The 288,358-nt window shown below is 44.0% G+C and overlaps 9 protein-coding genes across 10 annotated transcripts in view; 6 read left to right on the top strand and 3 right to left on the bottom strand.

Annotated features, from left to right (window-relative positions):
• The window catches only part of rd3 (retinal degeneration 3, GUCY2D regulator), a gene marked incomplete at both ends in the record, with an annotated part of 4,269 nt that extends 3,941 nt beyond the window's left edge, over positions 1 to 328 (top strand). The window contains one exon of the mRNA XM_083643252.1: positions 1 to 328. This exon is cut by the window's left edge and continues 42 nt beyond it. Coding sequence (XP_083499378.1) covers positions 1 to 328 — 328 coding nt within the window.
• Positions 329 to 2,621: 2,293 nt separating this feature from the next.
• LOC310782076 (uncharacterized protein) lies at positions 2,622 to 9,546 on the bottom strand. Its single transcript, XM_083642743.1, has 7 exons — positions 9,410 to 9,546; positions 8,929 to 9,004; positions 7,551 to 7,715; positions 7,124 to 7,185; positions 6,953 to 7,042; positions 3,943 to 4,035; positions 2,622 to 3,805 (listed from the first exon to the last, which is right to left on the bottom strand). Exons 1-7 carry the CDS (start codon positions 9,410 to 9,412, stop codon positions 3,755 to 3,757), a joined length of 540 nt encoding a protein of 179 aa, XP_083498869.1. The 5' UTR covers positions 9,413 to 9,546; the 3' UTR covers positions 2,622 to 3,754.
• Positions 9,547 to 11,919: 2,373 nt separating this feature from the next.
• Positions 11,920 to 18,965, top strand: dtl (denticleless E3 ubiquitin protein ligase homolog; the record flags this gene model as incomplete). Its single annotated transcript, XM_083642659.1, has 15 exons — positions 11,920 to 11,971; positions 12,464 to 12,589; positions 12,672 to 12,764; positions 12,853 to 12,914; positions 13,492 to 13,612; positions 13,994 to 14,059; positions 14,250 to 14,365; positions 14,797 to 14,870; positions 14,959 to 15,062; positions 15,165 to 15,269; positions 16,164 to 16,276; positions 16,384 to 16,473; positions 16,710 to 16,863; positions 17,340 to 18,064; positions 18,488 to 18,965. 15 exons carry the CDS (start codon positions 11,920 to 11,922, stop codon positions 18,551 to 18,553), a joined length of 2,067 nt encoding a protein of 688 aa, XP_083498785.1. The 3' UTR covers positions 18,554 to 18,965.
• A 2,886-nt stretch (positions 18,966 to 21,851) lies between these two features.
• Positions 21,852 to 82,867, top strand: ppp2r5a (protein phosphatase 2, regulatory subunit B', alpha isoform). Its single transcript, XM_083643154.1, has 13 exons — positions 21,852 to 22,943; positions 47,612 to 47,808; positions 54,566 to 54,667; positions 54,761 to 54,853; positions 69,267 to 69,397; positions 74,049 to 74,108; positions 74,228 to 74,336; positions 75,533 to 75,586; positions 75,786 to 75,836; positions 75,930 to 76,049; positions 77,629 to 77,756; positions 78,927 to 79,028; positions 79,503 to 82,867. The coding sequence occupies exons 1-13, from the start codon at positions 22,796 to 22,798 to the stop codon at positions 79,729 to 79,731; spliced, it is 1,524 nt and encodes a 507-aa protein (XP_083499280.1). The 5' UTR covers positions 21,852 to 22,795; the 3' UTR covers positions 79,732 to 82,867.
• Positions 82,868 to 84,501: 1,634 nt separating this feature from the next.
• opn8c (opsin 8, group member c) lies at positions 84,502 to 92,984 on the top strand (the record flags this gene model as incomplete). The annotated part of the gene is made up of 4 exons (XM_083642994.1): positions 84,502 to 84,601; positions 86,529 to 86,816; positions 87,606 to 87,937; positions 92,481 to 92,984. The coding sequence occupies 4 exons, from the start codon at positions 84,502 to 84,504 to the stop codon at positions 92,982 to 92,984; spliced, it is 1,224 nt and encodes a 407-aa protein (XP_083499120.1).
• Positions 92,985 to 128,133: 35,149 nt separating this feature from the next.
• tagapb (T cell activation RhoGTPase activating protein b) lies at positions 128,134 to 137,866 on the top strand. The gene is made up of 10 exons (XM_083642620.1): positions 128,134 to 128,244; positions 128,930 to 129,014; positions 129,124 to 129,177; positions 129,723 to 129,792; positions 130,133 to 130,281; positions 130,387 to 130,548; positions 130,813 to 130,922; positions 135,858 to 136,044; positions 136,254 to 136,344; positions 136,555 to 137,866. The coding sequence occupies exons 2-10, from the start codon at positions 128,988 to 128,990 to the stop codon at positions 137,643 to 137,645; spliced, it is 1,941 nt and encodes a 646-aa protein (XP_083498746.1). The 5' UTR covers positions 128,134 to 128,244; positions 128,930 to 128,987; the 3' UTR covers positions 137,646 to 137,866.
• Positions 137,867 to 148,267: 10,401 nt separating this feature from the next.
• Positions 148,268 to 202,254, top strand: ezrb (ezrin b). Its single transcript, XM_083643468.1, has 14 exons — positions 148,268 to 148,376; positions 153,310 to 153,414; positions 164,282 to 164,365; positions 176,311 to 176,406; positions 182,221 to 182,495; positions 183,676 to 183,759; positions 183,900 to 184,046; positions 187,481 to 187,577; positions 188,984 to 189,147; positions 191,875 to 192,005; positions 194,413 to 194,573; positions 197,556 to 197,648; positions 199,350 to 199,589; positions 200,344 to 202,254. Exons 2-14 carry the CDS (start codon positions 153,403 to 153,405, stop codon positions 200,506 to 200,508), a joined length of 1,749 nt encoding a protein of 582 aa, XP_083499594.1. The 5' UTR covers positions 148,268 to 148,376; positions 153,310 to 153,402; the 3' UTR covers positions 200,509 to 202,254.
• A 17-nt stretch (positions 202,255 to 202,271) lies between these two features.
• On the bottom strand, positions 202,272 to 227,551 carry sytl3 (synaptotagmin-like 3). Of its 2 annotated transcripts, XM_083643466.1 has the most exons (16): positions 227,524 to 227,551; positions 219,678 to 219,963; positions 217,769 to 217,990; positions 216,620 to 216,687; positions 215,972 to 216,023; positions 215,743 to 215,809; positions 215,583 to 215,655; positions 214,937 to 215,058; positions 213,663 to 213,758; positions 211,840 to 212,009; positions 211,129 to 211,231; positions 210,878 to 211,039; positions 209,727 to 209,835; positions 208,958 to 209,063; positions 208,196 to 208,398; positions 202,272 to 202,606 (listed from the first exon to the last, which is right to left on the bottom strand). In XM_083643466.1, the coding sequence occupies exons 2-16, from the start codon at positions 219,773 to 219,775 to the stop codon at positions 202,515 to 202,517; spliced, it is 1,743 nt and encodes a 580-aa protein (XP_083499592.1). In that variant the 5' UTR covers positions 219,776 to 219,963; positions 227,524 to 227,551; the 3' UTR covers positions 202,272 to 202,514. The 2 variants fall into 2 exon arrangements, with proteins under 2 accessions (XP_083499592.1, XP_083499593.1); XM_083643467.1 differs by lacking the exons at positions 202,272 to 202,606; positions 208,958 to 209,063 and having other exon boundaries at positions 208,278 to 208,398.
• Positions 227,552 to 230,984: 3,433 nt separating this feature from the next.
• Positions 230,985 to 274,053, bottom strand: enpp1 (ectonucleotide pyrophosphatase/phosphodiesterase 1). Its single transcript, XM_083643413.1, has 24 exons — positions 273,861 to 274,053; positions 266,950 to 267,022; positions 266,621 to 266,749; positions 258,205 to 258,271; positions 256,033 to 256,130; positions 255,813 to 255,892; positions 254,337 to 254,456; positions 250,904 to 251,013; positions 250,719 to 250,784; positions 250,560 to 250,632; positions 250,045 to 250,153; positions 245,433 to 245,564; positions 245,282 to 245,313; positions 245,023 to 245,150; positions 243,222 to 243,291; positions 240,383 to 240,470; positions 238,901 to 239,085; positions 238,654 to 238,693; positions 237,946 to 238,106; positions 236,246 to 236,381; positions 235,298 to 235,372; positions 234,176 to 234,305; positions 232,453 to 232,597; positions 230,985 to 231,763 (listed from the first exon to the last, which is right to left on the bottom strand). Exons 1-24 carry the CDS (start codon positions 273,990 to 273,992, stop codon positions 231,611 to 231,613), a joined length of 2,532 nt encoding a protein of 843 aa, XP_083499539.1. The 5' UTR covers positions 273,993 to 274,053; the 3' UTR covers positions 230,985 to 231,610.
• Between the last annotated feature and the right edge of the window lie 14,305 nt (positions 274,054 to 288,358).

Raw genomic sequence — 288,358 nt, 5'->3', positions numbered from 1 at the left:
GGTGTCCGGCCTGTTCCGCTCCGTCCTGCTGGAGGCCCTGGACCAGCTGAAGGAGGAGGAGGCGGCGCAGCGGCTCGCCCGCCAGTGGAACAACAGGCGCGCCATGAGCAGCGTGTCCCTTGTCAACTTCCGCTCCCGGATCAGGATTAACCCGTTCGGAAGCACGGTGGGCCTGACCTCCGCTGTGGCCGACGGGGGAGCGACAGGCGACCTCAAGACTGTCTCGGAGGATGTGGAGAGGGGGATGGAGAAGGAGGACATGGCTCAGAGTGTGTGGAGCATGCCCGAATTCAGATTCAAAGGAGGGAGCAGCAGTAAGGTTGTCTGAGCTGGGGCGTGCGTCCATGGGACAGCGATGGTGGTAGGATCCAGTGACATGGAGAGGCTTACTGGTCATCTCCAGGACTCTCTGTCTTGCCTGCTTTGCACCAGGCGAGGCACAAAATGAACATCTCTCCCAACCTCCTTTGTCTGTATGAGGCCACAAATCATTTGATCCCTTGGTGAATGCTGTACCTTTTAATCTGAAATGGTAAAGCACACCATGGCAGGTGTTTTTTTCTTCTGATTTTCTCTACCTTGACTACTTTTTCAGGACTTTAAAATTCTGCTATGCGATTACCACCTCTTGCTGTGATGCCTCTTTTGTAGACATTTTGTTCTTAAGTGACATCGCAGGCTGTATTGTAGCCTGAGAGGAATCCATAATGTAACACAATGGCTTTCTTAAAGGGATAGTTCTGATTTTTGACGTGGTACTTGCCGACAGTCAGTCAGAGTAGAAGTAGAGCGGTCTGCTGAGTGTGAAGGGGGCCATGAGCAAAAAGGTAAAAGGTGGAAGAAAAGTGGTGCTGCTGCACCACCTGGCTCCAGTGCAGATTTCAATTAAAAGCTGGGTGTAAATGATCTATTTTCAAGTGAACTTGACATCTCAGGGTTTGTGGACACTTGGATTATGCCAGGCGAGCTGCAGTATCAAGCATCCCCCCCCCCCCCCCCTTTGTTTTTTATCATTTACTTTTTGCATTAAAAAACAACCGAGTTTTGAGTGTCACCCTGTTCACAGCCTTAGCCTGGTAAACCAGCCGGTCAAACGTGAACTCACATTTCATTTTGTTCTTTGTTCCCATCTGGCCCGAGGCTTTCACGCAGTGTTTGCAGTGGGCGGGTATACTTGCCTCGACAGACAACTCCTTCAGCCAATCAGCGTTGGATCCAGTCAAATCCAAATCCACTCGGGAGAACGGCAAAAACACATTTTCTGCCGAGAAACTCCGCAGTTGCATACTCCTGTACTTGTTTAATTGTTATTGAGTCTATTTCTGCAATAACGGCACTTTATGGCTGTTTAAACTCGATGAACATTGACATTACTCCTCGAGGCGGACAGGCAAGGAGGCGGCCATTATTATTTTGCTAGTGGCGTTCCTCATTGGCCGGTTACGATGTCACCTACGAGGCGGGTCACTGATTGGATCGTCCGCTTTGCATTTTCTGCAGAAGCCCTCCCAGGGCTTGAGGCCAGACGGGAACGAAGAATGAATTGAAATGTGAGTTCACGTGACCGGCTGGTTTACCAGGCTAGTTCACACTCAGCAGACGTGACCGGCTGGTTTACCAGGCTAGTTCACACTCAGCAGACGTGACCGGCTGGTTTACCAGGCTAGTTCACACTCAGCAGACGTGACCGGCTGGTTTACCAGGCTAGTTCACACTCAGCAGACGTGACCGGCTGGTTTACCAGGCTAGTTCACACTCAGCAGACGTGACCGGCTGGTTTACCAGGCTAGTTCACACTCAGCAGACGTGACTGGCTGGTTTACCAGGCTAGTTCACACTCAGCAGACAGCTCTACTTGCCTGATGCAGCCGCTCTCCATTTGTCCAAATTGGGATGGCACCGGCTGCATTTCAGTCCAGTATGAAAGTACCTCATACAACTCCACATAAAAAAAATCCAAACTATCCTTTTAACTCCCAATCAAGTATTTTTGAGAAAACTGAAGTATGGTGGAATTTTGTCACTTTGCAAAACGGCATTGAAAATAAAGGAATCATCCTCTATGGCAATATACTTTGTATGAGATTTATAGTGCCATATATTCTTAAGACTCTCTTTAATAGTCAATGTTGACCATAATGCCATTCGAAAAGGAGTCGCGCTCTCACTCTAGACTGAGACTGCACTTTGACCTTCAAATAGGATTTCTTTAGTGGCTATTCGTCATCCAAGGTCGAGTGTTTTGCCTCAGTCTTTCCATTGGAAGCGGAGACAAAGGAAAGTGCTGTAATGTTGATGATTCACAGTGAAAAGTTTCAAAGTATTTTGGAATCTTTCCAGCAGTTTATTGCCGTTTCTTTTCCATTTACCATATATCAAAATTCAGCAATATACAACAGGTTTACTCCATCATCCAAATAAAGCTGTCAGCTGGTTTGATATTGGAGGATTAACAGTGTTTTATATTTTAACATAATTAACACAACGTTGAACGATGTTGAACCACTATTCAGGAATGAAAAAGGGGAGTGCAGTGCACATTAATATTATCAACGTTCTGAAAATGACTAAGACATAGTGGACTCAGTGGTCACGGACTCGCGTTAACGGAATATTTACACTTTTACTTAACTTTTTTTTTTTTTTTTTTTTACAATTACAGAAAACATCTGAAGGCTGTCTGTCATTTTAACAGAGGTACAGTAATAATAGAAATGTGAGAATTTGTATGACCCTGTCTGTCACAATGACAGACAACAAGAAAGTCTAAAGCCCAGTTTAGACCATTAGATTCACAACGAGACAAGTTGCAACTTGCAACTACTTGCAACCAGCCCCTGCAACTTGACAAGCTGAATAGCTGGGAAGGCCATCAGCTGGCTGGATTCGAGATGAGATGGGCCAGATAGCAGCTCTGAAACTTTCCCCTGCAAGTTAGCGTTCTAAAACTGTTTTCTCGTTGCGAATCATTGGTGTAAACTGGTCTTAACGCAACCTCTCAACCTCTGAGTGGACTGTCATCAAACATAATGTATGAAGACTTGCATCATTTCGAAACAAAGGGTATTCTAACAAAAACGTCCATAATAATATTCACAGATGAAATTGTAGTGCCCACTGCCACTTCACTGATTGAGCATAACGATCAGTCCCACATGGTATTCATTGAACATACAGAGAAGAAAATGTAGGGGGCAGTCTTGAATATAGTAAGGGTGACAGCAAATGACATAGCCGGGAAGTAAAAAAATAAAAAATAAAATTAATCTAAAACTTGCATACAGTATGAAGGGGATAACAACCACACGAGAGACCATATGTTCAAACCGCCAGCAACTTGAGAAACCAGTTGACAGAAGTCCTTCAAAAATTACAAAATAAAAGCTGGCCGATGTTGACTGTTCACCTTCTCCTCCTCAGGTTATGCTGCCTGTCATAAAATGCTCCACTTATCAGCACCACCGGTGCTGCAGCTAGCACACTGAAATCGGGCGTTGGACAGTAGCATGGTGATGTGGTTGCTAGCGGTCTGAACGCAGGGTTAACAGCACACTTTACTGCAAGAGGTACAGATCCTTTACTCCAGGCAGCTTTTGTTGCCAATTTGTGACAATGCAAGTCAAATTCCTGATCTCAAAACCCTTCATAATCATTTTCCTAGAAAGCTGTCATGGACAGGCATGTTATTTCCTGAGTTGTGCTGAGGAAAAACTGGCATGTCCAAGCTGGAGGACAACCTGTGTCCACAATGTCTTCACAGGGTGGAGTTGAGGAAGTCAAGAAGCTCTGCACGATTTTTGTCCTGCTGTAAAAATAAAAAATAAAAATACAATGATACAACTCAAAATACAATGTCAACTCAAGCAAAACACAACGTTCACAAACCAAAAAGGCACACTTGTAAAAACTAAATTTCACTTTGACTTAATTGCAGTGAGATACCTGTTTGTCTTTCTTTGACTTCTTCACTTTCATCTTTATCTTCTTCCCTGAGATCATGCTGTACTTGCCACCTTTCTTTCTCTCCTTCAAGTACTGCAAGAGGGGGGGGGTCATTTGAAGGGGCTAGTTATAGTAGGCGTGTAATGTGTATGGCATGATGCATGCTACTCAGCAAATGTACCTATCATATAATCCAAACAAGTTCATTTCGTCTATCTATTATTAACTATTATATTGAAAGACTGTGTGTATTTTGTCATACCTGACAGTTTCGACTGCTGCTTCCTGCAGTCTTCCTCAGAGACGTCACGTGATGTTGTTGTGACGTGCTGTATGGCTGGTTTATGAAGGGTTGGCCATCCCACCTGGATAGGTAGGATGACCATGCCCCCTGCTGGCCGGTAGTTTATGGAGGAGGACAGCAACAAATACCACTGTTGGATCAGGGAAGCAATGGAGATACGGAAACGTGCACCCCGGACTGTGAACCGGGATGAGGGGGCCTACATGCTATCCCACACCTGGGACACAGTCCTCCTCCATAAACTACCGTCCAGCAGGGGGCATGGTCATCCTACCTATCCAGGTGGGATGGCCAACCCTTCATAAACCAGCCATACAGCACGTCACAACAACATCACGTGACGTCTCTGAGGAAGACTGCAGGAAGCAGCAGTCGAAACTGTCATGTATGACAAAATACACACAGTCTTTCAATAAGAAAACTCTAATAGTACCTATCATATATTAATTAAAACAATGTAATGAGCCTGTAACAAACAGATTTCCAGGATGTGAGTTAACAGTGTTCCACACAGGTAACAGTTTATCTTGTAGTAAAAATAGAGGAGGTACGCACATCTAAGGTAAAATGATGCAGGGCTGTGGCCGACAGCAAAGCACTTGTTACCAGCTGCGACAGTGTTGGCTGCTATTGTTTTCACCTTGTGAGTGTAACCGAGGTGAAGCAGCGCGGATTCCTCGTGAGTCCCGAGTGGTGGCGAGTGGATTGGTTAAACTCACTCCCCAGTATAAAGGCATGTTAATCAGCTCCGCCAAGGGAGCTAGCTCTCTTGGTGTTGCGGTTAACATGTCGGACTCCCAAGCCGAAGGTCGGCGGTTCGTACCCCTGGACAAGCCCTTAACATGGGTTGCTGCAAGTACCACCTGCACAACGCTGTTACATTGGTGCCGTGACCCGGATGCCCAGTGGGTGTGTGGACTGTGGGGTGAGTGTAACCGAGGTGAATCAGCGTGGATTCCTCGTGAGTCCCGAGTGGTAGCGAGTGGATTGGTTAAACTCACTCCCCAGTATAAAGGCATGTTAATCAGCTCAGCCAAGGGAGCTAGCTCTCTTGGTGTAGGGATGGGTACCGAACTCTGTACTTTTACAGGCACCGACCGAAAGGGGGCGGTACTACTGAGTACCAGTTCACATGAAAACAAACGGTACCACATTTCGGTACTTGAACGCATCTGAGTAATAGAAAGAGAGTGGGTAAAATAGAAATTCTGACAGAACCTTAAGGCAACACGCTTGAGCGTGTTACGTCAGTACGTCACACACCTGAAAGCAAACATCAACAAACAGGACCAGCCGAAAGCGGTCCAAAAATGTGGCTACACTTTACCAAGATAGACTCAGACAACACTGGTTGCAACATTTGTGATGTGAATTGCAAAGCTGGCCAGGGAAACACCTCAAACTTGAGGAAGCATGGTCAAACACAAGATATATTTAGCTAAATGCTGAAGACTAACGTCTTAGATAGGCTGAGGGTGAATGAAGCAGACACCGCACCGCAGCTAACATTAGCAGCACCTCCTCAGCTGTAACGTTAGCTGAAGTCTTGGAGGACGATGATGACGGAACTTGAGAGAGGCATCGACTTCTACATCATCAGGTAACGTTATTTAATTAGCTAGCGTTAGCTGGATAAGTTGTTTCACTGCCGTTGTGGTTGTTAGATAACGGGGCTTTTCACTGTCTTCACGACGACTGCAAAACAGAGATCGCTAACGTTACTCTTGCTGCAGTAATTGTCAAGGGTTCAACAGAACGTATTTCCTCAGCCTCTATAGTAGCTATCAACGTGAAATAAAAAGCATTTGAGAGCTTAAACCCGTGGCTTTTTATTTGGAAGGGTTACATTTGCCATAATCTTTATTAACATTTCTTAAAATGCATTAGAATCTCTCTATTTTTATTTTTTGGGGTTAAAGATAAAGAATTGTTTGAATGAACATTAGGGCAAATATAATATGAAAAGCCAAAGGGTTAACCTCTCAAATGCTTTTTATTTTATGTTTCTATGTGCTACAGAGCCTGAGATATGAAGGCTTTAGTGAATACCGACCCCTCTCTCTGAGAAGTTTGGATTTATTTGTTTTACAACAATTTTTTTGTTTGTTATTAGAGCATGCAAAGTACCGAAAATGGTACCGTTTTGGGTACGGGACCGAATTCCAGGTACCGGTATCGTTTCAAATGTGAACGGTACCCATCCCTATCTTGGTGTTGCGGTTAACATGTCGGACTCCCAAGCCGAAGGTCGGTGGTTCGTATCCCACCCCTGGACAAGCCCTTAACATGGGTTGCTGCAAGTACCACCTACAAAACGCCATTACATGAGTCTAGTCTGTGTGTGTGTCATCATGACAAAATGTGGTCCTGGAGACACATATTATAGCAGGAACTACCACAAGCGGTTTTAAGTACTTCGCCAGGCGTTCATATGTCTGTGGACAGATTTTGCGAAAATCGTGCAAGATGCAGTCACGGAACTTTACAGGTGTGTAATTGCCATCAAAATGCCACACACACACACACACACACACACACACACACACACGTTTTAAGTCGTGCGCATTGTGGCTGGTGTGATCCCATCGCCAGATGGTCTCTAGGCTCACATTGTATTACGCAGACAAAAACAAATCTTCGAAATTAACATCAGCTTAAGCAAAACACCCATTGGGACAATTATTGAAAGCAAGCAAGTTGTGCTACCTTGGAAATCTGAACAGGTCCAGAGCTCTCTTCTTTTTCTTTCATTTTCTTCTCCTTCTTACGTTTCTGCCGCTTCTCCTTTTTCCCTTTCTGGTCCAAAATACAAAATGAGCAAAATTCAAATTTCTGTGACTAAGTTCAAACTGCATAACAGCCATTGTAGAGAATTACCTTTTTGGGTTGTTTCTCTTTCTTCCTTTTCTTAGACTCCTTCCTGGATTGACTACGGGAATCTAATGGGATCCAGAACATATGTTAAGTTAAGTTATCCTTTATTTATCCCCATGGGGGAAAATCATCCTCTGCATTTGACCCATTCTCTACTAGGAACCTACCTAGAACTAGCAGTAGATGAATTATATGGATATAATTGTACTTTATAATACTTTATAGAACAGAATTACAGTGCAGACAATACGTTTTTTTGCATACAATAAAATAACGAAAGACATTAATTCTAATCAGTTAATAAACCAGGCCAATACAACAGGAATCTGAAAAACATTCTAGACAGATCAAAGATTTAGCCAGCCAAAGCTTTCTTTTCAGATGTATTGCAGTCCTGTAAGATGAAATACTTAGGGTAAAATACACTTACCACTGCTGCTAGAGCTACTCTGACTACGGCTGGAAGAGTGTGATGAGCACGAGGAAGAGGAGGAAGATGATGAGGACGAAGATGATGAAGACGACGATGACGAACTGGTAGAGGAGGATGAGGAGGATCTACTACGGCTGCGTTTTCTCTTCTTTTTTTCTCTTCCTGAATAAAAACATGCCAGATAAAGATAGATAACCCGTTTATATTTGTGTTGAAGCACTCAATGATTGGGATTAGGGTGAGAAATGAATGCTAGTCACCAGCCAAACGCTGGGAAATTTCTCTTCTGCCTTTTTTGTACCCAAGTCTAACCATCCAACTAATCATTTGGAGATCCTAGTCTAAAACCCAATTGGCTTTCCAAGTAATCTCTCAAGCCAGACGGTCTCTTCTACATTCTGTGAATGCACTATTAGACAGTCTGTAATTAACGCCCACAGAACATGGACAAAGGAAGTTGGGGGGGGGGGGATGCTTCAGACTGGAACCACCTGCCTTTAGGCTGGACATCCCCCTATCATCGCTCATTATTTTCCCTGAGTTTCCCTTTCCAGTTTGACCAAGTTTTCCCAGCTCGACGTACAGACGTTTAGGCGGATGCAACCCTGCATTGAAGGATTCAAGACATAAAACCCAACCTAAATTAATGGATTTAGCGTATAAGTGAGAAGGTAGTGGTACAGTATCTTAGTAGTTCCTTGCTGCCACTTAAGTTAATACAAGCGTTGTCCACCCGCTATGCCGACCACCCGCAATGCCGACCTTAGGTTTAGGCGTGGGGGGTGGGAGAGGTTAGGTTTTGGGTTAGGGTCTGGGAGAGGTTAGGTTTAGGCGTGGGGGGTGGGAGAGGTTAGGTTTTGGGTTAGGGTCTGGGGGAGGTTAGGTTTAGGCATGGGGGGAGGTTAGGTTTGGCGTGGGGGCTGGGAGAGGTTAGCTCCAGCCGGTCCACCGACACACTGCACGCCGCCTCGCTCAGCTGGTTCTGCTTGTGGGCTATCGGCATTGCGGCCTGTCGGCACATAGACGTGGCACCATACAAGCACCATGGGTGTTGTTGACAAAGTAACGTCATCGTCATCGTCAAGTGTCACGTAATGTCATGTTCTGCTCCTCATGCATAAACCCAACCTCCTCCGGCCGATCCATTCTAGCACCGACCGCGGTTCAGAGTTTCTGTGATCTGCCACAGCGAGACTAGCCACAGCCTAACCTGCTTGACAATGTTTTGACATGACAGGTGGTAGGTGCTCACAGCTGTCACAGTTGTTTGTTCTCTCAACTTGACGTAGATCAGGCACCATGCAAATGTGAAAATGCTAAGAGTTTTCAGTCATATTAAATAGACTGACTCGTCACGTTTCTGAACTTGTCTTACCACTGCTGCTGCTTGATCTTCTTTCATCTGTTCTTGAACTGGATTTACTTCTTACTTTGGCCTCCACTTTAGTTGACTAGAAACAAAAGAACAAAATAGTGTTTCGAAATGCGCCCTAGGTGCAACAAAGGCTGTTTTAATTCACGTTAACTGTGAGATAAACAGTACGTATCGTACTGTTTACTCGTGTCGTGATGGAAGCTAGCTTGCTAACTTCACTTAGCTAAAACGTTTATCAACATTACATGCTAATGAACCCATAAATTACCAAATTACTTTAAACAGCCACCACATGTCCCACAGTTACACACGACGTAAGACCATGAGAGACTGAATTATGTTCATAAGGCCGAAATGTTGCGTTCAGCTAAAGTATACGTTAGCCTGCTAGCTTAACTTGTCTATGTTGTCTTATCTGTTATGCTGTTTATAGCCAACAACGAACAGACTAGCTACTTTTGTTAGTGGCGAAGCTACTCACCATGGCGGCAGCTGAGTGTTATTGAATAACATAAATATAAGATAACACTCCAAAAACAAGGTAAATTAGACTAATCCAAATGATCTCTTATCGACTAGTTAGGAGACATTTTGTATCCCATAATGCACCATTGTTTATTGTGTTCTTCTGGTGGGGTCAATGGTTCAACCGGGAATAAAAATGACACGTAGCTCCCCTAGTGGTGAATTAATTCAAGGGAAAAGCCAAGAAGAGCCTGGTGACGCGAGGTTAATCGTCGAGTAAAATTAATGCGGACTGCAGGACAGATGTTTTTGAACAGACTAAACCAAACTAAACTATAACTACCAAATCGAATTGAATTGTGATAACAAATTGATAAAATATCCTGCCCAAAGTATATTGGTTCAATATACAACATCAACAATGACAGATGAACAGATTAATCCAATATTATTGGACGACAGGCTATGTGTCTCCTTTTGGGTCCTTTCCCTTGTGCCAATTTCAGAATGGTCAATTTTGTTTTAGCTTTGTTTTATTGAAATAAATAAGAGCAAAGAAACAATGCGTGACACAATAAAGTAATAGACTTGTTTCTATTGTGGTCCTTGTTCTTGGGAAGTGGGGCTAATAGGAGATAACAAATAATCATAAGTCGATTGAAAATTGGTCACAGCAATTACTGGCCATTGTAGTCAGTGTCAAGTAAAGGGGACGGTGGAGCATGTTCTGATGCAGGAGAATGAGATATGAAGCGGAGATAAGGACTATGATGCATGGACTGCTGAAACTGGGACGAATGGAGGCCAGGGTGAAGGATATAATGGGATATGTGGGAGCAGTGGAGGGAAAGAAACTGTTGGTCAGTTTTTTGAGAGAAACTGGGCTAATAACAAGACTGTAATGGACTAGGGAAACATTGGATGGATTAATCCAGAAGCCGGCGGTGATGTAACATTTCGGATGCCAACCACCGTTAAACTAAGAGTGGCGTCAGCGGAGCGTGATTTCTAACCCCACATAGGATAAGCAATAACCACGCCTTGTGGCGCCGGGATTGGCCAGGAAAAACACTGGAGGGCACGCAGCCCAGCGATTTCATGAACCAACTGAATAGCTCTTGAGAACGGACAGCGATTTCGAGAGCGGACATTGAGAGCGGACATTGAAATGAATTATGGTCACCTACCTTCCTTAGCATAGTAATAATAATAATAAGCATAATAATTGTAATCTACACAATGTACACAATCTACAAAAACATGCAATAATAGGCTATAGGCTAAACGGTGTTGTGTTCACGTTCATAACTCATATAATATAATGTATCATATCGTTAATTTCAAGCTCAATTCTTACCCAGAGAAAAGGTACAGCACTGAAAATGTAACAAGCAATAGTTTTTTAAACATCTTTATTTTAAAAGATGAAAACCCCCAGGTGCTTTAGTGCCAAGCTTCAATGCTCCTGGCCAATCCCGGCGCCACAGGGCGTGGTTATTGCTTATCCTATGTGGGGTTAGAAATCACGCTCCGCTGACGCCACTCGTCTGCTGCCTTCCAGACACCTGGGACGTGGGTGTTTCCCAGTGGAAAAGTCCCACCCCCCACCTTCAAAGCATTCCAGAGCACGAAGGCAAAATGCAACAAAGAAACATGGCGGACCGCGACAAACTTTTTCTTGTTTGGCAAATAGCAAGACAGCTTAACAACGAGCAGAGCACCCTCCTTGCATATTTAAATAAAAATGAGGAGCAGCAATGACACATAATGTAACAGACTCTATTATACATTTTATTTAGGCACTTAATACTTTGGACTACATACTCCATGGTTGTGGCCTTTGTTGTGTGACGTCAGACAACTGGTTCCCAGCCTAGTGGGGGTAGATTATTTTCTCCCAGTTTTCAAGTGGGAGCTCCCACTTTGAGTGCCGTTCCAGCGCACTTTTCCTAATAGGAGGCCAGAAAATCCAACGGTCCCAGTTGTCTGGAAGGCAGCATTCGTGGTCACAGTATCCTATGTGGGGTTAGAAATCACGCGTCAGCGGAGGACCAAAATGCAAGAATCATTAGCCAATGAACAGCCAGGAATGGGTCTCGCGCTACTTTTGCATGCTAAAATAAAGCTGATAATGTACAATTTGATTCATTTCAAGGGATGAAAAACCCTTTCAAAGTACAACACTGTCTATTTTGATGCAACTCGACAGTGCTGCTTTTTTTACTGAAGAGTTCCACTTTCTACTTCCTGGAAAAAAACTGGTCCATTGGAGTGAATGGAGATGTCGGAACTCTTGTTAAACCAAACAGAAGAAGAAGAAGAACAACAACCGGTAGCGGAAATGATGCTACCGTTTCAACCAATGGCAGAGCGCGACGCAGGTTTAGCGGGGAATTCGGGTCCGCCCCTGTGTTAAGAAAGTTGTGTTCGCGGGAAACACTTAAAAAACGACTCCCACAGATCTGAGGAATATTTCGGTATTATCAGCAAACTATTTCAGATCGCCTTCTACCAGAGCTTAGAGAGATGCTTTTCCGCTCCATTGTTGACAGAGGAGTCGCCAGACGGAGGCAGAATGGTGAGAAAATACAGTCAACATTTGGGGTATCTTGCCTGTGAATGGCTGTGTACTCATACGTTAGCATTTTGCTAGCTAACTTGTGCTGGTGTAAGATCCAACGTCTTCTTCCTCCCTGGTTTGTGTTTAGAATAGCAAAGCCACTATATAATTTTACATTTTGCGCCATCAATCGTGTGTTTTTGTTGCCAGCAGAATATCATTTAGAAGGATCATAACTTTTTGAGCGTTAATTAGCTATCTTGGGTATGTGGTGCGTCCTTGGCTTATCATGATCTCGTATAGGTTACATATTTCTGTGCTGTCCTCATTTTATAATTTCCTCTTTTTACTATACATCTCTGAAATACAGTCAAACTACAATATGGGGATCCGGTGATGAATCCCACACTGTTGGTGCTGGTTATCCAACGTTAGATGGGCATGAATTAATCTAGCTCAAACATTGAACTAGCCTAACAGTGTCCTTCCTTTCTGCCCCCTTGCCCTCAGATCCCTGCCCCAGATACCCTCTGACCTCTCTGCTGGAGGGGTACCAGTGTGCCCGGCAGGACGAGCACATCTCCTTTGGAAACCTGGGTGACACAGTGCCTCCATTTGGATTAGCTTTCTCCTCTGGTAACTATACATCAAATCGCAGATCATAGCATCAGGCCAGGGTTGTTATGTCTGACTCTGACTCACTCTTCTCTGTCTGTAGCAAAGGGCCTTCAGAATGTTCTTGCAGTGGCCAATGAAGAGGGCGTGGTGAGGCTCTACAACACAGAGACCCGCGGAAACCGCGTTCTTAAAGGTGAGTGTTGTGACTCGCCTTGTTCTTTGCAGCTGGTCTGTCCTCCATCAAGATGTCAGTGGCTAATGGTGTGTGTGGACTTTTGCAGAGTGGCTGGCTCACGAGAATGCTGTGTTTGACCTGGCCTGGGTACCAGGGGAGGCCAGCTTGGTGAGTAGGCCTACAATATTTGATCATTTCTTGTGTTTCATCTGTATTCTATTCTTCTTTTAATTGTTTTGTGTTTGTCTTTGTATTCCCTCATACATACATTTCCTCATATTGTTATTTTTCCTCCCTGTAAAGCACAACCCTGCTTTTGGATGAACATCATGTAAATAAATAGGGAGGGGGGTATGGTTGATACAGCATAGTATTGTGATATTTTGTGTGGCGGTGTATTGCACAAATGCCAAGTATAGCAATATTTTTAATATAGAAATTGTCAAGTGCATGCAACATTTATGACAGTCTGTCTGCTTGACAATCCCATTTTGTTGCAATAAAAATGATTGAAGTGAGATGAACAAACTGGAAAATTTATCTTATTAGATAAAACAGATGTTGACTTTTCTTTCCCTTTGGGGACATAATTTGCAGTTGCAAAAAGGTAATAAATAGCTATATATTTTTTAATTGCAATCATGTTAACTGTTGTGACAATATCATATCGTAGGGACTCTGGTGATTGCCACCTCTATAAACAAAGCATATTCCTATTATTATTATGCCCATGTGTGATCCTCAGGTCACTGCTTCAGGCGACCAGATGGCCAAGCTGTGGGATGTGAAGTCAGGGGAGCTGCTGGGCAGCTTCAGGGGCCACCAGTGCAGCCTGAAGTCTGTGGCATTCACCCAGCAGGAGAAAGGTATGCTCCACAGAGACCAGACCCATGGAAACAGACGGTATCTCCATGGTGTTTTGCCTCCGTAATCGGACGCATTTCCGATTGAAACAGGACAAGGCGGGGAGTCGGACTGTCCTGAAGTGCTCTAAAATGCAGTTTGTGCATAATCATGAGCTTTCACAGAATTTTGATTCTTCACAACGAATAAATTGCAGCTACCGGGACACGAACATGAACAGCAACTTCTCAGTTTTATATGATGGGTTATTGTTGAATAGGTGTATCATCTTATGCTGAAAATTGGCTAATGAGGTGAACAAATATGGTATAGATTGATTTCATTTAATTTCATTGTCACTTTAATTGCCACACTACATGACTGCTTTGTCTTCTCTTCAACAGCTGTATTCTGTACCGCCGGCAGAGATGGCAACATTATGGTCTGGGACACCCGATGCAGCAAAAAAGGTACAAGCAAAGATTTCAGTTGCAAAGTTTGCTCTTTGTATTTACTGATAATCAGTTGTTTTATTGTCTATTGTTTATAGAATGGGAGCAAAGCTTTACGGGGCAGCGGGGTGGGCAGGCGGAATGATCATTTCCTCATGGGATAACTCGCATGTTAGAGAGTCTGATAGTGTTTGTGTTCTCCTCTCAGATGGTTTCTACAGACAGGTGAAGCAGATCAGTGGCGCTCACAACAAAGCAGAGAGAAACACCCCCTCCAAAACCAAGAAGAGGCGGCCCGGCGCACGCGGCATGGCTCCCTCTGTGGTGAGTGTCCTCGACCAGTGGGCAGTGGTGGCCCAACGGTTAGAGAAGCGAACTTGTGACCGGAAGGTCGTCTTTTCAATCCCCGGGACCGGCAGGATAATTCCAGGTGTGGAAAGTGAAAAAGCAGCCTATGTCCCTCCCTCATTACCACCACTGAGGTGCCCTTGAGCAAGGCCTTTAACCCCAACTGCTCCAGTGGAGCTGCTCTGTGGCCAGCAGATCAGACTGTTGTTGTACTGGTCAGCTTCCAGGTGTGAATGTGAACAGGGCGCTCCTGAAAAAGAGAGCATTGCTCTCAGTGAGACTCCCCTGAATAAAGGTAAAAAAAAAAAAAAAAACACGAATCCCGGGTTCGTTCGCCTGTTTCATGAACTACATCGACGTAGAACGAAGAATGATCTTCAACCTCTATACCCCCCCATTTCTCCCAGGATTCCCAGCAAAGCGTCACGGTGGTCTTGTTCCGGGATGAGCACACCATTATCTCTTCTGGAGCTGTCGATGGGTAAGAAGCGCCTCCGTCAGTTGTCATACGATCAATATGAGATGCCTGTAAGAAGCAACAGACTTTACATTAATTTGCCCTTCACCAGAATAATCAAGACGTGGGATCTGAGGAAGAACTACACGGCACACCACCATGATCCAGTTCCTCTGCAGATGTACCCATATCCTGGTTCTAGCACACGCAAACTAGGTTCGTTCACTACTTTCTACTAGGTTGGTTCACTACTTTCTACTAGGCTTTATGTATGTAGAGATATGTGGAAAGTTAATGTCTGTTTTGTGTGTGTTGCAGGTTACTCTGGCCTCGTCCTGGACTCCACAGGATCCAACCTCCTGTGCAACTGCACCGATGACAACATCTACATGTTCAATGTCAGCGGGCTGAAAACCTCCCCAGGTAAAGAAATACAGTCTGTCCTTAAACATCTCCTTGTTTATATGCATGTTGTGTATCTCTGCAAATGGGATTTTTCCAGTTCACATATTGGTTAGTTTAATTCATTACAGCTGCTTATCACTAGATGGGGCTGCAAGCTGATGTGCTTTGCCTTCACCTGAAGCAGGAAGGAAAGCAACCAGGCTTTACGCCATAGAGTTTCCTCTGTGGAGATGCAGGGACTTGCATCATCGATCTTCTATTACTATCTAGATGGGTCACCGCAGGTTCCGCCAATTCTAACAACTGGTAGCAGCAAGTCTCTTAAATGCAAATGGTCACATGGTCACCTCTCCCCAAGTCTTGTTACCCCCTCCGCCCCCACTTGTTTTCTTCTTCAAGCATGCTTAGCGGGGTTAGTGCTGACCTAGCAAGCTAACTTAAAATGGAGATTGTGAGTTCCCCAAACTCCACACAAACCACACATAAACACAAAGCTGCCCCTTGTTAGCTCAATACAGTTGAAACTAAGATATTCCATTAAAACATATTTTTTCTAGCCACAGATTTAGCTACTACATCAACGAACTTTGCATGTAGCTTTAGCTAATCACTCCCTGGCCGCTAACATGAGTTCCTGTTGCCAAATCTCGCAAGAGTGTGTTGCTGAGACAGAGACAGGTCTTTCATTTTCTGCTGATCTGTCTGTCTGAAAAATGCCATTTTAGTGTCAGAATATTCAGAAGATATGTGGCTTCGGAGAATGGGCCGAATATTTACTTTTGCTCCACATCCCATTTAGGCATGTCTAGTCAGTTTATTTAGAAATGTTCTCTCTTTTCTCTTTTTCCTTTGAAAGGAGAGGCTCTCATTTGTAAGAGATCTTAGTCATTTTTTGTTTCTTTTCTTCCACAGTGGCCGTCTTCAGCGGCCACCTCAACTCCTCATTTTATGTCAAGTCCACCATCAGCCCAGATGACCAGTTCTTGGCCAGCGGCTCCAGTGATCACCACGCATATATCTGGAAGGTTAGTGGCTTCTGTTGTGCCATAATCTAATCTTTCTTCTTGTGAAATAATAGATTTTATTGTTATACGGCATATCTTGTTTTTTCAACTTCTTTTCCCCATTTCAGCTCTCCGAACCGAATTGTCCGCCTGTGATGCTTCAAGGTCACAGCCAGGAAGTGACATCAATTGCATGGTGCCCCACAGATTTCACTAAGGTGAGACGGCATGCTGACTTGTTACTTACTACAGTTTGTGAGCGTTTCCAAGGGTTCTGTGCGAAGAATCCAGACATTGAAGCACTCAGGAACGGCCGCACTAGTTTTGTCTCCTTGGTGCACAACCTTTTGTTTGATACAAAATGTGTGTGTTTCCACACTACAAAACCCGATCTGTGTGCCTAGGCCAGGAAGATGGATTTATGCTCTGTATGATCTCTGCTACTCTCTGGCAGATGGCTACCTGTTCAGATGACAACACGGTCCGGGTCTGGCGGCTTGACCGGGGAGTGGATGGCGCAAAATCCTCAGTGGGAGAGGCCAATCTTGTGGGTTGGGCAAAGTCTGCCTCAGCGAGGGCCGGTGCTCACCTGAGTTCACTTTCAAATGGTAGGTTAATCTATCAAACTGAGGGGAGGGGGGACTTTGATAATACAAGTGTGCACAGATGAAATAGTCAAGCTGGTCATTAATTGGGGCAGATTAGAGCCTTTAATAAACAGGTGGTTATGGGTGCCAGTTATGAAAATTATAATTTATGGTATCTCACAGGGGAATCGTTTAATTTACCAAGTAAACAAGGGTCTTTCTAGTCTATTTTGCCAAGAAAAATACTGTTAATTTTCTCGTGTCATTCAATTTCTATGTAGCTTTCCTTGCACATAAACGGTGCCCTTAAATGGAGAATGTATCCCGAATCAACCTTATGGAATTCTCATTAGATTATATTCTTTAATGACCACACAGCCAGGCTGGTGGAGTACAGTAAACCTGGAGTAACATATCTACACATACATTCACACTCTTGTTTCACACCTGAAGTAAAGTCTATCTGAGACTGACCAGCCTGTCTTGTTGTCTTTAAGGGACTTCAAGCCGAGTTGAAAGCACCCCTGTCAAGACCCGCATGACAGAGAGTCTAGGGGGCCTAGCCTCGCCCCAGCTGGCCTCGTGCGCCCCCAGTGGAGCTGCCCTGCCCCTGCCCTCCAGCACCGCCTCACCCGTCCCGGCTCCGAGAACCCCGTCCTCCATCAAACGCTGGCTCACCCCCACCCCTGGGTCTTCCCCCTCCAGCGCCACCTCACCCGTCCTGGCTCAGAGAACCCCGTCCTCCATCAAATTTTGGCTCACCCCTACCCCCGGGTCTCCCCCCGAGCAGGCCAGCCCCCCGCTCCGCAGGGTGCTGAGCACGTGCCCGCAGCGCCCGGCGAGCACCACCCCTCCCTCTGAGCGACGGGCCAAACGCAGGCTGGAGACAGGCGGGCAAGGCTGTGAGGGTGCGCCGGAGACGTGCGACTGCGTCACGGAGCTCTACCCCGCGGCCAAGAGAAGCCGGGTCCTGACATGCGTCCGCTGCCCCACGCAGGACAGAGCAGAGAGGTGCAAGGAGAGCCGGGCGCAGACAGACTCTTGCACAGAGGACCACAAACAGGGCTCCTCCAGACAGACCGGCAAGGAGAACTGCTCACCTGGAGCGGCCGACTGGTTGTCTGCGATGGGCCAAAGGATGAGGAAAGGCCAAGGAGGTCCCAGCAGTCCCAGAAGCCCCAGCACCTCCAAGAAACAAGAGGGCAGGACACCAGCTTCACCGGTAAGCACAGAGATCCCAAGATCAGGCATGATTCCATTGTAAATTAAGAAGAAAAATATCTTTCTCATTTCGATCATAGGACCGTAACAATGTACATTAATATTCAGACTAATGGAATAGTTTTAGGGTGAGCTGCAGGGTGACCCGCCACACCTATTCAGCAGTAGGGGAAACCCCACAGCCCTCACTTTCAGTCGCTTGAAATGTTGCCATTCTAGAAATTCAAGCTTAATGTTTTGTATACTTGCCGTAAATCACTGGGTAAGAATAGCTGCATTCCTTAAATCTAAATATATTACAGACAGAAATACACAGGCTTGAGAAACTGATGTTCAGTGATTAAAGTGCCCCAATTAGTATCACTAAGTTTTGTTTAAGTCTTAAAGGACTGGCAACTTAATCGTTTCTATTCTCGTATTTCAGACAATTCGCTCCCCACAGACCATGAAGAAAATCTCCTCGTATTTCCAGAGGACGAGTCTGGAGTGACCCACTGCAACAAAGTTCAAGTTCTTGGAGTTCTGTCCTTGTATTTAAATTGATATATTTTTATTTGGGGGTATTTTTAACTAAGCCTCAAGGATGCTGATCTATGGCCTGATGACATGACTGTATGAACTAGAGCTGCATAGAGTGAGAGAAGAATCATTCTCCATATTTGATACTGTGATTTCCACATCACAAGAGCCATCAGTGTTTAGTTTAGTTTAAGTTTTATTGGGGTTGAAGGTGTTGCAGTAACCTCCTAAACAATATTCTGCTGTAGTTGCCTACAAATCAAGTTGCATGTTGGAGTAAATCTTTATTTTTACAGCGATGCAAACTAGTCACCTCTTTTATCACAAAAAGGGCACTTAAGTGAGTGGTTTTGTTTCTGCCCTGGTATCCGTCACCTTTTTCACTCCCCATTAGTTTGCAGCCCTGATTTTACTCAAACCAAGCAACTGCAGTAGCATTTATTAGTCCCCACACAGTCTCTCCCTCAAGTACTGAGAAAAATCTGTGTCCACATGTATGCCAATTCTAAATTCAGCAAAATAAGCAAAAGTAATTCAGCAAAAGTAATTTACTTTATGTATACATGTATATTTTCTTTGGTCCAGCCAATAAAAGGGCTCCAAGATGTTAAGCTCTTTTCCCTAAGACAATTTAAGCTGGTCTCAGATCAGCTCTTATTCCTACAATTCATTCCTTTCTTATGTCTATTTTGCTATGAGTTTTTCCATGCATGGGTTTTGAGCATTCTGCGAAATGTGAATTTCCTTGAACAAATGTGCAACTTGTTTATATGTACAAAATAACCAATTATTGTTGCTTGGTGAATTTACTTGACACGTGTTTTGTGTTCAAATTTTATTAAATTGAAACACGTTTTCAAGCTGTGTTAAAGGCAGTTTCTGTGGTTTTATTTGTGTTGGAGTGATAAACAATGTTGGGCGGTAGTGCTTTCCTCTGCCTGTTGCAGTAATGGGATTACTTCCCCCAGTAACTTGTAGTGTAACAATTTACTTTGTCACCCCAACTTCAGTCAAATAATTGGTAACAAAGTCATCCCCCTTGTTGTCACGCCCTGTAGGTATCAGATTGGAGTTGAATCTGCCCTCAGAGAGTATATTATTATCTCCGCCAGGAGATTATGAGATTGTCGCTGTCATTATTATCTCATCTCAGAGATTATGAGATTGTCGCTGTCAGTGCGTGCGTCTGTCTGTCTGCATGTGTGTGTTCTGTGTGTTCCTGTGTGCCTCCCGTATCTCAAGAACCGTTGGTCGGATCTACTTCAAACTTTGGGAGTGTACTAAGGAGTACGTGATGGAGTACAGTGACCTGTTTTCGTGCAATTCGGCATAGCGCCACCTACTGGCAACACAGTGCGTGTGTTCCTTGTGTGTTCCTCCCAGATCTCCAGAACCGTTGGTCGGATCTACTTCAAACTTTAGGAGTGTACTAAGGAGTACGTGATGGAGAACAGTGACCTGTTTTCGTGCAATTGGGCATAGCGCCACCTACTGGCAACACAAAAAGTGGTTTTCTTGAGAACCGCTTGTCCGATCAACTTCAAACTTGGGGAGTGCGCTTAGCGGGAACCAACGGAGTGCAAGGAGCTGAATTCCAGGCAATTCCGCATAGCGCCACCTACTGGCAATTTATTTTTTGATCTCAACAACCGTTCGTCCCATCGACTTCAAATTTGAGGAGTCCGCTGATGGGAACTCCACACAGTGCAGAGCCCAATTCCGTGCAATTCGCCACAGCGCCACCTACTGGCAACACAAAAAGTGGTTTATCTTGAGAACCGTTTGTCCCATCAACTTCAAACTCAGGGAGTGCGTTTAGGGGGACGCTACGGAGTGCAGGGAGCTGAATTCAATGCAATTCGGCATAGCGCCACCTACTGGCAACACAAAAAGTGGTTTATCTTGACAACCGTTCATCCGATTGACTTCAAACTTGGGGAGTGTGCTGCTAGGGACTCGACGGAGTGCAGTCCTGAATTTTGTGCAATTTGACAGCGCCACCTACTGTCAACACAAAAAGCAGTTTATCTTGAGAAACATTCGTCCGATTGACTTCAAACTTGGGGAGTGCGCTGCTCGGAACCAGATGCACCCTTCTAGGCGTAACCTCATCCCCTAATCAAAACAACTAAGCCACAATTATTCTAACACAAACCTGACAAAAACACAAATACATGCGTTACAACACATACAATAAACCCATCATAACAAATACATCACCAAAACACTCAAATAAAAGCAGACAATAACAATATATGATTTACAATAGCATCTTAGTATGACAACACTTACTACCACATTGCATTCAGACGATGTCTCATCACACACATGGTCTATGGATCAGCTTGGGGGAAAATGCGGTTCTGGCGGAGATCTCCACTCCACCGAGTGCACTTTTCTAATTATTATTGTTATTGCATGTCTGAATTGTGAGAAGGAAACTGCAAATCTGGCTGCACAATTATGTTAACCTACCACAACCTGAGGAACAGTGAGTGACAAACACATAGCCTACATTTGTACACACACACATACACATTGACCAATGTGTTGTTTTTTATTCTTATTCTATTGATTTTGTTTCAGTTATGTATTGATAATCATAAGATGGACTGCTAACTCCAGGACGGACGGGCGGACACACACACACACACACACACACACACACACACACACACACACAGTACCTTCATGCGTTGGCAACATTGTAAACGCCCATGCCAATAATTGGAATTGATTATGTTTGTGATGAGTTAGGCTATTCATTTGAGTCCACTCGGTCAAACTTCTCGAAAAGATGTAAACATTTGGGCTCTTTTTTTTTTTAAGACAATCCCAATGGCCAAGGGCTAGCGTGTTCTTCTAAGTAACCCGGGTTGAAGTGGCCTACCTCCCACCTTCCCCTATGCGGTTCCATTTCCACCGCTCGGGGAATCGAACCCGGGTCTCAGCTTGTATTACATCAAAGTCGAACACGCTAACCAGTCGGCCAAGGAGACAGTCCCAGTTCGGGATAACTAAACTTTCTCGGTCACGAAAAGCTCCAGCTGCGCCTGCGCCTGCGCCTGCTCAGTTCACCGTTCAACGTCACTTATTTGTTTTCACATGTCACATGTTTAGGGACCACTCTTAGCGAAATTCTATTGGTTTAAAAAGTTTCCAGTTTTGCAAGCCTCTATTGCTGATTGGCCACCAGATATGTCAGTCAATGACATTCGTCTGCTCTGCAGTCCACCAAAGCGTCCAGTCTAGAGACCGACATCGACGGAACGGGCAATGTTGGAAGTGTTTTATGGCTCCCTACTCAGCACGACTTCAGTGTGTTGTATTTAAAAACATTTGTCTTTTAGGGAACGGGGACGTGATCACCGCTGTTCATTTGATGTAGAATGTAAGATAAATGCACACGGATGTGGATACGGCTAACTTTATGCTAGGCTAGGCTAGCTAAAGGAGACTCAGCCGTCGACCGAAATTCAACTTCACTCGCCGACCGTTCTTCAGAAAATATACTCAACGGAACTCAAACGAGGATCATAACCTGTGCTTGAAGACTTGGATTTACCTTTTTTGGCGAAGAACTGAACGGACTTCATATGAACCCCACTATTTAACTTTTTGTTCTAATCAGCGGTGCAAACTGTGTCGTCGTAGTGGCTTACATGAACGTCAGCTAATTTTAGCAACCTAGCTAGGTACGTTAGCCACCAGCCCAGTAGTACAGTAGATAGGTAGCCTAGCTGTCAATACCGAAGTGGGTGGCCAGGCGACCCCCCCCCCCCTCCGACCATGCATTTAATACATTTTGCAACAGGTATGCTTGTTGGAAACACGATTAGGCAGCAAAAACGATCAGGAATTTAGTCACTTAATGTTATTTGACTTGTGTTAATACTATCATGATCTTTTGCGGACAATGTCATGACTTGTAGTTTGGCTTTTTGATGCGTGTTGTGTAAATTGCTCTGTTTGTTAGAAAACAGACCCACTGCCCAAATGATGCAGGCTTCGGAAACGGTCTAACCCCAATCCCAGCCGACCATGTTGGATCAAACAGAATAACATAAGAGTCAGACAGGGGACGAGCTTCAAGGCGCGCAGTTTGCTCCATATTTTGTGTGCTGATGCGAACGGAAGAACACAAGAGGAAACATTCCACTTGGTTTAGCGATATTATTTCTTGTCTGACGTCTTTATCAGTTCATGCATCAAAATGTCGGCCATCTCTGCAGCCGAGAAAGTGGACGGTTTTACGAAAAAATCCATGAGGAAGGCCCAGAAACAGAGAAAGTCTCAAGGGTCTTCCCAGTTCCGAACTCAGATCGCTCTGGTTGAGCTTTCACCGCTGCCGCAGCTAAAAGGTAAGGAGTGAAGAAGGGCTCTACTGCAGAAAAGAATCAGAGTAACATATATACAGTATGTGCTTAACGTTACAGGAATTTTACCAGACATGAATGAAATGACATCAAACAATGTGGCCTCACAACAGTGATGTGTTGTTACTCGTGTCTGTCTTCTACATTAGTTGATCCGTCATTTATCCTATTAAAGCGACCATATTGAAAATGCATACATTTCATTGAATACATAAGCAGCCTGTCCATCAAGGTGTATGCATCTTTGTGCTCCGGCTCAAACAGAGTTCCTAACAGCAGAGGTCTGTACAGGCCTACAGGTTGTGGCAAAGATGCCTGTGTGGCAGAGCACCCCTACTTGATCCACTATTTAGACTAGAGCTACTAAGAAACTATTTTCAACTTATTTTGCTTAAAACACATTCTCCTTTCCTCTGCTGCCCTCCTTCACATTCATTCATTCCTTTTGTTGCACATTTGAACCTAAATGGGACTAACCCTACAGCTTTCTTTCTTTGGCCACAGAGTAACCTCACTTGAACAGTTACGGGTTAACTGACTTCCTCAACAATCCAGTAATTTTGAGGGATGGGAGTGTGTCTCATTCATTCCCTTACACCACCCAAATCTTCCCAACCGGTCTGAGAATTTGAACCGGTGCTTCTCGAAGCTTTAGTCTACTGCTTTTACGATTGGGTGCAATATTTCACGAGCCTGAGAGCAGTATCACAATACTGAGAAAGATGGAAACTAACTACCTGTTGATCAACATTACAATGATGGAGCAGGCACAGGAGATACTGTAGCTAACAGTGCAAAGTTACAAGCTAATAAGCTCTAACTAACTCATAAGTTTGTTTTGTCAATACTTATAATATAGTTATTGGGCTGCAGCTTTCTTCAGATATAAACGCATGGCTCTTGTATGGACAATAAATATTGATACTTTTTTTTTTTTTTTTGCAAGTATTGTAAAGGTTTGGTATTGCAATACTTCAGTTGTCTGGTGCAATTCTTATGCACACCTACCCATGTGTTGTTTTGGGTTTTTAGACTTGGCATTGTTGTCAGCAGTTCTTGTTTTTTGGTTTTGCATTGAACTCATGATGTGGGATTCTTGCTCACAAATAAACAGTGGACACATTTCATAATGACTTGTTATCTGTGCACTTTTGGTAAATTTTCCTCTGTGACCTCTACACTTCTCAAGGTCAAGCGTTTGACTATTGCATTTTGAGTTCCCATGGGGTCGTCTGTGTCCCCCGAGGAGATTTGGGTCAGGGTTTTATATGCGAGTAGCAGAAAGGGAATGCTTGACCCCAGGAGGATAGTACAAAAGAAACTAGAGGACAGGACAGCAAAAATGCATCATTCAAAATGTGAGATTTTTGTGTTAATAATATGGGTGGCCAGTTTCAAACATTGGAGAGAGCATGCTGTCAACAATTAGTGGGAGAGCTGATGACTTGATAGCCAGGCCAGTTGTTGCATACCCCTGGGTGGCTGGCAGGCAGGTGAGGGTGGGGAGCTGTTGTTGCATACCCCTGGGTGGCTGGCAGGCAGGTGAGGGTGGGGAGTTGTTGTTGCATACCTCTGGGTGGCTGGCAGGCAGGTGAGGGTGGGGAGCTGTTGTTGCATACCCCTGGGTGGCTGGCAGGCAGGTGAAGGTGGGGAGTTGTTGCATACCCCTGGGTGGGTGGCTGGCAGGCAGGTGATGGTGGGGAGTTGTTGCATACCCATGGGTGGCTGGCAGGCAGGTGAGGGTGGGGAGTTGTTGTTGCATACCCCTGGGTGACTTGCAGGCAGGTGAGGGTGGGGAGTTGTTGTTGCATACCCCTGGGTGGCTGGCAGGCAGGTGAAGGTGGGGACTGGGGAGTTGTTGTTGCATACCCCTGGGTGACTTGCAAGCAGGTGAGGGTGGGGAGTTGTTGTTGCATACCCCTGGGTGGCTGGCAGGTAGGTGAGAGTGGGGAGTTGTTGTTGCATACCCCTGGGTGGCTGGCAGGCAGGTGAGGGTGGGGAGTTGTTGTTGCATACCCCTGGGTGGCTGGCAGGCAGGTGAGGGTGGGGAGTTGTTGCATACCCCTGGGTGGCTGGCAGGCAGGTGAGGGTGGGGAGTTGTTGTTGCATACCCCTGGGTGGCAGGCAGGTGAGGTTGGGGAGTTGTTGTTGCATACCTCTGGGTGGCTGGCAGACAGGTGAGGGTGGGGAGTTGTTGTTGCATACCTCTGGGTGGCTGGCAGACAGGTGAGGGTGGGGAGTTGTTGTTGCATACCTCTGGGTGGCTGGCAGACAGGTGAGGGTGGGGAGCTGTTGTTGCATAAAAGTCTGAATTGAGCCATCTACACATCAACTAGCTATTTTTGGGGCCGGTGTGCAGCATGCACAGCAGGGCCCCTACATTCGACTCTGTCGCCGATTTGAGCACGGATTCAGGTTCTAAATGTCACTCCCAGCATGCATTTTGGCATAGTGTCACTCCCAGCATGCATTTCGGCATAGGCAGAGGCAGACCGCAGCAGAGAAGACGCCATAAGCTCCGGAAAGTTTTTTACAATTTAAAGTTTTATTTCATCACTAAATTAATTTCTGATGACTTTTGATGCCTACAAGCAGGGTAATAGGTTTCAATAAGTGCCACTTTACGAACATTTATGGTGAAAAATGGCAAAAAGTTCCATTGCACAATTGGCTGCATCTACATCAGCTGAGCTTTTTATTTGTGTAGTACTGCACGGACACGGAGGACGCTGCAGCTCCACACTACTTTTCTCGCGTCACCAGGCTCTTCTCGGCGAGAAAGAGGAGATTTCCCTCGGCTCGTGCACGAGACGGAGGACGCTGCAGCTCCACACTACTTTTCTCGCGTCACCAGGCTCTTCTCGGCGAGAAAGAGGACATTTCCCTCGGCTTGTGCACGAGCGGGGGCGAGCCCGGCCTTTGACACAGAGAGAGAGAGAGAGAGAGAGCTCTGTGTCACTTCCTGAAAGTCTTCGCTCTTAAATGTTTATATACTTGGCCAATACGTATCTATCATACAAACAAAGCAAGCTGCCAAACGGTAATATCTTCATTTAATTAATGTAGAACGCAAAACTTCGTTAAACCCGCATTCCTGTGATAAAGTTAACGTTTGAGTCGGCTTTAAAACGGAGGGTGGTGGACCATGCACCGGCCCTATGCCAGGTTTCGACCTGGCCTTGTTTCCACCACAATTAAGGCAGGTTGAGAAAATTCTAGGATTTTCTTTATTCTTCTATGCACTATGCAGCCTTGTGCAGGCAACTGCATATTATGCTCAAATTCACAGCTGCCATATGGTAGCATAATAACACTGCACATGAGGAAGTTGAATATTTAACGTAAAGTGTGTGCTATCACTTTAACTTCCAGTCACTTCCTGTATGGTTGGCCACTGCCATGCCCCCTTAGGAGACTTGCTCCAGGTCCGGAGTATATAGAGAGTCAACGTCATGTCCACTTCCGGGTTAGGCATACGCACCAAGAGATTTCATCAGCCATTTCTTTTTCGATAGACATTTTGTAAAATGCTCATAAAAAGAATTTTACTTAGTCAAACCAAATAATTCACCAGTATTTATGAACAGTAACATTTAAAAAAAATTAGCAAAAAAAAAATCTATGTTTTGGTCTTCACGGACAATTCACTTGCAACATCGCTTTGTGACTGTGTACATTAATAAGACAATCGAAGCAGACTTTAAAAAGTAACACAAAAGAGTAACTAGACATGTCATGTCCACGTAGCAGAGACAAGCATCATTATATCTCGTCTTTAATACTGAGTCTTATAATATTTTCATTGACTAAACTTTTTCCTCATCGAGTCTCGATAAATTACCGTTGTCAAAGAAGGGATTATGAAACAAACATGTGCGCTGTTGTCAGTTACGTTATGTGGATCAACTTACCGAGTGCTGGACAGCTGGCTGGATGTAACGTTGCAGTAAGCTACAGGTAAAGTTAACAGTTACTGTTCGCTGTTGTTCTGTATTCAGGCTTGGCAAAGTCCAACATAATATTCTGTCACTCAGAAAGCAAAGTCAGGTTCACCAAAGCACGGCGAAGTTTGTTGCAGCGCGAGGCGCAGTCTTTCTTCTGTCCCTCTGACAATCATAACATGATCCTGAAGCCTCTCTCTCTGGGCTGAAACATTGTTCTGGTCCGGTGGTCCTTTCCTCTTCAGTCTTCCAGACTCTGTTCTGTGCTTCAACTGCACAATTCATTCGTGATGTCACTCGAGCAATTTTGATGGCGTCAGTGATGTCATCACACTTAAAAGTGTGATGACATGCAAGGAAAGGTGGGGAGACAGAGAGGGGATGACATGTGGCAAAGGACCAGGGGTCAAATTCAAACCTGGGTCGGCCGCGCGAAGAACTAAGCCTTTGTGATACGCGTTCTACCAGGTGAGCCACCCCATCTGTTTCTGTTTTTCGACTTATTTTTATCATTTGTTAGCATTTCACTAGATTTTGTTTGTTTCTTTGTTTGTTTAGGTAATGGCATTGCCAAATCTATGTGATTGGAATTTAATTTGCTGGCACTTAGCAAGCAGACAAGTCTTGACAGGTTGAGAGCAGAGCTTCCAGTGGAGCCAGAGGAAGGCTTGCCTGGTCAGGTTCCTGCAACTTTTCGCCACCAGGCATCAACTTCTCATCATGTTCAAAAAAGACGTTTTATGAATGAATGTACACTATATCACCAATGGCTGCTATAGTTATTATTTTAAAGGCTTGTGGAAAATGTAGCCTTTTTAACATTTTATTTTTATTTTTATTTTCCTGGATAATACATAGGCGAAGTAGACTAGTAATCCAGAGAACAAGAGGCACAGTATTCTACCATGAGCTCAGTTTCAGACACTGGCTGCTATGATTTTCTCAGGAGAACTATAACACTGCACTTAACAGCCTCCACGATTGACTTGAAACAGTATGGCCGTACAAATATAACTGCCGTGTTGACAAGCACGCAGTCACAGCCAAATGATCCTTCTTTTTTCTTCTAGAAGCTCCAGGGTCCTCAGGTTAGTTCTGGTTTAGAATTTAGGAAATGTGTCTATTAGAATTGTGTTTATCGGCTTCTACAAATCTGATATGCAGGTGTACAACCAAGATTTAATGCTGCCTACTGCCAAAAACATGTTTGAACTCCATGATGCACCTATGACACGGCACACCCATGCTCCTTTGAGTCACAACCAGTTTTGTATCTGCGCCAATAAAAGCTGAATGGAGAGACAGTTTGAGACATGACCACAATAATCAGATGGAATTATAGTTATCAGCTAATGTCAGCTATAGGGCTGTCAATCTTCCTCTATAATCCAATTTGATTTTCAGTGCTTTATTATTTTAATATTACATTTTTATTTGACCTTTGGCTTTTTTAAATACATTTCTAATGCTAAAATTTAGCCTACGAAGCCTAATAATCAGCATGTTGTTGTTATCTACCGTTCTGTCCACTAGACTAGAGGACAGTCCAACCATACAAAAATTGAATGAGATATTAGAAGATTACGGTACATTAAACGTACTATTAAACTCATTTATGAAATGTGTGGTGACTGTCTTATATGCCTCCGTGGCTAGTAATGTCCATCCATCTGTGGTCAAGGCAATCTTTTCTTCACCAATCATTTTTCTGATGTGTTTAATGCACCACTCCTCCATAGGTATAGGTCCTTAGGTCTGTGTTATAGGTCTGTGGTATAGGTCCTTAGGTCTGTGTTATAGGTCTGTGGTATAGGTCCAGCAACCCGAACGGCCTCAAGATGTTGCTGCAATTAATTTGCATTTGCTTTTTGAATCCAAACATGATGAGTGATATCAAACGATCAAGGCCACAAGTTAGCTTTGCATATCACTTAAAACTTTTCTTTCTTTCTTTCTTTCTTTCTTTCTTTCTTTCTTTCTTTCTTTCTTTCTTTCTTTCTTTCTTTCTTTCTATATATCTTTTGGGGTGGGGGGATTGTTACATTGACTATAGATTTTAAGTAGGGATGCACGATATGGATAATATATATGTAAAAAAGAAAACAAATTATTTTATGCACATCTGGGGTAAAAAAAAAAAAAGGCAGATGTAGTGAGCATAGCTCTGGCCTAACCAAATCTAACTGACATCACTGTGAACACAAAACAAAGAAAACTTCTGATGATATATGATTTTTTTTATAAAGTGTATCACTCAATTATAGTCAATACAAAAATAAAGGCTTTTATAGAACGGGAAGCCAATGACTGCTTAGTCTGCAGATAAAACACAATGACAAAAGGCATAATAATTTAGACTATTATTGTCATGTTATGTTGACTGATGCTTTTTATGTAGCCTAATGTGCGTGACTGCACCTTTGTTTTGGCTCTGTTAGATGGCTCTGTCCAGCAGCTAGCTGCTGCTGGACTCCAAAGTCTCTTTGTTATAGTGGGACTCCCGGCTAGCGCGGTTAGCTTAACGTTAGCGTGTTGTTTTTTGGAGTTAAATACACAATCCCTGGATGTTTAATTTCGGGGTAAAGGGGTTTGCATTAGTTTCTATATGTTTACACCAGCTCTGAGTATGAAGTGCTTTTGCGGGGCTGTTTGATCACAAGCAGTGTCAGTGTGTCTGCCAAGCGGGCGAGCCTGAAGTGTAGCCCGCGCTACGAGCTAACGCTAACACTCGCTACGCTAACGTAAACAAACAAATCCGCTGCATCATCGCCAGCTTTGGTTTAACGTAATACACGTTTGCCCTCCTCTCGGAACCCGTGCGGGACATGGATTGCAAATTATAATAGCTGTGATCATCTAAACTGTGAAAAACGGCAACATACTGAATGGCAGCAGCCATGTTTGGCCGTCGCAGCTGTGATGTCACGAGCGTGCGACAACAATAGCTCCGGTCCGAGGCAAAAAACAAAGCCTGATTATCGGCTGTTAATTTATCGGAAAAAAGCCATTATCGGAATAATAAGTAATAACGCAAAATGGCCATATCGGCCGATAATTTATCGGTCCGATAATTATCGTGCATCCCTAATTTTAAGTTGGTGTTTTTCTCAAAGTTGGCGATCAGAGCTGGTGGAAGAGGGCGGTTGTGCTTGAATTCACGTGATGTAGAATGAAGAGAACACTTGCATGTCACGGGCCTCATTCAAAGCCACCTTTGACATCATGAAGCTTATTATCATACAGCCTTTGCACCCCATTGTGTTTAGTGCACTGCACACTGCACACTCCCAATGAAAGTTGCACTTGACTTTATATAATTTAAGGGTAGGTATTGTTTTTTTACCAACCAATTGAAAGCACTGCAACTCTGTACAGTGTGCAGAGATTGCACAGATGGCTTCAAATGAAAAGTGGAAGGAGTAAGACGTTTACTGTCATGCAACTGTAACCCTTTTTTTCCTGATTTCCCCCCATTTTCTCCCCAATTGTACTTGTCCAATTTTCCCGCTGCTGCCCCGGTCGCTGCTCCACCATCTGCTGACCTGGGGAGAGCCGTAGACTAGCATCATGCTTCCTCCGACCCATGCGTAGTTGCCAGCCGCTTCTTTTCACCTGACAGGGGGAGCTTCACCGGCAGGACGTAGCACGTGGGAGGATCACGCTATTCCCACCATTTCCCTTCCACCCTGACCAGGCGCCCCGACAGACCAGAGGAGGCGCTAGTGCAGCGACCCGGACACAAACTTTATTCCGACTTCTCACCCCCAGACACAGCCAATAATTGTGCCTGTATGGACGCCTGACCAACCCGGAGGTAACACGGGGGTGCAAACCTGCGACCCTCGTGTTGTAGGCATGGAATCTACTGCTACACTACCCAGATGCCCCCAACACTAACCCTTTTAACACATTGAGTGCCAGCCGTTTTTTCAATCCTGTAGGTAAGTTGTGCCAGGTTTTTTTTTGAGGATTCTGGCTCATTTTACAAGAGCCGAGGATTATTTTCTGTTAAGACTTCGTGAACACCAATCATCTAAAAAGGACTAATAGAATGTGTGCTTTCTCTGTCTAAAAGAGTTAGTTTGCAGAGTTAGTAGTTATGTAGATATTAGCCGTTGAGTACAGCATGGTTTCAGAGATTTTCAGAGAGTTTGGAGATAAATGGATTTTTAGAACCACCTCACGTGCCTGTGATTATGGGTGCCCTTGGGCAAGTCTGTATACTGTATTGTGTGTGTGTGTGTGTGTGTGTGTGTGTGTGTGTGTTCGCGCGTTGCTCCGCGGCTCTGAGAGGAAGAGATCTCTGTCCGTTCTTTGCCCCCACAGCGTGTCTGTCTCCCACTCTGTGTGCTCTCTCTCTCTCTCTCTCTCTCTCTCTCTCTCTCTCTCTCTCTCTCTCTCTCTCTCTCCTCTCTCTCTCTCTCTCTCTCCTCTCTCTCTCGGGACTAGAGAGAGAGAGAGAGAGAGAGAGAGAGTGTGTGTGTGTCTCCAAACTCCTCCCTCCGTCTGTGCTGCGGAGGGAGGAGGCTCCGCGGCCGCTCTCGGCAGTCTGGACTGTAAAACTGTTCGTTTCTTGAGGTGTCGGCTGAGAGCTTTGAAGAAGCTTTTGCGATTCTGGTCTTATTTATGCGCAAAGGTACTCGAGTGTGTGTGTGTGTGCGCGCGCGCGCGCGTGTGTGTGTGTGTGTGTGTGTGTGTGTGTGTGTGTGTGTGTGTGTGTGAAATCGAAAGAGTTTTCGCCCAGCTATTTCCTCGAAAATTAGACTGGCTTTCCAGCGGACCCGTGGCTGTGGCTTTCTCTCTGTCTGGAGAACTGTCGCCACTTAGTGGTCGGTAAAATAGATTATACACATTCTCTTCCTCCAATATTGATATAGAAGACGTAAAAGGGGTTGATTGATGTCCCACCGTCAAAAAAAAAAAATGTTTATGTAAGACGAGATATCTCGTCTTTGGCACTCAACGGGTGGATTATGTAAGACGAGATATCTCGTCCATGGCACTCAAGGTGTTAATATTGGCTTAAGTCAGGCATTTTCTAATTGAAATACAAGCTTACCTGGCTTATTAACAGAGTTACATTAGTTAACATGTATCAACCTGTGCATATAAAGATGTCTGTATCAGAACTAATGGACATGAGGCAATAAGAATGCAGTGGAGAGGGGGGAGTGCATATAGCGGCGGTTGTGTGACAGACAGTGAAAAGATGACTCACTGAGAGACCAGCATGGTTGCCATGGCAGCCACAAGCCTTGAGAGCAAGCCGGGCAGGTTTTGACTTTCTAAACATAGACTGGCTTGCTATTTCTGTCAGAAGGGTGAATTTGTGAACTGAGCTGAGACATTGTAGTGATTATTGTCTATACGAGGGATCAGCCGAGCAGCATTTTGGTAAACAAACCACATTTCCGGGGGGAAACGTCAATGGGACCCTATGGAGCCAGCCTTGAGTGCTCACTCTAGCCCCGGCTGTGCAGTGTACATTTTACAAACTGCGACATTTCACACAGCTTTAACACGACATGCATATATTATACATCAAACTCTTGTACTACTTCTGCGCTCACTCAGAATGTCAAAATATAAGTGATGTCATGTATAGTTTTTGAGATATGAACGTTTGTTTGGCACAACTCATACTAGTTAACTGCTGCGCTTCCAGGGGATTTGCGGTGATTTGTTGTTGTGACGTCACGCTGATTCCTCGTATAGCATAGCAGGTCCAGTAATTTGGTTTCCGTTGCTTGAAATTCCCTCTCAATAGATCAAAATATGCTGTGATGTTCTGTTCTAGATTGTTCTAATATACTACCCTCAAAGTCCGGACTCCGGTCCGCATCCGGACCCAGACGCTGTCCTATCCGGACCGAGCCCTATAACCTACAAATCATTGAGAATTGTTACATTTTCACGGAGTGGTTCTATTTTAACCGGCACATGCTTTTCTAGCCTTTATGGTACTGTTTTCTCTGCCAGGAAGCTCACAGACCAATGCATGCGCTGTAAATTATCACACGTGATCACACGGACGGAGAGGCGAGAGAGAAATGCAAGTGATAGAAGTAATTTCACATGGTGTGGTCTAAAAAGAAACGAGTAGACCGCGAAAACGAAGATTTTGTTTTAATCCAGCATAGGCAGACTCTTACATGTTCATTCATTGTTCTCACGGACAGACGAGGCAGTTTAAAACCAGTATGTCTCATGTGAAGTATGATGCGATCCTGACCTGTCTATGAAAGCACCACACATGAGCAAACGCCCTCAAATCCAGACTGAGGGCACACTCACACATTCACTGCCCAACGGCATGTGCAGGATGGATAGATAGATAGTCAGATAGATAGATAGATAGATAGATAGATAGATAGATAGTGGGAGCTCACTTCTCTCAAGAGAAAAGAAGGAGGTCTGTTGGCTGAGACTGATACAATGTGATATGGAGTTAACAAAAGGAAGGTTATTTTTCTAAAATGAAAGCACTTTATTTTAAGATGCACATTTTTCCAAAGCACTCTGTTGTATGTTATTTTTAAATGCAGCCATTATTTTACTTGAAATGAGAAAAGAACATGTATTTACCCTGCGTGGCAGCTGGCCGCCTTCGGTGTGTGAATGGGTGAATGTAGGCACATTGTAAAGCGCTTTGGATAAAAGCGCTATATAAATGCAGTCCATTTACCAGTCCATATCGCTGTTCTATTATGCAGAATAGTTGTAGCCTAGAAAGTTATCATATAGGCTTAGGTTGTGTCAGCCATGCTTATATTGTGTTGCTTTGGCTACATGTATCATCAACTTGGTACCTGAGTTGATCTTTTAGACAGGGTTGATCACAGCATCCATCTCCCTTCATGAAAAACACAGCCAGTCTCTGGAATGGCATCTATTGGTCTATTGATTGATTACCAGACCGTGTCACACAGCCTGTTCCATCATAGAAAATCAATGTATGTATATGTGTGTATATGTATATATATATATATATATATCTATGTATGTATGTATGTATGATATGCTTTATTTCAGACTCAAGGTCCATACAAAAATACAATCAAATACACATAATACAAAAAAGATTAAAAGAAAACACAAAATAAAAATAGTCTAGTGACTCATTTTAAAAGACACCTATACCAGTGCTCCCAAAACTTAGATGTGCAGCGTGTGGCACTGTACGCAATGTTCACCAGCACCACCACAAGTTGATTTTCAGAATCATTTAACCGACAGATAAACCTGTACATTACATTTCTCAAGACAGCTTGCAGTGTGTTCACTCCAGCACTCACAAACATCTCACTCGCACTAGTCCATCTGGGCCTTTTTAACAGTATTCTCAGAGCATCATTATATGCCACTTGCAGTCTCTGAAGGCTGGCTTTTTTATAGTTCAAGCACAAATGTAAGTAAAACTTTATTTATATAGCACCCTTCTCAACAAATGTGCAGTGTACAAAGGTGAACAATACGCTGTAAACAGAGTCAGCTTCACTCCATCAGTGCAACAACCAAATTTACGTGACAATACATTTGCTCGCACATACAACATACGACACTGACAATAAATGTCCTCGTCATCTGTCAGTATGTATGTATGTATATATATATATGTATGTATGTATATATATATATATATATATATATATATATATATATATATATATATATATATATATGCTGACAGCAGCGTGAAAGCCTGCCTGTTCTTCCTCTTCACCCTGCTTGTTCTTCCTGATTCTGATTCTGAAAGAGTCGTCTATCTCATTTGTGCCCCTCTAAAATGTTGGGTTCAACTTGACTCAACTTTAGAAAGCATCCTTGTTGCCTCTGTTCCCTGTTGCCTTAAATCAAGTGCGAGCAGTTTGAAAAGCTGAATAGTGTGAAGGCATTAGGGCTTAAATTGCCCGTGAAGTGAAGGCAGACTTAGATGTGTTGAAATGTGGTAGCCTGGGCAGAACATGGGAACATGCTGGGCATGCAGTCTGCCCATTTGTTCACCCCGTCTTCATGTACATCCCTGACCTCCGCTGGCCAAGAACATCTGACGTTCATCTTTCTCAGCAACTGTCACACATGCTCAAGTTTCACAGTATCCCATAGAGGTAATGTGAGAAAGTGCCACTGTTTCTGTGCAACAGGCTGCATTAACACTCAGAACACCGGTGCAAAGTCTAAACTGGGCCCAGAAGCCCCTGAAGAGTGTGATTTCCTTGTCTTGACTTTTGCCTTCCTTGTTGTGATCATCCTTGGATGGGAGTTAGGGATGTTCATCAATTATCGAAAATCGATAATCGATCGTTAAGGATTGGAATCGATCCTGTGGCATTTGGATCGATTTTTTAATTATTTAAAAAAAAAAAAAAAAAAAAAAGGGTTTTTTTTTTTTTTTTTTTTTTTTTTTGACTAGGTTTGGGTGGAATTCGTTCCTCCTCGCCCCACTCCATTGCACAGCCGACTAACGTGAGGTGGAGCTTCATATAGTCTCTAGTTTTCTGGCTGGGCACGGGCCTTTGTGCCAACAAAACTGTTTTAAACATGGGAAATTCACACCGGCATGCGCCGGGGACAGCAGTGTTGGAGAGGAGACACATTGAAATAAAGAGTTCATTGAGGAGAACACGTTGTCTTTCGTATTTTCTGCCATAGGCATTCATTTTGTAAAAAAAAAAAAAAAAAAAAAATTGAAAATATTGAAAATTTTCTAAGTATTAATAAAATCGATGATCGATAATTGATCGTTAATATTCACCGATTATCGATTTTGGAAAATTTTCAAAATGAACATCCCTAATGGGAGTAAAGAGGTCTGGCTCACTGCCTCGGTGCTCGCTGTGTGTTCTGTGTCCATCTCTAACTGAGCCCTGGATACTGCTGTTGTATGGCTTTGTTATTAGAAACCAGGCTACACAGAAACTGTGGACCCTTTGTTTGTGCTGATCTGGACTCTATGCAGATGTCGATAATAACAAACGATGCTAGTCATTAAAACCCACATTGTTTGATACATTAGACACAGTGCAGTAGGATGATGATGATGAAGTGTGACACCTTGAATTGGTCTTTGTCATAATATTTGATTTGATTTGATTTGATTTGATTTCCTTTATTTACCCAGGGAAGCCTCTTGAGAGCAAGCCCTCATTTTCAAGAGTGCCCTGCTACAAAAGTACATATACAAAAAGTTTCAGACAAACAGGACAAGTGATAAGAACAATCAAAACAACAAGGTCAATTTAAAGCAAGTAGAAATCAAAACAGAGCAAATTGCAACTAGAGTCCGTCGACAATAGAACAATTAGCAAAAACATGTGCATCTCTCACATAAGGTGTCGCGAAGGAGTGCCTTGAACGAGATCAGAGGAAGTAATTGATCCAATTTTATAATGTCCTGCAGTGAATTCCATTTGACCGGTGCATAGTACGAGAAAGCAGTCTTTCCTTGCTCGGTCCTCACACGCGGGACACGTAGCCTGATGTAAGACTGTGAGCGTGTGCCGTTGCGATTGCTTGCATGAGTGAGAAGTGAACACAGATATGGAGGAAGCTGACCGATTAGGGCTTTATAAATAAACAAAAGACAGTGCTGTTCTCTTCTGACTGAAAGAGAGGGCCAACACACCTTTTCGTACAGAACACAGTGGTGAGTGAGAAATTTATCTCCAGTTATAAAGCGCAGCGCGCTGTGATACACGGCATCAAGTGACTTCAAGGCAGAAGATGAGGCATGCATATACACAATATCACCATAGTCAAAAACAGACAGTATTAGAGATTGAACCAATTGTTTTCTAGAGGATGCAGAGAAACATGACTTATTTCTGTACAAGAATCCAACTTTCCTCCTAAGTTTTTTTACAAGGTGCTCAATATGCTCATTGAAGGATAGTTTGCTATCCACCCAGATACCAAGGTATTTATAGGATTCAACAGTTTCAATAGCTTCGCCTTGTAGGGTTACTATGCTAAGGCTGTCCATGATGGATGGGGACCTGGAAAAAAGCATCCATTTTGTCTTTTTGGAATTTAGAACCAATTTGAGGTTAAACAGGGAATTTTGAAAAGCATTGAAGGCAGATTGTAAGCTTGCGACGGCCTGGGCGGGGGTATCCCCGACACAATATAAGATCGTATCGTCTGCATAGTAATGGACATTACAGAGCTCACTAGGAAAGAGAATGTTATTTATATAGAGCGTGAACAGGGTTGGGCCTGAGATAGAACCTTGAGGGACCCCTTTATTAATAGGAAGAGTGTTAGACCGCGTACTGTCTGTAACTATGGAGTGTTTTCTCCCCGTGAGGTAATTTGAGAACCATGTGACTGATTGTCTGTCTAAGCCAATGGAGGACAGTTTACTCAGAAGTATATTGTGGTCTACCGTGTCAAACGCCTTTGACAGATCAAATATGATATAATTATCTTCATTTCTTGCGTTTACAGTTGGAAGTTTGCATCAAAGTTGTTTCTCTCTAGTGGCTCTTAAAGCTGCTCTTAGCACCGCCATGAGCACAGTAAGTCTGTGAACCCTAAACACAAGTGGAGAGCAGTGTGTGAATCAAACTGTGCAGACCAGTTCAGCATGTGGAGAGCAGTGTGTGAATCAAACTGTGCAGACCAGTTCAGCATGTGGAGAGCAGTGTGTGAATCAAACTGTGCAGACCAGTTCAGCATGTGGAGAGCAGAGCAGTGTGAATCAAACTGTGCAGACCAGTTCAGCATGTTGAGAGCAGTGTGTGAATCAAACTGTGCAGACCAGTTCAGCATGTGGAGAGCAGAGCAGTGTGCATCAAACTGTGCAGACCAGTTCAGCATGTGGAGAGCAGAGCAGTGTGAATCAAACTGTGCAGACCAGTTCAGCATGTTGAGAGCAGTGTGTGAATCAAACTGTGCAGACCAGTTCAGCATGTGGAGAGCAGTGTGTGAATCAAACTGTGCAGACCATCAGCATGTGGAGAGCAGTGTGTGAATCAAACTGTGCAGACCAGTTCAGCATGTGGAGAGCAGTGTGCATCAAACTGTGCAGACCAGTTCAGCATGTGGAGAGCAGTGTGCATCAAACTGTGCAGACCAGTTCAGCATGTGGAGAGCAGAGCAGTGTGTGAATCAAAACTGTGCAGACCAGTTCAGCATGTGGAGAGCAGAGCAGTGTGTGAATCAAAACTGCAGACCAGTTCAGCATGTGGAGAGCAGAGCAGTGTGTGCATCAAACTGTGCAGACCAGTTCAGCATGTGGAGAGCAGTGTGTGCATCAAACTGTGCAGACCAGTTCAGCATGTGGAGAGCAGAGCAGTGTGTGAATCAAACTGTGCAGACCAGTTCAGCATGTGGAGAGCAGTGTGCATCAAACTGTGCAGACCAGTTCAGCATGTGGAGAGCAGAGCAGTGTGTGCATCAAACTGTGCAGACCAGTTCAGCATGTGGAGAGCAGAGCAGTGTGTGAATCAAAACTGTGCAGACCAGTTCAGCATGTGGAGAGCAGAGCAGTGTGTGAATCAAACTGTGCAGACCAGTTCAGCATGTTGACAGCAGTGTGTGCATCAAACTGTGCAGACCAGTTCAGCATGTGGAGAGCAGTGTGTGAATCAAACTGTGCAGACCAGTTCAGCATGTGGAGAGCAGTGTGTGCATCAAACTGTGCAGACCAGTTCAGCATGTGGAGAGCAGAGCAGTGTGTGAATCAAACTGTGCAGACCATCAGCATGTGGAGAGCAGTGTGTGAATCAAACTGTGCAGACCAGTTCAGCATGTTGAGAGCAGTGTGTGCATCAAACTGTGCAGACCAGTTCAGCATGTGGAGAGCAGAGCAGTGTGTGAATCAAACTGTGCAGACCATCAGCATGTGGAGAGCAGTGTGTGAATCAAACTGTGCAGACCAGTTCAGCATGTTGAGAGCAGTGTGTGCATCAAACTGTGCAGACCAGTTCAGCATGTGGAGAGCAGAGCAGTGTGTGAATCAAACTGTGCAGACCATCAGCATGTGGAGAGCAGTGTGTGAATCAAACTGTGCAGACCAGTTCAGCATGTGGAGTGGCCTCCGTCAGATCACTCCTGTCTGCCATTAATGCCCACATTTAGCCTACAGCCGACTGTCACTGCTGGTGTTTACCACTTGCCAGTCATCTTCTGCGCATTAAGGCATTTTGTATTTATTCCTCAATATAGTGATACAGAGAAGACTCAGATAATTCTCTCACAATCTTCTTGGCTTCTTTCTTTACTTACTTAAAGGATGGCTCTACCGGTAATCAACCCACTTTCAATAATAATCTCAGTAATATAAGCACATGCGCAGTGTTTACCTTTCTCTGTGTTTTCCTCACGGAGATCTCCCATTTCATCCTCTGCCAAAGCGCTCCGTTCTGATGCGTTTTAAACGCCGTCACAACGGAGCTGTGGAAGTTCTGCTGTAGAAGCAGAATCTGCTCCAAGGGCGAATGTTATTGTTTATTTAAAATGTTTAAGTATGCGCACATCTGCGGAGAATAACATTGAGAGCCTTAACGAGCCCTAATGACTTGCAGCTAGCGGGGCGGAGTTTCTGCAGACAGGAGCAGGAGCATTTTCTCCATGAGGTAAACCGAGAGAGAAGGCAAAACACTGCCATCAGTTTTCTATGTGAAATCCACAAAGCTCTCTCTGTCATCACACTGGACAGGTTGTGTAGGCCTTCCTCTCTCTGTCATCACACTGGACAGGTTGTGTAGGCCTGCCTCTCTGTCATCACACTGGACAGGTTGTGTAGGCCTGCCTCTCTCTGTCATCACACTGGACAGGTTGTGTAGGCCTTCCTCTCTCTGTCATCACACTGGACAGGTTGTGTAGGCCTGCCACATGTGCTGTGTGACGTATTCATGGCAGTGATGTCAAAGCTAACTGCAAGAGTGTTACATCCATGTAGTGTTGTAGCTCAAGGGAAAGGCTCATTGATAGTTTTACCTTAGGGCAAGTCTAACTCGACTCTGCACTAAGTGTAGAAGAGTATGAGATGGCTAAGCTATCAGAGCTACCTCTGCTGTACAGCAGCTAGGTCATCTGGCCTGCATACATACCTTCATTTTGTTTTGGTCTCTCTCTGCTTGGCTACTGTTCTGTGAAGTGTTGACAGCTGCTGTACAGGCGCTCATTGGTGAAACGCACTACAGACATGCTGAGTGTAGGTTTGCTGAGTTAGAATACAAATATCAAAAAAAAAATCACTACAAGAGTGAAGGTATAGCAGCACTCCAAAAATTAAGATGCAAGACTTAGATTTCCATTTTCTTTTAAAAGAAAATGGAAATCTAAGTCTTGCATCTTAATTTTTGGAGTGCTGCTATACCTTCACTCTTGTAGTGATTTTTTTTTTGATACTAATCCCAGTAGCTGAGCACCCACAGCCAAGGAGGCAATCTGAGGAAGCGCACCTGCTCTACATCTTAGAATACAAATATGTTTGTTGTATAGACCAAATCACCGTGACGTCACCATGTAAACAAATTTACTTCCGGGTACCACTTGGTGAAGGCGGCAGGTTTAAATGTGCGTGTTGTCAAATAAATGCTGTCAAACCCTCTCGTTGTTTTCGGCCGACTACTTTCAATTTAAATGGTTAAACGGTTGGTAAACATGCTTGTCCGACGTATCTAGCCTTTCTTCTGTGTTTGTTTTATGTAGTGTTAGCTAGCTAATAACGTTTGCTTGTCTGTCAAACTCGCTGTTTTGCAGACTCGTTAACATAGAAGAGCCTGGTGACGCGAGGTTACGTTAACGTTACAGACAGAGCTACCGACGCCACGTTAATTTAATTTAGCGTCAAGTCTGGTCCAACAGGTAAATAAGCTAGTCTGGTCTCCACTAACGTTAGTGAAAGTGTTGTTATGAATGATATTAAACAACAACACAACACGAACGAACCATTTTTGTCTTCTTTGTCTGTTTTTGTCTTCAACATGTCAGTTTGTGCCGTTCACCGCCATTATAATGTGTGGACCCAGGGGTACCCGGAAGTAAATGTAAACATCCCGGTGATTTGGTCTATACAGCCGTGAATAGGTCAGGACCCAGAGTGTTTCTACCATCATGGTGATTTTGTTTTTCCATGTTCACAATAGAAAACTGGCCTTACAGCTTACCAACGCATTGGAGTCGTAGCCTTAGTAAAAGAAACCTAAGGTAAAATATGGTCTAGGCTTATTCATACTGATGTTTGATCAATGCCCTACACGTTATTTTGTCAGCATAATGACAATGACCTGAAGTCTCCATTAGTTTCTTTCTGTATAGCCAGTGCCCCTGCTACTTGATGCTACAGCACTGTGATCATCAGAAGGCAAATTCAGGTCACACTAACATTCGGTCAGTTTTATTGGCCTTTGTCGGTATATTTAAGAGTGTGTCCCTTATAACTGTCAAATTATCACCAAAATAAAACAAGGTGGTTTCTAAAAATCACGTAATTATCGTAAGTGCTTTGCACTTGCATTTGTGCTGAAATTCTTACAAAAATGCATGTATGGCCATTATGGGCAGGAAATATCTGTATTGCTATAAAAAAAAATATTTGTGTATCAACTACTATAAATCATGTTGGTTCCTTATGCAGCAGCATCATCTTCAGCTATGAATCTTTACACTTGAGCTGCACATTTTCAAACAACTCCCCCAATGCGCTTTCCAGATTTAGAAAGAACTATGTATGGAAAACTGGCTGTGTGGGTGGAAGGGGCATCACGGCTGCACATCCATGGCACTGGCCTGTTATTGGTATAATTCCTGTCATGATTATTCTATCAGCATCAGCAGCACCAAGAAGATGAAACTGCCAATCAGAGTAGGAATAATAATCATTTGTTTTGTTAAAATCATGTAGCACAATCGCCTATTTGTTTCTGGTAATGTAACAATGTGGATTATAAGTACCAACACTCATGCAAATTTGTACAAGAGTTTTATTAATTTAATTTTGACAGTTCCATAGCATTTGCAGCTGAGACTGATGAGCAATATATATATTTCCAATACAAACATTGTACGTATACATTATGCAACTTTAAACTGAACCTGCTGTCTTGTGCAATTATTGTTATCTGGAAGAAAACCTGTATGTCTCAATGTGACAAACTAGTGTGGCAATTAAGCATTCATGGCCATAGATTGTGGCTGCACAGCAATAGTTGGTTGCTATGTGACAACAATCTACATCAAGAGTCCAGGGTTGCTAAATACGCAGCAGTCTATTTTAGGCCTGGACTTGCACAGACTTCTTATTCTATGAAAACGCTAATATGCTGCTATGTGTGTAGGATTATTTTCAGCCCCTGTTTGTGTGATGTGTGAAAAGAAAAATTCCAGTTGACATTGAAGTTAGCGATCCTGTTGCATTCCTTATCTTTTGACCAGCAGTGCTTTTGTCACTTTAATGTCTGTCAGCTGATGTCATGTGTCATCAGATGTGTCATCTTTTGAAGTGTCTGAAAAGTTTAGATCCAATAATCCATCAGGGCTTTTCCAGTTTCAGTGACACAGTGGTTGCCTCCCAAAGTAGGCAATTGCACTCACAAGATAGGTATAAAGATAAAAGATAGAGATAGGTAAGATACCTATACCTTCAGAGGTTAGCACACACCACACTATTGCCCTCTTTGTCTATGATGTACTGATCTACTAAAAGATTTGAACAGTAAGACACCACCTATACCTTCAGAGGTTAGCACACACACCACTATTGCCCTGGCTGTATTTGTCTCTCCTTTCACCCCTGTATAGATCCAGTGTTTCCCACAGGATTTTGAGAATTTGTGGTGGGGGACCGCAGACCCCCTAGGGGGGTGCAGGGGCATGCCCCCCCGCGAGATTTTTTTAAACATTTTAAAGTAAAATGCATGAATTTGGTGTACTTTGAGAAAGCTTAAGAGCAAAATTAAAAGGCTAGATCTATGAAGAACATGTCATCATTACCGTACTGTGCTGTGGGTTTACAATGACAAACTAAATTTCTCCCTATAGGTCAGGGATACTCAACTTGCTTTGCCACTTTCGTGAAATGATAGAAGGCGAGGGGCCAGTTAATAAACAAACAATATACATTTTTCTGTAGCGGATTGTAGGTTTTTGGGGTGTCAGCCGGAGTTTAGGCTGACAGTGTTGTACACACCGGATAGTTAGTTAGGTTAAGTTAGTTGGGTTAAGTACATACATAATAGGGGTGTCAAAAATAATCGATTATACGATGCATCGCGATGCGGACGTGCACGATTCTGCATCAATTAACAAATATCAAAAATCGATTATTATTTTTATTTTTTTTTTTTTATTTTTTTTATAATCAAATAAAATAGAATGTAAGTACATGCAGTTGTTTATTTTAATTATGGATCATAATACAATGCAATTCCAAATGCACTTTTATTTTAAAAGTAGCCACACAGTGAGAAAAAAGAAAGTGAGAAAAAATAAATCATGTATTGCGGAAAAAGTGATGCATCGATTTAAGATGCATCGCAATGCATCGTGATGCATCGTTTAATCGAATCGAATCGAATCGTTGACAGATGAATCGTAATCGAATCGAATCGGGAGGCCAGTGAAGATTCACAGCCCTAATACATAAGTGCCTGGGTAGCGAGCAGATGGCGGTATTTGACAATTTAGCAGCTAAATCATAGATTATTGAAAGATATTCCATATTCCAGACTGAAATGCTATAACAGAAGTATTGGCCAGAATGACATGAACATTTATTGGACACTTATTCAGCGGATATCCTGCATGTTGCGTTCAGGTGCACTGTAAAAAATAATAATAATAATAATATATATATATATATATATATATATATATATATATATATATATATTTATTTATTTTGGTCAACATCTTATTGTGGCGGTCCAAATATTATTGTGGCGGCCCGCCACAAATTTCTTTATGTATGGGTCTGGGAAACACTGATAGATCTCTCAATGTCTTACTCATGTCCATGTGTGTTAATGAAATCAGCTGTTATTCCATCTAATATCCAATGATTCCTGAAGCTTGATATAAACGGCATCCTTCAGAAATACAATACAGTGAAATACAGGGTGATTTTTGATGTGGTTCCTGGGCTTAGTTACAGTATAATCTAGGTCACATTGTAGTTGTCAAGATAAATTATAAAATATGTCACATTGTAGTAGTGGAGGCTTGGGCTTCCCTCTCCCACTTCGATCAAGGTATCTGTTTGTTGCTCTGAAATAATGTAGTTTTTTTGCCAATTTCTTTCATGCTTTTATTTTTTTCACTGAAATTAATCTAATCTTGCAATATTGCTCTATTGCTCTTCTCTTTTGTTCTCATCTCATCTTTAGATTCATATCAATTAGTTTGCATGGGAATATTTTCCTACGCACCCTAAGGAATTTGTACACCACCAACATATCTATTTCTGAAGGGCCAAAATGGCTTTGCATTGGGAAAAGTAACTACATGTGAGACTGTATGGTCACATGGCCCAGCGATCTCAACCCCCAGGAGGAGGAGGAATCCACAATGAATAGAGCAAATCCTTCTTTCACATACATTCCAGCTACACACAAGCTCACACAACGCACATATTGAATATGTGAAGGCCGATGACGTTGCCTGGTTTTGTTTCCATAAAGTAGGAAGACTAAGGCTCCTTGATAACATCGAGAGACTATGGCCAAGGTTATGTCTCTTATGTAATTTAATAACCTCTAACCATGCGCAGCATGGCTAGAGAGGAAGATAAACTTCAGATCTTCAAAGGAATAACTTACGCAGACAAAGTGCCGTTTCTCTGTCTCAGTATGTTCTTTCTACCCATTGGCAACGTTGTGCACCTGCTTTGTCCATGTTCAAATGGGGTTACCATCTAAAAGGCCTGCAGAGAAACCCGCCATCATGCTTAAGATTTGAAAGCAGCATGCCTGCCCAAAGTGATAATGCCCTGCCCTAGACAAGTCTACAAACATGCCTATTTATGCACAGGCTGCCCTAGACAAGTCTACAAACATGCCTATTTATGCACATACTGCCCTAGACAAGTCTACAAACATGCCTATTTATGCACAGGCTGCCCTAGACAAGTCTACAAACATGCCTATTTATGCACATACTGCCCTAGACAAGTCTACAAACATGCCTATTTATGCACAGGCTGCCCTAGACAAGTCTACAAACATGCCTATTTATGCACATGCTGCCCTAGACAAGTCTACAAACATGCCTATTTATGCACATGCTGCCCTAGACAAGTCTACAAACATGCCTATTTATGCACATGCTGCCCTAGACAAGTCTACAAATATGCCTATTTATGCACATGCTGCCCTAGACAAGTCTACAAACATGCCTATTTATGCACATGCTGCCCTAGACAAGTCTACAAACATGCCTATTTATGCACATACTGCCCTAGACAAGTCTATAAACATGCCTATTTATGCACATGGTGCCCTAGACAAGTCTACAAATATGCCTATTTATGCACATACTACCCTAGACAAGACAAGTCTACAAACATGCCTATTTATGCACATACTGCCCTAGACAAGTCTATAAACATGCCTATTTATGCACATGCTGCCCTAGACAAGTCTACAAACATGCCTATTTATGCACATACTGCCCTAGACAAGTCTATAAACATGCCTATTTATGCACATGCTGCCCTAGACAAGTCTACAAACATGCCTATTTATGCACATACTGCCCTAGACAAGTCTATAAACATGCCTATTTATGCACATGCTGCCCTAGACAAGTCTACAAACATGCCTATTTATGCACATACTACCCTAGACAAGTCTACAAACATGCCTATTTATGCACATGCTGCCCTAGACAAGTCTACAAACATGCCTATTTATGCACATACTACCCTAGACAAGACAAGTCTACAAACATGCCTATTATTCACATACAGGGAAGGAATGTGAGCTATGCGTCATGCTAACTCTTTGCACACTCTGTCCACGAGCATTCTGGCCCTTCACCTTCGCTTTTTCCTTCCTGTCCAGTTTGGCTTCAGACAGACAGACAGACAGACAGTGCCCTTCAACATGGAATCCTTTGAGGTGTGATGCATTGGGGAATTGACATGAAGGCAAACCTGTGGGTAAAGTGGGCTCGGTCTAGTTCCACTCAGATATCCACTTCTGCCACAGCAGCAGCCAGTGATCCCACCTGTTGGCTTTCAGTTGCATCAGTACTTCATCAGCCTTCAACACCTCTGGAACATTTTCATGAGGCGTGAAAGTCGTTGGGAATTCTTTGGCCATGCCTGCGTGTGCACTGTGCTTTCCATAAGAAACTCTGCAGCACCACGGCACACTTTGCACTGAGTCCACTCCTATGATCTTACCAACATTCCCTGTGTGTGTGTGTGTGTGTGTGTGTGTGTGTGTGTGTGTGTGTGTGTGTGTGTGTGTGTGTGTGTGTGTGTGTGTGTGTGTGTGTGAGAGAGATGCAGATCAATACTTCATAAGCCTCAATAGCCTGTTAGATATTCAAATTTAGGTATCGGAATCGGGTCGGAATTGAATTGTGGGTTGGCGCATTTCTAATGCGAGTATTGGTTCTGGTGGTAGAGATAAGGATACAACAATCGTAATGAGATAGAGATTGATTGATTGATCTCAGAAAATATTTCATTTAGATCCCAACGTTGACTTGCAGCGTCATTTACCCCCAAAACACTCCATAGAGTCAACCTGTGTTTTGGACGGCATCTTCATTTGCGTAACCTCTGACGTAACCTCTGAACCTGTGGGTGTTGGGTTCGTGAGTTTCTGTAAATCAGACCTCCTGCAGTGTTGGTACACTCGGGTGGTATCATTGCAGAGACAGTCCCTTGTCTACGGCTAAGGCTGGTACTGTGCTGGAACACAACATCACTGTGCTGTGTCTTGTGTGCCACTGCATTTCTGGCCAACTGCCAAAATCTGTTTATAGCTTAGCCGGGGTCAAATCTGACAGCCCTAATAACCCGGAACACACTCACCATATCATCCATAAAAGGCTTTACAATCAAAGCCGGGAAGGACGGGGCTGCCTCTGTGTGGCACAATACATCCGTCTGACTTGTCTACTTAACTGTACTCGGCCCTCCATGCAATAGTGTTCTTCTAAACCTGTTGACTGGAACAGTTGGGAGTTTTTAAGCCTTTGTTTTGATGTGACAGTTTATCTTTAGTCCTTTTTCATCCAGGTTTAGAATTAGCTGGGGATATCCAGAAATGTGATTTTGCATGAGGTTGAGACTGATTTGAGGCCTGTGTGAATCTGCCATATTTGTGAGAATTTAAAGTAAAAAGAATAATACACTGCCTTAATTGTCTTACTTTTAGTGCATGCTTTCTTACACGTGCATGCTGTTGTTGGGAAATTGTTTCAATTGCCACCTGACCTGTGCAGTAAAATAACCAGTGCACGTGAGAATTGTTTCAAATGTTGGGTCTAAAATAAAGAGCCTGGTCTTCTATTTGTTAAGCACCTTGTGATAACTCTTGAATTGATCAATTGATTGATCGATTGATTGATAGATATTCCTAAAAAGCAAATTCCTTACTTTTTTGTCCCTAAAACGCAAATCTCACCACCTATTAGTCCAGTTAAAATCATTATCCTCTTACTTGTATCATCTGTAACCTCTTGTTTATTAGCAGTACCAAATGTTACCTAATCTATATGAGCAATGACCCAATCTGCCCTGTGTGCTTCCAGATGCCCCGTCCACAGAGCAGCAGGACCTGTTCACACAGAAGCTCCAGCAGTGCTGCATGCTCTTCGACTTCCTGGACTCTGTCACGGACCTGAAGAGCAAGGAGATCAAGAGGGCCACACTTAATGAGCTAGTGGACTATGTCTCCACCAACAGGGGGGTGCTGGTGGAGTCTGCATACCCGGAGATCACCAATATGGTGAGGACACACTTCTAGTCTTCTGCTCTATACAAACACCAAGACCTGCTGTCACTGCAAGCAAATTGGCAGTTGTTGATGTGAACTTTACAGAAGTGGAGATTTTGAGATTCTTCATTTATTCTAAAATTACATGAATTCAATGTGATTCAAAACAGAACGCTTCAATGTTATTGTAGCTTTCAACAATGCCCTGGCCTTGGTGAGGTTTATGCCATCAAAGGAAATCAAAAGTAGTACTACTACTAGTAATACATGTTTGCTAATGATACTACATTCTATATATGTAGGCCTGAACAATCAGCTGTTTGATATGTGGTGATAAATCTGTAAAGGAAGTCAAGTCAAGTCAATTTTATTTATAGAGCATATTTACAACGACACAGGCCGATCAAAGTGCTTTACAAGTAAAAACGCAAACATAAAGCAGGTACAAATGTACTGTAAGTAATAAAAATGGATGAAAGTTGAGACAATCAAATGAATAAAATAAATAAACGAAAAGCGCAGAAACAACAGCTCAACTCGAGTCAAAGGAAGAGAGCAACCCCAATTGCTCAACTCTGCGTCACTGATGACATCACTCACTGATGACATCACAATTGCTCGATTGACCATCGCTGCTCACATCATGGAGTGCTCGAGTGACATCACTCAGTGCACAATTGCTCAACTTCGCATCACTGATGACGTCAGCATAGGTGATGTGACCATAGGTGATGTGACCATCACAGATGACATCGAGTGCTCGAGTGACATCACTGATGATGTCATAGGCATTGTGATAGCATCAGTGACATCATTACTGACCAAGCAGTCAACATCCATGTCTGTCCAGACTTTGACGTTTGAGCCAAATGTGGAGAAATTCCGTCAAGGCCTTACTGAGATATTGCGTTAACGAGCTTGAAAATGGCGTTCGTGAGGTCACAGTGACCTTGACCTTTGACCACCAAAATCTAATCAGTTCATCCTTGAGTCCAAGTCGACGTTTGAGCCAAATTGGAAGAAATTCCATCAAGCCGTTCATGAGATATCGTGTTAACGAGCCTCGAAATGGCGTTCGTGAGGTCACAGTGACCTTAAACTTTGACATTTGACCACCAAAATGTAACCGGTTCATCCTTGAGTCCAAGTGGACATTTGACGCAAATTTGATAAATCCTGTCCAGGCGTTCCTCAGATATCACGTTAACGAACATCGGACAGACGGACGGACAACCCGAAACATCATCAGCTGTTTACAAATATAAAATAGGTCTATACTCCATGCTTGGCATCACATGGCAGTGTTTCCCCTACCATTCTACATGCCTAAACGACGCCGCCGCCAGGCCAGAAAAGAAAATGCTTTTTTTTTCTTTTCTTTTTTTCTGCTCTCCCCAAAATTTCAATAAACCTTTATGGCATATTATTACAATACAACAATACTGGTGTTGACAGTGTTGACAGTAATAGAAGATGCCAAATAATTTAAAACAATAAGCATTTTGCTTTTAGGAGCATTGCCAGCGTGCGGCGCTGTTCCAAAACGTGTCAACGTGTGTCGTTGCCTGGGAAACGCACATCCCATAATACAACTGTTCGCATCGCATCCCATAATAGTATGATGATACTTGGGATGCCATTGCGAACATAGATGCTAACAGGTTAGCTGAAAGTTTAGCGTCGTCGCCAGCGAGGGCCTCCACCGTTGCGGTCGGGGTACGTTTCGAGGCCTGAACATTTTTCTAGGGGAAACACTGCATGGAAATAAAGAGGGGGCGGGCAGTCTATTATGGTTCTGCAGTGAGGGCTGCTTTGATCATTGAGCTTATTGAGAGTCCAAACAGCCATTGTCTTCATCAATGTAACCGTGGGTTTGCCTCTTTTACCCACTCTGTTATTAGTTCAGAGAGAAGTAAAATAGCTTCCCTCAAACACGTCTGATGTATTTGTTCCTGTTTGTATGCCAGTGATAAGAGTGAAAAGACTGGGATTATATGAGTAGAGCATGCTTGAGCTATTCTTTCCTTTGTATTCACTTTCCCTCCCACCCTCTATATCGCTATTTCTAATGTACCCATCTCGCTTGCTCGCCCCCCCCCCTCTCTCTCTCTCTCACACACACACATACACATACACACACAGAGCCACTGATTAATCATAAGAGTAAGTATTTTAGTTCCCCACAAATCCTTTCAACTCAGGCATTGCTATGTGTCGGTACTACTAGGGTCACCCGTGAACTGACCCCATGCAGAGCTACAGGTCATTACTAGCCTGCTTTGCTTTCACTTGCCAGCAGCCGTGGCAGACTCCCTCTGACCCTTTCCCTTTTCCCCCACCATAGAAATCTCTCAGCCCCTTCCCATCTGTTACCATCCTTCCACGATATTTCTCTCCTGTTCCTCTCTATCCTTAGCCATTGTTACTTTCCAATCCATTTGACTGTGGAGACTTGAATAGGCATGCGTATTGTGTGTGTGTTGAATTACATAACCCGTGGTGTTATGTACTGTACGTAGATGGTTGTAGGCCAGGGAATACGCAGCTTCATACACTGACTGGAGGCAGGCCGCCTTTGTGACAGGTCATTCATATTTCCTGAAACGGATGCTTTGAGATGATCCTAAATCAAATGTTATTGTGATCATTGTGAAACAATAGTTGCACATGACTAATTAGTAATAGCAGTCTTTAATTAGCATTTCAGATCATTAGACCCATGCATGTGTTTCATTGGCATTCACCAGCCCTTTATTTATCTTGAGTGTGTGAGCGTTTGGCTCTGGGGCAAGATTGGCATCACACTGAGGCGTAATGTCCCGCCTGGCAACACACCCTGGGATCTGGGTCATGTGACTCCAACTCTGCCAATCAGGCGTCTCACACCAGGCAAAGTAATATGCCACTGAGAGCTGAAAAGAGATAGGGCTTTGATTTATTCACCTGCCTCGACATGTCGTTTAGTATCAGCTCTGCTTACTGTGCAGACGCTGACCAAAAGCAATTACTGTAGAGTAGAAGGTGGGCTGCTCTTACATTATCTGACTGCTGCTGTCCCTGAGGAGTGACACCCTCTGCTGGTGTCCCTGAGGAGTGACACCCTACATACAGTTCAATTTGGTCATCACCTGTCTGAGAGTGGGAAATTGTCATCCTATATGTGGTTGCTTGCTACACCATACGAGTCAGGCCAGTTCCATAACTGCCCTAACGTCCTCCTCGGGTCATATTAAACCTTGAGAGAGACAGAGACAGGCAGAGGGACACACAGATGTTGCACTAGTGGTGGTTCCAGCAAGGTGAGCAGAACCTAATGTTTGGAGATGGACATCTCCATTTTGGAAAGTCATTAGTTGGGAGCCAGGCACAGCAAGACCCAGTCAAGGAAATCATAATCCAAGTACAGCAGCCTCAGCCCCTTTGCTGCGTACAACTAAACTCCACAGGCCTGTTATGAGTGTCTATTCATTTTCTATATTTGGTTTTGTTTCTTATCTATGAACTATATATAGCCTATGCATCAAGATGTTCTTCACAGATTTCACAGCGTCTCGGCGGTGAGGAATGGAAAGGCTGACCGAATAGAGGGTTGTAAATCTGCCTCTCTTCCGGCTCACTTCTGTTCTTGCTCATCTGTGTCTGCTGGGTGTGAGTAGGAGCTCTCTGGGGCGGGTTGCTCATCTGACCACCAAATCTGTGTCCTCTTTCTTTTTCATGTCCTCTTTCCATTTTCTGCAATTAGTGTTTTTCTCCCCCCATTTCTCCCTTTCTCCTCCTCGCTGTTATTCTCTCCCCCTTTTCTCCGCTTTATTTGATCCTGCAGTGCATAGCCAGGGCTCGTCCTGTCTTTCCAGCTCAACCCATCACTCTTGTATGCTCTCTCACACACACACACACACACACACACACACACACACACACACACACACACACAGCTTCCACCAAGACAGTGATATAACACAGTGTGATCGTCTCCTGTAGCTTCAGAAACCCTGGTTTATTTCAATGAAACATGCCTCGCGACAATCCAGAAGAAAGAAATGGATGCATGCCTCCACATTGATTTGGTCAGCTGCCAGTGCTGTTTATGCTTGTGTGTTTTATATACAGTTTGCTTCCTGGGACGTAGCATCAATTTCGTGGAATAACAGGGCATTCATCAACATATAATGAGCGATTGTTACATTCGATCCTCACTAGGGCTGCACGATATATCGTTTACACATCGTCATCGCGATGTGCGCATGCGCAATAGTCACATCGCAGGGCGTGCGATGTTAAAAGTAAATTAACTCCTCATTTTGCTTGATAAACTCTCACTTTAGCCTACTGAGTGAAATGCAGTCTCTCTCAAAGGTGAGAGATGCCCTACTACTGTACTCACTCATTTAGTGCTTAGCTTCAACACAACAAAATGGACAGAGAGCTAAATTGAATTATTTTTGCTTATGTTGCGTTGCTGACAGTAGCCCGTCGGATGTAAACGATGTGATTGCGGAGGCGGATGTGTCCACAGGTTGCAGCGCACTAGCATAGAGCAGGCTGGCTGCTGTAACTCAAACATGTCTGTGGAGTGGAGATATTTACTCTTGAAACACCAACAAGCAAGACAGCAACATAATATAATGACACGAAGGCTAAAGTGATTATTACTGAGAAGTTGTCCGTGTATCACCGCAGCTCTCTCTCCCCCTCAGGCTCTGATGATGCATCATTCAGGTCCTACACATCGGGAGCGTTTTTTTCGTGCGATTAATTCGCACGTCAATAATATTTTCCGAACCTATATCAGTCAATGCAACCGTGCATACCAACGGCGAAGTTTCGCCGAGCGTTATTGCGGTGTTTATTTTTTCGAACCACGGTCGATTTTTCAGTAGTTCGCTTCCGACGTGTACACATCTGTGGCTGTGATTGACAGGTGGGTCAAAACTCGCATCGCAATTTCGTGCCGTATATTCGCTCTTGATGTGTAAGGACCTGGGTTGAGTTAATCATACATAGCGACTCATTTACACAAAACATTTCAGTGAAAATAAAAAGACAAGAGACATATCTGGGCAATTAAATGTATATTTATTACTTTTCACGAATGAATTGTTTGTCACCAGTGCTGCTACATGTGAATCGTCGTCTCTCTGTCTGTACTGCGGTGCGCTCCAAAACCGGAACTCCAGAGATGCGGAGTGTACCACTTGGTAGTTTCTGGAGGGGGTTTCCGGGGGGTTAGACCAAGTGTGTAAAGTGGCAGGGGTGTTTCTTTGTTGATTTATTGAAACGGTAGATTCTGGCACTCAATATTAGGGGTGGGCAATATATCAATTGTATATCAATATTGTGATATGAGACTATATGGTCTTAGATGTTGGATATGGTAAAATATGGTGATGATACGGCATACATGTTGTCTTTCCCTGGCTTTAAAAGCTGCAGTACACTAAGTGAAATGTAGGCTAGTGACATTTTTAAAGTAGAATGTCATAACTCACTCACTTTTTCATGTATGTAAGTCATGGAAATCCATTGGTCAAAATGTGTATGAACCCTGATAGATGGTGCTCTGAGGCCTACCAGTAGGCCACAGCCCAGTGGTTGAGAAACATTAAAATACATAATTTCCCCTCCAATATCAGATGGACTCCTCTACAAAATCACCCAAATCAATCTAGAAGTATTATTTTCTTTAAAATAGAGCTATTCTGGTAATCTGGTGAAAATCTCTATTTTTTCATATCGCAATATATATCGCAGGGGTGGGGAATATCGCAATGTCAGTTTTTTCCAATATCGTGCAGCCCTAATCCTCACTGGTATAATAAACATCTGTGCTGCGTTCAGATCCACAATACCTGTGGTTGGGCATAATGGGCTTTAGCCAGACTTCCATCGCCCGCATTGGCTTTGTGGACACTTAAAACAGTGCCCAGAGTGCTTTTCCAGGGATGTGGGTACATGTTCTGCTTCAGATCTACAGTATATAGATCTACAGTATATAGATCTACAGTATATAGATCTACAGTATATAGATCTACAGTATATAGATCTACAGTATATAGGCCATTGATGTGAACAAGGTTCAACGGAAATCCTACTGAGACCACAAAGTTTCCCATCCATTGTGAATGGAGCAACGCCGCGTCTCTTGATGACCGCTAAGATTTCCCCCAACTGAACTTAATCCTTACATCAACTCCTTCAAATGACTTGACCTGAATGATTAGCAGCAGCTTGGTAATAATCCCATACATTATTATTACATTTATTATTATTACATTTGTGACTCGGGGGGTATTCTTTCCTGGCCTGCTTTGTTTCAGATACATGAGCGACCCTGCATTTTGACCCACTTTCTCTCATTCCAAATGTCTTGTACAGTTGGCCTGATTGCCATTTTGTGTACTTGCTTGTTGGTCACCACTTTTGTGCCCAGGTTATGCAAGTTTAAAGTCAGTGCGTAGCGTCGGATGAAAATGATCAAACGTGACGAATTAAAGGAAAACTTTGACGCTTGTATCATTACAATGTCGGTAATATTATGCAAATTAACAGTGTTTATTACCTTCCCTCCGTGTTCCCTGCACTTGAGAGCTCCACGTTCATCTGTGAATGTCAGGTTATGTAAATGCTCCCCTGGGATGTAGCTGCTAATAAGAACGTGTACCATCATTTAGTTACAAGTGATAACCCAGTGTCTGTGTTGTTATAACCCAGTGTCTGTGTTGTTATAACCCAGTGTCTGTGTTGATAATAAGTGTCTCCCTCCTCACAGATCTGCACCAATATATTCCGGACTCTTCCGCCAAGTGATAACCCTGATTTTGACCCAGAGGAGGATGAACCCACTCTAGAGGCCTCATGGCCTCACATACAAGTAAGGAACTGATACTTCAAACTGTGTGGGCTTCTCTTTATTGCTGTATTTTTTATTTATTTATTTATGTGCTGCATATTTCTCTTTTCCCAGCTCGTGTATGAATTTCTCCTGCGCTTCTTGGAGAACCCAGACTTCCAGCCTAGCATTGCAAAGCGCCACATTGATCAGAGGTTTGTCCTTCAGGTAAGTGTCTTCATGGCGTCTAGCCTTTTCTTCTGTCCACGCCGGCCTTCCAGCATGACTCCCATCTGCGCACAGCCTTAAGTTTCATTATAATAATCATGGAAAAGTACAGGTTTGCCAAATTAACGCACAATATTACCTCACAGTAGTAATGTGTCAGCTTAGCTTATCTTATCTGCATTCTTAGTCAAATGCCTGGAATTGTAAAATTACAAAGGTTCGATTAAGTCACTATTCATTTCATCAGCCGTGAAAAGATTGGGTAAAAAAATATATATTAATAATGACCAAAACTTCCTGTGATTTTTTTTGTGAAGCCAGCAAACTCCACCAGTCCATTGTAGCTAGGCTATATCTGTCTTTTTTTTTTTTTTGAACTTTTTTATTTTTATTTTATATTAGTTCAGATACAATCACCTATGACAGACACACACACACAATGTTCCTTGACCACTGAGTTCTTCTGACAATTTGATCTAAATCTGCTTGGGGAAGGGAGAAGTTTGGGGGACATTTCTCCAGCATTAGAGAAGAGAAAAAACAAACAAAAACTAACAATCAAATAAAAACAACTTCAATACAGCAGCAAAGAGAAAACGGTAGCAGCTAGTCAGTCCTCCAGATACAGTTTTACAGGTAGCCATATCCGCACAAAACTGTCTCTTTTCATCTGCAGCCGTGCAGTCATTTCTTCCATAATGTATACCTGTCTCAATCTCTTAGTCCATTGTTCCACTGTAGGGGGTTGTTTTTGCAACCAAGATATAGTTATCATTTTCCTTGCAATCAAGACAAGTGTCTTAAAGACATACAGAGTGTTTCCATGAAGTATGTTACTTGGTATACATCCCAGAATATAATACAGTGGATTCAAAGGTAAATCAATATTTAACATAACATTTATCTCATTTTTAATACTCTCCCAGAATTTCTGCAATTTTGGGCAATCCCAGAAAATATGTGTATGGTCTCCAATCATACCACAGCCTCTCCAGCACAATGGTGAGGACCCACCTCCAAATCCAGAGACCACTTGAGGGGTGCTAAAAAACCTAACTTTAACTTTCCAATCAAACTCCTTCAACATAGGACTATTCGTGGTCTTATGGGTAGTTGAGAAACTCTCCTCCCACTCTTCATCCTCTATTATCACATTAGCTTCTAGTTCCCATTTTTCCTTAATGTAAAGTGTGTCTCCTGAATCATCTAGTTGTAGCTTCCTATAAATATCAGATATATATTTTCTTTCACCCAAATCCTTTTCTATCATGCTAATAAAGTACTGTTCCACCTGTGTTGGAGGTCTCTTAATTGCTTCCCATTCTTTGTGAGTTGTTAAATAATGCCTGATTTGAAAGTATTTAAACAGATCTTGCGAAGGCAGCCCAAAACTTTGTTGTAGTTGTGCAAAAGATTTCAGACAATCTCCTTCCAGTAGTTGATTAATAGTAACCAGGCCAGTGTCTGCCCAGCTCTTAAAGCCACCCTCACAGAAATCTATATTCTTTGCTATGGGCATAGCCCTTGATATTGACCTGGGTCCTCCCCCTTTTTTTCTTATGTCTCCCCACACTTTCAATGTATTTTGTATCCAGTTATTTCCAATCTTAGTTCTTTTCCAGTATACTGGACCCAAGAAAGCTATTGATTGGAGAGGAATGGCAGGAATTGAGTTTTGTTCAATCTGTACCCATCTTGTATCCAGATCACCCCTAATCCAATAGACCAAAGTCCGTAGCTGGGCCGCCCAATAGTAGTTTTTAAAATTAGGCATGCTCAGACCACCCTTCTGTTTTGATAAAAGGAGCGTTTTGAGCCTAACTCTAGGTCTTTTCTTTTGCCAGATATACTTCGAAAAAAGTTTCTCTAGCATCTTAAAAGTTGTGGAGGGTACTGGTATGGGTAAAGACTGAAAAAGAAAAAGAAATCTGGGTAACACATTCATTCGAATTGATTCAATTCTTCCAGAAAGAGAAAGAGGTAGAATTTCCCATCTAGCAATATCAGATTTTATATGTAAAATCAACTTCTCATAATTTGCTTGATATAACTGATTAATCATGGGGGTCAAAATAATTCCTAAGTATCTAAATCCTTCTCTAGCCCAATGGAAGGGAGCTATATTGTTCAGGTGAGGTGGCCAAGTTCCCACAATCATCATGGCTTCAGATTTGGTCTCATTTATTTTATAGCCTGATAGCTCACCATAGGTTCTAAGACTTTTCATTAAAGTGGGAATGGAGTCTGAGGGGTTTGTAATGTAAAGTAATATATCATCTGCAAACAACGAAATCTTATGTGAAGTACCTTTTTGGTCATTTATTCCCTGTATCTGGGGATTTGATCTGATCATCTCCGCCAATGGCTCTATGCTAATCGCGAACAATGAAGGAGACATTACGTCCCCTTGACGTGTCCCTCTGTGTATCTCAAAGAAATCCGAGCAGTGGCCATTGACCCTAACTCTAGATTTAGGATTTTTATATATTATTTTTATCCAGTCAATAAATGTGTTATTAAATCCCATACAGTTCAATGTTAATTCCAGATACAGCCAGTCAACTCTGTCAAATGCTTTCTCGGCATCTAAGCCGAGAAGCATTGATGGTTCTTTTCGAGTTCCTGCCACTGATTGCAGATTTAGAGTTCTTCTAATGTTGTTTGCACCCTGGCGTCCAGGAATAAACCCTGTCTGATCTGGTTGAATGAGTTTTGCAATATATTTCTGAATCCTTTTATTAAGTATAGATGTCAGGATTTTTAAATCATTACAGAGAAGACTTATAGGTCTATATGCACTGCATCGTGCGGGGTCTTTGCCTTCTTTATGTATTACTGAGACTATAGCCTCAGACCAGCTTGTTGGTGGGTCATTCTCGGATAGAGCATAGTTATAGACCTCACATAGCACCGGAGTTAGCTGTTCCATAGTGTACTTGTAAAATTCGCCTGGAAACCCGTCGGTGCCTGGTGATTTGTTATGTTTAAGCAGCCGGATTGTTTCCGATATCTCAATCTCGGTAATAGGGGAGGACAGTTCCTCGGCTTCAGTACTGGACAGTTTAGGAAGTTTAAGACTACCTAGCCAGCTTTTAATTTTTTCTTCCTTATCTTCGACTTCTTGCACTTTATAAAGATCTCTATAATAATCGGCAAAGGCATTAGCAATATCTTGGGGTTGTATGGCCTCTACATTTGTGGTTGGATGTTTAATTTTTAAAACTATCCGGCTAGACTGTATTTTACGGAGCTGGAATGCCAACAGCTTACTTGCCCTATTTCCCATCTCGTAATAGGTCCGGCCTGTAAATCTGAGGGCCCCCTCTGCTTTATATGTCAACAGCTCATCTAATTTTTGTCTACATTTTTGTAGAGCATTGAGGTCTTCCTCAGCTCTATACTGTTTATGCTTCCTTTCTAATGTTTTAATCTCCTTTACTAAATTTAGCTCTTTTTTGAGTCGCTGTTTCTTTAAGGCTGTTGACATAGAGATGATCTTTCCTCTTATTACTGCCTTTGCCGCATCCCATAAAACTGATGGTGAAACCTCCCCATTATTATTGATATCGAAATAAGTATTCAATTCTCTACATATCCTCTCCCGTACGAGAGAGTCAGACATCATGGATACATTGAGCCTCCAATATTTAAAGGTCTTATTAGTTCCCAGGTTGAATTGAAGAGTTACAGGTGCATGGTCTGAGATGGTCATTGGTTCAATATTGCAGGATTCGACCTTGTCTATATCCTGCTTAGAAATACAAAAGAAGTCTATCCGAGAATAACTACCATGGACCCCCGACCTGAAGGTAAAGTCTTTCTGCCTGTGATGGTGAAAACGCCACACATCTATAAATCCAAGTTCTTTTATCATTGCATTCAGTGATCTAGATTTCTTTGACATAGGTCCACTGTCAGGGGGAAGTTTGTCTAATTTTGAATTAAGCACACAATTGAAATCTCCAGCTATAATAATAATACCTTTGGCTTTACTAGCCAGAAGTGAGGCTATTTGTTTAAAGAAGTTAGGACAGTCTTCATTTGGTGCATATACATTTAGAAAAGTGAAATCTACCCCTTCAATGAATCCCAGAACCATGACATATCTGCCCTGGTCATCTGAGATTTCTTTAACTTTAGTAAAAAAAACAGACTTATTAAATAAAATAGCCACTCCTCTCTTCTTACCCATGTGATATGAGGCACTGTATATCTGATCCACCCAATCCCTCCTCAGTTTGCTATGTTCGGTTGTTGATAAATGAGTTTCTTGGATAAATGCTATAGAGCAATGCATTTTCTTTAATTGGCCAAGCAGTTTTTTCCTCTTAATTGGGTTATTAAGACCATTTATATTATAACTAATACAATTTAAACTTGTCATAGTATCTTTTATAGTGTATTGGTCTTATTCTATATAACATAGGACACATACATGTATCAATCTCAGTATATAGGCTTGGATCAGTTTCAAGGAACACAGAAAACAAAACAAAACAAAACTCAACACAACAAAACAAAACAAAACAAACAAATATGGGTCCCTATTCAATTGTAAGGGAAAACATAGGGCTTCCAAATTTCCAGCAGGCTGTCTGGCGTAATGTGCCATTGCAGCCTGCTCCCGATGTCTTATGGGCAGAGAGGTGTAGCTATCACTCTCAGGGAGCATTGCACTAAGTGCAGATAAAGCTAACCACTAAAAATGTGGGTGCTCACCCTTAGGGAAAGCCTTTGCCTTAAAACACAGGCTATGTGTGATCCGCCTATGGCTAAGTCCCTGACCTAGGAACCCAAATTCAAACTCAAATAAATTCAAAATATTTCCATTTACCAACAACTAAATATTTAGTCAAAATAAATCATAAATCATAATTCATAATCAGCAGCACTGTTTCTCATGTTCCTTGAGTGCAGCTAACTGAATTACCCATCTTCAGTCATGAGTGCTCTCAGGTCCGCCCCAGATAGTGACGTCATAGTTTGGTTCTTTCGCTGGTCCCGCCTACTTCCTTGTATACGCCATCTGTCTCTTGTCAGCTCTCTCTGTAGTCTCTCTCTTTCATCAATTTCAACAGAAATGCTCAGTTCTTTTAGTGTGGGGATTGCATCCGCCAGGGTCTCAAACACCTTCTCTCCTGAGTCGGTGGTCATCCTAAGTTGTGCTGGATACGGACACTTGGCACGTATCCCCTTTTCCTTCAGCTGCTTGATGACCTGACGCACTTGTCCCCGCCTCTTCTGCAGCTCTGGGGAATAGTCATGATCAAAATAGATCCTCTTCTCCTGAAATATGACTTGTTGTCCCCATGCATGCTGCAGGACGCGTTCTTTAACGTTGAAGTCCAGAAAGCGCACAATGATAGAGCGAGGGGGGGCGCTCGGGTCCCTCGGTTTAGCCGTCAGAGAGCGGTGTGCTCTTTCAATATTGATATCCAGATCGGACGATACTTTCAAAGTTGTTGTCAGAAGCTCCTTAACAAACGCTTTAGTGTCAATAGACTCACAGCCTTCAGGTATTTGGTAAATCCGTATATTATTGCGTCTGAGTCTGTTTTCCAGGTTCTCGAATTTCACTCTCGTCTCTGCATCTCTTTTTACAAGGTATTGGAGCGCCCTCTCATGTCTCAAACCTCTCTCGTCAACTTTGCTGATTTCTACCTCCATTTCCTTGATTCTTCCTTCTGTTTTCTCGATCCATTCATTTACCTGGGACACGGATTTCTCGAGTTTGTTCACTGATGATTGAGTGGCGATGTGTGCTTGTTGATTCTCTCTCCTTGCTTCTTGGTTTTCTCTCCTTAGATCTTTCAACTCTTTTAGAATGGCGGACTTTTCTTTCTCAACGTCCTCGTCAGATTCGCCAGGACTGGCATTTTCGCCTCGCTTTTGTTGATCTCTCCTTCTACCGCCACGAGTACCCATCTTTACTTCTTGCACTCACCACTCATCAAGTGCTGTTAAATATTTCAATAGCCTAGTTGTTGGTCATTTTATATCATGGGTTCTGCAGAGCACGAGACTCAAGCTGCTACCTCATGCATCACACAACCGGAAGTCCGGCTATATCTGTCTTGGCCCAGTATTTCACAACAACCCACCCACTGCAGGAGTGCTTCAGCTCTCTGCCCATGTGACGCTGCACCCACTGCAGGAGTGCTTCAGCTCTCTGCCCGTGTGAAGCTGCACCCACTGCAGGAGTGCTTCAGCTCTCTGCCCGTGTGAAGCTGCACCCACTGCAGGAGTGCTTCAGCTCTCTGCCCGTGTGAAGCTGCACCCACTGCAGGAGTGCTTCAGCTCTCTGCCCGTGTGAAGCTGCACCCACTGCAGGAGTGCTTCAGCTCTCTGCCCGTGTGAAGCTGCACCCACTGCAGGAGTGCTTCAGCTCTCTGCCCATGTGAAGCTGCACCCACTGCAGGAGTGCTTCAGCTCTCTGCCCGTGTGAAGCTGCACCCACTGCAGGAGTGCTTCAGCTCTCTGCCCGTGTGAAGCTGCACCCACTGCAGGAGTGCTTCAGCTCTCTGCCCGTGTGAAGCTGCACCCACTGCAGGAGTGCTTCAGCTCTCTGCCCGTGTGAAGCTGTACCCACTGCAGGAGTGCTTCAGCTCTCTGCCCGTGTGAAGCTGTACCCACTGCAGGAGTGCTTCAGCTCTCTGCCCGTGTGAAGCTGCACCCACTGCAGGAGTGCTTCAGCTCTCTGCCCGTGTGAAGCTGCACCCACTGCAGGAGTGCTTCAGCTCTCTGCCCATGTGACGCTGCACCCACTGCAGGAGTGCTTCAGCTCTCTGCCCGTGTGACGCTGCACCCACTGCAGGAGTGCTTCAGCTCTCTGCCCGTGTGAAGCTGCACCCACTGCAGGAGTGCTTCAGCTCTGCCCATGTGAAGCTGCACCCACTGCAGGAGTGCTTCAGCTCTCTGCCCGTGTGAGTGAAGCTGCACCCACTGCAGGAGTGCTTCAGCTCTCTGCCCGTGTGACACTGCACCCACTGCAGGAGTGCTTCAGCTCTCTGCCCGTGTGAGTGAAGCTGCAGACTGAAGCAGCGAACAGGGACCACAGGGCCTGGAATGTTGGCTGGGCCACATCCGAGGTGCCTGGGCTGACTTTCCATGATGTGAGTGTGTCGTGGGGGAGCTTTAAATAGTTCCCCGTTGTTGACTCTTCAGGATGGGAGAAGAGGACTGTGGTTGGAGCTAGGGGAATGAGGTAGCGGTTTGGGGGAAATGAGTACTTCAATAAGCAGAATACTGGGGTTGGCTTTTCAAATGTCCCTCTGAGACTCACAGATACTAATGCATTCTGCTGGAGAGGTCCGAGCACACCAGCAGGCAGGAGCAGTATTCCTGGAGTCTGCAGGGGTTCAGCTTGCTCATGGACCTTTTGACAGGGATGGACACATGTTGGTGGTGTGTGACCTTTGAGTTACGGGATGGTCGAATCAGCCTACTGAGTCAGCTTAGTCTGATAATTACACTGCATGGTTGTATAACTACCAGGAATATTAAGCTCTTTCACTGGATCAGGTGCACCCTATGGTGTACACCCTGGAATGCCGGGGAGAGCAAAGATGTTTATTGTGTTTTTTCCACTTGGGAAATGTTGTAGGGGTCAGTTTTGATTCCGATTGGATCCATCCATTCCCATCCTTTGTGGCTTTGATGCCTATAGACCTTATTCGCTAACCCCGGACAGCGCCATATTGTTGACATACCGTCCTGCAGCTGACAACTATATTAACGGTCTTATTGTCCTTTCTGTTCCATTACAAAATAGCGATAGTGATGACAGCAATAAAAACCCCAGAGTTGTTGTTTGTATGCTGCCGTTAATGCCTGTAATAATAAACAAAAGAAAAAACGAGGTGAACAGACTTTGCTGTGAGGAGCTGTCAGAAAGTTTCACCTGTCTCTCCTAACTATCCACACATCTCCTGTGCTGCTGACGTATCCTCCGTCTCGCTCCCTTCACGTCTGTGGACGGTAGGAATAGAAACAAACCACGGGGACTTTATTGCTGTCATTACTACAGCCGTGTGTAACGCATATCACCATCCGAACACAATTGGAACGATACAGGTAACGCTAACGGCGGCTAGCTTCCTATAAACGCTGCTCTTACATAGGCCGTCACTTAACACATTCACTGCCAGCCGTTTTTTTTTTACTGTAGGTAGCTTCTGCCAGAGGTTTTTTTTGAGGATTCTGGCTCATTTTACAAGAGCCGAGGATTATTTTCTGCTTGGACTTTGTGAACACAAAGTTCACAAAAGTACTAATAGAATGTGTGCTTTCTCTGTCTAAAAGAGTTAGTTTGTAGAGTTAGTAGTTATGTAGATATTAGCCGTTGAGTACAGCATGGTTTCAGCGTCTGAGACTGAAAGCTGAGATAATCGCAGTTTTGTGAAATTCAATCAAACAGGCAGAACAGTCACTTTAACCATTTATTTTTGGCATCAGTGAGAGATCAGACATCTAAACAATATAGTTCTGAACGCCCTCTCCTTCAAACTCCTCCCTCCGTAGGTGGCTTTCAGCAGCGTTTGTCACAAGCGAGTTTCTACTGCCTGTCTGAGCAGTGAGCAGCCTCCCTCCCTGGCGGCCCCCTCGTCGGCGAGTGTGGCTGGGGCTCACTCGTTTCTTGGGTTTGAGAGCTTTGATGAAGCTTTGTGCGATTCTAGGCTTTATGCTGCGTGTTTCAAAGTGTGTTTTCCACCCAGTCTATTTTTGGAACCCCCCACCGTTGTGCGCCCGTGTGCACCAGCGTGAAAGCGTTTTCGCCTACAGTATGAGAATGAGGCTCGTTCGTTTCTGGGTTTTCGGTTGAGCTCAGCTGCAATGAAGCTGCCTGCGTGCGATTTTGGGCTTTCTGCCGTGTTTCAAAGTGTGTTTCACCCATAATCTATTATGCAAATTTGCAATCCCCCACCGCCAGCTCCCAGCGCGATAATGCACAAAAGCGTTTTCGCCAATCCATTTTAAAGTATGAGAGAATGGTTTCCTCGCGCGTTCCCCTGCAGTTTTGGCTGGCTTTTTCTAGTCTGGAGAGCACTGTCGCCACTTAGTGGGTCGGTGGAATGGGTTGTACACGTTCGGTGGCTCCAATATTTTTATAGGAGACGTGGGGGGCGTTGATCCACGTCCCACCGTCAAAATCTTTTTTTTTTTTTTAAGACGAGATATCTCGTCATTGGCAGTCAACCGTTGGATTTTGTAAGACGAGATATCTCGTCAATGGCAGTGAACGTGTTAAGAGCTGCTGTGCTATGTGGAGAACATGGCTAGGGATGCACCGATATGAAAATTTTGGCCGATGCCGATAACCGATATTAACATTGCTGTTATGGCCGATAACCGATATTTACCGATGTCGATATGATCTGTATAAAACCACATTTTTATGATCATCACATTTTGTACATACTGAAAAACACATGTTAACATTGAATTTGAAAAAGTTATGCATTTCTTTATTTGCAAAGCCTTTGGAAAAGCCCATAAATCATAGATTTACTGCATTATTTCATATCAATGTGAAGAATTTGGCTGATAATGATAACCGATATTAACATTGCAACATCTGACCGATAACGATATGACCGATATGTTAAAAAATCGGCCGATACTGGCCGATACCGATATGATTGCCGATATATCGTGCATCCCTAAACATGGCGGTGGTGGGCGTGCCCGTACGTGAGTGACATCAATCGAATAAGGTCTATACTGGCTTGTCAAATATCAAATCACCAATTACCCAGCATTTCTTGACTTGGCAAAGCTGCTTAGCGGTAATTATTATTTGCACTTGCCTCCTCCACTAACTACTTTCCTTGCAGAAACCCTGGGGTGGCCTTACTCCTTATTAGGTACTTGATATTAGTATGTTATTTATTTATTTGTTTATTTATTTATTTATATATTTATTTTCTCTCCACTCCCTGTAGTTGTTCAGTAAACAGCCCACGTCATGGGAAAAGAACCATATGTGGAGTTCAGAACAGAACCACAGCTTTGTGGTCCCATTTTATTTTGGCACGTGGTTAGGGTGTATTTAAGGGAAAATGCAAAGAAAAAAAAACATGCAATGACATTTGACTCAATAAACCTTGTCACTGCCTTGGGGTGTAACATATTCCCACTAAACTCTTAAAAGATTCATATGAAAACCCTTCTCAGTTTATACTTAGTATATTAAGAAACTTAATAACTCGAAAATTACATTTTTGTGTCTTTGGATATGTCTAGTAACCATGGTTTGGAGGTCACTTTCGAATCTAACAACCTATTTGCATGTTAAAATAATAAAGGTGGTCTTTGGATTTTGGACCTTGGCAGCCACCGTGGCATGTAGAGTGCACTTCCTGCCCTGATGCAGAGAGCTTATTGTTAAATGGCACCATGGTTCAGCTGGCATGCAGTGAGAGGGAGAGGGGAGCAAGGCTGTTTGCACCTTGGCATGCAGTGAGAGGGAGACGCTCTTTGCACCTTGGCATGCAGTGAGAGGGAGAGGGGAGCAAGACTGTTTGCACCTTGGTATGCAGTGAGAGGGAGAGGGGAGCAAGGCTGTTTGCACCTTCACATGCAGTGAGAGGGGAGACGCTGTTTGCACCTTGGCATGCAGTGAGAGGGAGAGGGGAGCAAGGCTGTTTGCACCTTGGCATGCAGTGAGAGGGAGAGGGGAGCAAGGCTGTTTGCACCTTGGCATGCAGTGAGAGGGAGAGGGGAGCAAGGCTGTTTGCACCTTGGCATGCAGTGAGAGGGAGAGGGGAGCAAGGCTGTTTGCACCTTGGCATGCAGTGAGAGGGAGAGGGGAGCAAGACTGTTTGCACCTTCACATGCAGTGAGAGGGAGAGGGGAGCAAGACTGTTTGCACCTTCACATGCAGTGAGAGGGAGAGGGGAGCAAGACTGTTTGCACCTTGGCATGCAGTGAGAGGGAGAGGGGAGCAAGGCTGTTTGCACCTTGGCATGCAGTGAGAGGGAGAGGGGAGCAAGGCTGTTTGCACCTTGGCATGCAGTGAGAGGGAGAGGGGAGCAAGTCTGTTTGCACCTTCACATGCAGTGAGAGGGAGAGGGGAGCAAGGCTGTTTGCACCTTGGCATGCAGTGAGAGGGAGAGGGGAGCAAGTCTGTTTGCACCTTGGCATGCAGTGAGAGGGGAGACGCTGTTTGCACCTTGGCATGCAGTGAGAGGGAGAGGGGAGCAAGTCTGTTTGCACCTTGGCATGCAGTGAGAGGGGAGAGGCTGTTTGCACCTTGGTATGTAGGGAGAGGGGAGAGGCTGTTTGCACCTTGGCATGCAGTGAGAGGGGAGAGACTGCACCTTGGCATGCAGTGAGAGGGGAAGGCTGTTTGCACCTTGGCATGCAGTGAGAGGGAAAGGCTGTTTGCACCTTGGCATGCAGTGAAAGGGGAAGGCTGTTTGCACCTTGGCATGCAGTTAGAGGGGAGAGACTGTTTGCACCTTGGCATGCAGTGAGAGAGGAAGGCTGTTTGCACCTTGGCATGCAGTGAGAGGGGAAGGCTGTTTGCACCTTGGCATGCAGTAAGAGGGGAGAGACTGTTTGCACCTTGGCATGCAGTGAGAGGGGAGAGACTGTTTGCACCTTGGTATGCAGTGAGAGGGAGAGGGGAGAGAGGCTGTTTGCATCTTGGCCGGCAGTGAGAGGGAAAGGGGGAAGGCTGTTTGCACCTTGGGGCAGAGGAAGTGCTGGAAGTCACAATGTCCCCGTGGTTGCACAGCATGTTTACCTACCTGCCCTGGACACGCTTCCTCCCTCTGCCACTTCAATCAACACACTCTCTCTCTCTCTCTCTCTCTCTCTCTCCCCCTCCCTCCCTCCCTCCCTCCCACCTACAGTGTGCTTTCTGATTGTCAAGGTGTGAGACACCTACTGGGTTATTTTTAGTCATGATGCATTTGTATCTTTGCTTGGCTATATGACAGGCTGTTTATTATTGTACTGTGAGGTTTTCACATTTTAAAATAGCAATTGTAACTAGTGGATTTTCACTAGAGGTCAATTAATTTCTCAGTCAATTTAATCCAGATACAAAATGGCACTCGCTTATCTCATCTGTTGTCTTAGTTGCATTAAATACTAGTGTTTACTAATAGGCTTGATGCAGTACAAGATGAACCTTTGTCGTAAAAAATATATATATACATTTTCTATCCAGTTTTGTTTTAGTTGTGATCAGAACCTTGTCAAATGAGGCTATGGATGAGAAGAATGGAGCAGCACATTAAGGTGGAATCATTCTGTGGCTTTGTCTGATTTCATGTGGGCCTATTCTAGATCCTTCTGTTTGGTGTCCTGCTTTTGAGGTTCTTTCCTCAATGACGTCCTACAGTAGCCAATGTGTTAATTAAGTAACAGTCAGTCTCAGGAGAGAACCTATCCCAAATCCCAGTGTGATCAAAACCCAGAGATTGAATCTCTGTGAATACTGTGATTGAATATTGACCCTTACCTCAGGCACCCTGCATGTTTGTTATCCCAATACTGCCATGTCCAATGTCGATGTCCCCTTTCCTCCTCACTGATTATCTGCAGTGCAGTAAAGAGATAAAACCTCATCTTATCTCAGTTCAGCTCAGCAAGGATGCTAGTTTGACACTAATGCTGAGTGTAGAAATATTAATAACACCTGGCTAATTCTGATCCGCACAGCCTTTTGCAAATCACGTTTGTCTCCCAGCTTAAGTCCTTCTTTAACTTCTTTGCTCACATGGGGGGGGTATAAAAATAGAGAAATTATAAGAAGAATAGAAATAAGACAATCAAATTTTTATAAAATATATAAAATAAAGTGTCAAATCTGTGCATCGTCTTACAATCTAAAGTACTATCAAATAAGAAGTGAGAAAGAGAAAATATGTAAGGTACATAATACTATAATATATACATTAACAGTGTTATTATTTCCAGTGTTGGGCAAGTTACTTTAAAAATGTAATATACTACATATTACTAGTTACTTTCATTTGAAAGTAATAAGTTACTTTACAATATTACTGTCTGTATAGAGTAACTCGTTACTTATTACACTACTTTTGCATTACTTTCACCTAAACAACGGCAGCAGCAGAATGACATCACTGCCCTGGAACATCCTGAAACATAATGTCAACCGCCTTGAAGTCAGTGTAAACAATCCAAAATTCTAAATGTTATTCTTTTCCTTTGTTATTGTCATCTGTAGTGGTTATTTGCATAAAAACAGACTGATTAGGAAATGATTGTAACTTTATTTAAATATGTGCTTTGATTTTCTTTTTAAATAACTCAATTTGTAACTTGAGTTATGTGACAAAGTAACTGGTATAATATTACTGAAATCCTATAAGTAATAAGTTATATTACTGTTATATTACTGCTAAAAGTAATATATTACGTGTAATATGTTACTTTTGTAATGAGTTACCCCCAACACTGGAAAGATTCTTTCATGGAAAGAGCAAGTGTTCTTAATGTTGTGTACATGTGAAGTTGTTCTGCATCCAGATAGAGGTGACAGTACTGGAAGCAGCATCTTTGCTTTCGTAATATTGGCATTGGCAATAGTGGAGTTATGTAAGCAAGGGAACAGAGTGTGATTATATTATAGGGAGCCATTTGTAATGGGAGGCAGTGATGGTAGCTTAAAGGTTAGTTAAGGAGACTTGTGATTGGAAGGCTCGCCACTTTGAATTCCCAGGTGTGCTGGGAAAATCTAGTTGGCTAAAGGAAACAGGTAATGCGTTCCCTCCCCTTTATAACTGTCATCAAGATGCCCTTGAGCAAACCTCCTCCAGTGGAGTTGTTCAGTTGCCAACAGACTGGTTGCTCCAGTGGAGTTGCTCAGTGGCCAACAGACTGGTTGTACCACATAGCTCTCAGATGTGAATGTGTGTAACTGCATGGCTAGTGCAGAAAAAGAGCATGCATGCTCAGTGTCAGTGAAATATTTTCCTGGATAATTGCAAGTTTCAAAAAAGAATGTCAAGCTGTCGACCGTGTGACTGAGGTGCTGATGGCAAGCCAACAGAAGATGAGCCCCACACTCGAAGCTGCCCTGAACTGAGAAATACTCCTGTGTGCTCAATGGCATCTTCTTCAACTGCTTGGCTGTCCTGAACAGTGTTCTACTAATGACTCATCGCACATTGCTGAAAATAGCTGTATCTATATACAATACAGAGCCTTCAGGCTTACATATGGCTGTTACATAAGATGTTGGTAGTTGCTAAGATATGATTTGATATTTATCCTTACTCGACTTCACAAATGACTGCTATGCAGTGGACATAATGCTTGTTTTGTTTGGAAAAGACATCCCCAGTTTTTTCACTAATTTCTTTAAGTGGTTCATCTAGTTTAGTTCTCTGCACTTTGCCCTAGTAGCTCAAAACTTTTTCTCTGTCCATCCTTCCAGCTCCTGGAGCTCTTCGACAGTGAGGACCCCAGAGAGAGGGACTTCCTGAAGACCATCTTGCATCGGATTTATGGGAAGTTCCTGGGGTTGCGGGCCTTCATCAGGAAGCAGATCAACAACATCTTCTTGCGGTGAGAGAAATATTCATTTGGGAACAAATGAGAGGAAAGACACCAGGATTCACCAAGCTGTGTTGAAATTAGAGTTGTTTCCGATACTGATATCAGTATTGGAAATGCCTCCAATACTACCTAATACTGGATCCTATCGGTGAGTATGCGAGTCTATGCACAGATCCCATACCAGGTCATTTTATCATTTAAACCTGAGCCAGGCCGTACAACAATGATGGCATGCAATCATATCACATCCATACCGGGTTAGTAGCATACAGCAGCTAACCTAATGAGCTGGGCAGCTAACATCCCGCAGCTAGCTAGCCGCTAACGAGCAAAGCTAATGTGGAAAACAACAGGACAAAATGTTGTTTCACCTCTGTCGTGTCGGTGAACGTTTTCTGGTCTGTGACGGAGGAAGACAGAACCGGGCTGCAACAGACCAGCAGAGACTATATTTATTCAGCTTATTTAATGCTCTGAACTCTGTTTCTGTAGCAGCCGCTGTGCTGTGCTGCAGTGCACTGAGCTGCCCAGGTCAAGCTAACCACAACAACTACACAACACCTCCAGCCATTACTTTAAAAATAAAACCCTCAGGGCTAAGCGCTGTGTGAAATCCACTATTAATGACAACGTACGTATGTATTGGAAATCGGAGAAATCATTTAAATAAACTTCAAAACGACCTTCTGTAAAATTACCGTAACTCATTCCCCGCCAGGGGTTTCTGACCTTTCTCACTGATCTTCCGGGACCCACAGAATATTTTTTCTGTGACTATGTAAACACAGAATATCCCAAAAAACAGAAGAAAGCTTCTACTTTCATGTAGGTAGTTTTCATCGAAAACGCCCGTCTCTCTCAGAAAGCGCCTTCCCCAGAAAATGCCTTTTTGTGCAGCGGAGCGAAGGAGAGATTCACCCCGCACTCAGAGAGCGGACGTGGCGGGTCACACTCTCGTCTTGCGTGGGCGGGCGTTGGCTTCTGGAGCTCAATGTGTGGAGGTCTGAGGACATATTTGAGGGCTAAAATGTACACGATGTGAGGGTTCACACAGCGGATTACTAATCTACATGACAGGAGAAGTGATTTGTGTGCATTTACCTGCATCTGGTGAAAAAAATCCTTCAGCTTTGAGTGACTGTCACGAGTCCGTGTGACAGCGCATGGAGCTCGGGGGAAAGTTGCTCGTTCCAGTGCTTTGAGGCACCAGGCTGGAGGTGTTTTATGGAGCTTTTTGCTGAAGGGTGATCGTTGCTTTTTCTGCTGGCTGGTTTTGTGGGACAATAAACTCTGGCTTCTGGGCAACTTTAGGAGGGCAGTAGCACTTCATAAGGTGGCCAAGAGTGCCATCTATCGCAAGGAGGAACCCCCAGGGGAGCACGGGGAGAACATGCAAACTCTGGGGATGGGGACACATCCTCAGCGCTCACAGCGTCCCAGGCGGGAATCGAACCTAGGACCTTCTTGCTGTGAGGCGACAGCGCTACCACTGCGCCACCATGCCCCCTTTGCGGCAAAAATGTATCACAAAGCATATAATTAGATTATAATTTGTGTTATTATTCACTTCACAGCCCTAATATTATATATTTTTAACGTACTGGTATCTGATCGGTACTCTGTATCGGCCGATACGCAAGTTCACATATCGGAATCGGTTTTCGGGAAGGAAAAAATGGTATCACAACATCTCTAGTTGAAATCCTATTGTGGTAAGAGGTGGGGGTTACCTGTGTGTTGGTTAAGCATCTGATCAGGGGGGGAAGGCAGGAAAACTGTTAGAAATGAATGGGTGTGTGTGTGTGTGTGTGTGTGTGTGTGTGTGTGTGTGTGTGTGTGTGTGTGTGTGTGTGTCACTGTCAAACAAAAAACTGAAAAATCACATTGCAGCCTTTCTCACATCCCTGGCAGTCCTTAGATCCCTACACATGTCCCCTTCATTTCTCTCGTACTGTGATCACCCGGCTGAGGTGGGGAATTAAACTTGTATGTTCAGAGAGTCCTTGGTAGGAAGTCAGGCTTCTGTGGGCAGCAGCTTTGGGGGTTGATGATTGACGATGGATGGACATATGTGACCCCGCTGTGCAGGCTCTGTACATCTGCAGATTCAGGGTTTTTAGGTCCGGTACGAATCACACTGAGGATTCCTACATGAGCTTGAGACCGTTTTCACTGTTCTCATGAAAGGCAGAAGTCCACAGCAACTGACTGGGTATCACACTGCTTTTAGGCATGGCTCTCTCATCCAGAGCAATTGACCATGAATTAGTTTAAACTCCTAGATCACGAATATTACAAGCAACCTACAGGAATACAACACTTTCTTCAGTAAACCCAAAAAACAACAACAACAAAAAGCATGGCTGTCAGATAGTATCAACAGCAAGCAGCATGTTGATTATTGACTACTCTGGTTGCTGTGAAACAATGGGCTTTAGGTGACTGGCACTCTGGTTGCTGTGAGACAATGGGCTTTATGTGACTGGCACTTGATCTGGTTTCCAACAGGCAAAGTGGCATGGCCAAATGATTACACCCGCTTTGACCATCTGCCGCTGGGGTTAAAAATAGTGCCACAGTTGTCAGGCACGTGGTGCCATGGCACAGGTTTATGCAACACAGCGTGGTTTTAGGGAGATGAATGCTTTTGTTTTGGGTCATTCGGTTTGAATAACAGGCAGTGATTTAAAGCCCCCCCTCCTCCAGTCACATTTCCTACCTGTATAACCATTGGTGTTCTATGAAAATGTTCTAATATATGTTTGCATTTATAAAACAGCTCTCTCAAATCAAGCAATCTGATTGGCTCACAGCTGTGGTATATTTAGCATATACCACAGTAAATTTACCACTGTTAGAGCCACTCACTGCCCTGAACACTGTGTGAAGCAAATTGGGGCAAAAATAAGGTGAGGGGCCATTTATGGGAGAGTTGAGCTGTTTGGACCTGAGCCAGAGGGGCTCAGGTCCAAACAGTGATTTAAGACATTTACATAATAATATAATAATAATAATGGTCATAGTTCCATACTTGGTGACGTTTTATAAAAGCAATAGATCACTTAGATCACAGCATATACCACGACCTGTTGTGATCTATTGCTTAATTGTATGTCACCCCACTGTCCAGCGAACATTGTTACAGCAGCAGGCAGCGGGCTAACATAGCTAACAGTTAGCTAGCTAACGTTAGTTAACATGCCAGGTCGCCCTCAGGCAGGATCAAATTGACATGACGTATCACTATAGTGTTCCATTGAGTCATCTATTTTAGCAACCGCTTATTTTTTTAGCTTTGAGCACAAAAGTAGGTTATTTGTCAAAAAATATGTGGCGAACAGTGTGGCTAATCAACATGCTCACATATGAAGTATCTTAAAAATTACAACATACACTGGACGGGGCCTTTAACATGTTTCAACATTATTCAGCCAGTTAAAGGACATTACCCGAGAATGACAGAATTGACATGTGTTATTATTGTGGCCTAGGACAGTCAGAGTAGTTTATCTTAAGAGTCTTGTCTACCAAAACGAGGTAAAACTGTAATCCATGTCAAACAACATGGAGCTGCTCTACTGCACCATTGACAATCGCCGTGTTCAGAAAATGGTCCCGATGACAGAAATAGTGGACTATTTAGTGTATTTATTCTCAACTGTTAATTTCATTCACTATACTGTATATATATATATAGTATATTATATATATAGTGGACTATATAGTATATAGTCCACTATAAAATACCCACAATGCACAGCGATTTATAGTGAACAGCGAATGTACCCTACATTTCCGCCGGTATACCACAATACAATGCGGTTGTCTTTACCGAAGGAGAAGAAAGTCGCTAGCTCACGAGCTAACAAGCTCATTAGCTACTTGACCAGCACAGCTTGCTATTAGGAGACCGCACCATAGTTGACAAAACCACACATGCACGTAATTTGAATTTCAACCATTTATTTAGGATTTAGCGGTCAAAACATGCAACATCAATACTGCTGGAGAGCACGTTTTGTTTATGTGATACTGGGCGCGGGTTGTCAACGTCACATGAATACCCGGCATTATCTTGTGACGCAATGATCTTCAGAAGAAAATCCGTGTAGTGTCCGAAACTCATTTGATTATTCCCCATATCGTTCACTATATGATAAACACTATATGGGGAATAGTGAATGAGTGAACTATTCCGAACACGGCTAGTGAATCACAGACCGGTGATGTTCATCTGAACGTCCACACATCCAGATAGACGTGTAGTGCTTTGCGAGTGCCTTTTTCTTTCTTTCCCCCTGCATACAACAAATGCATAGCGTTCACGTGTGTTACACTCCATTCTCCACAGAGCTGTACGTCACAGTCATATTGCATAACATGAGGGAAGAAATAACAGTCCTAACTAATTTAATGGTCGTCATCACCATCCTCAACATCTATAAATACTGTATTTCTGTAGAGAACAGGAGTAAATGTTGACGCATAAAGGCCAACATTCCCAGAGCATAGCTTTAACCAAATTTAAAGAGGAAACTAAACAGTCTTCTCTTCACTGGACGTATACCAAATGACTGTGTGTTTTTAGAGTTGTCCTACTCGTTTAGGTTCATGTTTTGCGTTACATCAATTCTGTTGTCGATTGTGTTTGTTGCTGCAGGTTCATCTATGAGACTGACCACTTTAATGGAGTGGCTGAGCTCCTAGAGATCCTGGGAAGGTGAGTAAGGAAGGACGTGTGGTCATGTGACACAAAGCCAGACTGTTGTTGCTGTTATTTTTCTACACTGTCATCAATGGGTTTGCATACTGTAATAACTGCTGTTATTTTCCCTACAGTATCATCAATGGGTTTGCATTGCCTCTGAAGGCGGAGCACAAGCAGTTCCTCATGAAGGTGCTCATCCCCATGCATACTGCTAAAGGACTGGCCCTTTTTCATGCCCAGGTAGGGAAAATGGTCCTTACTGTCCAATTAATTATAACCAGTAATATTGGCTGTATATTCTCTAAATAATTTGTATCATTCAAAACTGAACAGAAAGGAACCGACTAACTAAACAGCTGTTGGTAAGAACTGTGTGAGTAGGATGAAGCAGGCCATGATGGAATCCTTGGATTACAGCGCCATCTAGCGGCTGTAAAATGAACAAGTCCCAGTTCATGGGTTCCCATTGTGGAGCCGAGGAATCACCACAGGTCCTTGAGAGGCCAGGGGTCTCCAGTAGGGAGGAGAACTGATAAGATTTTATTGATACCAATGCTATTATCGATTCTGCTTATCGGGCCAATTCTTTATTGATTCCTGATCAATTTTCTGTGTGAACCTTTCCAGCAGCGATGACACAGAGTTTGACGTCATGATGCATGTGTTTTTGCAATGCGCCTGCTCAACTGTCTGAAAACTGAAAAACATGCTGGCATCGATAAAAGGAAATGATAACAGTTATTGGACAATTTGGAACTGGTTCTAAACGCTTCCGGTTCTCGATTCGCATCCTCAGTCCCCAGCCAAAGAGTAGGAAGGAGTACTGCTATTTCTCTCTGTAGAAGTTACCACAATGAGAGAATGTAGAAGGTTTTCCTTTGCCCACTGTTATCAGTCCACCTGCAGTATAGACAGTTCTGCAACTATAAACTAAATTAAACTAAATATAAACTAAAAAAAAAAGGAACTCCGCCTTGCCAAATCTGTATCGTCTTTTAAATCACTTCTCAAGACTAATTTATACAGAAAGGCTTTTTTATAAATGTTGTTTTATTGTTATTTTACTCTTTATCTAGTCTACTTTTATTCCCATGTATTGTCTTTTACTGCCTGCTTTTTACCAGCTTTTCCACACACTGTATATTTTTATTGTTGTTTTATGTTCATTGTTAAGCACTTTGTAACATTGGTTTTGATAAGTGCTATACAAATAAACTTCATTATTATTATTATTATTATTATTATTAAATTCTAACACCAGAAGTCTTCTCAGATGGGGTTCTCTGAGATGCAGTGCTGTAAAATCTTGTGCCGATAAATCCTTAAACTGAAAAAGTTAGCCCTAGTTTAAGCCCTAGTAGTTGAAGCGGCTGACTGTTTATGTGGGTGTTTGTGTGTAGTTTGTACATTGACAGTGCTTGTTTTCTCTTATTCAGCTGGCCTACTGCGTTGTCCAATTCCTGGAGAAGGATCCCAGCCTCACTGAGCCGGTACTACTTCAATTATTCCTCCCACTCAATATGACTCCTCCCACTCCATATGACTCCTCCCACTCAATATGACCCACAGCTTGGAGCATCTTTGTCTTGTCGACACCGCAGAGACGTTTCTAGTGGACACTTAGCAACCACCCAATCAAACAGACTCTTATTTGTTTGTTGTTTTTGTTGTTCTCTATTGCATATGCAGGTGATCCGTGGGCTGTTGAAGTTTTGGCCTAAAACCTGTAGCCAGAAAGAGGTATTACATCTGTAAAAACAACAATGCGCTGTCTGGCACTGTTCTGACCGTAGCCAATCAGATCTTGACATTCTGTGTCTTTTATCCAATTAGGTGATGTTCCTAGGTGAAATTGAGGAGATTCTGGATGTCAGTGAGCCTACGCAATTCAAGAAAATTGAGGAGCCATTGTTCAAACAGATCTCTAGATGTGTGGCAAACCCCCATTTTCAGGTACGCTGAAGACACACGCACAGAGCTACACACCTTCCACTCCCTTGTGCACAATCCATGTTTATTTTTTGGGGGTTTAAAATACACCTCTCTTTCATCATGAATGTAGTGGAGGAAATATTGCTTTCATCTGTACAGTCAATCCCAAAAGAAGTGTTAAAGATGTACATTTCATGTATGCATTTCACTTGTTGACCAACAGTCCATCTCCGTTCCTGTCATTGTCCTCACAGGTAGCGGAGCGAGCGCTTTACTCCCTGTCACTTTACTTCCTGTCACTGTCCTCACAAGTAGCAGAATGAACGCTTTACTTCCTGTCTCTGTCCTCACAGGTAGCGGAGTGAGTGCTTTACTTCCTGTCTCTGTCCTCACAGGTAGCGGAGTGAGTGCTTTACTTCCTGTCACTGTCCTCACAGGTAGCGGAGTGAGCGCTTTACTTCCTGTCACTGTCCTCACAAGTAGCAGAATGAACGCTTTACTTCCTGTCACTGTCCTCACAAGTAGCAGAATGAACGCTTTACTTCCTGTCACTGTCCTCACAGGTAGCGGAGCGAGCGCTTTACTTCCTGTCTCTGTCCTCACAGGTAGCGGAGTGAGCGCTTTACCTTCTGTCACTGTCCTCACAGGTAGCGGAGTGAGCGCTTTACTTCCTGTCACTGTCCTCACAGGTAGCGGAGTGAGTGCTTTACTTCGTGTCTCTGTCCTCACAGGTAGCAGAGTGAGTGCTTTACTTCCTGTCACTGTCCTCACAGGTAGCAGAGCGAGCGCTTTACTTCCTGTCACTGTCCTCACAGGTAGCAGAGTGAGCGCTTTACTTCCTGTCACTGTCCTCACAGGTAGCAGAGTGAGTGCTTTACTTCCTGTCTCTGTCCTCACAGGTAGCAGAGCGAGCGCTTTACTTCCTGTCACTGTCCTCACAGGTAGCAGAGCGAGTGCTTTACTTCCTGTCACTGTCCTCACAGGTAGCGGAGTGAGCGCTTTACTTCCTGTCACTGTCCTCACAGGTAGCAGAGCGAGCGCTTTACTTCCTGTCACTGTCCTCACAGGTAGCAGAGCGAGCGCTTTACTTCCTGTCACTGTCCTCACAGGTAGCGGAGTGAGTGCTTTACTTCCTGTCACTGTCCTCACAGGTAGCAGAGCGAGTGCTTTACTTCCTGTCTCTGTCCTCACAGGTAGCAGAGCGAGCGCTTTACTTCCTGTCACTGTCCTCACAGGTAGCGGAGTGAGTGCTTTACTTCCTGTCACTGTCCTCACAGGTAGCAGAGTGAGCATTTTACTTCCTGTCACTGTCCTCACAGGTAGCGGAGTGAGCATTTTACTTCCTGTCACTGTCCTCACAGGTAGCAGAGTGAGCATTTTACTTCCTGTCACTGTCCTCACAGGTAGCAGAGTGAGCATTTTACTTGTGGAATAACGAGTATATTCTGTCCTCACAGGTAGCGGGGCGAGCGCTTTCTGGAATAACGAGTACATTCTTAGACTTAGTTTACTTGTCCCGGAAGTGAAATTCTGTCTTCACAGGTAGCGGAGCGAGCGCTTTACTTCTGGAATAACGAGTACATTATCACTGTCATCACAGGTAGCGGAGCGAGCGCTTTACTTCTGGAATAATGAGTACATTCTCAGCCTCATAGAGGAGAACATCGACAAGGTCCTTCCCATCATGTTCGGTAGCCTGTACAGAATCTCCAAAGAGCACTGGAATCCGTAAGTACTCCAGCATACAAAGGGTTGTTTTCAGCCAAGCAGTCTCTACCTATGCTGTTAATTCCCATAAAGCACCATACTAACTCTTGTAGAAACTAGAGAGCGAGGTAGTGATCTTGGTTTATCCCTAAATGAATCTACCACTTGAAGATAACTTTTCATGCACTATGAATGTGTCAGTAACTATTGTATCAATCAAACCTTTATTTAACCAGAAAATAAAAACCCATTGAGACCGAGGTCTCTTTTTCAAGGGTGATCTGGCCAAGAAGGCAAAAGCACATTACACGTCGGACAAAAATACAAGTACACAAGTACAAAACACAGTACAAGTGTATCAAATCAAACACACCCAGGCTTCCCTGTATTTCAACCTGTCCCAGTCAGAAAGAGGATCTTGTGCGCTACCACTGAATCAGGAGACTTACAGCTGTGCCCTTTGTAATTACCGGGAAGCAATTGTTATTACTACTTTGCCTTGTAAACCAATGGCTTACTTGCAAGCTTTGTTTGTAAAGATAATCAAAATGTTTCTGAGGTCACTGGTGTGCCATAATATAATGTGGATTCATGCCCTAAGACAATACATTGATTATAAAAAAATCTAATTGGGCAATTCATGCTAAACTTATGCTAAATTTTAAGTTTTCTTCCAAATTCAACTAATTTAGTGAATTCTCTATCATTTAAAGGTGCTGTAAGTGGTATTAAAATAAAAAATAAAATACAGTGTTAAATAGCTCTACTTTCCGACAGCCATCACTGATATACTGTAGTGTTTGGTCAGTAACATACCCAGTTAAAGCCTGGGTAAACCCAGCCTCCACGTGACCTCTATCTATGTGCTATCAGTCACATAGCACATAGATAGAGGTCACTCACGTGGAGGCTGGGTTTACCCAGGCTAGAGCAGAGGGACTGGAAGACCCACGTTACTGGCCAAAAACTCTATATCAGGGATGGCTGTCAGAATGTAGAGCTATTTAACACTTAATTACAAAATATATATATATCATGTACAGCACCTTTAATGAACTGCTATTTCTAACATGTTGAACTTAAAGAGAATTGACCCCAACGTTAATGACCACTATCTAGCATGCGGTGAGTGCTATGTATTGTGTTTTCTGGTCATGTTATTGATGCCAGCACATCACTTGTGTGTTGAAGGACCATTGTAGCGCTGGTCTACAACGTGCTGAAGACGCTGATGGAGATGAACAGCACACTGTTTGATGACTTGACCGCCTCCTATAAAGCAGACAGACAGCGGTGAGTAGACTTCCTGTCTCAGCAGCAATAGCTGTCCTTTCCGGTTATGCCTCTCCGATATCAATTGGTGGACTTCTCAAAATGTCCTCAAACTTAATGATGAATAAACAGAAAATAATTGTTTGGGACAGCCCTAATTGCTTTAGTTGTAATCAATGGCAACAGTGTGAGCATTCAGGTATTGACTGTCCTATGCTTTTCATGCCCTTTAAGTTGCACAAGGCAAGATCTTTATGTAAAAATACACCCTTCGCTTCAGCCTAAATAAAAATGTGGGGTTGCAATGGAGAAAAGTGTCCCCTTCCCCCTACCTCTGGGTATTGAAGTTCAAACAGTTACCTCTCGCTGCCATCTGGAATGGCTTACGTTCAAAGTTGCCTCGAGCACTTTCAAACCACATTGAACCTCTGTGATATTTGAGTCCTTTGTAAACTAATTAATCAATTAATTGGATTCAGTGTGTTGTCTTCCCAGGGAGAAGAAGAAGGAGCAGGAGAGGGAGGAGCTGTGGAAGAAGCTTGAGGAGCTGCGGCTCAGCAACAGCGCTCTGGTACAGAACAACAGCCACGGGCTTCAGAACGCCCAGAACAACAACAACAACAATAATCCCCAGGACAAGAGTGATGCAGTTGCTGTCACCACAGACGGCAAAGATTGCGACGTCACCGCGGCAACAAGTGAGACCACCCCATGTGCCAAATGACACAGGATCTAAGTTTTCTATTCCACAACGGTTTGACACCGTATACGGACTGTCGGGTGGAGGGGGAGGGGGGCGGGTAAAAAAAAACACAAGTTACACCTCATCAGTATATTAAATCTATTTAGAGTGACTTAAAATGCCAGCAATTCTTTGGCAGAAAATATATATTTCAATTTAAGACTATTTTTGGATGTGTTAGTGTGGCTGCAGTATATGGTTCCTTTTTTTTTTGTCTGATCAAAGATTTATCCTCACCTTTTTTTTTCTTTTCTTTTTTTTTCATTGTATGATATACAGTACGGGAGGGGAGAAAATAATTCTGACTTGAAGTTAATGTTTCCGATTGTGCTGCACTTAGAGAAGCTGAACTGCTATTTTAAGATTTTGTCTATTTTGTATGTGCTTTTCCTCACTGCTGCCAACACGGGGGTGCAAACCTTAAGGGAGAAGGGAGGTTCGAGCTTTGGGAGGATCGGGGCGGATGGGACCAGACATGTATCTATTGATGTACATAGCAGGGGTGCGATCAGACTGTCTTCTCCCACTGGAGTTGCATGGCCAAAAAAAAGGAAGAAAATCGTGAGAAGCGACATCCCTGAAATGGATCGATATCTCTCAGTGACTCTGGTTACTACTTTGGAGATAAACCTTATTCAAAGTCTCCATTGGAGACATTAGAGAATGTCATATTCGTGAGGTCTTTCTTGTGTTTCGGGTGTGTCGGTATATATTTTTTATCTGGTCAATACATGAAGCTGAACTTAATATTTGTAACTCACGACCTGCAGCCATATTTACACTAAAGTAATGAGATGAGCTGGGACTTAGAGAGTGAATGAAATGGGCACACACACACATATATATACTGTATTTTTCCAGTCCGACTAAAATTAATAACAGTAGATGAATAAATAAATGAGCCATATATTTTTTCCAGAGTATTAACGAGGCAAAGATTTTTGAACGTGGTAACAGATTTAGTTTAGCAGATGAAATATGATGGGATACAGGATGTGCTTAAGTCTTTGTGTGTTTGTGTATGTGAGGTTGGAGTCTACTTAAAGGGAATTGCCACTCAATTAAGATTTTATTCATGTTATTTTTGTGGTCTGGGACAGTTCAATCAGTATTTGAGAATATGAACGGGACTTTCCCAAAGCCAGAAAACAAAGAGTTAAGGCGCTGACAGGATTCTGCGCAGCCTCGACTTAAAGCCTTGCCGCCGACTAGCGTCGACAGCGAGACTGCATACTCGAACGTAACTTGGCGCGTTGACTGCAGTACACGTCCAAAACACTAGGTTGCTTGTGATACACTCATGTTCATTGCATATGACGTTATGTCATTTACCAAGAACTTGCATTCATGTCGGTGGGGGGACATTTTATTGTCCCCCCATTTCAAAACTCATTCCGGTGAGCCTGCAGAAGGCTTTGCTAGATGAGGGACAAGCACTGTTAAATGAGGAAATGGCATTTCCTCATTCATCACAACTACGTCAGCAGATATGTGCGCGGCCCAAGGCAACGGCCAATCACAGCTCTCGTGCTGTGCTCGTCACGTCCGCGTTGACGCCGCGGAGTCACATTTTCGAGGAGCTGCACGCGCCCTCCGCCGAGCTGCGCCGATAGGACGGCCAGCTGCGGCAACCCGTCGGCGCTGCCAATTTCGCCTAAGCATAAAACCAGTTTTAAGATTAAAACGTGACGTTATCTGGCATTGGACAGTGGATGGCAGCAGATTTGCGTTTTTAAACTAGCAAGGTAACCCGGCGTTGCCTGGGTTAAAGCAATACAACTGCGCCTTTTGCTTGGCCAGAAATGATGGTGGTTTCCAGCACTATACAACCTGCCAGTGACCTTCCCCAGATCATAACATACAACCATCATATTCATAACCCCCCACCGTGAACATTTTCAGCCCAATCAGCCCTGGGGTGTGGGCATGAGGTGGTTTCCAGGACTTTTCAGGCGGAGCCCAGCGTGAGGCACCGGCTTCACGGTGCGTCCCCACCTCCTGGTCACCTTGCATTTCTAACCCTGACCCATATCCAAACCCTAACCCCAACCAAGTGGCTTTGCCCAACCCCAACCGTGTGCATCCAAGTATAAAGCCAAAGGGAACCTCTCGTGTCGGAATATGCCTTAGAGGGGGTGTGACAAAGTGGCGGAATTCAATGCTGTGGTTAATGAGAATCTGTTGCCCACTCATTGCCACTCTGCGCCCTGAACCCCTGTTTCCTGCACCATGCAACTTCGAGGCTCCGTCCCGGAGCATGTCAAGTTGCCTGGAATAAGTAACTAAATTTCCTGCGCAGTTCCTTCAGATTAAAGGTTTTCCACTGGCAAACTAATGAGATGCTTTTATTATTACCGGTAAGTACGTATAGTAAGTGAAACGTGTTTATTGCTCGCTAGCTTGATTAGTGGCACGATTAGCCACTTCCTTGAATAAAACAAGTCCAGACCGTAAAATAGGGCTGATATCTGAACATACAAACAGAAGTGTAGCGTTTATTAGCATCTGTATTTACCACTTCATTGGTAAAATAGCTGATGAATTCAACATATTGCTATAATCTGTGAAATATAAACAATATACACACATATTGCATAATTACATCTCAAATTAGGTCAACAAACACTTTGATGATGTCAACTCGGACGAATTGGGGCTCAAAATTATACCAGAATTTCCGACTGGTAATTCCGACGTCGACGACCGTTCAATTCATTTTTTACAGGTTGGAGCCCATTTTTTCCTGCGTTCCGAGTTGTCTTGAACGTGGTATCAGGATAATCTCCAGACTTAATACCAGATATCATGAGTTTTAATTTACCAGTAGTTTCATTTTTATCTTTGGGAGTTGAGTTGCTTGTGTTCCTAACATCAGCTGGACTGTCCTGGACCATAGGACTAATATAACAGGTCTTGAATTGAATGGTGTTCTCTCTGAATCCGAGTGTCTGCTCTCTACTTTTAAGTTCATATTTTAGGTCTAGTCTTTCCGATGCCTTTCTGTCAGTACACCATTCCAATCTCTGTGACATACAACTGTGTGGGGAACCTGTTTTGTAATGGCAGACCTTATTTAGGTTTTCAATGCCATCAAATAAAGTCTACTTTATCTTTCTACTCAAAGCACAACATCTGGTGTGTTTTTTTTGTCAGGGTGTACTGAGCTGCAGTACATCCTGGAGGTCAACAGATGGCGCAAGATTGTTTCCTCTGCCTTTCCTCTTGCCTTCCAGCATAGAGCTCATAAGCAACAGTCAGATGGTTCTTTTGTGGTCTGAGATTTGCCCTGAAGTGTTAAAGGAACCTTCCCAAAGCCAAAATGTCATGTAGGTTACATTATGTACAGTATGTCCCATCAAGGGGTCCTTCAACACCTAATCTGAACTATTGAATGAATGAAGTCGCTCTTTATAAAGTACAAAATGTAATGTAAATGTAGGTGAAACTGCGGTTTTCTGTTGATCAAAATTTTAAATTGCTCATTATAGGCCTAATTATTATCAGTGTTTCCAAATGGTCAACAAAAATATGTTGCACCATTTCAGTTCACAGGCTTTAGATTTATTAAGAAGTAATTATGAAAGGGGGTACGGTGGTGCAGTCGCCTCACAGCTCGAAGGTCCTGGGTTCGATTCTCACCTGGGACGCTGTGAACGCTGAAGGAATGCGTGCCCGTCCGCATGTCCTCGAGTGCCCACCGCCCGGGTGGGGTCGTCAAAAGGGCCGTTCTGTGTGGAGTTTGCATGTTCTCCCTGTGCCTCCCGGGAGTTTCCTTCATATAGGAACCCCTTCACCAAAACATACAATATCCTGGTTGCTAATATGGTTCCTCTGGTCGTTAAGGGCGCCTGTTTGGAGGGAGGGGAACTGGTTGGAATAGTGTGAACCTCCCACGTGCTATGTCCTACCAGTGAATTTTCCCCTGTCGGGTGAAAAGAAGCGGCTGGCTAACTGCCCATGTCTCGGAGGAAGCATGGAGCCAGTTTTGGCTCTCCCCAGATCGGCAGAGGGTGGAGTAGCAACCAGGATAAATAAATTAAATTAGCACTAATGGGGGATAAAAATGGGATAAAAAATAGGGAAAAAAATATTGTAAAAAAAAAAGTAATTATGAACAACTTTTTCTTATAGGGAATTAAAATAAAATATGCAGTTGCAGTTATACGCCATAGCAGGTTAATTGGAACGTGGTAGGGCAGGCTATTACCAAATACAGTTTTGTGGTTTAATGCTACCTAGCATGTGTATGTAGGCAGTGTGGGAGTGTTTGCTGTTAAGTGAAGGAGTCCTTCCTTGGGTGTCATCACACTGCTGTCGGTAGTGAGTGAGTGTGGCGTGTACTGGGGAGCTGTCAGGAGCAGAGCACCGCTGCTGCTGTTTCCCACCTTGACTGGACTTTACAACAACATGCTGCTGTTTCCCACCTGACTGGACTTTACAACAACATGCTGCCGTTTCCCACCTGACTGGACTTTACAACAACATGCTGCCGTTTCCCACCTGACTGGACTTTACAACAACATGCTGCCGTTTCCCACCTGACTGGACTTTACAACAACATGCTGCCGTTTCCCACCTGACTGGACTTTACAACATGCTGCCGTTTCCCACCTGACTGGACTTTACAACAACATGCTGCCGTTTCCCACCTGACTGGACTTTACAACAACATGCTGCCGTTTCCCACCTGACTGGACTTTACAACAACATGCTGCTGTTTCCCACCTGACTGGACTTTACAACAACACCAAAATGCCTGTCAACTCCTCTGATAACCGCACCGCTTCTGTCTTCACATCCAAACTTTCTCCTGCTGCTGACATCTGTGTAGGACTTACCATACTCTCGATTGGTATGTTTGGCTTTACTTACAGTATTCTCTGTTCATTTGTTTAAAAAGTCTTCTATAGCCTATTGGACCTGTATTCTTTAGCTTAGTCCAAAAATAATAGTCTATAGCAGCAATGCATTGTTGATGGATTATGTGCAAATATAATAGCAAAATATACCTATTTATGTCTCTATACGTTTGGAATAATATAGTGATGCTATAGGTTTGATATGAAAATAGCCTACCATTTGACTACGATAAGGATACTGTAAATCCACTATTACTAAACTGTAAATCCCTGTTGGAATATATAAATTAATGTAGGAATGTAATAATGATTCCAATTGGGGATGGAAAAATACCACAAAGTTACTACAAATTCACTATTGCCTACCACACTACTGTAGGAATATTGTGATTCCATGATTAAAATTCATTATTGATTACAGATGGCACTTACTATAGGAACATTATAGTGATTTTTCATTAGGATAAATCTGCAATGCAAACAATATCCAACCAATAAGCACTACTGAAAATCAGATTTTTCTTTAGACACCTGAAAACAAATATGCCAGTGGGAGTGGCACTATCTTGAAAACATATTCTTCTATAGGTTATGCCTTTAGTGTTTAGTATGAGGGTTAAATAAAATTAGTGATAAAAGTTTAAAAGGAAAAGCACAGAACCAGGACCTAGGCGAACTTAAGATGGATGTTTTGTGCTAGGTGCAAGTCTGCCACATATGCGAAAAAAACACACTCCAGTCATCTGTGTACAAGTGTCCACTGTGTTTTGTCTGTAAAATTATACTTCTTTGAGGTCCAATTGTGCATTTTAGATTAAAACAGATATTTTTGCTTCAAAACAGATACAACTTTTGCCATCTCAGCTTATCATTTCAAAATAGTCTTCAATTCCGCCCCCCCCAACAACGTTATGCTATAGGACAAATCCCTCAGAAATGCGGAAGCCCACAGCAATTACCTAGTATGAATTGTACCAAACAAACGTTAATATCTCAAAAACTATACATCACATCGCTTATATTTTGACATTCTGAGTGAGCGCAGAAGTAGCTCAAGAGTTTGAGGTATTATATTTGCATGTCGTGTTAAAGTTGTGTGAATTGTCACAGTTTTAAAAATGTAAACCGCACAGCCGGGGCTAGAGTGAGCACTCAAGGCTGGCTCCATAGGGTCCCATTTCCGTTTCCCCCCGGAAACGCAGTGCGGCACATGAACAATGTAAGCCCTTGGTTGTGATATTGCATATTCAGGAGCAAAGCTAATGAGCCATACAGCTTTTGTAGAGCACTTGAATTGCATATTGACATGGCGTAATTAGAATGTGTTGTCACAGGGGCAGCTGGGAACAGGTAGAGAGGTGTGGCGCCTTGACAGGGGTTTTTTGTAGTGTGTGAATTGGAAAATGTTTCCTTATAAAACATATAGACGGGTGAACAGATCAAGGACCACGTTGATTATGATTGGCTGATGCGCTTTCGAAGCCATTGTAAAATCTCTATAAACAAACACCTGTGACCCCATCACACTGACAGTATTACTGCACCAAATAGCGTCTGTGTTGCTCGGCAACCATTCCGCTAAATGCCGCAGCTGAAGGACTACATTGCTTGGCGGTTATCAATATTAGATTTTGTTGTTGTCGTGTCTTTATTTTAGGATACCTTGCCAGCTATATGTAGTAACCATTTTATAAAAGCAATAAGCCCCGTGAGGCCATGGTTTACCATGATTTTACAACGGCTAAGAGGGTTTTAGGCCCTCCAATTGGCATCAGGGCTACGAACGCCCCTTGTAGTAACATAGTTTATCACGGCCTCTTAGGTCTTAGTGCTTAATCTTAGACCACTTGTATTATAGAACCCTATTTTGGACAATTTTAAGCAATATTTCAAAGAGAAAATGTGTGTCCCACTGTGCAGTTCTGCTCTCCACGGTGGGCAATGGCCTGGTGCTGCTGATCTCTTACCGCAGGAGGAAGAGGATGGTGGGCTCGGAGCTGCTGTGCGTCAACCTGGCCGTGGTCGACTTCCTGTCCTGCATCTGCTTCTACCCGCTCTCCATCCTGGCCTCCTTCAACCACGCCTGGCTGGGACAGAGCGCCACCTGCCTGTACTACGGCCTGGGCTGCTACATCTTCAGCCTGTGCGGCATGTTCACCATTGCCGCCATCAGCATCATTCGCTACCTCAAGACCTGCTGGCTTTACGGTGAAGGGGCTTGTTGGTGGGACGGGGAGTATCAGGGGGGGTGAAGGGGCTTGTTGTTGGTGGGACAGGGGGAGTATCAGGGGTTTTAGGCATTGGACAATTCACACACTTTACCGTCACTTTAGACTAGAACAAGGGGACAGGGCAAAGACTAATTCTACTTGAAGAATATGAAATTGAAACGTTTGCATTTTTTTGACTGGCCTCGTCAAAAGTTAGGCCAAAATCCAATTGAGATGTTTTGCTACTTTTATTGTTTTACTTTTCAGGATAACCTTCTAAAATAAATTCTATACAGTAACTCGGCAAGTATTGACCGTGATGTGCAGGTTCAATGTCACCCCAAATGAGTGTAACATTTTCACAATATGAAATTATGGCATGGTGAAGGTTTTTATTAAAACAGCTTTGGACAATCAGAAAGACCATCTCATCCTTAATTTTAGTGCTTTATTTACACAGAATTTCAACATTCGTGCCAGCTGTTGTATATTAACATTAATATTAAAGGTCCCATCTGATTTCCTTGCTTCTTTGATTACAGTATAAAGGACTTGGGCATGCTATATAAACATCATGCAAGTCTCACGTGATGTCATTCATACACAATCACTGGTCCACACCTTAACTCAATCAACTCTCAATAACGGTCAAACTAAATGAATGACTGCCAAACTGATTCTGATATACGTACTACTGATTTTGTAATAGTACAAAGCTGGTTGAAAATCAGTGGTGTTCCTTTAAGCATTAATGAACTGTGGGCCTAACGTTTGTTCCCCCTCACAGCTGTGTGGCTGCAGCGCGGCAACATCCGGCTGGTGTGCGGTGCCACCTGGCTCATCTCCACGCTGTGGTCCAGCTTCCCCCTGTTCGGCTGGGGGGAGTACGTCCCCGAGCCCTATGGCCTGGCCTGCACCATCGACTTCAGGAAATACCACACCTCGCTGAAGGGTGCCATCTACGTCCTCTGCTCCTTCATCATCTTTGCACTGCTGCCCATCCTGGCCATTGTCCTGTCCCAGTGCGAGATCCTCTACAAGCTGTACCACGTCTCCCATACTCTGTCTGCCAGAGGCATCTGCCACAACCTGAAAAACACTGAGAAACGCCTCTCCACGGTGAGCCGGGTTGGTTTCGTCATTTCTGTTATGTATGTGCTGCCTGTACTGTCATTTACTGTGCTTACACTGTATGTGAGGTGCTGTTGTCTTTCCACCATGTGTGACATTATGTACTGTGCTTTTGGTCATTTAACCCATGGTATGTTCACATTTTTGTTACCCAATGTTTGCAATGTTCCAAAAAATGTATGCAAAAATACTAACAGATGTTGTCTTTATTTCAATTATACATGCAATATAGACAGCCAATATCATCATCATCATAAAATTAAGTGGGCTCTGTCCGTCTGCGTTTTTGGTCATGTTTTTGGTCCCACATTGTGAGATTTGTGATGATTTTGGTCAGTAATGATGTCACTGATGATGTCACTCAAGCACTCGATGTAATCAGTGATGGTCACTCAAGCAATTGTGATGTCACTGATGATGTCACAGTGTCTATGAAATCATCAGTCAATGTGCGGACTCTACTTTTCCCTCCCTACTCGTCAGTGATGTGAAGTTGAGCAATTGTGCGCTGAGTGATGTCACTCAAGCACTCCATGATGTGATCAGTGATGGTCACTCAAGCAATTGTTGTGATATCAGTGTTACGGCCTCCACACATAACAGAAATTAAGGCTCAAGTGGAAACCACAACATAAAGGACACCACTCAAGGAGTTCGGTAAAGTTATCAACTTATTGGTGTAGTATAACCAGCTGGAGGCTATGTGTGACATGATTTTGGTGACACTACCCAGTATGAGAGTGAAGTTATTGAATGATTTGTCCAACAAACTAAAACAATAAAGCCTGGCACCTATTGTGCCAGGACCTAATAAAGGAAGGAAATGGGCAACAAAGTAACAAACCAATCTGCAGGTGCTGCTGGGCTGGATTCAGGATGTAGACTAATGCCTACCCCACACTACAGGATAATTTGCAAGATTATGGCCAAGATTCCCCCCTCCCGATTTTCTCGGGGGTGCTCCCGATTTGAAGCGCGTCGGGCAGATAATCTTCCCAAATGATCCTGTAGTGTGTGGGGTTCAAAGATTCACAATCGGGAAGACTGCCTCTTCCCGATTGTGAATCGGCCATATCTAACATGTTAGATATTTACAACCCGACAGGCGATTGCATCTTGAGCAGAGAGCCAGTAGTAGCTGCGTTTCCATTAGTTTTTCGCAAAATAAACTGGTCCGTGTCCACCCGCAGCCCCGCACAGAAACAAAGAACGAGGAAATTGTCATCGAGGTGAAATACCCGTGCGTCTTTGAACGGGACGGAAAACTAATGCTATACTGCAAAGCATGTAGCCTACAACAAGCGCTTAGGTCTCAGCTTCCCGCATCGCGAGTGTCCACACGGAAAAGTGAGTCAAATCAGCAGACGCGCCCCTCCACAAGACACCTGTGCAGACGGTTTTCGCCTGGCCGTGCACAGTAGGCCTACACCCCGAATGGACGCGGCTGTCCGCGCAAATATTAGTTAAACAAATCCTTTCAGTGCAAATGCATTATAAAAAAATAAAATAAAATAAAAAATCGAAAACGAAATGACACTACTACACCCGGTGCGCACACTGAATAGGCATTTTAAAAGTTAACGTCGAGCCCTGCTTCAAGGTGAATCTTCGGCATAATCTTCTAGTGTGTGGGGTTGCGTTTGAACAGACGCGATTGTGTGTGTGTCCCAAGATTGAAATGTTAAAAAATCGGCTCTCTGTCCTGTAGTGTGTGGGCTCTCAAGATTTTTATAATCTTCAAGGATTTGAAAATCCTGTAGTGTGGGGTAGGCATAACTGTGTCCCAGCAGCAAGCCAGCTTTTATACCTGCAGGCAGAGCTGCATCAGCAATCAGCTGAGTGTCTGCAGGTGTTCAGCCTGAGGTAAGGAGGAGCAGAGGAGATCAATTAAGCAGCTGTACTCACACAGTATGTAAACACATGAATGTGCAATATAATACATACAGTACCGTGTGTGAAGTTTATTATGCACCGTCCATGGCCACACACGCAACATCAGTGAGATGTCATCAGTGATGCAAAGTTGTGCAAATTGTGCTCTGCGCATGCCAATTGGGCAGGCGAGGCCACGCAGCAGCCGAGCTGCGGATGAGGCCACGGATGAGCTAGCGATTTCTATAGTTAAGATTTGCCATTTTACCTCTGCTAGATCACATTTATCATTAAAAGTGCTATTCGTTTTTTGTGATGAAATGTGATTTGGTGCTGTCAGGCTGGTCAAGTGTGCAGGGAGCAGACCGGTTTGCGGTGCTCGAAATGTAACAATGTTGAAACCTTAGCTGTCTAATTGCCTTATGCTCGATTAAATACATATTTCTACTTGAAGACGTAGTGCCTTAGTTTTATTCCATGGTGATCTGCATCAAAACCTGGGGACTGATATCAAGCAAGACCTCTTGGATTCTGTTTGTCTAATGCCCCACTAATAATAATAATAATAATAATAATAGCTTAGATTTATATAGCGCCTTTCAAGGAACCCAAGGCGCTTCACAGAGCACAAGATGATGAACACACATAGAAGACAACAAAGAACAACAAAGAACAGAAAAGACTAGTTGTGGAAGGCTGTGTTGAACAGGTGAGTTTTGAGTAGAGTTTTGAAGGTAGCCAGTGATGCGGCATTGCGGATTTCGGCTGGGAGAGAGTTCCAAAGGGTGGGGGCAGCCACGCTGAAGGCTCTGGCCCCAAAGGTCCGCAGGCGGGAGTGGGGGATGGAGAGGAGACCCGAGTTGGAGGACCTCAGGTTTCGGGACGGGGTGTAGGGTTGCAGGAGATCAGACAGGTACTGGGGGGCGAGGGCGTGGAGGGATTTGTAGGTGAGGAGATGGATCTTATACAGGATACGGGACTTGACCGGGAGCCAGTGGAGGTGGATGAGGGTGGGAGTGATGTGCTGCCAGGGTTTGGTGCGGGTCAGAACCCTGGCAGCTGAGTTCTGTACATATTGGAGCCTGTCCAGGGTTTTGTTGGGAACCCCGAACAGGACTCCGTTACAGTAGTCCAGGCGGGAGGTGATGAAGGCGTGTATGAGGGTTTCAGCGACGGAATCAGAGAGTGATGGCCGGAGTCGGGAGATGTTTCTGAGGTGGTAGAAGGCAGATTTGGTGATGGTTTTGATGTGGGAGTGGAAGGAGAGAGTGGAGTCAAGGATGACGCACCTGTCAGATGAGCCATCAGATCCATGCAGTGCTTCCCTCTTGCTGTATACTAATGTTGAAACCTTGACTATGTAGTTTCACACACTACAGACAGAGTGAAGGTACACAGACTGTGTAGTTTCACACACTACAGACAGAGTGAAGGTACAAAGAAAGACTGTTTGTAGTTTCACACACACTACAGACAGAGTGAAGGTACAAAGACTGTTTGTAGTTTCACACCCACTACAGACAGAGTGAAGGTACAAAGACTACTATGTAGTTTCACACACACTACAGACAGAGTGAAGGTACAAAAACTGTTTGTAGTTTCACACACTACAGACAGAGTGAAGGTACAAAGACTGTTTGTAGTTTCACACACACTACAGACAGAGTGAAGGTACAAAGACTGTTTGTAGTTTCACACACACTACAGACAGAGTGAAGGTACAAAGACTGTTTGTAGTTTCACACACACTACAGACAGAGTGAAGGTACACAGACTGTTTGTAGTTTCACACACACTACAGACAGAGTGAAGGTACACTGACTGTTTGTAGTTTCACACACTACAGACAGAGTGAAGGTACAAAGACTGTTTGTAGTTTCACACACACTACAGACAGAGTGAAGGTACAAAGACTGTTTGTAGTTTCACACATGACAGAGTGAAGGTACACAGTTTGTAGTTTCACACATGACAGAAAGAGTGAACGTACACAGACTGTGTCTGCAGTTTTACACACTACAGACAGAGTGAAGGTACACAGCAAAACCATGTTTACCTTTTTTCACTTAGAATTCCAACACTTTTATTACCGCCTTGGGTCCAGTCGACCCAAACACCACAAATGTGTTGGGGGGTGCACAATGTGCACTCAATGAAAATATGTTCTTTTATATGTTCTTCACAGCAAATGAGACCAAGGCCAATGAGTATCATGCTGAAAAAAAGAATTGCATGATTTTTCTTTTAGTAAACATTGAAAACACCACACAAGGGTTAGTCATTTAGGGTGCGGTCAAACCTGCAGTTTGTATTATTTGGGTCCAAATCATTGTGGACAAGTTTACTTCTGTATTTGGTTTGCTTGGGTTCACACCACCCAATTTTAAGCGAACAAAAGTCACATGGACTCACAAGTGAGTGCCTCTCAGCTTGATTATTTGGTGCCCTCCAAATTCAAATTGCTTTCTCACCTGACTAAACAGACCAAACACAATTTGGTCTGTTTAGTTTGAATAAATTGCTCCCAAGTATGCTTGGTGTAAACCTGGTGTAAACGCACCCTTAGAGATCTGTACTCTGAGTCATAAGAAATGGCTCAGTAAGGTTTTGTTTGTTAGAGTGCTGATGTGTCGTAATCTTATGGTGCCTCTTCTTCCAGATGTTTTTTTGCATCAGCCTGGGCTTTGTGATCGCCTGGGCCCCCTACGCTGTGGTCTCCTTCCTCCTCATCTTCCATAAGGACAACTGGTACATGGCCCCTGAGGGCTTTGTTTTCCCCGCCCTCTTTGCCAAAAGCTCCCACATCTACAACCCCTTCATCTACTTCTACTTTAACAAGGCCTTCCGGCAGGAGCTGCGCCGCCTGCTCCGCCCCTTCTGCCCCAGCTTGGTGGGGAACCGGGTGGGAGCCCACGCCCAGGTGGGAGCCCACTCCGCCATGGGCCTTCAAGCCCCCCATCCCATCCACATTCAGCTCCAGGAGCGAGGCTGCGTCCAGAGGAGAAGCTTTTGCTTGTCACAGGAAGAACCGGCGAGCAGGAGCAGGCAGTCGGGAAGCAACCATCTCCATGGCAGAATGGTGGCCTGGGGGTCCAATCTCAGGGTGACGGCCTCCACCGTGGAACAAAAACCTGTCAGAGAGTTTTTGCCCACCTCTGCCTGAACTCTGACTGAACAGGTGCTGTCCAAGCGCAGGACAGCCTCTGACTGAACAGGTGCTGTCCAATGCAGTACAGCGATCAACCAAAAATTCTAAAGTCACTCTAGTGAATAATTCGTCCTGTACTGTTTTAGTGGCGGCTTTAGCTCAGGAGGTAGAGCGGGTCGGCCAATGACGCAAGGGTTGGCGGTTCGATCCCCGCTCCCTCCCAGCTGCTGTCGTTGTGTCCTTGGGCAAGACACTTAACCCTCCTTGCCTCGTATGATTGGTATGATTGGTATGAATGTAGACATGATTGGTATGATTGGTATGAATGTAGACATGAAGGATGATGGTGGTTCGGAGTGGCCGTTGAGCGCCAATGTGTGGCTGCCACGCTTCTGAACCACCGGTACGAATGGTGTGAACGAATAATGATTCTGTGTAAGCGCTTTGAGCCTTGGAAAGGCGCTATATAAATCCAATCATTATTATTATTATTATTAGTGAATTTAAGGTTTCATCCCCCTTTAACTATCTTCTACATAAAGACACCATCAACCAAAATGCAATGTCCAAATTCATATGATTGTCTTTATATGTTTAGATATCTCTAGATATATATGACATTTGATATTTAACTTCTCGAATATGAATTCACATCACTTGCCTTTTGGTAGGGAACTCGGGCTTGTCCGTCTGAAATCGTGTTTTTTAAATCGTGTTTAACTCTGACCACAATGGTGTTCAAAACTGGACGCAGTTCTGCCTAACTGACCATCTACCTCTCTGCATCGGAATGTGTTTTCAGGTGTAAATCATTTTGCCCTCACACACAGGCGCGGACTGCATAATCGGGCACGTCGGGCAAATGCCCGGTGGCCTGGCCTGCAAAAAAAATGGCCCAAATCGGGCTTAAAACGACCCAAATTGGGCTTCAAACGGCCCAGATCTGGCTTCAAACGACTCAAATTGGGCTTCAAACGAAATTGGGCTTCAAACGGCCCAAATCTGGCTTCAAACGACCCAAATTGGGCTTCAAGTCAAGTCAAGTCAAGTCAAATTTTATTTATATAGCACCTTTCATACACAAAGGCAATTCAAGGTGCTTCAAACGAAATTGGGCTTCAAACGGCCCAAATCTGGCTTCAAATGACCCAAATTGGGCTTCAAACGAAATTGGGCTTCAAACGGCCCAAATCTGGCTTCAAACGACCCAAATCTGGCTTCAAACGGCCCAAATCTGGCTTCAAACGACCCAAATTGGGCTTCAAACGGCCCAAATTGGGCTTCAAACGAAATTGGGCTTCAAACGGCCCAAATCTGGCTTCAAACGACCCAAATTGCACGCGCGTCGGCCCGTATCAGCCTGGCCTGCTTGGTATCTAATGCCCGGCCTGAATTATGATCCCAGTCCGCCCCTGCTCACACAGGTAAAGGTTAAGGGTTAGAGCTATGCTTGGACTGCAGCTCCTGTGTAGAGAAGGCTATTCAAACTGGGGCAGCTAATTTTAAAGACCCATATTGGTGACTTTAAATTCAGATGGTGCTGTTGGCAAATCACCAAAAAGTGCAATTAATTCCTGAATTCTTTGCATTTCACTGAATCAGTTTTACTGATTCTATGCACCCACATTTTTACTACTAACCAAGCCCCAACCTCCGGTTCTGAAAAATGAAGCTGACGATGCTTAAGATGGCATCCGATTTGCAGCTTCTGATTGGAATTTCCGGTCCACCTTAAAAGTGGCATACTGTAGGTAGATTGTGTGGTTCAATCATGTTTAAGCTACTTCATGAACTGCAAAATGTAACAAATAGGGGGAAGATGAAAGGAGAATCAATCATAGAATGAATCCTGATCCCCCCCCCCTCATTCTAACAGATTTTTCCGTTTTATTGCTATTTCTTTTGCTGTGGTCCTAACTGCTCAGTAGATCTATTAAAATAGTCTCAGGAAACTAATACTCCAATGTGCCAGGGGACATCACATGGTATCATAATGCTAAGTTTTATTCATTTTTGCTGACATTTCCCGCTGACCCAGACCACATTAGACCAGTTCCAGATTAACAAGCGTGAATTCGCTATTATGCCAGGCATCAGTGTGTTACTGATGACGTCATTTTTTTGTTCAGGGTTGTGTCTGAGTTTGCTTAAACGCATCCCTCAGTATTTCATCTATCTTTGCTTCAGATACATCCGTCTCCAGTAACCTCTTAACAGCGTCAGTAACCTCTTAACAGCGTCAGGACTGATCCCACTACCTCTTCGTCTTTCCACTCAAACCAGCAGCACAGTTAATAACCACGGCAATTAAGGTCATGAATTGTTTCTTTGTCCATGCAGATCACATCACTCCGACTTGTTCCTTCCTCCTCCTTCTCCTCCGGAGCCTGTCACGGACAAATGTGAATCACTTATGACTTATGACTTATGACTTATGACTTAACGCATTTATGACTAAATGCGTTTTTTTAACAAGATTTTTAGAAAACTCTTCAAAATAATAATCTTCATGTTCATGAAGATTATCCTGCTGAACCCAAATGACCACTCCCATAAACTTTTATTGACCACAGGCCTTTATGCATTTAAGTGAAATTCCCATTCTAAAACCCCATTGACTTTTCCCTGTAAGATCCAGGAATTCCGGGACTGGTCTGTACTTCATACAGACATAAAAATTACAAATAAAAATGACAACAGGCCTCCATTTTAACTATTGATTGTTTTCATCTAACAAGTGGAAGGCCGTTTGAACAGCAGATGGTGCTGGAAATGCTGTTCATCTGTCTGTGTGATTGGCATGAGAGATTAATTGAGCTGCTACAGAATGACATGCCATTCTTGAAAGCCTTCCCCGGCCCAGACGTAACACTGTAGCTCTCTTTTCATAGTTGACTGTTTGGACACACTGACTAACCAAAAGCTGCTGAGCACAATGACAATGACAATGACACCCAGCCATGCAAGTCCTCCCTTCATGACAGCTGATTGCTTGATTTCCCCTTTATTTAACTTCTAGCTAAGTGCTTGGCTTACTGTATATCTACAACGCTAATCATGACTATTGTTAATATAATAAAAACTGATAAAAAATGCAATTAAGGCATAAAAAGAGCTTCTGTGATTAAGAGAGGGCTGATATTGATGGTGGGAGAGATACACTCGACTAGAGCTAGTGAGTCAAATTCCGTCCCCTGTAGGTTCAGGACTGCTTCAGGGAAAAACACATTTCTGTGCTCATTGTCACCCCATTTGAAAGAAATTATCACTGCCAACCATTTCAAAAGAGCAGTGAAGGGATGGCTGCTGAGCTGCAGACAGCCAATTCACTCATGATGTAATGTCTGCATTGTTGCAAGTTAGCCTACTGTTCATGGATGGTGCATGTACTGCCGATGTTGGTGTTTTTATGTCTTAAATGGTTCGAGCTCTGCCGACCATTGACTGTTTTTTTTTACAAACGAGGACCACAATGGAAACATGTCCTAGAAGTAGGAGGTGTACTCTGCGAGCCCAGAAACCTTACCTGTAGGGTCCCTCAAGGAAGCATTATTGGTCCACTATTATTTTTGTTGTTATAATGACATGGAGTCAGCCTGTTCATGTCCTTTATTTCTGTATGCTGACGATTCTGCCTGGTTGGTAACCGGAGAGTGCTTAGAATCAGTCAGATCTTCACTCAGTAAAGATCGAGCTTCAAAATGTAAGAACATGGTTATGCAACAATAAGCTATCCTTGCACTTAGGACAATCTGAATGTATTGTTTTTTGAACAAAGCATACACTAAGGAACCAACCCATTTTTTGGAGAATGTAATGGTGTTACGTTACAAGAAAAGTGTTGTGTAAAGTATCTGGGAAGTCAATTGGATCAGTGTGTGATGAGTGAATCTATGGCCCTCTCTGTTATTGGGAAAATTCACTCAAGGACAAGGTATTTGGCAATAATATCTAGTTCCTGGACAAGAAGACCATGAGGACTTTAGCTACATCTTTAATTCAATGTCACTATGACTACACCTGTATATCCTGGTATAGTGGTATAACTAAAAAAATCAAAAGACAGGCTCCAAAAAGCCCAAAACAAACTAATGAGGGTTCTCCTTAACCTCAGTCCAAGAACACACATTAGCCCAACTCATTTTAAAGAGTTAAATTGGCTGAGCTCCCCCGTTGAAAGTAGAGTACAACAGTTGAAACGTATCATGGTCTATAAAATATTACATGACCTTTGTCCTAATTATTTCTCCAAGTACTTTGAGGTTTACGGGACACTCATAGCCTGAACACGAGGGCTAGTGTAGCAAACTTGAAACTACCCAATCTGAAAAGCAAAGTTGGGAGAAGAACATTCCTCTATACGGGAGAGGGGGGAGTGGAACAATATCCCTAATGAAATTAAGCCTGCAAATTCTCTGAATGGGTTTAAAAAGCTTCTGAAAAGAGTAATGTGTGAGCCTTTCGTTGAAATGGTTTTTGAATGGTTTATATCTCGTTTTATCCTTGACTGTTCTGTATTGTTTATATGATGTTATGTCCTGTTTTTATAGGACCAGGGACCATGATGGTAATACGTGTTTACACTTTTGCATGTCATCCCTTGGATTTTGTTATTCTTGATCCAAAATAAAATCAATCAATCAATTATTGTGTGAATCAATCAATCAATTATTGTGTGTAATTCCTGACAATTGTAATACTGGTGGATTTTTTGGTGGATGTGTTTTGTCCATGGATTTTTTTATAGGCTACATTAATCACACAAATGACAAGGCACATCACAGTACATTATTACAAGACAATACAGGATGTTTCATCACAGGTGGACATCAACAGTGTTAACCAAACAATAGAAAACATAAAAGACATGACAAACGGTGAAGGAGGGGGACCAGTCATGATGGGGAATATTGAGCAAGCATATTTATAATATTTGGAGGGTTGGTGAATGTTGGAGAAAAGTGAAGTTCCATTGGCATTTCCTAATCAATAAGCTATAATTGCATACACATAATTAATGCTATGAGTTATTAGTCATAAGACATCTCACAAATGCATATTTGCACTATGCAGAGACACATAACTAGTTTATCAAGCACAAGATTTCTCCCCTTTGCTCTGGCCTTCAGAAACTCAGCATGACAATGACCATGAGACAGGAACGCTTGCTGATAATAGTCTCCCAGTTGGACTGCGCTGACGCACACTCCAAACTATTCATACATTCCTCTCTCTGTTTCTCTCTGCCTTCCTTGCCTATAAAGCGTGTGTCAAACTGTCAATCGCTACTGAATATTTGGACTCTGTACATTGATGTGTACATTGAGATTCAGTCACTCCTATAATGCAGTTTATAGGAGAATATTATGGCTTTAAATATACTTTCATAAGACATCTTTCTGGCTCATGGTTTCCATTCATTTGGTTTATATAAGCTGTTTGAATCATTATAATTGCGGATGAGGAATGGTGAAATTCCATTCTATAACAGTGAAGTTTGAGTATGGAGAAAAGTGAGGAATCAGCTCTGAATGAAATGCAGGAATGGGGACCAGGTGTTATGGAATGTGGGCATATTGTCCTTAATGGTTGAAGTGAACTTCTCTAGGTTTGAGTGGTCCATTTGCAGATTAATCCAGTGGTTGATTGATCGTTTTGTTCTGTCTTTCCAATTAAGTAAAATGCTTTTCTTGGCTATGGTTAGTGCAATTTAAATGAAAGTTTGGAGATGTTTTGGGATGCTAAGTGAAGAAAGGTCGCCTAACAGGGAGATAGAAGGGGAGAGGGGGATGCTGAGGTTGAGGATCTCGATAACTCCCTCATGACCTCTGACCAAAAGCGCTTAACCGGGATGCAGAGCCAGAATGCATGGAAGGAGTTGTCTATTGCAGTAGTTGGACATTGTGTGCAGGTGTTGCTGTCTGTAAAACCCATTTGAGTGAGTGGTGATGTGCATATTCTGTGAAGAGCCTTGTGCTTGGATGGCTTGGCAAATGTGTTGTTACATATCGTTTTCCAATTTGTGTCTGATTTGTGTATATCTAAGTCTGATGTCCATTTGTCTATTGGTATTGAGATGGTATTGCCCTGGTGGAGTGAACGGGTTTGTATCTGCAATGTTTTGTCAGCAGTAACTGATGCCTTGAGAAAGCATGCTGTCAGGGCCTATAGAAACATACTGAATGGCATGCTGTCAGGGCCTACAGAAACATACTGAATGGCATGTCACACTAATTAAGTCTATTTCAGATATGCTGTTGTAATGATGCTCACATTTTTTATCCCAGGCGAACATGTAAATGCCACAGAGAAACAAAGCATTCTTACAGTACATGTAGCAACAGACTGGGAGGATGGTGAGATCTTGTTTGTTGCAGTTGAGGAGCATCAATTAGTCATGTGACCTTTGACCTCTCACTTCTCTGTACTTCAGCCTGTCACATTTCAAGTGCAGAGAGCCACTTCCAGTAACCCATGAGAGAGCAGGGCAGAATAATGACATGTCATTAACATGCAAGACGTTGGACTGAGGATTAAGAGATTAGAAGGAGCTGACTCTACTCTGCGAAGGAGTACTTTATGAATTATATTGACATTTCTTTCCACTTGTTCCTGTGTGCCTGTGAAATCAGTGGGGAATTAGCCTATATGTAGCTACAAAAGAAGAATCAGCACACCAAGGTAGCTCCCATTTAAAGGCTTTTTATTTTGTCTGACGTTCTAGCCAACGCTTTCTGATAATAATTAAAAAAAACAGTCGCCATCTTAAAGGAACACTCACCAATTTTCAATCAGCTTTGTATCATTAGAACATCAGTAGTATCCAAAAACTTCATGCACAAATTATATCACTGGTCCACAACTTAACTCAAATCAACTCTCAATAACTGTCCATCTAAATGAATGACTGCAAAACTGCTTACGGTTTTTGGATACTACTGATGTAATGATACAAAGCTGGTTGAAAATCAGCGGTGTTCCTTTAAATACCCTTACTGTAGAATACAACCAAGGTGACATAAAGCACCAGGTGTAGGTTGTTATTCACAATCAGGTATTTAAGTAATTTTGCATTTTATTCACAAACTGTAAGCTATACATACAAAATATGTGAGCATATGTGAAGCACAAAAATAAGCTAAAAACATAGGCTATATGTACAAAGAAGGTACAGTACAAGAATAAATATAGATATATAATATAATAAATGTACCCCAAACAGTTCGTACTCCATCAAGATCCGAAGGCCATGCCAAATATGGGCAGCGGGAAGACCTTGAAGGCTGTGGGTTACCTTTATCTAGACAGAGTTAAACTCACAAATGCATAAGCATGTATAGCACACGATCAAGTCAAATGCATAGGCTGCACGTAGGGACAGACTGTAAGGTTATGTTACGGTGGGAGTTAACTTTGCTAGTTAAGCCTAGGCTAGGCATAACTTAATACATCCTAATCTCTTCTACTATAACTGGAGGGCCGATGGCGTGGCATGGCGCACAATTGCTCAACTGTATATGCGTGAAGCGCATGCCAGTCGGGCGAGGTCGCGGAGCAGCTGAGCTGCGTCGAGCCCGTGAAGCGTCTGAGCTGCGTCTGCGAGCCCGTGAAGCGGGTGAGCTGCGTCTGCGAGCCCGTGAAGCGGCTGAGCTGCGTCTGCGAGCCCGTGAAGCGGGTGACGGTACGTGCACATCATGAAACGCTCGGCGGCTTGCCTCCTGTGAAAGCCGCTTTGACGCTGCATCTTGATAGGCTGTCTTGCTCTATTTCCGTGTCTGATTGGTCCATTTACCTCGCGCCCCCTGCCGCTGGAACCGCCCACAGCGTTTCAAAATCGGCGCCAAATATGACCGATACCGATATATCGGTAATCGCCAATATCGCCAATATCGGCCGATAATATCGGCGGGCCGATAATATCGGCGGGCCGATAATATCGGTCGGGCTCTAGTTTGAATCTGTTTTAGCCATATTTAGTGGAATATCTCATTTTAAACACACCAAGACTGTGAAACGCTGTGGGCGGTTCCAGCGGCAGGGGGCGCGAGGTAAATGGACCAATCAGACACGGAAATAGAGCAAGACAGCCTATCAAGATGCAGCGTCAAAGCGGCTTTCACAGGAGGCTAGTCTGGGCACCTTCCACCCCGCTTTTTGTCATGGGGGCGTAAACCCCCGGACCCAGAATTAACACCGGATGGCAATGCGCCTAACAACGTCTTTGTTGCCGTTAGCTTGACGCGGTGATGTTACCTAAACTAGAGTCTGATCAAAACAAAGCTAGCGTTACATAAAACAAAACGTTTATGCAATATGGCATCTCCGCCACCACCGCCTGACACACCGGTCAAAACGGTGAAAGAGCATTCTGATACTTGGGTCAAATTGTCAAGTTAACGAGAAAGTTGACGAGCTAGAAATGCTGCCATCCGGTCTAGGGCGGGCTCTAGGCGGGAACCAGTAGGGTGACATAATCAATTGTGGGCGGGAGCCAGGCTCTTTCTCGCCGAGAAGAGCCTGGTGACGCGAGGTTACAGGAGGCAAGCCGCCGAGCGTTTCATGATGTGCACGTACCGTGAGCTGCGTCTGCGAGCCCGTGAAGCGGCTGAGCTGCGTCTGCGAGCCCGTGAAGCGGGTGAGCTGCGTCTGCGAGCCCGTGAAGCGGGTGAGACCTCGAGAGCAAACCAACGAGGCACGGTAGAAATGAGAGATGACAACGATGAGGAGGCACGGTAGGAATGAGCACTGCCAGTTCAGTGTGGCGAGGGATGCTAGTCATAATAACAAGCAGTGATACCGTTTCCTCTCTGTAAGAGGCACACACACACACACACACACACACACACAGGTGGTTGATAAGAGCAGGTGGAATGGCAGTGTTTTTGTACACACAGTGGTGATTGCTGCATAGAAAAAGAGATTGGACTCCAATCATTGGAGGCTGTAATGATGAGAAGCAGCAAGCAGTAATCACGTGTGTGGGTACAGTGTGTGTGTGTGTGTGTGTGTGTGTGTGTGTGTGTGTGTGTGTGTGTGTGTGTGTGTGTGTGTGTGTGTGTGTGTGCGTGCGTGCGTGCGTGCGTGCGTGCGTGCGTGCGTGCGTGCGTGCGTGCGTGCGTGCGTGTGTACAGTGGGGCTGCGGAACAACAACAAAGGGTTTAAAGATGAGACATCACCATTTGGAAAAAGTGCCGGTCATTATTATGAGTGGTTGACAGCAGAAAATGAAGATTATTATGGGTCTTGACTGACAACACTTTCAATTGGGTGTTCTATATTATAAATGCTGAAATATTGATTGAAGGATGTCACAACACCATTCTGCTGCTCCCACCTGAACCTACAAACCTGCTTCTCATCACCAATCAGCACTCCTGCCAGCAATCAGCACTCATCTCACCCACTATAAGAACCATCCTCAGTCATCAGTCTTCGCTGGAACATTGCCATTGCACGGTTTGTGATCCTGACTCCAGCCAGTGTTAATCAGAGTTGTTGCGATAGCCTATTTTTGATTCCCTTTTTGATCTGCTGCCTGTCTGCCTGTTAGCCTGACGTCTTTTCCTTGTGTGTCCTCAGGATCATCAACCTGCGGACTTGCCACCCAGAGCTCAACCTGAACATTTCAAAAATAAATACTTTGTAATTTTTTCCTCACCTGGTTGTCCGTCTGCTTTTGGGTTCGACCCTAACTCATGAGAGAATGTTCCAGCCTTTACGAACCCAGCGGACACTACCACCATGGACCTGGACTCAATCTGCCAGGCCGTAGCCAACCAGGAATCGGTCCTCAGCCAGCACAGCCAGGGTTTGCAGCAAGTGACCGATGTCCTCCGTGAGCTCACCACCAAGGTATCCGAAATCCAAACCCAGCTCAGGGCCTCACCTGCTCCTGCCGCTCCAGCGCCGCTGCCTGCCGTTCCTCCCACTCCGACTAAGGAACCATGGAACCAAGGAACCATGCTGCAGGGAGCACCCCTCCCTAGCAGCCGGCTTTATCACATCTCCAAGCCAGAGCGGGAGGTCATGGAGAGGTACATCAAGGACTCCCTGGCTGCAGGTCTCATCCGGCCGTCATCTTCACCTCTCGGTGCAGGTTTCTTTTTTGTAGCCAAGAAGGATGGGTCTCTCCGTCCGTGCATAGACTTTAAGGGTCTCAATAATATCACGGTCAAGAATAAGTATTCCCTGCCTCTCATGCACTCTGCCTTTGATTTTCTCCAGGGGGCCACAGTGTTCACCAAACTCGATCTCCGCAATGCTTACCATTTGGTCCGGATCAGAGAAGGAGATGAATGGAAGACGGCCTTCAACACCCCCCTGGGGCATTTTGAGTACCTGGTAATGCCATTTGGCCTGACCAATGCCCCCGCCGTCTTCCAGAGCATGGTAAATGACGTCCTCCGGGACATGCTGAATCGTTTTGTTTTTGTTTATCTGGATGATATCTTGATTTTTTTCTAAGAATCTCTCTGAGCATGTGCTGCACGTCCGCCAAGTCCTCCAAAGGCTCCTGGAGAATCGCCTTTTTGTGAAGGCAGAGAAGTGTGACTTCCATGCGTCCTCAGTGACATACCTGGGCTACATCGTGGCCGATAACCAGGTAAAAATGGACCCAGCCAAGGTGAGCACGGTCCTAGAATGGCCAAAGCCCATCAGCCGTAAGCAGCTCCAAAGATTCCTTGGTTTTGGTAACTTCTACAGACGGTTTATTCGTAACTATAGCCGTGTATCAGCCCCTTTAAATGCTCTGACTTCCACCTCCAGACGGTTCCAGTGGACACCTGCCGCAGAGGCAGCTTTTGATGACCTCAAACACCGCTTCACCACTGCTCCCATCCTGATTCAGGCTGACCCGACCAGGCAGTTTGTCGTGGAAGTGGACGCTTCAGAAGTGGGACTAGGGGCAGTCCTCTCTCAGCGGTCCCCGGAAGATGGTAAGCTGCACCCATGTGCCTTCCTGTCTCATCGTCTCTCCCCAGCCGAGAGAAACTACGACGTGGGAAATCGTGAGCTCTTGGCAGTGAAGTGGGCACTGGAAGAGTGGCGGCACTGGCTGGAGGGGGCTGATCTTCCGTTTATCGTGTGGACCGACCATAAAAACCTGGAGTATATTCAGTCAGCCAAGCGACTCAACTCGCGCCAAGCCAGGTGGGCACTCTTTTTTGGTCGTTTCGACTTTACTCTGACTTACAGACCCGGATCCAAAAACACCAAGGCCGACGCACTCTCTCGGCTGTATGAAAAGGAGACTGACTCCAGCCCACCTGACACCATTATTCCTCCTTCCTGGGTGATCGCTGCCGCCGCCGTCACCTGGAACATAGAGGAGGAGGTCAGAGAAGCACAACGGACTCAGCCGGACCCAGGTAACGGTCCCCCAGGCCGCTTGTTTGTACCTGACGCTGTTGTATCCCATGTGTTACAGTGGGCTCACTCCACCAGACTCACATGTCATCCTGGCATAACCCGAACCCAAGCCTTCCTCCGTAGGCGGTTCTGGTGGTCTTCCTTGAGGGAGGACACTAGGTCTTTTGTTTTGGCCTGTCCGGTGTGTGCCCAGAACAAGTCCTCCACTCAGCCCAGTGTGGGGTTGCTGCGTCCTTTGCCGGTTCCTCACCGTCCCTGGTCACACCTGTCTTTGGATTTTGTCTCTGGTCTACCTGCCTCTGACGGTAATACAGTCATACTCACTGTCGTTGACCGTTTCAGTAAATTTGTGCACTTTGTTCCCCTGTCTAAACTGCCCTCAGCTCAAGAAACGGCGGAGGTACTAGTCAGGGAGGTTTTCCGGGTCCATGGCATTCCCCGTGATATAGTGTCGGACCGAGGGCCCCAGTTCACTTCGGCGGTCTGGAAGGCATTCTGCTCCGCCATTGGTGCCACCATCAGCCTATCATCGGGGTTTCATCCTCAAACCAATGGTCAGTCAGAGAGGGCAAACCAGGACCTGGAGACTGCCCTCCGCTGTCTCGTCTCCGCCAACCCGTCCTCGTGGTCCTCCCAACTTCCCTGGGTGGAATACGCCCATAACACCCTGCCATCGTCAGCTACCGGTATGTCAGCCTTTGAATGCCTTTATGGCTATCAGCCGCCCCTTTTTCCTTCTCAGGAAGAGGAGATCCTGGTGCCATCGGTCCAAGCCCATGTCCGTCGGTGCCAGAGGACCTGGCGACGAGCACGTGCGGCTCTACTCAAAGCCTCTGGTCGTTACCAACGGGCGGCTGATCGCCACCGTACCCCTGCTCCTAACTACTCGGCCGGTGACAAGGTATGGCTTTCTACCAAGGATCTGCCATTGAAATCTGATGCTAAAAAACTGTCTCCCAGATTTATTGGTCCTTTTCCCATCATCAAAGTCATTAACCCATCAGTGGTTCGTCTGAAACTGCCCCGTACTCTCCGGGTCCATCCTTCCTTCCATGTGTCTCGCCTCAAACCTGTCTCTACCAGCAATCTAGTTCCTCCAGCTCCGCCACCCCCACCACCTCGAATGATCGATGACCATCCTGCGTACTCTGTCAGTCGTCTCCTGGATTCTCGCCGCCGTGGTCGCGGTATTCAATACCTGGTTGACTGGGAAGGATACGGTCCTGAGGAAAGAAGTTGGGTCCCTCGTCGGCACATCCTGGACTCTAACCTGGTCCGTGGATTCCACAGGAGGCACCCGGACAAGCCTGGTGGTCCGCCTGGAGGCGCCCCTTAGAAGGGGGGGTACTGTCACAACACCATTCTGCTGCTCCCACCTGAACCTACAAACCTGCTTCTCATCACCAATCAGCACTCCTGCCAGCAATCAGCACTCATCTCACCCACTATAAGAACCATCCTCAGTCATCAGTCTTCGCTGGAACATTGCCATTGCACGGTTTGTGATCCTGACTCCAGCCAGTGTTAATCAGAGTTGTTGCGATAGCCTATTTTTGATTCCCTTTTTGATCTGCTGCCTGTCTGCCTGTTAGCCTGACGTCTTTTCCTTGTGTGTCCTCAGGATCATCAACCTGCGGACTTGCCACCCAGAGCTCAACCTGAACATTTCAAAAATAAATACTTTGTAATTTTTTCCTCACCTGGTTGTCCGTCTGCTTTAGGGTTCGACCCTAACTCATGACAAAGGAACATGTGGGGGCGAGAGAGCACCCCACCCTCCAAAGGCTTTTCGAGAAGACTGTAATCAGACAAGCTAGGAAAATCATTGCTGACCCCATGTATTGTATTCAGAATATGAACTGCTCCCATCTGGCAGACATTACAGCTAGAGTTCCAATTAAAAACAAAAGACGATACCTACCAACAGATACAAAAACTCTTTTATACCATTATCAGTTAGGCATTGATTGATTGTACTTGTATTGAATGAATGCACTTTAAACTGCATGTTCGCACATGTTGTGTACTATGCACTATTATTTTGTTGTTGTTCTCTGTTATGGCACTGTTATACTGTATGTAGCAGCCTGTATATCCAAGACACATTTCCCTTGGGATAAATAAAATAATCTTGAATCTTGAATTAATAATAATCATCATCATAATATAGCATTTAGGAAATCAACTCTTCAAATAGACCAGGCTTTCCCAAGCTTGAGGTCAGGACTCCATGTGGGGTCACCTGAAATGTCTATTGATCAATACAAATAATTATTATAGTAATAAAAACAACAACACACAATTTAAACAAAAAGTGTGCAAACACCCTTACTGGGCAGTCGCTTGAGTTTAATAAGTTGAGTCAACTTTGGGAATTATTTGCACAAGCAGTTGTGCGGCTGAAGCTTTTCTGAACCTGGGTGTGAACGCATGCTTATTATGAATTGCAGGTACATAATAATGAACATTCTACTAACCCTTACCAGATTTTTTTTTAATCACAATGTACAGTATGTATGGTATGTGGTTGGAACTCAGTTCCAGTGTTTCACTACTGGGATTGCACAAAACTCAAATTTAATAATTTGTTCTGGCAGCAGAGATAGTAACACTAACAGAATGGGGGGTAATTTGTTCTGGCAGCAGAGGTAGTAACACTAACAGAATAAACGTCGGGTGAACCGGCAAGACGACACAGGTGTGTGACGCAGGTGCCACCTTCAATGTAGCAAAGAATTAATTCTGTAAACAACCTTTCCCCATGGACCCTGGCCTTAAGCCTAATTTATACTTATTGGAAAGTGTTGCCAGACAAAGCATAAATTGGGCTTTAGTCTCATAATCTGCCTAGCTATATAAAATGCTTTGTGAATAGCTTTTATCCTGTAGGATTTAGTCTTACTTTTAAGGGGAAATTCTTTGAAAATGTCATCGCTCTCAGAGTTTTCTTAGAATTCTACCACTAGGACCAACTCTTGGTACTAGGAACTTAGGAAGCTGGATACGGCCCCTGGATGTTCTGAGTGGATATTTAACGTTGGAACATTATCCCTGCTGAATGAAGGCCTGTTCTTGGAAAACTGGATTGCCTCTGTGATGAATGTAAATGGGAACGAATTGGAGGTCATTCTGGTGAATTAAACACCATTGTCTCGGGTGATTATATTTGAAGTCCTTCTACTGAATCCATCAATGTATATAATGAGAGTAGCTCATTGGCTGCCCCCCCCCCCCCCACACACACACACAGTGCTACAGTGTCTTCTACAAGACTTAAAAGGATATCAGAAACGTTTCATCTTGTCATGTCTTATCTATATCTGACCTGAATCAGGTGCTGCAGACCACTTTCAACAATATTCTTTCTCTCAAACATTACAATATACGTTATATCATTATATCGGACCTAGATAATGGGGACTCGACTTGGACTCTTCTTTGGTGACTTGGACTTGAGCACTGGGGACTCGAGACTGGACTTGGACTCAAGATATAGTGACTCGACTACAACACTGATAATAAGAGTAGCTCATTGGCTGCCCCCCCCCCCCCCCACACACACACACACACACACACAGTCTTGTCTTGTCTATATCTGACCTGAGAGACTAGCACTTTCATGTTGCATCTTACAAACCTCCATCACAGTTGCTTGGGGATCTTGTAGCACCACAGGCATCTCAGGGATTTCCCCACACCTCTGTGGCAATACCTGCGTGCACTGACAAATAACATGAGCAGAATATAATCTACAACAGACTTGGATCAGCCATAATCTCTGATGCACCATAATCTGTTGATATAGAGGCTTTTCTCCTGCTGGGACATCAAGCCTCACAATGAATGCTGATGAGTGCAGGTATCTCAGGGATTTCCCCAGCTCTGTGGCAATGCACTGACAAATAAAATTACTTCCTGATCAAGGACAGATAATTTAACACTACTCCCTGAGTCCAATTTTTGTTGTATACACATGTCTTAGACATTATTTTTGCCTAGGTTTTCCAAATGAAAGCAAGAAAGTGGTAACCTCTGGCGGAGTCAGGTTAAGAAAGTGGTAGGCCTACTGATAATGAGAGAAGTCAGTTAGGTTGGAGGACCGTCCATGAACTCTTATAGACATTTGTGAGTGAAATATGACTAACACATAATATGTAGCTATACTTTCATCCAAGCCCAGTGTTCAGATCACCCTTGCCAGTTTAGATATTGTAACGAATCAGGTATTCATTCAGGAACCAGGAAACTTATCGTTGGTACAGGCTTTTATTCTTGGCTCATTCTCATAGCTCCTAGCGGTAGCTATGCTGCTAGCTATACACACGACCAGCCAGCTCGCTCAGACTGACACATGCCTCGAGACAGGAAGTGCCACTTACACACCGTTCCCCCCCAGGAACACCCCCACACATCAGTTCCTATCTAAACACCGCATCACCACATTACATGTCAAACCCTGAGTCGCTACAATATGATACTGGCTACAAGATGGCTGCCGCCCCTGCGCTCTACAGCTCAGTCGGATCCACACAGAAGATGGGGCTGCTGCCCGCAATGCAGGTTATTGATAGCTTATGATAGTTTATGTTTTCATTGTGCACTGTTTACCGTCTTTCGTCTGGTCCTAATATGTTGATGGGACTCTCTGATCACGTGAGCAGTATCTTGGATCCCTCATGCATCCAACCGTCAGAGCTTGCCCAGTGTCGCTCCTGGAGGCCGCATCAGCTATAGCCATGAGTGAGTGGCCTGCATCAATCGATAAACAGCCTGATTCATTGTTTTCTTTATCATGTTATCGGATCATAATACCAGTCAACCCCTAGACATAATAGAATACGAGCCTGAATTGAATATTGAGAAATGACTTGGCCCGATCTGTAACATTTGGGGAGCTCAGGTCCGGGATATGAGCTAGTGTTAGCCGCGGCCTAGTGCTAACTGTAGTCTATCACGCTAGCAGTGTTTATTAGCATTGATCATCGTTAGCCAGTAGCTTGGGGGCTAAATGCTGGCTATTAGCGTTGCTTGCTATCATTGAGTGACTGTTTATACGGTGCCGCGTCTATGTGCCGACAGGTCGCAATGCCGATAGCCCACAAGCAGAACCAGCTGAGCGAGGCGGCGTGCAGCGTGTCAGTGGAGCTAACCTCTCCCAGCCCCCACGCCAAACCTAACCTCCCCCCATGCCTAAACCTAACCTCCCCCAGACCCTAACCCAAAACCTAACCTCTCCCACCCCCACGCCTAAACCTTAGGTCGGCATTGCGGGTGGTCGGCATAGCGGGTGGACACCGTTTACGGGAGACTTGTGTTGGATCCTGCTGTATGTCCAATGCGTATTTTGCGCGCGGTGATGTGTATTCTATGTTGTTGTTTTTGGGCTCTGCTTGTGGGAATAGCACTGGGCTTGGATATAGATAATGTTAAATGACTTGGCCCGATCTGTAACACCAGCCAAGAAAAGAATGCCTCGGATATGATGATCTTTATATTTTGATGGTAATAATGCTTTTTTGGGGGGCAAGTTACCACAACTTAAATGGCAAACTCTGGTCAATATATACATACAACTATAAATGTCAATTAATGAATTTTGTCTGATCTTTTTGTCCTATAGTTAGGACTTGTGCAGCTGAGTTCTGGATAAATTGTAAATAATCATTGTTTTGTTTGGAAGACCCATAAACAGGGAATTGCAATAATCCAGCTTGCTTTTCATGACAAATGCATCTTTCTCTGAGTCAGATTGGGAAATCTGATTCTGATAATGGGGGTTGTGGATTGGAATACTGTATGTGAGCCCCTGTTTGCCCCAACTGTCACGGCATCCCACCATTGTTAAGCCTGAAACGGGGGCGAGCCGCTGGGCCCTGTTTGGTGACGCACGGCGATCTCACGGGATGAGGCAGCCCCCGCTGGAGCGGAACGGGACAGGCTGGGGCCTGGGGATGGAGAGAGCACTAACAAAGTAATAATAATTAAGTACAGTAATTAAGTATTTTTTCTGAGTTTCTTTACTTGAGTATTTATACTTCTGTCAACTTTCACTATATTATTTTCCCAAATAAAATGTATACTTTTACTCCACTCCGTTTGACCTAAGCATCTTAGTTACAAAGTAAAATCAGAAAAAATGTTTTAGCCTGCAAGCAAGCAGGTTTGGCTCCGAGCTTGCAAGTTACGTTAATCATGATCCACACTCCATTCCATCCAGTTGGTGGCGACATAACATTTTAGCCAACCACTAATAAGACTCAAGAAGATTTCCACTCAAGCCCAGGCATGTGCATCTTTTGCTTGATTTTTTTTATTAACAGCATTTACTTTTACTTTCAATACTTAAGCTACATTTAATATAATAAAATTACTTTTGATACTTAAGTACAGAAAATACCAGCTACTTTAAGACTTTTACTCAAGTAATATTCTAATAGGTGAGTTTGACTTTTACCAAAGTATTTTTCTGGGAACATATCTGTACTTTTACTCAAGTGTGGCTTTCGAGTACTTTGGGGTGGGAGAGCAGAGCAGGCTCAGATCAGGGTGGGACTTGCAGGTCCAGGTCAGGCAGAACCCCTGACCTCCTCTCCTCTTTTGTGTGCCGGGGCCTCCATTTGTTCTAACCCTTATTAACACAAGCTGGGGGACTCGTATACTGCTGCCGCTCCTCCTCTGCTTCGCACTGCTAAACAGCCCGACACTGGCCTGGACTCTGACAGGAAGCCAACACCGGCCTGGACTCTGACAGAAAGTGCAGGGGACAGCAGCACTCTGGGCTCGCTTGCTGCCGGAGAGGCCAGCATGGACATCGGAGGCCGAGACCACGGAGCTGCAGCTATGAGGAGAGGGAGCTACGACGATGCCGCAGCCTCTCTGCGTCCTGTGAGTATCGATCGGACAGACGATAGCCCTGATCTCTACACCATACTCTATTAATAATGGTAGCGAGCCTTGTCTCCTGCATGGTAGCACATCAATTAAGCTTGAGTGCACCTGAGAGGACAGCATTGTCCTTTTGATCTCACTCTGCAGTGCTCACTGACTCTGTAGGTAAATATGCTGTTTGACCTTCATCAGCTTCAGTTCATTGTGTTTGATAATGCAGATTTGAATGGCAATAGGGAAAATGTGTTTATTCTCAACTGAGGTATCTATCAACTGATTGAATTTCACCTTTTCAACGTCCAAATCCTTTTGGTATTCAGTTTTCTACAGCGCATCCCATTACATGAAGATATATAATAAAACACGAAGATGGATTCAGATAGACAGACAGACAGACAGACAGACAGACAGACAGACAGACAGACAGACAGACCTCACATAGGTATCATCTCAGACTTGAATGTTTTCTCAGCTAGACAGTTTCACTAATGCTCATTACTCGATAATTTGCACTATTTTGCCTCTGACCATGCAGACCTGTTATTCCACAAAGCAGAATGTGCACTGAATAAGAACATGCGCGCGAACTGACTTTGAATTAGAGTCCAGCCGTACTATTTCTGTTCCATTTTCATCATTTTGCTTGGTTACAAGGCCTTTGCCCACATGAAAGTTTCTTTTTTCTTCAGGGTGTGTAAAGGGCACCCATGCGGGTGACCTGACGGAGCTGGATTTTTTAATTGGGTGTTCCCTGCTGGGCTGTGCGGGTGACCTGACGGAGCCGGCCAAAGCCGTGAGCCCCATGGAATATATATATATATATATATATATATATATATATATATATATATATATATATATATATATATATATATATATATATATATGTGTGTGTGTGTAAGTGGGCAATGTTTGTCTGTTTATATTCTTATCCCACTGATGATGTCATAGGCATTGTGACATCACTGATGATGTCATAGACATTGTGACATAATCAGTGATGTCATCAGTGATGCGAAGTTGATTCAAGATTCAAGATTTTTATTGTCACTCCATGGTACAAGTATCATGTGTGAAATTCTTGTGCTGTGGACTCCGTTTACAACATACAGTAGTACAAATATAACAGGGCATATGAGTGCAAAAACAACAAAAGACACAACAAGCAATAAGGCAGTATAGTGATAGGACAAGTCCGAGACATATTCACTGCACATAGGTGCACATGTCATGTGCATACATTAGACGTGCTTAAACATTTTAAATTCAACGTATTTGACATACAGGTGCAAATAGCATATTCCTTATTAAACATACAATTAAACATTAGACATACGTAATGGTAGCAGCTACAGTACGGTACAGTACAGCTACTACACTATTTACTACACTATAGTTGAGCAATATGCGCTGCGCATGCCAATAGAGCAGGCGAGGCCACACAGCAGCCGAGCTGCGGGCGATGCATATGCGAGCCCGCACAGCGGTCGAGCTGCAAGGTGGGCGAAGCCACCCAGCGACCGAGCCTAGGGATGCGGCGAAGTAGTTCTATAAGTGCACACAATACAAGACTACTAGGTTGAAACCTATTGACCCGTGTGTGGTGTGTTTATACTAACACCAAGTCTGTTGAATAGAGGATTGTTGAGCTTCGTCGCAACCACTACATTGAAAAAAGTTTCCAATCCAGCCAGTCCTCCGGCTTAGCGAAGTTAAACTGCTCCAGCGCGCATTCCTGTCAGCTAGTGATCTGTAGGTCTAGCTAACTGTTAGCAGCTAGCGATCTGTAGCTATCACAGTCTAACTAGCAGCGCTTACAGCTGTCGCAACAGCACACCGTGTACATGTGCCACATCTGACCAATGGTTTAACCTCATCAGTCAGTCAGTCACTCAGTGACATTTGCGTGTATAGGGCTGGCCCCATCCAGCCAATAATATCCATACCCTGGCCTAATGCAGAAATAGATTTTAGACCTTTTCTGTAACTAGTTACCTCTTAATTTACTACATGTTGTCTTTCTCTTGCCTGTGGCTCCTGTGATAATCACATGACCTGTTGTGATTTATTGTACTGATGTATTGATTGTGCAAATCCACGTAATCCTGTTTCACCTGGCCACTAATTGGCTAATTGACTATATAGGAAATCACTGCATTCCACTCGTGATCTTTCACTCCCTGACGAAGAACCGGTCGGCGTTTGTTATTTTTAACAATTTTGATATGCCCTCTAGTTAATGAAAGGTTTTTTACTCGATCCGTGACTCTGTGTGAGAGTGCCTGAAGCAAGCTGTGGCTTTTCATCTGGTTCAATATCCATCATGGGTTTTGGAAGTCAGAAATATCTGCTACACACTAAATATAATTAGGCTCTTTATAGCTCAATGGATGACACGCTCAATATTTAAGTCAGAGCTGAGCTTCTCGACTGGTATTAGTGGCGGAAACTACACATCCAGACGAATAGGTAGCGACCAACCTTGTAGCTGCTTGCTCCATGGTAGGAGTTTAGGTAACTGAAATTCGGTTCCTATTCAATAGTAATGGTAAAAGAGGTGCAGACTAAAAAGTGATTTTACTCGTCTCTTAAATTCTATCTTCCCAGGAATGTTTCGAAGATCCAGAGGCAGTGTGTTCCATAAGGAAACGGCTCTATATAATAGTCTTTTTCATTGCATTAGTTCTAGGGCAAAGCGAAAGTAGTCCAGTGGCTGTTCTAGTCCTGTACGGATGAATATCAGAACAAAATCCAATTTGATCAAAGAGAACAGTAGGGTAATGAGTAAAAAGCTCTTCTACCCATAATATACAGTATTTCAACACATTCCATACATTCAGGCGGTGTCTCGTCATAGTCAGACGAGACACACACACACACACACACACACACACACACACAGAGTACCGGAAGTAACGTACTCCGTTAATTCTTTGCTGATAGAATTCTCTCTTTTTCACCCCGTTCAATTTGGTTACTTGATTCCACAGTCTACAGTTTTGCTTTTCTCTCACTACCTGGACCTGGTGTCATGGACATATTTTTAGCTTGGTCTCTTTGTGTCGTCAAGCACGTGCTCATTATCCATCCAGGGTGCACCTTTAGACTTGACAGCTATCAAGCTGCAGCCCTTTCTCACAAATGAAATAACAATAATTGTATGTTGCCCCCATGTAGCTTACCCAAAGAGGCATGGAGGCTAGATGTAAGTGGCTTTAAATGCTAGAAACCCCCTATTGTGTGTATATGTGCTAAGTGCTCCACATGGCTAATGTCTTGAATATGAGCATAATTAGCATTGTCTGACACTTATTTTCACAGCAAGGCAAGGCAGCTTTTGTGTAACACATTTCCTGCACTGATGGGGGCAGTTCAAAGTGCTTTACAGAGTAATAATAATATGGTAAAGATAAAAGTTTTCCACTTCAAAACTACAGAAAAGCGATACAAAAGCTAAAAGATGAAATTGGACTCATTAGAACCACAGGAGTCTTCACAGCCATGTGTGACCTAATCAGCTACAGATGGTTTAAGAGTTTCAGGGTCCAAAAGACACAGCATGCAGTGAAAATGTTGTTCTCGCCTTTTTTCTTTCTTTCATTCTCCATGTTGTGTTTATGTTTAGATACTGTATGAATTTAATATCTGCTGCACACAAATTGCCCTTCGGGGACAAATGATGAACTGAACTTGAACTTTCCATATTTCTGCACACTGTGGTTACACAGTCATGGAATTGTAGAAGTTGGGTATTGGGCAAGAAAGCTGAGACTTGTGAATCCAAAGAGCCCATTCATGGGTATCTCTGCTTCAAATAATTGTCATATAAATGTATAATATACACCCAAACGTATCCTGCTCAGGGCCCCCAGATGTGCAGGGCCCGCCCTGATTTCACTGCATGGTGCAACAATAACCTTTTTGAACGGCCCAGCAGAGTGAAACTGACTGTGGCTGTAGAGAGAAGCACGTCCAGTATGGCTGAAGGGAAGGAGCATGTGACAGATGGCCTGTACCTGCTGCATGATGAGGGAGAGGCACTCCATGGAAGACGTGCAGCAGGGCCTCTTCAGTGAAGATTTCCTCAGGATGAATAAGCACGTGAATGTGAATAAGCATGTGTCCTTACATGTGAACATGCCGCACCATAATTCACAGAGTAAAAATAGCAGCACGTGTTCAATGTCTTCTTTAATCGACTCATTATAGTTTTCTGTGTTTCTCAGAAGCTGTGCTGGATGACAGCATTCAGCCCCCTTGACATCTTTCACATGTTGTGCTACTCATGCAGCCTGGATACCACATGGATTAAATTGAGATTTATGTCAGTAATCTACACAGAGAACATCACCAAATTGAAAACATGTTTTTGGAGTGTTTTGCCATACTCTAATGCATCTGGATTTGGGGATTTTCTTTCATCCTTCCTGATTTTCAATGGGATTCACTGTGTGGTGGAGCATAAATCATTGTCTTGATCTACCGTTCTTGGCCCTCTGAAGCAGGTTCTTCCAAGTAATTTGCCCATATTGATCCGCTCATTATTCCCAAGTGTTCCATTCCCTGCTAAACCACCAGGCTTCTCACTATAGGATGCTGTTGGTGTTTAGGGGAGTTGACCTGGTTTCTGCCAGACACACAGCTTTGCATTACAGCTGAAGCCTTCCATATTCATTTCATCTGACCACTGAGTCTTTTGCCTCATTGTGAAGTCCAGATATGTTCTAGGTGTGATTATAGATCTGTGAGAGTGTCCTCCCAACAGACATTTCAGTCCCGGCCTATACCAACACCAGGAGACTTATTTTATTTAACTGGAAAAATGCCTCTCCCCCTACTCATACGAGTTGGTTACCTGATGTCTTTAAGTTTATGAAACTAGAGAAAATCAAACATACTTTACGCGGCTCCAGCTACAAATTTGATTGTGTCTTGCAACCTTTCCTCAGATACATTGAATCCTTGCAGCTTCTCCCACCTCCCTCTCCCGTCCCGACCTAGATCAAGCCGGCCCGTCCATTTAATACTAGTAACTACAGAACCAACCACCACCTTTTATATATATATATATATATATATATATGTTTTCTTACAGCACGTCCTCCGGAGTTTGGCTCAAAGACGCCGTTCGGCCCCGTCACTGGCTTTTGGGAAGGCTTTGGGGATGCCATGGTCTCCAATCAGGTGTGTGCATCTTTTCTCGTTCTTTTTCCAAACCTTTTTGTTCGTCCATTGAAAGTTTGAGGAACCTGTAGACTATACAAGCCTTGCTTCAATACTCATACACTTACACAGTAGTTGTGTGTTAATTTTTCCACTTCCCAAACCTTATATTTTCCCCAGGTAGTCTGGTCTGGACATACAATTTTCTGATCAGACTGATATTATAAAGCAGTGATACTCAACCCAAGTGTAGTGGTAAATACAGAGGTAGGTAAACTATCCAAGGTGCGTAGTTTACCCACCTTGTTTCCCCTCATTGATACAGTTGATCTGAAAATAGGTGAGTAAACGCCTTGCCTTAAAGAGGTGGGTAAACTGCATTTACTTGTGTTTACCTTCCACTACGTCGCTGCTCGCAAGGACAGGGAATATCCGATCTGTCCGTTCAGATGGCAGCAACCTTGGCAAATATCAGATTTATTTCCACATGAGGCCTGAATCGGATCTGAGAATATATGATTCTATGTGCTTTTTTCCTGTGTACCTACATGTTCATAATATACTGCAATACAGTACATAGGCCTATTCAATCTGTGCCACATGTCAGCAAAAAAATCAGAAATTGGGTCACTTGTACCAGGCAGTGTAAATGCGGCCTTAAGTCCTGCCTCCTCTCCTCAGTTAGTGCATGAGCACAGACTGATCATGTAGAACATAATATAATATTTATTTGCTGTTATACCATGGTCTGAGTGAATGCTCTTTTCTGATTGGCTGGCAGGTGTGAGTTAAAACCGTTTAACGCACGTAGTTCGGCTGAAGTATAATCACTGTTCTAAATTCTTCCGCTACCACATTGTAAGTAGTATCAGCCTGTGTCTAATGAGTAACATTAATTTACAACACTGAGTGTAGTCTTTCTATTCAGCGCTTCATCCTCTGAACACCTATGGCAACTAGTAACTAGGTTATCTCAGGTTGCCAAGTCGTAATGTAGCTAAGGTTCATCTTATTCACTGGAGCAGTGAACGTTTCCATTGCATGAGCATATAGGCTAATGATAGTTCCAGGTATTAGTCAACCCCTCAGGTATTACCATGGAAACTGAGTTATAGCTGATTTTGATTGTAATACGCATGGAAATATAAATGAATGGTCTTTTTCTGGCAAGTGACCATGGTATAAGCGGGATAATCGATTCGTACAGTGTGTGTTAAATGATTTGAAGGCACTTCACAAATAGCCATGGGTAAACCCAGCCCCCACGTGACCATAACTGTGCAGGCATAGTCTGTGACGTCACGTTGAAGGCTGGGTTCACCCAGGCTACTTCACACAGGCAACCACTTTCTCCAGGTCATACCTTCAAACCGTTAAACGCACACCAACTCGTTGATTATCCCTTCAGCCTACTTATTGAAATGTGTGTGTGTGTGTGTGTGGGGGGGGGGGGGGGGGGAATGCGTGATTTCTTGCAGTGGGTGTCAGATGATTGACAGTAAGCAGAGCCTATAACGTAATGCTGCGCCCACTGCTAAGAAAACACTTCTCAGCACAATGAAATAATGAAAGAGAAACTTGAAGAAACCAAATGAAGGCTTCATGTTGACTGTAATGTACTGTAATATGACTGTAATGGGTTATCTAAATTAGCTCAGGCTATTCTAACTCTTCCAGTCTGTGGACCAGTATTTAACCTTTAGGATAGCACCCTGTTTAATTGCCCTTTCACTACACAGACACACTGACATACTGTAGGAGCAAATCAACTTTCTCCTCCCTCTGATCTCACCACACAGTGTCAGGTCAGTTCACCCCTTCACATCACTGTGTGTGTGTGTGTGTGTGTGTGTGTGTGTGTGTGTGTGTGTGTGTGTGTGTGTGTGTGTGTGTGTGTGTGTGTGTGTGTGTGTGTGTGTGTGTGTGTGTGTGTGTGTGTGTGTGTGTGTGTGTGTGTGTGTGCGTGCGTGTGTGTGTGTGCCGTAGACCCCAGCCACACACACAGATGTCACGCTGTGTGTGTGTGTGTGTGTGTGTGTGTGTGTGTGTGTGTGTGCTGTAGACCCCAGCCACACACACAGGTGTCACGCTGGGGAATTTACAGTATGGGAGTTTCAGAACAGCTGTGAGCACATCGCCCAAACCCCCCCCCCCCCCCCCCCCCCACACACACACACACACACACTCACACCAACAGGCAGCCCGATGCTGATGACCTACATCTAACTGCTTTCACCATATTGATTTCTCTCAACAATTTCAAATCTCTTTGTAAATCAAACAAGGTTTGAAAGATATTCTTTTTATGATGTTCATTCTTCTGTACCATCAGGAAGTTGGCCATGACCTTTTCTGAAATGTGCCACAGTCCTTCTCAACATGATGAAAGGACAAATATAATACTGTATATAAGTATTGTGCACAACTCAGATCTGGCACTCTCCCTTTGGCGTTAGAAACCGGTAGATTCAATGCAGTTCCAGAAGAGGACAGGTTGTGTTTATGTTGTGACCTTGGGGAGATAGAAAATGAAATTCATTTTGTGTTTTACTGCCCTCTGTATGATGACCTGAGACACACAATGTATGACAAAGTGTTTGATGTTCACCCAGAAGCTTTTTGGTTACAGGATGTGTCTAGACTTGAATTTTTCTTTAATAAGAGAGTCTTTGATGTAGCTCAATTTATTAGTACTGCCTGGGAAAGAAGAAAAAATATGCTGTTTGTATAGGTTTGTAATGAATATGTTCTATTTTTCTATATGACACTTTGTGTCCTTTTGTTTGTTATCTTGCATTGTGGAATATGGAAGCTGAAGTATTGTTAAACTCAGTTTTGTATCTGTTGTTGTCGTGTCTCATAAGCCCATACGGGCTGAGCACCATTGGTGTGTGACACATTAATAAAGAAATCAATCAGTCTAATCAATAGATTATAAAGGATAATAGTTAATAGACTGACTGCAAGACATACAATAGACAGATTATATGACTCACAGACATGCATGGTATACACACTGTACATTATATATAAAACAAATATGTAGGTAGTATTTATAGGTAAAAGCCATTATTTTGAAACATCAGGCCGTTGGCTTGGACTCCCTGTCACAGTGGTTTTCTGTCACCTAGACCACCAGAAGAGCCAGTGGGCGAGTCCAAAGCCAAGACAGAAATGTCACAGACACATCCCACCCTCACACTTCCCACTGCAGAAGCACACACACACACGTGTGTGCGCACACACACACACACACACACACCACAGAGTGCAAAACTTTCCAGAGGGGGTAAACGTGCAGGTGTTCGTTTCACTGTGGTGGGGCTATCATTGACGTAGATGTGGTCACTACCTACTACAGTATAATGTCAATAATTACAATATTCTATTAGTGGTGATATGGGATGGGGACCCCACAAAGGTCAAATGCTTCGACTTCGGAATAGACTGGTGAGAATTATTTTATTCAAACGATTCATTCGAGTCATTTATCTCAAGTAATTTATCTTTCATAACAGGTTGTGACACCCAAGAGACTATGAATAATAACATGTTCATTTTGCACAAAGACAAATGGTCTGTCGACTTATGGTATAAACCAAAACTAAGAACCTATCGTCTCATAAAAGACAGTTAAGTCATGTGAAGTTTGACTTAAACAGACGAAAAAGAACTCTGGGTGCACAGTTACGCGCGGGAACTCTTCCCTTAGCTCTAGAGACTGGTAGGCTTACGGCTACCCCTGAAGATGATAGACTGTTACCCCTGAAGATGATAGACTCTGTTTATTGTGTGAATTACATGAAATTGAAAACGAGATTAATTTCTTGTTCTATTGTACTGCTTATGATGACGCAGTATGCTAGCTTTGCTAGCTTTTTTAAATGGGTTATTTTACCACTGTTGTGACGTGTCTATTGTTTCTATTGTTGTATCTTATGTGTCTTGTAGGCCCATGAGGGCAGGGCACCATAGAGTGCATGACACCTCAATCAATCAATCAATCAATCAATCAATCAATCAATTTACATAGTATCAAGGATGTAGTAGTGGAGGGTAAACCAATCAGTTTATTTGTGAAATAAACTTTACACACCTTTTTAAGACAATACAATATAAATTCATAGTAGCCTATACAGTACATCAGCAAGTAGTGTCAGACTAATTATTGTAAGTAACTTTAAATAAAACACAAATTGATATTATTTTTAAGATCATTTTGTATTTTGGTGCAGGAGTTTTCCCTCAGTTTTATTTACCAGTATCGCATGTGTCGTCTGCAGTAGACCAGAAGGGCACTGCAACAGGGAAAACACCTCTGTTGTTACCATTTGAATTTCAGCCCACTAAATCTGCAGTCAGTGGGAAGAGCTATGACTCACACTGCTTTCATATTTCAACACAGGCAGAGGCATGTGCAAACAACAACTTCACTCCTGCCGACTACTTTACTTGAACGTGATTTGATGCTGAAAGATGAATGATGTTGAACATTTTGGAGATTAAAGATTTCTCCATCTATCTATCTATCTATCTCTCTCTATAAAATTGCGTATGTGGGCTCTGTTTCAAAATAACCTGTTATGAAAGATAAGGGCACTAGTTGATCTCTCCATCTGTGGGGCCCCTCCTCTGTGTCCTGTCTCCCCAGGGAGGAGGCCTCCTGCTGGGTCACGGTGGAGCAGAGTCCCTTTGTCCTGGGCCTCAGCAGCCAGAACGGACAGCTGTTGCTGGACGAGTGTGTCCAGGTCACCGAGGGCACTAAGACCAGGGAAAGACACCTCTTCCTCTTCAGCGATGTTATCGTCTTCACTAAGCTTAAGTAAGAGGTGGAGATATTTGATTTGAGTTTTGTTTGTTTTCACTCATTTGCCCCTTATTGATATGCTATGTGTGTGATATAGTGCAATCATCATTTCCACATCATTTAAATGTAGGTTTAATTCAGAAAACTAGAGTTAAACTTAAATTGTCCAATATAGCTCTGTTTAAGTTTAAAATCTATGGTTTACTTATTTTAAACCTAGTTTTTATGAAACTCTGATAATCTAATTGAATAGTTCACTCAAAAATGAAAATTCTCTCAGCATCTCCTCTCCCTCATGCCAGGTGAAACACAGGTGAAGTTTGTCCACATAACACACAGCAGCCAGCACAACTCCATAGCAGGCTTCTCCAAAACAACTAAAGTCAGTGGAGAGCAGTTCTTCACAGCTTAAAAAAAGACCTACTGTATATTTACACCACATTAAGACCTACTGTATATTTACATTTGAGTAAAGACCTACTGTATATTTACATTTTAGTAAAGACCTACTGTATATTTATATTTAAAGGTCCCATTCCGTGCAAAAGCTGTTTTTACTTGTAAATACATATATACTGCTGTCATCCCTCCCTGTAATGAGTGGTCACAAGCTCAGAACTGCCACAGTTGGATTTGTCCCTATCCAGCTTCCCCCTGCAGTCTCCTTCAAGCCACGCCCCCTAACGCTCTGTTCCCCAGACGGGGTATTGGGATGTCACGATGGTCCTCAAGCATACTGCGCGCGTCTCTCTCACACAAGCTACCTGCACCATTTTGTCTATAGCCACAAAATTAACACTTCTAGCTGGAGCGACGTCGCCAACTGTACGTGATCCAGCAACTGCGGAGGTGCATTCGGTAAGTCTAGGCATTTTGAGATGTCCTCTTTGGTCCACAGACGCTAATCTGATTGGCCGCTGGGAGCCTGGGGCGGGCTCTCCCTCAGCGGCCAATGGGAACTGTTAGTTCTGAATATATTATAGAAACAGACCATTCTTGGGATGCAACGAGATGAGGAAGGGACAACTCCGTCACAACAAACGGGGTTGCTATATTTTCGACAAATTAATCCAGAATCATGTTTTATGGACCAGAGACACACGTTTTTAAGAGGTTACAGCTGCACGAATTGGGACCTTTAAGACCTAGTCAAGTCAAGTCAAGTCAAGTTTATTTGTATAGCACATTTCATACACAGAGGCAATTCAAAGTGCTTCACATAAAATGGTTGACAGGAAAATAAAAGAATAAAAGAAGAGAATAAAATGGACATTTAAAAGCATCACAACAAAACTTAAAAAAAGAGTATAAAAAGTGCATTAAGCAACAGGCGCAGCAGTTGCAAAAAGAGCTAAAAACTTATAGAGGACTCATTGGGTTTGCATAATAGAATAAATCAATTTATCTATATTTAGTCCCCCGACATCATGACTATATAAGAAACATGACTACACACACATAAAACTCAGGTCTAGGTACGGTGTCCTCTTTTAAGCTTCCCATACGCGTGCGTCCCTCCTGACGCATCACCTCACCCTCTTGTGAGTATATCCATATTACGGAACCATCCCCCAGACCTGCAGCTTTTAGCAGTAATTGCAATCATCTATGTTTTAAAACCAATTGTATAATAGTGATTGAGAAACAGCTGTCAGCAGTTAAAAGCGACGGTAAACATAAAGGTCTTTAGTCTATTTGTAAAAGTAAGTAAAGTTGGGGCAGATCTGAGGTCTTCAAGCAATTCCAGCTAGCAGAAGCATAATGGGTAATTGCGGCCTTCCCATGATTTGATTTGATCCTAGGGACAGTTAATAAGCTGGACCCTGCTGACCTAAGAGGTCTAGACGGTTCGTAGCGTGGGAGCAATTCATCTATGTATTTTGGGCCTAGGCCATTAAGTGATTTATAGACTAAATACTACTAAATACTACTGTATATTTACATTTTAGTAAAGACCTACTGTATATTTACCCAAGACCTACGGTATATTTACATTTGAGTAAAGACCTACTGTATATTTATATTTAAGACCTACTGTATATTTACATTTTAGTAAAGACCTACTGTATATTTATATAAGGACCTACTGTATATTGACATTTGAGTGCAAATCTGTTTGTTTTGGAAAGAGGTCACTGACTTCAGTTGTTTTGGAGAAGGCTGCTACCAAGTTGTGCTGACAACCTCCCTGTGTCTGTTATATGGACTAACACATTTCAGTTGTGTATCATTTGGCATGATGGTGAGTAGATAAGATGATGACAGCATTTTATTTTATTTATTATGTATTATGTATTATTTATTATTATTATTATTATTATTATTATTATTATTATTATTATTATTATTATTATTATTATTATTATTTATTTATTTGGGGGGGGGGGGGGGGGGACTATTTTGGTGATTTGGGTTTCTAGGTGTGGCTCTGCTGAGAGGGAATCACCATCCTTCAGTTTATTTGATGCAGTGACTGAGCACAAACAGAAAGCCAGTGTGCTTGGAGATTCCCCAACAGTCCACGCATGCAGTCCAAAAATATACAGGCGTGTAGGTTTCACTTCTGCTTTGACGCTAGGTTGGCTTCAGTCCAACCGAACGGCATAGACGGACACTCATTATTTCAGGGGAATAAAGCCAACTACCGGTAAATGCTACATCTGCATGATAACCGTCTTTGTTTGTTTTTGACTGTTTGCTGTTTGATTTATTCTAATCCCTCTGCCCATAGTTTGACATCATGACCAGGGAACTGACCCATGAGTAGGGTAAAGCAGTCATTTGATGTCATATGCCGACTGTTTCAACATCACTTCAGTCGATTCAAGAGAATTTACAAAACCAGATGAATTTCTTTGGAAACATGTGAAATGACGTCACCTGTTATATGAGAAAACATATTTTTAAAGCTGAACAATTTTTTGTATTACTTATTAAGAATAATGCGTTTTGACAGTGGATGGAATAGAAAGTTTCCATTTGTCATAATCGTCCCTAAGCTTGCTTGCAGGCTCTAACCCAACACACATATTAGTAACCTTGTTAGTCTACAGAGCTCAGTCAGATGATCTGTTTGTGAAAGTTTTATAGCTTGAGTGGGAGTCCAATAAGGCTAATAATCTCTTTACCACAAACAGCTGCCCACCTTTCCGGTAGACACACACTGCTGGGACTATTGTGTGATACAGTAAATAGGTTTCTCACTCTATATATGAGTATTCATTATATATCCATTCATTGTGTTATGATGTTGTACTTTGTTGAGGAGTATGAGGGTTTCCAACTTCCACTCATGGAAATTGGAAACCCTCATTAGTGTTTTGCTTGAAAAGGGTCTATTGTATAGCTGTGTGTGCGTGTGTGCGTGTGTGTGTGCGTGTGTGTGTGTGTGTGTGAGTGCGTGTGCGTGTGCGTACAGGTGTGTAGTTGACATCAAAATGAAGGCCGAGTTCGAAGATGGGTGTGGTCTCAGCAAGGGGGCCTGAATTAGGGGGCTGGGAAGTGCGTTATTATGGATCCCACTATATTTCTGGGCAAGACCCGCCCTACTCTGCCTCTGGTTGGCTAGTACTCATTGGTTCGGTTGATTAGGTTTAGGCATGAGGAGTGCGATTGGTTAGGGTATACATAGTGTCCTCTAGAGAGAGAGTGGCATCAGCGGAGGACCAAAATGCGAGACTCATTAGCCAATGAGCAGCCAAGAATGGGTCTCGCGCTACTTTTGCATGGTAAAATAAAGCTGATACAATTTGATTCAAGGGGGGAAAAACCCTTTCAGAGTACAACACAAACTGTCTATTTTGCTGCAACTCGACAGTGCTGCTTAATCCAGGGCCTTACTTCCTGGAACTCTTGAGAGTAAAAAACTGGTCCATTGGAGTGAATGGAGATGTCGGGACTCTTCTATCTACACGGCTCTGGGTATACAGTATATCAGGGTAAGCAAGTAGGGAGTAGGGTGTCTTGGTGGGTCTTGCCAAGAAATGCAGTGGAATCCATAACGCATAGGAAGCAGGGAAGGGGCCATTGCCCCACACCTGCTCACACCAGAAGGGGTCAGCACACCTCTGCTGACATCAGGAGGGGCCAGCAGACCTCTGCTCACGTCTGCTCACGTCAGGAGGGGTCAGCACATCTCTGCTCACGTCAGGAGGGGTCACATGATCAAATACTGTATGAAATTGAGGTTGTGCAGCAGGCCTGCAAGACGGATCTCAAATTCATCACTATTTCATTCATGACATCACTATGACATCATCAGTGCCTATGACATCATCAGCTATGTCATAAGATGATTTTGCTCTTATGACATCACCTATGACATCATCAGTGGGACAAAAATTGAAACCGAACAGACAGAGATACTGTATGCACATGATTGTTTAAAATATGATTGATCACTGAGACAGAATTCACTGCAAATAAATACTTAGGAAGGAATGCATCCATTTCAAGTTAGATTTTTTGATTGAAGCAGGGATAATACGATGTTCAGATGAGTATTGCCTTGGGGTCCATAACTCAAACTCTCTTCTGGTCTGAGGACAGGAATTTGCCTGCTGGATGATCAAATCATCCAAAGAAGCTATTCACTATGGATCAAAACCAATGTTGCTGCCAATCATTGACATCCCCCCCACCCACCCAAAGAAAGAAAAAAAATCCAATTTGCATTTATTATATGGAAAATAATTCACTTTTTGTCTTTTTTTTACACTATAAAAAAACAAAAATGTTTTTTGTGTGTGTCTGAGCAGGTCAACTGCCAGCTACCGCCTGAAACACAGGGTGAGCCTGGAGGACGTGTGGCTTTACAGTTTCGATGATGATGAGGAAGACGGAGACATTGACCTCAGGGTGACCCTCGTCTTGGCCTGGCCTCTCACTTTCTGCATGGTGTCTTTCCGGTCAGCTTCAATTCAACTGCCATTCTTCCCCTATACCTTAACCCTACCCTCTAATCCTAATTCTAACTATCATAATTCTAATCTTCATCCTAAACCCAAATCCTAGCTCTAAACCAGCTCCTTGAAGAAGTGACGACTGCCAAAATGTCCTCACTTTGCAAAAATGTTTAATGTTTAAATGTTTAAATCTAATTTTGAAGATCTAAATGTGAAACTGGTTCTCACATGGATAGCAAAACTAGGTTGGCGCATGCACACACACACACACACACACACACACACACACACACAGACAGACGTGCATAGAGACTCGTTCCGCCACTTATCTCGTGAGTTCTCTCTCATACTGGATCAATGAAGCCAGTGGTGTCCACGGTAGAGCCACAGAGAGCTACCTTCGGTTTCGTCTTTGGCCTGGGTCAAAACAGGGAAGTGGCTGGGAAAGTAGCCTCTGCGTGGCATCACAAGACAGCGGCTTGTGAAACAGGAAGTGTGGATCTGGCCACCGAATCGATCACGTGTCCTCTCTTGTGTCAGGGGAATAACAGCATTGGACATTAACTAGAAACACTGGCCTTTACAGTAAAGATGAAGTGCAGAAGAAACAGCCTTATTCCCTTTCTAGACAGTGAAATCGTGTTTTTCTCTGCAGCTAACAGAATATCAAATATGTTTGATCCCAATCTGACGACTAATAAGACTCTGGGACAGACGGACGATATTTCGGGGTTTCTGGTGTAAAGCGAATGCGCCAAGACTTTTGCTTCCATCCTGACAACGTCTCATATCTGTTTATGGATTAGCCAAAATGTCATCTGGAATTAAAACACCTACAAAAACTATTGATTAATCAACTCCAACTCCATTCTGGCATCACTCTGACTGTAAACACTGGCTGCGGTCTCAACACCGCAAACCCTGAAATATTGGCCATCTGTGCCAGTCTTATTATTAGTTGTAAGACTGATAGACTGGGTTCCCAGAATGGTTTGATCCAATACTGTAACTGGCACTGGTTAAGAAACAGTTTGTTTGTAGCAGTCAGATTTAGTCACAGACTCCCACGTTTCTCGCCAAATAAGTCAAATGAAAACAGTGCAACTGTTTTTGACTCATCACGTCATTGCAATGAATGGCACGATGGGCTTTGAGTTGTTTTGACTGAGAATGACATGTCATTCTTTTCCTTCTTTCACAAGTGGCTGTTTGGCTCTGTTCATGTATTGGGTTTTTTGTGGTATGAATGAAAGCAGAAATGATTTGTTGTCGGAGCCGTACCAGCATGCGCACACAGTGACTTGTGCACATGGCAAGGTTGGATCTACAGTACACTATAATGCCAGCACTGTCTGTCCTTCGCAAGTGAGTGGGAACTGTACTCTGAACTTGCCTCCCTGCATCCACATCCACACTCACTCATCACTGATGACATCACAATTGTTCAAGTGACATCACTGGTGACATCATCAGTATATGAATGGGAGCTGGGGCTCTGTCTTTTTGTTTCTCTGTTTGTTTGTTTCTCTGTCCCACTGTGATTGTCCCACTGTGATGTCATAAATCCCACTGTGACATCATCAGTGATGTCATAAATCCCACTGATGACATCATCAGTGATGTCATGAATCTGACATCATCAGTGATCCCGGTCTCATTGGCCGCGCCGAGCTGCGAATGCGAGCTGCAGGGCCAGCTTGGCGAGCGCAGCGGCCTAGCCTAGGAATCGAGCGTGCAAGATCCCTAGTGTAGTAAAGGTCCAGCACAGTGAGTGAGTAAACAGCCACTGCACTATTGTTATCAAAGTGAAGGTGAGGAACGGATGCAGACGTAGACACGCGAGCCTCCGTCACACCTGTTTCCAGCGGCAGACAGCAGGCCACAGCAGAGCAGTCTGACTCTAGCAGGAAGTGGAAGGAGTTTGGTCGGGGGCCGCCGTGACGCTGCTTTCTGTTCCCATGACTGACTTACACTTTCCAACAGAGTTGTTAAAAGAGGCCGAGGGCGTGCCGTGCGCCTCAGTCCTCCCACGGTCTCTCTCTGCCTGCCTGCCTCTCTCTGTGGATTAGTAACTCATACCATGCTGTTATTTTGCCTCTAGCTCGCCTGAGGTCAAAGAACGCTGGCTGGATACACTGCACAGGTAGGAAACACTGGCATTCACATGAACAAATAAATCCTCTACAGATTGATGTTAACCCAACTACATGAAGAGGCTTATCCTCATAATCGATGTTACTGTAGAAGAGATCAAACAGTAGCCTACAGCAATTTAGATCAATGCTGCCACAGGACAAAGTAATGCATCTATCACATCAGTCACACAGGACAGGAGAATCACCTATTCATCACCAGTACTTTCACTGTTTATTTTATTTATTTATTTATTTATTTATTTATTTATTTATTTATTTATTTAGCTCGTACTTTTATCATGTATGGTGTCCTTGGGTGTTTTGAAAGCCACTTACAAATTATTATTATTAGTAGTAGTAGTAGTGGTACTGTTACTGTATTATTTGTATTATTTGTATTATTGTTGTTATTGTTATTATTATTGATAGTAGTAGCAGATAATTTAGAATAATGTCAACATCTTTAAATGTTCTAGAATTCTATCAATTTAGTGTTCCTACTCATTCATTGACGTAATAACAGTAAGTGTTGTATTGAGCTGCTGTTGGGGTGACATAAAGAAGAACCTACAAGTAACATAGTAACATGCTATCAGGCCGTGCAAAATCCTGCATAAGGCTACAGAAAGTAAAACGGATACAACTCAAAGATCAAATTGTGAACAACAGACTTGTCTTCCATTGTGATCACAGGCATATTACAGAAGCTAAAGAGAGGGCCGGCTGTGCTTGTCGTCCCCCAGGCGTCCTCATGAAGGTGTTGAGTGGCAGCATCACAGTAAGTCTCTTGCTGTCCACGTCCCCACACAATACAGAGCCACATGTTTAGCATAGGCTAGAGCTGTCAGTAAATGTCTCTCTCTCCTCTCTCTCCTTTTCTGATTTAGACTAAAACTCTAACAGGAGGCGGCATGGAACCTTTGCTAGATTTCCCGCTCGATGTGAGTAAAATCAAATTACTCTCTTTCTTGTTTTGTCATTGAGATGAAAGAGGTTTGAGTGAAACGTGTTGCAGCTGGCGGGATGAGTTATGTGCAGTGTCGAGCCGCTGATCAGAAATGCCTAAAGCTGCAAACAATACAGTAGTAGTGGAGTGTTTCACAACGTGGAGTCCAGGGACCACCAGGGGTCCTTGAGGGGGTTCCAGAGGGGGTCCCCGGGCAAAGAATGGAGAAGAAATGATGGCTATTTGGATCATTTCACTGTTGTCCCGTGGCCTTAATGTGGACCTTGATATGAGAAAGGTTGAGAGTCACTGCAGTAGAGGTAGAGGAGCTGCTTGGAAGAGAGTGCCTTTTAGTTGTTGATAAATTAGATGCTATTATTATGGAGTGTATGATTCAGTGACTCTATTCCACTCACATGTCACTCACATGGAAACAGGCGAGGGTGTGTGTGGTCTGATATCTCCTCCCTCCCTTCCTCTGCCAACACGTTCCTCTCACATGCTCACCGCCACTTCCCCTTTTCTCTATTTTGTTGCCAGGGCGACGCGAAGGTCTCCGCCCCGTCGAAGCCGTTACATAACCAAGAGGAGAGGTTGACGCAGCCTACTGGTGAGTTTGAAAAAGCCTCCGTCGGCATCGCTCAACGGCAGGTTTTGATGTAAGGGTGGGCCTCATTTAGTGTGTCAACACTGCAGATAGAGATACCAGCAAGTAGGCTGAGGGCAACCGCAAGAAGAGACAAAGGAAATATCACTACGTACTCAAGTGCTAAGACAGAAGCATCCATTTCGAGATCTCTCTCTGTCTCCATTTGACACTGTGGCTTTGACTCTATTTAAGCTTATTTCACTGATCTAAGTCGATAAGGGCATCCGCTAAACGTCTAAAATCTAACTAGAATATAAAATGCACGATTAGGTGTTTGATGCAACATGTTTTCTCCCATCAGAAAATAACAGCAGGTGGAACCTGGTGAGGAAGTTGAAGAGTCGAGGCTCCATGTTAGGCCGAAAAGACGGCAACACCAAGACCCAGCTGTTCGGACAGCCGCTCGGCAAGATATGCCCCGACGACGGCTCACTTCCCAAGCCACTCACAGTACGTTGTCTCGCAGCCTTGAGCTCATTACTGAGTGTCGAAGTGCAAATGCATAGGCTATGCATTTGTTGCTGTAGTCTGATCCACCCCTTGTCCTCTCCCCAGGAGATGCTGGTGCTCCTTTGGAAGAAAGGGCCGTCCACTGAGGGGGTGTTTCGGAAGACCTGCAACAACAAGATGAGGGAGACCTTCAGAGAGCAGCTCAACTGTGGCCTGGAGGTGGTCATGGAGGTCCAGCCTGTGGTTCTGCTTGTGGGGCTGCTCAAAGTACATACCCTTACTATTCTATCTGTTCAACTACTACTACTACTACTACTACTACTACTACTACTGTTACTACTACAAATAACAATGGTTTCACAATATTACATGTACTTTGCATACTGGCTCTCCCCCGCACCCTTGGTCCTTCTTTTCGAAGTACCTATGATGGTTTTCCCCTTAGTTTGATAGCACAATGGGCGTGTCACATCAGATCACGTGTATTATTTATACTGTATGTCAACAATGTCCCTCTCCTGTTCATTGCAGAGTTTCCTGAAGGAACTTCCTGGCAGCTTGCTGGTGTCTGAACTTTATGACAAGTGGATAGAGGCTCTGGACTGTGAAGATGCCCAGCAGAGAGCTTCGGAAATCAAGAGGTAAGCCAACAAATGATGCTAATGTGTCCAGACAGTGACATTTATGAGGCAGTACTTAATTGCCCTGAGGTACCCTCAGGCAGTACTTAATTGCCCTGAGGTACCCTCAGACAGTACTTAATTGCCCTGAGGTATCGTAAAGCTGTTATTCAAATGACATTGACATTCAGAAAAGGAAATCCATCTGTGTTTACGTGCTGAATGGAGTTTTGTAAGAGGATGAAAAGAAGAAGTCCCACTGCCCTACATAGTCCATGGGCCAAGGCTCAAATTTTGACATATCGGTACCACCTGAGGTGACCGCACGATTTTGTTATTTTTGTCTTCCTACATGTCTCTAGTTTATATTTTGGTATGATAACCCTTCCGATTTGGTAGCTTAAGGATAGTTATCACTCTGTAAACAAACCTACCCCCAAAAACTGACAAAACCCTGATTTCATCATATCTCCTGAACCACACATGATAACGCAGAAAATGTGATGTCTACCCCTATGTTTTCATGGTCAGGGATTACAATGACACCCTATACAACATCATAAACTGTTCACATGAATAGTTAATGGTGAATTAAGTGGTGTTTTGGTGAATTCAGTGGTGTTTTGAGAAGGATACAATGCAATTAGTCCATGGGCCAATGGTGAAATCGGTACCACCTAAGGGGACCGCGCAATTTTTGTATTTTTGTCTTCCTACATGTCTCTAGTTTATATTTTGGTATGATAACCGTGCCAATCTGGTAGCTTATTGATAGTTATCACTCTGTAAAAAACCTTCTCCCATATAAATGACAAACCCCTGATTTATGTGTATTAGTCCAGATGATATGTGAAAATCATGTTCACTTTTTCATAAAAGCATGAAACTTGGTACACATATAGTTTGGGGCCCCGTAAATCTTCAGAAATTAAGCCATCACAAAAATGCCTCGCGGTGGCCATTTTAATTCCGCCATAAGTGAATTATGTAGTTTGCATCATATCTCCTGAACCACACATGATAACACAGAAAAGGTGATGTCTATCCCTATGTTTTCATGGTCAAGGATTACAATGATACCATATAGAACATCATAAACTGTTAAAGTAACTAAGCAATGGTGAATTTAATGACGTGAGAAGGAAATCACAGTTTCTGATAACTGATGCTATAACCTCAATTCCATGACCACTCTCTGGCTAAGATTTTTTGATGAGTAATTTGACTTCTATGGGCCTTTTTGTTAAAATAGCCCCCAGGCCCCTCCCAAACATCCTCCGACTTTCTGCCAGATGGCCAAATCCAAGATGGCCACTGGTACAATCTTGAAAAATTTACTTTTGAACCAGAGCACCTAGAATAATGTATGAAGACACTTTTCGGTGTAAGTCAACCACAAAGAATCTGATTCTGACATAACATTCTGTCATAATGTTGACCCACAATTCCAAGATGGCTGCCATCCAGTAGCGTGAAAACTTAACTTTTGAATGGCAACATATACGTATGTGGTGTTTGGGGTTTACCATTTTTAGAGTAAGGACGGAGATTAACAATGGTGAATTATAGCTATTTTAATTGCAAATCCATGCCGACCAAACATGGTTTAGTAATGACAATTATTGTGTTTTGAGGGTAATTTCATAATTATGTTAGTCTCGCTGGCCACGGCCAGCCTCCCCTCCCTACCGGGAGAGGAGTCTGGCGCCACGGAAACAGGCAACTGGGATAAGCCCTCCCCTGCTCTACAGCTGCTCCCCATTGGAGCGACTGTTTCAGTGGGTGCCGGATGTCTGCTCCCGGCTTATTACAAACTCTGTCATTGGCTCCGACCATGTCAATCAGAGCAGCTTCCGCTCCCTCCTCCCTGTGTGTCGCTGTAAATAGTGCCCTGCCGCCTCAGTGAAAACAACAACGCTAACTAGCTAGCAAGCTAACGGCAGAAACCTACACGCTAGCTCATTGCTACACGCTGAAAAGGGCAAGTTGGATTGTTGGAAACTATTTTCCAAGGGCACTGCCGCTAAGCGCCGCCCATCGCAATCCCACTATGGAGACCTGCGTGGGAGGGGGGAGGCTGGCCAGCGAGACTATGGGAAAGGTGAAGGTGAATAGCCTATGTCCATTGTCCAACAAGTTTTCTCAATTAATTTCCCTCTTTGCGATGTGATAAAAGTTTCTCAGTGAGTTATAGTTGATTGCATTGCCTCACTGAATTATCTGCTAATATCCAATTTTAGCAGCAGAATTTGATGTCCTGGCGTGGGCACGGCCGTGTGTAATGACATATCCAAAAGGAATTTTACTCTGCGCTGCGCTGCACAGCATAGAGATTATGGTGCGCTCAAGCGCAGCAGAGTATTTAGCGCGTAAGAGGTGCTTTTTTTTAGCGTGTAAGAGGTGCTGCCCCGTATTCTGAGCAGAAACGGCTGATTGTGGCACGCCTATGTCCAGTAAAATTATAACAGGCATGCGCTTGTGCACGCCCCCAATTTGCATTGCGCGCGGCGTACCGCTTTTGCGAAGATAGGGCCCCCGGGACTTGCAAGAATCTGGTCAACTTCTCCTCTCCTGCAGCATGGGCTGATTTTAAGTCTGCAATGAGTGGATGCGAAAAGGAGCAAAAACACCAGACGCTGAAGTGACGAAGCATCTGGAAGCGCAGCCAGTTCCATTTTGGTGCACTTGTTAGCACATTAGACCGTTCCGTCAGACCAGCCGTGATGAGGCCGGCTCGCCCCATGCAGAGATTGTTTCGGCGTCTGATCTATTTTTGTGTGAGACCCGCGAGTGATTGTGTGAAGCCAGATAGGAAGTCAGTACAAGTGGTCACCGGCGCGGAGCAAAGCAGTGCGTCTGGTGTGAATGGCCAGGGTCCTGCTCGAGCTGAATTTACACACAGCGGCACTTCGCGTCTGCAGCATCACAATCATCTTCCACCCTCCTCCCTGCATGCATGCTCCAACCCGCTCTGACTGACTGGTGGCGACCATTTATGGATTTCGTTTCCACTCCCTCCGTGTCGAATCTGTCTATCTCAAATGCCTGTGCCACTGTGAAACAACAACATCAACAATGCTAGCTCGTTGCTACATGCTGAAAACGGTTGGATCTGGATTGTGCAATAAAGCAGGCCTGCTTGATACGTTTGGTGGATAGTTGTAAAGGTGAACGGAGCCTTTTTCCCCTATACCAGGGTGGAGGTATTAGCAGCCAGACTCTGCCATTGTAGGGAGGGAGTCTGGCAAGCGAGACTACCCGGGAAGGAACTCAAGGTAGGAGCTGCTGAGATGGAGTGGAGCGCTCCAAGGCAGTGATTGACCTGGTTGTGGTCAACTTGTAAACCTCCACGAGTTGCTGGAACATTGTGTTTTTGATGAATGTGTGGCCTTATTCAACTCCAACATCACATACAGGAAGACGCAGAAGAGCAAGCGCATCTAGAAGAAGCTCTATCTCCAATCTGTAGGGCTGCAAGAACCCTACATCACTCTCGTTGACATGGGCATGATCGAGATGATGGCAACTCCATCAGCAATTGGATTGGCAGACACAAGGTGGCACCCCATACAAGTGGTCGGACTATGTCCACAAGGTGTCATCCATCATCCTTGTCCGCCATGGTGATGTTGACATATCTGTGTGATCGACCGGTATGACACAGCATACTTGGCTAAAGATGATGAGCAGAATCTGATGATTCAGAATCTATAGCTACAGCTAATAAAAAGAGCTTATTTTAGTTATCTTGTCATACATTCATTAAATATTTTAATGCAAGAAATCCTGGGGGTAGTTGGTACAGCAGTACCAAGGTAAAATGGGTGTTGACATTAACATATTTTCAGTGAACATAATTCTGAAATTACTCCCAAAACATCCACCATTGTTAATCTCCTTCCTTGTGGTAAACCCCAAACGCACAGTATACCTTCCCATTCAAAAGTTACATTTACACAATACTGGATGGCAGCCATCTTGGAATTCTGGGTCAAAACTATGCCATAATGTCAAACTGATGTCAGAATCGGATTCCTCGTGGTTGACTTACACCGAAAAGTGTCTTCATACATTATTCTATGTGCTCTGGGTCAAAAGTCAATTTTTTAACATGGCGCCAGTGGCCATCTTGGATTTGGCCATCTGGCAAGGAAAATCCCAGGATCCTTAGGAGGGACCTGGGCGCTATTTTAACAAAAGGTCTATATAAGTCAAATCACTCATCAAAACATCTTAGCCAGAGAATGGTCATGGCTTTGAAGTTATAGCATCGGTTATCAGATACTGTCATTTCCTTCTCACAACGTCATCAAATTCACCATTGATTAGTAACTTTAACAGTTTATGATGTTCTATATGGTATCATTGTAATCCTTGACCATGAAAACATTGGGATAGACATCTCCTTTTCAGTGTTAGCATGTGTGGTTCAGGAGATATGATGCAAACTACATAATTTGCTTATGGCAGAATTAAAATGGCCGCCACAAGGCATTTTTGCGATGGCTCAATTTCTGAAACTGTACAGGGCCCCAAACTATAAGCGTACCAAGTTTCATGCTTTTACGAAAAAGGGAACATCATTTTCACATATCATCTGGACTAATACACAGAAATCAGGGTTTTGTCATTTATATGGGGGTAGGTTTGTTTACAGAGTGATAACTATCCTTAAGCTACCAAATCAGCAGGGTTATCATACCAAAATATAAACTAGAGACATGTAGGAAGACAAAAATAACAAAATCGTGCGGTCACCTCAGGTGGTACCGATTTTTGCCTTGGCCCATGGACTAACATCTGGGTGCTCCACATAGACCACTTCTCCTTATTTGCCTGTTTCCTGTCTAAAAAAGAGAAGCTTTGAGAAATAAAAGAGCGGCAAATTATCTAACATTATGTCTTCTTCCTCTTCTTTTTTGTTCTACCCTTACCCTTACTTCCGCCTTCGGTCAGGGTGGTAGACACACTCCCAGGGCCCAACAGACTCCTCCTGCAGCACCTACTGAGCGTGCTCCACCATATCCTTGAGAGCGCCGACGTCAACAAGATGAACGCCCACAACCTGGCAGTGTGCATCGCGCCCACGCTGCTGCAGCTGGGCGACACCCCCTTGGCTGAGCAGCGCGATAAGATGGACAAGGTCAGAAAACTTAGTTATTATGACTTTCTCACCACTATGGGCTCTTTGAAGCTTTGTGGTTTCACTGCATGAAGAAACCTCAAAAGGTTTCATAAGAAATAGGTTACAGCTGCACACGCTAATATGCAGCAATGGCTTGAAGAACTGGAATATTGATATTATTCACAGTGGATCATTTTCACTTATCCTACTCCTTTTATTTGGTGCAGGTGACACAGCTAACGGAGTTCCTCATTGAGCATTGTGAGATTCTTGGCGAGAATATCCCGACTCTCCTGGATACCGATGAAGATAACTCTGGTACGTGGACACATTGCTCCGTTATCCTTTCCCTTCTTAGGCGATTAGATAATCGTGGCTTTGACTTAGAACTGGAAATCTTGCACACTTAGTAGAAAATATATTGTCATTCTTAAAAATACCAAGATATGATCTTTGGTCCATATTGCCCAGCCCTAATACTCGCACAATGAGAATGATTAACATGAGATTGTGTTTCGCTCTCCGCAGACTCCGTGTCCTCCCAGCACCATGACTCTGCATACGACAGCACCGATCCAGACGCAGATGGAGATGCAGGGGAGTGCGTGGGCTCCACCCAGGGAGGGGGAGGGTCGTCTCCCTCCATCCTCTGCGCCTCCACGGCCGTCCCCTCGTGGCCCTCTGATCCCGCCTTCCACGCCATGCCGAAGCCCGTGTTTGACCGTCGCTGCTCCGAGCCCATCATCTTCCCCTTGGCGGAGATGAGGAGTCTGTGCAGCCTCACCAGGAGCCATGACGACTGCTCCCTGGAGAGGAGCGGCTTTGACGAGCAGCCTCTGAAAAAGCCCGTCTCCAACGACTCCTTCTTACTTCCTTCTTTTCCAAAACTCCAGCCAGCCGCTAATCGTGCCTCATGCTCCTCTTCCTGTTCCCTGGAGAGCACTGCCTCCAACCAATCGGAGGGCTCCGTTTTCACCAGTTCCCCGCTGGTGTCGCCGACCTGCCCCCGTAGGGCGCTCTCCAACCTCCAGGCCTCGTCGGGCCCAAAGCCCCGGCAGGACGTCGCCAGAACAGACTCAGATAGGAAGAGGCGCTCACAGTCCATGAGGGCAGACTGTAAGGGCCCAGTGAGGACCAAGAGCCTGAGTGGTTTCTCCTTCAGGGGCAGCCTGAAGAAAAGGGAGCCCGTTCCTTGTGAAACGCTCCAGGAGGACTCCCTGAGTGAGGCAGACCTGCCAGCTGAGTCTCCGCGCAAGCAGCGCCCCCTGTCGGCCATTGAGGTGTTTCAGCAGGTGGACAGCAGACTGCCCGGCAGGCCTCCGTCGTACGAGCAGGCGGTCCAGGGCACCACTCTGCCTCCGCATTATCGCTCAATGACAGTACAAGATGCCAGGAAGTCCCGCCCCGCCTCTGTGAATTATGACTCCCCGCCTTCCTGCCCTGTCAATCAATACACAGACTGTTTCGCTCAAGTGACAGGGGGTGGAGCCAGCGTTGTCCCTTTCCGCCAGAGAGCCATGTCTGAGTCTGTGTCCAGAGGCCGTCATGAGGTGGTGTCACGGAGATGCAGCCAGCCGGTGTTTGAAGACTATCCTTATGCCAAGGAGTCATACGTTTGATTGACTTTGGAACTTCATGTTTCGTAGATTGGAGTTTTAGTTATACAAATGTTAAGAGTTGCTCTGGAGGCAGAAATGATCCAATTGGTGGCATTGATACTAAATGGGCTGAGCCAAAGCCACAGTTTTTGGAGCACAATTTAGCTAACTGGCCAACTTGAATGGCAAAGAAGGAACTATATAAAAAAAAAAAAAAAAAATGGCAACAGCTTAATTTTCATTCATTCATGACAATAACTTACTGCTTACCTTGCTAGCTTACCTTGGCTAGTGGCTAGTTTGAACTGAACTTGGAAGGTCAGCTAAGCTAACTAGTTAAATAACTTAGCATGGCTATATTGCATATTTTCAGTTAGTAGCAGAGTGCTGGACTTCATAATACAGTATTAGCTACCTCTTCACTTACCTCTTGCCTTTTTCACTATGCTTCATGTTAACTCATTCAGTGCCAGCCACTTTTGGAGAACGGATGCTCCCAGTGCCAGAGTTTTCAGAGCGTTTTCAGTGATTTCTCGAGGCCCACAGAATATTGTGTGATATTACTATGTAAACACCGAACACGCACAAGAACGAGCTGGCTCTATTGTATCATCAGCAAAAAAAAGTTTATTGATACCATTTTCCGTTCTTTAGTTATGAGCCGGAGAAGATAGGTTGTTTTCAGCGTTTTCAGGCTTTTCAAATTATTAGCTGAGATAATCCGCCTTTTGTGAAATGCAGCATTTCAAGCACATTCACTGAGTCTGAAGATAATATTTTCTGATGTAGTGACGTAGTTGTTGTGTGATGCCCTGCGTGCACCACCCCCCTCCCCCCCTCCCCCCGTAAACTCCTCCCCACACTGCACACAGCCTCACGCAACCATTATATTTTCGGAGTGCTGCGTTTGTGTGCTGCTGTCGGCTCTCAGCGCCACAGCAGGGAAGAGCCAACCCGGATTGCTGAATGGTTTGGCGTCAGGGGCTGCTTTCCTGGCTGCTAATCGGTTGGAGAAACTATACAGACAGACAGACAGACAGACAGGGACAGAGGGGCTCAGTTGTGAGCGCGGATTGACTCCTGTTCGGAGCCAATGTCAGCTCCCGCGACAGAGCAAATGGCTCTGGGAGCATGCATCGGGTTGTCTTTGATCCACGGCTTTTAGGCTGTTTCTCGGACCTGTCTCTAATCTGGACTGCACCGAGCAAGCACTGTCGCCACCTAATGAGTCCGTAAAATAGGTTATACACCTCCAATAGCTACTATAGTTGTACAGGAGCTGCGGAAGGCTTTGATCGACGTCCCACCGTCAAAAAACGCATTGGACGTCGAAGGACGTCCGTGGCATTCTACGTCACTATTTAATTGGACGTCGAAGGACGTCCATGGCATTCAATGAGTTAAAGTACAGCCAGAAAAACTGTGGTTCTTTGGCCCCACCCACTGAGGTTTAGCTCAACCAATGAGACATGTTTGTTTAACTTAAGTCCAATCTGCTAATGTTTCACTCTTTCACTTTGAATGTATTCCAGCTATGTGCAGCCATTATTGGTTGGACTTTCTCAGTAGTACTATTTAGAGTACAAAATGTAAAAAAGGTATTTAGTTACCTAAGCTATGTAAACACGATTTGTCTTGGACAAAAAACTGCTGAGTTGTATTGTTCATTCTTTGTTGGAATTAATAATATGTACAGTATAGTAGATTCATAACATTTGTTTGAGCTTTTTGTATATGTTTGTCTTAACTTTGCATCATCTTTACTTCCACTACATTAAAGCACCTTTCTGATGAATTATACTTTGGTTGATTTTTATTTGTTCATTTTAATGTTGAATAAATTAAAATAAAGAAGATGAAGTAGTGTTCCTCAACGGTGTTTCACAAATCACAGTCAAAACACTAGGCAGCCATTTGGAAAAATGGATGAAAATTCTTTGTTACTAGTGAACATCGACATAAAGCTAGTGAACCATTAGACAGCCATTTTCCCCCTTTTACTAAATGGATGCGGCCGTGGCTCTGCCTCGCCTGTGGTCAGACCATTAGTGAGTGAATTAATGAGTAGATGGATGAGAGTGAGAGTCTGGCTGCAGTATAGTTTGGCCCGACTTCTTGCTGTTGTATAACAGAACCTAATAGCTTCATTGAGAGAACACTGTGTTCTGGCACATAGCCTATGCTAAAACAGAAGGAAACCAGACTTGGTCACATGGACGGATTTGGTTTTTCTCTGAATTGCTAGATGTCTGCTTCGTGTGTCAATGTCACCTCGTCTTCCTTCCTGTTTCGACGTTTATTTCCTTCCTCACTCTGATCCCAATTCATTTAGTTTCACTGAAACCATAATTGTGGACTATCCAGTTACAATTTGCATTCTATAAATGCTAAAAGATCAACAATTCAATTCAGCAACATTTTTTTTTACAACACAACACTTTAAGTGGTTGAGTGGGTTGAATTACATTGAGCGAATTCTGAGATAAAGAATCATAATCTATGTCTAATAATCTATGATTGTCTTGATAATTTATTTAGCCAGGGAATATGCCTCTAATTCTCATTAAACATTAGAAATGCACACTTAAAACACTATTGTGAAGCTTGATGGAGGCTGAGTCCTCAACAGCATGATTGTGGTCATTATCAGGAAGTAACATCCGATTTCTGTTTCCACTTCTAGAACATAGTGAGACTATTTAGCTGCAATGCAGTAACCAGTAACTGTAGACATAGGCTAATATACAGTATGATCAAATATATTAAGAAAGGTTATTAAAGAAACCATATTTTAATTGATACAGTATATTAGACCATACAAATTTTGTCTGAAGTGACATGTTCATTTATTTGCAGATGGAAAATAAGCTCAGAACACAGTTAGAAACATTCATCAAAAATCTCCTTCTTTCTTTAAGAAAAAGTTTTCGAACCAGTGGCTCACCTGGTAGAACGTGTACCATGAAGGCATAGTCCTTCCTATGGCTGGCCCGGGTTCGAATCTGACCCATGGCCGTTTGTCGCCTGTCTTCCCCTCTCTCTCTCCCCCATCTTTCTGTCGACATACTGTCCTGTCAATAAAGGCCAAGGAAGAAAAAACGTTTTCAAACCAATAAATCATCACGTAACCAGAGCATTGCATTCACAAATTAGACCTTTCTGGAAACATTCATAAATTCAATGCATAATGCATATCCACAAATGAGACCTCATCCTATCTACACATGTAAAATCTCTGAAAAGCAACATACTGTGTAGGACACACTGAATTGTTTCACGTGTATTTGAAGGGATCTGAATGCCACAGTTGTAATCTATCTGTAATCCAATCTATATGTTTATTCCAAATCTCAAATTTAATACATTTTTGATCGAAAGACTGAGATAATAACAGCTAAACATGACATTTCTATATTTGGAGGCTTTAAAAGGTGATGCAAATGTACTAATATATCTACATTCATGCAACATCATTCAAAGATCTAGGCCTATCTGGTTGTTGATTTCCTAGAAATAGAATATTTCCTAGAAACTTTGTACACATCTTGAAGCCATTATCTTAACAAGAGCATCAGTCTGATGCAGTGATATTTTTTTCACTTGAAATAGTATTATGCATGCAATCGGCTTGTTGGTCAGTGAATAGTGTTGTGACATTGTCGTAAGCTTTCATAAAACAGGGGAAATGTTTCAAGAAACATTTCAAATTCTTCATTCGATTTAGTTGGTAGGATCTACCTAGCCTGGGTAAACCCAGCCTCCACGTGACCTGCTCTCAGACCTGCTCTCAGTCACTACACCCGCCCCTCCCCGACGGCAGAAATCGATCTGAATGGGCTGTCTTCCAGACTGTAGTGACTGAGAGCAGGTCTGAGAGCAGGTCACGTGGAGGCTGGGTTTACCCAGGCTAGGATCTACCAACATATGTACCAACATACATAATGTACCAACGTATGTAACATCTACACCTTTATGTGGGCATACCACTTTTTACAATACCAATGCATTGAAATTGATATTTTTTTTATGTCCAAAGGAAATGTTTAACAACAGGTGAGATGACGTCTTTATTTTAAATTAGTCACCCACAACAGAAATGTCTGAAAATGATGCAGTATTGGGCTAGAATGTGCCACGCAACGACCTGGCTTATTTTCCTGCCACGCACTGGCTCATATCCCGATAGAGACAGAACCAGAGAGTGTATTTATCCATATGATCATTTGTATGTTTTGATATCATTGTGTTCATCTGCTGTGATGTAACTAGTAGCCACCTGGTGGCCTAGTTGCTCCTATTAGCACCTGCGACATCATGACACACTAAGGAAAGACCTAGGGCTGAAATCTGTCCTTTTATTCCCCTGAACCATCTTTAATAAAATAATGATAAAGTGACTTAATTGATGGACTGTGTTTTTGAGAGAAGTCGAGAATTAAATGATAAAAAACAAGATGATGTAATGTGTACCGCACTGAAGAGATGAATGTGTGGAAGGATGCCCTGCCTGTTGGCTAACAGTCAACACTAATGAGCTAGGCTGACACTAACGAGCAGAGGCTGACACTAACGAGCAGAGGCTGACACTAACGAGCAGAGGCTGACACTAACGAGCAGAGGCTGACACTACAGTGGCTGCTGAATAGTTTTAACCTAATGATGGGTGACACAGCTGAAGGATAAACAATAGGGGGGACAATAGAGGACAGCAAATGAGAGTTGTTTACAACACACAACACTTTGCCAAGTATTACAGCAGCACTGGCTGTGTTTTGCTGTGTGCATTATGAATAAGGTAGCCTATATAGTCATAGCACAAAAGAAATGGGAGTTATTTTGTGTCTACAATGCAGGGTAAACACATGTGCAACCAAAACATTAATGAGGACCCCAGCACTGGAACACCTAAATGGATTGGAAGTTGGGAACCCTCATTAATGTTTTGGTTGTACCTGTGTTTACCCTGCCTTTTAGACACAAAATGGTTGCTGTGGAAAAAGGCCCATTCCATACATTGTTACGTTAGAATAGTCACGGCCACCTATTATGTACAACATGCAGTATAAAACACTTCTGAGCAGCATACTGGTATGCGAAACAAAATGCAAACCTGTCATCTCAGTACTTCCTTTGATCACAGCTTTCACCTTTGACTCACACACACCTTTGTTGTGTAGGTTCCGGTGGCCCGTTTCAGACGTTTCGTTGAGCTTGTGGTTGACATCATGCTGAGTTCAGTTTCTGGTTCACTTTGCTAAATGCCATTGCACTGCCTACGTACTGTGTAGCCTAAAGCGGCTATAGGCAAAACAAACCATTTGTTTTCAACAGCACAGCTTGTTTTGCTTGGCAAAAAAAATCTAACCTGCACTATCTGCAACCCACACCCATATTTTTTCCTGTTACTGCTATTGCTACTGTAACTGTTGGTTGATAATGCTAATTATCAATTTATTGCAACGTGTCAGAGAACATAATGTGAATGTAGGCCTACAGTACACTTTTGTTCGTGGTTTAGTTTAGAATTTTAACTTTGTATAGTCAACATTATGTCTTAGTCCAGCACACATTAACAAAGGTGTGTGTACAATTGCTGTGGGAGCCTATGATTTTAGATGCTTTCTGAATGACTAGCCATGTTCTATAATGACTATGTTCCTTAGGGAATATTAAGGCCCAAGTAAGTAAACATTAGTATTACTGGGTTGTGCTCTTGTAGCAGAGGAGCACTGCTGATCAATGGATTGATCTAGTAATCTCTGTTTTACCCTGTATTTAGTTTGATTGATCTGTTGGAGGTGCTCACCTTACTAATGACATGACTGGAGTTCACACCCCATTCTTCGAGATGACTAGAAATCTCACGTGCTGCGCTTGCTCGATTTCTACGGTGGAGACTCTGGAGATGATGCGCCATGTGCACACTTTTCTTTTTTTGGGGTGGAGGGCTATGACATCATCCTTAACGTTGCTCAGTGCTTTCCAGTTGACCCTTGCCTGTTGACCTCGTCTCTGTCAGGGATTCGCTGTTTAGAGCGTGTAGCCCTCCTGGTCATACCAGCCCCTCAGTCGAAAGGCCTCAGGTATGTCTGGGTTGACCAGGACTGTTGAGCTGAACAACGCAGAGAGAGATCTGCCCCCAAAATCAGACAGGTGAGCTCCTTTGATGGTGACCACAGACAGACATTAGAGTAATTTAACTTCTCCACCTCCTCTCCCCACACTTTGCCAGTGGTGTCCATTAAGTGGAAGGCTCTCTTGGAGACTTATCTGCTGGTCTTAGTGGTTACACACTCCAATCACATCGATGATGGCATTCTGACACCACTGCATGGTGGGAATGCCCTGGCTGTCACCGCAGGGCACAATGGAGCTAGCATCATCAACCAATTTAGTTTACTTGCATAACCCTAACCATAACAACCAACATCCTTAAAAGAAAAAGAAAAGTGAAATGAAATGAAATGAAATGAAACATGTTTGAAGAGTTGTATGGTGACTCCTCTGTTCTGCGTCATCACTTTCTGACAGAAAGCCTTCCTGGCTAACTTCTTGGGCACAAGCTTGGCTCTAACCTGGTCCATCTGACCTCAGGAGTGCAGACTTGCCCATCAGAGGGAGGTGCTGGAGCAAGAGAAGGAGACAGAGCTACCTGGCTGACCTCCTGCCATCAGTCTTCAACACACTGAGGACCCACGGCTACTATTACGACCCTGGCTGTGCAAAAAGGTCTAGTCTTCTTTTCCTGCATCAGCTTCCACTCAGACTCAATACAGTTCAGCGTTTAATCGTTTGGTATATGTGGTTCTGATTTCCAGATATCGAGACAAACCTCTTCCCCTGGCTGATGGCAGAGGTTAACAGCAATCTGGAGAAGATATGTAGCAAGAGAGAGCTGCTGGACTGTAAGGGGATACACCGCAAGCATTTTCAAAATTCAATAACTAGAACACACTCTGTAGCACGTAAACGTTCGCCAATGCTGAACAATTCTCCAATTTGCAAAGCTGCAGCCTCTTTAATGGTTCAAAAACATCATCTAATGTGAATCCCAGACCTGGATCAACACCAAAATCCATTAGTAACTTTTGGAGATATCTTGCTGACAAACAAGCATAGCCTCCTCCTCATTGAGTCCTTGCTTGACAGCAATGGACACATGGCTCCTTCGGGAGTTATCAGGTCATAGACGTTGTATGAGTGCCATCTAGTGGTCCTATTTGCACATTACAGAGCAATCATGTACTGTATGTTTCAGTGCTCATCGAAGGCTGGAGATCTTTAAACAGCTGGAGCACCGACACACACATGAGATGTAGACACATTTAGGTATGTAACAATGATTCTGAACAGGTCAGAGGCATGAGAGAGAGAGATTTTTTATTTGACACACACACACACACACACACACACACACACACACACACACACACACACACACACACACACACACTCACTCACTCACTCACTCACTCACTCACTCACTCACTCACTAGCTCAATCACCTACTCACTCACTCTCTCTCTCTCTCTCTCTCTCACACACACACACACACACACACACACACACACACACACACTCACTCACTCACTCACTCACTCACTCACTCACTCAATCACACTCACTCAATCACACCCACTCACTCACTCTCTCTCTCTCACACACACATATGCGCACGCGCGCACGCACGCACACACACACACACACACACACACACACACACACATGCACACACACACACACACACACACACACACACACACACACACACACACACACACACACACACACACACACACACACACACACTTTGCATTCTTAGTTTAGTCAGGCCTCGCTCTCAGAGGCATGCAGCCTCTCCTCTCTCTCCAGAGGTTTTCTTAGTCCAGTTCCCTGGCTGATTCCAACTCTGCTTAGCTGTGGTCCTCCACTCAGGTGTGCTCCATCAGTAGCTATTAGCTAACGAATGGAGCTCTCCATGGTGCTGAACCTGTGTTCACTATTTTGGCCACTAATTAGCCGTCTTTTGCCCATGTCGCCCCTAATTCAAAAATCTGGCTCTGTTAGGTCACCTGCAGGGGTGCTCTTTACACTTTCTGAAAGATTCAGTGCTAAAGTTCTTGCCCTTTAGCAAGTTTGCCAAACACCAACCACAGCGAACTGGGAAATCCTAAAATTGAATTAAAGAAAGTCACATCAGTCGCAGAGCAGATAATTTACAGTCGACAACCAACTTCTACTATAGAGGAACATTCAAATTGCCTTGCTGTTTTTTCTTCTTCTTCTATTTGCATTTGGCTGTGGCCTGCAAACAGTTCATTCAGTTGCTCTGATAGGGAAATCCAAAAATGCTTTGCATTGTTCAGACACATTTATTCTATTCTAATTCATCTCATCTGGGAACAACAACAAGGCTATTTTAGCTGATTGTTGTGTAGGCTTGCCTGGCTTTTGTGTGTTCAACTGGTTCTCAGCTGGTTTAGGCCTACTCGGTGTGCTCTGTCTTGGAAGATTTATTAAAATATGTTCATTTTCTTTTTGTAGTCTGAGTTTAAAATAATTACCTTTGCCCCAGATAATTTATAGGCTATATAGCACACCTGGGCAACTGGCGGCATGTGGCCCGCGAGCGCCACCTGTGTGGCCCGTGCTGGAATTGCAAAAAAAAAACCTGAATGCAACATGCAAGATACCCGCTGAATAAGTGTCATTTCAGTGACATTTCAGTCTGGAATATGGAATATCTTTCAATAATCTTTATGACTAAAAGGCTAAAAGTAATCTCATGTGTAAGAAATGACTCTTCTACATTGGAGTAAAAATGTAAATAATTAACTTGGTTTTGGATTCTTTTTAGCTTCAAGAGTGCATTTTTGTTCATATGACCCTCAACACAGGCTTTGAGAATCCCGGGCCACTTACTGATACTTATGCTTAAATTAACCCACTCATATTCTGGTTTATTTCAAGAAAAACATTTTGGATAGTGGACATTCTAATTGGCTGGTAACTTTAAAATCTAGCAGCCATATTGGCAGGTGGTCAAAAAGGTTAATTTCAAGCCCTGCAGGGAGAGCAGGTGGTGATATATATAGGAGTGAGTGAGAAAAGGATCAAATATTGGTGTTTAAGACTGAATAATGACATCACAACTGTTAATTTAAAACGAGTTATTCCTCTAAACCTGAATTCAAATGACCCAAATGTTTTTGTGCCGGTGCAGTTTGGCCCCCAGCCCTCAGCTAAATCTGGCCCTCTGGTGGCGAGGACATTTTTTTGTGGTCCTCTCTATCATCAAAGTTCCTGGGTTAGGGCATGACAATATTTGTTCGCCCCCTGGCAACAATCTGGGTTTCTCATGTGGCCCCCCATGAAAAATAATTGCCCACCCCTGCTATATAGCATACTAATATACGAATCAAGACAATCATGCCCAACAGACTGTCAGTGTCTACATGAAGTAAAAGTGAAATAGCCTCCTAAAGTCAAGGAAGGGGATGATAATGACGATGCTTCCATCTACCGGCCACGCCTTGAGTAGTACTGTAGGTAGAGTAGGCTATGATGATGACCATGGATGGTACGACACGCGTTTGGTTTATGCGACGGGCAAACTGTAGGCTAGTGAAGTAGGGCTACCTCTGATATATAGGTTCTATTTTCATCCTGTCCGCCTATTGGTCAGCTCACAAGTGACGCCTCCCCTCTTGTTCCGCCCTAGCTGGGCTCTGCTGTGGGGCGGATCATAGATATAGCGCACTTCCCCGAATAGAAACTCAAGTGCAGTTCTGTGTATAGAAGAAAGTGTCTGCAGTGATGCAAGTGCGATCAGATGCCACCAAACAAGTTTGTTCGCACATTAAAGTTATGCCACATTAATTTGTACATTGCAGGTTAACTTCCTCTATTCTGAGGAATACAATAACAAGTAAAAACGCATGATTAATCATAAACTCTAAATTGTATGAATTCATTCTAAAATTACACAGTAATCAAAACCCCATGTAGGCTATTAGTGATGATTACTGATTTACAGTCATGTTTAAAAGGCACTTAGGCTATGTCACCAAGTGATGGCTGGATAAAACATTTTTTATACACAAACTGGGGATGGATAAAGCCAAAACAAAACCAGTTAGCCTACATTAAATAGTCAACTGGTAGTCGAATATCTATACCAGGAGAGGTAGCCGAGGGTATAGCCACAGACTTTATAGCTCAGATGTCACAGGTGGCCCCGATAGTCTAGCGTATAGCAGCAGGCCCCTATAGCCTAAATCCTCCTTCTGAGAGTGGGCTGATCATGGGGTTCCCAATGTGTTTTCATGTCGCACTTCAAAAATATAAACACTAGACCACATGGGATAAGATTTCACTGCAGGGACTCTGCTGTATGCCTATGGTTTAGTTAGCCTAGGCCTACGTGTAGCCTATATAACTGTTCTGCATATAGGATATGCTAATAAAAATGATATTTAATAGTCATATTCTCATTGCGCCAAACAGGCTATTAATTGAGAGTGAAATTGAACAATTCCTCTTTTTGGAAGCCCCGGGGCCCCCAGGTTTGTTTGGGACCCACTGCTCCAGCCTACCGGTGACAGCAGGAACAGGACGCTGGACACAGGCATCGGGATGGATGAGCGCCATATTGCGGTAGGGCTGAACTGAACAGAGAGGGACGGGAAATCTGCGGCTGCAGAGCGCCTCGGCGATCATCTCTCTCATCCTAAAATCACAGCAGACAGCCCGGTAAGACTTTGCACAAGGCAAGCCGTGTATTTCTGAAGGTGAATGAAGCCTGTAGCGAGACGACGGCGAAGCCACGACAGCTGGGCTACTTTTCACACTTTCCGCGCACTTTCTGCGCCTCTCACAAAGGAGGCAAATCTCACAACAGGTGTCTGTGGGATTAGTGAGGATGTGGCGGCTAGGCTTGCAGCAGCCAAGATGACTGTTGTGTTAAAAGTCGCAAGGCTTCAACAAATTGGTTGACCAGTGCACAGTCCCAGTGTTGTTTTACGTTTTATTTACACTGGGGTTAGAGACCAGGTTATAGACCTGTCGCTCGGTGCCGCTCAAAGCAAAAATGTGTTCTTCTCACTCGCTTGACTGGGAATGTTTCTCTGTCACTTTGATGGATGTGCGCTCAATTTGCTCACATTAGTCCAGAGGAAATGTAGCCTATGTTGATAATTACTTACCGGTATTAAGTTATTATACCGTAGTAACGTTGTCGTAGCTACAGTGTAACAAGTTGCTGCACCGGCGAGATACATCTAATTGCAGCGCCGCAGAGCCAGCTGGCTACGCCTCTTGACACGGTCTGGCTACGCCTCTTGACACGGTCTGGCTACGCCTCTTGACACGGTCTGGTATACACATCACCCTTCAAAATAAAATACTCGTTATTTTTCTCTTGATTTAAAGAATTACAAGAACAATTATGCTTTCTATCTTCCACACTGAGCGTAGTTAGGCTCGTTTTCAACTCACCCAACACATTTTGTTTTTCATACTGTATATTTTATGGATTTGGAAAATGTTTCTAAATCATTTTTAAAGGTTGTAGACAGAGTAGAGTTTTGCTATACAGTATTTACATTTCTGTACAAAATATTTGGTCAAAATAATTACATTGTTCATTAAAAATTAATTTTTTTTTACCTTCAATGAATATTCAAAATTTGACAGTTTCAAGTATAAATGGTGGTAGTGCATCAATGCTATATTTAATCCATAAATAAAAATAAATAATATAAAAATAAATAAATAAATACATACATACATAAATACAAAATAAATGAATAAATAAAAATAAATAAATAATAGGCTACAAAAAATAAAAAATAAAAATACATAGCTAAAAAAAAAATCAATAAAGTCTCTGCCTTTATACACTGTTCTCAAACTTTTTCATGTCAAGGTCCCCTAAACTAAAACAAATTAGACCACATGAACCCTCATTCGATCATATTTGATCAGGGTCCCCCATCTGATATTAGATGTTTTATTAGGAGATAGTGTGTGGCACCCATGGCCAACATTCTGTCATTGTCAACACAAAAACAGCCCTATATTGCAGCAGACAGACAGACAGACAGACAGACAGACAGACAGACAGACAGACAGACGGGGATCACAGACAAAGCTGTCTGTAGCAGGGCTGAGCAAGTGGACCTGGCTGAAATATCAGTTCTGGAATGAAGGTGAGTAACGTTATTTCGGTATGTTTTATGTTTGTCATTTTTATGTTGTCCTCTCCATGTGGCCATGCTTGCAAACTTATATCAGCTATAACAGATGTGTATGTTACATTAATGTGCTTTCAACAGGTAGACAGACAGTCAATATCCTACTTTCCGACTTTCTGTCTGTCTGCTCGACTGTCTCACTGTCTGCCTGTCTACCTGACTGACTGTTGTCAGACTGACTGCCTGTCTACCTGTCTGTCTGTCTGCCTGACTGTCTCACTGTCTGCCTGTCTACCTGACTGTCAGTGTCTGAACTGACTGTGTGTTTCACTGTCTGTCTACCTGACTGACTGATGTCTGTCTGTCACTGACTGACTGACTGTCTGTCAGACTGTCTACCTGACTGACTGACTGACCGACCGTCTGTCTGTCTAATTGTCTGCCTGACTGTCTCACTGTCTGCCTGTCTATCAGACTGACTGCCTGTCTACCTGACTGTCTGTCTACCTGACTGACCGTCTGTCTGTCTCACTGTCTGCCTGACTCTCTCACTGTCTGCCTGTCTACCTGACTGACTGTCTCACTGTCTGCCTGACTGTCTGCCTGTCCCACTGTCTGTCAGTGTCTGAACTGACTGTGTGTTTCACTGTCTGCCTGTCTACCTGACTGACTGATGTCTGTCTGTCTGCCACTGACTGACTGACTGACTGACTGTCACACTGGATGTTATGTAATTTAGTGTATAGCTTTGTTGCTTTGAATTTGACATTAGGCCAGGCATGACAATCAAGGCCTCTTTTAGGGCTGTGACGTCTGACCCCTTTTGTTTTTGCCCATCCTTAGTCGCCAGCTTTCTGCACCGCCCAGCCACCGTCATGGTCTTCGTCACCAGTGTCCGGGCCGGCCTCCTGAAAGGTTCCGCCTGTGTCGTTGGTGTAGAGGGCGTACAACAGGTGTAGAGGGCGTCCGGGAGGCAGGGCCGAAGGGTGGAGCAACCCTGGACGATGGCCCGGACACCAACGACACAGGCGGAACCTTTCAGGAGGCCGGCCCGGACACTGGTGACGAAGACCATGATGGTGGCTGGGCGGTGCAGAAAGCTGGCGACTAAGGATGGGCAAAAACAAAAGGGGTCAGACGTCACAGCCCTAAAAGAGGCCTTGATTGTCATGCCTGGCCTAATGTCAAATTCAAAGCAACAAAGCTATACACTAAATTACATAACATCCAGTGTGACAGTCAGTCAGTCAGTCAGTCAGTGGCAGACAGACAGACATCAGTCAGTCAGGTAGACAGGCAGACAGTGAAACACACAGTCAGTTCAGACACTGACAGACAGTGGGACAGGCAGACAGTCAGGCAGACAGTGAGACAGTCAGTCAGGTAGACAGGCAGACAGTGAGAGAGTCAGGCAGACAGTGAGACAGACAGACGGTCAGTCAGGTAGACAGACAGTCAGGTAGACAGGCAGTCAGTCTGATAGACAGGCAGACAGTGAGACAGTCAGGCAGACAATTAGACAGACAGACGGTCGGTCAGTCAGTCAGTCAGGTAGACAGTCTGACAGACAGTCAGTCAGTCAGTGACAGACAGACATCAGTCAGTCAGGTAGACAGACAGTGAAACACACAGTCAGTTCAGACACTGACAGTCAGGTAGACAGGCAGACAGTGAGACAGTCAGGCAGACAGACAGACAGGTAGACAGGCAGTCAGTCTGACAACAGTCAGTCAGGTAGACAGGCAGACAGTGAGACAGTCGAGCAGACAGACAGAAAGTCGGAAAGTAGGATATTGACTGTCTGTCTACCTGTTGAAAGCACATTAATGTAACATACACATCTGTTATAGCTGATATAAGTTTGCAAGCATGGCCACATGGAGAGGACAACATAAAAATGACAAACATAAAACATACCGAAATAACGTTACTCACCTTCATTCCAGAACTGATATTTCAGCCAGGTCCACTTGCTCAGCCCTGCTACAGACAGCTTTGTCTGTGATCCCCGTCTGTCTGTCTGTCTGTCTGTCTGTCTGTCTGTCTGTCTGTCTGTCTGTCTGTCTGTCTGTCTGCTGCAATATAGGGCTGTTTTTGTGTTGACAATGACAGAATGTTGGCCATGGGTGCCACACACTATCTCCTAATAAAACATCTAATATCAGATGGGGGACCCTGATCAAATATGATCGAATGAGGGTCCATGTGGTCTAATTTGTTTTAGTTTAGGGGACCTTGACATGAAAAAGTTTGAGAACAGTGTATAAAGGCAGAGACCTTATTGATTTTTTTTTAAGCTATGTATTTTTATTTTTTATTTTTTGTAGCCTATTATTTATTTATTTTTATTTATTCATTTATTTTGTATTTATGTATGTATGTATTTATTTATTTATTTTTATATTATTTATTTTTATTTATGGATTAAATATAGCATTGATGCACTACCACCATTTATACTTGAAACTGTCAAATTTTGAATATTCATTGAAGGTAAAAAAATTTAATTTTTAATGAACAATGTAATTATTTTGACCAAATATTTTATACAGAAATGTAAATACTGTATAGCAAAACTCTACTCTGTCTACAACCTTTAAAAATGATTTAGAAACATTTTCCAAATCCATAAAATATACAGTATGAAAAACAAAATGTGTTGGGTGAGTTGAAAACGAGCCTAACTACGCTCAGTGTGGAAGATAGAAAGCATAATTGTTCTTGTAATTCTTTAAATCAAGAGAAAAATAACGAGTATTTTATTTTGAAGGGTGATGTGTATACCAGACCGTGTCAAGAGGCGTAGCCAGACCGTGCCAAGAGGCGTAGCCAGCTGGCTCTGCGGCGCTGCAATTAGATGATGTTGGCACCGGCCACCGGGCGGCTACAGTGACAATGTAGCCAGTGGCTGAATCCCGAAGCTGATGTGACCATTGATGCCTTTCCGCTAATCTAAATTTTCCGCTAATCTAAATTTGGGGGTTGGGTTGAAGTGAAGGCTTCGCGAAACAGAGGGGAGAGAAGGATGGGAAGTAACTTTACCATAACTGTTGGGTGAGGCTCATTTAGTTCCATATTTAACCTCGGTGCATGGATGAATCACCAGTGTGAAGCTAACCAGAATAAAAAAGTAGGACTTCCGGTGACAAAAATGTCAGGATAAAATCCTCATTGATGACAAGATACGTAATTTCGAGTAGAAAGCGGAAACGTACTTAAGGTGGAATAATAAACTGAAATAGAATTAACGTTATCTCATGTAAAATATCCATACACCCCCCCCCCCCCACACACACACACCAAGTCACGCTTTTATTTTGAAGGAGAAACAGGCTAACTTCCTGCGTTCTCCTGGCTAATTGCTGTGTTGCCGCGGCTTGGTGATTCATGATGATGACTGTCGCCTATGAGTGCCGTGCTGCTCAGTCAGTGCTTTAAGTATCGGCCAAGTGTTGCGCTGAAACCCGTTTCTCCTCTTTCTCTCTCCTCAGGAAGGCACCGAGAGCCTCGGTTATACGGAGCGCTCTCTACTTGGGAAACACATTTGACTGCTTGTCGCACAGAGCCAGGAAAAGGACAGAAACATGCCCAAAGCGGTAAGTAAATAATTATTACTACATATCACGCTGTTTGATTTGGCTATTAGTCACGAGTTACTGAAACCTGAGATGTAATAGGGTGAAGCCATTTAAATTACCCACCCATTTTATTAGAGTGGATTTTATCCACCTTTGACATACATCATTACATACATCATCATTACATACTGTGATGTGAAATAAGAGTGTAACGGGTACAGGAGGTATCACACGACACGTGCTGTCAGTCTATTCAATAGTGTGGGAATAGGCCTACTGTCTTTAAATGGGAAAAAATGAATGAACAGTTTTATGAAAATGTGAGAGTCCTTTGATTCAAAACGTCTGTTTCCAACTCTGAGGGAGGAGCTGGGCTGTTGGAGTTCAGAAATGCCCTTGTCATTATAATAGAGTAGAAACTGTTTTTTTTATATAAACTGTAGGTACATTTATATTAACTATACCAGATGGCCTTGCTTTTGTTGATCAGACATTGTATCTTTTGAAAATGATTTGTTTACAATTTGTTTAATTGATTAAAAATGCTTTCATGAAATTGAAAACAGATTGCCTACGTTGTTTCAGTGACGCTATCGGTGTAGGTTTGATTATTTTAGTTTCCTAAACTCCCCAAGTGAAGTCGTAGTCACAGTGGACCCTCTCATTTCCACAGGCCCAGTTAATTACATAGCAGCCTATTCAAAGTGTAACTTCTTTATACACTTACACACTCTTCGTGGCTGAACCTCCTCTAAAAGGGGCCAAATGTTGCCAAACCTTTCCAGATTGAATCACAAAACAGTATAGACTTGCCACTTGTTCATTTTTTACTTTAACTGACCATGTAGCCTATCTCACATTTTCATGTCCATCATTCATAGAGGAAAGTCATATGGTCCCAGTTTGAAAGGAGAATACCACTCAAATCACATGCTCTGCTTATGGCCTGCGCCCTGCGGCTGTCCAACCAGGAACAAGAAACCTGTGAGACTGTCATCTTCTGTGATGTTATAGTACCACTGTGTGGTTCAGCACCACTCCATGGATGAAGATGTAGTTTTCTGCAATAGTTTGTCTAAAGTTTTACCTCCAGCTTTACATTTTAATAATGTGATCAGTTTCAGACCTGACAGACCATAACATATACCTTTCACCCTAGACTGCCATCTTTTCCAATTCATTCTCTCTACTTCCCTGCACCATAAACAAGGGGGTGTGAAATCTCTCTTACTTTTAGCTATGGGGCACTGTGATAATACAGACCTCCCTAAGGCATGGAAACTTATTTTCCAAATTTCCATGCTCAAATGTGGTGTTGTTCCCCTTTTAACCTAGTGTTACCATATTCACATCGGTACCTTGATGCAGACGTCATGAATCTCAAATATCGTATGACTTGGATAAAGTAAGAAACAACAAGGACCAAAAAACATTGAATTTGATGCAACTGTTTAATTAAAATTATTTTTGGCCACATTTTCTGCCCTTCAGGGGCAGAGCACAATTGCACATTCTCCACCTCGCCCTCGCCTCCCTTTGCCCCGCCCCAGCTCTGCATGCACGGTGCATGTCTCTCCCTCACTGCAGTCACCGTTTGGAAACTTTTAGTCGGCATATGTGGACGTTACAGAGGAAAAATCTCATTGGCTTGAAATGGATATGAGTGAAAAGGTAGTAAAAAAAAAAGAGGCAGTTCCTCTGCCTTTATTTCCATTTGTTCCTCAGAGCTCCTTCTTTGTTCATGAATGTCCAATCCCAAACCAAGAGCCGAAAGCAAAATCCAAATGTTCTGCCAACGGGCTTTTCTGTTGAACAGTGCAGTGCATTGTGCCCAGCACTAATACAGCCTACTGTAGTTCAGCGTCATAAAGTGTTGTTGGTTTGTTTATAGTGGCCTCAGGGTTGTCATGAGCATCGCGGTGGAAATTACATCATCGCTGTGCAGTGATAGCAGTCCAGCGCTGCTGCCCCTCTGCTCGCCACAAAACTCTGCCTTTTGGACTGATCATGGCTGACTGCTTCCTTTCCCGTCCTATCAAGCCCTGATTTCTCTCTCTCTCCTTTTTCTCTGGCTTACTCACTGTTCAATATGCATCATAGCATGATGGAGAATATCAACAGGGCTCTAAGTCTGTTTTAATTAACTTGTTCCTTTGATATTTTTTTCCACCCAAAAGCTTTGCACTCTCAAATTAATCCCTCAAATGCAAAGTGCTATTCTTTAGTGTTGGAGTGAGAGGTCTGTCAATATTCTTTTTTGGCATCTCTCTCCTGACTTCATGTTTCTAGAAGTGCTGTGAAATTAGATGAGTGAGGAGACAGTCAGTGAGTGACTTTACAAGGAGTCTTATCTAAACTCAAGTAGTGATTTAGTAGGAAAGCTTATATGATCAAGCAGACCCACACAGCATATTCTGATAGTTCCTTTATTTTTTTCCAGTTACATATTTATTGTTTTAGAATTGGTCTTGAGACAAAGTGCTATTCAGTCTTCTATTTTATTCGAATTGTCACTAAAGGTCTTAAAGTTGCCGAAGCCTCCAGACACCCTGCACGGTCACAGCTCAGAGACTTGTAGCATCTAAAAAGGCGAGTCACTTTGTTTCGGTCATGATTTATTCAGACTTGCTTGAAAGACACACAGCATTGATTTGAAAGTTGAACGAAAGTGAGGGCAAAAAATAAAACAAGCCATCCAATGTGAGACGTGGGTCCAGATTTGAGGCGCTGTGGAGGCGGCCGTCTTGGTTCCTGTGTGACTCATGTTTCACTGGGCTGAATGACACATTGTCCTGAAGTCAAGCATATTGCTCCTTGGCTCTCCCAGAATCCTGTTTCCTCGTGGTCACAGCCCACCATACAAACCGTACAAGGCGTGGCCACGATGACCAACATGTTTGGGTGTTTCCTTTTTATGTCCAGTTCTATTGTTAGCGTTTGTTCCTTTGAATAGGCTAATTAATACATCAATCATGAGTGGAATGCCCTCGGGTCTTGCATCCACCAATGAAAAAAAAGAGTTACAGTTCTTTTCACTTGGCCTCACTTGCCTGTGTTGAAGTTGTTGTTCACAGAGTCCGTGGCTGGTTTGGTAGAGTCCACTACAGTGGTTCTCAGTGGGGTCCAGGGCTCCTTGATGGGGGTCCAGGAGGGGTAGGAGAACTGCTGACTTATAAGATGTACCACTTTCTAAAGCCCAGGATTGGGCCGCCTATTCCGTCCATCCCCACAGGGGGCACTACACCGGGCTCAACAGGCAGCGGTTTATAGCTATATTGCCCTGTGAGCATTTCAGCACTGTCCCCATGACAACACCCATTGCAAAAGAGTCTTGTAAAGCCACGCAAGCTATGCAGAGGGTTAAATATTGAATGGTCTTCTTCACTGAGGAATGCTGTGCAGCCCATTCAGAGTTTAACTACTGTAGTGTCGAGGACCAGTGGATTCCTTTAACTTGCCCTGGACCAGTTCCTTAACCTCGCCAATGAGAAGGTCGAAGGGCTGAGAAGATCAACTATACATGATGATGTCTTCCTGGGGAAAGTTATTTCACCCACTTTTTCCACCACTTATTGTAAGTGATGCAAACTGTCAAATTGTTAGTTGGTTGATCCCGAACCGTTTTTCTCCAAGAGAGTGAAACATAAATGTCCTGACTCCTGACTCACAATGGCTCTCAGTGTCATTATGGCAGGACGGTTACATTCGGGAAACGATGCGTCTGTGTAGTCTTATGAAGTCAGTTATTACTGTAATGATTTGTGAAGCTGGACTTTATACGGTTAATATCGCCTTACTCTCCTTGACTAAAGTTGCTTATTGTGGAACTCTGGGTCCGTGCCTGGTGTATTTTTAGCACATGTGTCATGTTTTCTTTACCGTGCTGAATGCCCTGAGTTTATTGTAAGTTACCGGTTGGAGGACTGACTTTGAGATCAGATATCACTCACTCAGTGGTTTCTGTTGGCTCGCCTGTCTACCCGCTCACATGTTCCCTTCTTCGTCGGTTAGGGTGTGTGTTTTTCTAGGTGCTCCATCTGTAATCGGCGTAAATATAGACGCCAAAGTTGAGAGCGACACCCTGCTGCACCGTGTCAGCTGCCACTACCGACTCACAGAAGGTCTCCAGCGCTCACTTACCACTGGTTTCTGATCAGCTTTGCTGTAGTCGCTGGAGGTCTGGCTCCACTAGAATGCATACTGATGATGGTGAGGGACCACTGGGGGACCGCAGCTCAAAGGGGATCTTTGTTTTGCTGAGTAAATGGAGCCCCCCCCCCCCCCCTCCTCCTTTCCCTGGTTTCCCCCCTTTTTAGATGTTGTTTCCCAGAAGCGAAGCCTCTCACCTCTAGGGCTCGTTATCGGTACTCATACTACTCAATACCTTTAAGGCAGGGAGTCTCAAACCTTTTTGGCTTCAGTACTGCCCACTTTCCCCCGATTTCTGAATCCACGTAGCCCTTAGCTGACTACAACATTTTGCTTAGAAAACGGCAAGAGAAAAGTACAGCACAGAGGTGTCACACTCATTTCAGTTCACGGGCCACATGGGACCCAATTTGGTCTCAAGCGGTCCAGACAAACAAACTCAATAACAACACCTCCAAATCTGCCTGTTTTTTAGTGTGTAAAGAATGAGGCCTACAGATACATCTGAAGAACATTGTTCTACATAGGGTTATCTCAGCTACGATAGGCCTCAAATCAAATCTTCTGTCTGTAACTGTGCATTACTACTGTGCAATTCCTCTCTGTATTCAAGGCTATTGAAAATAGTTGACCATTGTGATGCATAATAGAAACTATTGGAAAGGCTACTTAATATTGTAACTTTCATATCTGGTGCGGTCAATTTTAGGTATAGGCTATGATGCACTGAATGAATGAAGAATATAACATTACAAAATAAGAGATGGTTGCAATTCGTGCCTCCTGAGCAGATTTATTTGATTGTTTCATTTATTTTCATGATTTATTCCACATTTTTCCCATTTTCCCCCTTTCTCTCAAGTACCCCTGTAGTACCTCCCCGTACCCCTAGGGGTATGCGTACCAGAGTTTGGGAACCACTGCTTTAAGGTATTGCCCGAAAAATAACCCAGTATCAAGTACCGAAACTTCTCCAGTCAAACGCGACCTGCAGTCGGTCCTTTTTGTACACAGAATAGAAAGAAAGTACTATTTGTAGGGTTTTGCTCACAGCCAATCACCACGCGTTCTTCGTTAATGCGACAATACAGTCTGTGGTGGTGAAGTTTGAGTGCGGTGTATGTGACGGAGTTGGCAGCTCAGCGTGCCAACATGCCACCAAAACGTATCCAATGCAGCACTCTATTGGTATTGGTATCACTTTAGTTTAAAGGGATAGTTGTGATTTTTTGATGTGGAGTTGTATGAGGTACTTGCCAACAGTCAGTGTACTACATGCAGTAGAATGCAGCTACGGCCACGTCAGGCGAGTAGAGCTGTCTGCTGAGTGTGAACGAGCAAACACATAAAAAAAACAGAAAAAAAACAGAAAATGTAGCTCCACTCACCTCTAGTTTGTCTGGCTCTCCCCTCACCTCGCTTACTACCAGCAGACACTCTTATGACACCCACAAAATAGGGGAGTCCCTAAATGCCACTGTCTAGCTAGCCCACTGTTTTCTTACAATATGCTGTACAGCACAGAACAGCGGGGCTTTCCAGCCAGCACTGTGAATGACTCTGCTGTGTCTGCAGGACTCAAGTCTGCTGGTTAGCTTAGCCTGTGTAGCTTCAGAGGAAGTAGCGGAGCTCTGAGTCACCAGACCGGGCAGTGGTATACTGTAGGCCAGAGCCAGACGGCCCTCTCCTCCCAGTGGGCGACTGGGCGCCATCGAGTTTGTTCATCGCTGGCTCACGGCCGTCACAATGGCCAGGAGATGAGAGATGGCCCTCCTCTCCGGCCCTGTGTCCACAAACCTCTTTATACTGTTTTCGTTGGCCATTAATAACTTGAGTCAATGGGACTGTTTTTTCATAGCCCTCCACAAATACCCAGAGGCGTTTGACAATGTACCCACTACCCAGAGAGCGGACATGCGGTACACAACACGCATGTGCGTTACCTCAAAGCAGTCATTGTATATATTTTTGCATCGTTGCACGATGTTTGTCAGATGCTGTTTGCTGATAGCTAACTTACAGGAGAGGATATTGTTTCTCTCCATTGTAGCACACAATTGACGTCAGTCCTCATGATTGTGTGCAGCACACAGTCACAGGCTGTTTGTAATGGTTTTGAAATCATACATTAATCACTTGGGTGGATCCCTGTAAGTGGACATTAAATTCTCCACTCATAAAGCAGGTTTCGGTTAGATGGGACCACCTTTCTTTCTATTCATAGGTCAGTCTGATCAATCATTAACCACACAATTGAAAGGCATGCCTTTTTTCTGCGAATGGGAGGGACATCTCTTTCTGTACTGTACATGCCAGGCCAACCACAATGGCAGGTGGATTCAACAAGCCACTTTCACACTTTCACCAGCAAAATGGATAGAATTTGTGTTAAAATGACAGCTCATTAGTCATTACTTGCCAAAGTAGCTGCTGGTGAAGTCCAAGAGAGCTCCACCTGCTCCAGACGTTTTGATGGAATCTCCCCTCCACTTATGTTTATCATGACCATCAGGTCCCTGTTCAGAAGAACAGCCTCTATGGTGCCTCTTATTAGCTTTGTGTTGCTACAGTATGTGGCACTTGCAGTAGATACAGTCTACCACGTGTTATTTTGTATCCAGGAGAATGGATGTGCAGTAGATACAGTCTACCACGTGTTATTTTGTATCCAGGGGAATGGATGTGCAGTAGATACAGTACAGTCTACCATGTGTTATTTTGTATCCAGGGGAATGGATGTGCAGTAGATACAGTCTACCACGTGTTATTTTGTATCCAGGGGAATGGATGTGCAGTAGATACAGTCTACCACATGTTATTTTGTATCCAGGGGAATGGATGTGCAGTAGATACAGTACAGTCTACCATGTGTTATTTTGTATCCAGGGGAATGGATGTGCAGTAGATACAGTCTACCACATGTTATTTTGTATCCAGGGGAATGGATGTGCAGTAGATACAGTCTACCACGTGTTATTTTGTATCCAGGGGAATGGATGTGCAGTAGATACAGTCTACCACGTGTTATTTTGTATCCAGGGGAATGGATGTGCAGTAGATACAGTCTACCACATGTTCTTTTGTATCCAGGGGAATGGATGTGCAGTAGATACAGTCTACCATGTGTTATTTTGTATCCAGGGGAATGGATGTGCAGTAGATACAGTCTACCACATGTTATTTTGTATCCAGGGGAATGGATGTGCAGTAGATACAGTCTACCACGTGTTATTTTGTATCCAGGGGAATGGATGTGCAGTAGATACAGTCTACCACATGTTATTTTGTATCCAGGGGAATGGATGTGCAGTAGATACAGTACAGTCTACCATGTGTTATTTTGTATCCAGGGGAATGGATGTGCAGTAGATACAGTCTACCACATGTTATTTTGTATCCAGGGGAATGGATGTGCAGTAGATACAGTCTACCACGTGTTATTTTGTATCCAGGGGAATGGATGTGCAGTAGATACAGTCTACCACGTGTTATTTTGTATCCAGGGGAATGGATGTGCAGTAGATACAGTACAGTCTACCATGTGTTATTTTGTATCCAGGGGAATGGATGTGCAGTAGATACAGTCTACCACATGTTATTTTGTATCCAGGGGAATGGATGTGCAGTAGATACAGTCTACCACGTGTTATTTTGTATCCAGGGGAATGGATGTGCAGTAGATACAGTCTACCACGTGTTATTTTGTATCCAGGGGAATGGATGTGCAGTAGATACAGTCTACCACGTGTTATTTTGTATCCAGGGGAATGGATGTGCAGTAGATACAGTACAGTCTACCATGTGTTATTTTGTATCCAGGGGAATGGATGTGCAGTAGATACTAGGGCTGTCACTTTTCATTCGAAATTCGAATGCAACTTCGAATGTGGGGGGAGGGGTTCGTTTTCGAAATGTAATTTGAATGTTCGATTTTTTTTTTTTTTTTTAATTATTATTATTTTTTATTTTATTTTTTTTTATTTTTTTTATGAACCAAAATTAACCAACTGCTGCTTGCTGGTAATGTTAATCCCATGTCAGAAAAAGTCTCCAGATTTGTCGCGTTAGTCTCTTCTGAGAAAGATTGTCTCCAGGGTCTGAAAAGTTGTCTCGAGTTGGATGCAGCCAAGTTTGTGAGGCAGTGTTGTGACTGTGAGCGTCCAAGCTAACACGTCGGGCTGATGCCCGGTGGCCTGCAGTGGGTTGCACCAGCTGTGCGTAAGTTGAAACGTAAGCTAGTTTGAACGTAAAGTCTCACTAAGTCCGAGTTTACGCACTACTAAAAATATTTGGGTTGCACCAAGTGAAATAGTTACAACGTAGGCATAAGTTAGAACTTAAAATTTACACCTACGTCTTACTAGGTGTAAAGTCCTCCGTAAAATAGCAGTCGGCACGGATTGCAACTTGGCACCGTGGCGCATCGTTGTTTTGCGTCCGCAACGCGCTCTCCGTGATAAATTACACCCTTTGATATTTATGACTCACGCTTTTGTTTCCCACAAGCTGCAGCACTGCATACAAATTAAAATAACCGCAACAATTTAGTGAGGCAGGATGGTGGTATAGCCTACAATACTGATGAAGAGCTCACAGATAAACGTTAACAGTAATATGAACCTAAACGAACGTTACTCAATAACGTTCTCATTTGATTAGTGTTGATGAAATATGAAAGCACTAATTTGCGGTGGGCAACATGTCCTGTTTTCACTCCACTTAAACAACCGTAAATAAACACCGTTTCCACCGTGCTTTTCACTGATTGGTCACAGATACTGTACACGTCATTGTCTGCGACACTATTTTGGTTAGTATGGACTTTAGGGTCTACTAGTTAAGATGTACCTTACGTCTCCGTGGTGCAACCAAACAAAGACACAACTTTAGTGTCAAACTAACTAGTTTGAACGTAGCAGTTAGTGTGGACTTTACACCCTAACTTAAGACAGAACTTACGTTCAGCTGGTGCAACAGGCTGCTGGACTGAAAAAAAAAAAAAAAAAATTTAATTAACCAAAAAACTTCGAATATATTCGAACGAATTTCGGGCAATTAAAGTTCGTTCGAATTTTATTTTGGGGAAAAAGTGACAGCCCTAGTAGATACAGTCTACCACATGTTATTTTGTATCCAGGGGAATGGATGTGCAGTAGATACAGTCTACCACGTGTTATTTTGTATCCAGGGGAATGGATGTGCAGTAGATACAGTCTACCACGTGTTATTTTGTATCCAGGCGAATGGATGTGCAGTAGATACAGTACAGTCTACCACATGTTATTTTGTATCCAGGGGAATGGATGTGCAGTAGATAGATACAGTCTACCATGTGTTATTTTGTATCCAGGGGAATGGATGTGCAGTAGATACAGTCTACCACATGTTATTTTGTATCCAGGGGAATGGATGTGCAGTAGATACAGTCTACCACGTGTTATTTTGTATCCAGGGGAATGGATGTGCAGTAGATACAGTCTACCACATGTTATTTTGTATCCAGGGGAATGGATGTGCAGTAGATACAGTCTACCACGTGTTATTTTGTATCCAGGGGAATGGATGTGCAGTAGATACAGTCTACCACATGTTATTTTGTATCCAGGGGAATGGATGTGCAGTACATACAGTCTACCACGTGTTATTTTGTATCCAGGGGAATGGATGTGCAGTAGATACAGTCTACCACATGTTATTTTGTATCCAGGGGAATGGATGTGCAGTAGATACAGTCTACCACGTGTTATTTTGTATCCAGGGGAATGGATGTGCAGTAGATACAGTCTACCACATGTTATTTTGTATCCAGGGGAATGGATGTGCAGTAGATACAGTCTACCACGTGTTATTTTGTATCCAGGGGAATGGATGTGCAGTAGATACAGTCTACCACATGTTATTTTGTATCCAGGGGAATGGATGTGCAGTACATACAGTCTACCACTTGTTATTTTGTATCCAGGGGAATGGATGTGCAGTACATACAGTATACCACATGTTATTTTGTATCCAGGGGAATGGATGTGCAGTACATACAGTCTACCACGTGTTATTTTGTATCCAGGGGAATGGATGTGTGTATCTGATGTATATTTTTCCTCAGTTAGAGCAACACTAAATATTTTCACTCAAACACCTACGATCTCACAGCCCAATTCCCTTCAATCGGCCCTTCTATGAGAGAGCAGAGATAAACACAGAGTCCAGTGTGTTTACTCTGCAAAGCAAATACCCCCCCCCCCCTCTCTCTTTCTCCCTCTCTCCCTCTTTCTCTCTCTTTCCCTCCCTCTCCCTCTCTCTTTCTCCCTCTCTCTATCTCTCTCTCTCTCCCTCCCTCTCTGAAGCCTGGCTCAGCTGTCTGGCATGCTTGACTGTCAGTGCTAGGTTTTGAGCAGCATTTTCTTCTGTGTTTCTACAGGTCAATGTTCTGGTCAGGTTTTGAGCAGCCTTTTCTTCTGTGTTTCTACAGGTCAATTTTTTGGGGCTATTAGCCAGCTAGAGGGCTAGCTGACCATGCTATCTGTCTTGGCTTAGATTTGCTTTTTATTCTTTGTTTCTTTATTTTCCTTTTTGATCTTGTATTTTACTTTATTGCTTGACATATGTAATGTGTATTGTTCTTGGACCCAGGAAGACTAGCTGTCGTCTGCGTCAGCTAATGGGGATCCTTTTAATAAACAAATAAACAAATGTTTTGGTCAGGTTTTGAGCTGCCTTTTCTTCTGTCTTTCTACAGGTCAATGTTCGCGTCACCACCATGGACGCTGAGCTGGAGTTTGCCGTCCAGCCCAGCACCACTGGCAAGCAGCTGTTTGACCAGGTCTGTATGCACAGTACAGTTATTATCAAAAAGCAATGCAAATCAGTGCTGTATTGAACTCTGGTATCAATATTGATCTATCAATATTGGTATCAAAAAGTGCAGAAAGGTATTGGAAACCCTCTGAATGATGAACAATGCGATCTGGGTTTTTCTACTAGACTAAAGGCTTTTTATTTTATTTTTTATTTTTTTACCAAGAGAATCAGTAAAAATCAATCAATCTGGTCCAGTACTATTGATAAAAGCAGAAGGCATGCACACACAAATTCATTCACTTGACCATAGAGTGAAATGTTTAACAAAAAAGGTTTCAAAATAAACATAAATTAGTTTCATAAATGGTATTAAATTTTAAAGTATCAAGTATTTATTTCTACTCAGCCCCAGTTGCGCGAGATTTATATTTCTACCGTCGTTACTACAGACAATTCACAAACTGCTGTAGGATTTCATCATGTTAATTGGTTTGACGTCACTGAGAAAGATTTGTGTCCACTGTCCAGAATAGTGTCTCTCCTCTTTATCATCCCTCCAAAGCTCTTTCTACCCATTCCATCCAGGACTGATAGGTTATCTCCTGGAGACTGGATGAGAGGAGCTTTTGACCGCAAGTCTTCTTATCAGTCTTTCTCTTCCCACTGAGATACAGAGGCTATTACCAAGATGAAAGATGGCAGCTTAGCGTAAATAATGCAAATAAAAAAAGAAGGTATAGGCATGAGGTCTGTATGAGTCCTGTATGAGTCCTGTATGGGGTCTTTATGAGGTCTGTATGAGTCCTGTATGAGTCCTGTATGGAGTCTGTATAAGTCCTGTATGAGTCCTGTATGAGTCATGTATGAGGTCTGTATGAGTCCTGTATGGGGTCTGTATAAGTCCTGTATGAGTCCTGTATGAGGTCTGTATGAGTCATGTATCAGTCCTGTATGAGGTCTGTATGAGTCCTGTATGAGGTCTGTGAGGCAACTATGCAGAGTGAAGGGCGTGGCGGCATAAATGGAATGCAAGCAGAAAGATTTCCGATATTAAATGTAGCTCACTTAATCATATGAGGCTTTGTTTGACTCAGATGGAATTATCACTGCTGCTGCTGATCGGTAATAACATGATTATTAGAAGTGCCCGCATGCACTGACTCCAGCAGTATTTGATATATGGCTAACATAATTTGCATTGTCATTTTGGAACACACTTAAATACTACCTGGAGGCGATCGCTCAGTTTGGTTATAATTAAAAATATAATTATATTTCCATTTGCATCCCCGGAAGTGTACGAACCAGTACTACAGAAGCACAAGCACCTGTCACTATGTTGGGACTTGATGTGGTATCACACTTTCAGCTTCGCCAAACCCTGGAGCTGTCACTGGAGCTTAAATGGATGGCTCTTACATAGGTCTGGGCGATATGGACCAGAAATCATATCTCTGTATTTTTAGGCTGAATGACGATACACGATACTGTATATCTCAGCATTTTCTTCAAAGTGGGCTAAATGTTCAGTGAGTCAAATCCATATGTGAGATGTCACAAAAACAAAACAAGATAGGGCTGAGCGATATGGACAAAATAAAATATAATTTTTTTTTTATTTTTTTTACCAAATAGCCTACCTCGATCGATATTGTGACAATATTGTAGTGATGAATATTGGTGCTTTCACAAAATATTTACATAATGAGATTTTTCATAAATAGGCCTAATCATCATTAATGGGATATAATGTCTAAGTGAGTAAAGGGGCCAATAATAGAACAGCTAGAACAATCGGTCACGTTCAGAAAATGACATCACTTTACTGTAATGCAGCCTTTAAAACTAAGAAAAGACAACACTTAGGTCATATATCACGATATTGCGATATCCAAAATCTAACGATAGCTAGTCTCTATATCACGATACCGATATAATATCAATATATTACCCAGCCTTACGCTTACATTACAGTGTGTACTGAATGAACTTTGTCCATTATGGCAGATGTAGTCATGTACCAGAACGCGCGGTGTCTGGCGCGGCGGCACCGTTACACTCCTTGCTATTGTTTGCTTGTAACGTTGATGAACTAAGGATTTTATTTTTATTCTCACTGTTCAACTCATTGTAGGCTTCTGCTGCTAAACTTAAAGCCTGACATCTAAATGTCGACGATGTGTCTGTCATTGGTGGGAGTGAGCCTCTGTGGGGCTCACTGCCAGAATGGGGAGAGGAAAGGCATTGTCTTAGCCACTTCCTGTAGAACTCGTTTTTCAATAGCTACCGGTAGTTTAGCCTACTGCACGTATTGTGGCTGCATGTCTGGGGATGCACCCTCCAGCACTCTGGTCTTCCTCCTAAGCAGTCCTGCTGAGAACAGGGACTTAAGGGGTCACTTTAGGCACAAACACACTCACATCCCAGTCACACCCCATGCTATTGCCCAGAGTTTAACTGAGTTTAACTCCATGGCTTTGTTCTGCAAGTACAGGAAATATGTGTTCTTATCAGAATGAGAAAATCAGCCATATTCAAACATTGCTATGATGATGATGATTAGTGGGATATTGATGTCACCATTGTCTAGTCACAGATGGGGTTTAGGTTAATTTTGTCCTATGATGCACTGAATCCCAAGCCCTTATGACAGTTGTATCTTAAAATAGCAGGAGGGGTGTTGCCCCCCCCGTGGTTTTTCTAAGGAAGGAAAAGCACAAGACCAATATATTCCTCTTTGACATCACTCTATTTTTAGACCAATATATTCCTCTGACATCACTCTATTTTTATGTGTTGGCAAATTCTTTCGCCTGCTTGTTAGAATTGCTCTCTGTGGGGTGTGGCGCTCCCTGTGATCGTGTCATAGACAGTTCAGTGCTCTGTTTTAGCACTGAGATAGCCGTTACCACATCAAGCACGAGAAACTGTGTACCAAGCCTCGCAGCATGTCTGAAGTCCAGGTTAGACCTTCTCAGTAGCAGATTAATTCAGTTGACGTGGATACTTGTGTTCGTGTTTAGGATCAAGGACCACTAAGTTAGTCCACATTAGGACCACAGACCCCGATTTGATGAGATTTTGTCTCTCTGATCCAAATCGGAGAATGTTTTTCATTGTTAGATATGATTTTGTCCAGAATTCCATGACTGTCTGTATTGTAGGTAGAGAAATAGCAGTCAAATTATGATCAAAACAGTCTTTTATTGTGCATTCTCTAATTGTGTTCATATATTGTAAATTAAATAATGCTGAAGTTTAACAATTCACCCATTTGCTGGGGAACCCCCGGAACCCCCTCAAGGAGCCTCCCCTGTCACACAGGCAGAAACGTGGACAGGTTCTGTGGAAATGCTGAGTAACAGCAGTGAGCTCATTCCCAGGGTGAGTGTGAGGCCTGGTGTGGCGCCGCCCCTGTGGTCAGCTCTGATCATAGCCTTCGTCCCTGTCATGCTGCCCTTCAAGAGGAATGGCTGCCACTCCTCTACACACCCTCTTCCAGTTTCACTTCCATCCGCCCCGTGCGGCGTGCCCTGCTCATTTCATTTGAGCTTGAACTGCACTTAAAATCACAGCCTCCACTGTTCACAGCAGCTATATTGGGAGAATAATATCTGTGATCAGTGGTTTTGCCATCTTCAAACACATCAGTCAATCTCACCTCTAAAGTATTCTTCTGATGTCTTTTGAAAGGGAGATAGACGTCAAAATGTCACATAGCATTGGCACAATCACCAAAATGTAAATACTGTACTGCTTCACTAGTTCGTAAAAGGTTGAATTCGATAAAGTGAATCTTATAGACATTCAACACTCTAACCAAATCTGTCCTACCAACTGAAATTCTACTTCTAGCAGGTGTATACATGCGGGCTGGAATAGCTCAAAGAAAAAGAAGCAGCTGCAGTCTGGCTCCTCACAGTGACATGCAGAGCTGCATGCAAGTTAACAGCTGCAAACATGGCAATGGCAACATGTCCAACAGTTCACCACATCTTCAACTGAATCCAAACCCACCACAAATGGTTGAAATATAAAATTATTTTCCTTATAGAGATGACAGAACAGACAGCCGATATCTCCAAACTCCTGTGTAAACATTGCTACAAAGCTGTCCAAGTCAAGCGCGGTAACACATTGCTTAAAGGGATAGTTCGGTTTGTTTGAAGTGGGGTCCTATCAGCTAGTTCCATACACTAACTGAAATAGGTAAAGCGTTCTGGACGCTAAGCACACTGTCTATCGAGACCCAGCACTCTGAAGCAACAGCCTCCACAGCTCTGTCTCTTTAGTACAGGGGGCCAAGAACTAAAACGTAATTTAGCCACCTAAAACAACGTCCACCTAAACAAATCAATATCAGTGTACATGCACGCTCTATTTTGACAATTTTCAGCGCTTTACTTTACCGTCAAACAGCCCTCTCATTCGGCACTACATTTCCTCCCAACCGTAGAACTACCATATTCCTCCGCTGTTTTTGGTTTTGTTTGCTGTGGTAGTGTAGTAGTAGTAGTAGTAGTAGTAGTAGTAGTAGTAGTAAAAGTATTTTTCTACTGTTTTTAATATGACTAAACTTAGTATCGCAGCATTGAAGTTGAAATGTCAAAATGCTGTTGTCATGACAACACTGCCTTCAGTATTCTCCTTACTCACAATGACTGTGTGGTCTGACGATAATAGGCGCATTTCCTTTGGCCCAGAACCCAGTCTCCCCCCCGCCCCTACACACGCCCCCTGTCTGTGTGCCTGGGTGAGCCCCCCCCCCCCTCCATGTTAGTCAGCCCAGAGGATGCAGTGAGTAATGCTGTTTCAGCCAAGTGGCATTCCTCTCTCTCACCACAGGGCCCCGGCAGGCGGGCGCTCATAAACTCAGCAGAGAGAGAAGTCACTTTCTCTGTGTCTGACTCCTGCACTGAGACCCTCTCTCTCCATCAGACTGCTGCACTGAGACTCTCTCTCTGTGTGACTCCTACACTGAGACTCTCTGTCAGACTCCTGCACTGAGACTCTCTCTCTGTGTGACTCCTGCACTGACTCTCTCTCTGTCTGACTCCTGCACTGAGACTCTCTCTCTGTGTGACTCCTACACTGAGACTCTCTCTCTGTCAGACTCCTGCACTGAGACTCTCTCTCTGTCAGACTCCTGCACTGAGACTCTCTCTCTGTCTGACTCCTGCACTGAGACTCTCTCTCTGTCTGACTCCTGCACTGAGACTCTCTCTCTGTCTGACTCCTGCACTGAGACTCTCTCTCTGTCTGACTCCTGCACTGAGACTCTCTCTCTGTCAGACTCCTGCACTGACTCTCTCTCTGTCTGACTCCTGCACTGAGACTCTCTCTCTGTCTGACTCCTGCACTGAGACTCTCTCTCTGTCTGACTCCTGCACTGAGACTCTCTCTCTGTCTGACTCCTGCACTGACTCTCTCTCTGTCTGACTCCTGCACTGAGACTCTCTCTCTGTCTGACTCCTGCACTGAGACTCTCTCTCTGTCTGACTCCTGCACTGAGACTCTCTCTCTGTCTGACTCCTGCACTGAGACTCTCTCTCTGTCAGACTCCTGCACTGACTCTCTCTCTGTCTGACTCCTGCACTGAGACTCTCTCTCTGTCTGACTCCTGCACTGAGACTCTCTCTCTGTCTGACTCCTGCACTGAGACTCTCTCTCTGTCAGACTCCTGCACTGAGACTCTCTCTCTGTCAGACTCCTGCACTGACTCTCTCTCTGTCTGACTCCTGCACTGAGACTCTCTCTCTGTCTGACTCCTGCACTGAGACTCTCTCTCTGTCTGACTCCTGCACTGAGACTCTCTCTCTGTCAGACTCCTGCACTGACTCTCTCTCTGTCTGACTCCTGCACTGAGACTCTCTCTCTGTCAGACTCCTGCACTGAGACTCTCTCTCTGTCAGACTGCTGCACTGAGACACTCTCTCTGTCAGACTCCTGCACTGAGACTCTCTCTCTGTCAGACTCCTGCACTGAGACTCTCTCTCTGTCTGACTCCTGCACTGAGACTCTCTCTCTGTCAGACTCCTGCACTGAGACTCTCTCTCTGTCAGACTGCTGCACTGAGACACTCTCTCTGTCAGACTCCTGCACTGAGACTCTCTCTCTGTCACACTCCTGCACTGACTCTCTCTCTGTCTGACTCCTGCACTGAGACTCTCTCTCTGTCACACTCCTGCACTGAGACTCTCTCTCTGTCACACTCCTGCACTGAGACTCTCTCTCTGTCACACTCCTGCACTGAGACTCTCTCTCTGTCACACTCCTGCAATGAGACTCTCTGTCAGACTCCTGCACTGAGACTCTCTCTCTGTCTGACTCCTGCACTGAGACTCTCTCTCTGTCTGACTCCTGCACTGAGACTCTCTCTCTGTCACACTCCTGCAATGAGACTCTCTGTCAGACTCCTGCACTGAGACTCTCTCTCTGTCTGACTCCTGCACTGAGACTCTCTCTCTGTCACACTCCTGCAATGAGACTCTCTCTCTGTCAGACTCCTGCACTGACTCTCTCTCTGTCAGACTCCTACACTGAGACTCTCTCTCTGTCAGACTCCTGCACTGACTCTCTCTCTGTCAGACTCCTACACTGAGACTCTCTCTCTCTGTCAGACTCCTGCACTGACTCTCTCTACGTCAGACTCAGACTCCTGCGCTGAGACACCCCGGCTGCTCCTGTGTGGAGACGGCACGTGCCTCAGCAGGAAAGCAGCGACTTCGCCCCCACGCCCAGCAAAGGCACCCATAGCGGTCGAACCTTAACAATCTGTTAAGGTTTAGCTTCCACTACACAGTAAGACTGCAAATGTTTCACTCGGTTTACATTTCTTTAATCATTGTCAGAATGAAGTAGACTTGCAGTTCCTAGTGTTCATAACTGCTCATAAAAAAAAGATGTGCTGTCATGGAGCTTCCCTATACAGCCTCCGGACTTTTATCGTAGACTAAATCGCAACCTCCAGATTGTATGTATATGTTTGGGTTTATTTTTCCAAGGGCAGATGCAATCACAAAGACAAAGCAGCTGCCCGCAGGGTTGTATTGCAGCCTGTTTTCAACACCTTCTTTAGAGCAGATAAGTACCTGCTCACCTGACAGCAGCCTGCCAAACCAACCTGCTGCCATGTTGCTTTATTAATCCTGCAGCCCCAGATTCACATTTACTCTAATAAGTGTTTAATTCAGTGCCTTTGTCAGCGGTCATTCACAACGTTTATAGCAGGTCTATTTGTCAAGTGAAATACAATACTCTTGTATTTACTTTAGCTATGTTATCAGAGGATGGTAAGCTTGTCCGGGGGAAAGCTTACTTCTCTGACAGTGCCCAGGGTGTGCCAAACCCCTATAGCTTATCCCCTGAGAAAAACAAGCCTTCATTAAGATATGGGTTCAGTAGCCCGCTCTGTCTCCCTGCTTCTCTCTCTCTCTCTCTCTCTCTCTCTCTCTCTCTCTCTCTCCCTGCTTCTCTCTCTCTCTCTCTCTTTCTCCCTGCTTCTTGCTCTCTCTCTCTCTCTCTCTCTCTCTCACTCTCTCTCACTCTCTCTCTGGACCCCAACGCAGAAGCACCATGAAAGGGCTGATTGTGCTGCGAGGCGTTCTGACTTTCATTCCAGGTGAGATGCACTGTGAAGTGCTCTCTGATTTCAGGGCCCGCGAGTGCTTGTTGTTGCGCTAAATAAAATCCATCAGAAAAAGGTCCCTGAATCTGAGCCATTCATCTCCACAGCCGCTGGCCTGTATTTTGTGTCAGCCACTAAGAGGGGGTGTTTGATTTTAATTTTAACCTTGGCCGGAGCTTATCAGTCAGAGTGGGCTTGGCCGGAGTGCCTGCGTGTTGACTCAAGCTTCACCCTGGCAACTTAGCACCTCACCTGGTGCCTGGGTGGGGAATTTGGCAGAGATGCATTCAAAAAGGGCCCAGCACAGAGATCCAGCTAGGCCTGGAGATGAACATGCACACACGCACGTGTGCACACACACACGCATGCACGCACGCACACACACACACACACGCGCGCGCGCGCATACACACACACACACACACACACACACACACACACACACACACACTCACTCACTCACTCACTCACTCACTCACTCACTCACTCACTCACTCACTCACTAGCTCAATCACCTACTCACTCACTCTCTCTCACACACACACACACACACACACACACACACACACACACACTCACACACACACATGCGCGCCCGCATGTGCCTGTCCTGGACTGTGCAGTGCTGTTGGAAAATTGCTCTGCCTTTCTGAAGGCCATAAACAGCTTCAGGTCATGGAGGTTTCTCTCAGCAGCCAGTGGAAACTGTTGCTCCTCCTCCAGCACAAGTGATTATTCCAGATCTATAACTGGCTTTTCACTTTCTGTTGAAGGTGCACCATCAAAAACAGCTTCAATAATCTTCAAAAGGTTGTGCTTCATCATAAATGTGTCCATAAATGTCTGTGAAGAGTTGTGGCCTTGTGGCTTGGTCAGAAAGGACTCCCTCTCTCCAGCTGTCTGCCTCTCTCTCTTCCAGCACACCCTAGTCATACAGAGTATCACTCCTCCTCACTAGTCATGCAGCTGCACACCCTAGTCATACAGAGTATCACTCCTCCTCACTAGTCATGCAGCTGCACACCCTAGTCATACAGAGTATCACTCCTCCTCACTAGTCAAACAATAGGACCTCATTGTTTAAGACCAGCCCTTCTAATCATGCCCTTGTGTGCTGTAGCGTATTGCAACAGACTGCGCATTAACAGATACTAAAATGCAAGTAGAGAAAACTAGTCAGTTGAGGACATTTGTATATATTGTTTTCATTTGGCACTAAATATGTTGGCTTTGTCACTAGATGGGCCTAATCGATCGGTAAGGCTTTCTGTCTCACATAGTTTCAGTCTTCATCCATTGATGTAGGTGCCAACCTCAACAGCTATACACTGAATTCAGTCAACCTCAACAGCCGTATACAGTCACTGAATTAAGTCAACCTCAACAGCTATACACTGAATTCAGTCAACACTGAATTCAGTCAACCTCAACAGCTATACACTGAATTCAGTCAACCGCAACAGCTATACACTGAATTCAGTAAAGGAAGCAGTCAAGTTTCATTAACGACATCATAGCTAATACACTGAATTCAGTCAACCTCAACAGCTATACACTGAATTCAGTCAACCTCAACAGCTATACACTGAATTCAGTCAAGAAAGCAGTCCAGTTTCATTAACGACATCATAGCTATACACTGAATTCAGTCAAGAAAGCAGTCCAGTTTCATTAACAAAATCATAGCTATACACTGAATTCAGTCAGGAAAGCAGTCCAGTTTGATTAACGACGTCATAGCTATACACTGAATTCAGTCAAGAAAGCAGTCCAGTTTCATTAACGACATCATAGCTATACACTGAATTCAGTCAAGAAAGCAGTCCAGTTTGATTAACGACGTCATAGCTATACACTGAATTCAGTCAAGAAAGCAGTCCAGTTTCATTAACGACATCATAGCTATACACTGAATTCAGTCAAGAAAGCAGTCCAGTTTCATTGACGACATCATAGTTGCACCTCCCAATCCGGAATTTGTTATCCTGGGTAAATGGTAAATGGTAAATGGCCTGCATTTATATAGCGCTTTTATCCAAAGCGCTTTACAGTCAGTAGGTACATTCACCCATTCACACACCGATGGCGGCAGGCTACCACGCAGGGTGCTGGCACACCAATGGGAGCAATTTGGGGTTCAGCGTCTTACTCAAGGACACTTCGACATGCAGACTGGACTGGAGGAATCGAACCACCGCCCTCTTTTATCCAAAGCGATTAGTGGACGACCCGCTCTACCTCCTGAGCTACAGCCGCCCTGGGTCAAGTTTAGCTGCTTTGACTTGTTGCAGTGTTTGCTATGGACATAAAAGAAAAAAAAACATTCAAGTGCAGGACTGACCATTCCGTGAAAACCGTCTATACAGCTGAGTGGCGAAAACAAAAGTAACGATGTCAAGTGAATATTTCTGCAGTTTGCCGAATGCTGAGAAAAAGGAAGTGCTGTGCGGTTGCGCTCTGGTGAAAACCGTCTATAGCAGAAAGCACAAGCCATGAATTGAAGAAGTGTTTTAGAGTTTACTTTTGTTATGCCTCCACCGGCAACAGCCATGGCCGGAGGCCATGCTTTCGGGTTGTCCGTCCATCCGCACGTCCATTCCATACTCGTTAACAAGATACTGTATCTCAGGAACAAACGCCTTGAGGGAATTTCTTCAAATTTGGCTCAAAGTCAATCCACTTGGAGTCATGAACTGATTCGATTTTGGTGGTCAAAGTTCAAGGTCACTGTGACCTCACATTCGTCCGTTCCATGCTTTTTAACACGATATCTCAGAAGCACCTTGAGTAAATTTGTTCAAATTTGGCACAAAAGTCCACTTTCAAGGATGAATTGATTAGATTTTGGTGGTCAAAGGTCAAGTTCACTATGATCTCATGTCCATCCCATTCTCATGAATGTGATATATCAGGAACGCCTGGAAGGAATTTCATTGCTTCTGGCAGAAAGGTCCACTTCGACTCAAGGATGAACTGATTACAATTTGGTGGTCAAAGTCAAGGTCACTGTGACCTCACCAAAGACGTTTTTGGCCATAACTCAAGAGTTTATTCATAGGCCAATTATAACACACTTTCAGACAAATGTCTTATTGGATAAAATTATTAAGTGATGACTTTTATATCCAAAAGGTCAAAGGTCAACTTCACTGTGACATCATAATGCTATGCTTACTGTAGCTGAGAAAACGACCTTGGGTCATTCTCCAAAAATGGTGGAAGTGCTGTCACTTTCACAGACACCAAAATCCTTTAATCCTCTTCACTTCCTCTCCCTGGATGACAGCCAGGACAGGGGGCGTGGCCTCCTGTTCCTCTGGTAGTCCCTCACAAGCTCATTGGTTTGGCAGGACAGGGGGCGTGGCCTCCTGTTCCTCTGGTAGTCCATCACAAGCTCATTGGTTTAGCTGATATTGAGCTTCAGGTGATTGTCGTTGTACCGTGTGATGATGCTCTCTATCAGTCCTCTGTACTCCACTGTAAAAAATAGTCTCTAAGTGAAGACAGCATGTTTCTCACTGGAAATTATTCACTGGTATCATACATGTCAATATAGTGATAACTTCCATTTCACCAAAAAATACACATTTTATTAAATCCCTTCAACGTTCACTGCATATTTTCATGGGTCTGGACAGACATGGATGTAGGCTGCAACTTGACTTGTTGGCGGAGGCATACAACGGTTATTTCTAGTGTACCTCTGCACCAGTCGACTAAACTTGTATCATCACTGTAGTGTAGCCAGGCCCGTACTCAGGCCTGGGAAGGTGTAATCCTATGAGGCTTGTCCAGCAGATTAGTCTGGTACCTGAGTATGTCACCTTAAGGTTAGATTCTTCAGGCCTGGCCAGCCTCTGCAAAAACCCATCCAAGGCCTTTTCACAGCCCCTGGCTCTGCTGGCGCAATGCCATCAGCCATTCATTTGAGTTTTTCACCGACAGATGACTTAATTGGTTGTTACAGAGTGAAGGTATGATGGGTTTAATTGACAGATGACTTCATTGGTTGTTGCAGAGTGAAGGTATGATGGGTTTAATTGACAGATGACTTCATTGGTTGTTGCAGAGTGAAGGTATGATGGCTTTGTGTTGACGAGTGCAGGGCGGTTACCTCATGTCATTCTCTGTTTTCCTGGAAGAACGGGTTGTGCATTGTTATCGTTGCTGATTGTATACACTATTTTGAGAGTTGTAAGGTCAGATTTAGTAGATTGTGTTTATTGCGTTGACTTTTTTGTTGTTGTTTTTTGCAGCAGGAGTTTGAATTCACTGGAGGTGAACTGATCCTGACCCCTATTCCACAGGCTTCTTCTGAACAATTCCTTTTCTCTGTGCAGGTGGTGAAAACCATTGGCTTACGTGAGGTCTGGTACTTTGGGCTTCAGTACATGGATGGCAAAGGTTATTTCACCTGGCTAAAACTGGACAAAAAGGTAAGATCCAACATCAATAAAATGTATTTTTTGTCAGAATATATCCATCTCAACTTTTAGTAGTCCTCAGGTTTTGCCAAGATAAAGAGGAAAAACCTAAACAGTATTATCACAATAATGACATACTGTATCACTAATAAAAAATGACTGGTAACCCTTAATGCTATTAATTGTCAGTTGACCTAATTATATTCGAAATTCATGGTCAGTTAAAGGAGAATTTATGTGTTTTTCAACCTGGACCCTATCTTCTCTGCCCAGATGCTCCTCCTGCCTCAGCAGCCTGCATGTAGGTCCACTAAACAAGCTTATTTTTGCAATGGACACAAGCTCAGATTGTTATTGTAAAAGAGAGAGAGAATATGAACTCTTGTATTACCTTGCAGTAGCATGTTCTCCCTCTCTGCCTGTTGCTGCTCCTCTCTGCCTCTCCATGCCCGGCACCATAGTTTGTATCCATATAGCATTACTCCGGCTCAAAGAAATATGGGCTGCCATCGTATTCAAATGCCTCGTCCATCTTCCTGCAATCAGCGAAATATTCAGTCATAATATTCAACCATAATATTCAGCCATAACTTTCTAAATCTTTTAGCTACGCTCTCGTTCCTCCAAGTGAAACATGGCTGTCCAACTGCAGCTGATTTTTCCTGCAACAACGCAACTCTCGCGAAACTCTCCGGCGTACACAGGCCCAGAGCAGAGCCAGACTCTCAGGCTTACACAGGCCCAGAGCAGAGCCAGAGTCTCAGGCTTACACAGGCCCAGAGCAGAGCCAGACTCTCAGGCTTACACAAGCCCAGAGCAGAGCCAGACTCTCAGGCTTACACAGGCCCAGAGCAGAGCCAGAGTCTCAGGCTTACACAGGCCCAGAGCAGAGCCAGACTCTCAGGCTTACACAGGCCCAGAGCAGAGCCAGACTCTCAGGCTTACACAGGCCCAGAGCAGAGCCAGACTCTCAGGCTTACACAGGCCCAGAGCAGAGCCAGAGTCTCAGGCTTACACAGGCCCAGAGCAGAGCCAGACTCTCAGGCTTACACAGGCCCAGAGCAGACCCATTCTATCAATTAAAATCTTGTAATAGTTATCTTTATAGTTATAGTTATAGTTCTAAGTGTGAATGGACCTTAAGGATGATTATTTTATGATCTTCAAGATTCAAGATTTTTATTGTCACTCCGTAGTACAAGTATCACGTGTGAAATTCTTGTGCTGTAGGCTCCGTTACAACATAGTGCAAAAAATAAAAGATATATAAATAAAAAACAAGAGGCAACAAGCAATAAAGCAGTAAGACACGCCACAGACAGTGGCGTGTTCACTGCCCATAGTGCTTCCATCTTAGCGGGTTTCTTATTTGTCTTTGCCTTCCCTCATGATGCCTAATGCACCACAAAATATTCAGATAATGCAACTACATCATGGTCTTCTCACCCTCATCTCAAAGTGATCAAAGTATGTTCCAACTGCCCAGCGTTTGCAACACCTTTCCAAATAGTGTCGGCGATAGAGAAAAGCTGCATTCTTCTGAAGGGAGTGTAAATCAGTGCTGCGGCATGTTTGCCTTTCACTTAGTCACTCAGTAGCCATCGTATTGTGTCTGTGTTCACAGGCTGTATTGTGGTCACGGTGTTCCGCTTCCAGCATGGCAGCTAATTGTTAAGGCCTGTCTGGTTTCCCTCTCTGCTGGCCTGGGTGTCGGGGCATTGCATGTAATCAGCTGGAGCCCTATTATTTGGCAAGAGTGTGAACTTTTTGTGAACCACCATAAACTACTTCTAGTTTTCTCCGCTTGTTGTCCCTGAGCAAACACAGGGTGCCTAGCCTCCATTAACTGTTACTCTCAAGGTGCTCGAGTCCGCTATCCTGTGGTGTGTGCCTACCTACAGTGATGCACACCAGCCTGTGGTGTGTGCCTACTGTACCTACAGTGATGCACACCAGCCTGTGGTGTGTGCCTACTGTACCTACAGTGATGCACACCAGCCTGTGTGTGTGCCTACTGTACCTACAGTGATGCACACCAGCCTGTGGTGTGTGCCTACTGTACCTACAGTGATGCAAACCAGCCTGTGGTGTGTGCCTACTGTACTTACAGTGATGCACACCAGCCTGTGGTGTGTGCCTACTGTACCTACAGTGATGCACACCAGCCTGTGGTGTGTGCCTACTGTACCTACAGTGATGCAAACCAGCCTGTGGTGTGTGCCTACTGTACTTACAGTGATGCACACCAGCCTGTGGTGTGTGCCTACTGTACCTACAGTGATGCACACCAGCCTGTGGTGTGTGCCTACTGTACCTACAGTGATGCAAACTAGCCTGTGGTGTGTGCCTACTGTACCTACAGTGATGCAAACCAGCCTGTGGTGTGTGCCTACTGTACTTACAGTGATGCACACCAGCCTGTGGTGTGTGCCTACTGTACCTACAGTGATGCACACCAGCCTGTGTGTGTGCCTACTGTACCTACAGTGATGCACACCAGCCTGTGGTGTGTGCCTACTGTACCTACAGTGATGCAAACCAGCCTGTGGTGTGTGCCTACTGTACTTACAGTGATGCACACCAGCCTGTGGTGTGTGCCTACTGTACCTACAGTGATGCACACCAGCCTGTGGTGTGTGCCTACTGTACCTACAGTGATGCACACCAGCGTGTGGTGTGTGCCTACTGTACCTACAGTGATGCAAACTAGCCTGTGGTGTGTGCCTACTGTACCTACAGTGATGCAAACTAGCCTGTGGTGTGTGCCTACTGTACCTACAGTGATGCACACCAGCCTGTGGTGTGTGCCTACTGTACCTACAGTGATGCACACCAGCCTGTGGTGTGTGCCTACTGTACCTACAGTGATGCACACCAGCCTGTGGTGTGTGCCTACTGTACCTACAGTGATGCACACCAGCCTGTGGTGTGTGCCTACTGTACCTACAGTGATGCAAACTAGCCTGTGGTGTGTGCCTACTGTACCTACAGTGATGCACACCAGCCTGTGGTGTGTGCCTACTGTACCTACAGTGATGCAAACCAGCCTGTGGTGTGTGCCTACTGTACCTACAGTGATGCACACCAGCCTGTGGTGTGTGCCTACTGTACCTACAGTGATGCACACCAGCCTGTGGTGTGTGCCTACTGTACCTACAGTGATGCACACCAGCCTGTGGTGTGTGCCTACTGTACCTACAGTGATGCACACCAGCCTGTGGTGTGTGCCTACTGTACCTACAGTGATGCACACCAGCCTGTGGTGTGTGCCTACTGTACCTACAGTGATGCACACCAGCCTGTGGTGTGTGCCTACTGTACCTACAGTGATGCACACCAGCCTGTGGTGTGTGCCTACTGTACCTACAGTGATGCACACCAGCCTGTGGTGTGTGCCTACTGTACCTACAGTGATGCAAACTAGCCTGTGGTGTGTGCCTACTGTACCTACAGTGATGCACACCAGCCTGTGGTGTGTGCCTACTGTACCTACAGTGATGCACACCAGCCTGTGGTGTGTGCCTACTGTACCTACAGTGATGCAAACCAGCCTGTGGTGTGTGCCTACTGTACCTACAGTGATGCACACCAGCCTGTGGTGTGTGCCTACTGTACCTACAGTGATGCACACCAGCCTGTGGTGTGTGCCTACTGTACCTACAGTGATGCACACCAGCCTGTGTGTGGACTGAATGAGCAGAATTCCAGATGCTCAAGTTTGCTTTTGTATAGGGCTGCACAATTAATCAATATCGATATCAAAATATGGCCAAGTGTTTCAGCGTAGCTTCGGCGTATGGTGTGTTCAGGCTCTAAGGTAAAATGTGTCACAACATACTATTAAATGAAGCATTGTGGTGCTACAACGATGCCCCGGGCTACAAATCATATCCAGATGTAAATGGGACATGCTTTTTTCTTCTTCAGTGAAAATGAAATCCAAAAATTAGCATTCCCACTAAAATCGTGACTCATATCGCAATCACAATATCTATATATAATGACAATATGATTTTTCTTGCATATTGTGCAGAGCGTAGCTGCAGTATATGATCCCTGCAGTGCTTTTTTAGACCTGCTTTTGTCTGTCTTCCTGACTGAAACAATTAAGAATTTGACCTGTTGCTAATCAGGCTTTTAATTGAGTGCTCTATCTTCCATAATAGAGACATTTTGAAACAGGTTTCTTTTGCACTTTAGAATCATAAACAGGGTCAGGCTGAGAGAACAGGTGATGCTGGGCTCAGTCAGCAGCAGTAAACTGGACACAGTGTGCTGACGCACAGTAGCTCATCAGCACAATGCCCACGCTCAAACTGACGCTGCACTGCACAGCAGCTCATCAGCACAATGCCCACGCTCAAACTGACGCTGCACTGCACAGCAGCTCATCAGCACACTGCCCACGCTCAAACTGACGCTGCACTGCACAGCAGCTCATCAGCACACTGCCCACACTCAAACTGATGCTGCACTGCACAGCAGCTCATCAGCACACTGCCCACGCTCAAACTGATGCTGCACTGCACAGCAGCTCATCAGCACACTGCCCACGCTCAAACTGACACGCTGTACAGCAGCTCATCAGCACACTGCCCACACTCAAACTGATGCTGCACTGCACAGCAGCTCATCAGCACACTGCCCACACTCAAACTGATGCTGCACTGCACAGCAGCTCATCAGCACACTGCCCACGCTCAAACTGACGCTGCACTGCACAGCAGCTCATCAGCACACTGCCCACACTCAAACTGATGCTGCACTGTACAGCAGCTCATCAGCACACTGCCCACGCTCAAACTGATGCTGCGCTGCACAGCAGCTCATCAGCACAATGCCCACGCTCAAACTGAGGCTGCGCTGCACAGCAACTCATCAGCACAATGCCCAGTTTGCCCACGCTCAAACTGCCCCATTCTCTTCATCAAGTCCGCTTGCTTCCTGTTTGCAAATTAAAGGAGGAGGCACATTATGTTGTTATTCAACTGTATTTTCCCCGTATGCAAATGACAGATTCCCTTTCGGTGAGGGCAATGCACCTACATGTATAGAACTACAGAACTTGCTGTAACCTAACAAGGCAATATATTACAATCTGCTTTCCCCCATACTATTTTGTTGTTGTGATGACACAATGACTGTATCGGTCTTTTTAATCACATTCCAAGGTCATTGATAAAAAAAAGATGACTTAATGATCATGTTCAAATTCCTATGGGACCATATTATTAATTCATGGTAAATTACTGAAAAGTGTAATTGAGATATTTTATTAGCCGCTCTAAGATATCATTTTCACTTTTTCAAGAATTAAGAAGACATTATTTCCACTTTTTAATGCAGTAAAGAATAAATAAATAACTATTACTTATTATATTCAGGGTTGCCACAGGTCTAGAAAGTACTTGAAAGTGCTTGGATAAAAACAAATCAAGACCTTGAAACTGCTTAAGACCTTGATGATGCTCAATAGTGAAGCTTTATTCGCCATATAACAGGAAGCTGTTTTTGAGGTGTTGAGGATGCTTGAAAACTCACAAAACCTGGCACACACATCAGAAGGGGTGAGGATTTCTATCTGATATGGGTCTTGGGCTTGGGTGTGGCAAGATGACTCGATAGCTCAACATCCCGACGTGCACGAAGGTGCGAGGGCCCCATCATCGCTGCTTGCAGCCTTAATAATAATTGTCCTTTAAAGCTGCTTGAAACATCTTTGAAATGTGTCATTACAAAAGAGTGCAAAACATTAAGATTCACAACATTATCATATTGTTTAAGTACAACAATATGTTAGTCTCACATGTTGTACTTCCTCCCCAGGTGTCGTCCCAGGACGTGAAGAAGGAGAACCCTCTGCAGTTCAAGTTCCGGGCCAAGTTCTTTCCCGAGGACGTGGCTGAGGAGCTGATCCAGGACATCACCCAGAAGCTGTTCTTCCTGCAGGTGAAGGAGAGCATCCTGAGTGACGAGGTCTACTGCCCTCCGGAGACCGCTGTGCTGCTGGCCTCCTACTCCGTCCAGGCCAAGTTTGGAGACTTCACCAAAGACGTCCACCGGCCCGGATACCTCACGTCCGACCGCCTGCTGCCGCAACGGTGAGATGCACCACTCCAGTACATTCAATGAAGAATGAAGCTTTGTTGTAGCACTAAAACCCAAGAGTGAAAGCTGCACTACACACATTTATGTAAAAAAATACGCCAATCTTTTATTAGTATATATAGACAGTTTTCACAGTACTGTGTTGCTAGGGAACAGTTCAACTATTAGCTAGCTATTGTATTAGAATCAGACTGCAACAGCTAGCTAGGGACAATTTAGAATGTTTGTGTTGTCAAGTTAAAACCGTCTATATAAGCATCCCATCCCTACTTATTGAAACCATGTGGATTTATCCTATTTGCCCAAATACATTTTGGGTGTTGGGTATACTGACAGGAAAAATACTTCACACACAGATGGTGACGAATCAAAACTTTAGAGACACATCAGAGCGAGAGTAAGCTCACAGAGAAAGCTGGATTCACCGATTGAGTTCAGACGAGTGAGAAGCTTATTGACATCACATAGCATAATTTATCGGTAATAAAGTTCTTTGACTGTTCATTTTTTTCCCTTCATGATCCTACAGTAGCTACCACTTGTGAAGCTCTCTAGATTCAAGATTCATTTTAATAGCCATAGTGAGTAATCAGATTACAAAGTGAAGTCTGAAAGGTTTTCTTGAAAGTACTGTAGCATCAATATTCAAGAATAAAAAAGGGAGAAAACAATAAAGATCGCTAACTAGCTCCTTGGTTGCACCAGTACATGATTCAACTCAAAGCTGTATTACAGCCACTGCCTGAGACTTATACCTCTTCCACACCAAGGGTCCAACCAGGGTTTTTCTCAGGTTCATTTGGGGTATGAAAGGGTTAACCCGGGTTGCTCAACTCCCCTTGGACCAGGGATAGACAAGGGTTCATTTCAGTGTGAATGGCACCACCCGGGTTGCTACAGTATTTGGTATGCTAAGCTAGGGCTAGGCCCTAGGCTAATTGTTTACGCATCTCTCCTAGGTTGTGGTCCTATGTGAATTGTCATGATTGTGCTTTGTAGGAATTATCAACACCATTTTTGACCATTTAGATTGCTTGGCTGAAACTACTCGTTGGATAATGTGACAGACGTCACATGAGTTAGTTATGTACAGTACAGTTATATAACCAAAGATATGAGAGTGACACATTGTGATTTATTTGATGTTTACGGGCTTCCTTCCTCTTCCTGTAGAGTCCTGGAGCAGCACAAGCTGTCCAGAGAACAGTGGGAGGAGAGGATCCAGGTGTGGCATGAGGAGCACGGCGGCATGCTGAAGTGAGTGTGTGATGTGCACCTCTATAGAAATGTGTGCACTAAATGTAAACAATAATATTGTGCAATGTAGATATTGCATTCTGCAGTATCAGAAGGACGTGGAGAGATTATTGAGCCCTGAGTCCTGTCCATTCCTGCAGGGAGGACGCTATGCTGGAGTACCTGAAGATCGCCCAGGACCTGGAAATGTATGGAGTCAACTACTTTGACATCAAGAACAAGAAGGGCACAGAGCTGTGGCTGGGAGTGGACGCCCTGGGCCTCAACATCTATGAGAAGGAGGACAAGTAAGCGCTGCATTCTGATAGGCCTTGGCAGCAGTAAACAGGAAGTAAGCGCTGCATTCTGATAGGCCTTGGCATAGGCCTTGGCAGCAGTAAACAGGAAGTAAGCGCTACATTCTGATAGGCCTTGGCAGCAGTAAACAGGACAGGTCAGGTCCTGTTGTTAGTGTATAGTCTGGACTTAGACTGCCCCCTGCAACAAGCCTGTAACACAGAGGCAAACTGGCTGATCCAGGTCCATGTCTGTAGTTAATCACTACCCACCTCTGTTTCTCAGCAGACAGAGGGACAATAATAAGTCAATATTTCTCTTTTGTATCTCCTTGGATAAGTTACCTTTACTGTTTGGCATTGCACTCAAAGTTAGTTAGTTATTTTAGATTTTGCTAAGCCCAAGACCAAAGGTTCAACTATGTAGTATGTATGGAGGACTAATACTGTAGCTCACAGTCAGTGGGTGTGACATTATCAGGCAGGCAGCAGCCTAATGCTGGCAGGTTGTGGTGGTGGGTGAGCCATTTGTCTGCTCAGCCAGACAGTTTGGCAGCTAACCACCAACCACATGGTGAAGAAGTGAAGCCAGTAGTTTAGGGATGCCCTGTGAAGAAGTGAAGCCAGTAGTTTAGGGATGCCCTGTGAAGAAGTGAAGCCAGTAGTTTAGGGATGCCCTGTGAAGAAGTGAAGCCAGTAGTTTAGGGATGCCCTGTGAAGAAGTGAAGCCAGTCGTTTAGGGATGCCCTGTGAAGAAGTGAAGCCAGTAGTTTAGGGATGCCCTGTGAAGAAGTGAAGCCAGTAGTTTAGGGATGCCCTGTGGCTGCTGGATGGAAAAGTACCATTCCTGGCCCGGCCTGTGGGAATACTGCCATAATTAGGGAGTAGGGAGGTCCTATAATGTAACGTTATGTCTTGAGAGATGAGTCATGTCATTTAAATCAACCTGCCAACCGCTGTTAAACTAAACAAAATAATACAAAAGTATCGATAGTGGTGTCGATAAAGACATGGATCGTTAAGCAGTCTCAAACATAGTATCAATATCAATAAAAATGAACGATCCCCATCCCTAGTCATAAGCACATCCACCTTCATCCCAGTTAGCTTGCCTTTAGTTTGAGTCACTGACCCAGTGGTGTTAACCCTGCCAGCCGCACTCTGCACTGCCCCCGCTGGCTGAGTTGTGTTATTGACTACCAGGCTGTGTTGCCCCTCTACTGAGGCTCGCCAATCGCAGAGCTTGCAGGGAGCGGAAAGGGATTTTCTTCCGCTGGCGACTGAAATGGTCGCCACCAATGGCAGAGCTTATACCAGCAGCCCGTTTCCTTACAGAGGGCAAGTCTGGCAAGCGAGACTAACTGGACCCTAACTGTCTGATTCTCTGCCTCCTATCAGCAGAAGTTGTACAAGTTGTTCCGTTTTCATTTGTTTCTCATAGTGTTTATAGCTGATATAGTGCCAGTGTTAGTCTGGTGGCCTTACTCTTAACGTCACTGTAGTGTGTGATACCTCTACATGTCATGTAGCAAGGCAGTGGAGGATAGAGGCCGTGTAAGCAACACACTGTGTCTCCTTGTGTGAGTCTGTCTCTTTATGCGCTCCCTGGGATCAGAAGAGAAATGCCTCTCTTCCGCGGTGCCCTCTGCTGTAACCATGGCTACGCCGACTGGTTTTTCAAGCTGTGCGGCACTTAAGAATGTGCGGCTAACCTACAACACAGACTCTCCAATGAGGGCAGCAGGCCCACAATACAGATAGGCACAGTTCAGTTTGGGTTTAACTCCTTCTGCGCTCCGGCTCCACTGACTGCACCACTGCTCATTTTATATGGGAAATATTTGCTTTCCTCTTAGCAACCACCCCAGCCACACACACACACACACACACACACACACACACACAGCTTAACTGTAACATTAGAGATCTCTTTGACCACTCAGAATGTATGATTCACATGTTTTAAATAATGGTGGATTTCATTTTGATAAATAGTTGCAAATTCCCACACATCGTCGGATAATGTTGTAAAGTACTATTTTGACTGGCTCCCCAGTAACTTTGGTATATATCCTGGCTGCAACAGTACGTGAAACCTCAAGACATCGGTTTTATTTGCACAATTTGAGACCCTTTGCACCCTGAAAGTTAATTCTGAGTCAAAGAGACTTAGGTTAATAATGACATCAACCCCTCTTCCTTCTAAGTCACCACAGGCTTTGAGCGAATCTTTCTAAACCGCATGACTACAGCCGTAATCTTCACCAACACGAGTCCAAAGATAGCTCAAGGCACAGCTTAAGGAACCTCAAGACGCTGATCGAAGTCCTGAATGAATTGCTGAGATAACTTCCACGTTCTCTTCTCCATTCCACAAGCATGTGTCAGGGTCACTAATTGATTGAAATTCCAGTTTAGGCAGTAGGCTTTGACAGTAGAGTTTCACTGCTCGGCACCACTGGATTACAATACCACCAGTACTACTCAGTGATATTACAACACCACCAGTACTACTCAGTGATATGACAACACCACCAGTACTACTCAGTGATGAGCCAAATGATCAGTTTGTCTGGCACAGTGGGAGAGCCGGCGGCGGCCACACCCGACCCAGGTTCATCCCTCATACACTCGATGAAGAGTTAGAGAGATTCATTCATTGTAACACTATATGAGCCCATCTATCCAAATGAATGACAGGAAATTGTTCAGTATGTAAATAGTAAGAGTAGTTTCAAATAAGGCGTTTGAAAGATAAGAGTGGCTGAACACAAATATGCCATAAGAAAGAACCAACAATAATGATTCTCCTATGGCACGCCATTTCCACACGTGTCAGAATGATAATGACAGCCTGCTAAAAGTAGAAGGTATAGAGCTGGTGGAGCAATCTAATAGGGGTGGTGAGTGGTGACCGCCCGCCTAAACAAATTACTACAGAGAGAGATCTACTGGATATTTCCAACTAAATGCTTGTGTGTATCCTGGCCTCAGTGAGGAAATTGATTTTAGACCTTTTTTGTGATGTTGTGTTTGTTTTTGCAAGCCTGAGGGTTATATGTTTGTATGTTTGATAACTCTCTGTATGTCATTTATTGAAAATATGCTAATGTAATCTTGCTTCACTTGCTCTCAACTGGCCACCAATTGGTTAATTGCTTATATAGGAAATCACTGTTCTCCACTCTTGATCTTTCCTACTGTACATGCCCTGAAGAAGGCCCTTTCAACCTTGACTCTGTGTGAGTTTAGTGCCTGAAGAAAGCTGCTGCTTTTTCATCTAGTTTAAAATAAGACTCTTTGTTGTTAATTGGCCAGTGTGTAAGGTGAAATCGAAATACATAAACATATATATAACAAATATAACAATATCCTATATTATTGCATAATGACACTTATGGCGCAGTATCACAGTAACACTCATGTTGATGTGGTCACTCCCTCAGATTGACCCCAAAGATCGGCTTCCCCTGGAGTGAGATCAGAAACATTTCCTTCAATGATAAGAAGTTCATCATCAAGCCCATTGACAAAAAAGCCCCGGTAAGTATCAACCCTCCTCTAGATTTGGCATCTGCTCTCATCTCTGAACCTCTCTGAACCATCAAATATACCTTCATACCCAGACAACCCCCTTCTGTCTGAACCTCTCTGAACCATCAAATATACCTTCATACCCAGACAACCCCCTTCTATCTGAACCTCTCTGAACCATCAAATATACCTTCATACCCAGACAACCCCCTTCTATCTGACCCTCTGTGAACTATCAAATATACCTTCATACCCAGACAACCCCCTTCTATCTGAACCTCTGTGAACCATCAAATATACCTTCATACCCAGACAACCCCCTTCTATCTGAACCTCTCTGAACCATCAAATATACCTTCATACCCAGACAACCCCCTTCTATCTGAACCTCTCTGAACCATCAAATATACCTTCATACCCAGACAACCCCCTTCTATCTGAACCTCTCTGAACCATCAAAAATACCATCATACCCAGACAACCCCCTTCTATCTGAACCTCTCTGAACCATACAATATACCTTCATACCCAGACAACCCCCTTCTATCTGAACCTCTGTGAACCATCAAATATACCATCATACCCAGACAACCCCCTTCTATCTGAACCTCTCTGAACCATACAATATACCTTCATACCCAGACAACCCCCTTCTATCTGAACCTCTCTGAACCATACAATATACCTTCATACCCAGACAACCCCCTTCTATCTGAACCTCTCTGAACCATCAAAAATACCATCATACCCAGACAACCCCCTTCTATCTGAACCTCTGTGAACCATCAAATATACCATCATACCCAGACAACCCCCTTCTATCTGAACCTCTCTGAACCATCAAATATACCTTCATCATACCCAGACAACCCCCTTCTATCTGTCCCCATTCACCTGTACCATTCATTCAGTGGTGTAAGTAATGTCAAGGTTTTCAGTGTGTGTCTATACTTAAGTTCTCTCCTTCCATTTTGCCCGTGGCATCATATGTCTCTGTTGTGGAGAGCAAGACCATTAGACGTATCCCCAGTCTGATCTCGCACACACAGAACAGAGCCTTGGCTACTGTCCAAGCACTGCTGTTACTGATGGACCCCCCCCCCCATCCCCCTTCTATCTCACCCCCCACCACCCATCACCCTTCTCTTTCTCACACCATATACCTTATCTCCGCACCTCAAGCCATTTCGCCTTTCAGTAAAAGTAGAGCAGTCTCTAATGGTGTTGTCAGTAGTGTGGAGTGTTAACAGTTCCCCCTGCACCTGCTCACATCCACTAGCCAACCCTTTGTCAGTCATATCAGAGATGCACAATGGGCAGGCAGCAAAACCCCCTTATTCAACCCGGTGTTTGTTCATTTTTCTGCTCCTGTTTGATTGCTCCTGTCTGCCCCCCCCCCCCCCTTGTTGTCCCAGGACTTTGTGTTTTACGCCCCTCGACTGCGCATAAACAAGCGCATCCTGCAGCTCTGCATGGGCAACCATGAGCTCTACATGAGGCGGAGGAAGCCGGACACCATCGAGGTGCAGCAGATGAAGGCCCAGGCCAGAGAGGAGAAGCACCAGAAACAGATGGAGAGGTACGCCAACCCCTGGACAAATAGAAAGACGTGCAGAGACCACTGTGCAAATATCACACACACATAAGAATGTTATTTGAGTTTCATTCCAAATGGATCGCTTAAAAATGTCATAGTCACTGTTACAAAAACGGTTGCTGACATGAAGGTAAACATCTTTAAAGAATGAGATAAAATCCAGCAAAATTAAATAGCAATTTTTTGGGGAATCCACCCTTTTATTCACAGATCAGGCAATATGACACTAGTCTGTTTTTAAGTTTAAAGTATAAAGCTGGTGGTGTTGTTTTTTTATGCATTGCTTACGTGAACAAATCCTATGAAAATACCAAAATCAACAATGTCTTTGCTCTACTCCCGTTACTTTCTGACTTCTAACATAGAGCTTTTAGCCTTCAACCCGGAAATAATTGGCTCCAATTGTAAGCTGAAAACCTTGAAATACAGACATAGTTTACATTTTTTAAATCGCTAACTGTTACCATGCAAAGTCAGACTGTTATTACAAATTCAAATGGGAACAAATTATGCCGGGGACTATTTTCGGTGCTACATAACTACTTTCCTAAGATGTGCTAAGGTGTTTACAGCCGGATTATTAAGTTGTTTGAGGAAAAGGTCAGCTGGTGCATCGTGATGAGGAAATCTGCTGCCCAGAGCAACGGCATGACTCTTTGGTGTGTTTTTGTTTGTTTGTTTGTTTGTTTTTCCGTAGGATTTGTTTTATTAAAAAACACTGGCCTTATCCTTTAATGGTGGTGAGCATAACATGCATCTTCTCAGCCCGCAGGCAGCGTTCCAAAACACTGGCAGTTTTGACAAATGAGCATTTTGAACAATTCAATATTGTGCAAAGAAAAGACTTGAGTAATTGCTTTTGTGATGAAAACAAAGTACCGGTAGCTTGTAGCATCCACTACACATGCTGTACACAGTGTGCTAAAGCATTAACATGGCAAACGAAATAAGCACTGAACACACAGAGATAACACCCACTGAGCATCTCATTGGGCAACGCCAAGAGCTTATTTGCCAAAGTTTCCTTATGTATTTCTTTCAATATACAGCAGTAGGATGAGGTCATCAACACCAGTGGACACAGGGTTAGGGTTGAAAAGCATGACCCCGTTCTCTGTTGACTGAAACAGCTTTACCAGGGTCAGATGCCATTCTCAGCCAGGGTCGGCCATATTCCACTTTCACTTCATTCAATTCAACACGAAAAGTCAACCTGCTCTTCATTGGTTCATAATAGAGCATTCGTTCCATTCAAGATAGGCCACATGGACCTTGTTGATAAAAAGGATTCTCAGTATTTGGATTTGGAAGGAAATCCACTTCGTGAATTGGTTGAACTGACAGTGAATTGATGGCGACCCTGGTCTCAGCGACTGCTGTCAGGCCAGTGTGTCCTGCACAGCTGTTCAAACATGGTGACGTAACACCCCGCCTGTCACACACTAAATACCAGTGGGGGAACCATGACATCATCCGTCCTCAGCTGAAGGACTTATGGTTGACACACAGTAGTTCACAGTGGTCAGTCTTTATGAGAGTCTGGGTCAAAACGGTCACAAGATGCTCTCTGATGAGTCGTCAAAGAAGAGATCAGATGAAACTGAGATCAGATGAAACTTCATCATTAGGTTGCTAGGCCCAGCAGTCTTCCTGCTAGCATAATGTTACAATGACAGTTCTAGGCAAGAGACTGATGTCCAGATTCACTAAGATTATGTTGCGAGGACAGTTTTTGCATATTCTGTTGCACTTCAGTTGCTTGCGGCAAGAGTATATAGAGTTTTGTCTTATTTACTGACAAGTTTATGCAAATCAAGTTGTGGAAATAAGCCCACAAAGAGCACTGCACATGCAAACAGCCCCTTCATCACCAATTGCGAAATGCAAATTACGTGCTTGAGCTTTAAGACTAATTTCACCATGACTGGCACCCTTGCACCGTGAAGTGCCCATTATAACTGGAGCACTCTCTGATCTGATCTAGATTCTAGGCTGGAAAATCCTCTCCCTTTGCTTGACTGGCTTGCTGGTGGCGGTGCTCGCAATGAAAGCAGCCATTTTGAATGGCCAGTCTCTCCTTTCACAGGATCTTATAAGTGCCACAAGTAATTTAGTTGTGAGTTGGTGAGGAGACGTGAATTTGGCACAGTTTCAAGGCGGGCAAATACTTACGTGGGAAAAATTATTCTATTTACATATAATTTGCATAATGCATGACCATGACAGGTGCAAAAAGACTATTTCAGTGGTCCGCAACCTTGCCCTACTCAGGAGCCACATTGACAAAAAAAAATCTTTGCAAGAGCCACAGTCCCCAAAAATTCCCTTTCGTCCCTTCATCTAATTTATTTATTTATTTATTTGTTTGTTTGTTTGTTTGTTTTAAGCAGGACTTAAAGCAGCCAACAACTACCCATAAAGGAGCCGCTTGTGGCTCTAGAGCCTCGGGTTGACACTGCTCTATTTTCTGACCAGTGCTATTAGGCAGCTTTCCACTCATTGCACAAGACGAGTGAATGACATAGCATTCTGATTTGGTCATTTTGGTGATATAGCACGCACTGTTCCCCGTGCAAAGGGAATCTGACCCTGTGTGAGTCTGTGAGAGTCTGTGTACACGTGGCCTACAACCAGCGCTTGTTAGCCGTAACTCTGTGCGGGCTACGTCAGCGGTCTTTGTGGCTCACGGTGGCGGTCTCTTATCTGCAGGGCCCAGCTGGAGAACGAGAAGAAGAAAAGGGAGGCCATCGAGAAGGAGAAGGAGCAGATGGAGCGGGAGAAGCAGGAGCTGATGATGAGGCTCTACCAGTTTGAGGAGAAGACCAAGAAGGCAGAGAAAGGTAAGGGCCACCCAGGGGGGAGGGGCGCAGCATTGAGGACGAACCTCAGGGGTTATCAGTGCCTCATCATTTACCCTAGAGCGGTGGATCACAAACTGGGGTACGTGTACCCCTAAAAAATTTATTGTGAAAATAAATAAAACGTTAAAATAAATCCATTTCTTATTTTGTAATGTTATATTCTTCAAAGGGGTTGTGTGTGTGTGTGTGTGTGTGTGTGTGTGTGTGTGTGTGTGTGTGTGTGTGTGTGTGTGTGTGTGTGTGTGTGTGTGTGTGTGTGTGTGTGTGTGTGTGTGTGTAATGTGTGTATGTATCTATCTGTGAGTACACAGAATATATGTGTACCTGATGTGGTTATGTGTGTAGGTGGTTTTTGGACACTCAACTAACATTGTTATGTACAGGGGATTACCTCAGAAGTAATGTAATGAGTAGCCTATATTGAAACCTTGAGATTATTATTTTTCTTCTTTAGTGTGTTATTGATCACATTGGTGGTAGGTGCACCGTTTTAATTCCAACCATAGCATGCAAATAATAACTAGTTGTGGAACTTGACTGTATACTCCCTAGTTGGCCTGTTTGTTGACTTGATCCTGTTGACAGGTAGGCGGCAGCATGTGTGATTTAATAGGCTGATAGATAGACATGACTACAAGGCTTCCTCAGTGGACACCTTGCTCAGGCGCGGCTCATAAAGTACTTAATCCAGGATGCTCGAAGAGTACATACTAGGGGTGTCACGATACACTCAGTTCACGATACGATACGTATCACGATACTGGGTTCACGATAACGATACGATACGATACGATTTTAACAATATTTTTTTAAACTTGAATAATGACAATATATGACTGGAAAAGTAGTATTTTATTTGAAATGCACAAATACAAAACATGCTGTTGTGGGAAATTGTTATTACAATAACAACTAGAAAAAACATGAGATTGGAGATAAGGCTTATCTTGAAATAGAATGAGTTACACCGTCACTTAGATTTACTTTGAACTAAAAGGTTTCTCAGCAGTATAAATTCTCATTATGCATCTTCAGTTTTTCTTCAAACTCAAACAACAAGACTTTTCTTAATCTATTTTTTATGCATCTTCAGTTTTTCCTGTCAAGTAAACAGTTTTGCCAGAAACTCAATTGAATGGTTTCTCTCCTGTATAACTTCCCATGTGTCTCTTCAGAGACTTGTTCAACTGAACTACTTTCCACACATTGAACTTCAACAAACAAAGACGTTTCTTAGTCTATTTTTTGAAAAAAAAAAAAATTTTTTTTTTTTTTTTTTTTTTTTTTTTTTTGCGATATGAGATTTCATCTCAACGATACATATCGTGACGTTTTACTATCGCGAAATTTCGTGGGACGATATATTGTGACACCCCTAGTACATACCTAATATTATTTCCCCTGCCTTGGTTTTCTCCATGGTTGTCTGCACCACTTAAGGAGAAACATGAAGCAAGACTTCCTGGATTTTTGTTTGTTGGACTTTGACTTTCCCCAGTAAAGGTCACCTGTTGTATGAGCCGTCAGAAGCATGGCGCGCTTCCTCCTCGTGTTGTAAACACTTGCAAATTATTCTCAGTGTTTGTTTTAACCTGCTTGCAATGCCATGATGTGAGGCTGCTTTGTCACACAGGAGAATACAGTATGAGCAGCAGAAAGCTTACACAGTCATGGGAAAGTATTTGAAAGTCACTTTAGTGCACTTTAAGGAGAATTACATGCAATTGGACCATTGTCTTTGCTTTCCCCGTTTCTCATCACATGCTTTAGCAGTAGCCTGCGTAGCTTGTTTGTAAGTTTAATATTGGAATCATTCATGGTTGGAAGTTTCAGCAGGACACTATCTGTTATGGGATACTTGTCTTGGGCAATGCATGTACAGCAAAGAGTTATTCATATTTTTGGTAGCACTGTCCTGATGTCCAGAAGCTTCACCTGGGCAGCATTAGGGAAGATAGTTATTTGAAAGTTAATTTACACTAAATCTGTTAATCTAAAGTGAGCTAACTTTAGAGGGGTCTTCGATATTACAGAGATGGGTATTGTCACATGGCTGTTGAAAGCTAAATGACATAGATCATAATCTAAATTGAATGTAAATTAAATATGCCTTCATAGATACTGTGTGTTTGCAAGACTGATCAAAACAAGCAAGAATCAAGACCATTTTAATTTCTAAACTAAATGGGTGGCTTAGAAAATCTCTGGTTGAATCAAAGTCACAGATGACCATGGCTTTGTTTTAGTAGGGCATTTTAAATAGAAATGTCACTCTTTCCTTTTACATTGTATTAGCAGTGAGCATTGAGACTTGGTGTGGTTTAGTGTCTGTGTACACTGGCTTGGCGTTAGGCGTTAGCCTCATGTTGTCCCTCCTGTGTGTCAGACCTGCAGGAGCAAATCCAGAGGGCCATGCTGCTGGAGCAGGAGCGGAGGCGGGCGGAGGACGAGGCGTCTCGTCTGGAGGCTGAGCGGCAGGAAGCCCTGCTGGCCAAAGAGGAGCTGGCACGCCAGGCCGAGGACCAGATGAAGGGCCAGGAACAGCTGGTCAGTATCAGCTCTGATCTGCTCTACTCGGGGGGGATGGGGATCTGCTCACCAAGTCACCTACTGCTTTACAGCCCTTCTGTTCCTTCATTAAAACACTGCTCAATAGTGGTTAAAGAGCATGGTGCAGGTTTTTGATTGAACCTGCACCATGCTGTTTAACTTGTTTGTAGGATAAGATAAATGAAGTGTTGACAGTGGTTTGAGCTGTTCTTTTGTCCAGGTCTGTACCAGGCACAGTGTCCAGGTCTGTACCAGGCACAGTGTCCAGGTCTGTACCAGGCACAGTGTCCAGGTCTGTACCAGGCACAGTGTCCAGGTCTGTACCAGGCACAGTGTCCAGGTCTGTACCAGGCACAGTGTCCAGGTCTGTACCAGGCACAGTGCAGCATGGAACATTCAGCCTGGCTACTTCAGCACCAGACAAAACCACTTTGTAATGTCCAGCTAGACCACACCCCATTACTCCAAACCCCCCCCCCCCCACACACACACACGCCTACGCCTGTCCAGTCTGCTTAGACCACCCACAGCCCAGCCTAGCCCCACCTTCACTTTAATAGCCCTGACTGTAGAAGCTGCCTGGAGAGGTTCTTACTCCACATTCAGTTGCTGACTGTTTTATAAGACGGACAGACACCTGCTGCTGCTGCTGCCCCCTTTGTGCTTTAAGCCTATTAACAAGCTTGACTAATGGATTCAGTCACCATACAGCTTCTACTGACAATGAGCGAGAAGACATCAAGATAGACTTTGAGCAATGTCTGGAATACAGTTTAGCCCCCACATTTCTCCAGGGCAGATAAGTTAATATTAACAACAACACACAAAGTGTCAAGTCTTTTTCTCTGAGAGACCAATTTGCCAGCTCAACACTTTTCCCACAGCAATTTTACAGTCTTTTGTGCACAGCTGTGTGTGTGTGCGTCTGTGTGTGTGTGTGTGTGTGTGTGTGTGTGTGTGTGTGTGTGTGTGTGTGTGTGTGTGTGTGTGTACGTACACGCAGTCATTATGACACAGACAGTACACACACACACACACACACACACACACACACACACACACACACACACACAGTGAGCAACAAAGCAGGTGCACTGTTTAAGGCTGTGCCTCTGGTTAGATGAGTCTGCTGAAAGAAGCCGTTCACATTGTTGCGGTGGTCAGAAGGAATGCACCACTTTTCCTTGGAGGCTGTTCAGAGGCTGTTCTGTTATGTCATTTTCAAGGAAATGGCACATTATTGTGCTTTCCTGAGGGCCTGGCATGTTTTTAGTGCTCAGAACGCTGAAATGATTGTAACTTTTTGCAAAAGAGCAGCAGGCTTCAGACAGGCTTTTAATTAGCCCATGAGCTGCTGGTTTTCACAGAGGTTTTAGAACAGTTAAGAGGCATACTGTAGTTAAAACCGTCTTAGCTCTTAAAAGTCACTGTAAATCTCTGCCTTTCGTGCCAAATTGCTTTTATAAAATGGTGATAACATACCATTGCAATCAAATAAAATCAAAATCTAATATTCAAGAAGTAATTTACTCTGCGATCTGTAATAATTAAATATAATTGTTCATGCTAGCAATGTAGTCTTTAACAGTGGCTAAATAAAGTAGTTGCTAAGTGACACATAAGTAGCAATATGAGTGGTGATTTGCAGTTTAACATTACAATTTTAATTAACCGTTATGTGTGTTTATTGGGTTATTTTTTAATGATTCAGCCAATCTGAAATGAGAAGAACTGCTTAATTTTATAACTGTTGCTTAGCAACAGCAAGAGCCAAGACCAAGGCATCCAATAAGCATCTATTAGCATCTATTAAGTGTTCCCAGCTAAAAATAATAATAAAAAAAAGGAAAGGAAAGGAAGTGCCTAATGGACCTTCTCTTGAAATGCTATTATAGGTCTCATAGACTTTATGAATTTGTTCCAGTGAAAAAGTCTCTCATGCAGAACAGTCACAGTAATGGATCCTAATAAGCAGACAATTCACATGTCTGCTGAAGGAGGCATCTCAGAGGTTGTGCCAGTCAAAATAGACAAACGATTGTTCTGGGAGGAGTGCCAGTCAAAACTGTCTGTATCCAGTTACGTGTTGTTCATTTTTTCACATTTTCTGAAAATGCCTTTTAAAAATAGATCTAACCATTCCAACCAATTAACTCATTGAGTGCCAAGGACGTCGATCGATGTCAAAGTAAATAGTGACGTAGAGTGCCAAGGATGTCGATCGACGTCAAATGCGTTTTTTGACGTGGATCAAAGCCTCAGGCATCTCCTGTACAAATATTGTAGCTAACAGCAGTCAATCCGCGCCCACAACTCAGCCCCTCTGTCTCTGCTGTATAGTTTCTCCACACGATTAGCCGCCAGAAAAGCAGCACCCGACGCCGAAGGGCCAAAGCATTCTCAGCAGTCCGGTTTGGCTCTTCCGTGTCGCGCTGGGAGCCGACGCACAAAAACGGAGCACTCCGAAAATAGACTGGGTGCATGTGGCTGTGTGTTAGTGTGGGGAGGAGTTTGCAGCTGAGGGGGGGGAGAGGGGGGTGGGGCACGCAGGCACCACACAACTACACCACGTCACTACATCAGAAAATATTATCTTCAGAGTCAGTGAATGTGCTTGAAATGCTTAATTTCACAAAAGGCGGAATAACTCAGCTTCTAATTTGAAACGCCTGTATTTGCTCAAAACGACTTCTCCGGCTCATAACTAAAGAACGGAAAATGGTATCAATAAACTTTTTTTTGCTGATGATACAATAGAGTCAGCTCGTTCTTTGTGCGTGTTCGGTGTTTACATAGTAATATCACACAATATTCTGTGGGCCTCGAGAAATCACTGAAAACGCTCTGAAACTCTGGCACTGGGAGCATCCGTTCTCCAAAAGTGGCTGGCACTCAATGAGTTAAAAGCCCTGAGCCATGCTCTTTACCCAGTTGAATACAGCCCCTGTAATAAGTGTTCCTCCTGCTCTTCTGCCTCAGGCTGCGGAGCTGGCAGAGCACACAGCCAAGATCGCCCTGCTGGAGGAGGCCAAGAGACGCAAGGAGGAGGAGGCCGACACCTGGCAGCACAGGGTGAGAGCTTCAACCACAACTCATCCACCACCTACATGTACAGTAGATTCACCTAGATGTTTATGAGGACTCCACTTAAAAATAAACTTCTTAGAACTTTCATAACCCACTCAAAAAATACAGATGCATACAATATGGAAACCTTGTTAATAAATGATATGCTAATGACATCCTTAGTAGTCACATAATTACACACCCTAATGCTGATCAATTTAAAAGAGAAAAAATAAGAAAATCCAGTAAAGAATGATGGAAACAAAGCTGCTAGTGTGGCGAGCGTGTTTCTACAGGTGGCAGTACAGTATAATGCAACAATAAATACTATCTTGGCATCTAGGTATAATATTTCATAGGGAGGTATTCAGGTGTTGTCGATGAAAGTGTATCTCTGTGGATATGTTCAGTGTTGTAGATGAAAGTGTATCTCTGTGGATATCTTCCTGTTACTTGATTCGCTCTGTCGTGCGCGCCGCACGCACACCAAGCATGTTTGGAGCAGATTATTCACATTGGTTTTGACCAGGTGCCAACAATGCCATTCAGACTCTGGTGGCACCAAATACCTACACAGAGTTCTGTTCCAAGAGAACTGTGGTGCGTTTTGTAACGAGTAACAATGTAGTCCAGTAATCCAAAACCCAAAATGCAAGGGTATAGGAGACAGATGTTGGGTTTATGGGAATAAGGAGACAGATGTTAACATCTGATAGTCAGAAGTTCTTCCTGCTTGGAGGACTTACAAACATAACAACAAGATGGTCAATTACAGTAAAGCACACAGACAACTCCATCATGCTCAGCTAAAGTTAATGGTAGGGATGACTGATTCTGAAATTCTGAGCCGATACTGATTTTTAACAATTTGACCGATAGCCACTGCCAATACCAATGTTTTTGGTTGGTTGGTTGGTTTTTTGCCCTTTTGTGACAGGGAAACAAAGAAATATTCATGATAAAAACACAACTGAACTGTTTTAAAGTCTTTCAGCCCTTCATCACACTGACTATCTTTGAATGAGCATTGAACATTAACCAGCACAAGATTGATTTTCCCCCCCCCAGTATTTTCATTCCCCCATAGAAAGATGGTTTTATATGGTGTGTATGGTGTGGTTTGATTTTTGGAGCTACATAGCTAGATAACTTGCATCGCATGTATTTACGTTCATATGACGCCTTGTTTTCAGAGCACAATCATTTTTTGCAGCACAAAAACGTTCCGCATCCGTCAGATCTGCAATGGCCGTTTCCGCTTTTTTACCGGATGACCATGAACTGTAGCTTTTGGCTCCAGACTAGATAGGCCAATAGCAGTCGACAAGGCGAATATCGGCCGATACCAATGTACAGCTGATAAATCTTTACATTCACATTACTGATGATTATTTATCAAAAGATTTCCTTGTGTGAATATTTTGTGAAAGCACCAAGGAAGGGAACCCTGTCTTTGCATTTTATTTTGATCACAGTCTTGTTTGAATAAAAGTGCTTGTGACATCTCACATGTGGCTTTGACTTACAACTTAGGCTACTTCCACTTAGGCTACAATTTAGCCCACTTTGTAGAAAATACAGAGATAATATATTGTGTATCGCCATTCAGCCTAAAAAATACTGCAATATGATTTTTGTTCCATATCGCCCAGCCCTAATCTCACCCTCGTTGTCTGTCTCTGTTGTCGTTTCTCCCGCTCCCACCAGGCCAGGGAGGCCCAGGACGACCTGCTGAAGACTAAGGAGGAGCTGAGCCTGGTGATGACCGCGCCGCCGCCCCCTCCCCCTCCCCCCATGTATGAGCACATGGACGACAACAGCGACAGCGAGGAGAAGTCCAGCACGCACAGCGCCGACCTGCAGACAGAGGGCTACAATGACCACCGCAACGAGGAGGACCGCCTGACCGAGGCCGAGAAGAACCAGCGCGTCCAGAAACAGCTCATGGTGAGGAGCAAGCCTCCCCGCACCACCACACATACTGTACACTCACTCATTCAGTGGTTCTCAAACCTTTTCACATCAAGGATCCCCAAACTGACACAAATTAGACCACGGACCCCCATTTGATAAGATTTTGTCCCAGGGTCCCCCATCCGATAAGATGTTTGCTTTTATAGTTTTATTACAGAAAGTGTATGAAACCCATGACCAAAATAGTCATACCTTCTGTCATTGTATGGAAATATTATAAAAATAATGATTCCCCTTTTTGCTGAGGACCCACTGGAACCCCCTCAAGAACTCCTGGGGGTCCCCGGACCCCACTTTGAGAACCACTGAGATGTGTTAAAGATTGACATGGATCAGAGAATGAGGATCCTGATCAAGCATAGGGATCAGTTGCTGTATACAGTATGTTAACAAAAATAGACGTATAGATCGATGGATGTCTATCCTAGATCTTGTTTATATTTCTTGTTTATAAATATTTGTATGCCTCCGCCCGGTGATAGCCTGCCTCCGCCCGGTGATAGCCTGCCTCCGCCCGGTGATAGCCGTGGCTGATAGCTCGTTAATGCGATATCTCAGGAACACCTTGATGGATTTTTTTTTCGTCCACTTGGACTCAAGGATGAACTGATTATATTTTGGTGGTCAAAGGTCAGAGTTCAAGGTCTTATTATTGGATTATTTGTTGTGTTGCTTGTTTTGTTGGAGCTCGCCTCTGATATCTCTTCTTCTCCGTCCCTCCCCTCAGGCCCTGAGCTCAGAACTGGCCCAGGCGCGCGACGACACCAAGAAGACCCAGAACGACCTGCTCCACTCGGAGAACGTGCGGGCGGGCCGCGACAAGTACAAGACCCTGCGGCAGATCCGAATGGGCAACACCAAGCAGAGGATCGACGAGTTCGAGGCCTTATAAGAAGCCTGTGGCGCGGGCCACCACTCAGCCACCTCACCCTTTTTGAATGGTCACCAGCCCTCGCTACTAACCCCCTCCCGGGCCACCCCTCAACCACTTCACCCTTTCTGAATGGTCACCAGCCCTCGCTACTAACGCCCTCCCGCTGACACACTCACACACACACCACTTGCAGACTCAACCCAAACTGGAGCAGTATAAGCACAGCGGCAGGCGTTCAGCGCCACTCAACAGAGAGGCAGACTGCTGTTACAAGCCTGCCTGGCTGTGTGCAGGGCTTCGCAAATCCTTTTGAGAAGACTTTAGTGCCAAAACCCTCCTTTCTTCTTAGTGTTTCAAATCTTATTTGTGTATTTGATTGTGTGTAATTTGACGGGCTCAGACCAAATCACGATTGTTTTTAACCAGAGGGTGTGATGATAAGTAGTGGGAATAGCCAAATTGTATTCTTATTATTCCATGATGTGCACATAGAAGATGTAATCAAAGCCTAGCTTCTTTATCATGTCTATCATTTGTGGTGGAAGGTGGAAAAGGACATTGATGTTTCACAGGGACCACTCAGAAAGGGGAAACAGGATAAGGAGAACATTGTATGTTGTTTGTATTTGTTTTCCATATTTGAACACTTCCATCTATGTTTAATATTGCTATACAGTAGCTTAAAATCATGGCTAGTTTGATATTTATACTGTATATGGGACATATAAAAAAGGGTATTTCATCTTGGTTTGTATATTTTTGCTATTTTGCTATCTACTAATGATGAGAACATTTAATATGTTTCAAAGGTTCTATATATTGACCAAAATAATAACAGTTTTATGTTCCATAAGTTTTCCTTTAGATCACTAAATTAAAGAGATTTAATTGTAAATTATTATTTTATACTTTAGGAAACATCCAGCTGCATGCCATCAAATCGGTTAAGGAGATCTCTAGCTAGGTACTTTCGATTTGTTTTTTTTGCCATGCAGTTCATGGTGCTGCTCTCAGCATGCGGAGAATGTCTTTACATTCCCACCTTCAGAGCACCGTGTGGACTGGGACACCCTCAGAGTACCGTGTGGACTGGGACACCTTCAGAGTACTGTGTGGACTGGGACGTGTGGACTGGGACATCTTCAGAGCACCATGTGGACTGGGACACCTTCAGAGTACCGTGTGGACTGGGACACCTTCAGACTGGGACACCTTCAGAGTACCGTGTGGACTGGGACACCTTCAGAGTACCGTGTGGACTGGGACACCTTCAGAGTACCGTGTGGACTGGGACACCTTCAGAGCACCGTGTGGACTGGGATGTGTGGACTGGGACACTTAGGTTAACCTATTTTATTTCTGTCCGTGTTCCTTATGTCGCCGTGGAGCGAGAGACGAGCACGTGTGTTGTGTAGTTTTACTCTCCCAAGTGGCCTTTACACTCTGTCCCTCTGCAGCTTCTGTAGGGTTCCATCCAAGACAGTTGGCCATCACTTTCTAGCCAAGGTGCAACATGATTATATTCAAAAACCTTAAAACAACCTCTGTTTAATTTGAGTATTATTCCCTCCACTGAGCTTAAAGTGAGGGTTGGGTTGACAAAGCACCAACCCAGACAGTAAAACTCTCGCTCTCCTCTCTCTGGACATGGACTAGAGTAGCATTTACTGACACTGTAATGGACACAAACAGCTCTGCTGGCCTTTGTATTTGAACAGGATTTTATAATGAGGTGTTCAGCATAATTGGCAATAAAAATCTATGATTACAGGCCGGTTTGTATTTACTCTGTATTTGACCAATGGGAGAAGCAAGCATTTAACACATCAGAAATGGATACAAATTGGTGTGTAAATAAATTAAAAACATATTTCTTTAAAACATAACTTATTCATATAAATTATATGTACGTACGTATGTATCCAAACTATAAATCATGAATTGGCAGACAGCTATTACAACGTAACATAGTGACATCAGTTGAGCCTGTTAAAGTGCTGAGTCTGTTCTGGACTCGGGTGCCGTCATGTTCTCCCGCTGTTGACGCTGGCGAGAAGGGGCAGGCTGATGTCATGCCACTTGTTGGGCATCTGCAACACCGGTTGCCATGGCAACCCTGGGGAAGAGGGGGTTAACAGAATACCAGGTCAGTGACATCACCGCTCCTTCCTCAAGAACATTTTTTTTTTCATAACGCTGTGAAACCGGACACTGAGCACGTCGTTCACACGCTGCTTAAAGACAGACACAAGAAAGGCTTTATTGTACAGAAGGAAACGCTGTGTGCCCTGGGTACCTCACTCTGAAATAAGACGAGATGGGAAAAGTACACACTTTCTTTACTTATTAAGTAGAAGTACAGTTAATTGTGTAAAAAAAAAAGACTGGTAAAAAAAGAAGTACTGATTCAACTTAATTACTCAAGTAAAAGTAAAAAAGTACAGGCTCCGAAATGTACTCTAGTATAAAAGTAAAAAGTGTTTTCTGTGCAAAGCGAATAGAAACGTCATCGCTTCCACATCTTTTAAGATGAATAAAGACTATATTTTTGGTCACGTTTTTGGTCCCACATTGTGAGATTTGTGATGATTTTTGTCAGTAATGATGTCACTCGAGCACTCGATCAGTGATGGTCACTCGAGCAATTGTGATGTCTCTAATGATGTCACAATGACCATGACATCATCAGTGATGTCACGCAGCAGCCGAGCTGCATAATGTGAGCCTGCACAGCGGGTGAGCTGCAGTGTGGGCAATCTCAATAAGACTGGATCTATCTCAGTTTCTAAATTCAAAGCTACTGCAATCATTTGGACCTTAATTAATACATTGTTTTATGTAGGCTAATAAAGAATCCATGGCCACTTTTCTGTGTTTGCATACCAGTATTAGGGATTTTCGCATATCGTCGCCTTGCTAAACTAATGGCCTAAGTCACTTTTTTACGAAAATGATATTTTTGCCTAAGTCAGCTCTTCAGGATGCTCCCCACCTCTGGTAAAACGGCCAACATCCTAATTGAAAAGAAAATGCTGTTTTTACCTCAATATTCGAATGGCCTAAATCAATAGTGTGACTAAATCAATCTAACTGTGACTTAGGCCATTTTATTTTTGCCTAAGTCACAAGACAATGTGACTTAGGCCATTTTACAAGCTTTTAAAATGGCATCTGCATCAAGGAAAAATAAATACTTCAACATAAATTAAGCTCTCTGTATGTACAAACTGCTAGTGGGTTGGTTGGTTGGTTGGTTACGGGTGTAGCCTCAGCAAGTGGGACACCGATTAGAATGAAGAGGACCAGAGGAACATATGCCAAGGGTGTTTATTTAAAGCAGATCCCTTGATGATGATGTACAGGCAGATGTACAGGCAGATGCAGATGTACAAGCAGATGCAGATGTACAAGCAGATGATTTAGGCTTCAAATAATGCATCTGTACATGGCAATCAATAGGGAAGAATGAAAGCAGCCTCCTCCACTGCTGTCTGGAGCACACACTGAGTGTGAAGGCTCTTAGAGCCTCTTAAGTGCAGGTGTGTGGTGATCAGTCCAGAATTAGGTGCAGGTGTGCTTAAGGGAGGGAAAATGGCTGGAGGTGAGGGAGTGATGGGTTATGGGAATTGGAGTCCGAGAGTCACTTTTGTACAGCCGCCCCCATATTCACTAGTGAATATGTATACTAAGAATAGTGACTAGAGGCAGAGGAATTGAAGGTAAGGAGAGTAAATGAGGCAAACCGTTCGGCTGTCATGGCCGCCCCATAGCAGGGTGAAATGGGGCAAGCTGCATGGCCGGTGGAAAAAGAGCCAAGACGGCCGGAGGCAGGGCTGAAGGGGCCATCTGGTCCGGAGGGCATCCAGGAGACAGAGCAGACAGGTTGAGCAACCCCGGATGATGTCCCAGACACTGACGCCACAGACAGGACCTTTCCGGAGGCCGACCTGGATGCTGGTGACGCCGGCAGGTATACTCAGGGGGCCGGCCCGGATATTGTCGACTCCGGCTGGACTGTTCTGGAGGGTGGCGCCGAGGGATGGGAGCCACGGAAGATTGGCGCTGAGGGATGGGCGCCAAGGGAGCAGATGGAGGTGCGGGGGCCACCAGAGCAGGGGGTGCAGGGGGCACCGGGACTGTAGCTGGGGGGGCCACCGGGACTGACGGTGCGGGGGGCACCGGGACTGGCAGTGCGAGGGGCACTGGGACTGGCAGTGCGGGGGGCACTAGGACTGGAGCCAGGGGGGCCACCGGGACTGGCGGTGCGGGGGGCACCGGAACTGGCAGTGCAGGGGGCACCGGAACTGGCAGTGTGGGGGTCACTGGGACTGGTGGTGCAGGAGGCACCAGGACTGGCAGTGCGGGGGGCACTGGGACTGGTGGTGCGGGGGGCACTGGGACTGGAGCCAGGGGGGCCACCGGGACTGGCGGTGCGGGGGGCACTGGAACTGGCAGTGCGGGGGGCACTGGGACTGGCGGTGCGGGGGGCACCTGGACTGGCGATGCGGGGAGCACCAGGACTGGCGATGAGGAGGGCACCAGGACTGGCAGTGCGGGGGGCACCAGGACTGGCGGTGCCGGGGGCACCGGGACTGGCAATGCGGGGAGCACCGGGACTGGTGGTGCGGAGGGCACCAGGACTGGCGGTGCGGGGGCACTGGGACTGGCGGTGCGGGGGGCATCGGAACTGGCGGTGCGGGGGGCACCGGGACTGGGTGAGGCACAGGGAGCGCCTGGACTGGGTGAGGCACAGGGAGCGCCTGGACTGGGTGAGGCACAGGGAGCGCCTGGACTGGGTGAGGCACAGGGAGCGCCTGGACTGGGTGAGGCACAGGGAGCGCCTGAGCTGGGTGAGGCACAGGGAGCGCCTGGACTGGGTGAGGCACAGGGAGCGCCTGGGCTGGGTGAGGCACAGGGAGCGCTTTCCTTGAGTACAAGCATCCCTCTACCGCATCAAGCCTCCTCAAGAGGTGTCTCAAATAGTCCATGGTGTCTCGTGCAGGTTGACCATGCTGCCGCTCAGGTGTAGGCCCAACTACATGGGGATGGTATCGTTGTGGGGGAGGGGGGTGCGATGGTGGATGATATCCCCACAACTGAAGGTATGGAGGTGCCCTTCTTCCCCCTACTGGCTGCTGGTTCCTCTGGTCCATTCCCACTTGCTGAGGCCCATCTGGGCTCGAAGGACCATGTACATGCAGCTGGATCGAATGCTCATCCATAGGGACTTGAGACTTGACTTGGACTTGCCCCTCAAAGACTTGACTTGGACTTTCCCCTCAAAGACTTGAGACTTGACATGGACTTGCAAAAAATTACTTGTGAGCAGTGAAATTGTTTGAAATGTTAAAGGGTTAGTTAAAACCCAGCAAAGAGCTGGAGGAAGAAGTGAGGAGAGGCACATGCCTCCTCAGTGTTTGATTTAATTGACATTTGTTTGATTTAAGAAGGATTTAAGTTTAAATTACAATTTGTTAAGAGTGACCCAGCAAAGAAGAGCTGGAGGAAGAAGTGAGGCACATGCCTCCTCAGTGTTTGATTTAACTGACATTGTTTGATTTATGAAGGATTTAAGTTTAAGTTTAAATTACAATTTGTTAAGAGTGACGCAGTAAAGATGAGTTTGCTTTATTAAATGAAAGTCAAACTGCCCTCTGTCTCCTGAGTCTCTATCTATGTGCTCCACTAGCGTTTTAAACTGTTTGTGGTCACAGAAGTGGGAATAAAAGATGTGCATTGTTTTGCCTAAGTCAGGTTTAAAATTGCCTAAGATGCAACGGCATGTTCATAAATTGGCCTAAGTCATTTAATCCACTTATGCAACATGATTTGACATACAGCGTTATTTGTATGTTAATAGTCATATATTGTCATAACCTTTTTGTGTGAAATGATTAAGGAATATCATATACTCTCTATTTGGTTCAGTTTTTTGTGTCTCCTGAAAAACTTGAAAATATGACTTAGGCCATTAGTTTAGCAAGGCGACGATATGGTAAATATCAATACCATCAAGGTCCAATTTGTAAGATTCCTCCACAACAATAACAACACAAAGCCACAAACATTTGGTACAACTGTTGCTGAAAGATTGTTTAAATAATCAGACTGCATCCATCCTTAGAGATTTATCTCTCATCAAGTTTATCACCCATCAAAGTCTGAGGACCAGATGGAGATGATTCAAGGGTGTAGTTGATGTGCAAATGATTGAATGGCAAATGATGATAACGGTTTAAATAAAAACAGCAAAGCAGGACAACAATTTAACTAAAGAAAGGTCATCTAATAAATCTTGTCTCAATCTCAGGAACGAAAACACCAAATCCGTTTCTCAGCAGACAAAGGGCAAACGGATCTGAGGTCTAATCACAGCCTGTTAACTCTTCAGGTGTGGCTGGTTTGACTGAGGCGAAGGGCTTTTAGACACTTAACAAAAACCTTTTTCTAGTGGCAAATAAATAACAATTTACCCTGTTCTAGCAGTCACACCACAACGCTAAAGCTGGGGAACAATAGGCTGGATGGAGGGGGGAAGAAGCGGGAAGGAGAAAAAGAGAGAAATTTGGGTTCAAATGAAGTGAATTGAGAGTTACTATTGACTGTGCTGCCCATCAGAAGTTCTAGGTCACACTTTTGAGCCTCTTAATTTGAGAAATGTGTCTAAACATGACATTTCACTAAGTATGACATGGGGGACTATGGATGTGAAGGTGACAAGTTCGAATCCCGGCTGGAACACATCTCTTAACCCAAACTCTTACAAAGTGTGGCCGATTTTCATGAATCTTAACGGAAAGGTGTAGCATGGGCCAAGGAAGAACCCATTGAACATGGGCCTTGGTGGAGGTCTGCGTTCGGCTATATATATATTTATATATATATATATATATACAGTATATATATACACATTCTCTCCAAATCTCACTGCCAGAAACACGACTTCCATCTCCTGCACTAACTTCATTTGCATGGATGTGGAAACGGCTGTCTTACTTTTGACAGCGATATTGAATTTGAGGGGTGCTTTGAAAGCAATTCTATTCCACTAAATTGCTTAAAACCAAATCTATTATATTGCCTAAAACCAAATCTATTATAGCTGGAGTGCATAACTTTGTACTGCAGAACCTTTGTCTCCCCCTTCTGGCGCTTCTGGCAGTGGGAGTACATGTGCTGCATTCATGTGTCTGGAAAATGAGTTCTCGGCTGTTTCCTTTGCTCTTTGTTGTCACGCAAATACTAGACACAGCTTCAAATACAACATATCTTCTTTTAGCATCCATGTTGTTTCCAAATTATGATTTAAAAGATCATGAACAAGGAGGAAGAACGACTTCCCAACTCGGGAAATCCGTGCTCGTTTCACTTCAGAAATTGATACATTCGGTCCGAACATTCAGAAGGTTTAGAAGAGCCGCATGACTGAATTATTTAGTTAGCAGAAGGCTTCAAGGCAAACTGGAAATTAGCCAGCTTGGCGGAAGCCTCTGATTCACATGCTCCAGGCCGGCGCGGGAAAGGCGCCACAGACACTGAAAACTAGGCTATGCTGTGAAATGCGGAGAGTTAAGTGGTGGTGATAGGCTTAATCAGCATTGTGAGAACTCTTTGCCAATGGCTTGAATGTAACGGATGTTCATTTTGATGTCAAAGTTACGCACTCCAGCTTTAAGATGTGGAAAAGGAAGTGAGCGCTCCCTACCCAGGTCCATGCGAGCTGCACCAAGGAGCCTGTCTGAGGGGCTGGGGGGCGTTTGGCCCCACAGGTCCAGGGTGAGAGAGCAGTCCTGGAGCTCAGAGGCCCACAGACTGTCAAACAAAAGCTGATGGGACACATCGCCCGGGGTCACCCTCAGCACGGGCGTCATCTGGACCAGCTCTCTGCCCCCCCGCAGAGTCAGACACCTGCAATACACACACACACACACAAGCTGTGGAAACTCACCCTTACACACATTATAGGTGACGCTTTCATGGATGATGTCATGGTGGACAGACATTTGGAAGTCATTTTGAACCAGGTTCCAAGTTGTAGTTTTTTTAACCAAGTTGTAGTGCCATGTCCCAACCACCACAAAAACATTAAAATCTAGATACAACTATTTGTGTGACTGAAAATACATCTGTCCACTCAAGTGGACGTATCTGTTCTCCAGATGTTATACGCCAAAGAGTAAAATGAGAATATGTTTTTCAAATGTCTCTCTATTGTTGTTCTTATTATGTGTATTCATACCATTTTGCTAAATAGTAAAACATTATTTTTCCGGACCCATATTGAGTTCCATTGAATCACTTTTTATACCGTTAATGCAGTGGTCAGGACATAACTAAACTAAAGCAAACATAAAACAAAATATTGATTTGTGATTTAATAATTCATGCATGACTCACACTCATTGAATGCATTCATAAACACACACTAGAACACAACGCACACACGGTCACAATGATGTATATTTACCCTTTGACGTAGGTGTTCTGACTCGTGTTTGCTTTAAAGGGAAGGTGTTTGGCACTTTTGATAAGGACAGTTAGTCGATCATTGCCCTGTGGCCCAGTGTTAACCCCTGCAGGGAGCAAGACAACGTGATGTCACAGCTATGTCCAAAAGAGAAGCTCTCCTGACCCCTAGTGCTGAATGCTGACCCCTAGTGCTGCACAAAAAGGAATCGGTCACTGAATAGTAGTCTCGCTGGCCAGCCTCCTCTCCCTGAATAGTGGTTTTTATCATTTATTATGTTGGCTTTTATTGTTATCTCAATGTCTGTAAAAGCTTCGTAACTGTTTTTAGAAGTGTTGGGTTATTGTCATTGTAACACTTTTTCAATTGTTGGTTATAACACATTAAGAAGCACATAACTGCATCAGAAAATGTCATAATAGAATATAATGCATCATGAATGTGCATTATGATGTGGTTACAACACATAATGAATTTGCATTATGTGTTGTAACACATAGGCACATGACATCATAGTGGCATCGACTTGACAATTCAGTTTGATATCAAGCTAATTATCTCTGGGAATCTTCTTTTATCTTTTTTATCTTTTATCTTCTTTTGTTTATAAGACTTTGAATGTATTATGAGCTGTGGATTTCTTATTAGTGTGTCACAATATCTAGTTTGTAAAAGTTTCTAAAAAGTTGACATTTTGGAGATGCAAGGTTTTCACTGGACAACAGTGATAAATCAGTACTGTTATCATGTCCAGAAAGCAGTAACTCACCATGGCTTTGAGAGATGGAGGATGCCTCACATTTTGAGCTGAGCTTGATCCTGACCAGCATCTCTCCTCTCTCCTGCTCCACTGCTCCCCCTTCTGGACTCTCAGGGCGCTGACAGACAGAAACACGACAGAAAAACTGAAACAACCAACTTCCAAACAAAACATTCCTTCAGACTACAGCGCTCCAAACGCTTTCCCAAAAGACTGCTAACTAGGGTTGAGCCGAATACTAGGATGAAATGAGTATCCAGTAAAGATAATTTACTTTTTACGAGTATGAGTATCATCTGAGTATATTCCACAGTATATGCTCTGCTCTCTCTCCTCTTCCCCTTCCCCCTTTCCACCTCCTCCCCATTCCCTGCTCTCTCCTCCCCCATTTTCCCTGTCCCCTCCCCACCTCCTCCCTTGCTCTGCTCTCTCCTCCCCCACATCCCCCCGCTCTCCCTCCCTTGCTCCCCCTCCTCCCTTTTCCTGCTCTCTCCTCTTTCCCCCTTCCCCACCTCCTCCCCTTCCCTGCTCTCCCCTCCCCCACATTCCCTAGTTCCCTCCCCATCTCCTCCCTTCCCTGTTCTCTCCTCCCCCACATTCCATCCCCCTTTTCTCCCTTTCTCTCTGTCTCTCTCTATTATGATTGTTCAATCTTGTTGTTATTATTACGGTACTACTGTAATTGTTACTGTTGTGTCAGCTAGATTTAGCTAGACATATTGTCTGTGAAGTCCTCTGAGACATGCTTGTGAATTAGGCCGGGCTATACAAATAAACTTGACTTGACTTGAATCTGAGTATAATGTGTTAATATCTGTACTCGTGATTAGGCCTGGGTATCATTTAAAAATGATACCAGTACCAATACCAGTACCCTTAAAGTGATACCGATACAAAGAGTACTTCATTCAGTACTTCAATAATGTTTGTTGTTGTTGTTGTTGTTGTTGTTGTTGTTGTCTTTAGCCATACTTTGAACATTTTGGTGGCATCTTGAATGCTGAACTGCCAACAACAAACTTAAGCCACACCCACTTTCAATCTAAACCCTGTCCACTTTTGATTTAAACCACACCCCCTCCAAATACAGATACACATAATGGTATACAGTACGTACGTGCTCATACCTATGCTAAACATTCCCGTGCCCTCCATTGTACCTTGGGACCCAGCGGGTACCAGTTGAACGCCCTTTCCTCGAACCTCCAGCCATCCAGCGGGATGAGAACCTCCCCCAGGAACACCTTTCTTTTCAGGGTGCCTGCATGCCACACGGAGGCCTGCAGCGTCCTCCCGTACAGCAGGGAGAGCTCTACGTGATACTGTCAAAACCAAGAGAATCAAATTAAACGTGTCCTTAGTGATGCAACGCACATTTAAGGTCGAGCCTTTGCAAAATGTTTCTCCTTACTTTTAAGACTTCGTCGTAAAGCGGGTCGGTGGTGTTCCTCTTCACCGTAGTCTTCAGCTTGCCGCTTTGGGTCTTCTCGGGCAGCAGGTACATCTTGACGTACCTACAAAATGGAGATAACATGTGCCACCACGCTGAGGTTTTGATACTGTAGAGAAGGTTCTATAATGAGCAGGCTTCCCACAGGTCCTTGAAAGTTTGTGAATTTGAGGTGTGGGAATCAAGGCCTTGAAATGTTTTCAAAATAGACCTGAATAGATACGGTTCATTGAAAGTGCATTATATATTTTGTGCAAGAATAGATTTTCTTTGTACTTAGCAGTTCACCCAAAACTGAAATGTGGTCATCATCTAGGCCTACTCCCCTTCATGCCAGTTGAAACAGAGGTGACGTTTGTACATATAACACACAGGGAGGTTGCCAGCACAACTCGAGAGAAAACCAGTCCCCACTGACTTCAGTACAGTAACAACTGAAGTCAATGGTGACTGGTTTTCTCTGGACAGAGGTGCTCACACATTCAAGCCACTCTCTCTTTTTAATTGTTGTCTGAGCTTCTATTCTGTAAAGCTGCTAGTTCTAAGATTCTCAGTGTTGTAACAGTAAAACTATGCCGTGAGAATTGGGCCTGGAATGTCATCAAGAATTTGATGTTTCAGAAGGTGTGGGAACCCTGAATAGGATAATACAATGCGGTGTGTGGTGCTCACGGGTGACACTTCCTCCTCTTGGCATCTCCGTAGCTGAGGTTTCTGCATGCGCTGACCGTGATCTGCAGACAGGAGGTGCTGGTGTCGTAGGCCAGGCCCAGCTCCAGCTCCCCGCTCACACGGCTGCTCTCAGACAGGCTGCAGTCTGTGCCCACGCTGCTGCAGCTGCCCTGCACCAACAAGGTTCAAGACTCATTTTAACAGCCATAATGAGTAATTCATTACAAACGAGCAATTTGACTTAGTGCAAGTATGCACGTCAACAGCAGAGATGGAGCAAAACAGGAAACAATCTCAAATTGAAAATGATAAAGTGTAAAGTAAAGGTCCTTTAACGTGACATCTTCTTCTTCTTCTTCGAGTCCGTAGCAATCTCAGATGTCGTTCTGCCAATATCGGGCACAGGCCACAGCTGATGGGGAAGGTTCTGCCAGGTCTTCTGGACTGCACTGGGGGGCATCAGCACATTCCAGTAGGTGGGACATTGTCTGCACAGATCCACATCTACACGTGTCTTCTGTTGTATAGTTCCAGGCTTTCATCAGTGCTTTGCACCTCCCCTGTTCTACACGCAGTCTATTAAGGGACTTCCAGGTTGTCCAGCCTAGATCGTGGCCACTAGCGAGGCTTTCTGTTGGTGTAATTCCTCTCTCCAACCATTCGAGAGCTCGTGTGTTGTAGCTGTGCCATTCATCTTCCCAGATGTTGGCCCTTGCTGCTTCTTTGGTTGTCTGGAGGGGCAGAACTGTCTTCGCAAAGCTGGCTCTGGATCGGAGCCTCCATGGGGGTGCTACATGGCCATGTAAGGGATGTCTGGTGTCTGTCTCCTGTGTTCTCCGTTCATCTTGAGCGATACCCAGTCGTCTGATGTGCGGAGGAGAGATGCCGGCTAGCGCATACAGGCACGGGACAGGTGTTGTCTTGACACAGCCCGTGATGATGCGGCAGGTGTCATTCAAGGCTGTGTCGACCAGTTTGGTATGACGTGATCGGCTCCAGCTTGAGCAGGCATACTCTGCTGTAGAGAAGCACAGGGCCATGGCAGTTGCACGGATTGTTGGTGGATCCGCGCCCCACTTGGAGTTCACTAGTTTGCGTAGGATGTTGTTACGGGTGTTGACCTTGGCTTTGGTGTTCTCCAGGTGTTTCTTGAAGGAGAGTGTCCTGTCAAGTGTAACTCCAAGATACATGGGATGTATGTGGTTGGACAGTTTATGGCCGTCCCAGGTGACGCTCAGTTCTTTCTTCGCATCTCGGTTCCTCAGGTGGAAGCTGCAGAGTTGGGTTTTTGATGGGTTGGGTTTCAGGTGGTTGTTATTGTAATAGCTTGACATATCTTGGAGGGCACTTTCAAGGACAGACTCAATTTTCTAGAAGTCTACTTGTTGGGTGGTGATGCAGAGGTCATCTGCGTAGATGAAACGCTGGCATTCTGGGGGTAATGGCTGGTCGTTAGTATATATGTTGAACAGGAGGGGGGCCAGTACGCTACCTTGGGGGAGGCCGTTCTTTTGGGCTTTCCATTTGCTCCTCTGGTCATTCAGTTGAACATAGACATGTTCGTGACATATAATGGGGGGTTTGGTAGGATAGTGTCCATGGGATAGAGCCCTGCATCCTGGTCCGAGTCCGAGGGGGCCCGGGGCCTGGCCCAACCCTAGGGCCGGGGTCAGGCTGTTTTTTGCTTTGTTTTTTAACGTTGATCCTCCACTCTACACTCTACTATCTGGTCTTTCATCAGGACAGGATGCTGCTTCTGCACTCACTCGTGGATTTTTTTTTTTTTTGTGCAGTTCATCACGTTATCAGATTCTTCTACTCACTCTGTGTCCTCCGGAGTACTCAGAGCTGGACGAGCCCTCCTGGTCACTGTCCTTGCTTTTCCTGAACAGGTTGGGAAGACTGGGGACTTTGGTGAGCTGAGGAGAAAAGAGCAGCCTCCGGTTAGAACAACCGGTTACAACTCCAGCTTAAAGGGGAAATAAGTTGTTTTGACTGATTTGACAGCTTTCCAACTCACTTCTCCCCCCAAACTATTTTCAAAGTGGTCCCTTGACCTCTCACCTCACCATATCTGAATGAGAATGAGTTCTGATACTCTAGTCTCCCTTTACAGATGTGCCCTTATGCTAATCCCATGCAGTTTTTTGCAAAAACCATGCAGTTCATTGTAGTGAGAACATCTTTTGAAACTTGACGTCACTGCATAAAATTACCTATTGTTGTGACCTCTATGATAATCACAGCCTCATGAAACTTTATAACCACAAACTAAGACCTAGGGCATTCAGGGCATGCATGGCTTTGCTAGAGTTATTCTATACATATTATAAATAAATATTATTATTCTATAAATTATAGAATGGAATGGGGACATATCAAAATTATGAAAAAACAGTCATGTTTAGTTCTACCTTGGGTAGGGGTATATAAAAAACTAAAGCCCTTGAGGATTTCGGGCTGTACTAATTGTGCCCCCGTCTCCCCCATCCCACCTTTGAAATCAAAATTACGTCCCTGTATGAGCGAGTCATTTCAGTTCAGAATAAGCTTTGTTCTCAAGCCATGGCAATGGCAAAGCAGTATTATTAAAGCATGACATTAATTTGCATGGTGATATCACCGGAGAACTAAAAATGTTGGACCTCTGTTCCAGCTAGCTTACTTGTCTGTACTGTGAAAATGTTACTTGATTGTTCATGTCATTTACAGGCCACCTTAGCTCAAGGGGGCAGTCCGGAGTCAGGACTGGGCCCAACAAACAAACAAACAAAAACTTGTCAATGTTGTTGCATTTCCTACTGGTCACCAGTAGACGGCAATAAAGGTTATAGATTACTCAAAGCCCCCTTTAAAGGCCTGGCTATTGGAGGGGGACTCTTTCTTTTCTTTTTGCATACCATATTGAAGTGACTTTTCCTTCACTTGTGCTGACACTGAAGGCCTTACTGCTCTGAGAGCATAATGGGATGTATGACATGCTGTGTGGTGAGATTCACTTACATTAGATCTGTTGATGTCTGTGTCAGACAGACTCTTGATTCACTTACATTAGATCTGTTGATGTCTGTGTCAGACAGACTCTTGATTCACTTACATTAGATCTGTTGATGTCTGTGTCAGACAGACTCTTGTGTGAGTATCTGCCTAAACTTCTGTTGTTGTCGACCCTCAGCAGCGCCTGGTCTCCTCGCACATCATTCTGAGATGTGGAAATCTCTGTATTTACAAAAGAGCAGTCAACACTTACTGCTTCAAATCTCCAAAAAGGGAACTAAGAACAACCTCATGTTCAGACACAGTTTTTAAAATATACAAAGGTTTTGAATGGGTTTCACGGTTCCTACAGCGCGCGCCCATGATGTGATGCAACTGCTGATGGTGTACACGTAAACAGCACGTACAGCATTTATTTTTTTTATCGTTCTTCGGTGAAAATTTCCCTTGCGGGTTTTTATTGCGCACAAGTTCAGCGTGTCAAAAGTAAGATAGCAGATGTGGCCTGATAACATCCAGAGGAAGTGTGTGTGTGTGTGTGTGTGTGTGTGTGTGTGTGTGTGTGTGTGTGTGTGTGTGTGTGTGTGTGTGTGTGTGTGTGTGTGTGTGTGTGTGTGTGTGTGTGTGTGTGTGCCATCTGATTTTGAGGCAACAAATTTGTACCAAGATGCACTTTGTCAACGCATTTCCCCGTTATTTAAGCAGCGAAGTGATTACATCTTCAATAACACATCAACCAAACTTACTCTTAATGTGACTGGTGAAGGAAACCACTAGATTCTCCACAGACTTATTAAACGGTTTGGAGTTCCTTAAATCCTGCAAATCAAAACATCACAATATTGACATTCGATAAACATTGATAATGTAATACTGGTGGAAATGTAGTGATGATGTTTACTTTACCCATGATCTGTTCAACATTGATCCATCAAAATGTGGTGGAGGAGTGGGCGGCACAACTGCAATATGACTGAAAGATATAAGGAGGGGGGGGGGGGGGATATGTTACTCGTGTAATGTTCTCACTTATCTTAACTTAATGTAATGTTTTCACTTATCTTCAAGTATTTATTTGATGGATTAAATCTGCCACAAGCATCCAAAAGGCAACATGAAAAAAGATGAATCATACCTCAGCATATTGTAGGACTTTAACAGTTTCTCCCCAACAGTCTCATGCCTGTCTGTAAAGCAGAAATATATATTATTAATGAAGTTTACTCAATTGTGACAAATCACATAATCACAGGCGTCTTGACAGTTACACAAAATATTCAAAAATTACTTTCAATTACTTTCCTGTGATTCTCTAAACTTTCTGAAAGTCATTTATATTGTCCTTCTGTATCTTGCCCCAGACATCTGATGCCCAAGTAAGGTGAAAAGCCAAAGTCTTCTTGACCCACATCTACAACACATACTTAAATATTCCCACTCCTCTTAGAAAAACAACAGGAACAACAACAACAACAACAACAACAACAACAACAACAACAACAACAACAACAACAACAACAACATATGCATCATAGTGTGAGCTGACTTTTAGAAATGCATGAGGGTTAAGACAATGATAATGGTTAATAATACTGTATAATTCAACACAAAACACAACATACTTTCAAAGCAAATGACTGGAAAACCATGACTGGAATCATACATTCTATATAAATTAATGCCATTAAACTATACTGTATTCTAGGGTACACTATATGAATAATGGATAACAGTGAATGCACACAAATATACATTTTCCATTCATGCAGTCAGTGTCACAAACCTGGAGTGACTGGAAATTTCTTTTCTCTTTCCTCCAAAAACCATTCTCCAGAGCGGATCTTGACATCCCTGCGAAGAGGAGAAGCTGGAAAATAACTAGGACACATGATTTTGTGTTCCAAAGCTAATATCTACAGTTTGTATATACTCTAGTTACTGTACCTGAGTCAATTTTTTTTAAGTAGCCTAACAGTACTTTCCTTTGACTTTTGACCTAAACTTTTTCTTCAACTTGAGTTTTATCTTACAAATACTTTTACTTTTATACATGAGAGTAGCAATAGTCACATCTGTCATATAGAGTAAAAAGGAGTGTTTCTGAACGGTCCATGATTAATACAAGCTTTGTGAATTAAAATAAAAAAATAAAAAAACTTTGAAAAGACTCTGAAAAGACTTTTAAAAGACTAAAGTCTGACAACCTCTCACATCCAACTCAGTGAAATGGCTTGAAAAGTATTTTGGTGTAAGGTCAGGATTAATGAGTAAAGCACTTGAGTAACTATCTAGACGAAGTCTAACATTTTAAAGGGGCATTTCACCTTTATCGAGCTCTACTGGCCAGTGGCCACCATTAGGAATTGCAACAACATTGATAGAACTTACTTTCCTACACAACTCCAAGAGACAGCTATTAGAGTAGAATCTTTGTCATTTGATTATTTTGGCTTTAGATTGAGGTTTGATATTGCTAAGTACTGGGAACTAGGAAGCACGGTTCAAAGGTGGTCAAGATGTGACGTCACCTAGGCTCGGATTTCCTACGCCGATCTCAGAGGAGCTTCACTAGCCCCGACCTCAAAGTCCAAGATGGCAGCTCCGCGCTTCAACAGTAGTTCAAGTTGTAGTAAATACTGTTTATTAGCACTTCTGTCTTATTTGTGTCTCATTAAATCAGTCATACACACAGTACTGTCTAACTTCTATCTGTGGACATGTTGCAGTGTTTGTATGTACAAAATATCGTGAAATGCGTTGTTTATCAACTGTTATTGCTAACAATGGCTAACCTGGCTAAAGCTAACCCTGGCTGGTTTAAAGCAGTCAACTCAGGTGTGACATCACTCAACTGGGATATTCCTAGTTCCCAATATAAAAATAATGCACAATTAGTAACAGCAGTCAGTCTGTGTGACTCTCGTGTCTCTACCTGTAGGCGTGGCAGACAGTGCACTTCCACTGGACGCCGCCTGCTCCCGCGTCCACGCGGCACTTGCTGCAGATGCGATGGCTGCAGCCTCGGCAAACGGCGCCCGAGTTCCAGAGCTTCCCCAGCGGCCTCTGGCAGCGCGCGCACGTCCGCTCGCCGTACTGCCGGCCAAAGCTCTTGGCACCTTTCCTCCGCAGCTCCTGCAGCTCCTGCTTCAACCTCCTGGGATAAAGGGAGGATGGAGGGATGCAGATATATTAATGCTGCATTCAAGACAACTCGGAACACGGAGCTTTCAATTCGGATTTTCCAACCTTTCACAAACACGTTGTTGTCTTGAAGGGAGTATTGACCAGCTGCCACCAGCAGTCAACACACTGGTTTTCAAAAAAAGGGGAGTGTATACAGTATGTTCCCAGGGTCCTACCACACATTAATCCTCCTATTGTGCTCAGGTCCCAATTCAAGTTAAAATATTTCATAAATATTATCTTTTTCTTTTCAACAAGGCTTCAAAACAGCTAGCCTATATAAACACAAGAAAGGCAATGGTTATCATTTTATTTTATTTTGAAGGTCTCTAAAAAAAAGTGGTTACATCTGTGTGATTCTGGGTGCTTCTGTGGATAATCTTTTTTGCTCAAACTTGACTCAAACATTTGTTTGGGTTTGATTGGTTTTGATCCTGAATGCCATACTATTAAAAACCTTTGTGGGTCAGATTTGACCCTATTTTGATAGACAGAGCTCGGGAACATATTTTCTTATAATGTGCTATATAGAGCTGGGGAGCATAGGTCATATGTTAGCATATATGACCTTAGGTTCCTTGGGACCCTGGGATATGTAGAACTTGGGAACATAGGACCCTGGTAACAGTATCCTTTGTCGATCTACTGTATCTGAAATTATATGGGACAGAAGTTTGTCTATCGTCCAACTATGCTCAATTAACAGCAGACAGCAGCTGATCCAATTTAAAGTCGCTCACAGTCTTCATTATTCCAAGCATAGGTTGGACAAGATTTATCCTTCTGTCTCACCACTATGCGATAGGTGTCGGGTCTCAGAAGGCACACCATTTAGGCCTACAAAATAACCCTCCAGCCGGAGGCGGAACTCGCCATCTTGGCTGCTTGGAATCCTCTCTGCTCCTCCCCACGGCTGTGCAACAAGAGTCTCTGATGCAGTCTCAGATTGTCGCCAAGAAACTCATTCTGAAGGAATGGAAGGCCCTCTCCCCACCCTCTTTTCATCTGTGGTTGATGGACATGGCCTCAGTGGTACGGATGGAGAGACTCAGGTTCCTGAGGACTAACTCACTTAAGAGATTTTCTGCTATTTGGGACCAGTTTCTGGCCTACCTTGACGAGGCTAGGGACGACGGGTGACTCGCCTGGCTGGTTTTTCATGGACCCCTTGTGTTGAATCCTATGTACCATATCTCTTGCAAGCACTTAAGTACGTCACCATGTGAGGTCCTCACCATGTGGTAGGTCATGTAATACTGTATGTATGCTTGTTCTCTCTCTCTCCTTTTCCTGTGTTTGAGACTGTTCATTTTTGTTCTTTGCATTCTGAAAAACGTTGGAAAATAAAATATGGGGGGAGGGACAGTATCCTTTGTCATGTTCCCATTATGTGCCATATAAAACCCATGACATCTTTTCAATGTAAAATGTAAAGTAGATGACACAATGCAGATCATATTAAATAGTATCAAACCAATGCAAGCCATGTGAAGATGTGAAAACTGAAAATATGAATCATGATTTCTGTTGATGTTGTCATAGTTCAGCCTTCTTTTTATTTACCACTACAGTAGCCTACATTGGTGAGGAGGAATTTCCAAATATCAGTAATATCAGTATGTAGCTAAGTATTATGAAAGTCAATGGAGATGACTTACTTTATTCTCTCGTCTTCAATGGTACGCACGAGTTTGTCCCTCTGCAGAACCTCCAGCACTCGCTCTCTCTCCAGAGCCTGAAGAAAACTCAGATCCATCTCCACACAGCAGTCTCTGATCTCTCGCTCTGTCTCTCCGGTCCTCTTCTCTCTGTTTCACCGTCTCACAGTTCGTGTCTCCTCCCCTCTGGATCCCTCCTCCGCCCTCCCCCTGGCGGTGGTCTACTGGATGCAGGATGCTTTCACGGCACTCAGACGAGATCTTTGTGGTCCGCTTTTCTCTGTAGCTGCAGTGAAAGTGAAAGAGTGAAGGTGTCAGATCTCCCTTCTCCACAGAGCCTCTGTCCACGTCACAGCCACTGGTCACAGCCAGTTATAGAGCAGTCTGTCACTGTTTCTGCTTGTATGACTAAACCACCCCCCCACCCCCAACTCTCAAGTGAGTGCGTTTACATGCACACAATAATCAGATAACTGGGAATAATCAGACAATGGCAATCATCTGATTTACGCGTTTACTTACTGCAGCGCATCATCCGCCGTGCTGAAAAGGTGGTCAGGTGCAGCCTGCCATCCCTTCAGGACCTACACACTGCCAGGATGCTAAAGCGTCTCAGAAAATTATGGCCGACCTCACCCACCCCGGACATAAAGTCTTCAGGTTCCTCCCCCATGGCTGAAGCCTGATGTCTGGCAGTACCATGTCTGACTCACTCGGTAAATGGCAACAGCAAACATTCAACTACATACATCCAAAATAAACCTAATGCAAAGTAACGACAAGAAATGCAATACAAAGAATCAAGCAAAGAAAAAACGTACCACCCACACGTCTCTCTCTCTCTCTCTCTCTCTCTCTCTCACACACACAAACACACACACACACACACACACACACACACACACACACACACACACACAGGTCCACTCTGTTTCCTGAGATAATGAATCTTGAGAGGAAGAAAGATAACAGAGAGAGAGAGAGAGAGAGAGAGAGAGAGAGAGAGAGAGAGAGAGAGAGAGAGAGAGAGATCATTGTGGCAGCAGAAAATAAAGCCTCTCTCGTTATATTTCTGTTGTGTCAAACGTTGCTACTGGCACAATGGCATATAAATAATAGTAGACTATAAATGAAGAAAACCTTTCACACATGGAAGCATTACTGAAAATATGAGATAGATGAGGTTTGAAACAAATGGGATTGGTTTAAATACACCAACTCCATTTGAAGAGATGTGTTTCCAAAACTGGGAGTAGGGCCCTTAAAATGAGTTTGGAAAGGCAGAAATCTCATTGGAATCATAGAGTTATTGGTATTGATCAATAACCTATCAACCCCATTGATATCCTATGGTCATTTTGCCCTATATAGTGCAGTAAAAAAGGCACCTACGCTGTGTAACCCATATTGTGCTTTCCCTTTCATTCCATGTAACATGTAGTAAGAGACGGGTAGGCATCACCTTTTTCCAAATGTGGATTTCTTATTTTGGAGCCAAACTGTCTATTGTGTGCAGCCAGGTGTAATGGGAGTAATTAGACAGGTGTCTTGAATTAGTTGAAGGAGACGGGGGAGTTGGAGCACCACAAAGGGCAGACAGCAGCGTTCCAATTAGGACACAAAGCTTCTGTCTGTGACTTACGGAGCTGCTTCCAACAAGCTACATGAGCTGAGCTGGTTGTTCTTCCAGGATAGACATGGAGTTTGGATTCCCTTTAAGGTAAGCTGTTGTGTTTGAGAAGGCCTAGTAACTAATTTCACTGGAACAGTGTTAGTCTCCCAATCCAGCCAGCTTAACTAATTTAACTCCTGGACTTTTATATCTTAGAGTTTCCTGGGTTTGTTGTCTGCTTTTTGGCAGTGGAGCTTGTTCACCTGAAAAAGGTGGGTTTTCTCACTCTTCAGTCACTCATTTCAAACTTTGATGTAGAAAGTGTTGCACGAGGAATTCAATTTAAGCTTTATTTTGAAATTTGATGTGTAACTTTTGGTCTCACTCATTTCTCATTTCCTTATGATGCCTCAGGTTACTACCCTGACATCAGCCAGGCCAAGCAGGCTAAACCTCCAGTTTGGCTGGTTCAGCAGCAGGGCAACCCGCCACTCGGCCTGGGAGCTCTCGGTCGTCCTCCTGGTTCTGCTGGCTCTCTCCTGGGAGCTCTCGGTGGTCCTTCTGGTTCTGCTGGCTCTCTCCTGGGAGCTCACGGTGGTTCTGCTGGCTCTCGCATGTTTACCTTCAAACCTATGCCTCCATTTATCCCAGATGTTTACAGTCCAGATGTTTACAGTAGTCCAGAGTCTGCAGCATTTCCTTATGGGCGTCAGTGGGACTCTGAAGAAGACGTCGAGCCTGTTGCAGTTCCGCTCAATCCTGAAGAAGACGAGGCTGATGTTCCACTGTATGAGTCAGCCTTTGACGCTGAAGAGGCCTCAGAACCAGTCAGCTACATCATGCAGTCCAGCAGCAGCTACCAGCATGCCAGACAGTCCTCGTCAAACACAAAATATGACGCTAAGGCTCTTGAACCCATGAGGCGTTTCACATTTAGCAGAGACCTTCGTGAGCCCACTGACCAGGGGCTAAGGGGGAAAGTGGACCAGTCTAAGGGGGAAAGTGGACCAGTAGCCAGAAGGCTTCGTAAGCCTGCTTGGTTTGACCAGAACTCGCGAGCCCGCTTCACTAAGGGGTAAAGAAGGTAATTTCCAAACCTACTTGGGTTGGGTGGTATTTTGTTTTCTGCTCTGACTAACCTTTGCTTTTCCCCATGCAGGGGAAATGTCTGATTTCCTGAGCTTCAACATTCCTGCTACCATCTGTTCTGTTGCATGGTCTGTCTTCATGAAATAAACCTTGTTGAGCTTGAAAGCAAAGTGTGCAGTTCTATTTGCTCATTCAAAATGTTGTGCAGCTGGTACACTTGTTCCTGCCTCTGAACCTGTGACATGCATTACTCGCTTACCCATGACTCCCTGTTGTAGGAAGACTGATTTCAGTGGAGGAGAAAAGTGCTAAAATTTCACTTGCTATTAGCAATAGGCTACATTGCTGAATGGCTTCTCATGTTTGTGGTCCATCTCGTTATTTCAACCCTTGTTTCACAACCTCTGGCAACACATGAGATCCCGACATGCATAGGTGGATTTAACTTATAGCTTTGGGGCCACTTCTGCAGGAGTCAGACGCTTAGATTTTTTTTTTTTCCGTTTTACATTTGAAATTTTGCCCGTTTGAAGCCAGATTTAATGTCTCATTTAAGGCTGGCATCATGGTCTCGCTCTAATGAATGGAAATGTAGAATTATAGAACAATAATTTTGTATGTTTATGTTTAGTAATGTCTATTATATTGCGCATCACTGTTTTTGGCCATGCTCAAAGACACATTACAAATGCAGGATAAAACTACTTTAATGAGAGAAAGATTATAGGTCAAAAGCAAGTGAAAAGGTGGCTTTTTTTTGGAACTATGACAGACAAGGCTGACAAGTCTTTCACTCTCCTTGGAGTGAATGACATCCATAGTGATCGACCACTTATATGGCTCAAAGCTTGGTACAGAAGTTGGCTTCAGGAGTCGTTGAGGTTGCAGCTGGAGGCCTAGGCTAACTTGGTGCATGTACTTGGGAAGGAAAATAGCGACGCTGTCCCTTTCCATTACTTTTAGATGCATTGTATTCAAATGTCAATAGGCCGCTGTACTAGTAGAAGCATCCTGGTAGCAACATGTAATGCTAGCTTGTTGGGAAGGGGGGTAAGAACGCTCCAAATTTGGCCTACATTTTTGGCATGGCCATTTTCAAAGGGGTCCCTTGACCTCTCACCAAGATATCGGAATGTGTGTATAGGTAGTAGGTACCCATGAGTCTCCCACATTATGCCTTAATTAGATTTTTTGATTTGTTCTACACAGTATATAGGGCTACTTGCCTCCAGTTACAATGTCAATATGTATATATTTTTTCTTTCCCCACAATTCACAGCCCCTCACATGCCAGCACTTTTGCATTCTCATTCTATAAGAGCGTTTTTCAAATGTTTTATCAATTTGGAACAACCCCCATCCCCCCCACCACCACTTGTTGGCGTGTGTGTGTGTGTGGGGGGGGGTTCCTCGCAGCTCTGGATAATGGCAAGGACGGGCTGTTATCTGTGCCGGGAGATAAGAGGCGTCATGCCAGGAGGCCACTGGAAACAAAGGTGTAATTTAGGCCCTACGGCTCACGCCGTCCTCTGTCTGTCCTCTGCCCACATGCACCTAACCCTAAACAGATTGTCCAGCCTGCAGAAGGCAAATTGGATGAAACGAGATCACAAAGCAAGATACTACGGGAGAGTTTCAGTGAGGCGATATGGAATAAACCCACTTGAAAAGACCAGAATGAGAGGTTTTTGTCCATGAGAGGTTTTGGTCCACTTACATGTCAAGGCACCGTCTCTCTATGGAGGACGTGTGGATGTTCCTATGCAATTTTCACGTTATGATGAAGTGTTGCTGGAGCCTGAACTCTACATCCGACTGACAGGAGGCTTTTAGTAGGGCTTTTCACACTGCATGCTCTTAGCCCGGGGCTAAGACTCTTAGCCCTGGGCTATCTTAGCCCCAGGCTAAAAGACTTAACCCCGGCTAAGTGTAGTGTGAAAAGCCCTTATTCATCATTAGTCAGTGGGCAGGCGGGGATGATTTCCACGTTAACCCAAATATTATAGCCTACTCATTTCACACCTGCCTCTTCTACACAGAAGGCCAGAATGATTCAAATGGTCCACGGTTTAGCAGCAGCGCCTATGAGCTGACATCCGAGAAGAGAGGGTGGGAAGCTCGGGGTCCTCCCACCACACCAGTAACACCACACCTGATAGGATGTTGGGTCTGACCACATGAGACTGATGCGGGAAGGCTGAGGCTGACTGCCGTGAGAACGCACCAGCCAGGCAGGGTCTCGTGACACATTTCACGCAGAGAGCAGAGTCGTGCTTCTTGGAAGACCTGCGTGTGTGTGTGTGTCTGTGTGTGTGTGTGTGTGCGCGTGTGCGTGCATGCGTATGTGTGTGCATGTCAGGCCCGGCTCCAGAACCAAATTACAGAGAGGGCCTGCCCCTGGCTTGGGGGGGCCAAGCTACCCAAGGGGGGTCCGGGGTACAAGATTTTGTACATTTTAAAGTAAAATTCGTCAAACTGGTGCATTTGAGAGCAAAATGAAGAGGCTAAATCTATGAAGAACTACACACATCTCTAATGTGTTGTGACTTTACAAATAATTAGGCCTAAACAATTAATATTAAATGTATTTACACAGTGTGCACAAATTGCATTCATTGTGACAAATTTACAATAGTTAATATCCAGCCAGAATCATTGCAAATGGAGGTTCAAAGTAACAGTTAGCAATAGCATTCAGTTAATCAATGCCTAATGACAGCCAGATTCCGTTTTAAACTTTAAAACAGAAAAACGGAAAAACATTTTTAGCACACACACAAAAAAAAAAAAAAAATGAATGGGGGGGGGGCCAGTTTAGGGAATGGGGGGGCCCGGCCCGGTCAGGCCCCCCTCCAACGCCGGGCCTGGTGCATGTGCGTGCGTGTGTGTGTGTGTTAGTTACAGCGAGCAGCCCCTACTATACATAGCTCATGTCAGCTCATGGCAGTGTGTCAGAGGAGCAGTGTTGTTACTCAGGAAGAGTACTGAGTCACTCTTTCCTTTAAAAATATATAGCTATAAATAAATATAATATACAGTATTTATTACTTGGTATCAAAAGTAATTAGTTACGTTACTTGTTATATTACTATATTGCTGTCACTACCCCCCTTTCATAAAAGTGACATATAACCTGTTTAGCCAGCTCCTTTTAGAACTCAATCCACTTTATTGGAGCAATAATGAACCTTACAGGAGGAGTCAACACTAAGCCAACCTGCATACTTTTTATGTGTTGGAAATTGTAATCCCTTACGCTACTCGCATTACTGGGGGAAAGTAAAATATTAGAGTAATAATATTGCTGATAGTACTGACAAACACTGCAGAGGAGCCACACAGCAGCTCGCCGCGGGCCCAGTTGTCTTTGAAGTGAGTGTGTGTGTGTGTGCGTCCGTGCACGTGTGTGTGCGTGCTTGCGCGCGTGCGTGCATGTGTTGTGTTGTGTGTGTATGGTTGGGCTGGCGCCTCGGGGGTTAATGTGGTATGAGCTGGCAGTATGATATTAGTCATCAGTGATTCACAAATCGTGACATCATCAGTAATCTGACTGCCTGGAAGCAGTCTAAGCACTACGATTGGTGCCGACTATTAGGAGTGAAAGAAAGTCACTCTCAAATGCCTCCACCGCTGTGAAACAACAATGCTATAGCTAGCGTTGCTACACGCTGAAAATGGCAAGTTTTGACTAAGCTTTGGATGGCGCAATAAAGCAGGCCTGCTTGGTACTTTCGGTGGATGGTTGTAAAGATAACATAGCCTTTTCCCCGCTAGACCAGAGTGAGAGTAAGACCAGCCAGACTCTCTCCGTCACCGGTACAGCGCGAAATGGAGATAGTCTGGCAAGCGAGACTACGTCATCAGTGATATCATAAATCCCACAACATGTTGGCGTATCATCTCCAGAGTATCCATCCACGATTCAAATCCCATTCAAATCGAGCGCACGCTACACTGTGACATCAGTGATTTGTGACGCAAATCGTGACATCATCAGTGATGTCATAAATCCCACTTGTTGCGCCCATGGTGCATCGCCTCCAGTCTCCACCCTATAAATCGAGTGCACGTAGCGTGCGAGATTGCTATTTTCTTAAAGGGGTTTCAAATTGTTTTCATGGGATGGTGTTAGAATTCCTTCACAATTGTTAGATTCTAATATAGCCTACTAATAATAACTAACTACTACTACTACCACCTAATAACTACTACAACTGTAAAATAGAAGAGAAACACTTCCGGTAAGTTGGAGTCACATGGTTTTCACTCATGAGTCAGGACGGTGGTTGGACTATATTTGGTCAGCTGAGAGACGCTCCTCCTGCACTGCAGCGCTGTGTGAGAGCTCCATACTTGCACATGCCTCTGCAGAGATAACATTCACATGTAACAACCCCAGTGTGCGTTACACATAAAAGGAATCAAGCATCAGTGAACACAATGTGCCCAGACTTGCATTGTTCAGGCTCACTTGAAGTCTACAGATGAATCAATAGTTGCTCTTTGATATGACAGTCTGCTACAGTATGTTTAGAGTGCGACACAACAACGCAATACGTCACAACCCTCAATAGGAAATGAAACCTCACCTATATATAGTGAATTCACAAGTATTTTACTGTGAATAGCAACACTTGCCCTTTTCCCTACAAAACATCGACTGACTCAACACACCCCTTTGTTTCTCAACTGAAGCATCAGTTTTCAACACTGGAGAATGAAATAATGTGACAAACCAGTCTATTTTACAGCAAACCTGATGATGATTCAACTGTTTGGCTTGTCTGTACTCTGTAGATGTTATTTTAACTTATTAGTTGAGATTCAACAAACATTCTGTTTGCTTTCCATTCCACACACCTGCACCAAAGGTATATGTATGTTGTCACATTGTCACATATACTCTATATATAATGTGTCAAACATCTGCCAGGTCTGCAGCCAGGCTACAGTTTAACAGTTAAACTATAGCCTGGCTGTTGGCTGTTTTCTAGAAGATGCAAATGAGTGTACGAGTTGACAATTCATTCTGAATATCAGGTTAGTTAAACTGTTGAATGTCAAGTAATGAGCTGTTGAAATGTCACAAATACAGCAGGCATGAGAACTAGGTTAGAGTGTTTAGGAGTACAATGTGCAGCTTACCTGCAGGGTGGCCCCTCTGCGCTCGCTGCCAGAGTGGTCAGCCTGAGGAAGTAGCACATCTTTATACATACAGAACGCGGTTTCCTTCCTGCTAGTCTCGCAGCACCAGCCATAGATGCTGGGAGCTTGCTGACGTCGACGGTGGATCCGACTACGTGAGACTACCTTCCTGCCATCACAGCCGATGCTATCTTTAGGAGAGAGAGAGCAAGCTGCTGCGTGAGACTCACATTTCCTCTCACCTGAAAAACTTTCGGTAACACTTTACAATACTGTAACACAAAAAATGGGTAGTTACTGAGGAACTAGTCAGGAACTAACCATTAGTTCATGAATAGTTAATGATTAGTTCCTGAATAGTTAATAGGTAGTTCCTTAATGGTAGTTACTTAGTAACTGACCATTAGTTACCATGTTAACAAACCAGTAAGTAATGATTACTTCCTTAAAAATATTTATATATATATATATATATATATTTTTTTTGCTAGTTCATGAGTAGTTAATGGGTAGTTCCTTAATGACCCTTGATGGTAGTTCCTTAAAGATCCTTAATGGTAGTTACTTAAGAACTGACCATTAGTTACCATGTTAATGAACCAGTAAGTAATGATTACTTCCTTAATTTTTTTCTGCTAGTTCATGAGTAGTTAATGGGGTAGTTACTTAAGAACAGACTATTAGTTACCATAGTTGTTACTAGGGAATTATGCTGTGTGCAGTAAAGTGATCAGACCTTATAATGCTGTGTGCAGTAAAGCGATCAGACCTTATAATGCTGTGTGCAGTAAAGTGATCAGACCTGATAATGCTGTGTGCAGTAAAGTGATCAGACCTGATAATGCTGTGTGCAGTAAAGTGATCAGACCTGATAATGCTGTGTGCAGTAAAGTGATCAGACCTGATAATGCTGTGTGCAGTAAAGTGATCAGACCTGATAATGCTGTGTGCAGTAAAGCGATCAGACCTTATAATGCTGTGTGCAGTAAAGTGATCAGACCTGATAATGCGGTGTGCAGTAAAGCGATCAGACCTCATAATGCTGTGTGCAGTAAAGTGATCAGACCTGATAATGCTGTGTGCAGTAAAGTGATCAGACCTTATAATGCTGTGTGCAGTAAAGTGATCAGACCTCATAATGCTGTGTGCATTAAAGTGATCAGACCTTATAATGCTGTGTGCAGTAAAGTGATCAGACCTTATAATGCTGTGTGCAGTAAAGTGATCAGACCTGATAATGCGGTGTGCAGTAAAGTGATCACACCTTATAATGCTGTGTGCAGTAAAGTGATCAGACCTGATAATGCTGTGTGCAGTAAAGTGATCACACCTTATAATGCTGTGTGCAGTAAAGTGATCAGACCTCATAATGCTGTGTGCATTAATCAGACCTTATAATGCTGTGTGCAGTAAAGTGACCAGACCTTATAATGCTGTGTGCAGTAAAGTGATCAGACCTTATAATGCTGTGTGCAGTAAAGTGATCAGACCTCATAATGCTGTGTGCATTAAAGTGATCAGACCTTATAATGCTGTGTGCAGTAAAGTGATCAGACCTGATAATGCTGTGTGCAGTAAAGTGATCAGACCTTATAATGCTGTGTGCAGTAAAGTGATCAGACCTTATAATGCTGTGTGCAGTAAAGTGATCAGACCTTATAATGCTGTGTGCATTAAAGTGATCAGACCTTATAATGCTGTGTGCAGTAAAGTGATCAGACCTTATAATGCTGTGTGCAGTAAAGTGATCAGACCTTATAATGCTGTGTGCAGTAAAGTGATCAGACCTTATAATGCTGTGTGCAGTAAAGTGATCAGACCTTATAATGCTGTGTGCAGTAAAGTGATCAGACCTTATAATGCTGTGTGCAGTAAAGTGATCCGACCTTATAATGCTGTGTGCAGTAAAGTGACCAGACCTTATAATGCTGTGTGCAGTAAAGTGATCAGACCTTATAATGCTGTGTGCAGTAAAGTGATCAGACCTTATAATGCTGTGTGCAGTAAAGTGATCAGACCTTATAATGCTGTGTGCAGTAAAGTGATCAGACCTGATAATGCGGTGTGCAGTAAAGTGATCAGACCTCATAATGCTGTGTGCAGTAAAGTGATCAGACCTGATAATGCTGTGTGCAGTAAAGTGATCAGACCTTATAATGCTGTGTGCAGTAAAGTGATCACACCTTATAATGCTGTGTGCAGTAAAGTGATCAGACCTCATAATGCTGTGTGCATTAATCAGACCTTATAATGCTGTGTGCAGTAAAGTGACCAGACCTTATAATGCTGTGTGCAGTAAAGTGATCAGACCTTATAATGCTGTGTGCATTAAAGTGATCAGACCTTATAATGCTGTGTGCAGTAAAGTGATCAGACCTTATAATGCTGTGTGCATTAAAGTGATCAGACCTTATAATGCTGTGTGCAGTAAAGTGATCAGACCTTATAATGCTGTGTGCATTAAAGTGATCAGACCTTATAATGCTGTGTGCAGTAAAGTGATCAGACCTTATAATGCTGTGTGCAGTAAAGTGATCAGACCTTATAATGCTGTGTGCAGTAAAGTGATCCGACCTTATAATGCTGTGTGCAGTAAAGTGACCAGATCTTATAATGCTGTGTGCAGTAAAGTGATCAGACCTTATAATGCTGTGTGCAGTAAAGTGATCAGACCTTATAATGCTGTGTGCAGTAAAGTGATCAGACCTTATAATGCTGTGTGCAGTAAAGTGACCAGACCTTATAATGCTGTGTGCAGTAAAGTGATCAGACCTCATAATGCTGTGTGCAGTAAAGTGATCAGACCTGATAATGCTGTGTGCAGTAAAGTGATCAGACCTTATAATGCTGTGTGCAGTAAAGTGATCACACCTTATAATGCTGTGTGCAGTAAAGTGATCAGACCTCATAATGCTGTGTGCATTAATCAGACCTTATAATGCTGTGTGCAGTAAAGTGACCAGACCTTATAATGCTGTGTGCAGTAAAGTGATCAGACCTTATAATGCTGTGTGCAGTAAAGTGATCACACCTTATAATGCTGTGTGCAGTAAAGCGATCAGACCTGATAATGCTCTGTACAGTAGTGATCAGACCTTATAATGCTGTGTGCAGTAAAGTGAAAAGAGGTGATGAACAAAGAGTCAGTGCAAGAGTGGCTTTGTGGAGATTGTGTGTTTTGCCATGGCAGCGGACGATTTTGAAAATGCTGCAACACGTAATGGAAATGGTTTGTGTTCAACTTCAACCTCCCCAAATGCCATCTTGGACTTCCAGAGCAAAGAATGAAGAGTGAAAGAGGCTGGTGACTGTGTTGCTCACAAAAGGAATTTCAATGAGCGCGCGCACACACACACACACACACACACACACACACACACACACACACACACACACACACACACACACACACACACACACACACACACACACACAATAATTCCTTCAAGATTTTAATTGACCTGGTTTTCCATACATATATGTACACAAACAGAACATTAAAAATGTACAAAATTCTAAAAAACACATTGGTGCTGTATGAACAAAATCCAAAAATAACAATCATATACATACAATGACAACATTTGGCATGAGCCCTTGATTGCGTTGAAAACAGACCAAAACACACTTTTTTCTGTGACTACAGTAAAATTCCCGGTTTGGTTTCCACCTCGCCTGCTGCAGCCAGCGCTCCAGATGCCTAACATCTGGTTCCAGACCTGCGGCAGGCAGGGATTCCTCACAGCAAATGGCAGAAACAAACGCTTCCAGATTGCCGGGGGTTTCCCGAAATGCCCCAGCCATTAAAACCATTTGAGTCATAGTATAAATAGATTCTTCCAACATCAATACTGTAAATGCTTCTCTTTTCCCATTTTTTATTTTGTCCCTGCCTCCTTCTCATCTGAAGCAGAGCTTTGGTTTAAAGTGGAGCCAGTCGGCAAATGATGGCGTCTTTGGTACAGAACTCTGAGCCTCATTTCAAAAAAATATTCTCTGACGTTATCCTACTTCCTGCCTGTTGTGCCGACCAATAAGGCTTCTTCGAGAACTTAAAGGTGCCTTTGAACGTCCACCGCCTGTGTTTCTAAACCGTCTGTAGCAGCGTCTTGAGCTGGAGCGTCTCCTGCACTGATATCCTGTCATGGTAGAAGCTGAGTCCGGTCAGGAGCTCCACGTCTCTGACCCGGGCTATGTGCATCTGGAGCCAGTCCTCCACCCAGGCAAAGTCTGATCCATCCTGCAGTCAGAGAAGAGAGAAGAGAAGCCAAGACACATGTGTTGGATTGGACTCTATTCACATGTCTCAGCTTTGATGGGGAGGATCTGCGGACACGTTTCCGCCAAGGGGGTAAGCTCAGTTTGTGAAAAGTGAAGCAAATATGGAAGTGCCTGCATTCTATCTAATCGCCAGCAGGGGGCGATTCCACTGGCTGCAAAAATAAGTCCTGATTGTATAGAAGTCAATTGGAAAATGACCCTACTTCTCAATTGGTTTATGACTTCAGTAAACACTTTCCTAATTATGTTATGGTCTCAATTACTAGTTTCAAGTCTTCTTCAATACAGCATGGTTTGGTAAATTATGGTCCCATTTAGAGTAAAAATAGCTGATAAAGCAGACTATCCTTTGGGCGTGATTGACGGGTCGCCTGTCCAGTGATCGCGCAGCTCGCCATTTGCGGACCAATAACAGGCGGCGGTGCTGCGGTTCTTCTTGTCCAAATTTATGTCACTTCTGGCTCCAAATAACCAAGATGGGAACGGTGAAAATGCCAAATGGGAGGCTGCAAAACGGGAGTCCACAAACGGATGCGTGACGTCACAGTAGCTACATCCACGGTCTATGATACAGTCGATGGTTTCTGCAGAGGTGTCGCAGGTGGGCCGATGCGCAGAAACGATTAGGAGAAGAAGAAGGCTACTCACGGGGCAGCTCTCTGTGTGGTCCGGGCGGTGGGGCAAGATGAAGGCTCGGGCCTGCAGCGCCCCCTCACAGCTGCTGGGGTCAGAGGTCGAGTTCCCACAGTTGGTCAGGACCAGGAAGAAATGTGTCGGGATGGGAGCCTCACCTCTGAAGAAAGAAGACATCACAGGTCATAAGATTCATATTTGATCTGTGTGTAGAAAATCATGATAAAGTAGTTATTTATTAAAACTCTACTTGATGTGTTTTTTTTAAACCTTTATTTATACAGGAGAGTCTTTCAGAGTTTTTCAGGAGCGCCCTGCTCACATTCACATCCGGCCACTGACTGAGCAGCTCCACTGGAGCGGTTGGGGTTAAGGGCCTTGCTCAAGGGCACCTCAGTGGTGGTAATGAGGGAGGGGCAAGCACTACTTTTTCACTTTCCCTGCCCAGATTTATCCTGCTGGTCCCGGGGATTGAACACACAACCTTCTGGTCACAAGCTCGCTTCTTTAATCTTTAGGCCCCCACTGCCAAGTTCTATTATATTTGAGGTTACATGCTGGTTCTGCCCAGGTATTGCAGGCTTTAAAAGCATCCCAGTGGGCTCTGTTTGGGGCCCATCACGGGTCCTTGAGGGGTTTCCAGGAGGTCCCCAGGAAACTGATGAATTGTTAAACTTCACGTTTTTTTCCATTTAAAAGTACCAAAGAGGATAACTGAACAGCCTGAGTCTACTACCCAGAAACATAAGCGCTAAGGTGATCAAAACATGCTGTTTTCCAAGTGCAATGGTCTGTGACATCAGTGAAGAAAATTAGGAACAAATAGTCCAGGGGCCGGTTGCACCAACTGATCTTACACTGGTCTTAAGCTAAGTTGGTCGTAACTTTACGACCTAACAGCTACGCCGGTTGCACCAAGACGGCTTAAGCCTTCTTTTCACTACGACCAGGCGTAACTCTTACGCCTGGTCAGGAGGAGGCGTAGAGCCTGCCTGTAACAGAGATCTCCGTGTCTTATCAGCGGAGACCTTTTTGAGTCCTTACCGTCATCGTCACCGTCGTAACACAGCCATCGAAGCATGATGTTAGATTATAACGAACTAGTTGTGTGGCTTAGCCTTCCCAAATGTTGCCGTTAATGTTTTAGAATTTAATACATAGAATTGGGAACGTTACATTCAATTTCATTCAGACTGTCTGTCTGGCTCAATCACCGGCATTTTTCCCCCAGAGCGAGGGAGGGTGGGATGAGGGAGGGTGTAGTGATGCACATACAGTAGTGGCTGATAGAGCGTAGTGGCACAGTGACACTCCAAGCAGGTCGCGAGGCACATTTTTGCAACATCATCCAATCAGGGTGCATTCCCTGGCAATTCACATGGACGCGCATTGCTACGACCGGCGTAGTTAAGACCAGACGTAAGCCGTGTTGGTGCAACAGGCATAAATCCACTCTAAAGACTGGTCTTAACTAAGACCGACGTAGGAGTTACGACCAGGCATAGTTAAGACCACTTGGTGCAACCGGCCCGAGGAGTTTTCAACTGATTGTGACATACGGACCACCATTCTGACTAAGAAGCAACCTGAGGACCACCCACTGGTGTGAGGAAAGGGGTTGAGAGAAACAACATTATTGAGTCCATGGTCAGGGACCACCTACAATGCCTTCACGGACCACCAGGGGGGCGCGGACCATCAGTTGAAAACCCCTCATTAGTGTGAACTGCTTACTTACGCTGTGGTTGCTTTGGGCGCGTCAAACTTTCCGTTATAGTCTTTGTCAAATATGGGCCCACTCATGATGTTAACTCCATTCAGTTGTGAGTATTTCGGAACCAGGCTATCATGGAGATAGGTCCAAACATCTGCAGTTGGGGAATAATACACAGCGATCAATACAGTGATGTGCCAGCAGAGGGCAGCATCTGTAAACTGATGAATGAAACTGATTCATATTTAGGCTTTTAACCACAGCCGGCTGCACTGACACAAGCCATTTGGAGGGCGCTTCTATCTAAAGTGCCCCAGTGGGAATCTAACCAGATTACTAAGAAGATGAAAGACATCGTCATAAATTCGTCAGCCCACAGAATTGACAAGTTAAAAGTAGTGGTGCGGCTCATCTTTGCAGCTCTGAAAACCACACGTGGAAAATAATCGTGTCATCCTCACCACATATCCCATCACATGACACAACTTTTTTTTTTAAATACAGTCGCTGCAATGTGTTTGAGCTAGGTCTCCAATCTACACCAGCATTAAGCAATAAAACCATTGTTTTTTGGGCGAAATAAGGCTTGACTATGAAGATGATCTCAATGAAGATAACACCAAATTACAGCAATAAACCAGCATTCCTTCAGTCTAGTTAAACTGAGAAAAACCAGGAAATTCCAATTACACAGATCATTTCCACGCACGCACACACACACACACACACACACACACACACACACACACACACACACACAGTTGAGATCATTTGTAGGCTATGTATGAAACAGACTCATGTGTTTCCTACAGCTACATTACAGTCTACTGAATCACCCATTTGATTACAACCTCATTTGAGAGTGATTGTTATTGTGGAGAATTCTGTCTGGGATGACGCGAGAATCAAAACTAAGCTAAATAAAACATAAAACTAAACCTTTAATTGTGTTTCACAGAGAGGTTAGGTCAATAAAAGTACAGTCGTCCCATGTAATCACAGCAGTTACATCTTTGGACTCCACTTTCAACAATTTGGAAATCATTCTAAAAACCAGGGAATTCAATTCCAAACACAGCCATCACTCTTTCCGCTTTAAAATCTAGTAAGCAAGCAATGAAAGAAACATGTGCAGCAGTGGCTCACCTTTAAATGCAGGGAACATTGGTGCCATGTTGCTTGTGATGAGAGAGTCTGTCTCTGCTCCACCGGCACTCAGATCTACAGAGAAACCAAGGAATGGTTTCAAACACTAACAGCAGGTCTGGAGGACATGTTTGTGTATTGTATACATTAAACACTAACAGCAGGTCTGGACATCTGTATTGTATACATTAAACACTAACAGCAGGTCTGGACATCTGTATTGTATACATTAAGAACCTGGCATGCATGTTGGTGGCTCCAAATGGCAGCTAGATGTAACTGAAAACTGTTTAAACTCCAATACCCAGAAATCCTGTAAGAGGATGGTCAGTAAACTGCACACAGCACACTCGTGTTTGCCAACCTGGAGGCCGTCCGGGTAGATTCCCTGCCTAACAACACGAGGGTCGCAGGTTTGAGCCCCCATGTTTGTTACCTCCGGCATGGTCGGGCGAGACGTGTCTGCGGGCGGGAAGCTGGATTAGGGGTATGCGTCCTGGTCGCTGCACTAGTGCCTCCTCTGTTTGGTTGGGGCGCCTGTTCGGGGGGAGTGGAACTGGGGGGAGTAGCGTGATCCTGCCAGTGAAACTCCTCGCTGTCAGGTGAAAAGAAGCTGGTGATGGCACATGTATTGAAGTAAACATGTGCTAGTCTACAACTCTCTCCAGATCGGCGGTGGAGCAACAACCGGGACACCCTAACAGGGAATTGGCTGAGTACAATTGGGGAGAAAACGGGGGGAGTGAGCGTTTAGGAGACACCCGCACCCAAAGGCCGAATCTACAGCATCTTAATTAGGTCCGATGGGACGCTGCTCTCTTTTGTGCTTTAGCCTGAAAAGACGGGCGTATTATTATTTTTTAGTTTACATAAGAATGTGGCCTAGTGCAGTTTTGCAACACGTCAACTTCAATTCACCACCCGGCTGGAGATCGGCGGGGCACTCACTGGGGGGATGCAGCAGGCTGTAGGACAGAGCGGGGTCGTCTCGGTATCGCACGCACATCTGGCTGGCGGGCGCCGGGACGCGCACGTCGGCACGAACGCACGCCTCCAGCTCCGCGCTCAGGGGCTGCACACTGGTCTGAGAGGGAGAGAGAGACAGAGAGAGAGGGAAAGAGAGAGAGAGAGGGAGAGAGAAAGAGCAACACAAAGAGGACCAGTCAGTTGTGGTCAGGACTGGGACTCCTGGCTAGTACTTTTGAGTGTTGTGTAAGATCACTTGGCTCAGTTTGGCTTTGCCTGTGTATTTGGGTCAGTGAGGGCATAGTACTCTTTCTATTTTTTTTTACTTACAGTGTACTCTAGCAATAATAATCTAATCTCCTTCCTCAGTCATGGAATTAAACTCCTAAGTCATGGACTAAGTATGAATTTGCGGCAACTGATCAGGCAGAAAAATGACCATCAAAAGTTATGTATTGCATGTTTTTCAGCATGTGCACAGGCATGCATGAGTAAGTTGTGAGATGTTTCCAATCACAAGCTTGTTGTGAGGGCTCATCAGGCATGTCCTCACTGAATTTAGTCTATAGATCAGGTTTTCAAAGTGGGAGGTGGCTTCCCCAGGGGTGCGGGCCTCCCCTGGGGGGCTGGCTCAGTAAGTGAAAACATAATTATTAGTTATTGTATTGGTTATCAAAAGGAGTTCACATAGAATAGCCAAAATGTTTGTGATTTGCTGAAAGATAGTTCAGAGATACTGTACAGTAGTTTTGGGGAATTTTACTGTTTTTCCCACTTTCCCAGAGTCAGAAACAAATAAATGCCATCAGACAGACCACATTTATGTATTTGGCGTAGTAGTCTGACATACGGTGTGTCAAATGGCAATATCAGGCTATCTTGGCTCAATTGTTGAGTGTCTATGGGATCAAATAACATTCATGATCCCATAGGCATCCAGGAATTGAGGGTAGGGGGGGCCCACAGTCCCAGACTTTCAAAACCCCTGGTCTAATAGGCAAGCAAGCTGGAGTCGACCTCAGTGTTTGGCAATCTAGCATTCTGAGCATGCAAATGAAATGGTTGGTACATCTTGGACAAGCTGTGAAATTGTTGTTTTTAGTGGGTGAACAGTTTGTGAAAAGAAACAATAACGCCCCCATCTGGCAATGTCAGGTTAGGTGAACAGTGGATTGAGATGTTTTCAGTGGGTGAACAGTAACCTGACTCTGCCAGATGGGGGCGGTATTGTTAGGTGAACAGTGGATTGAGCTAGAAAATGGATGTTTTGGAAAAAATGCAGCTGCACAACCAATCCAAAGTCTTTCAAGGCGTGTGGTAAGAAACATATTCAGCTCGTGCTGTAGGCTACTTGGGTGAAATTTGAATGAAAACAAATCTAGACTCTCCACAGGCAAAACCTCCACTGTTTATCATTAAGACTGGGAGTAATATAAAACGCTGTATTACAACACCAGATACACTCTCCTGGGAACGCATCCCTCCATCGTGCCATCACCACTCGTGATTTACACAGATGCTCCGTCATAATCAGTGGAAGACAAGAGCTGCTGAAGTCAGTTCAGATACTCTTCCATGTTCCGTCCAGACCTAAACTGCAGCCCAAACAGCCAAGAGAACTCGACTGAACAGGCTGTGTTTAGAGATGAAAGAAATTAAACGGTTCGAGCGGCCGGACTCACCAGAGGCTGGATGGTGTAAGCAACCCATAACGGCATGAGAAGGTCTTTGCTGTATCCGTTGAGGTAGTCGGAGTGGTGCAGCACGCAGTAGTCAGCGTTTTCTTGGAGAACTCGAGGGACTCCGTAGGGAAGGTGGAGGCGGCGCAGGCTGGCTTTGGAACCTAAAAGGGAAGCCATGAGTGAATACAAATGGAAACCTTCACACAAAACCCCAAAAAGGGGGCGCCCGGGTAGTGCCGCGGTACATTTCCTGCCTACCAACACGAGGGTCACAGGTTTGTGCCCCATGCTGCCTCTGGCTTGCCAGGTCGCTGCACTAGCGCCTACTCTGGTCAGTCAGGGCCTGTTCGGGGGGAGGGGAACTGAGGGGGAATAGCGTGATCCTCCTACGTCCTGCTGGTGAAAAGAAGCGGCTGGCGACTGCACATGTATCGGAGGAAGCATGTCTACAACTCTCCCCAGATCGGCAGTGGGGGCGGAGCAACACCTGGGACAGCTTGGCAGGGGGAATTGGCCAAGCACAATTGGGGAGAAAATGGGGGGGAAATCCAGGGAAAAAAGGTGCTTGATACAATAGATAAAACAGCAATATACAGAAACAGATACCCAGATACTACAAGATACTACATTGTTTTTTTGTTTGTTTTTGTATTTCAAACCTTCCCTGAAAACCATTACAAGTGCAAAGCAAAATGAAATGATACTCACTAGAATTTGTTTGGATAAGTTGTCTGTTCATGGTTTTCTCCTGAAAAGAAATTCATACTTGATATTAGTCTACTGCACCAGAAACCTGTTGATGTTGTTGTCATTCCTGCTGCTTGCCAGTAGAGTTACAGATGACTTAAATGCACCTTTAAGTCAAATAGTACAACTACTTGAGTGGGATATGTTGGTAGTAACTCTATCCACCCCTTCATATTTCCTCCACCTCATTAGCGGTGTCTGTCCGTACCGCTGCTTTGGTGCGCGAGCTGCAGGAGCAGCTCAGGTCGTCAGCAGGAACAGGCCCGCTGGCGTCACACGGGACGTCGTGGGACAGCTGCGCCGGGTGGACCGGCATGTGCACGGGCCGCTTCAGGAGGTGGTTCAGACTGCCGTGGGTCCCGTTGTTCGGAGCAGGGGAAATACCAAGGAGATCTGAGAGAGAGACAGAGACACACAGAGAGAGAGAGACACACACACACACACACACACACACACACACACACACACACACACACACACAGAGAGAGAGGGAGAGAACGAATATTTTTGTCTGTGCTGATTTTTTAAATGGCAAGGTAGGTTAGGTTGCCTACTGTGTATTGTGTTGCAGCTAAAATTAAACTTAATTATTCACCCTATTGGATGGCTTGCATCTTGTCTATAAGTGCACCCAAAAGATAAATGACCAGAAAACATAACATCAGTGCAGTTAGTTTGAGTGAAAATACAAATACATAAAACACTGCAATTCGAAGTTGGAAATATTATTATTGTTATTGTATCATTATTAATGAGAAACATGAGAAACTAGATAGATTCACTGTTGTAACCAACACATACAGTAAAGTCTGATCTGTCACTTATCACTCATTCAGTCATTCTTTATTTTCAGAGAGCATTTTTAAAAGCTAATATAAATGAGTATTGCAGAGCTGTCTTTCTTTTGGGGGGAGGAGTGCAGGGATCCTCCTGAAGACATGCCCCCCCAAGACTCCAGTAGTCAAATCTGTCCCCCCTAATGGTCAACTGCTTCCCACGCCCATGATGGCTGCTGTTTCCTGACTTAATCCAAGAGGTGAAGTGGTGTAGAAATACAGGAAATGTGTTTTAATTTAAGCGACCCCCCCACCACACACCAATTGTATCTTCTACCCCACCCTGCCAAATCCCACTTTATCCCCTTGTATAAACCGGATAAGTGCAATTACAGCTACACATTTCTGAACTACAGTTTAGACACAGCACAATGCCCTGAGTATGCCATGGCAAACTACAGTTTAGACACAGCACAATGCCCTGAGTATGCCATGGCAAACTACAGTTTAGACACAGCACAATGCCCTGAGTATGCCATGGCAAACTACAGTTTAGACACAGCACAATGCCCTGAGTAGGCCATGGCAAACTACAGTTTAGACACAGCACAATGCCCTGAGTATGCCATGGCAAACTACAGTTTAGACACAGCACAATGCCCTGAGTATGCCATGGCAAACTACAGTTTAGACACAGCACAATGCCCTGAGTATGCCATGGTAAACTACAGTTTAGACACAGCACAATGCCCTGAGTATGCCATGGCAAACTACAGTTTAGACACAGCACAATGCCCTGAGTATGCCATGGCAAACTACAGTTTAGACACAGCACAATGGCCTGAGTATGCCATGGCAAACTACAGTTTAGACACAGCACAATGGCCTGAGTATGCCATGGCAAAGTGACTTACCACACATGAGGTTGTAAACTTCAATGTTCTCAAAAGGAGGGACAACAGTGTTGTGCTGGAGCCCTGGGCCATAGCCAATGAAAATAGTCTGGAAAAAGTAGACAAACATAATGAATAAATGAATGCATTCGTTTTGGAGACATTTAACACATTGACTGCCAGCCGTTTTTTTCTTGCTGTAGGTAGCTTCTGCCAAGCCGTTTTTTGAGGATTGTGGCTCATTTTACAAGCGCCGAGGATTATTTTCTGCTTGGAGTTTGTGAACATACAATATCTCAAAAGTACTAATAGAATGTGTACTTTCTCTGTCTAAAAGAGTTAGTTTGTAGAGTTAGTAGTTATGTAAGCATTAGCAGTTGAATACAGCATGGTTTTAGCATCAGAAAAAATATTCAGAGATAAACGGCTTTTTGTGAAATTCGATAGAACTGTCACTTTAACCATTCATTTTTGGCTCTCTCTCTCTCTCTCTCTCCCTCCCCCTCTCGCTCTCTCTCTCTCTCTCTCTCTCTCCCTTCCCCTCGCTCTCCCTCCCTCTCTCTCTCTCTCTCTCTCTCTCTCCCTCCCTCTTGCTCTCCCTCCCTCTCTCTCTCTCTCCCTCCCTCTCGGGAGGGAGACGCACTAGGTTTAATCCTAGTGAGAGGGGGAGAGGGAGAGAGAGAGAGAGAGAGAGAGAGGGAGGGAGGGAGAGAGAGAGAGCGAGAGAGAGAGAGAGAGAGAGAGGGAGAGAGCGAGAGGCAGAGTTGCTTCAACTCCTCCCTCTTCTTGGCTGCAGCGGCCGTCACAGTCTCAGTGCTTTTGCTGCTGTCCTGTGCCTGTCTGCAGGCTGCTGTTTGAGGAAGTCGGCATGGACTCGCTCGCTTCTTGGGAGTTTTGGTTGAGAGAAGCTTTTGCGATTCTGGTCATATTTATGCTGCGTGTTTCAAAGTGTGTTCCACCTGTAATGTATTATGTAAATTTGCAATCCCGCATCGCCAGCAATCAGCGCGAAAACGAGAGCGTTTTCCCCCAACCATTTTCATGAGAATGTAATACTGTAAAATCGCCTCGCCATTTCCTTGAATGGCTTGCTCCCTTTTTCTTTGATTTCGCTCGTCTGGGGGAGCACTGTCAACACTTAGTGGGTCGGTAAAATAGATTATACACATTCAATACCTCCAATAATTGTATAGGAGACGTAAAAGGGATTGATCAACGCCCCACCGTCAAAAAAAAAAAAACGATTTTTTTGACGTATCCATACGTCGCTGGCAGTCAACGGTTGGATTCTGCTTGACGTATCAGTACGTCGTTGGCAGTTAACGTGTTAAAAATACAAATGAGGCACACATTAAAACAGTACAGTGCAGGGAACTATCCAAACAATACTGTTCCATCTTGCAGGATGAAGTTATGCGCGCTTCGACCCAAGCAGCCCAGCAGGCTGGTCCGGTGCTCTCAGGAAAGGGCAAGTCTTTGAACAGAGGCTTTGGATGAAATCCAAAAGTACTGTAGCACACGGATCAAGTGTAAATAGAAACTTTTTATTGAACTAACGTTTCGACGCAGAGTGCGTCTTCATCAGAGTCCTCACTGTTCCATCTATTAGAACAACTACGTGGGCGTCAATCAAACATTTAATACCACGATTGAAAATGAGCTCAAACTAAAAGTCAAATTGCATTTTCTCTGAAAATGAACTTAGATAACCTCTAAAAGGTAAGTTGAAGAATTTAATGCTAGCAGAAAATGAAAGTGGGTGGATGTGGAAATATTTGCAGGTGATGTAAGTCTGTCTATTTCAGCCACAGACTGTTTTTGTCTGCTCTGCGTAGACAAACTTCAAGACTTTCCCTAGTTCACACAGCTGCCTGTTGTTTTCTAGGGAAGTGAGTAACCTTGTTAGCTAATTATACCAAGCCAAATTCCAGTGTAAACCATGTCCTTATACAGAGACACATCAAAAAGACTAACACCAAGGTGGCAGACAGAAATCTTGTAAACATGTTTCCAAAACAAACAGACCCAACCCAACGCAGAACATGCGTAGGTGGAAAAAAACTACTGACAACTGGTCTAATTACTATAGTAGTTTTTTTTTTACAGTACACACCTTTTAGTTATCTACTTTAGTCTCTATTTTTTTAGTATTTACTCCTATTTGAATAGTTAAAGTTCATTTTTCAAGTTCCCGGCTCTGACCAGGACACATATCCTTGTCCAGCTTCCCACCCGCAGACACGTCCAATTGTGCCATATGGACACCTGACCAAGCCGGAGGAAACACAGGGCGGGAACCTGTGACCCTCGTGTCGCTCAGTAGGGACTCTTCCGCTGCATTACCTGGGCGGCATGAATGCATGTTTCTATTCAGAGGAGGCTTTTGGATTAGGATGTACCATTGTGAAATTTGGGAGAACTACAGTACTCTTTAATTGTTGTGCAACTGTCCGAGCTCTCCTGAATTCTCCCTGAAGCCACAGCAGCTCCAGCAAAGGTCTTCTCGTGCTTTATGCTTATGCCATTCAGCCTCTGGCAAGCCTGCTGAATGGAGCTTTGTTTTCCATCTAAACATAGCTGCTTTATTTTCATAGACTACGTGCGATGGCTTTTCCTACGCTCTAAGCTGTGAGAGCAAACTATAGCCAGAGGTTGTGCAAAGTTCTCGGTTTAGCTCGCTGTAAAAAGAAAAATAAATAGTGCAAATTTCTGTTTCACTCTCATTCAACTGTGGGTAGAATGTAGAAATCTTTTTATAATTGTGTCAAGGAAGCTTTTCATTTTCAAGACTTATGAGCTGATAAACTGCGATTGTGCTTGTTGCTGACGTATAACCGCACCCACTCCCCCCTTCTCTGACCTGCATGTTTTTGAAGAGGTTATCAGAGCCGTGGAATCCTCCAGTGCAGTACTTGATGTCCTTGCGGTCACTGGGGGAGAGAGAGAGAGAGAATAAACATGGTCAGGGGTCTGAACCAGGGTGGGAATTTCATCATTTTGGGGCGAGGCCATTTGCCCTTTGGCCTCACACATCTTTTTATGGCACAAGACCATATGCCAGGGCACTAAGGCCATTGCTGCGGCTTAGACATCGTGAAGAGCGATTTTTCTGAAATGTGTGTTAAAATGAGCCAATTACACATTCTTTGCATAGGCTACCGCTACACAGCTATTGCTTTTAAAGCAACTGACAGTAGCAGGCTGGTAGCAGGGCACAGCTGCCAAAGTGGCCTTCGGGGTCTCAGGGCTTCATGGCCAGTGGGAGGAGCAATGGCCTCTATGAAATTGCCACCCTGGTCTGAACTATTAGCCTGGTAAACCAGCCGGTCACGTGAACTCACATTTAATTTCATTCTGCGGGACCGTCTGGCCTCAAGCCCTGGGAAGGGTTTAGCAGAAACTGCAAAGCGGACGAGCCAATCAGCGACTGCACTCAGTACCCTGTGATTGACAGCGCAAGTTGGCCAATCAGGGGCAGACTGACGTAGTTGATGATACAGGTCGACGCTGTAGCAAACATGGCGGCTTCACTAGCAGTAAGGCTAACATTAGCATAAACACAGCCATAAGTGAAGTTATTGCAGAAATAGACTCAATAACAACAATTAAACAAAAGCAAGAGTATGTACTTAAAATACGTTTTCGCTATTCTTCCGACTGGATTTGGCAAAAATCATTTACAGCAGATTCAGCCATAACACTACTTCGCTAGCTTGCTAATGTTGCTACATGCTAAAGTGGCTGGCTCTGCACTGAACAGCGCACGTCACTTGTTTTGTTACGCTGATTGGCTGAAGGCGTTTGTCTGACAGACAGTCCCGCAGAACGAAATTAAATGTGAGTTCACGTGACCGGCTGGTTTACCAGGCTACTGAACTATACCCTGACACACAAAAGGGGGGTGGCAGCGTGAGAGAAAGGGAGGCGGGGGAGTCGCCCACCTTGTCAAGGCCTTGTTGTGGTCTGTATACACCAGACAACTCAGAGGATTACCAGGCTATTACCAGGATATACTGTCAAATATTACATCTTTCTTCCACTTCCCACTCTAAGTGTCTTGTAAACATTGCACTGAGACCAAAACCCCTAAACTTTCCCAATTATATTAAGTAGGCTAATTACATTTACCTAGTTATTTCTAGTATAGGAAACCATGACTCCTTCTTCTGTACCGTGGCAACCAAAACACTCTCCCGGCGCAGGGAGGGAAGGCAAGCGAGACTATCAAAACACAGACCGCTCACAAACACTGCCCGGTGAGTTGGAAATGGTTGTCAAAACAAGGAAGTTATGCTTTTATTTTGAAGGCAAAACCTTCCTACCTGCGGTCTTGTTCTGGCTAATTATGGTTAACTTGATACAATTGCGGATGCTACAATTAATTAGCTTGGGAAAATGGGCTTTGTCAGACCCTGCCTATGCCAATACTCAATGCCCATGTGCATGACGGATGGATGGATGATGGACAGACAGACAGCCAGACGGGTGGTGGCCGTACAAACTTCAATGGAGTTTTGACTGGTGACGAATGAGTACAGTATATGATGACAGAATTTGGGGGGGTGAACTGTTCCTTTAATACACTTAAGCCTGACACTACTGCTTGTAATGTGTCAGTTAGTGTTTGATGAGCCAACAAAGTGACGGTCACGGTCACTTACAGGGCTGCCTGCCAGGCGGGCTTCATGTAAAGGTGGCCCCTCTCGATGCGCACGTTGTTGGCGAAGTGCATGCGCTTGGGGAGGTTCTCTTTGAGGTACGGCCTCATTGGCTGGTCAGGGATCCTGCACTTCAGAACAGACAGAGACGAGGAGGATCAACACAGAGAATGGGCTGTTTGACACAGCCAAGCAAGCAGATAATTGTTCATTCTTCTCGTCCAGACAAAAGTCCGGAGAGCATTTGGAATACTTCACATACCGACAGGTTCTTCACCAGGCCCTCGTAGTCGACTGGGAACAGAAACAAAGGTCAAGCCACATTAGTCTGTGTTCCTGTCACTGTGACATTGAATGATGTCACGGTGCCGGAAAGAAGGGAAGTTGCGGCGTTATCGAAACTCGAAACTCACAGGAAAAGAAATCGTCCGGCAGGCGCTTGGGTCTGATGCGGGCCGCGGGGCCTTGGATGACAGTGAAGTCGTTGGTGTTGTCTGTGTAGTTGGAGACAAACGCTGCCCTTGAACAGGAAGCTTCCTCCATGCCTGCAAAATAAGAATAAGAATACTAAGAAGAAGAAGACGACAGATGAAAGTTTGACTTCGATTTGTGTACATTTATATTCTAGAATTGTGGCTAATAGCGCGACAAAGGGAAAGCATGCGCATCATTTTAATTGTAGGATTGTCCATGAATGTGTGGTCCCTTTATTTGCATATACATAGTCCAATGTTGATACAAAACTACCAGGTGACAAACAGCAGATGATATGAAACTACCAGGTGACAAACAGCAGCTGTTCAACAAAGTGTCACTTCTCTGTTATTATTTTTTGGCCATTTTTGTCTCCACTCAGACAGGACAGTAGGCAGATAGGACAGTAGGCAGACAGGACAGTAGGCAGATAGGACAGTAGGCAGATAGGACAGTAGGCAGACAGGACAGTAGGCAGACAGGACAGTAGGCAGACAGGACAGTAGGCAGACAGGACAGTAGGCAGACAGGACAGTAGGCAGATAGGACAGTAGGCAGACAGGACAGTAGGCAGACAGGACAGTAGGCAGACAGGACAGTAGGCAGACAGGACAGTAGGCAGATAGGACAGTAGGCAGACAGGACAGTAGGCAGACAGGACAGTAGGCAGATAGGACAGTAGGCAGACAGGACAGTAGGCAGACAGGACAGTAGGCAGACAGGACAGTAGGCAGATAGGACAGTAGGCAGACAGGACAGTAGGCAGACAGGACAGTAGGCAGATAGGACAGTAGGCAGATAGGACAGTAGGCAGATAGGACAGTAGGCAGACAGGACAGTAGGCAGACAGGACAGTAGGCAGACAGGACAGTAGGCAGACAGGACAGTAGGCAGATAGGACAGTAGGCAGACAGGACAGTAGGCAGACAGGACAGTAGGCAGACAGGACAGTAGGCAGATAGGACAGTAGGCAGATAGGACAGTAGGCAGACAGGACAGTAGGCAGATAGGACAGTAGGCAGATAGGACAGTAGGCAGACAGGACAGTAGGCAGACAGGACAGTAGGCAGATAGGACAGTAGGCAGACAGGACAGTAGGCAGATAGGACAGTAGGCAGACAGGAAAGGCGGCGGCCGTGCGAAGGACCGAGCCGCTGCCGCACGTGCGCCACCAGGATGTGCAAGTGTCACTTCTCTATTTGACTGTAACCCTTACGGTGGCCTAATTCTAACCCAGACACTGAATAATGTCTGTATTCTGTACACTACTTTTCCGTTACCTGAAACTAGGCTTTTTAATGACAAATGATAGTCCGTTGATAGTAACATGAGTATCAGCATTGAACTATTCAAATAAAGTGTGACCCGTCTGTTTTTAACCCATGATGCTTGGTGTATGATCTATCTGTCTTTTGTTTGTTTGTTAATGGACTTTGTATGCCCTTGGTGCCGTGCTGCAGGGACTATCAAGTTGATTCTCTCAGAAATGTCTGCCAGTGGCATCTGGGTAGTGCAGCGGTAGATTCCCTGCCTCAAAATAAAGAAATGTCTGATCGTGGCTGATTTGACGAGAAGTTACTTTGTCATCACCTCTGTTTCACAGCCTGAATGTCACACCAGATGCTGATGGTGGGTAGGGTGTGACATGTGAACACTAGTGATTCTTCCTTGATGGCTTGTAGGCTACCATAGAGTAATAACAAGTAGAGTGAGTTTCAATTAAAATCCTGTATCTGTGATGCATAGATTATGAAAGGATAGCTGGGCATCGCCCTGGCCTGAGCCACAATCAATTTCACTGCATTGATCTTTAACCTACCTAATTACAAGACCACACATATGAGCCGCAGATGTCCAGAGTGACTCCTCCAGTCCTGACAGAACCTCCTGGCAGTTAGCATAGCGCTGTTTCTCACTGTTAACACACTCATTTGTCAGCAGCTTTGCCTCTGGCTTGCAGTCGTCCTGGCCTGCGACAGGTGCAGTGACTCAACCAAGTCAAACAGGAGAAGCTGACACTAACCCTCCAAACTCTAGTCTAGACCCTCGAAACCACATGTGTCAAACTCAAGGCCGTCGGGCCCAATCCGGCCAGGCACATTATTTTATGTGACCCACGAGAGTTTTCCAAGAATACAATTAGGCTATATGCTGTGTCCGAGATAACGTAAAAATAGCTATTGTTATTTTTTTTAATAACTTTTGAACCTCTAATCCTATCCACATGCTTTAAAAGGTCAGGTAAAGCAGAGTTTCTCAGCTTTCCAGTGGTATCTCATACGTCCCGTTTGGAAGCTCCCTAGTGAGCCTAGGGAGGCTGGATACACCATCATGTTCTGCAGCATTGGTTCGTCAAGGAAACCTTGACGAACCAAGAACCAAGGAAAAAGGCTACCCGGAGGAGACTAAACGGATTCACGCTCATTCATGAATGAAATATTATGAGGATAAGAACCGCTACGTTGCAGAAAATACGTTATTTACAGTGTGTACTACGTAGGCCCTGTTTTCGCCCGTTTTGGCCAGTTCGGACTATACTCTGACCTGAATATCTTCTATGGCGATCAGAATGAAACCAAAGTTCTCTGGATGAGTAAAACATCGTATTTTAAGCTGGAAATAAGGTCCGGCGTGTAGAAAACCAGAATCCTCCTTTAATAAACAGCCCTTTGAGAGCAAGCATAATGTTGATGTGGCTGAGCAGGATTAAATTGACACCCCTGCTCTAAACCCTCTCAAACCCGAGTCTAGACTCTCCCTCAGTGACACACAGGCTGGAAAACAATCCCGTGAAGTTTGTTTTTATGCAAATGATGACAAACTGCTGCTTTTTGTGAAAGCAAAGGAAGACACGAGTAAGGCCATGTCCACACGGAGACGACTTTAGGTGTATCCGCTAAAGTTTTTTGTCATATAGCCGTTTCGTCCAGATGGAACCGCGTTCTGGGACTATACGTTCTGGCCGTATACGCTAATTTTTCAAAACGGGTCCCAGAGTGATTAAATCTGAAGACGCCACCCTTGCATTTCCGTGTTTACAACCCATACGCATCTTTCCTGAAACGATGACGCCATAGCCCCACCTCTCTCCACCAGCAACAATAATGGCAGTAACGTTCGTGCTACAGCAGTGGGGATCTTGCAGCAAAATATAATGCTCCTCTATTACCACCGTCAGCAACAAGTGGACACGGAGAACAGCGTGTAGCCTACAACATCCTCAGGGCTCCACACAGCTGACTCTTCCCATCCACCCCTCCCCTCCCTTCATCGGATATTTCCCAGAAGGCTTAGCGGCGGCTACATTTTTACAATAACACAAACAAAATCAGGCTTAACGTGTTAGATAGATATTATATTTATTTTTAATACAACATGCAATTCTGGAATATTTTAATATTGGACAAAATGAAATGAAGTGAAATCTAAACCCTGAGTGTAACCAACATACTCTCTTGCCCTATATATAGCCCTCGTAAATACAACGTGAATAGGGAAGTGAGAGGTTTGAGGAACACGCGGTTGCACTGTGATATCCGCTCGTGTCCACTTCAACAAGACTTTAGCTTACTTGACGCGACTTTTTCCAATAAAAACACATTTATGCCATGAGTTTATATAATGTATATTTATGTTGCATCATTTAGCCTGTGCTGTGATGTGCAGGAGCGGCCAATACGCTGGGATGTGTTTGCAACATGTCTAAAGATCATGGAAGTGGATGATATCAGGAATGTCACCGATAGTTAACGTTCTATATTGTAGGCTACAGGGAGACCATCAGCCCTGCTGAACAGCTCTGCATTTGCCTGTATACTGTAGGTTTCATCATTTTATTCATCGACATGGCAAACCTCCCCGCAAAGCCAAGGGTTTAAGCTGCTGCTACAGTGAGATACACATTATAGACTGTGCGCCCCTAGAGGTTGTATGCCATTATTGACGAGATTGTCTTATTCTCTGTTATTCTACAGCGGTTTCAGTGGTTTCATGTGGATACACACATTTCTTGAAACGTTTCCATGTTTATGGAAAACTTTTCTGAAACGAAAAAAAAAAAGATAGCTTCCGTCTCCGTGTAGACATGGCCTCAGAACATAATTTCAGTGCTTCATCATAAACTAAAAGTAACCAAGTCGGTCTCATATTGTTCTGTCTAAAGAATTAGTTGTTTAAATCTATAATCTAATAGGATTTTGTTTTTGATCTCTTTAAATGACTTCTCTGCTTATTTTCCATCCTTTTTTCACCCTTTTTTTGATAATGTGTTTTTCGGATTGGACCAATTCCCTGTCCCGGTCGTTGCTCCACCAGTTGTACAGTAAAGTCTACAGCATGAAGCGTGTGCTAGTCTACAATCTAGAGGGTCTCTGCGGTGGCAGACGAGTGCATTTACCTTTACACTACCCAGAAAGCTGTGAATTCATGGCTTCTCCTCGCTCTCACCTATGGCTTCTCCTCGCTCTCACCTATAACCTTGAAGGGAACTGTCTGGAAATCAAATGGTTCTCTCACCATGGTCAGACAGGACTAATCAAATGGTTCTCTCACCATGGTCAGACAAGACTATCATGTTGACACAGCGGGTCAGGTTTCTCTGTTTGAGGCCATCCATCAGCATGCCTATTATCTTGTCCACTTTCAGCAAAGCCTCATTGACCTGGAAGCACATCAGCAGTTAAACAGAATGATTGAACAGAATGGGGTAAAGTGTCCCGTGCACAGTGGTGTAGTGGCTGGAAAATAATCTATAAAACCTATAGGCTCGTCACACACTTCATCACTCAAAAGACAACTTGTTCCAACAATTATTTAGATATTAAATGTATAAAATGGACTAAATACTTTAGAACCAGTGTTGTATTTCACATAACTGATAATAAATGTCATTCTATATGGTCGATTTGTTTATGCCAGTCTTTGATAGACTGTACGGTTACTTATTTACAATGTATCTGTTTCACTGAAATTATTTTTATACGTATCTACCTAGTACTTTGTGGTCCTGTTAATTGTCTGTAAGCTTCTATGTAATGATTAGTACAACGTTAGATGAAATGGCTAACCTCGCTGCTTGTCGGCCCGTAACGGTGGCCTGATGAATCAGGTTCATCCAGGTACAAGGTGTAGAAGTCAGGCCTAAAGTCACAAAAGTAGTTGGTAAGAAGTCCCTAGTGGTGGGTCACAGAAATAACACTGTAATGATAATGAAGAGCAAGTGATACCTTTCTCCTTGAGGTAAACTGAGCCACTCAAACACTGTCAAAACTCTCTTCTCAAAGGGAATTTTCCTGTGTGAGAAAATGAACGAGTCAGCACACCGCTACATCATCACGCAATACCATTTCTTGCAATATGGAAACCAAAGGCACCGGTCCAAAAGAATGAGACGTAACGGCATCGCTCTTACTGATCATACAGCTTGTATAATTGTGGGTATTTGCCACCGATAGCGACATCTGAGCCAGGCCAGAAGAAGGTTCCTGTCGTCAGGTTGTGACGCATGGCGGTGAGCCAGACCTGAGGAGAGGAGAGGGAGAGGAGAGGAAGGGAGAGGAGAGGAGGGGAAAGGAGAAGGGAGAGGAGAGGAGAGGAGGGGAGGAGAGAAAAGAGGAGATGAGAGGGCAAGAGAGAAGAGGAGATCAGATGGGAGGAGATGAGGGGAGGAAAGGAAAGAGGAGATGAGAGGGGAGGAGATGAGGGGAGGAGAGGAAAGAGGAGATGAGAGGGGAGGAGATGAGGGGAGGAAAGGAAAGAGGAGATGAGAGGGGAAGAGATGAGGAGAGGAGAGGAAAGAGGAGATGAGAGGGGAGGAGATGAGGGGAGGAGAGAAAAGAGGAGATGAGAGGGCAAGAGAGAAGAGGAGATCAGATGGGAGGAGATGAGGGGAGGAAAGGAAAGAGGAGATGAGAGGGGAGGAGATGAGGGGAGGAGAGGAAAGAGGAGATGAGAGGGGAGGAGATGAGGGGAGGAGAGAAAAGAGGAGATGAGAGGGCAAGAGAGAAGAGGAGATCAGATGGGAGGAGATGAGGGGAGGAAAGGAAAGAGGAGATGAGAGGAAGAGAGAAGAGGAGATCAGATGGGAGGAGTTGAGGGGAGGAAAGGAAAGAGGAGATGAGAGGAAGAGAGAAGAGGAGATCAGATGGGAGGAGATGAGGGGAGGAGAGGAAAGAGGAGATGAGAGGGGAAGAAAGAAGAGGAGATCAGAGGGGAGGAGATGAGGGGAGGAGAGGAAATAAGAGAGGAGAGGAGGAGAGGAAAGGAGAGCTTTATTGTTAATTAGAGGATAGACACACTGGGAAACCAAAGAACTAGGCAACAAAGGCCGACTGTTGCGTTGCCTCACGTCGCACTTGAACACATCTCAAAGGCTACAGCCGACGGTCAAGCAGGTATGTTCTGTGCCTGTGTGAGACTAGGCATGGGTCGATTTCCGGTTTTACCGGTTCGGTTCGGTATACGAGCCCAAACCGGTTTGATCACGTGCAAACCGAAAAAAACTAAAAAAAAAAAAAAAAAAAAAAAAATTTTTTTTTTTTTTTTTTAAACGTTTTTTTTTTTTTTTTTTTTGCCAGTCCATTCTGATTGCACTATTGTTCGTATTAGCCTCTTCTCAAGTTGCACTAGTAGGCAAAAGTCTTATTTTGTTTATTATGTTGATGTTTGAAGAAAAGTTAAGCTGAATAGTTATGAGAAATAAAAACTGTGTTGTTACAGTTAAAAGGTTCTGCTTATTTGTATTCAGTGTTCGTGCTGGTTGGCAGCATACCAGCTTAGAGGTGCATTATCGCCACCAACTGCAGCCGCTTTGATACGTTTTTTTGGGGAATATCGAACCGGTTTCAAAATGTTCAAACCGACCCATGCCTAGGCCCTATATTGTGTGAATTTGTGAGTTTTGAAGTTTATAAGGCAGCTCAGCTGTAAGCCAATCCATTCTGATTGCACTGCTTGTGTTTTTATTAGCCTTTTTCTCAAGTTGCACTATAGGCAGAAGTCTTATTTCATTTATTATTTTGATGTTTAGAAGAAAAGTTGAGCTGAATAGTTATGAGAAATAAATACAGGGTGTTTGTTACACAGGTGTCCTGCTTCTTTTTATTCAGTATCATTGCTGGTTGACAATACCAGCTTAGAGGTGTATTATCGCTATCAGGTGGACTGAAGTTGCACTACAGACAGTTATGGGCCACACTCGGGAGCCCTGCTTGAAAAAAAAAAAAAAAAAAAAAAAAAAAAATTTTTTTTTTTTTTTTTTAATTACAAAAAAAATCGGTATACCGGTTCGATCCGGTTTAGACGGTAATATCGAACCGGTTTTAAAATTTTCAAACCGACCCAGCCCTATGTGAGACCGAGGACTGCAGATATATATTAACTCTCGCTCACCACTTACTGTAAACAGTTTTGTAATAGCTACTTCTAATAGAGAACATGTCTGATAAAACGTTGTAAATGGCACTGGTGTTGTCAGCTCTTGCCTGGTCTTTTGCTTGTGGAATAATAATGGAAGAGGCGGAGGTGGAAAAAGAAGGAGAAACTGCTCTAAATGGAAACCATACAGCAACAGGCTCAAGGGGCTTTCCTGAACGCCACGTCATTGTCAGAAATATGTGCGTATTGGAATGATCAGATGAGATGAAGTTGGGGGGAAAAAAAAACTTTTTGTGTGTGCCCTCTCTTCTCGTGCACTGCTTGGCTTATTAAAGTTGACCAGCCAATCAGAGTGATTTCTCTCACTGACAGCCGTTTCAACATGTAGACTAGAGCCAACGGTGCGGGACACACCGCGAAGACTAGGGGGCGACAGATGCTCAGCGATGGCCCAGACGTGCGTCTTGACACAGGTAATAGCACCTCATTCATCAGACTACTGTATATCACAGCAGCAGAGTGTAATCCATTAGGGTGAAAGGTTCACAGCCAAGTCAAGACTGATGGAAATATAAGCGCATACCTTGAAGTAAGATCGATAACTATTAGACTGATTTGCTAGCTAGATATGAGCATGTGATGGAGGAGTGCAGCGCACTTAGTTGTATTGATGTCAGAGTGAATTCCTCTCCTGGCATCACAGTGCATCTAGTTCTCATTCACAGTCGCCTTCCCTCGTGGAAAGCCACATGCATGGTGGTGTATTTTGAAGGGTTTAGGGAGTGGAGGCGGGGTTGGGTCGGGGGCGGGGTTGGGATTGGCCTGTCACATGATGACTGAAGAATGAGATTTGAGAGGCCTCCCACTGAAAACCACAGAGCGTCTAAACAAGCGCAACCCGCAGCCCTCGCAGGCTGTCATCTTGCACAAACCCAATCCATAATTATATCTAGAGGCACATTACAGGGAGCTCCATCCTCTGAGATGAGACTGAGCGCTGTCAACAAAACCAGCAAATTACAGCGTGCAGGAGAACATGATCAGAGCGCAGTCATTCAAGTCCTTCATATATCTGACATGTGACTTCAAGCTCTCCATCAGTCCTTCATATATCTGACACATGACTGTCCTTCATATCTTACATGTCATCAGTCATTCATATTACATGTGACTGAGTCCTGTGATGGATGCTTCCCCTCGACTCACTTAGTGTTTTCTGCAGATTCAGGGCTTGTCGAGTTCTCCTCAGATACGCGGAGGAAGCGTTACTCATCGCTGCCTTTTCCAGCCTCCTTCTGGCAGAGGAAACGTGTGGCGTACAACAATTTCCCTGACATGGTCCACAGCTTTAGGTTGTCAGCTTGTTTTAAACATCAGGCCTCACAGCTTGGGGAAGAGAGCACGCGCTAAACTAATATTTACCGCACGGCAAGTTTGCGCCCTTGCAAACAAAATCGGCATTCACTCACAGGCTCTCCTTGGTACCAGGCCGGGTTGAGTTTCTCTGGAGTTCTCAGGCTAAAGCTGGCATTTCGGGTCACATCGTACATCTTGTTGTCCACGATTCCATGAGACTCAGGATAGAGACCCTGCAAGAGACACACACAAGATGTAACATACTGTGCAACTCCATGATTATCTTTACTCTCTCCCTTCTCACTATGTTATATTAGGGCTTGTCAGTAGTCACAGTGTATCCCTGTCATGATTATCTATACTCTCTCCCTTCTCACTATGTTATATTAGGGCTAGTCACAGTGTATCCCTGTCATGATTATCTTTACTCTCTCCCTTCTCACTATGTTATATTAGGGCTTGTCAGTAGTCACAGTGTATAATCTGTCATGATTATCTTTACTCTCTCCCTTATCACTATGTTATATTAGGGCTTGTCAGTAGTCACAGTGTATCCCTGTCATGATTATCTATACTCTCTCCCTTCTCACTATGTTATATTAGGGCTAGTCACAGTGTATCCCTGTCATGATTATCTTTACTCTCTCCCTTCTCACTATGTTATATTAGGGCTTGTCAGTAGTCACAGTGTATAATCTGTCATGATTATCTTTACTCTCTCCCTTATCACTATGTTATATTAGGGCTAGTCACAGTGTATCCCTGTCATGATTATCTTTACTCTCTCCCTTCTCACTATGTTATATTGCGGGTAGTCACAGTGTATAATCTGTCATGATTATCTATACTCTCTCCTGTCTCACTATGTTATATACAGTAGCCACAGCGCATCCCTGTTTGTGCTGACAGAGAAACATTGTAGCTAATTGCAGGGTCTGTTTTCAGCCAGCAGAGGTGCGTGGTTCCACCCTGTAAGCCGCTCATTTGGGGCTGTGGTTCCTCTTCATGAGCACATGCAAGTCATTAGGCCACAACAGCAGCCTCACTGTCATCATCAAGGAACAACGTCTCTAATAAGATGGCATGGAAAAAGACTTCAATCCACCATTAAGTAACGTCTCTAATAAGATGCAATGGAAAAAGACTTCAATCCACAGTTCACATGAGGAAAGGAAGGCAACAAGGTGCAGCAGCGCAAAGTCACACAAACAATCGTTGCATGCAACAAATCAACTCTTGACCATAGTCAAATAGAAGTAAAAGTAGCAATCCCATAATGGAAAAACACTCCATTAAAAGTAAAAGTCCAGCATTTAAAATGTTACTAATGTCTAAGTGCTCCCTATTATGTTAGTTTAAACTTTAACAATGCATAATATTTGATAAGCCTATTGTATGTTTTGCATGTAAAACCTTATTCTGCAACGTAACTAGTAACTACAGCCGTCAGATAAATGTAGTGGAGTAAAAAAGTGGAGCAAAAGTATGAAGTCTCACAAAATGGAAATACTCAAGTACAGTACTGGAGTAAATTAACTTAGTTACTCTCCTCTGTGAACTGACTGATTGCAAAGGATGGGCACACTTACAGTGACGATGGTGTAGTGATTGGGGAAGGTCTTTGTGGGGTAAGAAGGCCTCATGTATGGCGTTGTTGTACCGCAGCTGCCTGAAACACAACGGCCAATCAAAACCCAGAGACCTGGTAAACAAGGTGCGAAGTCAACAATGCCAATAGCCAATCAAAACGCAGAGGCCTGGTAAACAAGCTGCGAAGTCTGCAATGGCGCCCTCTGGTCGGTCACTTACGTAACTTCTTGAGGACTGGGAGGCGGCTGCCGTAGGCTTCCAGATACCCCGCCCTGAACCCATCCATGGACACCAAGATGAGAGGAGGCTTGGAAAACCTGGGCGGGGAGAGAGAGAGACAGAAAGAGAGAGAGAAAGACAAAGAAGAAGAATCATGCTTTAAAGGGACAGTTCACCCCAAATCAAAATTGCATATTTTTTGTCTTACCTGTAGTGCTATTTATTCATCTAGATCATTTTTGTGTATTTTCTTTCGACCGAACCACATCCACTGCTACCGGGTGCTTTGCTGTTGAGTTTTTCCAAATGTCCCCCCCCCCCCCCCGCTTTGAGCACCACAAGCCGAGTGCCATCCAGTTCAATTGCCAATATCTCCAATACTCAGCAACTCACACCAAAACGATGTAGAATAGATGGATAAATAGCACTACAGGTGAGGTAAGATGACAAATATCTATTTTTGATTTAGGGGTGAACTTTGAGAGGAGACTGAGGTGCGTTTATGAATGGGGACTATCTTTGGCATAGGACAGTAGCAGCGTAGACTAGCGGCTGTAGCTCAGGAGGTAGAGCGGGTCGTCACTAATCGCTTTGGATAAAAGAGGTCGGTGGTTCGATTCCCGGCTCCTCCAGTCTGCATGTCGAAGTGTCCCTGGGCAAGATACTGAACCCCAAATTGCTCCTGATGGTGTGCCAGCACCACCAGATGGTGGCAGCTTGCCACCATTGGTGTATGAATAGGTGAATGTACCTACTGATTGTAAAGTGCTTTGGATAAAAGCGCTATATAAACGCAGGCCATTTACTAGCTTTGGCATGGGACAGTAGCAGCGTAGACTATCTTTGGCATGGGACAGTAGCAGCGTAGACTATCTTTGGCATGGGACAGCAGCTGCGTATACTATCTTTGGCATGGGACAGCAGCTGCGTATACTATCTTTGGCATGGGACAGTAGCAGCGTAGACTATCTTTGGCATGGGACAGTAGCAGCGTAGTGTGCGGTATACAAAGCAGGTCTTTGAGGACAGGCAAAGCCGACAACAAGACTCACAGAGGATGACAGGAAGAGAAATGTGACTGCTGACAATGGATGAAAGTATTGCGGTCAGAAATGATGCCTCTGTTCCCCAAATAGAGGCATTTTCCCTTCCTCCTTTCTTCAGGAATATCAACTGAATCACTTTGTATTGACGTAATCACCGTATCCATGGCTTGCCACAGTTGACGGTTACAGTTATTGGTACACTGATTTGTCATACAGTTGTCAAAATATTGTGGTTACATTTCTTTTATAGACAAATGAAAAACACAAGTAGATATTACACTGTTAAATTCTTAAGTTCTCATAATTTCTCATTATTGTGTGGTGTGATTGCTACTCAAGAGCTTGTAAGGGAAAACAATTTGTAATTATACAAATTTATGAAAAAGCGAGGGTGCCAGGAGAGATTGTGATGTGCGTGTAAAAGGAAAACCGCACATAAAATACATTGAAAACCTCAAATTGGAGTCGCAGCCAACGGAAACGCCATAAAGAAGCGCAAGAGAATGGGTGACGTCAAATGTAGAAATAAAAACACATTTGCTCAAAGATATTGGTAAAGAGCTGGAAGCCAAAAATAGCTTCAAGAGAAAACCCAAATGCTTTCTTTTCCATAGTCTAATGAGTCTGGGGTTACACCCTTAACCGTTCTAAGGAGGGACACACACACACACACACACACACACACACACACACACACACACACACACACACACACACACACTCCAACATGTGCCTAATACTCACAGCTATTTTGCTAAATTGTCACTTTCCCCCACTACGAGCTAAGCCAACACAGTCATAAAACAACAGTTATGTGTTTGGGTTGTTCTGAAGATGAGCAGACTGAAGGCAGCACATTTACCACAGAAGAGCCTTTTCCATTCTTCCCTATTATTACAGTATAATTTCCACTAACAACTGTCTACAGTGAACAATGGCCTCGTCTGACACGATTGTAGAGTTATTCTCAGAGCCGGCTCGCTAGTCAGATCACGTTCAAAGACTATTGTGCCCTAGTAAGTGAAGTTATCCCAACCGGACTGGCTTAAATTAGTTTATGTTCTATGAAATCAACAGATTTCTCACATCTGCAATAGTACCATGCAGTATAAACACATTTTATTACCCAGGTGGGCATTGCGGCTCTTCAATTGTCTCACACTCCTCGTCCAGCCAGGTCTTCCGTCCAACAACTGGAAGAAAGACACACAAACACATTTAAACATCTCAATATATTCAGGTATGTTTCCTATATGTTTCTCAGAGCGTGGTCAGGTATGTTTCCTATATGTTTCTCAGAGTGTGGTCAGGTATGTTTCCTATATGTTTCTCAGAGTGTGGTCAGGTATGTTTCTCAGAGCTAGGGATGGGCATCGAATTTCGAATTTTCGAATAATCGTTGTTATTATCAAGGTCGACTTTTATTATTGAAAGTCGAAATTCGATTTGTCTTTCTTTTTTTTTTTTTTTTGTGAGTGAAATGTTGCATTGTCTCCCCTGATTCTAAGTATAGTCGAATCGCTTGGTTTGAGCAAGTAAAACAATTTTTATAAGCATTTTAAGCAAGGTTTATGGAAAAATGAATGGCGGATGAAATCCCATGAAGAGGGAGAGGGGGTGACTTTGGCACCCCTTTGGCACTCAGACCTGAGCCTACTAAATATTTAATGAACCACTCATGATTGTCAAAATGTTCTTTACTTCAGTGGTGCAATGCTTGTTTGAGCTAAAAATCCACAGCAGAAGCTTTTTCTATTAATTAATAAAGCCTTAGACTTAGAATCAGGGGAGACAATGCAACATTTCACTCACCAAATTTTTTTTTTTTTTTTACTTTTTTTTTTGAATTTCGATTAAAAGTCGACTTTGGCCAGCGAATTTCGAATAGTGTTTTTGCTAGAAATGCCCATCCCTACTCAGAGCGTGGTCAGGTATGTTTCCTATATGTTTCTCAGAGCGTGGTCAGGTATGTTTCCTATATGTTTCTCAGAGCGTGGTCAGGTATGTTTCTCAGAGCGTGGTCAGGTATGTTTCCTATATGTTTCTCAGAGTGTGGTCAGGTACTGTATGTTTCCTATGTTTCTCAGAGTCCTGAGTTCGATTCTCGCCTGGGACACTGTGGGCGCTGTGGTTGTGTTCCCCCCCATATCTTCAGTGCCTACTGCCCAGGTGGGGTATCTCGTCGTAAGGGCCTTTCTGTCTGTGTGGAGTTTGCATGTTCTCCCCTTGCTCCCCCAGGGGGGTTCCTCCGTATATAACCCCCCCCCATTAAAAACATGCAGAAGATCAGATCGTCATCGTCATCCGACCAGTGACGACAACATCCGAAGTCGGTCCCCGGGCGCTGTACGAGAAAAGCGACCACTGCTCCTGGCCTGCCCCCCGGAGGAAAGGACAAAGCCAGGATGGGTTAAATGCAGAGGACAAATTTCACCGGCCACCATCAGCATGTGTGTGTTGTGGCCCTCCGTGCATGTGTTGATTGTAATCGTGTGACAATAAAGACGGGCTTGTCCGTCTGAAATCGTGTTTATCGTGTTTAGAGCGTGGTCAGGTATGTTTCCTATATGTTTCTCAGAGCGTGGTCAGGTATGTTTCCTATATGTTTCTCAGAGCGTGGTCAGGTATGTTTCCTATATGTTTCTCAGAGCGTGGTCAGCTATGTTTCCTATATGTTTCTCAGAGTGTGGTCAGGTATGTTTCCTATATGTTTCTCAGAGCGTGGTCAGCTATGTTTCCTATATGTTTCTCAGAGTGTGGTCAGGTATGTTTCCTATATGTTTCTCAGAGTGTGGTCAGCTATGTTTCCTATATGTTTCTCAGAGCGTGGTCAGCTATGTTTCTTATATGTTTCTCAGAGCGTGGTCAGGTATGTTTCCTATATGTTTCTCAGAGTGTGGTCAGGTACTGTATGTTTCCTATATGTTTCTCAGAGCGTGGTCAGCTATGTTTCCTATATGTTTCTCAGAGCGTGGTCAGGTATGTTTCCTATATGTTTCTCAGAGTGTGGTCAGCTATGTTTCCTATATGTTTCTCAGAGCGTGGTCAGGTATATTTCCTATATGTTTCTCAGAGTGTGGTCAGGTATGTTTCCTATATGTTTCTCAGAGCGTGGTCAGGTATGTTTCCTATATGTTTCTCAGAGTGTGGTCAGCTATGTTTCCTATATGTTTCTCAGAGCGTGGTCAGGTATATTTCCTATATGTTTCTCAGAGTGTGGTCAGGTATGTTTCCTATATGTTTCTCAGAGCGTGGTCAGGTATATTTCCTATATGTTTCTCAGAGTGTGGTCAGCTATGTTTCCTATATGTTTCTCAGAGCGTGGTCAGGTATGTTTCCTATATGTTTCTCAGAGTGTGGTCAGGTATGTTTCCTATATGTTTCTCAGAGCGTGGTCAGGTATGTTTCCAATATGTTTCTCAGAGCGTGGTCAGGTATGTTTCCTATATGTTTCTCAGAGCGTGGTCAGGTATGTTTCCTATATGTTTCTCAGAGTGTGGTCAGGTATGTTTCCTATATGTTTCTCAGAGCGTGGTCAGGTATGTTTCCAATATGTTTCTCAGAGCGTGGTCAGGTATGTTTCCTATATGTTTCTCAGAGCGTGGTCAGGTATATTTCCTATATGTTTCTCAGAGTGTGGTCAGGTATGTTTCCTATATGTTTCTCAGAGCGTGGTCAGGTATGTTTCCTATATGTTTCTCAGAGTGTGGTCAGGTATGTTTCCTATATGTTTCTCAGAGCGTGGTCAGGTATGTTTCCAATATGTTTCTCAGAGCGTGGTCAGGTATGTTTCCTATATGTTTCTCAGAGCGTGGTCAGGTATGTTTCCTATATGTTTCTCAGAGCGTGGTCAGGTATGTTTCCTATATGTTTCTCAGAGTGTGGTCAGGTATGTTTCCAATATGTTTCTCAGAGTGTGGTCAGGTATGTTTCCTATATGTTTCTCAGAGCGTGGTCAGGTATGTTTCCTATATGTTTCTCAGAGCGTGGTCAGGTATGTTTCCTATATGTTTCTCAGAGCGTGGTAAAGGGGTTGAAATACCAGTAAGACCAAACTGATATCAAACTGTCTAATCTAGTGGCGGATGTTGTGTGCTAGAGAGCCAAGCTACTTTGAATGTCAAAGGAAATGGGGTTATTATGGGTGATATTTATGAGGGTTTTGGGTTATAATGGAGCCAGTTGAAAAAGTAAACCGCTACTGTTTCATACATGCGTTCATTAATGACCAAAGACCGTCAAAGAGTTTCTTATGCTCGGCGATAGGTTACATTTTTCATTCCACCATTTTTTTGGAGCTAGAAAAGAGGAAGACAGTCAATCACATGCGCACGTTTGATGAAAGTGCAGAGGGAAACGCCTCGATAAATATAGAATTCCCAGAAGAAGTGATTGAACGGCCAAACACCACATTCTCAAGGACATTTGGTCCATTTGGCACATGTGTTCAGCTGAGAATGGAATACATCTGGTGTGACTCACTGTTATGGCAAAGAGGGTAAGAAAAAAGGGGGGTTTCTGCCAAAGAGGGGAGAGAAGTCCGTGTGTAGTTAACCTCCTTCTCTTGTTTGTGTTGTTAACCTCTTTCTCTTGTTTGGATGCCATATCTTGAAACGAGGTGAATCACTCAACTGCTTTTGGCATACTTTACTTCAGTGGTTCCCAAACTGGTAATACCCCACCGCATTGAACTATTTTCAACTCTTTGTGGCAGATTGCAGGCAGAAACCCGATCCGCAACGTGAACGCAGCCAAGATGCGACTGGCACGACAGATCAAGAGGTAAAAGTAAGCAAGTATGACGACACGGTAAGCACACATCAGTCATGGTTTGATATGTAAGTTTTGATCTCTCTCTGTCTCTCCAAAAATAAGGAGAAACCGCATTGAATGGATGATATACAGCAACAGGCTCAAGGGGCTTTCCCGAAGGCAACATCGTTAAAAATATTGGTGTTTTGGAATGATCAGATCAGCTGAAGTGGAAAAATGAGAAGAACGTTTTGTGCATGCCCTCTCTTCTCGTGCACTGATTCGCTTTGCTGACCAGCCAATCAAAGGTGCCGACAAGGCCGTCACACCGGACTTTTTTGTTTTTACTACTATAGAAAGACTATTTTAGATTGCCGATGGCCGAAAATGGCCTTGGTTTGTCTGGAACTTGTGGTCAGCGTGCTCACCTTTGCATACGTTGCTGTAGTTATCACAGCAGTCCCCCACTTTCACACAGTCATCAGAGCAGGGGCACAGGCTATTGGGCAAACGCTCCTCACCGCAGCTGACCTGGTGTGTGTGTGTGTGTGTTAAGTGCCTAGCTCAAGGACACACACAGTAGCTGTTGCCAATTCACACACACACACACACACACACACACACACACACACACACACACACACACACACACACACCAATACATTGGCTATAGTTTCTGCTAGTCTGCTAGTGACTGGGCTCATGACAGAAGGGAATCTGTAGCATGTGGGTGAGAAAGCCCCTCCTCACCGCCTCTCTAGGCCAGCAGTGCGGTTTGGACAGTGGTCAACTTGGACGAGCGAACAGGGGAACACTCTGTCTCAGGAGACAAGCTGCTGTGGTCAGTAATCCACGGGAAAACGCACTGTCACTTCGGCCTTATACTGTACATACTGTAGGCCTCTGTGGGGGAGGTGGGTATTTTTATTTCACCTTGTTTTTAAATCTGTTCGTCAAGCGTTTCAGCCAAGAGATGCACACACTGCAAAACATCCAAGCCTTTCAGTCTGGTATTCAATCCTACAATTTTAGTTTTCTTAAAATAAGTAACAAAACCTGCCAATGGGCTTCGATCATTTCATGTTTCCGATGCAATTAAAAAAAATTCAAGAATTCTGTATCAATCAATGTCATTTTCTTGACAGTGGTGCAGTGATTTTGACACTCATTTCTAGAAAATTCCTGCAAAAAGTGAAACTGCATTGTAAACAATTGGCGTTTACTCTTCGTATTTGGCTGGCACGTTACAGCCGGGGTAGGAAATGTAAGCATAAGGGAAATGCCATAGTCGTGCCCCGCCCAAGCCTGGGGACAGCTGGCCACAGTGACCACCGCTGCCCCTCAAATGGCAGAGGGGGTATTTTGGCACGCCGGTTTCCAAACAGAGGGGACACTGACACCGCTGCCCACGTCTGACCACATGGAATCCATAGCTGCTCTCCTTTCTGGAGTCAACACACTGGCTCCCACTGCACATTCCTCCTCCGCTTAAGAGAGTGTTTACGATGTGTGGGGGGAAATCCTGGATCGCACCAGCCTGGCAGAAACATAGCCTATGGACAAAATGAATGCATGTACAATCTTTCATTCACCTCTCTGTCTCTGTCTCGCCTCTCTCTAAGTGGCTGGCTGGTAACCTGAACCTCCTTCTCAGCTGCTGTAAATACTCCCCGCTTAGCGCGCTTAGTGAGGCAGTGAGTTTGTTAGAGTCTTTACTGGGACTCTCAGCGTAGCACGTGTGAGGCAGTGAGTTTGTTAGAGTCTTTACTGGGACTCTCAGCGTAGCGCATGTGAGGCAGTGAGTTCGTTAGAGTCTTTACTGGGACTCTCAGCTTAGCGCATGTGAGGCAGTGAGTTTGTTAGTCTTACTGGGACTCTCAGCTTAGCGCATGTGAGGCAGTGAGTTTGTTAGAGTCTTTACTGGGACTCTCAGCTTAGCGCATGTGAGGCAGTGAGTTCGTTAGAGTCTTTACTGGGACTCTCAGCTTAGCGCATGTGAGGCAGTGAGTTTGTTAGAGTCTTTACTGGGACTCTCAGCGTAGCGCATGTGAGGCAGTGAGTTCGTTAGAGTCTTTACTGGGACTCCCAGCTTAGCGCGTGTGAGGCAGTGAGTTCGTTAGAGTCTTTACTGGGACTCTCAGCTTAGCGCGTGTGAGGCAGTGAGTTCGTTAGAGTCTTTACTGGGACTCTCAGCTTAGCGCATGTGAGGCAGTGAGTTTGTTAGAGTCTTTACTGGGACTCTCAGCGTAGCGCATGTGAGGCAGTGAGTTCGTTAGAGTCTTTACTGGGACTCTCAGCTTAGCGCATGTGAGGCAGTGAGTTTGTTAGAGTCTTTACTGGGACTCCCAGCTTAGCGCGTGTGAGGCAGTGAGTTCGTTAGAGTCTTTACTGGGACTCCCAGCTTAGCGCGTGTGAGGCAGTGAGTTCATTAGAGTCTTTACTGGGACTCTCAGCTTAGCGCGTGTGAGGCAGTGAGTTCGTTAGAGTCTTTACTGGGACTCTCAGCTTAGCACGTGTGAGACAGTGAGTTCGTTAGTCTTACTGGGACTCTCAGCTTAGCGCATGTGAGGCAGTGAGTTTGTTAGTCTTACTGGGACTCTCAGCTTAGCACGTGTGAGGCAGTGAGTTTGTTAGAGTCTTACTGGGACTCTCAGCTTAGCGCATGTGAGGCAGTGAGTTTGTTAGTCTTACTGGGACTCTCAGCTTAGCACGTGTGAGGCAGTGAGTTTGTTAGTCTTACTGGGACTCTCAGCTTAGCACGTGTGAGGCAGTGAGTTTGTTAGTCTTACTGGGACTCTCAGCTTAGCACGTGTGAGGCAGTGAGTTTGTTAGTCTTACTGGGACTCTCAGCTTAGCACGTGTGAGGCAGTGAGTTTGTTAGTCTTACTGGGACTCTCAGCTTAGCACGTGTGAGGCAGTGAGTTTGTTAGTCTTACTGGGACTCTCAGCTTAGCACGTGTGAGGCAGTGAGTTTGTTAGTCTTACTGGGACTCTCAGCTTAGCACGTGTGAGGCAGTGAGTTTGTTAGTCTTACTGGGACTCTCAGCTTAGCACGTGTGAGGCAGTGAGTTTGTTAGTCTTACTGGGACTCTCAGCTTAGCACGTGTGAGACAGTGAGTTCGTTAGTCTTACTGGGACTCTCAGCTTAGCGCATGTGAGGCAGTGAGTTTGTTAGTCTTACTGGGACTCCCAGCTTAGCACGTGTGAGACAGTGAGTTTGTTAGTCTTACTGGGACTCCCAGCTTAGCACGTGTGAGACAGTGAGTTCGTTAGTCTTACTGGGACTCCCAGCTTAGCACGTGTGAGACAGTGAGTTCGTTAGAGTCTTTACTGGGACTCTCAGTTTAGCACGTGTGAGACAGTGAGTTCGTTAGTCTTACTGGGACTCCCAGCTTAGCACGTGTGAGACAGTGAGTTCGTTAGTCTTACTGGGACTCCCAGCTTAGCACGTGTGAGACAGTGAGTTCGTTAGTCTTACTGGGACTCCCAGCTTAACACGTGTGAGACAGTAAGTTTGTTAGAGTCTTTACTGGGACTCTCAGTTTAGCACGTGTGAGACAGTGAGTTCGTTAGTCTTACTGGGACTCCCAGCTTAACACATTCACTGCCAGCCGTTTTTCAATACTGTAGTTAGCTTCTGCCAGAGGGTTTTTTTGAGGATTCTGGCTCATCTTTCAAGAGCCGAGGATTCGTTTCTGTTAGGATTTTGTGAACACACAATATCTCAAAAGAACTAATAGAATGTGTGCTTTCTCTGTCTAAAAGAGTTAGTTTGTAGAGTTAGTAGTTATGTAAGCATTAGCAGTTGAATACAGCATGGTTTCAGCGTCTGAAAATTTATTCTGAGATAAACGGCTTTTTGTGAAATTCGATAGAACAGTCACTTTAACCATTCATTTTTGGCATCAGTAAGACGTCAGACATCTAAACAATAGTTTTGAACAGTAATTTCCTCCATAACAGCAGGAAACACCCCTCTCCTTCAAACTCCTCCCTCCGTGTGTGTTCTTCTTGGCTGCAGCGGGCGTGTCACAAGCTCGTTTCTGTTGCTGCTGTAACCTCGCGTCACCAGGCTCACTGCTTTGCTGCTGCTGTGCCTGTCTGCTGGCGGCCGCTGGGCAAGTCTGGATGGGGTCGCTCGTTTCTTGGGGTTCTGAGAGCTTTGATGAAGCTTTTGCGATTCTGGTCTTATTTATGCTGCGTGTTTCAAAGTGTGTTCCACCCGTAATCTATTATGCAAATTTGCAAAACCCCACCGCCAGCTCCCAAGCGCGAAAGCGTTTTCGCAAATCCATTTTCATGAGAATGGCTTCCTCACACTGCTTTTTGCTTGCCTTCCTCTAGAATGGAGAGCACTGTCGCCACTTAGTGGGTCGGTGGAATGGGTTGTACACGTTCGGTAGCTCCAATATTTTTATAGGAGACGTGGGGGGCATTGATCCACGTAGCACCGTCAAAAAATTTTTTTTTTTTTTTTTGACGTCTCAACTCGTCATTGGCAGTCAACCGTTGGATTTTTTTTGACGAGTCAACTCGCCATTGGCAGTGAACGTGTTAACACGTGTGAGGCAGTAAGTTTGTTAGAGTCTTTACTGGGACTCCCAGCTTAGCGCGTGTGAGACAGTTGTGTTAGAGTCTTACTGGGACTCCCAGCTTAGCGCGTGTGAGGCAGTGAGTTTGTTAGAGTCTTACTGGGACTCTCAGCTTAGCGCGTGTGAGGCAGTGAGTTCGTTAGTCTTACTGGGACTCCCAGCTTAGCGCGTGTGAGACAGTGAGTTCGTTAGTCTTACTGGGCTGCAGACAAACTTCCTGGTAGTCCGGACAGCAGGATCCCTCTGCCTCGCAGGATAGGTCGCAGTGGCAGGACGCCGACTCGTCCCTCTGCTCGGGGCTACTACACCTGTTCACGCAGCTGGTCACTGTGGAGATGCACACATTACGACATGCAGAAAAGGATTAGACAGTAGCTGCATCGTTAAGATCAAGGAAGTTGAGAGTGGCTTTCTGATGGAAAACATTGGACGATGAGGGTTAGAGCTAGAGGGGTGGAAAAAAGAAGTCAAACTTGCTAATAGAAATAGGCACTGTAGCCTGTGGATAAGATGTTAACAAACTGTACCGTTCACATCATCACAGCGCTTCAAAAAGAACACAACGGCCAGGATGATGATCAGCAGGCACAGCAGCAGCACCTACAGGCCAGAGAGGATACATCAATCAATGTCAGAAGAACGCTGGTGAAAACGACTGAAGTCAGCTAATGGTGTAGCCAGTAGTAATATCAAACATGACTGGCAAAGTTGTCAATAGACTGTAAAAAGCAACAAGTAGTGAGAAACTCCAGGAGCCACAAAGACAAATCACATGAGGATGAGCCGGTGCTCTATTGTGTCTTTGCAAAGTAAACTTGCTACATTGTAATGTTACTTCTGTCTGATTCATGTTAGGATACAATAGTGTGCTACTTATGACCTTCTTTTCCAGCTAGCCGTTACCAGATTCCCACCACAAAGCTTTGTGTGAAACACAAAGGCCGTGAACAAAGGGGTGTGTGTTTTCACTCTCCATTGGAGATCTTGTGAAATGGAGAACTTGTGAATTTCCTTTTTCTTGTGACGGTGTGTTTTCTGTAAATGACCAGAGACTGGAGATGTGAGAAATGTCCATCCGTTTGTTTGGAAAAAATGCCACGATGTTCACCCAAGTAAGTGTGTGAAACAGGGGGCACGGTGGCACAGTGGTAGCGCTGTCGCCTCACAGCAAGAAGGTCCGGGGCTCGATTCTTCCCCGGGACGCTGTGGGCGTGTCCCCATTCCCATGTCCTCAGTAGGGATGTCACGATGGCACCTATGGCACCTCCCTGCAGAACAAACCGCTACTCCAAATCCTTCACTCCCTCAGCCATTCAGCTGTTGAATGTAGAGAAGTAGAAACTGCACTGACTGCATGTACAGTAGCATGTACTTGAACCAATAACACTGTGCATCCTAGCATTTGCACTTTTTCTGTATGCAATTTTTTATTTTTTTATGTCTCTTTTAAAACCAATTGTTTACACATGCACCTTATGCACTTTACATGTGTACAAACAATGTTGCGCCTTGCACCCTTGCGGCTCAGATCCATGTGTGCTGAGGGACACGAGGAACCAAAACGCACTTCCCCTCGGTTTGATCACACTGAGCTTCTCTCTTGTTTATCTTCTTGTGTATGTATGTATTTTGTATCTTGTGATTTAGGACTGAGATACAACGTGTTTACCCGCAACGGTGATGAACTGCAGAAACTGAATTGCCCCTTGGGGATAAATAAAGTTTTCTCAATCTCAATCAATCTCAATCTCATACTAGAATTTCTACTTCGATACCGATACCCAGGAAAATATCGATACTCAATTAATACCATTTCCGATACCACGCCCCGGGGGGATGACAACACATCAAGAGGCATAAAAAAGAAACAAAGACAGATGGACGGACAGATGCACACTTCTCCATAATCTAGGCCTGATAGAACTCATTAAAAACTTAAAATTATTATTATTAATTTAAAAGGCTAACACAGCAGATTACCCCTGCTCTAGTCATCAGCCTATCAAAACACTTTGAGCTTGTTGAAGCAACAGATACCCACCAATGACAGGGAGGGAGAAATCAGTAGTATGTTTGATTTTTCATTAAGAGAAAGTACTGCTGATATTGATAGTTACCAACTAGCATTGTATCCGTTTCAAATTTTTAGTATTGATACTTATCGATACCTGTTGCAAATGAGTATTGTATCCAGATAACATTTTTAGTATTGATTTTTATCGATACTATCGATACTTTTGACAACCTCAGTGCGCACTGCCCAGGTAGGTAGGCTCGTCAAAAAGGGCCTTTCTGTGTGGAGTTGGCATGTTCTCCCCGTGCTCCCCTGGGGATTTGTCCAGATAGGAACCCCCCGCTAAAAACATGCAAAAAAAGGTGTGTGAATTAACAAAGAGCGGATGACAACAGTTTGCCTGCAGTACTAGATAAGATGTTGTGGTGTCTTACAAAAGACCAGTTTCAACGCCTGCAGACAGGATGGTAGAATGCGGAGATGCTGTGTCATGAGGTGTTTCCTGTGCAAACAAAGACCCAATAATTAAACTGGCCACTATCTCAGGGACCCACACAGACAGATCACCTAATGCAACAGTACAGATATTAAAGGCATAAACTAGTATGATAGTATCATTTCCTGAACAGATGGTCTACAGTAGCTGTTTGAGCTTGGCCAAAACTTGGAAGTGAAGCCAGAAGTCAAGGCACATGCCTAAAAAAACTAAATGTCAATTTCTGGCATCTCTTTGACAAAAAACCCACAAATCAGGAAGTCATCTGTAACTGAACTGTAGATACTGTAGGCAGTTGCTGCCGCTTGGTTTTTCATCTGGTCATGGGAGGGGACTTCTTTCTCCTCTCTTTATCTTTATTCATTTGGGGGTAAAGTGCTATTATCACGGGGCTTATAGACTTACTGTATTTATTTATTCACTTTCTCCAACAGTGTTGGGCGTAACTCATTACAAAAGTAACATATTACATGTAATATATTACTTTTAGCAGTAACTCAGTAATATAACTTATTACTTATACGATTTCAGTAATATTATACCAGTTACTTTGTCAAGTAACTCAAGTTACAAATTGAGTTACATTTTATAAATCAAAGCACATATTTAAAAAAGATACAATAATTTCCTAATCAAATTGTGTGTTTTTATGCAAATAACCACTATAGATGACAATAACAAAGGAAAAGAATAACATTTAGAATTTTGGATTGTTTACACTGATTTCAAGGCGGTTGACATTATTTTTCGGGATGGTTCCGGGGCGGCGATGTCATTCTGCTGCTGCTGTTGTTTTGGTCAAAGTAATGCAAAAGTAGTGTAATAGTAACGAGTTACTCTACACATACAGTAATATTGTAAAGTAACTTATTACTTTCAAATGAAAGTAACTAGTAATATGTTGTATATTACATTTTAAGTAATTAGAAAAAAGTAATTAGAAAAAAGGAGCTTCTTGATGCTTATAGAAGGATTTAATGAAGAAGTAATGTACAGTTATACTTATTCAGTTAATAGAAAGTACATCTTCAAAAGAGAACAAGGGCACAAGGGACGCAACGCGTTTCAACCTCTGGTCTTCGTCAGGCTGTATATTACATTTTGAAAGTAACTTGCCCAACACTGTTCCCCCCGCCTAAAAGACTTTAAAGCTTAATCATTTCCATATTCCTCCATACACATGTTGAAATCCCTCCACAGCTCCTGCAGGTCTTCGCCCTCTCTAATCGAGGAGCCAAAGCAGTGGGGAGGACATGCGGGCCTGGATCTTCACCAGCTGCCAGGCTCCATCCTCTCCCCAGAGAGGGCTGCTCACTGGGGGCTTTGTAATTAGAGGGGAGGATCAAAGTAGCCGATGGCGGAGGTTAAATCAGGGCACGTGACGGCAGTTATCGTGGCGGTCATACACTTGTGTTGAAATGTGATGCCAGCGTCAGTTTAAAGGATGCAAGAGGGATGTCTGGTAGAAAACCCGGGGGGAGTGAGAGAGCAAGGGGCTGGTTAGCAGACACTGGAGCAGACATGCTAACTGAATAGGAATTATACAATTGCATTGAGTACCAATGGGAGAACTGGGCAGAATAGAGAGCGCGATGATATGAGAGTCTACAAAAATATAATTACACTGCAAACTGTAGGAGAAGGGCACTCAGCAAGCGCAGAACTCTGCCAAGCCCTATTATTGTTTGTTTGTGAGTCCGATCCAGATCTGCTCGACAAAAAAAAGGCTTCTTTCTTGCCCTATGCTGCTCGACCCTTCCATGAAGTCTCATGAAAATCGGTCTGGAAGTTCTTCCGTAATCCTGCTGACAAACAGACAAATGCCACCGAAAACATAACCGCCGCCAAGGGGCGGAGCTAATGACAATGTCTCAACCCCCCTATAATGTTGTAGCCTCACTGTTTTTTCATACTTTAATTCATGACTTTCCACTGAATCTGATTGTGACACATTGGAACTGTCAACTCTGTTATGTTTAATCTGCTATATTCTTACTTGTATTCTTCTTTTGCTGCTTCAACTACCCAGTAAACAGTCACAAACTTGATTTGATTATATCTTATCAAATCACAGGGATCATTAAACGTTCACCATATTTATCCTATCCTATCTTTTCTTATGTTATCTAGTCCATTGACTGTGTATACTGTATCTAGGCTCAGTGAAAACAAACGAGGGGAAAAGTGAGAAATTCTGCTCATGGGCTGATTTAATCCTGCTGGTTTCCAATGCAGCTTCAGTTGTTTCAGTCATTTCCTATAAATGAGTGTAAATCTCTTAAGGCAGATGACTGCACTATTATATCAAGAAAATTACACTTGATTCAACGAATTCAACGTCTACCTTGATATGCAAAGGAAAAAAGTGGAAGTATCTCACCTCACTGGGAGATATTTTCACTTGTAAATGGCCTGCATTTAGATAGCGCTTTTATCCAAAGCTCTTTACAATATGCCTACATTCACCCATTCACGGCGGCAAGCTACCACGCAGGGTGATCAGGAGAAATTTGGCGTTTCAGTATCTTGCCCAAGGACACTTTCGACGTGCGAACTGGAGGAGCCGGGGATCGAACCACCGATCCAAAGCGATTAGAGGACAACCCACTCTACCTCCTGAGCCACAGCCGGATGTCTTTGGTTTCACCATAGCATGAGCAAGCTGGAGAAAGTGTTGTAGTGTGCAGTCAGCCTTGAAGGAATTTGGCATATGAGAATGAGTTCACAGTGCCTGCAAACACAGGGGATTGTGGAAGTGGTGTAGTGTAGAGTAATCCGTTTGGGCTGATTCACATACACAAGACTTGGAATTCCTCCTAGACCCGTATGAAAATGAATCTGGTCTGTGCACGGTGTCTGGGTATGTGCACTCGCTCCCCCCGAGCTCAAGAGAGGGAGGGAGAGAGAGAGAGACCTGGATGGGCTCCTTGGGAAAGCCTTTTGGACTCCATCTTTCTGGGTTGAGAAAATAAACAGTCTCTCTGGTTGTCTCCTCATCTGATACTGGAAGACACTACTAAGTTCAGTAATCGTATTGTCTATTTTATTTAACCTTTTCTTTTATACAGTGAGCAATCACCTCTTTTTCAGGAGCGCCCTGCTCACATTCATACACACCTGGAAGCTGACCAGTACAGCCCCAGTCTGATCTGCTGGCCATGAGCAGCCCCACTGGAGTGGTTGGGGTTAAGGGCCTTGCTCAAGGACACCTCAGTGGTGGTAAGAGGGTGGTCAAGCACTACTTTTTTCACCTCTCCCCATCCAGATTTATCCTGTCGGTCCCGGGATTGAACCGACAACCTTCCGGTCACAAGCTCCCTTCTCTAAACTTTAGGCCACCACCATTGCCTCCTCTACATAACAAGGATGTGATCAAACCTGTGTTGGGGGATAAAACAGAACCCAAACTGGACAGCGAAAACAGGGTTTCATTGACTGAAATGCTTATGAAAAAAATCAAATAGCAGAGAGAACTGACTAATGCAGGCCAGGGCTTATACAAATATGTGCTTTTTAGTCACAAGATGTTGCAAAACCTCAAATAACACCGCGCTGCAATGTGGACCAATGGCACAATTACTGACAATGTTTGCCAGAGTTTGGTTAATTTGTGACAGTACAGACCTTTCTGTTGTCTAGACTTTAAGCTCACCACATTATCTAATGAGTGCCAAACAGACAGCATGGCTTTACATGGGGCTGCCAAAGTATGCAGTATACATATGTCAGTGATACGGTCGTTGGATTGGTGGATGGGTTCAGTGCTGAGAGGTGGTGGGTACAGTGATCCCTCCTCTCACTGGTAATTAGTTAGTCTGAGTAAACTCAGCCTCCACGTGACTTCTATCTATGTGCTATCAGTCACAAGACTGATAGCACATAGATAGAGGTCACGTGGGGGAGGGTGAGTTTACCCAGGCTAGTAATTAGTAGGGTTGACTGACCAACATTGCCCTTTTTTTAACGTCAGAATTGAATAGGTGTGGTGGGTTGCCCTGCATAGAGCTGCTAAGACTACAAAAGACTACAAGAATTCAACTGGTTTCAATAGAGAGTTACTGTATAGTGCCATAGTCTATCTGCTGTTTCAGATGGTTTCCCTGCCCACTGAGAGAATACAATTCTGGGGGAAGCATTGAAAATGGTCAAATTTCCAAAACATGTCAAATAAATTAGGTCTGATATGTAGGAATATTTTAAATGCCCAGAAAAGGACATACTAGCTAAGCTCAACTACACACCTATTATTTATTAAAGCTCAATTAGTTCAGTTGTCTTCACACACACTATTTTGTGGACACTTCTATCCAACATGTACAGTGGGAACTGAACCTCCAACCTTGGTGGTGTGCCAAGTGCTGAATACAATAATCACCAACAACACATCCCTATCTCTACCTGCCTCCTCTTTTTCTCATATAACCACCCCACAGGGGAAGACTCAGCTCTGATCTTTCATGGCATGGCCTATTTGAATTGAGGCAGAGAGTTTACTCCCCTATTTTCAGACCAACTGTATCAACCACCTCTTTATTTACCACTACTACACCCCTGATTGTGACATAACTAAGATATCTGAGAAAGTTAGCAGTTACACCCTGCTTCCTCCTAACAGTTAGTTACACCCTGCCATCTGGGACCCAATACAAATCCCAATAACAATTTTTGGCCACTAGAAAGTAGAAACTCACTATCTAGCCTACCACAGAAACACTATAGCCTAACTGTAAGTCCCTGCGGGGATATTATGGGGTGGCTTCTTCAGCGTGTAAAGTAGTTAGCCTACATGGACAGATTGACACGTCCAGTTCAACAGTTGGCAAACTTTTTGACACATTATCCGACTAATAGCGTGTCATATGACCGTGGAAAACAATAGCCCTGTAGCATTAGTTCAGACAGGAGGTCGCTGCTACTACAGTACGTACCCCGACAATGACTTTCCAGCGTCTGGAGCGCCTCTTGTCGCCCTGCTCGGTGCGTCTCCTCCTCTGACCCTCCAGTCCAAACAGAGAGGCAGCTTGCTCAGCTGACCGCTCGTCTCCTTTGGATATTTCCATGTTGACCCGGTGCCAGTCCAGTGTCCCAGGCTACTGCCAGTGTGTGGTTTTTTCAGACAGACAGCACTCTCTCTCTCCCCGGTGACTGACTGTCTGTCTGCAGTAATAGTATGTATGGTGGCACTGGCACTACGATGAGCCTCTGTAGGCTCTAGCACCGCCTTGTTTCTTGACGTCTGCAAGTTTGCATTGTAAAGCACGTGCGACTGATATGAGACAGGGGGAGGCAGGCTACGAGACTGTCAAAGAAAAAGAAAAAGAAATCTCCCATCGGAGGGATTTCAACCATTTCAGAATGACTTTCCAGCAACGCCTACAGATTTCTGTTTCAATAATTAAGTTATATTTGGTAGGCTACTTTTTGCTAGGCCTACTGATGTTATATAGGCGACACAACACAAGCGCAGTCTAATTTAAAAATAGACAAACCCACTAAACACATATATGACCTTGTCCGTGTCAAATAGTGTTGATCATCATTACCAATTTGCTCAGGTGCAGCAACAGGATGGTAACAGTTCCTTTGTCTCGTAGTGAAACAGAGGAACTTCACAGCTGTTTCACAGCAAGTTTCATATAAGGAGGTTGAGTGCTGCTGCCTCCTGCTGGTGACACTGTTACCTCTGCTGTGCTGAACAAGCCATGATGCCACACTGAAGCAGCCTAAACAATAATAAAATAATAAATGGGGTCCCGTCCCACATGTTTTCATACATAGGCTACACCTTGGATTATGGACCTGTGTTTGATAGGTTTCCTAAGGAATCACCTTCTGAGACTCCTCTCAGAAGGTGATTCCTACATTCCTAGATTTAGATATGATCTGTCTGAAAGTGAAACCATAGGGAGAGTGAAAGCAATCAACAAAACAGGCACCAAAATAGGCATATATTCTCTAATTGAGCGAAACTCTATAAGGAATTAACTATTAGTTAGCTATTCATTTTCCTGCAGACTTTCTGGCAGACTGGTCTTTTAGGTAGCCTATACATTTATCTGAGCAGCGCTAGCTAATGTAGTAGATAGTGTTAGCTTCCTTCTCTCCTACCTAAGTGCCTTTGTCACTGGCTTTCAGTGTAGTGTTAGCCTACTTTTGGCTCCAGTCCAGTCATGAGGTTTATCTCAAGTAATGACATTATTTCTACCACCAGCCAATGTTGATCTTAAGTAACTCCAATGTGGCCTTCTGGTAACCTGACTCTGTCAGAAGGGGGTAGTGAACACAATACCGCCCCCGTCTGGCAGAGTCAGGTAAGCCTTCTGGAGCCTCTCGGAGACCCCTGGCAGTCCCCCAGACCCTGCAAGAACAACCACAGAATAACAAAGCTTGTGTGTATGTGTGTGTGTGTGTGTGTGTGTGTGTGTGTGTGTGTGTGTGTGTGTGTGTGTGTGTGTGTGTGTGTGTGTGTGTGGGAGGGGGGGGGGGATCAGTTTTTATAAAGGTATTCCAATGCTTGGATGGATATATAGCCTACAGGGATGTATTACCGAACGGGCCTATACCGGGCCCAGGCCCAGGGGCCCAAGAGCTCAGGGGGCCCATAACCCAGAGCCTCTTCACCTTGCCCCGGCCTGGGATGAACTGATCCCTTTACACCACTGATATGGTATTCAAAATAGTTGTCCAAGTCTAGATGAGGATAAAAACCCACCTATCTTGTCTCCATACTTTGTATCTCTCTTCCACTCTTTTCCTCATTATCTCTCTCATGATTAAGTCCTAAATTCCCACATCGCCCTGCTGTAAATGACCCATGCATCCAGGCCAAGGGGCCAGTCATGTCATAATCCGCCTATGGGTATATACTGCAAACAAGTCACCTTCTTAGTGATGGATGTACATGATAGTTAGATTTGAACATATCCATGCATGCACAAAGCACTAAATGATCTACTCTCATGTTATTACAGGACTATCAGCACTGTTTGTATCCAATCCAATCAATGCAAAAGTTACCAAAGCATCCACAAGATGGTGATGTTGCAACACTTACAATAAAACTAAAACACCCCCCATATTAGTAGACATGTTTCTGTGACACTGAAATAAATGCTATTATTAGTATTCCTAATATTATATGCTTATTTTGGTTCTACTGAGGCCTTTCCTTCCAGGTGTGATAATGGAGACAACATGACTGGAACGCGCGACCTCTGACCTCTCCCTTGTCTTGCACTCATATAGAGCACCGCAGGAATGAGTCCGGAAGTAGCGCTTGGGTTCGTCAGGGGAAAAGTGAATGGAGTTTTAGAATGTGGATTTCACTTAAATGCATAAAATAAAGTCTGTGGTTAACACAAGTTTATGGGAGCGCGGATTTGGGTTCAGCAGGATAATCTTCACAAACATGAATAACTTTTATGACTTTTGGAACGTAAATGTGTTTTTTTAAACGTGATTTTTAGAAAACCCTTCAAAAGGCATACAAGTGATTAACGTTCGTGAAGATTATCCTGCTGAACCAAAATTTGCGCTCCCATAAACTTTTGTTAACCACAGAGCTTATTTGATGCATTTAAGTGAAATCCCCATTCTGAAACCCCATAGACTTTCCCCCCGACGAACCAACATGGCGGCGATTTCTGGTTAAGAAGACTACAAAAATACATCATCCCTGCGGTACTCTATTAACAGCTGTGGGGTTCTGTTCTCACTCACTGTTGATCTTGCTCTCCCTGTTTGAGTGACTGTAATAATAGAAGAAGACGAAAAGAAGAAGAAGAAGAAAAACAAATTGGACAGACAAACACACACACACACGTAATCGGAGGCGCTGTGAAATTTGTCCTCCACGTTTGACCCATCCTGGCTCGTCCTCCTCCATGGTCAGGCCAGGAGCAGTGAAGCGCCCGGGGACCAACAGTCAGGAGCCTCAGTAGTGAGTGGATCTCTGGGAAGTCCAGTGCAGAAACACCACTGAGCGACAGATCTGACCTGTGACCTCTGTTTCCACTATCTGGCTGTCCTCGAGCATGTCCTCAACGTTTCAGATCCCTTATGACCAAGTCCAGCGCTCATAAGGGACTGTGAGTGTGTCACACTGTTTGTTTTGTCAGTCATGTTTGCATGATTGCCGTCTGCGATTGATTGCGCTGCTGTCCTATCCTGTTCCCTCTCATGACATACAAGTTCAACAGAAGCACAGAAAGAAGACTTCAGCTCCCGCTATGGGGAAAAATATCAGTCAAGCTGTGTCCACACACAAACACAAGCACGCACACACGCACAGACACACACGCATACGCATGCACACACGCACACGCGCGCACACACACACACACACACACACACACACACACACACACACACACACACACACACACACACACACACACACACACACACACACACACACACACACACACACCGTGATAGACAATTTGGTAACACTTTACAATAAGGTACACAAATAATGTAGTAGTTACTAGTAAACTAATCATTAACTAATAGTTAGTTAATGATTAGTTAATTAATAGTTAGTCATTAGTCAATCACTAGTTAATAATAGTTAATGAGTAGTTAGTCATTAGTTAATGATTAGTATCTAAGTTCCTGAGTAGAGTAGTTAATCATTACTTAATGATTACTAAATGTCAGTTCGTGAATATAGTAGTTAATCATTAGTTACTGATTAGTCAGTCAGTTCCATGAGTAGAGTAATTAATCGTTAGTTAATTATTAATAAATGTAATTTCGTGAATATAGTAGTAATCACTAGTTAATCATTAGTTACTGATTAGTCGGTCAATTCTTGAATAGAGTGGTTAATGCTTAGTAAATGTGAGTTTGTGAATATAGTAGAGTAGTTAAAGATTAGTTCATGATTATTTTGTAGGTATATCAAAGCTGTTAGTTCCAGAGTGACTCATTCATTGTTACTTAACACCACTTACCTTTATCGCCCCCCCCCTTCTTAAGTGCTGCGCCAGAGTGGTTACTGCATGAATACTGAATCATTACTAACTTATTATCTGACCATTAGTTACTCATTTTGTGTACCCTATTGTAAAGTGATGCATCTTAAGTACTGAATCATTACTTGACCAGAGAGAGAGAGAGAGAGACACACACACACACACACACACACAGACACAGAGAGACAGAGAGAAAGAGAGAGAGAGAGAGAGAGAGAGAGACACACACACACACACACACACACACACACACACACACACACAGAGACACAGAGAAAGACAGAGAGAGAGAGAGAGAGAGAGAGAGAGAGAGAGAGAGAGAGAGAGAGAGAGAGAGAGAGAGAGAGAGAGAGAGAGAGAGAGGATATTTTGGGTAAGATGTAAGAAGGGGTAACTCATTAGTCATGAGTGGGGCTGGCAGGCTGTGTGGTCAACCTGGCCAGGCTCAATGTGGGTGCAGCTGCAGACAGCCAACTATTATGCAGATGGAGTGTATGTGTGTGTGGAGTGATATGTGCACCGTCATCCACTGTAATTGAAATGTTTCATTTCCAAAAATATATCCAGTTTATGGATTAAAAAAATAAGAAAAAAATACCTGACATTCACTGCACAAAATAATGATTGCATCTCTGCATCATCATCAGTATATAAACGGGAGCTGGGGTTCTGTCTGTCTGTTTGTTTGTCTGTCTGACTGTCTGTCCCACTGATGCCATCATCAGTGATGTCATAAATCTGACATCATCAGTGATGTCATAAATCCCACTGATGACATCATCAGTTATGTCATAAATTCACTCACACACACAAAGTCACGAGAGAAACTGAGGGAAAGTGAGAGAGAGGAGAGGGGGAGAGAGACTGAGGGAGAGGGAGAGGGAGAGAGAGGAGAGGGAGAGAGAGAGACTGAGGGAGAGAGAGAGGGAGACATTGTGTGCGCACCAATAGGGCAGGCAAGGCCACACAGCAGCCGAGTTGCGGGCAAGGCCGCGCAGCCTAGGAATTGAGCGTGCATAGCGCACAAGATGCCTGGTCTCTTAAATTGGCTAAGTGGGCTCTGCGGTGGCGGTGTCTGTGGCAGTGTCAGTCACGATTGTGATGTCATAAATGAGTGAGTTATGATGTCATCAGTGATGTCATTAGTGATGTCACTTGTGCAATTGTGATGTCATCAGTAATGTCACTCAAGCAACTGTGATGTAGTATGAGCCGATTGCACACAGTTGCACGATGGCGGCTAGGTGGGTGGGCAGTGTCTGTCCGTCTGTCTGTCAGTCCAGAGTCTCCACCCTAGGAATTGAGCGTGCGCTTAAAATTGTCTAAGTGGGCTCTGTGTTGGTGGTGTCAGTGATGTCTCATTTGGCCATGAAATTCTATTCTATTCTATTCTATTCTGACTGATGAAATAGAGGCCAGCAAAGCCTTTTGAAGCTACCTGGCTGTGTTGTGGAGCCTCACAGGATATGGACGAGCCGCTTCAAAAGCCTCCCGCTGCTTTGTCCTTTTGTGAAGTGGCAAATGAGATGAGCACCTCAGCATATTCTCCCCGTCATTATCAAAATGGCTCTACAATGTGGGTTTAGTCACACAGATCTGAATAGACTGACTTGTAAAATAGGCTTTCTTGACCCATCATAACTCAATATACAAGTGAATTTTACTTTCATGCCTACATATTACAAATGGAAACCGTTGAGAACATGTGAGACTCATGTTTCTCATACTGTCCAACAATTACAACAATAATAACAACAACAACAACAACAACAACAACAACAACAACAACAACAACAATAGAAAACAACAGACCAAAGACATTCAACAATAAATCCTGGCTGACAACTAATCAGTGACAGATATGGCTCGTGAAGACAGAGGCTTTATAAGTCCTGTGAATTGTGTCATGTTGGATGAATAATTAATCTCATTTGTAGGCAAGTGCCTACAGTATATCTCCAGGGGATGATGTGCCAACAGTATATCTCCAGGGGATGATGTGCCTACAGTATATCTCCAGGGGATGATGTGCCAACAGTATATCTCCAGGGGATGATGTGCCTATAACTGTCAGCTGATGCCTACAGTATATCTCCAGGCAATGATGTGCCTACAGTATATCTCCAGGGGATGAAGTGCCTACAGTATATCTCCAGGGGTTGATGTGCCTACAGTATATCTCCAGGGGATGAAGTACCTACAGTATATCTCCAGGGGATGAAGTGCCTACAGTATATCTCCAGGCAATGATGTGCCTACAGTATATCTCCAGGCAATGATGTGCCTACAGTATATCTCCAGGGGATGAAGTGCCTACAGTATATCTCCAGGGGAGGAAGTGCCTACAGTATATCTCCAGGGGATGAAGTGCCTACAGTATATCTCCAGGGGATGAAGTGCCTACAGTATATCTCCAGGGGAGGAAGTGCCTACAGTATATCTCCAGGCAATGATGTGCCTACAGTATATCTCCAGGGGATGCTGTGCCTATAACTGTCAGCTGATGCCTACAGTATATCTCCAGGGGATGATGTGCCTATAACTGTCAGCTGATGAATTGTTTAAGCGTACCTACTTGTGCTCCTTGCCCATACATTATTAATAACACAGACTGCTCGCTCAGGTTGGAGCCACTCCAGATCACTTTGAGTGTTGCATCATGGGGGCTTTTGATTGTACCAACAGTAACGTTCAATTGATTCAACAGCCGGCTCCGAAGCCTGAGGCCATAAAACTGATGAAGCCGGTATCAGGATGAATCAAACACCAGAAGGTCGCGCTGAGGTCACCTGTTGCCGATCTGTTTCTCACACATGACCTCCCGCAGAGCTGCTGGAGGTCAGGGTTCAACTTCCGCTTAATTGTTATGAATGACCTGATTGCTGTTGGACTTATGCTGGGTTTTATGGGACATTTTATTGTTGTTGTTGCTGCTGTTGTTGTAGTAGTAATAGTAGTCATAATAGTAGTAGTAGTAGTTTGAATTGTTTTTTTTTGTGTAGTTGTTCTTTCTTTTATTTTCATTTTTGCTTGTATTGTTTTATTCTCTGTGCTATTTTATGTGGTGTTCCTATTTATTACATTCTTCTTTCTGTACTATAGTATTTTTAGTCTTCACTGTTATTTTTGTTATGCACGTTGTAACTATGTTTTGAAATAAAAGTATTATTATTGTAGTAGTTTGGTTTCTTTTTTCATTATTGTTTTTATTATCTCACCGTACTATAATTGGAGAGGGAGATGGCGAATTGCTCAACTAGTTGAGCAGGCGAGGCCGTGTAGCGGGCGAGTAGCGGCCGGGCGAGCGTGCGACCTCGACGGCAAACGAGGTCCGGTACAAATGAGCGATGAGGAGGAGGAGGGGAAGGACGATGAGGCATGGTAGGAATGAGCACTGCCAGTTCAGCGGGCATGGCGAGGGATGATAGAAAGGAGGAGTGCTGTTTCTACTTGTGTATTATTATCAACTTCATCAACAAATTAGAAACGGGGGTTAAAGAAAGGTTCAAAACAAATGGAATGCAATGTGAATAAAATAAATAGGAACAAATTACACAAAAGCCAGTCTGTAAAAATGTGGATTTAAGAAGTGACATTATACCACCTAACAACACTGCACTGCTTCACATTTCATACAAATACAGACATTCTGCTGCAGTCGTATTGCTGGCAACGAGCACCTGCAGCACAGCAGTTGGGGGTTACGTGCCTTGCTCAAGGGCAGCATGGAGGTTTTCGTTAAGGGAGGGGAAGCAGTAACTAATCCATTTTCCCTGCTCACACTTTCCCAGCAGGAAGGAAGGACACTTCTCCAGGAGTGATGCTCAACACAAACTTGCTACAAAATCCAGCTGTTCCTCCCGCTCGGAAAACTCACGTCCTCTCTGTGACCTTAGTATTCCCAAATAAGTCAAATCCTGAAGATGATTTTTCAAGCTTGGGAGCAAACAAAACCTCATATATAAGTTTCCAATCTTGTTAAAATATGGTATGTTTATGTTAACTGTTGCATTTGAGCAGCAAGACTGGATATTGTCTGTTTACTTTTCCTGTGTGGGGCGGATGTGATGCATGACATGTCTTAAAGCTGTAGTGTACAAAGCACATTTCTGCTACACTGAATGAGCAAAATATTAGGAACACTTGCTCTTTTCAAAGTGCACTTCAAGATTAATCCAGGTAAAAGCCATTAAGGCTTATTCATTTCCCTTATTATATCTCTACCAATCACAAAGCAGGAGCTGTAAAGAGAAGAACCAATCACAAAGCAGGAGCTGTAAAGAGAAGAACCAATCACAAAGCAGGAGCCGTAAAGAGAAGAACCAATCACAAAGCAGGAGCTGTAAAGAGAAGAACCAATCACAAAGGAGGAGCTGTAAAGAGTAGAACAGGCAGAGGAGGATTTTGAAGCTGAGATCATTGAGATGTGAATTGTCCAAAAGGAGCTGCAGCTCCATATCAGGAAGGTCTACCTCATATTTTGTACATTCAGTGTATTTTGTATTCTTGGCAGTGGTGTGGAGAGTACTGAAAATCTAAACTCAAGTAAAAGTACAAAGACTGCCATAAAAATGACTCAAGTAAAAGTGAAAATTACCATTTGAGAAATCTATGTAAAAGTAAAACTTAAACAACTTGTTAATAATACTGGAACTGGAAGTACAAGTTACATTATATGTATTTTATTGTATGTATGGATTATATTAATATTGGTTTTCTGAGGTAGAGACCCTGCATAAGCCCTTTGTTGTTTTCATTTTGTCCGTTTCTGTTTAAAAAAATGTTCAAATAAACAACAACAAAAACCTTTCTATTTGATTTAGGGTGTGCGGGCCAATGCAAAATAATGGAAAAAACAACACTTGTTGATACAACTTTTTTTAATGAAATAACGTTAGAGCAGGTAGCTAATCAAACAAGGATAGCCTATGCCCTATACATTTGACATTATGAACAATCTCCCACTCTCTCACCATCTCTTTCACTCTACGCCTCTCTTCCTCACAGTGGACACATGTAAATAAAAAGTATTACTGGTTCAAAAAGTATACTCAACTAAAGAGTGGAAGTATAGGCTACATTTTAAACCAGCGTGGTTTCATAATAGCTGCGAGCACATATACAAATTTCCAAAATGCAGGATGGTATAGGGGCAGCCCTCCCTATTCTGCCTCTGCCACCCTGCATTTCAGAATCCCCCCCCTTTTAGCCAATTGGCACGAACACAACACACCTACACACACTTGACCTCCATGCCAAATGTCAGCCTCTGCCCCTGCCACCCTGGATTTCAACAACCCCTGCTCTACCCCCACCGCCCCTTTTTAGTATGAAGACAAACACATCTTTACACCTTCACACACACACAGACGCGCACAGTACACATGCACGCACGCGTGCGCACACACACACACGCACACATCCAGGAATACCTTCATTTTCACATGATGATGATGATGATGATGAGGATGAGGATTTGATGGGGTCAAGATGTGGAGGGGAAGCCTAATGGGGCCAAATGCGAGGACCTTCAGTGTCACTGGTTTCCAGCTGCTGGTTCCCTCATGTCCTCTACATCAACGACATGAAGACAGCCGCCGACATGGAGGACAGACGCCTTATCTCATGTATTTCATGTTATTCCTTATTTACTGGTGAGTCACCAGTGAGAGGAAAAGTCAACTCAACACACACACACACACACACACACACACACACACACACACACACACACACACACACACACACACACACACACACACACACAGTAGCCTGCACTTGCACAGGGTCTGTATCATAAGGTTTATCATTGTTTTCACAGATAACAGAAGGCTTATGCTTTTGTTCTATTTTATTTTAAGATCAACTATATGACTATTTCCACTAATATATGTTATTATCATGTCTCTATATGCAAGCTGTCTTCCAGTAGGTGATTATAACGAGGGAAACAACCACTTAATGTAAAGAAAAAAACGATTGAGAAAAACATTAATCTGTGCTGTTTTTTTATTCGAATTTTAGGGTTTATGCCTAAGTGTACTGTATCTATAAGTTTTACGTTTATTCCACAAATGAGAAGGTACAGTACATCTGAAACTGCCTTCACCATCTGAAAGGGATCCATGACCTAAACCCAGACAGACGATGACATCTGAATCACACTGGACTGGCTCTATGCTCCATCATTGACTGATAGGTGCTGTGCAGGCTGAAGTTCCACACTGAGGGCCGTGCCAAAAATAGCTCCAGCGCCAATAAGCAGGTCAGTCAAGTCAACCATCCGTGACTGATCCTAAATCCTCCTGTCACGCACCCAGGTGCCACCAGGCTTCAGATCAATACATCAACTGATCCATAACTCTTTGATCAATACATCAACTGATCCATACCTCTTTGATCAAAAACCTGCTGCTTAACTCTTGTGCCCCACTTAAAAACAAACATACACACCTTGTTACATATAATCATGTATTCTATTCTATTTTATAAGGCTTTCAAACTGGCTTCAAAGTTGTATATTTCCCAGCTGATTGAGCCGTTTTCTCCTATTTGACATATGGAGCAGTTACACACACTTTCCTGCTTTCCCTTTGCTGTATTATGGAGCATGGAGTATTATGCACGCACGCACGCACGCACGCACACATACACATACACACACGCGCGCACACACACACACACACACACACACACACACACACACACACACACACACACACACACACACACCTCTAACCCCTTAAGTATCCAGAAATTATGCTAAATTGGTTAGATATTGGTCTCTTTTTGTTATGTTGTGTGTTATTTACATGGTATTTTGAAGACATCTGATAATTAACGAGAACACTGATGACTCAGACTCGAGCATCCATGCATTTGGATTCGGAAGTTGGAGACGAGGACTCAGACTTGTTACTTGACAGAGGTTTTTGTTGTTGTTGTTTTATAAAGGCCCTAATCATTTGGCATAAGCTATTGACAGCTCTGTTAATAACGTGACATTATTCAATTCTGTGCAAGGGCAGGCACGTGTGTTGCAACCGTGTTCCACCTACCTGTGGATTTGCACTCATGTTAACTGTCGATGTCGGCTCGGACTCTTCTTTGGGGACTCGGACTTGGACTCGGACTGGAACACTGGGGACTCAAGACTGGACTTGGACTGGAGGTATTATATATATATATACTGTATATACTGTATATGGTGACTTGACTACTACAACACTGCTGTCAATCCTGGGACTAATTGCAAAAAAAAGCCCTATGCAATGTTTAACCGATCTCCTCAAATGCAATAGACTAGATGTTACCAATTCAAGTGAACAGGCGGAAGCCAGTGGACAATAATGTGCCTCTTAAACTGTGATTTTGCTTTGATTCATCCTCTCCCACCATGGACAGGCCTTCAGTTTGACGACATGCCCTCTGAAACAAGTTGAAGGCTATTCTATATAAGCTATAAGCTAGTCTATACTGTTTTTATCATGAACGTCTTATTCAATTTGAATGCACTTATTGACAAAATAAACCTCAAAGAAAACAAATCCATACCTCCTGAAGCCATAATCCATAATGCACTTTGATTGTGCACCCATCCAGACAAAAATGACTCCATCTATTACCAACGCATGCGCATGTGCACGGACACTCAGACACACATACAAATGCACTTGCGCGGGCGCGCACACACACACATACACACACACACACACACACACCGAGCACCATGTTAGCTTTTGCGCTAGTTGGCAGGGCTTGGGCTATAAGCCTGACTTAACATCACTGGAGCAACCATGCAATCACACCAAAGCGTAGAATACACCCGTCGGTCCAACATGTCAGAGTGTCATATTTTGCTGCATCTCCAGAATGTCTTGCAGTCCGACAAAGACAGAGCACCCGTCGGGATGTCACGAATTTGACAACATTGAATTAGGTCCAAAAGGTAAAACAACATCTAATAAACCTATATGTCTGAACACAAGAAAACAAATAGTGTCTAGGTCCAAAAGCTTGGTTGTTCTGGTTATAGTTAGGCAAGTAAAACAACTTTGTTAAGGTTAGGGTTTGATGGTTAAATAAGAAAAACGTTAAATTTAAATTAAATTTAAATGTGGCTTAGGCTATGCTGGGACTCAAACCCCGCTCATCAGCAATGAAGGCAAACGTATATGCCCATCCGCCACCCCGACCACAACGGCCTGATTGCCCACCATCTTATTTCAGGCAGCTAGTGCCTATATCGCCCCCTCCTGGAACTGCATCTTCATACAGGTGTGTACTTTTCACGCCTAGGCAAGTCAAAACATGACTCACTGGACCAGCAGGTGTATCACATGCGTTGCCATGATAGCGGGCTGACTGGAGAGCACGTTACATAATGCCATGATATGAGGACGTCACAATGCCAGGCAGACAGGAGTCATCCCAAACCCCCTGTCCGCTCCCCCCCCCCCCCCCCCCCCCCCTAGCCTGGGTAAACCCATCCCCCACGTGACCTGCTCTCAGACCTGTTCTCAGATAGTGACTGGGAACTGAGAGAGCAGGTCACGTGGGGGCTGGGTTTACCTAGGCTACCCCCCCCCCCCCCGACACACACACACACACACACACACACTCTCCCTACCAGGCATCCTGGGAGGGGGGCCCTTCAGCTGCCTACATCTCATCTCATCTCATCTCCAGGTTCAACGTGGCCTCCAGCTTCCCGCTGGCATTCAATTAAACCCTTTCATTCGCCCATCATTTGCTCTGCTGCTGCACCTGCTGTCGTCGGGTAATTATTCCAAACGGCCCTCCAATTGGAGGTGAATTTATTCATTAGACATGGCGCCACATTGGGTAAGATACACCTGCCCTGAGCGTCAGGATGAGGAGAGGAGAGGAGGAGAGAGGAGAGGAGCGGAGGAGAGAGAGGAGAGGAGAGGAGAGGAGGAGAGAGGAGGAGGAGAGGAGAGGAGAGGAGCGGAGCGGAGAAGAGAGAGGAAAGGAGAGGAGGAGAGAGGAGGAGGAGAGGAGAGGAGAGGAGAAGAGAGAGGAGAGGAGAGGAGGAGAGAGGAGGAGGAGAGGAGAGGAGAGGAGAGGAGAGGAGAGGAGAGGAGAGGAGAGGAGAGGAGAGGAGAGGAGAGGAGAGGAGAGGAGAGGAGAGGAGAGGAGGCAGTGAGACATGACCGGGAAACCAGAAAAGTTGAGCAGCATGACTGGTCACATCATCGCTCTGGTTCATGTGGCTTCACCTGTGACCACCTTCTGAGATGTTGCCATGGTTGAGCGGTGCTCCTGATGGCATCATGAGATGCCTGAACTCATTTGGCATGAAATTGGGTAATTTCACAAATGATTACTACTTTATCTAAGAGGTTGCAATTCCTTTTGTGTCTAATTAGCCAAATGTATTGACTTCCCTGCTTGGGCACTATGGACATTGGGGTTCGCACCACATACACACACACAACAGTGTAAGCAGCGTACAACAAATTATTATTCTACAAAGGCTTGCATTTGCATAGGCATTTCATAGAAGTGCTGAATCTTCAATTACTGTATTCTCCCAAAGCTCCTCATAGAGCAGACCTGTGGCCCAGGGGCCAGAACCGGTCCTCTTAATGGTTCTGCCTTGGCCCGTGTCATGGAAAAAATATGGATGTCTTCACTAAACTGAATAAAAATTAATAAAAGTCAAAAAGCAAAATTGTCTTTTGCTGTTTTTATAATCAAACAGAGTACAAAAAGGATTGTCTTGGTCAGTTCAGTCACACTCTGGGTCTGGGTACGAGGGAAAAGCTAATGTGACTGGAGCCGGGGATGGCTTTATTGAAACACTTTACAATACTGCAATGCACATGGGATAACTCGATTAATCAACAGCACAACAATATCAAGAGACAGCATGTTGTCAGAGGTCTAGCTGAGCACATGATTTCAATAAGAGCATACAATACATGTCGTCGGAGGTCTAGCTCTAGCTGAGCGCATGATTTCAATAAGAGGAGACCATTTTTAATAAGGGCATACATCGGACACAGAGTCAGATACAGAGTGAGGGGAAGGGCACCCGGTCAGGGGTTCACGAAGTTGCTTCGACAATGAATTCTAGCTTGAACTTTACAATAGACAGTGTCCCAAACAACATGTGAGGATAATTATCAAGATGTCTTGGCTGTCTCTTGGCTGTTCTACTGTGACTCAAATGGAAAACCCCAGGTGGGTGAAAGGGTCAGCTGGTTAGGCCAGGATGGCTACACTTATTGCAACACAGTCTCTTAGAAAAATGTGAAATAGTAACAGTGGTCCATGCTTATTATACCACACCTACTTCAACTTCAACTGTCCTGTTATGTCTGTTCACTCTGAAGTGCCATGGACATACTGACAAACTGACTGTAAAGCAGTCCTGTTTGTTCTCTGAAGTGCCACGGACATACTGACAAACTGACTGTAAAGCAGTC

Source organism: Poromitra crassiceps (genome assembly GCF_964638095.1).
Source record: "Poromitra crassiceps genome assembly, chromosome: 9".
Lineage (NCBI taxonomy): Eukaryota > Metazoa > Chordata > Actinopteri > Beryciformes > Melamphaidae > Poromitra > Poromitra crassiceps.
Note: the sequence above shows the minus strand (reverse complement) of the source record. Positions and strands in the feature narration are given on the sequence as shown.

Excerpts from the sequence above, each read along its gene's own strand:
- LOC310782076 (XM_083642743.1), bottom strand. Across the intron at positions 4,036-6,952 it reads GACCTGTTCAGATTTCCAAG|TACTTGAAGGAGAGAAAGAA; the intron begins GTAGCACAACTT and ends CCCCTCTTGCAG. Across the intron at positions 3,806-3,942 it reads AGTCAAAGAAAGACAAACAG|CAGGACAAAAATCGTGCAGA; the intron begins GTATCTCACTGC and ends TTATTTTTACAG.
- ppp2r5a (XM_083643154.1), top strand. The coding sequence starts at position 22,796 with ATGTCGGCCATCTCTGCAGCCGAGAAAGTGGACGGTTTTACGAAAAAA. Across the intron at positions 74,337-75,532 it reads TGGCCCTTTTTCATGCCCAG|CTGGCCTACTGCGTTGTCCA; the intron begins GTAGGGAAAATG and ends TCTCTTATTCAG. Across the intron at positions 77,757-78,926 it reads TCCAAAGAGCACTGGAATCC|GACCATTGTAGCGCTGGTCT; the intron begins GTAAGTACTCCA and ends TGTGTGTTGAAG.
- tagapb (XM_083642620.1), top strand. The coding sequence starts at position 128,988 with ATGAAGGTGTTGAGTGGCAGCATCACA. Across the intron at positions 129,793-130,132 it reads GAGGTTGACGCAGCCTACTG|AAAATAACAGCAGGTGGAAC; the intron begins GTGAGTTTGAAA and ends TTCTCCCATCAG. Across the intron at positions 130,549-130,812 it reads TGCTTGTGGGGCTGCTCAAA|AGTTTCCTGAAGGAACTTCC; the intron begins GTACATACCCTT and ends TGTTCATTGCAG.
- ezrb (XM_083643468.1), top strand. Across the intron at positions 164,366-176,310 it reads GCAAGCAGCTGTTTGACCAG|GTGGTGAAAACCATTGGCTT; the intron begins GTCTGTATGCAC and ends TTCTCTGTGCAG. Across the intron at positions 176,407-182,220 it reads GGCTAAAACTGGACAAAAAG|GTGTCGTCCCAGGACGTGAA; the intron begins GTAAGATCCAAC and ends CTTCCTCCCCAG.
- sytl3 (XM_083643466.1), bottom strand. The coding sequence starts at position 219,775 with ATGGATCTGAGTTTTCTTCAGGCTCTGGAGAGAGAGCGAGTGCTGGAG. Across the intron at positions 217,991-219,677 it reads ATTGAAGACGAGAGAATAAA|GAGGTTGAAGCAGGAGCTGC; the intron begins GTAAGTCATCTC and ends CCTTTATCCCAG. Across the intron at positions 213,759-214,936 it reads CAGACATCAACAGATCTAAT|CTCACCAAAGTCCCCAGTCT; the intron begins GTAAGTGAATCA and ends TTTTCTCCTCAG.
- enpp1 (XM_083643413.1), bottom strand. The coding sequence starts at position 273,992 with ATGGAAATATCCAAAGGAGACGAGCGGTCAGCTGAGCAAGCTGCCTCT. Across the intron at positions 250,633-250,718 it reads AGTTTACCTCAAGGAGAAAG|GCCTGACTTCTACACCTTGT; the intron begins GTATCACTTGCT and ends TTGTGACTTTAG. Across the intron at positions 236,382-237,945 it reads CTTACACCATCCAGCCTCTG|ACCAGTGTGCAGCCCCTGAG; the intron begins GTGAGTCCGGCC and ends TCTCCCTCTCAG.